The sequence below is a fragment of the Oryx dammah genome, unplaced genomic scaffold (assembly GCF_014754425.2).
Source record: "Oryx dammah isolate SB20612 unplaced genomic scaffold, SCBI_Odam_1.1 HiC_scaffold_20, whole genome shotgun sequence".
Lineage (NCBI taxonomy): Eukaryota > Metazoa > Chordata > Mammalia > Artiodactyla > Bovidae > Oryx > Oryx dammah.
Window position 1 is genome coordinate 29,101,911 of NW_024070204.1, and position 288,358 is coordinate 29,390,268.

General features: G+C 39.7%; 1 protein-coding gene and 1 non-coding gene across 2 annotated transcripts; both read left to right on the top strand.

Annotated features, from left to right (window-relative positions):
- The first annotated feature begins 60,656 nt into the window (after positions 1–60,656).
- Positions 60,657–214,965, top strand: CDH6 (cadherin 6). The gene is made up of 12 exons (XM_040262273.1): positions 60,657–60,823; positions 147,969–148,325; positions 180,529–180,823; positions 184,262–184,381; positions 187,314–187,481; positions 190,722–190,909; positions 193,067–193,320; positions 198,222–198,358; positions 201,682–201,803; positions 202,854–202,971; positions 203,103–203,354; positions 208,960–214,965. The coding sequence occupies exons 2-12, from the start codon at positions 148,098–148,100 to the stop codon at positions 209,448–209,450; spliced, it is 2,373 nt and encodes a 790-aa protein (XP_040118207.1). The 5' UTR covers positions 60,657–60,823; positions 147,969–148,097; the 3' UTR covers positions 209,451–214,965.
- Positions 214,966–219,809: 4,844 nt separating this feature from the next.
- LOC120879715 lies at positions 219,810–220,023 on the top strand. Its single transcript, XR_005724861.1, has one exon. It is a non-coding gene; the product is annotated as a small nucleolar RNA U3 (small nucleolar RNA).
- Positions 220,024–288,358: the final 68,335 nt, after the last annotated feature.

A 288,358-nucleotide genomic window follows, 5' to 3' on the forward strand; every position in this document is an offset into this window, starting at 1 on the left:
GCCTGGAGAATCCCATGGACAGAAAAGTCTGCCGGGCTACGGTCCATGGGGTGACAAAGAGTCAGACGTGACTGAAGCAACTTAGTCCACATACACACAAGCAGCGTATCTACTCTGTTTTCATGGTTTCGGAGATCAACCCTATTGTCTGCTACTCCTGCTGCTGCTGCTGCTGCTAAGTCACTTCAGTCGTGTCCGACTCTGTGCGACCCCATAGACGGCAGCCCACCAGGCTCCCTCGTCCCTGGGATTCTCCAGGCAAGAACACTGGAGTGGGTTGCCATTTCCTTCTCCAATGCAGGAAAGTGAAAAGTGAAAGTGAAGTCGCTCAGTCGTGTCCAACTCTTAGTGAGCCCATGGACTGCAGCCCACCAGGCTCCTCCGTCCAAGGCGTTTTCCAGGCAAGAGTACTGGAGTGGGGTGCCACTGCCTTCTCCAGTCTGCTACTCCTAGCAAGCACAAAATCTTTCAATGGAAAAGGAGAGTTGTCTCTTACTGTGTGTTTTTTGTGAGCAGGAAAATCTCTCCCAGAAGCCTTGCAGCTCACTCCCCTCCCTCCATATATCATTAGCTACAGTGGGCCACATGCCCATCACTAAACCTTTCCCTGGGAAACTGACTGATGTAGATGGTTATGAATTAGCACTAGTCCAGGGCCTCCTCTCTGAGCACATGGCCACATCAGTTCAGTTCAGTTCAGTTGCTCAGTCGTGTCCGACTCTTTGCGACCCCATGAATCGCAGGACACCAGGCCTCCCTGTCCATCACCAACTCCAGGAGTTCACCCAGACTCATGTCCATCGAGTTAGTGACGCCATCCAGCCATCTCATCCTCTGGCATCCCCTTCTCCTCCTGCCCCCAATCCCTCCCAGCATCAGAGTCTTTTCCAATGAGTCAACTCTTTGCATGAGGTGGCCAAAGTACTGGAGTTTCAGCTTCAGCATCATTCCTTCCAAAGAAATCCCAGGGCTGATCTCCTTCAGAATGGACTGGTTGGATCTCTTTGCAGTCCAAGGGACTCTCAAGAGTCTTCTCCAACACCACAGTTCAAAAGCATCAATTCTTCGGCGCTCAGCCTTCTTCACAGTCCAACTCTCATATCCATATATGACCACAGGAAAAACCATAGCCTTGACTAGATGGACCTTAGTCGGCAAAGTAATATCTCTGCTTTTGAATATGCTATCTAGGTTGATCATAACTTTTCTTCCAAGGAGTAAGCATCCTTTAATTTCATGGCGGCAATCACCATCTGCAGTGATTTTGGAGCCCCCAAAAATAAAGTCTGACACTGTTTCCACTGTTTCCCCATCTATTTCCCATGAAGTGATGGGACCAGATGCCATGATCTTCGTCTTCTGAATGTTGAGCTTTAGGCCAACTTTTTCACTCTCTTCTTTCTCTTTCATCAAGAGGCTTTTTAGCTCCTCTTCACTTTCTGCCATAAGGGTGGTGTCATCTGCATATCTGAGGTTATTGATATTTCTCCTGGCAATCTTGATTCCAACTTGTGTTTCTTCCAGTCCAGCATTTCTCATGATGTACTCTGCATATAAGTTAAATAAGCAGGGTGACAATATACAGCCTTGACGAGAGGAGACAGTAAACAACTCATTCAAAATCAGAAATTGGCCAAAAAGGCATAAGGTGAACATGGAGAGTAGGAAATCAAGAGTATCTGCTATAAACTTATTCCTTTCCATGCACAGGTGATCCTATTATTCACAGAGTCCTTATTTGCAAATTTTACTACCCATCAAAATTTATTTGTAACCCCAAGAGCAATATTCACAGGACTTTTGTAGTCACTCACAGGCATGTGTGGAGCAACGAAAATTCTAAGTCACCAGACATGAGCCCATTCCCAACTAAGGTCAAAGAAGGTGACACTCTGCCTTATTTCAGCTCTCATAGTATAAGCTAGTGTTCCTTTATCTGTCTATTTAGTGCTTTTTTTTTTTAATTTGTGCCCTTTGTTGGCCATTTCATACTATTTTAAATGACCCCCAAGAAAAGAAGTGAAATGCTGTCTAGTGTTTAGTGCAAGAAGGGTGTGATATGCCTTATAGAGAAAACATGTGTATTAGATAACCTTCATTTAGGCATGAAGAATAGTGTCATTAGGGGCTTCCCAGGTGGTGCTAGTGGTAAAGAATCCACCTGCCAAGGCAGGAGACATAAGACATGCAAATTCAATCCCTGGGTCAGGAAGATCTCCTGGAGAAGGGCATGGCAATCCATTCCAGTATTCTTCGCTGGAGAATCCAATGGACAGAGGAGCCTGGCAGGCTACAGCTGCACAGTCGGACACAACTGAAGTGACTTAGCATGCATGCATGCACAATGTCTTTAGCCATAAGTTCAATGTAAATGAATAAATAACATATTAAGTAAGATGTCTTTCAACAGAAACACACATAAAACAGTTATATACAGATCTGTTAATGAAAATACTGTGACCAGAGGCTCACAGGAACCTCACCTTGCAATGCCCCCAGTATCCACTAATTTAATGTGCACAGGAAATTTACAGAACATAACTACCACAAATAATGAGAACTGGCTATATTTTAAAAACTTAGATGTAACTAGGTTATACCACCGTAAGTAGAAGGCTAGCCTCAAATCCAAATTTTATCGGGATTGTTAACAAAATTTGGACTTTATCCTGAGAGTAACGAAAGACACTGAAAGGCTGTAAGTAGGGAGAAATCTGAATGGACCTGCACTTCTGGAACATCATTATAGAGAAGGAAGACTGCATTCAGGGAGACCAGGTAAGAAGCTATTGCAGTAATCCAGGCAAGAAGTTATGATGGAGGCATGAGAGAGGAGGAAGAGGCCATGGCCTAGAATATAAATTTTCTCTTAATCCCCCTCACTTATTTCTCTCCTCCACTGACCTCTGATGTCTTCTGAGACCACAAAAAACAGAACACCCAATGAAATAAAGATTGGTCTCCAAAAGAGGATGTGAGAGGAGTTTGAGAGGGAAAAGCATGCAGAACAGAGATAAGAAGAAGAAGAATCAATGTCAAAATATTGCTGGGTACCAGCTAAGTTTGGCTCCATTTCAGATTCTCATCTAAAAATCTTAGTAAGAACCTAGTTCACAGCCTCTATTAATATTAGAGCATTAAATTTTAATAAGTAGAAAATGGAATGCATAAAGTTTTCTCAGTTGCATCCAATTGGGAGTTGACCAGTCATTTGTGATTTTACACATCTCTTGGTTGAAACAGAGTTACAAATACCTGACGGAACACTGGGATACATCATGCAAATGTGTGACTCTCCCTGGAGGACTTTCTGTCCCCAAAGTAATGACTGAATTACAATTGAGTTATAAATATGATAGTCCCATCTGTGATCAACATTAAAAATTTTCCTGATGTAGATTTTAAAGTAAATATATCCCAAATCCCCCAAAGCCTATAGGACTGTTACAGAACTGAGAAGTTAAGTAAAATAAGAATTATGATTTTTAATTTTCACTATCATGTCACATTTCAGTTGTAACATTTTGGAATTCAAAGTCTTGTCAAGTCTCCATGGAATTATCTGAAAGAAGCAGAAAGAAAGAAGAGAAAGAGAAATGTTCATAGTAGAGGATGGTGAACTTTGGAGCATATTAAATCCTTTTCTCTATCCAGTATCAGTGTCCAGAATATTGTATTGCCTAGTTCTTTTGACATGTGAACAATCTTAAATTACTTCATGGTTAAGAATATTGTAATATATTGTGCTACCATATCCAAGTCATTAATGCTAAAATATAGCCACAGGCAAACCTTTGCTTGCTGTGCACTTGAACCATGTGCCTGATATATTACAGAAATATATATACTTGGATAACTCACTGTACTATAATCCTTTAAAGTAAACTAACAAACTGTCCTTTGAAACTCTTAGCCTTTTAGCAGGCTCATTAAAACTTTTTAGATAATACTATCAGTTAGAAGGATTATCAATGAAATTAGAATGAAGGGAATCATTTAGATTATTTTCCAAGTACTGAATTAGTAAGCATGTATTCAAACTGATTCCTACTTCTGTTGATACTTTGTACACAGTTTGTGCTGAGTGTCCCACAACTAGAATATGGTATTTTTCATATTATATTTATCAAGGTAAATGCTAGTTGCTGTAAAAGATGAGCCCCAGCTTAACACAAAAGAAGTTTACTTTTCACAGCAGAATCAACCAAGGTGTTGTAGGACGGGCAGCCTCCCACATGATCAATCAGGACCCATTCTTCTTCTATCATCCTTAGGTTTAGGAAGTCCTCTTTATTCAGCTGATAGATTGTGAAAGAGCCCAAGCTCACCTGTTTCTTCATCACACTGGTCTGGAAGTCACTTCTCTTTATATTCCATCAGTGAGAACTAGTCATGTAGCCCTGTCTACAAAGGGGAAAGACACTGAGAGATGCAGTCTCTGGCTGGGCAGCCACTGCCCAGCATTATCTCTACAGTGGGTGAGGCCCATAGGCTGTTCACCTGGGTTTCTCTGCCACACAGAAGTGTACAGTACAATAATCTGACTGACATAGATCATTCAATGATTACCACAATGAATTTAATGAATGAAGATCAATCATCTCATGTATTAAACAGTTATAAAATTAAATAGAAAATATATGTTTCCTTGCGATGAGGAGAACTCTTAGAATTCACTCTCTTAAAAACTTTCACATATAACACACAGCAGTGTTAATTCTATTTATCACATTGTACACTACACGTCTAGGACTTTTTTACCTTTTAACTGGAAGTTTGTACCTGTCAACTACCTTCATCCGATTCCCTCTCACCCCACCTCCACCTTTGGAAACCACAAATCTGACTTTTTTTTCCCCATGAGTGACTTTGTTTTTGAAGCATAATTGGCGGACAATACTATGTTAGTTTCTGGTACACAACATTTTGTTGTTCAATCTCTCAGTCGTGTCAAACTCTTTGCAACCCCATAGACTGTAGCATGCCAGGCTTCCCTGTCCTTCAGCATCTCCAGGAGCTTGCTCAAACTGATGTCCGTTGAGTCCGTGATGCCATCCAACCATCTCATTCTCTGTCTTCCCTTTCTCCTCCTGGCTTCAGTGTTTCCCAGCATCAGGGTCTTTTCTAATGAGTCAAAGTACTGGAGTCAAAGTATGGGAGCTTCAGCTTCAGCATCAGTCCTTCCAATGAATATTCAGGACTGATTTCCTTTAGGATTGACTGGTTTGATCTCCTTGCAGTCCAAGGGACTCTCAAGAGTCTTCTCTAACACCACAGTTCAAAAGCATCACAGTGATTTAATATTTCTATATATTTCAAAATGATCACCATGATAAATCTAGTTACCATCTGTCACCATTCAAAGATATTACAGAATCATTTTCTATATTTCCCAAACTGTACATTTCATACTTGTGACTTACTTATTTTATAACTGAATATTAGTATCTTTTAATCTCCCTCACCTATTTCTCTCCTCCCCTGACCTTTTTCCCTTCAAGCAACCACCTGTTTTTTCCATGTATCTATGACTCTGTTTAGTTCTGCTTGATCATTTGTTTTGCTTTTTAGATTCCACATATGAGTAAAATCATAAAGTATCTGTCTTTCTATGTCTTACCTATTTCACTTAACATAAAACCCTCCAGGTCCATCCATGTTGCCACAAATTGCAAGATTTTATTCTTTTTAACGAGTAATGTTCCATTGTATGTGTGTATACACATACACACACACACACGTACACACATATAAACATACTTATCCATTCATCTATTTGATGGACACACTTAGGGTACATCTTTATCTTGGCTAATGCAAATAATGCTGCAGTGAACAGAAAGGTGCAAATATCTTTTCTAATCAGTGATTTTTGGTTCCTTTAAATATCCATGAGTAGAACTGTGGGGTCATACAGTAGTTCTATTTTTAATTTCTGAGTAATCCCTATACTGTTTTCCATAGTGGCTGCCCCAGTTTACCTTCCTGCCAATACTACACACAGGTTTCTTCTCAACATCCTGGCCAACACTTCCTGTTTGTTATCATTTTGATAATATACATTCTGATAGGTGTAAGGTGATATTTCATTGTGGTTTTAATGTGCATTTCCCTGATGATTAGTAATGTTGAGCATCTTTTCATGTGTCTGTTGGCTATCTGTAATGTCATCTTTTAAAAAATGACTAATCAAGTCCTTGGCCTAATATCTCCCACTTTCATAAAAATATAGAAAGAAATTTTAGGTACTTCTAAAAGGGTTTTTAATCCAGCAGGTCTCAGCATCTTGTAGTCTAAGGTCCACTAGGATAATGATCTTATTTACTTACATTATTTTCAGATCTTACCAAATGTCTAACCAAGATTCATACTGATATAGCCTGGCTCCACAGATCAAAACACCATCATTTGCTCTGAATATGAAATTAAGAAATTGTGGGATCTAAATCTTACTTTTTTCTTCACTACTAAAGAAATTACTCAGGAGTCAAGGAAAATAAGTATTTACAATGTGATAAACAGGGAAGTAAATAGGAGAAGAGCTGTATGAACTATAAATATAAAAGTTACCTTGAAATGGTCAAAAGCTATTTTAAGTAAATTTAAAAAGGATCCCATTTAAGATGAGGGAGGAAACTCATAGAGCCATAGGACAAAGGAAATAACATGCCTTTGGGTTCAAAAGAAATTATGCTGAACTTTACCATTAGGATCAGAAGAGAAGAAATAATGTAAAAATACTGATAACCAAACTGCCATGCTTGCTAAAGTTCTTGCTCCCAAAGGTCAATTATTTTAAAAGTACAGTAACAATGCAGCGAAGTAAGGGGACGGTTTTTTATGACTACTTTTTAATAGACAGTTGGTAGAGCAATGCCAAAGAATGTTCAAACTACCACACACTTGTACTCATTTCATATGCTAGAAAGATTATGCTCAAAATCCTTCAAACTAGGCTTCAACAGTATATGAACCAAGAACTTCGGAATGCTGAGAACTTCCAGATGTACAAGCTGGATTTAGAAAAGACAGAGGAACCAGAGATCAAATTACCAACATCTGTTGGATCATAGAAAAAGCTAGAGAATTCCAGAAAAACATCTACTGTTTTATTGGCTACACCAAAGCCTTTGACTGTGTGGATAATAAACTGTGGAAAATTCTTCAAGAGATGGGAATACCAGACCACCTGACCTGCCTATTGATAAATCTGTATACAGGTCAAGAAGCAACAGTTAGAACTGGACATGCAACAGCTGACTGGTTCCAAATTGGAAAAGGTGTACAAGGCTGCATATTGTCACCCTGCTTATTTAACTTATATGCAGAGTACCTCATGCAAAATGCTGGGCTGGATGAAGCACAAGCTGGAATCAAGATTGCCAGGAGAAATATCAATAACCTCAGATATGCAGATGACACCACTCTTATGACAGAAAGCAACGGAGAATTTAAAAATCTCTTGATGAAGGTGAAAGAGGAGAGTGACAAAACTCAGCATCCAAAAAACTAAGATCATGGCATACAGTCCCATTACTTCAGAGCACATAGATGGGGAAACAATGGAAAGAGTGACAAACTTTATTTTCTTGGGTTCCAAATCAATGTATATGGTGATTGAATCCATGAAATTAAAAGATGCTTGTCCCTTAGAAGAAAAGCAATCACAAATCTAGACAGCATATTAAAAAGCAGAAACATTACTTTGCCTACAAAGGTATGTATAGTCAAAGTTACGGCTTTTCAAGTAGTCATGTATGGATGTGAGAGTTGGACTATAAAAAAAGGCTGAGTAGCGAAGAATTGATGCCTTCAAACTGTGGTGCTGGAGAAGACTCTTGAGATTCTCTTGGACTGCAAGGAGATCAAACTAGTCAATCCTAAAGGAAATCAACTCTGAATATTCATTGGAAGGACTGATGCTGAAGCTGAAGTTCCCAAACTTTGGCCACCTGATGCAAACAGTGGACTCACTGCAAAAGACCCTGATGCTGGAAACATTGAAAGCAGGAGGAGAAGGAGACGATAGAGGATGAGATGGACATGAGTTTGAGCACACTCCAGGAGACGGTGAAGGACAGGGTAGTCTGGTGTGCTACAGTGCATGGACACGAGTAGGACATGACTGAGCAACTGAACAAGAAGAACAAGATGACATCGGGTAAGGATTTGCAGCAAGTCTAAACAGAGTCATGGACAGACAACAAAGTGTAAAAACAAAGCATTTTTCATGCTAGCATGGAGGCTTATTTACAGTTCAAGTAGAACTCCAATTTACCAGAAAAAAGGGGGTCCACCTAAAAATATAACTTTGCCACCTTCACAAGGTTCTAAAATTATTTTAAGCTTTAATTAGAAAATCTAGAGAAAGAAGTTTCTACAGAATAATGGAATTCTGCTCTGTTCAATGGGGCCACCCTATAAGCCTCATATATTTCTCAGCTAGTGTACAACAAGGATGAAATAGAATACTTTCAGGTTAAAAATGGTACTTAGTGGATGTAAAGATAACCTTTTTTTAACAGCATAGTTTGGCATGCATTTATTTTTAATTTAAAACAAGTTAAAATTAATTTTGTCTTAAAAGTTTCATGCCATTTTTTGGGATGATTGGAGCTACCCTGGAGGGTAATGAAACTGGAGTTGGGAATCAGTTTTAGTCTTTAGAGAGAAAGAAACAATTTTCATAATTTCAAAATCATTTCATTAATGGGTATATATGGTCTGAATTTTCAAATCTAGGGAGCTGACCATATGCTCCCTCTCCTTTGAAAAAAATAGTGGCAAACTGCCACCATTTGACATTGAAAGAACTGGAAACGTATAGTAACAAGAAATTAAAACTATGAATATGAGTTCATTATGCATATTTCTTAATATAAATGTGTCATCTCTGTGGTAATTCCAAAGCCTTTTCCCCCTAAAGTTACAGAGTAATGTAGCCTATCTTGGAGTAACCAACAGGTCAAGCAGAAGCTGAGTGCAATCAAGACAGAAAAACTAGAAAAATACAATATATTGCAAAATAGGCACTATAATCTACTGGAAAGAGTTGCTCCACAATATATGAGCACTACCTGTGATTTTTATTGTGTGAATTGTTAATAAGACATCAGGTTCCAGTGGCAGCAATATTCACTAGGGACTAGACTCACTTCCTAGGTTCAAATGAACAGCACAGTCTTACAGATTTCTAGAGAAAGATATATAACCTTGTCAAAAACACAGCATATTGTGTTTAAATCATGTATTAAAATAAATCCAGAAGTCACAGTAAAAAAAAAAAATACCTGTAATCATGCAAAGAAAAACACATATAATTTGTGCACTAAAAAAAACACACATTGTTTTCCAAAACAACAACAACAAAAAATATGTTCTCTAGTTAACATTTTTTGTATTAAGCCATTTTAAAAGTATTCTTACATAGAATTCATGGCATTCAAAGTAACTTTCACACCTGATCTAAAAAATCTCCCTTGGTGTTCAGGAAGGTAAAATTATATTCTTTTTACTCTTTTATAAAGAAGGAGCCAGTGAGCAGAGAGATTATGTGGGTTATCCAAAGTCACAAGGCAAAAAAGTGGCAGACCCAGGAATCAAACCTCTAATGACCAGTGCTGTCACAGAAAGGGTCTGTCAAGCAGACAAGTGGTCTAATGCACACTTTCACCTTCCAACATGTCTTAAACATGCTTGGCGAGGGCAAACAGAGCTCTAACTCATTCTTATAGTTGCAAGGTAATAAGCCTAAAATGAATTAAAAGGCATATCATGCCATGGCCTTGGGAAAAAACATCCTCTCTCATTGCCATTACAGAGAGAGACGAAATCATATCAAAGTAAGCTAGACAGTTAAAAGGGAATAGGAAATAAAAAGGAAGTGGCCAAGCGGTGCTGGTGGCAGCTGTCTGAAAGGGAACATCGGCAGGATCAAATAACAGAACTTTCTTAGTTGATTCTTAAAAGCACAAACTAAAAAAAAAAAAAAAGCAGCATATACACACCGTTATGCTGAATCTAAATACACATACACACACAGAGAATTTAGTTTTAGAAGGTATAATGGCGAGCCTCTCACAGGCAGGCCAGATTAAGCACCAAAACCAAATGTCTTTGAAGTCAGCGTAGATAGTCACTTACATGGCCTAGTTCGAGATGAGTTGAAAGCTCAAATCTCTTCATGCCTGGTATGGGGCCTGAAATCCCGTCCAGAAAAGCCATTTCTGAGGATTCAGGCTTAAATGCAAACATGTGACAAAGGAGGGATAATTCTAATCTAGAGTTACCCAGTAATACAATAGTTTAAGGGAATATCTGGGAAAGAATCAGGCATTATAAAGAACACAGAAGGGAAAAAGGTGAGGAAGACTTCAAAGGAATTTACTGTGCCTAGAAAGGGTGAGCCTTGCCACTGGGAAGCTCGGGAAATTGCTTTGTCAATTTATGAAGCCTGGAGAGCAACCTACTAGGTGGTATAATAATGAATTTTTATGATCTCAAAAGGTTCCAAAGCAGCATATTAAGTAGTTTGTCTAACCATATGCAGTTGGTTACCTGTCTAAAATCTTCCAGAGGTTTTACTCCCCTTCACCCTTCCCCTCCACCCCCTTGACAAAACCATTACACATCTAGAGCCTGCCTACCTGTCAGACTTCATCTCCTACCTTTCTCCTCTGCACAATACCCCTCCCCTACATACATAAGAAAAGTGAAAGTGTTAAGTCACTCAGTCATGTCCAACTCTTTACAACCCATGGACTGCAGCATGCCAGGCTCCTGTCCATGGGATTCTCCAGGCTACACAATGGCTATCCACTCCAGTATTCTGAATACTGGAGTAGAAAGCCATTCCCTTCTCCAGGGGATCTACCCAACCCAGGGATCGAACCCAGGTTTCTTGCACTGCAGGCAGAACTTTTAGTGTCTGAGACATCACTTTGCTTACAAAGCAATATAGTCAAAACCATAGTTTTTCCAGTAGTCATGCACAGATGTGAGAGTTGGACCACAAAGAAGGCTGAGCACCAAAGAACTGATGCTTTCAAACAGTGCTGGAGAAGACTCTTGAGAGTCCCTTGGAATGCAAGGAGTCAATCCTAAAGGAAATCAACCCTGACTATTCATTGGAAGGACTGACACTGAAGCTGAAGCTCAAGCTCCAATACTTTGGCCACATAATTCAAAGTGCCAACTAACTGGAAAGGACCCTGATGCTGGGAAAGATTGAGGGCAGAAGGAGATGAGAAAGGATGAGATGGTTGGATGGCATCACCGACTCAATGGACATGAGTTTGAGCAAACTCCAGGAGATAGTGAAGGACAGGGAAGCCAGGCGTGCTGCAGTCCATGAGGTCATAAAGCATTGGACACGACTTAGCAACTGAACAACAACACATACATATACGCCATATTCCAGCTGCACTAAATTTTATGAAAATAACATATTTTCTTATCTCTAGAATCTTTCATGCACAGTTCCTTCTGTATGGAATTGATGTGCAAAAAACTCGCATTTGGCAACTCATACTGATTGTTAGAGACTCAACTCGGAGCATTCCTCCTGGAAGCCTCACCCAGGCTAGATAACATGACCCTTTTATATGTTCCAAGTACACCATATACATACAGATCCCAGTTAGAACTTTATTACACAAAATACTTCAGAAAAGTGAACAAAAACAATTACAGAACAGATACACTCTAATCACTATACAAACTAACTTACATAGCTAAAAACACACAAAAAGAACCCAAAATGTGTTTCAAAAAAAGCAATACAGCATCCCATAATTCAGAAAATCAAAGTAAAAGAGTTCAGTGTTAAAAGCAGAATCAAATCACTTGCAAGGATCTGCATACAAGTTCCTTCTTTTGTTCTTAGTATATTCCCAGAACTCACAATAGCCCCAGGGACAATAGAAAGAAAAATGCAACATGAAACTTAAACTTTGAAAAACATAAGGTTTTGTGCACCTATTGTGCAAAATTTTTCTTCCCTAGAATAGCATATTTAGCCCACTAGTTCCTCAAATTGATGCTTTTGAACTGTGGTGTTGGAGAAGACTCTTGAGAGTCCCTTGGACTGCAAGGAGATCCAACCAGTCCATCCTAAAGGAGATCAGTCCTGGGTGTTCATTGTAAGGACTGATGTTGAAGCTGAAACTCCAATACTATGGCCACCTGATGCGAAGAGCTGACTCATTGGAAAAGACCCTGATGCTGGGAAAGATTGAGGGCAGGAGGAGAAGGGGACGACAGAAGATGAGATGGTTGGATGGCATCACCGACTCGATAGACATGGGTTTGGGTGAACTCTGGGAGTTGGTGATGGACAGGGAGGCCTGGCGAGCTGCGCTTCATGGGGTCGCAAAGAGTCAGACACAACTGAGCAACTGAACTGAACTGAACTGAGTTCCTCAAAAAAAAAGAAGGCGATTATTGTGACCTTTAAATGAAAGTACCAGCCTGAAGCTGGACCTCTAACTTGAAAATAAATACACCAATAGAGTCAAGAACAAATAGTAACTCACATTAAAAATAATTAGCTAGAACAGCTGCGTTATCAAAATGAACCTTTCTTCAGGAATGAATCTGACAAAATGTAAAACATTGTAAATTGCTTAATTATACTTTTGGTTCTCTAAATAGTTGTGTATTCTTTTACTTCAACTTATTATTCTTCATGATGGTAGTCTGTTCTTTTCTATACTTTGTAGAATACCCTGTGTACCTAGGAAAAGGCTGTTACTTGGAAATTAGTGATTAATGATCACTCATTCATTATAACTGATTCTGATTATACAGAATGACACAGAGAAGAAAAGTACAATGACCTGATTTTTATTTCTGACTCTAAATTTGACCATGCACAGTCATTTGATTTAACTAGAATTCTAGTTAACCTATTTCTGAGGTATAGAAAGGATAGATGAATTGCAAACAACAACTGAAATAAAAGTATATCAGGTAAAAGTGTAAGAAGACTCATTATTACTGATGGTTGCCACATTTGAAATATACATGTCTATGAGGGGGGACTCTTTTTAGAAGTATCAATATACTCTTCTATAAAATAAAATATTTCCTCTTGACTGGTAGTAAATGGCACTGCCAATATACATGAGAAGCAAAAGTTCCCAAAACTTTGTTATGAAGGATGAAGAGATTTAGCTACTGGATGACCTCCACTCACTAGAAACTCTGAATATCTCTGCTTTTCAAGTAGTTTTCTATATCTAGAGACACCATCCAAGTTGGAATTAATAGCCTGAACTTAGGCATGATTTAATCAAAATGTCCTTGGTGCCTAGTCCAGCATTTCAATTTAAGAATTGAAATCCAGTTTCTGCATTTTAAAAAATCAAATCTATTCTCTACAGAATATTTTTACAAAACATCTTGGCACCTGCAATGTTGAAAATAGATCCAGTCCTATTTAAGAGAAAGTAACAGCAAATAGGGGATTTGTACAATGGCAATAAAATTCAGTTAAGTGTGGGTGTGCCAGGTTTTAGTCTAGAGACAGAGGTTTTTATAGCACATTATAAACTCCTGAAACGGGAGGTTATTAGAGGACCAGTTCCCTAACTATGTGGTTCTAGCAGGCTCTGCTCTGTTGCACTCTTTATTCTCCTGCTGGGAGCTCTGTCTTCTGAGGTGCAGAGCACATCCATCAGCCTTTTTCAGCTGTTAAGGTACTTCGTTTATTCTAGTGTTCCCTTCATCCTATTCCCCTGCCTCGGTCCCCATGGACCTCAGAGATCTACAGTTCTCTTTGGCCTCTTAACAGGCATAATGGATCACCAGCTGAACCATCATCACACAGCCCTTCTTGCAGGAAATTATTCCTCTCCTGCTTCAAATGTTCCTTCCTTTCACTTGGTGAATCCCTTTGCTGCTGTTCTTGCTGTGTAGCTGCCTATATGCAAAGACATAAAACTTGGTCAAAAGTGCTTACTTTCCTTTTTGAAGTTCTCTCAAGTATTAAAGGTCCTTCCATCTTTGCCAACAGAAAAAGTGTGTATATATATATATATATATATATATATATATATAATGTAAAAATACTTGCTCAAGAAAAGTGCTAATATCATTCCATCTCTATTATTTTGCCCCTAACAGATTATTATTCAACTATTTGAAAATTTAGCTCTATTGTCTTAGTATTAGAGCCCTCTCATGTTGAAAAGCACTTCCCTAAATACAATGTTCTGTTTTAGTAAACAAGAAAGCTACTAAATTTTATGAACAATTAGAGAAAATAAAAGGTAGCAAAATTCACAAAAAAAGAGGTAATCTCAAAACCCTTGAGATTGTTCATCATCTTTCTATTCTAATGTTTATTTCTGCCCCACACTATTTTTATTAATGAACAATGTGCTATATGGACTAATACCTCCTGGAAAATCATCAGAACAACTGACTCTTGAACAATCTGGGGTTTAAGGGGGCTGACTCTGTTTGCAATAAAAAAATCCATGCATGGTCTTCTCTATCCCCAGTTCCTCCATATCTGCTGTCCAGTATTCGTGGATTCAACCAACAGTGCAGCATGTGGTACTGTAGAATTTACTACAGAAAGGAAACGTTAGTATAAAAGAACCCTTGTAGTTCAAATCTGTGTTTTCAATGGTCAACGGCATGTGCTAGTGGAAACACCACTAGGTTGCTGGCTAGAAGACATGAACTCCAGTTTCAGTGCTTAGTCACCCAGTCATGTCCAACTCTTTGGGACCCCATGAACAGCAGCCCACCAGGCTCCTCTGTTCATGGGATTCTCCAGGCAAGAATACTGGAGTGGGTTGCCATTTCCTTCTCCGCCAGTCTCAGATCTATGCTGATTAATCAGTTGGCTTTGTGTAAGTCACTTAAATTCTTGGGGCCTCAGTTTCCTCATCTATATTAACAGCAAGTTAGAGTAGATCACTTGGATTCTTTTGAAGTCTAGTGCTCTAGCCGGAAATTTAGACTAGCTTCTCCTTTTTTCATTGTTCAACTCATCCATTCTTTGGGCTTCCCAGGTGGTTCAGTTCAGTTCAGTCGCTCAGTCATGTCCAACTCTTTGCAACCCCATGAACCACAGCACACTAGGCCTCCCTGTCCATCGCCAACTCCCGGAGTCCACCCAAACCCAAGTCCATTAAGTCGGTGATGCCATCCAACCATCTCATCCTCTGTTGTCCCCTTCTCCTGCCCTCAATCTTTCCCAGCATTAGGGTGGTAAAGACCCCACCTGCCAATGCAGGAGATGTAAGAAGCACATTTGATCCCTATGTCAGGAAGATCTCCTGGAGAAGGAAATGGAAACTCACTCACTTTATTACCCTCTTTCACACACACACAATTATATTAGAAAAATCATGTACATGAAATAGTCCTTACATGTTGTTTACAGATAAATTTGTATCTTTTACTTTATTTTTCAAAATAGAAATTGTTTTTTTATTATACTTATCAATGTTTATAATAAGATAGCTAGAAAATGTAGAAATGGATAAAGGAAAAATAAAAGTGGGCATCACTGGTAGCAGTGTGGTGATGAGTCTGTCTGCTAGTGCAGGAGACACAGGTTTGAGCCCTGGTCTGGGAGGATCCCACATGCCACAGAGCAACTGAGCCCATGCACCACGACTACTGAGCCTATGCTATGAAGCCCGCACACCTAGAGCTTATGCTCCACAACAAAAGTCACAACAATGAGAAGCCCATGCTCTGCAACTAGAGAGTAGTCCCTACTTGCCACAATTAGAGAAACCTGTACAGTAAGGAAGACCCAGCATAGCCAAAAATAAACTTAAAATAATTTTTAAAAAAGAAAACTAAAGGTCATTCAAGATGCTACTGGTCAGATAAAATCACCATGTACACTTTAGAGCATAATCTTCCCAATTTTTTCTAAATGCAATTTTTTTCTTACAAATATTAGATGTTATTCATATTATTTTATACCTGATTATTCAACTAAATATATAAATATTATATTGAACTAAATATGAATATTCATAGTATTCTATACCCTGATTTTTCAATTAAAAATATATCACAGATCTCTTTTGATATCAATAGATAGATAGATATCTCCCTTCTCATGGATAAGTAGCATTCCACTTTATAAATGTACATGAAACATTTAACATCCCCAGTTTATGAATATCTAGTATTTTCCTATTTTTTTCTATCGAAAGTAATACTGCAATCTTCATCCCTGTGTGAGGTATGTGTTTGTTGAACTATTTTATGATGAAAAATTGCTGGAAGTGGAATTTTTTAGTCAAAGCGCATTTTAAAGAATTTTGGTATACAATGCCAAATAACTCTCCAGAAAAATTAATCCAATTTGGAACCCAACCAGAATGGTATAAAGTAAATTCCCACACACATACATAGACATACACCCTGGATTACCTTGGACTTTGTTAATTGCTTTAATTTCTGCTAATTTTGTTGTAATGTGAATTCATTTGCAATCCTTTCATATGCTAGTAAGCCATTTTCATGTCTTCTGTAAATTTTTTCTTTACATACTAAAAATATTAGCCTTTTTATTTCTTGTATTTTGTGAGTATTTTTCAAGATAACTATTTGTCTATATCATTATAGCTGTGGAGACATTTTTAGGTACTCAATTTTGCAATAGTTCTATCTGCCTGGATTTGGAGCCCTACTTAGATATGTTTCACATAGATCAAGATTATAAAAATAGTCACCTCTATTTACTTTTATTCTTTTCCATTTTTTCATATTAAAACAGTTAATACCATTGGAATTCAATTAGTGTGAATATAATTTTTTAAATCAAACAGTCAGTAGATTTTCCCAACAAATTTATCATCTATCTTTTCTTCCATTGTATTAAAATTCCACTATTACCACAAACTGAAGTAATACGCTTGTTTGGATCTATTTCTGGAGCTACTAGTGTATTGTGTTAGTCTGTGCAGCCCTATATCTACACCACACTCTCAACTAATGCTATTAATTTTCCAAGCTTCTTTTAGCGTCTCTAAACCTCAGATCTTCATCTGCAAGATGGAGCTAATAAAACCTATGTGTGGTAGGCATCTGACATGCTCTTTGGCCATCCATCACTAGAAAACTGTCCCTAAACTTAGAAAACTCCTCACCTAAAAATTTTGTGAGAGGCACTGCCATTCTATAGACAACTAATAACACCAAAGAGTCACTCTTCCACCGTCTTCTGAAGCAAAGCTCAGTCAAGAGCCGATTCTACCGGTGGCAGGCACACAACTCAGTTTTGAATCAGTAGCTGAAACAAGGAAAAGGGTCCATGAGAAGAATCTCTGGCTGTGAAGGCAGTGTCCACACTTGCTGGAGTAGCAGCAGCAGTAGTGTCTATGTTATAAACCCAGGGTAAGGAGCAGTGATATCCTCCTTGTAGCGCGTCTTCCAGGTATCCCAGGGATTCCAGAAGGCTCTCAATATCCTTTCCTGCTTAAGCCAAGTAAAGTTGGTTTCTCTAGTTTGCAACTGAAAATCCTACCATATACACCCTGGCTGTTTGAGCAATGAAATGAGAAAAGGCCTGCATTCTCATTTCAGCATTTTCTCTTTCTTTTTGATTCCCCTTTCTACATGCTGATCTGTCCACCAAAAAGGCAACTGAAAATGAACTGCATCAATGAGCTTCCTTCTCTTCTGGTTTCCAGTTGAGTTCAGCCAATACAAAGCCCCAGCACGAGGTGTGATGGAGAAAGAAGAGTTGGGTGAAAGTATTCACACATTCCCTTAGTTTTTTCTCTAAAAGCTTACTGTTCACTAACTGTTTCCGTCTATTGAGCTGGAACTCCTGACAGTCAGTCCTCTGATTTCTATTTTCCCCACAGATCTGAGAGTCATGAAAGTATTCTATTTCTACTCCTACTATCCCTGAGGTAACATAATTCCTTACAGCTTTTCTATATAATATCCACATATTTTTTAATTGTCCTATTATTAATTCTTTTCCAAATTTTCAGTTTTAGTATACTTTCTGCTTCTTTCTTAGGTCCTAATATATAAGCAAAAGCTTCTACTACAGCGACTGGATTATAAGAGAGTTCAGGAAATTTTCCATGAGTGAAAATACTGTTTTCCTTTTTTCTTATTCCATTAGTGTGATAATGCAAGGGAAGCAAGAAGGAAATTAAGAGTTTTATAAAGGTCTGCAGCCCTCTGGTGTTTTCAAACAAAGATTAGTGGAGTCTTCTGCCTCCTAAGACTGAGTAGAAAATCTAGAAGCATGAGCCTCAAGTAGAAATTTGCCCAGCTCATCATCCTCAGTAGACATTCAACCAAAATTCTCAAACTTTGGCTCATGCCCATTTAGATCCACCAAAGGCGTCAGAGTATATATGCTTACATACAAATACTACCATTGCCTTCACCCACAGCCACCCTCAAATTTAACAGGTATCTATTCTACCTCTAAGAACTTCCCTTTCCCCCATTTTACTCACTGATGTCAGGTCTGGTTTTGAATGGATCATAATACTGTATCAAACTGTGTGGAAAATTCTTCAAACTCTTTAGAGCAGCAAAAACATCCCTTCAACTATTCTTTCCATGTCCATATAATAAATGATAGTAGATACTACTTAACTGTCTAGTTTTTGTATCAATATATAAGTGTGAAGTGCAATTAGCCATTGAAATAAAATTGGTAATGAATACTAATTACTTCATTCTATGAATACTGGGGTAATGTATTCCAGGACTTTCCTCATTACTTTGAGAAATTGAGAGGTGGCTATATAGCGATCTACAGAAATTCTGAAAACTACTTAAAGCGTGAGTTCTGTATAATTGGATATGTTCTGCACCCCTTGCATATAAGTTTCCTTGATGCAGAGCCCTGAATGCATAAAGAAAGGAGAATGTAGAGGGAAGAGCAGCTTCAATCTGCTTTGCTGTCATATGGATCTTTCGAGTTCTGAATTCTTTTGGCAGCTCTAATATAACAAGAGCTTTTCCTTCAGTGACTTTAAAATCCCCATTTGGAATGCTTTTTCTCACATATTTATGTGAACATTGCCAATGGCTACTTTTCTTAAAATTAATTCTCACCCTAGATAATGATTTACAGAAGTTTACTGAAGTGCTAATAGTCAATACTAGGAACTATAAAATAGATATCTTTGCCATAGAAGAAAAGTGCTTTAATGTACTCATAAGTTCAAAAATCAACAGTTTCTGAAATAAATATTGAAAAATGTCACTCCTTATAATTTATTATATTTTATGTTATTATCAATAATTCCTATCATCACAACAAAAGCAAAATGAAATCACATTATAAGGACAGAAAATTTTTTATGTAAAGAGGATGCTGATTGTTGGGAATACAGAAAAAACAGAAAAGTTGTTTTTCTATCAGGCCTACACCTGAAGTAAAACTAGATTCTGTTTTCAGCTTTGCAACTGACACTATAAAAAGTCACTTAACTTCTCTTGATTTCTTCATCTGCAAATCAGTAAGTCAGCCTAAATTATCTCAAGGACTCCTCCCTACACCAATTTTTTGGTGATTTCCCATAAATATCCCATAAATTTCACCAATGGGAAATCAAACTACATCAAATCTAACCCTTCCCATTCTTTAGCACTAGGAATTTCTTTTACAACTCCCTTTACTTGAAGAATTACTTTAACTTTTTAAGATAATAAATAACACTTTAAATTGAAAGTCTTAGATATAAATCACAGTTGGCATCAGGTAATGCGAGTTTTGCTTTTGTGCCAAGAGTATCTGTGGTAGCAGAAGCAGAGGATACTTCTTAATAGGTAGCAGCTTCCTGGTGATGTGCAGTCCCCAGCAGGGATAGTCTGGACAAATCACATTCTAATCAGAAGATGTGAAACTGGAGGTTCTGCCATTTCTCTCTAGTACTGCAAAGTCCATGCAAATCCTCACAGAAGGGCTGAGGCAGGAGGCATGTGCCCTGACCAGAGTCCCACCTCCCTTTATTTAAGTCTGGAATGCCCCAGGCTATAGATGAGAAACTGTGGAGAACATAACGTGTACCCCATTTGCAATCCGAGACACCAGCACAGCTCACTACTTGCTCAGGTCTTCAGGATCATCAGACAATGAATAACGATATGGAGCCATATTCTGTCCTATTCTAGTCCATTTATTTCTGATGAGCTCAGGAGCAAGTGGACTGAATACATGAAGGTCAGCCAGCACTGTGGCATGGTGAGAGGGATGAGGGAGTTGAACTTCAGCTCCCAACACTAGTTAATGGAAATAACAGAATCAGACAAAACTGGTAACCGTTTGCAAGGAGTGACCTCACTACAAACTAATACATAAATATGTTTCCATTTCTTTCATTTTCAACTACTACTATTGACAAATACTGTGAATGAATCTGCTGTTTTTATAATCTAAAATAACCATTAATTTCTGTCCTCTCTCTCCCTCTCTCCTTTTTTCTCTCTCTCCCCCTTTCTTCCTCCCTCCTTCTTTTTCTTTTCTCTCCCTAAAAACAGAAAACCACACTGGCAGGAACAGCAGTGGAAAGGCAAGGAAAATCTACTCCAGAATAAATTGGTTGTGCTGAAACATTTGTAATTAAGCATGATAACCAATTACAGAAATACCTGGGGTAGTTTCAGTGATTCTCTCTCCCATATCAGAGGTCTCCTAATCAATTTGAAATAACCAGACGCTCCTATAGAAAATAAGCAAGATCACAGCGCTTGCTAATGAGTCTCAAAAATGGATTTCACTGCATGAAAATGTTCATTGTCAGGAGAGAGACTGTTTTCAGAATCTCGCGGGTCATTTGCATTTGCATTTGATTGGAGAAAAGTCCTTTGTTCTTTTCTCCTTCCTCACATCCTTTAAAACACTATCAACTTTTTTCTAGTGATTTAATATTTTTGTATCACTATGTTGTACCAAGCCCTAAAAATACACCAAAATAAATCCTTTTGTGCTGAAGTAGCTAGTACCCACTTCAATTATTGCTTAATTTCACTGTTTTGAATGAGTTTTCTTGAATTTAAATTTGCAGATGTATGACACTGAGGGAAATTGTTTGACATGAGTTGCAATCATGAACTCTGAAAGAGACACAAAGCCACACGGTGTATCATGTACAGCAGTGTTTCAGCAGATCTCAACTATAGTGGGAAAGCATTTTGAAGGTCACAGTACATCACAAGTCCGATGAGTATCTGCCTTTTCACAGAAAAGAAACAGGGGCAGAAAAGGCAGATACCTGAAGAGGAGACAACATGATACTTCTGATTTCTTAAAAGCATCCTTACCTAAGACATCTGCAGCTTTGCACTGGTCATCACATGTGACCCATTCATTAACTTCTTAGTAAGTTTATGGTATAAATTTGCTTCCCCAGAACATATTATAAGGCGTTCAGTGTGTCTTTTTCTCTCTCCTTTCTCTTCTGTCCTATCCTATTCTATCATACACTGCACGCTCTCTGTTTCCTCACTTCTTTCTTTCCTCTTAGCTATTCTAGCTCTCTGAGTATTTGCAAAGCCTGCAGGACAGAACATACTCTATCCTCTCACATCTCACTCAGGACCACAAGAAGCAGAAGATATGCGCTCCCACACGTGCACAGCTTGGTCATTTCACAGTGCTCCTAACCATGCTGTTTCCATGTCACCTCTTAAGAGAAAAAATTCCCACACTCATGAATAAATATTCTACTCAGAGACACACACATGTGTTTGCCAGATAGTTTGTCCTCCAAATTTTTTAATTCTAGAATACAAGAAATCTTTATCCCAACTAGTATCACAACTCTTGCTTATCTTCTTTAACTTGACAAAATAATTACATTTTTCCAGATTAGCTAGAAAACCACTCTTCAGACTCAATACCAAACAAAAAGAAAAAGATTTAAGACCCTTTGACATTCTCTAACACATTTCAGTTTGTATCGCCCTGAAAATAAAGAATCCAGAAGTGCACACAAGACTTTGGATGGGGTCTGACCATTGCCAGTGTGGCAACCTTCACCTCCATCCTTCTTTTCTCCAAATAATTCTATGACTCCATTGGCTTGTATGACTCCTGATCACTGATGACCCTTTCTAAGAATCTTCTACATGCAGATGCTCAACAGGTATAGGTTTGTTGTTGCTGTTGGAGATAAAAAGCTTTTACTTTTAACTCCATTAAAGCTGACTCACTGGAAAAGACCCTGATGCTAGGAAAGATTGAGGGCATGAGGAGAAGGGGGCAACAGAAGATGTGATGGTTGGATGGCATCACTGACTCAATGGACATGAATCTGAGCAAACTCTGGAGACAGTGAAGGCCAGGGAAGCCTGGCATGCTTCAGTCCATGGAGCCCCAAAAAGTTGTACACAACCTAGCAACTGAACAACAAATTTCATCCTGTTGTAAGAAGCCTGTCAAAATATTTTCAGATTTTGATTCTGTCATCTAGTATATTTGCTATCCATCTCAGCCTTGAGTTGTTTACAAATCTGATAAGCATAAATTTTATGTATTCACAGATAGCACTGACATATAAATTTAATAAGATATGGCTAAAAACAGAGCTCAGCAGCCCAGTATGAGAACCCGCTTCAGGGTGACATCCCCTAGTTAATCAGCAGTCACTGAGTAACTCTGTAATTGTTGTTCAGTCACTCAGTCATGTCAAACTCTTTGTGCCCAATGGACTGCAGCACACCAGGCTTCCCTGTCCACCATCCCAAAATTTTCTCAAACTCACGTCCATTGAGTTGATGATGCCATCCAACTATCTCATAACTCTGTAATAGAGAACAATCTGACTCCAAATTACCTTTGTTTCTTTTATTTTTAACCTCTGAGCTTTGTTGCCCGTGCTTAGTCATGCTGGCTCTGCGCTTTTTGAAAAAGAATATTGTCTATAGCCTGAAAGATGCAGGATAGCCTATTCTCAGGGCTCTGACTTTAAAGAGTCCATTCATACAGAAATAAAATGTTGCAGAACAGAGAATAACATGTTTTGTTGGAGGTTTCTAGGAACATGATGACCTGACCCATATAGATAGCTGCAAGAACAAAGGATTCCAGCACCAAGAAGTTTGCAACAACCAACCTTGCCCTTTCCTCATCATGCATTTCAAAGTGCTTTACTGAAACCCTTCCAGAGTTTGGGGTTTGGGGGCATGAGCTACCCATCTCTTTGCATGGCCCTGCAATAAAATTTTCTCTGCTCCAAACTCCACGGTTTTGGTTTGTTTGGCCTCACTGTGTGTTGGGCACACAAACTTGCATTTGGGAACAACTCTGCAAAGCGCCATCTAGGTACTAAAAGGGACACAAAGTGGTCCAGTTTACTCTTTCTAATGAAGAAGTTGTCAAGGATTTGAGCAGATGTAACAAGAGAAGCATTTGTGAAAGACAAGCCTGAATAAGGTTTAAGGTGCACATTAAAACCTGAAGAACCAGAAGTAGTAACTTACAATGCTATTATAATATTTTCAAAGAAAGACTATACTACAATTTTTATTTAAGAAGAGAAATTATTATTCATGAATGAGATAATTATATCAATTTATCTTCCTTATTCCTAATAAAATTAAGTAATTCTACTAAGTTTTCAGATGAGATTATGCATGATAGCCTATTCTCAGCAAAGAGATATTACTTTGCTGACAAAGGTCCACTAGTCAAAGTTATGGTTTTTCCAGTAGTTATGTATGGATGTGAGTTGGACTATAAAGAAGGCTGACCACCAAAATACTGAGGCTTTTGAACTGTAGTGGTGGAGAAGACTCTTGAGAGTCCCTTGGACTGCAAGGAGATCAAACCAGTCAATCCTAAAGGAAATCAGTCCCGAATATTCATGGAAAGGACTGATGCTGAAGCTGAAGCTCTAATACTTTGGCGACCTGATGCAAAAAACAGACTCATTGGATAAGACCCTGATGCTGGGAAAGATTGAAGGCAGGAGGAGAAGGAGACGACAGAGGATGAGATGGTTGGATGGCATCACCGACTCAATAGACATGGGTTTGGGTAGACTCCGGCAGTTGGTGATGGACAGGGAGGCCTGGTGTGCTGCGGTTCATGGGGTCTCAAAGAGTTGGACATGACTGAACGACTGAACTGAACTGAGTCAGGGAATATCCCTCTAGGGAAAAAATAAATAACATTGATATTCTATTGAATCAGACACTAGAAGGATAAAATTTTGCTTAATGAATTATGATTTCACAGGTGGGATTTTGTAATTCAATAGATCTATAACATCTATAGTGTTGCCTCAAATTCCAGATAGTAAAAAACTCAAGCAGACATACTAATCAAATTTTTCCCTTGTTAAATGTAATGATTTCTTGTCCCTAAAGTTGACCAATGCTTCCTAAAAACTTCAATGAAAAGACAAAATCAATTTTATGCTCACAACAAATTAAAATTGTGAATTACTAAAATTCTTAAGAGGAATTAAAGATAAAAATGATAAATGTTTGGCTAAAAATAGAAACCAAAATGGAAATGAATGAGTATTCCCCTTCCTGTGTTAAGTGTCTCTCTTGGAATCTCCTCTTTTTAACGCCTTGCCCTAGGCTAATTTGTCTGGAGCAAAGTTCACTTAGAATATGCACAAAAGAACACGGAGTGTCATCACCAAGCAGGAAGCTTCTGAATACATTCACTATGTCCATAAAATCAAAGGCTCTGGAATGTCTGTCCAAGCAAGTTGTAGCTTTCCCTTCCTGGGGAATACATTCAGAAGAAATGAGGGAAAAAAAAAAAAAAAACAAGGGAAGGTGAGATTTCTAGGCCAGCAGGAAAGCTTTAACTCAGACTTGAAAGCTAGCAAGTAAAGCATGCCATTGAGTCACAAAGGATTCAGACAAGCTTGTTATTACCAAAGTCACTCAGACTATTCACTGCTTATTCCCAGCAACTTCTCTCTTCTCATGTTGCTTTTATAAAACTGGTTGACTTAATTTCTCTAAATACTAAGCACATCAGCACTTAAACCAGAGTAACAGAGTCCTTTTCTGTTGCCCAAACTCACCACAAGATATTTAAACAAAGACAAAAGAAATATGTTTAAAAAAACATTTTTTAATTATTTGAATCTTTTTTCTTTAGTTTCATGAAGTTGTCATTCATCTCAGGCAGGCACTTTGAAATTTAGTCTGATGTTTTTCACTTTAATGGACTAATTTGATAAGCATCATTAAGGCCAAAAAATTAATATAATCCAATCAAATAATTCTATAGATAGCTATTAAATATCAAAACATTGCTAAATAGCTTAATGCAATGGGGGAAAACCAGAAGAATCATATATTAATCTCCTAGACTTTATTGAATTTTTCCTGAAATGATACACTATTAAAGAATTTTTAAAGAAGTATGTAATATTTATCCCCAAATCTTTTGTTTCTTCTGAATATAATGAATAATTATTTTCTTTTAATGAGATTCTGTGTTTTTATTTACACAATTCATAGTTAATTTGAATACTATTATCCTAGTCCATCTTTCACAAATGAGTTAAGAAACATTATTTAAAGAGCCTTCTATCGTACTAAGTACCTTCCTGGGCTCTAGGATTAGAAATACAAAGGCAAAGGTTAAAATTTTTGTCTTAAAGAAATTATGTTTTCCAGGGAAAACAGATATAGAGAGAGATAGCAACTATTCAATATGGCTTATGAACAATATAAGTAATATTGAAATAATACAAAATAAGGTATAATTACCCAGATAATGATCGCAACAAAGGTATAGTGGCACTTTTATAGACTTTATTTTGAAAATTCAGAATACAGCCTTGACCATGGCTGGTCATGATGCATCAGCCCTAAGAGTTCTTGTGGTTAAGTCACTCAGTCATGTCCGACTACTTTCACCCCTATGGACTGCAACATGCCAGGCTTCCCTGTCCTTCACTACCTCCCAGAGACTCCCCAAATTTATGTCCCTTGAGTTGGCTAAGCCATCCAAGCTTCACATCCTCTGTCATCCACTTCTCCTCCTGCCTCAGTCTTTCCCAGTATCAGAGTCTTTTCTAGTGAGTGAGCTCTTCACATCAGGTAGCCAAAGTATTGGAGCTTCACACCAGTACTTAAAATGAATCCCCAAGAAAAAGAAATGCAAAAAGGCAAAATGGTTGTCTGACGAGGCCTTACAAATACCTGAGAAAAGAAGAGAGGCAAAAGGCAAAGGAGAGAAGGAAATCTATGCACATCTAAATGCAGAGTTCTAAAGAATAGCAAGGAGACATAAGAAAGCCTTTCTCAGTGATCAATGCAAAGAAAAAGAGGAAAACAATAGAATGGAAAGACTAGAGATCTCTTCAAGAAAATTAGAGATACCAAGGGAACACTTCATGGAAAGATGGGCACAATAAAGAACAGAAATGGTACAGACCTAACAGAATCAGAAGATATTAAGAAAAGGTGGCAAGAATACACAGACGAACTATACAAAAAAGATCTTCATGACCCAGATAACCACAATGGTGTGATCACCCACCTAGAGCCAGACATCCTAGAACGTGAAGTCAAGTGGGCCTTAGGAAGCATCACTACAAACAAAGCTAGTGGAGGTGATGGAATTCCAGCTGAGCTATTTCAAATTCTAAAAGATGATGCTGTGAAAGTGCTGTACTTAACATGCCAGCAAATTTGGAAAACTCAGCAGTGGCCCACAGGACTAGAAAAGGTCAATTTTCATTCCAATCCCAAAGAAAGGCAATGCCAGAGAATGTTCAAACTACCATACAATTGCACTCATCTCACATGCTAGCAAAGTAATGCTCAAAATTCTCCAAGCCAGGCTTCAGCAGTATGTGAACCATGAACTTCCAGATGGTCAAGCTGGATTTAGACAAGGCAGAGGAACCAGAGATCAAATTGCCAGCATCCACTGGATCATCAAAAAGGCAAGAGAGCTCCAGAAAAAAACATTTACTTCTGCTTTATTGACTACGTCAAAGCCGTTGACTGTGTGGATCAAACAAACTATGAAAAATTCTTAAAGAGATGGGAATACCAGTCCACCTTACCTGCCTTCTGAGAAATCTGTATGCAGGTCAAGAAGCAACAGTTAGAGCTGTACATGGAACAAGAAACTGGTTCCAAATTGGGAAAGGAGTATATCAAGGCTATATATTGTCACCCTGCTTATTTAACTTATATGTAGAGCACATCATGTGAAATGCCAGGCTGGATGAAGCACAAGCCAGAATCAAGATTGACGGGAGAAATATCAGTAAACTCAGATATGCAGATGACACCATCCTTATGGCAGAAAGCAAAGAAGAACTAAAGAGCCTCTTGATGAAAGTGAAAGAGGAGAGTGAAAAAGTTGATTTAAAATTCAACAGTTAGAAAACTAAGATCATGGCATCCAGTTCCATCACTTCATGGCAAATAGATGGAGAAACAATGGGAAAAGTGACAGACTTAATTTGGGGGGCTCCAAAATCACTGTCCATCACCAACTCACGAAGCTTGCTTAAACTCATGTCCATTGTGTCAGTGATGCCATCCAACCATCTCATCCTCTGTCATCCCCTTTAATTTCCCTGAAATTAAAAGATGCTTGCTCTTTGGAAGAAAACCTATGACCAACCTAGATAGCATATTAAAAAGCAGAGACATTATTTTGCCAACAAAGGTCCATCCAGTCAAGGCTATGGTATTTCCAGTGGTCATGTATGGATGTGAGAGTTGGACTATAAAGAAACCTGAGTGCCGAAGAACTGATGCTTTTGAACTGTGGTGTTGGAGAAGACTCTTGAGAGTCCCTTGGACTGCAAGGAGATCCAACCAGTCCATCCTAAAGGAAATCGATCCTGAGTGTTCATTGGAAGGACTGATGTTGAAGCTGAAACTCCAATACTTTGGCCACCTGGTGTGAATAACTGACCCACTGGAAAAGACCCTGATGCTGGGAAAGATTTAAGGCAGGAGGAGAAGGGGATGACAGAGGATGAGATGGTTGGATGGCATCACTGACACAATGGACATGAGTTTAAGCAAGCTTCGTGAGTTGGTGATGGACAGGGAAGGCTGACATGCTGTAGTCCAGGGGTTTGCAAAGAGTTGGACATGACTGAGTGACTGAACTGAACTGAACGGACTTGCCATGAAGTGAGGGGATAACATGTCATGATCTGAGGTTTTTGAATGCTGAGTTTTAAGCCAGATTTTCACTCTCCTCTTCATCCTTCATCAAGAGGCTCTTTAGTTCCTCTTCTGTTTTTGCCATTACGGTGGTATCCTCTGCATATCTGAGGTTGTTGATAATTCTCCCAGCAATATTGATCCAGTCTGTGAGTCATCCAGCCCAGCATTTCACATGATGTACTCAGCACAGAAGTTAAAGAAGCAGGGTGACCATATACAGCCTTGATGTACTCCTTTCTCAATTTTGAACCAGTCCATTGTTCCAAGTCTGTCTCCTGGCCAGAGAGCTGAGGCGCACCTGAATGAACTACAGGCCTGTGATAGTGTCACTGATCGCTTATGTCAAATACAAATTATCTAACTGGATGGCTCCCATCATGGGAATAACTGCCCAAGGGTCCATATAAATAACAAATCAGTTATTTAGGGAGCATCCCTGAGTAACCAAGGCCCTTCTCATTTTGAAAAGATCTTCACAGTCATCTTGATTATATAATCCACAGGTGGTGTTCTCCTAATCCAGTCCCTCGAAAGAAAAGTGTCATTTCCACTTTTTTGACCCTCCTAAGTGACATATTCATTACAGAGAACAAGTTGACAATGCCTCCAATGTGGTCATCTGGTTGGCCACTAAGTCTTAGGGGTACCAGATCAGTATTTCCTCTTTGTCTATGCCACTAACCAGGTGGCATTTTCCTAGGGAAAGGAGGAGGGGAAAACATCAGGAGATATTAACAGGTATTTTACATGAGAGTTTCAGGCTCTGGGGTCATTCTGCTGTTTCTGACAGAGTTTTTAGTAGGGAGAACAGGGAGCAAATTATAGTGAGAATTATGTAGTAGGGGATGGAAGGCCCTTCCAGTCAACCAAATTTAAGGTGCTTACAACAGTTTTGGAGAACTGAACTGTGGCACCTCCTTTCTTGAGGAAGTTTTCAGGTATGAAGCTCCTCTTTCCTCTGAACTTGCGGGGTATAAGATGTTCCCTCCCTAGATGTCTGGGTTGTCCTGTCTCTACTGCCACAAAGTTGTAATGTCTTCTTAAAGTAACTTGACCTTTTTCTCCATCATCCTTACTCTCAGATCTTTCATCCAGAAATGTGAAGTGTAAAGAGAGATAGAATATCATTATAAAACTTACAGAGGCCCCAAATGTCCAACCTTGGCCCACTAAGCCATTGTAGAGGTACTCATGGGGGTTATTATCATTATGTTCTAAAGTCATTAGACCACTGTGCTCATTATGCTGTGATCTAACACCATGTCAGTCTCACATAAGAATCTAGGCTGCTGAAGCAGAATCTCATTAGAATCTTCTGGCATTCCTTCTGGTTGGGCTGCCACCCAGAGAGCATATGAACCAAACTGGCTTGGAATTACTCTCAAGGGAAAGAAGAGGTGGCCAAAATATACAGATGAACTGTACAAAAAAGATCTTAATGACCTGGATAACCATGATGATGTCATCAATAACCTAGAGCCAGATATCCTGGAGTGTGAAATCAAGTGGGCCATAGGAAATAGCACTACAATTAAAGTTAGTGGAGGTGACAGAATTCCAGCTGAGCTATTTTTAATACACATGACAGATTTTCCCAAGAAAGACATCTTCCTGGTGAGGCCAAGGCAGAGTCCATGCAATACTAATTCATCCTGCTGTATCTTGATTAATGCTTTGGGCCAAATGGAAAGTCAATATAGACATATAAGGAGAAAACCACTTGGGTTTCTAAACCACATCCTGATGGTTATAGGATATGTTCACCTGGAGTAGCTTTAGTCTTATCAACTGACAGTTTTTATTTCAAACTAATTTTGAAGAATAATTTTTAATAAATAGATTTTATTTTTAGAGCAGTAAAAAGTTCAGTTCAGTTGCTCAGTCATGTCCGACTCTTTGTGACCCCATAGACTGCAGTACACCAAACTTTCCTATCCATCATGAACAGGGAGCTTACTCAAACTCATGTTCATTGAGTCAGCGATGCCATCCAACCATCTCATCCTCTGTTGTCCCCTTCTTCTCCCACCTTCAATTTTTCCCAGCATCAGAGTCTTTTCCAATAGGTCAGCTTTTCGCATCAGATAGCCAAAGTATTGGCACTTTAGCTTCAGCATCAGTCCTTCCAATAAATATTCAAGACTAATTTCCTTTAGGATGGACTGGTTGGATCTCCTTGCAGTCCAACGAACTCTCAAGAGTCTTCTCCAACACCACAGTTCTAAAGCATCAATTCTTCGGCACTCAGCTTTGTTTACACTCCAACGCTCACATCTATATATGACTACTGGAAAAACCATAGCTCTGACTAGATGAACTTTGTTGGCAAGGTAACATCTCTGCTTTTTAATATACTGTCTAGATTGGTCACATCTTTCCTTCCGCGGACCAAGCGTCTTTTAATTTCAGGGCTACACTCACCATCTGCGGTGATATTGGACCCCAAACAAATAAAGTCTGTCACTGTTTCCATTGTTTCTCCATCTATTTTCCATGAAGTGATGGGACCAGATGCCATGAGCTTAGTTTTCTGAATGTTGAGTTTAAGCCAACTTTTTCACTCTCCTCTTTCATTTTCATCAAGAGGCTCTTTAGTTCTTCTTCACTTTATTCCATAAGGGTAGTGTCATCTGTATATCTGAGGTTATTGATATTTCTCCTGGCAATCTTGATTCCAGCTGCTGCTTCATCCAGTCCAGCATTTTTCATGATGTACTCTGCATATAAGTTAAATAAGCAGGGTGACAATATATAGCCTTGATATACTCCTCTCCCTATTTGGAACCAGTCTGCTGCTCCATGTCCAGTTCTAACTGTTGCTTCTTGACCTGCACACAGGTTTCTCAGGAGACAGGTAAGGTAGTGCAGTATTCCCATCTCTTTAAGTATTTTCCACAGTTTGTTGTGATCCACAGTCAAAGGATTTAGCAGTCAATGAAGCAGAAGTGGTCTGGAACTCTTATTTTTTCTATGATCCATTGGATATTGGCAATTTGGTCTCTGGTTCCTCTGCCTTTTCTAAATGCAGAGTGTACATCTCAAAGTTCTCAGATCAGGTACTGTTAAAGCTTTGCTTGAAGGATTTTGAGCATTATCTTGCTAGCATGTGAAATGAGTACAACTGTGCAGCAGTTTGAACATTCTTTGGCATTGCCTTTCTTGGGGACTGGAATAAAAACTGACTTTTTCCACTGCTGAGTTTTCCAAATTTGCAGGCATATTGAGTGCAGCATTTTCACAGCATCATCTTTTAGGATTTGAAATAGCTCAGCTGGATTTCCATCATCTCCACTAGCTTTGTTCATAATGATGCCTCCTAAGGCCCACTTTACCTTGCATTCCAGGATGTCTGGCTCTAGGAGAGTGATCACACCATTGTGATTATATAGGTCAAAGAAGATATTTTTTGTATAGTTCTGTGTATTCTTGCCACCTTTTCTTAATATCTTCTGCTTCTGTTAGGTCCATACCATTTCTCTTCTTTATTGTGACCATCTTTGCATGAAACGTTCCCTCGGTATCTCTAATTTTCTTGAAGAGATCTCTAGTCTTTCCATTCTATTGCTTTCCTCTATTTCTTTGCAGTGATCACTGAGAAAGGCTTTCTTATGTTTCCTTGATATTCTTTGGAACTCTGCATTCAGATGGGTATATCTTTCCTTCTCTCCTTTGCCTTTCACTTCTATTCTTTTCTCCGGTATTTGTAAGGCCTCGTCAGACAACCATTTTGCCTTTCTGCATTTCTTTTTCTTAGTGATGGTCTTGATCACTGCCTCCTGTACAATATCACAAATCTCCATCCACAGTTCTTCAGGCACTCTGTCTATCAGATCTAGTCCCTTAAATCTATTTTCCAGTTCCACTGTATAATCATAAGGGATTTGATTTAGGTCATACCTGAATGGTCTAGTGGTTTTCCCTACTTTCTTCAATTTAAGTCTGAATTTGGCAATAAGGAGTTCATGATCTGAGCCACAGTCAGCTCCTGGTCTTGTTTTTGCTGACTCTATAGACCTTCTCCATCTTTGGCTGCAAAGAATATAATCAATCTGATTTCTGTTTTGACCATCTGGCGATGTCCATGTGGAGAGTATTCTTTTGTGTTGTTGGAAGAGGGTATTTGCTATACAGTGTGTTCTCTTGGCAAAACTCTATGAGCCTTTGCCCTGCTTCATTCTTTACTACAAGGCCAAACTTGCCTGTTACTCCAGGTGTTTCTTGACTTCCTACTTTTGCATTCCAGTCCCCTATAATGAAAAGGATCTCTTTTGGGGGTGTTAGTTCTAAAAGGTCTTGTAGGCCTTCATAGAACCATTCAACTTCAACTTCTTCAGTGTTACTGGTTGGGGCATAGACTTGGATTACTGTGATATTGAATGGTTTGCCTTGGAAACAGAGATCATTCTGTCATTTTTGAGATTGCATCCAAGTACTGCATTTCAGACTCTTTTGTTAACTATGATAGCTACTCCATTTCTTCTAAGGGATTCCTGCCCGCAGTAGTACATGTAATGATCATCTGAGTTAAATTCACCCATTCCAGTCCATTTTAGTTCGCTGATTCCTAAAATGCCAATGTTTACTCTTGCCATCTCCTGTTTGACCACTTCCAATTTGCCTTGATTCATGGACCTAACATTCCAGGTTTCTGTGCAATATTGCTGTTTACACCATCAGACTTTACTTCCATCACCAGTCACATCCACAACTGGGAGTTGTTTGTGCTTTGGCTCCATCTCTTCATTCTTCCTGGAGTTAATTCTCCACTGATCTCCAGTAGCATAGTGGGCACCTACTGACCTGGGGAGTTCATCTTTCAGTGTCCTATCTTTTTGCCTTTTCATACTGTTCATGGGATTTTCAAGGCAAGAATACTGAAGTGGTTTGCCATTCCCTTCTCCAGTATTAGGTTTATAGAAAAACTAGAGAAGAACAAAGTTCCCATATATCTACTCCTCCACCAACTCCCCTCTACATACACAGTTTCCCTTATTATCAACATCTTGCATTACTGTGGTACATTTGTTACTTCCATGAACCTACATTGACTTGTCATCATCACCCAAAGTCCCCATTTACATTAGGGATCACTCTGTGTGTGGTACATTCTATGGGTTTTCCCAAATACATCATGTCACACATCCACCATTAACAGTAACATACAGAATAGTTTTACTGCCCTAAAAAATCTCCTCTTCTCCACCTATTCATTCCTCTCTCTAACTTACCTCCATCCCTGTCCCAATTCCTGGAAACCACTGATCTTTTTCTGTCTCCATAGCTGTGCCTCTCTTGGAATGTCAAATAGTTGGAACCATATAGTGTGTAGCCTTTTCACACTGGCTTTTTTTCACTTAGCAACATGCACTTAAGTTTCCTCTGTGTCTTTTCATGACTTGATAGTCATTACTTTTTATCATTGAATAGTATTTCATTACATGGATGTACCATAATTTGTTTACCCACTCACCTATTGAGGAACATCTTGGCTGCTTACAAGTATTAGCTATTATGAATAAAACTTCACAGCAGAGAATTTTAAAATAATCTATCTCTACCTCTTCCTTTCTAAGGATCCTAATTTTCTAGAAAAGCCAACCTACTGCAAAACTCTATGAAACTGTACTTTTGCTCTTATATTTTAAGCCACAGTAAGGGAAAAATAGAAACATTTAACGGTGACCTTACTTTCATAGAATACAAAATTTTATTTTAATTTTGAACTGATACTGACAAACTTGAGTGTCTTGAACCCAACTATTTCTAACTGAATTTTATTAAATTGCCTAAGCAATTTCTATTTCCTTTCTTCTCAGAAAATTTATAATGATGTTCCATAAACTGGAAAAAGAAATCTGTCTCACATGCCCATTGGCTCACATGTCATATATGCATTTGCAATGCTTCTGCTTGCAGAAGAGAAGTATTTTTCTCTAAAATTCTACCTATGTGTAAAAAATTAATATGTTTGAATTCCCACACTCAAATTGCCACTCTTCCACAAATTAATTACATTAATGTCTAAGACTGGAATTCAAGCTAACAAGTCTACATAATTAGATTTTCATTTATAACCTATTGACAGCTTCAACTCTGTTTGTTCAAGGAAGTTCAACCTAAGGCCTCATTATCCATTATTGATAGCTGTCAATAAGATAACATTATTTTATCTTGTAAGTCTTCCATTGATTTTCTTTAACCCCATTTAAACTCCACTGAAAATACAAGTTCTGAATTAAACTGACAGATCACTTCCTGCCCAATAAACATGCAAACCAGACAAGGGAAGCCTAATTCCTGAGCATGCACCAGAATGTGGATGGTGTGTGCCTTTGCTCTCTAACCTCACCAGGTACACAGCAGCTTCTTTCTTCATGACTACATTCCTCCTCTGAACATCTGAGCCATTTAAGTTTACTTAGCGCTGTGCAAACCCCTGTAAGCAGGCATAGGGCTTCCCTCTGCATTAGTGCCTGTTACCCTCAGTCCCTTAATAATGAATGATTTAGCTACTCCTTCATTTGTCACTAGGCCACTCTGCAAGTCATCCCCCTAGCCTGGATCTAACTGCTTCCACAAACTTTATTACATCCTATTGTATTTCATTTAAAATGATGTCTGCATCATTCCACTATTAAACCACATATGAATTATTTTATCTCAAGTCCACTCAATGGTATCACTCTAATGTTATTCCAACAATTTTGTACCCTCCCCATGACCCCCATCTTGGTTTCTAGCCAAAACACTGTCCTACTTCCAAAGCTGACATCAAAGACCTTTCTGCCTAGAATCTGAATTACCACTACTACATCTCATGACCTTACTCTCAAAGTGCTTTTAAAATGGCTAAATTTTACTCCCATGCATAAAATTTGTATACAAATATCCACTTATGGGTAAATGTCTTTTAAAATCTTAGTCTTTACTTTTGTTAGGTTTACTTTATTTTTGTTAGGTTTTTATGTCTGCTTTTGTCTTCTCTTTTTTTAGAGGAAAGAACAAGAGTATTACTGATGTGAGGGTCATTTTTCCTTGCAACTTTTCCTTGAGCAATAGGTTAGCTCTTTCAAGGCCTGTCCTGCACCAGGTGGGAACTACTCTTCATCATTCTCCACCCCTTTCAGGTATTAAGAGGTAACAGACTGCAGACTAAAGGGGAGGAGGATACATGTGTTATTTTACTTTGTGAAAGTCAAGAGGTGCTAAAGAATTAAGATATTAAAGAATCTTGAAAAACAGATTGGCAAATCAAAAACAGCACCTCAGGGAAACTGATTTCCATAATTCTTTCTCTCTAGGTTTTATTACCAACTTCAGTTCAGTTCAGTTCAGTTCAGTTCAGTTGCTCAGTCATGTCTGACTCTTTGCAACCCCATGAATCGCAGCACGCCAGGCCTCCCAGTCCATCACCAACTCCCGGAGTTCACTTAGACTCACGTCCATCGAGTCAGTGATGCCATCCAGCCACCTCATTCTCTGTCGTCCCCTTCTCCTCCTGCCCCCACTTAGTACTGGGCAAATGTCGTAATGACCAATCACTGGTTGCTTAAAGATTTTATTTATGATTTTACTATACTAAAGCAAAAGTGTTTCTTAGAAAAAAAATGACAACAAAAAAGTTGTGATATAAACGAAGAAAATTTCATATACAAACTGGCAATAAAGTATCTCCCATGTGGGAGATATCACCTTGACATAAATTAGGAACCTGTTTATGGTTAAAAAAAAAGATTACATTTAAATATAAAAATATAAATGTCTAGTTTGATGTAAACTGCATAAAAGCAAAGAACAAACCTGTTCCAAAAGCCAGTAAGTGATACAAAGGACAGAAAAAGGAATATGAATGAGAAAGAAAAGTGATTTTAAAAAGCAATTTGCTACTTTAAAAACTGATTCCTTACTGTAAGAAATCAGATGACACATTTCCATGCTGTGAGAAAGGAGAACAAGTTTTGCATTTTAGTAATTGAAAATTCTGCCATACTTCTTCGAAGAGGCCACAGATTCTCTCCTTGATTCAAACACTAATGTGACAACAGAATTACTAAAACAATTCATAGAAGAAAATGGAGAAAAAAATAAAAGAAAAAGAAATGATGCCCCCATTTTAAAAATCTTTATAAATAATTAAAACATGAATTTAAAAGCCAAATATTTTAAAAATAATTTTTCCAATTGACAATCACTTCACAAAGTTGATACTTAGTGAGAGTTATTTTATGGAAGGCATTATACATTAGCAAAGAAAGGAACCAAAGACAAATAACTTTGAAATTAAGCATCAGTGACAGGAAGTCAAACATTCTTCTAATAGAAGTTGAAAGGTCACTTTGCTTTTACTTATATCTGAGTATGGGGCACTCCTCAAAATCATGTTGGTACTCTGTACACTCACAACAGCCTCCTTAGCCAGGTATGAACTGCTCCTTTGGTGAGCAGGCAAATGATCATTCCTGCTCTGGTCTTACTGGAGAAATGAGGGTTGCCAACGGCACACATTATACATGGCCATGCAGGCACAAACCTATCTTACTGAAAAACCCAAAATTTCAAGTTCAGACAATGACCTAGGTTCCCATCCTCTTAAAGTCATTCAAGGAAGAAAAAGAGTCCCACCTTGACTTCTCCACCTCCCTCATCCTTTCAATGACTTTAAACCTTTAGCTACCTTCAACAACTGGGGACACATAACTCTCAATATTTTCCTAAGATTATACAAAAACAAACAAATGCACACATGTGCACACACACAGACTCTTAAAGAATTATCATGTTACACACTTTTTCACTCAACAACACAAACATTTTTTCACATTAGCAGATATAATTCGATCCAATTCTTTTTAATGTTTATATAGAATCAATCCACTGTAAAGACTTGATATACTTATTGTACTGTTTTCTTATTAATGAACATTCATGATTGTGATGGACAAAATTATATGCTTTTGAACCCACAGCTATAGGTGAGATTCCTCAGAATACGTCTAAGTTATAGGAAATGTGCATTTGAATTTTTAATAGCTATTACCAAACTGATCTCCAAAATTTTTACAAATTCCTTTTAACACAGTAATGTATGAAAAGATCATTTTCATACCACAGCATAGCCCCATTCAGCACAACACACATTTCCAATCTTCTTTACATTTTCCAAATTTCTAACAGCCAAAAAGGGTACTTTCAGTTTTCATTCCTAAAGGAATTATTAGTATTTAAATTAAACAACTTTATATATTTATTGGTCTTTTCCAGCTTTTCATCTCTAAATTACCTGCTCATATGTTTTGTCCACTTTACAGTTAAGTGGTTAATATTTTTCCTAGCTATATTAGAAAAACTTTTTACATACTAGGAATATTTATTACACTTGATAGTACACATATTTTCACATTAGCTGTTTGTATTTTAACTTCAGATTTCCTGTTACTTACAGAATTTAGAATTCTAACATACTCAATCTGCCCATGTGTTCTCTTTATGGATTCTGGTTTTCAAATCTTAAGAATGTCACCCCAAACTCATAAACACTTTCTTAAAACAATTTTAAATTTTTATATTTAGCTCAGTAGTTTATCTTGTGTGTATGGTGTGAAGGGGAATCCAATTCTGTGTTTGGCATTTGAATATTCAATCATCCAAACACCTTACAGATTTGAAACACCACGCTAAACAAATACTAAGTTCCTACATTTGGGAATGTGTATATGTGGCCACAGTCCAGTTGAATTCTATTAATCTGATTGTCTAACTTCCAATCTCATCTTCATTATAGTAACTCTTTGTCTCCTTCAATACTATTGTGTGTATCATCATTATTAATTCTCTCAGAATTCTTCTCTATGGACTTTATCAACTTTTTAGATGCCACCTGGGACTGAATTACATTTTTATGTTCACTTAGCAAAGATTTACATCTTTAATTCTTCCCAGCCAGGGAAAATTCTTCCAGACTTCATTTTATATAGGACAAAAATGGTAAAAACTATTCTAATGAGTCCTGAAGGACAAACATTGATGTGAGAACATTTTAAGTCAACTACCTAACACAGTAGGATACAACTATACAGAAACTATGAAGTTAATTCCATGAATCTTTCAAAGTCTAGACTTCATTCTAAATGAACAGAAACATCTGTCATTTTAAAGACTATTTTTCTTTTGTAACACTGTTTTTGCTTTTGTCCCCCTAAGCGTAAAGATGTGTAACCAAATTTGGTATGTATAAAGATTTTGTCACAGAGATAATCAAGAGAACTGAAGACATGTCATTTAAGGGAAGTTCAGTTTAACTCGGGTTGGAACAATGAATGGTTTCCTCCTCTCTGCCTGGCCAATGGGATGACAAGGTGCGGTGAGCTTGGTAAATGAGTGATGGTGTGAAAAGACAGAGCATTTTGTCACCCTTTTCCTTATGACCTCTTTAGCCCTGTTTCTGAAACCATCAACCAGGGAGACAATTAGTACTGGTTACATTCTAGTCTTGTGAAATGGACAGCTATTCACTAGAAAAGAGACCAATTCATTTCATCCAGGTCACTGAGCAATCACTGGATCATAAACGCTTTTAGTCACTGCCAAAGTGAACTACGTCTGAACCACCAGACCCAGTTGTGTGGATCCATCTATCATTGCCATGCCAACCGGTCACCCATACAGACACTGCATTAAATGCAATGGCCTCATAGATGATTTATAAGTTCTCCTTTAAATACAAGTCTGTGTCTTAGGTATGGAAAAAGTCACACAGAAGGGATCCAAAGATATTTATTTCTGTTGCTTTCACATTCTAATCTATTTTATTGACTGTATCATTATTTAATGTATGAAGTTAAAATTTCAAATCACAGATAATCATTACTTTTCTCTTCGTTCTCAGTTTCTCCTAGACCTTACACTGTTTACTTCATGTAAATGGGACATAGCAAAAAAAAAAGTATTCAGAGTTAAAAACCTTACCATGGCTGTCTTACAAAAGACAGAAGGCTCCAAGTTACAAAAGCATTTATAACTGGACTTTATTCTCTTCTTCCGACCTAGACAAAAGTTGAGTTAATTGTTCATCCACAGTGGACAGTAAAAGATGACTGTATGAAATAATAGAAGCCTTGAAGAATCTCAAAAATTGTATGGCACTGGAAGAATATGTATTTTAGATATTGGCTGTGCTTCTAAATAAGATAAGCGGTCTGATTGGAATAAATTTTCTGAACCATTCCTGAGGAATATCTACCAGGGTTTCATCTTTCTGGGCATTGAGTTTTACTGCCAACCAACACAAACAAAGATAAACCATTCTTCTAGGTAAAAGAAAAGAACAAAACCTTTTGAGTTTTAGGTTTGGTTTTCTTGGTAGTTAGATTTAACCTTTAATCTTGAATAAAGAGCAAGTTCATAAGTACAGAGGACATAGTTGCCATCTATCTTCTTCAGTACGTCTTTAAATTATTTATACTTTTAAACTGAATTAATTTTATTTGTTGGTGAAATTAAAATAGACTACTCCGTTTAGTGTAAGTTCCAGCTTAAATCATAAGTAGTAGTTTTCTTGTATCCCCAGTAGATGTTATAATAGAAATGGCCAAAGCACCTGTGTGTCAGCTTCACTGTACCATCCAAAGCATCCAGGTGGATACACTGAGAGAACTAGAACTAGTCAAGTCCATGATGCAAACAGAAGTGACCCTCAACCTCCACCAGCCAGGAGCACTCTGATGAAATTCAATGTGCAGTCAGACTTTAGCACCAGAAACTTCCAGGGAGTTGATGGCATTTTCTCCATTACGGTCATAATTCTATAATAAATCACCCATTTAAAAATGTAGAACCATGTTTATTATTTCCTTAGTTCAAATCAAAGGAGCCCTCTGAGATGACTGATAAGATGCAGTTAATGATGAAAGTGAAACAGGAGAGTAAAAAAGTTGGCTTAAAGCTCAACATTCAGAAAACTAAGATCATGGCATCTGATCCCATCACTTCATGGCAAATAGATGGGGAAACAGTGGAAACAGTGGCTGACCTTATTTGAGGGGGCTCCAAAAATCACTGCAGATGGTGATTAGTGCCATGAAATTAAAACGCTTACTCCATGGAAGGAAAGTTATGACCAACTTAGGTGAAGGTGAAGTTGCTCAGTCGTGTCCAACTCTTTGTGACCCCATGGACTGTAGCCTACCAGGCTCCTCCGTCCATGGGATTCTCCAGGCAAGAATACTGGAGTGAGCTGCCATTTCCTTCTCCATGACCAACTTAGACAGCATATTAAAAAGCAGAAACATTACTTTGTCAACAAAGGTCCATCTAGTGAAGGCTACGGTTTTTTCAGTAGTCATGTATGGATATGAGAGTTGGACTATAAACAAAGCTGAGCACTGAAGAATTGATGCTTTTGAACTGTGGTGTTGGAGAAGACTCCTCTTGAGAGTCCCTTGGACTACAAGGAGATCCAACCAGTCCATCCTAAAGGAGATGAATCCTGGGTGTTCATTGGAAGGACTAATGTTGAAGCTGAAACTCCAATACTTTAGCTACCTGATGCGAAGAGCTGACTCATTGAAAAATAGCCTGATGCTGGGAAAGACTGAAGGCAGGAGGAGAAGGGGACGACAGAGGATGAGATGGTTAGATGGCATCACGGACTCAATGGACATGAGTTTGGGTAAACTCCAGGAGTTTTTGATGGACAGGGAGGCCTAGTGTGTTGCAGTTCATGGGGTCGCAAAGAGTTGGACACGACTGAGCGACTGAACTGAACTGAACTGAATCTTTCAGGAGAAAAAAAAATAATCTCTTAGTGACATGAAAACCCAAATTTGAGAAATTGTGACAAGCCAACTCAGCTGTGCTGTATTTTTATAAAATTAAGTTGAAAGAAACATATAAAAGTTATTTTCTGCAAGAAGAATATGTTTAGAGATTCTACAAATAAATAATACCATGTACAAACCTGAGGTCTACAAGGTTCTAAAATACGGTTCTATGTTGCTATCACAAAAGGAGTGAGCAGGTTAACTGAAAGAAAGCTTTTGGTTGCATATTAGAAGCACATTACATGGGAGCATGAAAAATAGTCTTTAGTAACCATTGCTCAGTACAAGAAACAGCATCTACTGAAACCAGCACAGAATTTATACTATAAATAAACAAGCCTCAAATACAAAGCTATGAAAATAGGAAAATAATTTTGCCTGCTTATTGGGAAATACATTCAGAACATTTATTGTTTTTAGCCCTGCTCCACAGAATATATTACTCATGCTCGTGTTCCTGTCCCAGCAGAGAGAGATGATCCTCTACCTAGTGCTTTACATTTTTGTTTCCATCTTCCATAACATAAGAATAAATGCATAAAATGGAAATTAACTTGAATATTGCTACATGATGGAAAAGAATGATTTAGAACTGCATGGGAGAAGAACAAAAAAATGTATTAAAAAGTTGCATTAACTTTCATTGATCACTCCTTATGCCCTAGACACTGTAATAGACACCCTACATAGATACCCTCAACTTAAATTTTCAAAAACAGTTTAAAAAATTAACAACTAAATCAAGGTGATGAAATAGTGCTTAAGCATGAATTTTGGGTACAAAACAGTATGTAAGTGCAGCGCAAATCACAAAAGTACAAAAAACAAAGTCTTTTCTTTTTTCAAACAAGAATAAACTAGGGAATGATTGATTTACAATGTTTATTAGGAACCCATAGTGCTGCAAAGAGAGCCAAAGCATCTAACCCTTAGATGCTGTGTTACTACATGGTGAATTAAGAAAAGTAAGAAAGGAAGGACTGTGCTATGAGAACACATGAAGAATAGACCAAGGGACACTTTTTATAAACTATAATGGCAATGACTACCAGAAGCTTAGTGTCAAGAGCACACTAATGTTTTTTAACTAGATCAGTCATTCTTTGAAAGCAAGGATCATGCAGTCTAAGTCTCATACTCTTAACACAGTCATCAGCTCAGTTCAGTTCAGTCGCTCAGTTGTGTCCAACTCTTTGTGACCCCATAGACTGCAGCACGCCAGGCCTCCTTGTCCATCACTAACTCCCAGAGTCTACCCAAACTCATGTCCATTGAGTTGGTGATGCCATCCAACCATCTCATCCTCTGTCGTCCCCTTCTCCTGCCTTCAATATTTCCCAGCATCAGGCTATTTTCAGATCTTTGCATCAGGTAGCCAAAGTATTGGAGTTTCAGCTTCAACATCAGTCCTTCCAATGAACACTCAGGACTGATATCCTTTAGGATAGACAGGTTGGATCTCCTTGTAGTCCAAGGGACTCTCAAGAGTCTTCTCCAACATCACAGTTCAAAAGCATCAATTCTTCAGTGCTCAGCCTTGTTTATTGTCCAACTCTCACATCCATACATGACTACTGGAAAAACCATAGCCTTGACTAGACGGACTTCTATTGGCAAAGTAATGTTTCTGCTTTTTAATATGCTGTCTAAGTTGGTCATAACTTTTCTTCCAAGGAGTAAGCATCTTTTAATTTCATGACTACGGTCATCATCTGAAGCCTTGCCTAACTCATGAAACTATGAGCCATGCCATGTAGGGCCACCCAAGACAGACGGGTCATGGTGGAGAGGTCTGACAGAATGTGGTCCACTGGAGAAGGGAATGGCAAACCACTTCAGTATTCTTGCCTTGAGAACCCCATGAACAGTATGAAAAGACAAAAAGATGGGACACTGAAAGAGGAACTTCCCAGGTCAGTAGGTGCCCAACATGCTACTGGAGATCAGTGGAAAAATAACTCCAGAAAGAATGAAGAGACGGAACCAAAGCAAAAACAACACCCAGTTGTGGATGTGACTGGTGATGGAAGTAAAGTCCAATAGTGTGAAGAGCAATACTGCATATGAACCTGGAATGTTGGGTCCATGAATCAAGGCAAATTGGAAGTGGTCAAACAGGAGATGGCAAGAGTGAATGTCAACATTTTAGGAATCAGTGAACTAAAATGGACTCAAATGGGTGAATTTAACTCAGATGACCATTATATCTACTACTGTGGGCAAGAATCCCTTAGAAGAAATAATGAAATAGCTATCATAGTCAACAAAAGAGTCCAAAATGCAGTACTTTGAGGCAATCTCAAAAACAAGAATGATCTCTGTTCGTTTCCAAGGCAAACCATTCAATATCACAGTAATCCAAGTCTATGCTCCAACCAGTAATGCTGAAGAAGCTGAAGTTGAACAGTTCTATGAAGACCTACAGGACCTTTTAAAACTAATGCACCCAAAAAATGTCCTTTTCATTATAGGGAACTGGAATGCAAAAGTAGGAAGTCAAGAAACACCTGGAGTAACAGGCAAATTTGGCCTTGGAGTACAGAATGAAGCAGGGCAAAGGCTAATAGAGTTTTACCAAGAGAATGTACTGATCATAGCAAATACCCTCCTCCAACAATACAAGAGAAGACTCTACACATGGACATCACCAGATGGTCAATACAGAAATCAGATTGATTATATTCTTTGCAGCCAAAGATGAAGAAGGTCTATAGTCAGTAAAAACAAGACTGGGAGCTGACTGTGGCTCAGATCATGAATTCAAAATTTATTGCCAAATTCAGACTTAAATTGGAGAAAGTAGGGAAAACCACTAGACCATTCAGATATGACCTAAATCAAATCCCTTACAATTATACAGTGGAACTGGGAAATAGATTTAAGGGACTAGATCTGATAGACAGAGTGCCTGATGAACTATGGATGGAGGTTCATGACATTTACAGGAGACAGGGATCAATACCATCCCCAAGAAAAAGAAGTGCAAAAAAGCAAAATGGTTCTCTGAGGAGACCTTACAAATAGCTGTGAAAAGAAGAGAAGTGAAAAACAAAGGAGAAAAGGAAAGATATACCCATTTGAATGCAGATTTCCAAAGAATAACACAGTCATAGATACACTCAATAAAGGCCAGTGATTATTGAGCAGTAATATCAGAAACTAGGAGACTCTGGATAATCAAGGCTCAAGATGTTTTACATTGAAGAAGATAACCAAACAGAATTTTTAGACACTCCAGTTATAGAACATGATTTATCCTTGACTATAAAGTGGTAATACACTCTTCCCGGTGCTAAATACCATCTCTACGGACACAGTTACAGTGTGGCTAAGAGAATAAGGAGAGGTGGGGTACATTCTTTTTTTCCAGCACTTGTCACCAAAGGGAGATCACTGTTTTAGGGCTAACTGGTAATCCCCAAAGGATGCCTGGACTTTAGGTAATAATTGTCCCATTTTGTTTGGTAATCACCCAACACTTCTGTCTTCTTTGGCCCAGAAAGGAATTGTGACTTCAAGCTAGTCAGCTGAGAATCCACACTGTGCTGCAGAGAAATAACACTGGTGTTAAACAGCTCTGTTGATGTCGGTCCTGTTAGCAAAGTCCTTCCTGGCTCAGCAAAGTTTGGTTACACTATACACTGCTGTAGGAAGAGGATCATGCCCAAAACCAACAGCCTGGGTGTTTTCATTGAACTCACATTTACTGAGTTCTCATACATTCCTGCAACTTTTGTAACCTCTGTACACAGTTTGATTCATACAATTCTCACATGAGCCCTACTAGATGGATACTACAGAATCCATCTCCAGTTTAAGATGAAGAATTGAAAGAGAGAAACATGGAGAAATTTGCTAAAGTCACACAGCTATTAGATAGATGATGGAACCTAAGGGATCCAGGGTCCTATATCGTATTAGTCTTCAGAGCTCCTGGCCACCATGTCACTTTTGCTGAGGTTAGCTAGAATTCCAGCTGACCCACTGTCCTCTTCATGTCTGCCTCACAGTACTGGGGATCCTAAGGGCTACATTCCTTTACTCCACGGTCGTATCACAAGTTCTTCCTTTTCACTTCCCCCTGTGTGTCACGTCCTCCCTGCACTTTTCAAACTCCCCCTAGCTATTTGCATGAAGGCCTAGGCAAGAAAAAATTATGAATAAGGAAGATATTGGACAGATGCCAAAACACAGAAGATTTGGCTTGATTAGATAAGCACAGTACTCAGAAATTTCTTAACTGCCATATCCCAACATACCCTAAGAGCCAAAAAGATTACTAATATTACATTAAGAGAGTGAAAATAAAGTAAGGATTTTGAACACCAGAAACACCCTAAAAGCAACTCTATGTGACTGCTGAGAGACATGTTGTTCTTATTTATAAGGATATGTCCCCGATATAGAATATTGCCCCCAAAAGTCACTTTGAAAAATTCTGAAACTGTTTTCTAGACCCATTCACAAAGAGTGTAAAATATTTACTGTCCACTGCAGTCAGTGTTAATGACTACCAAAGGATAATAAATTCATTCTAATAACCTCCCTAGCTAGCAATGTACGATGGACTGCCAGGGGAGGAACAGTACTCAGGCCAGATGCAGAAGGCTGATAGTCTGGGAATATTAACATTTCTCTAGACATAATCTGAGGACTTCACTTTTCCCCCTCCAGTTCCTCGCCGGATACACTACTGGATATAAACTCAGCATTGTTTATTTCAATGTTTCTTATCCAAAATTGTTCATCTTTTCCTAGTTATTACAATTCCACAGTGAATATAGGTGGTTCTATAAAACATAAAGGCAGTAGGAGGAGAAGGTTGAAGTTGCTATAGGGTTTGATGTCATTTCTTTACTAGGCTGGAAACTAGACTTATGACCATCAAGTTTACTTTTATTATTTCATTTGTAAGGAAATAAGAGATTGTAAGAGGAGTTATCTGTGAATGATCAGATAAAATAGGTTTAAAATAGGCTCTGTATTTTTTCTTCTGTTTCACTCACAGTTACTTATAATGATCATGGAAATATTTAATGTCAAAGTCAGAACACTTTTGATAGTAAAATAAGGTAGTAAATAGAGTAAAATATCAATAATTAAACCAATACAACAGGCACACACTGGAGCTATCCCAGGCAAGCTAGGATGGATGGCAACCCTGAAACTAAGCAATCCTCCCACAAACTGCTTTTCAGCTTGGAACTGACATTGGTAGAGCTCACCACTGTTGCTCTCCCCAAACAAGGTGGGCTACTTGGCCAATAGTCCGCTGTATTTCCACATTTGCTACAGTCACAGCTTCTCTTCCCACTTCTGCAGTCTCCATCTCTTCTCTCCTGTTACTAATAACCAGAAGTATGGTTGCCCATATAGGCATGCACTCACTGGAATTGCATACATTTTTATTTTCCTTACTTACACATATCATTGCCAATCATCTTTGAGTTCTCCTTACATATAACTAAATGGCATTTAATTGCAAAGTTTATTTTGCAATTGTAGCACCATTTACTCAGAAAGCTTGTCATAGAGTCAAAAAGAGTGACCAATCAATTTATCAGCTACGGCCAGCACCGTGGATGGAATTTTCCAGTGCATCAAACTTAGAAGATTCTTATTCCCTGGGATGGTGAAAATGAAACTTGAGTAACTGTTTTATAGAAATGAAATAAGCTGTTTGCTTTCCAAATCTTTTCCTCAATATCCAGAGTATGGAGATAGTTTGAGCTTCAGAAATGAGTAAGTGCTTATCCTACATAAAATTCTCACACTATCTAATAATGTAATACCCATAGATTACCAGACTTCAGTTTATGACCCATAGGCACTTTAACAGGAGGTCTGTGAAAATGTAGTGCCTTCAAGGCTCAAAGGAATGAATCCCCAAGTGAATAATTACAGATATTTGATCCACGCCAGTATTTCTTGAATCATTACTACACAGGCAGGGACAGAGTGTTTGTTTGACATGACCCAACTCAAATGGAAAGAGACCTAATGAACTGCATCATTGGGAATCCACTATTCACATAAATGAATTTTCTAAATTACTTATGCACACCTATTCATTTGCCAAACTGGACTCGCTCATTGGCATCTTAAATCATTACTAGCTTTCTAAGGGAAGGGGACTAACTTCTTGAACTACAGAGTCATCTCTGTGAAGATTCATCACAGTATTTCTGTTGCAATATCTTTAATGTCTGCTTTGTTGTAGTGGATGTTGTTCTCTCCAATCAAGGTCAGTTGTCATTTCCACTGTCATTAAACTTCCATCTAATCATGTCACCTCCTGTCCTTCTAAAAATTTATTGCTGCAAAACTGCTAAGTGGGCAAAAACTAGATGTCAAATATAATTAAGGATAGTTTGTTAAGAAACCGTCACTTGGATACTAAGTAAGCCTTATCTTTTCTTGTTTTGGATTTGGGACTAAACTGCCAAGAGTTTAAAACAGACCTTCTACATAGAATATGACTGTCTTCCCTTACTGTCTTCCTTCCAAACCTTTCCATAAAAAGATGTGATTTTCTTCACCTCTTATTCAGTAGCCATTGCTTATCATTCATGATTTCATGTTCTCTCAGATCCAAAAAGCAGTTCATTCTTTTCCCTTCCTTTTTTATATTGTTTTAAAGACTTCACAAAAATAAAGTCAAAAACACCAAGCAGGTAAAAAACCATGTTTAAACATCTCAGTCTATTTAAAAAAAAAAAAAGAAAAAGAAACTGCACACAGTGAATTGTGTTTGCCTATGCTGGGCTTCAAGATGGTTTGAGAGGCGAACAGGAAGCATGCATACCACTGACAAGTGCTCCATCTCACTCTGGTGTTCCAAATTTTAAAATTCTTGTGCTTGAGGCAAAGTCATGCTAAATCCCCTAATGTCCTAATATTAGGCATTCCTGAGTTACTTTTGTTAGTAAGTTATCTGGAAAATAGCATTGTGGAAGATCCAGAACACTAATCAAAATAAAATAATGATTGATACCCTGTGGCTGAATTACACAGATCACAGGACCACCATTCCATCATATGAACTTAACTGTCACCATCATCTCTCCCAATACATTCAAACCAGAATGTCATCAGCAAAACAAAGCCGAGTGCAGAAGTAATTACCTGACTAATTCAAACAGAAATAAATTTCTTTTGTTTCAACTATGTTATTGGGGGAATCCAGGCAGAAGTGTCTCTGCTACCTGGATTATCTAAGCAATTACCTCAAACCTCCACTTCATTCCGAATCCTGTCAAAGAACATCCACTCTTCAAATTTATAAACAATGGTATCTCTAAGCAAATTACAGAGGTAACATTTAAATCCAGCTGTCGATCCCTCCAAGGTAAAATTCAGAGCATTTTATTCTACAGCTAGCTATGCAGAGAAAGGAAATGGCTGAGAGAAATGCTAAAATCCCAAGCACAAATTTGCTATAGAATTAATATCACAATTTGTCACTGATAATGAAAGCATATAAAACAGGTCCTGACAGCATGTTATTTCTGTTGCAGATCATTCTTTATAAAATCCAAACGAGGTTTTCCTTTGCAACTGTGAAATGATTTTTTCCCTAAATGTACAAAGCAAAATAATATTAATATTGTGGTGAGTAGCCATCTGCTTCATGAGAATTCTGTGCAATCATTCGTCTAAACTGATGGCATCATGGCAAGCTGCCATGTCCCAAGAGGCCAGCCTCTAAAACCCATCAACATCTCTGCATTAGTCTCAACTCTGAGAGGGTGAACCACAAACCAGGAAATCTGTGCTATGGGAAGATTCAGATCACTAAGCTCCGTTTAGATCTTGAACCCCCAAATATCGTCCCACCCCAGTCTATATGCAGAAGCATGCATCCGAAGGGCAATCCAATGGAGCCCCTAGGCAGCAAGGAATAAACATGAGGCATCTGGGTCGAATGCCAGGTCCAGCAGAGCAACTAACAACCTGTGTTTCACTCAACAGCCGTGGTTTTCACTACAAAGTCAGGGAAGGATCAAGCTGTGAGGAGTTCAGCTTATCACAAAATCTCACTGAAGTCACCGTAACTTTTCAGTAAAACGCTGCAGAGGCAGCAACATGCAGAGGGATTCAAAGGAGGTGCGAACTAAGTAATATTTTTCACACGGTTTCCACCATAAAAACTTGCACCAGAAAAATCTGAATTTAAATGTTTCATCCGATAAGCTATGTACTCTCTTGCCATTTTTAATAGCCTGTTCTAATGATTTTCATTTAGAGATGCAAAAGGATGCTGTATTTTTAATGTTTAATCAATCTTCAAGAACTCTGTATGTTTATAATCATGGGCCATATGAATGCTAGCTGAATAAGATATGTGTCCCAAAATGATTTAGTAAGACACACCATAAGTGCTTTTCTCTGGTATCATAATCACATAATCATTTTCTTTTTGGATAGCCTAGATGCTCCAAGCAGAGGGTGCAAAAGGGAGGAAGAGGTAATATGAAATGAAGGAGTCGAACTAGAATGTTAAATGCTGTGTTGTGATACTTATGCAGATGATTCAAGTTCCCCATATGTATTGCTTCATTTTATGGGAAGATCCTTCATGGCAAATAGATAGGGACAGAATCGAAACAGTGACAGACTTTATTTTCTTGGGCTCCAAAATCATTGCAGAAGGTGACTTCAGCCATGAAATTAAAAGACGCTTGCTTCTTGGAAGAAAAGCTATGACCAACCCAGATAGCATATTAAAAAGCAGAGACATTACTTTGCCAACAAAGGTCCATCTAGTCAAAGCTATGGTTTTTCCAGTAGTCATGTATGGATGTGAGAGTTGGACTATAAAGAAAGCTGAGCCCCAATGAACTGATGCTTTTGAACTGTGGTGTTGGAGAAGACTCTTGAGAGTCCCTTGGCCTGCAAGGAGATCAAACCAGTCAATCCTAGAGGAAATCAGTCCTGAATATTCATGGAAAGGACTGGATGCTGAAGCTCCAATACTTTGGCCACCTGATGCAAAGAACTGACTCATTGGAAAAGACCCTGATGCTGGGGAAGATTGAAGGCAGGAGAAGGGGACGACAGAGGCTGAGATGGTTGGATGGCATCACCAACTCAATGGACATGAGTTTGAGCAAGCTCTGGGAGTTGGTGATGGACAGGGAGGCCTGGCATGCTGCAGTCCCTGGGGTCAGACACGACTGAGTGACTGAAATGAACTGAACCTTAGTGCAGGAGCAGAAAAGTGACATATGACGGAGTTGAGGTCCAACTACACATGTGCATGAAACAAGTCACATTTCATAACTCTACTGGTTTTCAGTGCAAAAATGTTGTTTCAAGTAAGTTTTGATAAAATCTTAAATGAAGGCTTGCATACATTTGCAAATAAATGCACAGACAAAAGTAACAAATGACACGACTGTCTTTTAAGCACACAAATGTAATTTGTATGCACTTATTCAAAACTCTCATAGACGAATCATGAGAGATGAAAAATGCCAACATGGAAAAGAGAACACAAGGGCATATAGCATTGTATTATTTCTTGGTCTAATTTTATGTGTATCATCACTTATTTAAAATGAAACCCTCTGAGGAAGGATCATCAATTTAATCTTGAACTGCTGTATAATCTTATAAGACATGCCCCCTCTTCCCCCTCTTCTAGCAGCATCTCCAAGAGGCTGAGTGGACTAAGGATAGGCAGGCTTTGTGTTTCCTTCTCCTTCCACTTCAGACAAGCATCATATTCAAATGAACAAAATGTGAAATGAATCTTTAAAAATAAAGGACTGAGCTGTGAGGGATCAGGCAGAAGGCAGGAAGATTCCACCAGCCAGTGCTGGGGGCAATGGGAACATTAGGAGACAAACTGGGTATTACCATATCAGTAGACAATGCCTGCATTCCAACTCCTGTGATTCACTGCTGAGAGCTGCTCACTTCAGGACACTGGCTCTAATATGTCTTTATGATAGGATGACTCTGCCTTATGCTTCACCAAGAAAATGACCATGTTTTGCAAAATAAGAAGACCAGCAGAAACCTTACCCTCCTCTTCATAGCATATACTTATTCGCAACCGCAAAAAGCCAGTCTTCCTGCCTCACCAGCTGCAACTTGGGGCACATTTAAACGTGTCACAACTATTTCAAACAAATATGAACCTCATTAGTATATTCAGTTCAAGTCATACTCAAGATTTGGGTTCAGATCTGTTTGCTTGCTGTGTTACTTAGAATAAGTTATTTAATCTCTCTAGGTTTCTGTTCCCTATCTGTAAAATGAGGTGAATAGTGACCTTAGAAGGCTGTCATGAAGAATCAAAAAAGGCAACCTGTAAAGTACTGGCACCTAACAGGTTTGTGATAAATGGAGTGATTACTGATGTTCAAAAATGTGAAATTTCAAGTTTTCTGAGAAATTTAGGGTCTTGTCTTTGAGTTAGAGACAACCAGACTATCTGCACAAGCTTTTTAAAATCAAAAGCTCAGAAAGTAGACAATTTCATCCCATCCCCAGATTCTGGTTCTAACAGTTGAAGATAAAATACTCTATTTTTTGTCTAAAATACTCATTTCTAAATGTGTTCTGTCAAACTGTGGAGTCCTGCTCAGGACACTGAACCTTTCCGAGTCTTCTTGCCCTGCCTGGAAACACAAAGGCTAATTATCCTCACCCTCTACTGAAGAGAACTGTAGTAAACACACAAAGCAGAAATGAACGTGAAGCATTTTATAATCCTGAAGAGCAATATAGCACAGGCTGTTACCAGCATAGCCGTGGATGAATATCTGCTATTCCAATGTTTGAGTGCCTGTGTCCAAAGCTCCACTCTGCTACAGGACAGCAGCGTGGCAGCCACAGTAGTGAAGCTCTCTAAACCATCATTTACTCATGAGCCTGATAAAGTAACTGCTTCACAGAGTCCTTGAGAGAATCAAAAGAATATGAACAAAAGCTCTTAACACATAGTCTGGCATATAATAAGTGTTCAATAAATCTTAACTACTAAAATTGCTTTTAAAGGTTATTATGTATTCATGGACCTTTTTCAGTTACAAAGCATTTAGTTCCCTTTCAATTTTGCAATTAGAAATTTCTTATTTTGTTGCTTTAGTGTCTGAAAATATTAACTAATTATTACCAACTTTGATACCCACTAAAAAGTTTCAAAATATCCTTTAAATGTCTTTATCTACATTCTTAAAATATTGTGGCTTGTGACACTTTTCAAAAAGGCTCATATCCATGATTCTTAATGAGCTTAGTGAAATCTCCCTCGTGGTAATGTTCATGGAGATATGTGATTATACTTATAAAGATTTTAGTGGTCACAGAAATAGTAATAATCGTTTTCCTCAATTCTCAAGTATTACAAAGAAGTACTAGTTCATATCACACTTTAATACCAATTAATAAAAAGGACTTTTAAAATATTTAGTGTCTCGTTAAGAAAAACTAGCTTTCCGTGTGGTTGTTCTTCAAGACTATTACTCCAAATTAGTGATGAGAAGCCGTGCCTTTGTCCGCCTAGCGGCCACACAAGAGAATAGCAACATGTAAAGAAACGTCTTTGAGAACAATGACGGAAGTAAAAACCATTTCAACACTTTCAATTTATAGATAAACCAAGGCCAAGAGACAAGAGATTGATCAAGACTACAAAATTTTTCAGTAAACTACCTACATGTGAAAATATTTTGTGATATTTTGAGTATTGTGATGTCTGGAAAACTAATCTCCAAAATGGACTTAACTAAGGTTCTTTTAAAATTCTTCTTATCAATTGACACCCAAAAGCTTTTTTCCAGTTTTCTTTTTCCTTCGAAGAGAGATAATAAGTAAAGTTTCCCAGGGGCAAAGAGAGGACCTCAGCTGTGACGAGAATTCTGCCTGTGTCCTCTATGAAGGATTCCTTTTTGAGGAATAAAGACTGCCCCCTGAGGGTTCAGAAGTGCACAAAGATAGCTCTCCTCAAAAAAAAAAAAAAAAACAGTAAAAGTCAATGCATCTTTACAGATGGCCAAGGACCCACAATGAATAAAAAACAAAGGTCAGGACATAAGTTAAAAACTGATTTTTCTCAACTTTGGGGTACCTCTAGGTAGAAGTACGCATAGGTTAAGTACATAGAAAGCAAAGAATAAAACAGAATTTTCTTGATTTAAGAGGTAAATTACTTCATCAGTTTATTGATAAGCTTTCTGCTGGCCCTAAAATTTAACAAAAGCACTTAAGGTTTTGTTTGAACATAAATGCAGTAGAGAGCTGAAACCATTACTCAGATATCTTAAGGCAAGTAATAAAAGAGACTGTAATGGAACAACCAAAGCATGTTTATTTTAAAATCAGAAATTTCATACCATGGCAGGTTTTGATTTTCACATCACTGCATATAGATTCCGCAGTAAACTCTCTGAATCTGTAAGTCCCTATCTAGCAATTAAGAGAATAGAACTCACTTCAAAGTGTGTGTTTCAACCTCAGCCTTGACTAATACTAACTGTGTGACTTTGAACAAATTATTTTACCTCCCATTCTTCAGCTTCCCCGCCTGTGAACAAGAATGATAATAATATCTAGCATGAGCCATCTAAGGGACTATATGTGATAACATCCCTAAGGAACAAGTAAATGGCATACCATATACATGCAGTAAGTGTTAGCTATTGCTCTTATCAAAATATTGTATGTACCCATTTTCTATACTGCAAGCCTGAAGAAATAAGGATAGTAAATGAAAGTAGTTTCATATTGGAGTATAGCAGATAAACAATGTTGTGTTAGTCTCAGGCGTACAAAATCAGAGGCATGGATAGACCAGTCTTGGTCTCAAATGAGATATGTGACTTTGGACAAAGAACTTAACCTGTATTATCTTTGTTTTCTCATCTAAAAATTAAGAGTCTCAAAATTCAAGAATCTCAAGTTTGATAAAGATGTTAAAGATCATTCAATCCCCAAATTGATGAGCTCATTTATAACGTGTTGGTCCAGTCTGGGAATGAATGCCTTCATGAATGGGACCCGTTGCTATGCTGAAGCTATAGCTGAAGCTATACCTTTCATCTTGAACAGAACTAAGAGTTTGAAAATTCTTCCATATGTTGAGCTGAAATCTACCATCTGCATGTCATCAAAGATCAAAGATGCCAATGGTAGTAAGTCGCACAATTATTTTATGTCATTAAGAAAGAAGAGACATTGCCAATTACACCATGACACAATCCTTTCTCATCATGTCAATTGTGAGAGGCATTATAATTTCAGAGATATTAAAATGGGAAAATATGGGTTTTTTAGAATTAACAAAATGCAGTAACTTCTAGGGATTTCTCCAGTTGATACTACCTGAGGCTTCCATCACATTAAAACCCATTCTAATTTTCTTTCATATGACAGTTCATCAAGTATTTGAAAGTGTGACACATGGCCAATTTGAACATTTTCTTTTCCAGTCTTATAACCGTTAGTTCACAAACATGATCTTAAGTCTATGAATCATCTAAAGGTTCTGTCTACCGAATCAATTCTAGTCCATCTAGATTTCTACATATTGACATGTAAGCACCAAGCATTTTTTTTCAAGCACCAGAAGCTAAAATGATGATCAAAAGAAATGCTCTATCTTCAGTAATTCATTGGATATACAGTCTAGCAGATGAACAAGAATATGTAAACAAGAGCTCTAGCTAAAGTACTATAGTTATTTTACAAAGTACAGTGAAAACACAGGAGGGGGAAAAACGAAAAAGGCATTTAAGTGTGATACCTGAAGAAGAGAAGATTCTAGGTGAGGTCTGATCTATTCTAAAGATAACACTTAAACCTACACAAAGGATAATCTTTGTGTAATTGTTTTTGTTTGGCTTCTTTTGACAAAACTTGTGAAATTTTAACATTCTCTCTCTCTATATATATATGTATATATAGTCCCCCAATATTTTTGAACACGCATTATTATATTATCTTCCCCACTCCAGTCAGTCAGTTCAGTTGCTCAGTTGTGTCCGACTCTTTGCGAGCCCATGAATCAGCATGCCAGGCCTCCCTGTCCGTCACCAACTCCAGGAGTTCACTCAAACTCATGTCCATGGAGTCAGTGATGCCATCCAGCCATCTCATCCTCTGGTGTCCCCTTCTCCTCCTGCCCCCAATCCCTACCAGAATCAGGGTCTTTTCAAATGAGTCAATCTTCACATGAGGTGGCCAAAGTATTGGAGTTTCAGCTTCAACATCAGTCCTTCCAATGAACACCCACAACTGATCTCCTTTAGGATGGACTGGTTGGATCTCCTTGCAGTCCAAGGGACTCTCAAGAGTCTTCTCCAACACCACAGTTCAAAAGCATCAATTCTTCAGTATTCAGCTTTCCTTGTAGTCCAACTCTCACATCCATATATGACTACTGGAAAAACCATAGCTTTGACTAGATAGACCTTAGTTGGCAAAGTAATGTCTCTGCTTTTGAATATGCTATCTAGGTTGGTAGTAACTTTCCTTCCAAGGAGTACACGTCTTTTAATTTCATGGCTGCAGTCAACATATGCAGTGATTTTGGAGCCCAAAAAAATAAAGTCTGACACTGTTTCTACTGTTTCCCCATCTATTTCCCAGGAAGTGATGGGACCAGAGGCCATGAGCTTTGTTTTCTGAATGTTGAGCTTTAAGCCAACTTTTTCACTCTCCTCTTTCACTTTCGTCAAGAGGCTTTTTAGTTCCTCTTCACTTTCTGCCATAAGGGTGGTGTCATCTGCATATCTGAGGTTATTGATATTTCTCCCGGCAATCTTGATTCCAGCTGTGTTTCTTCCAGCCCAGTGTTTCTCATGATGTACTCTGCATATAAGTTAAATAAGCACGGTGACAATATACAGCCTTGATGTACTCCTTTTCCTGTTTGGAACCAGGCTGTTGTTCCATGTCCAGTTTTAACTGTTGCTTTCTGACCTGCATACAGATTTCTCAAGAAACAGGTCAGGTGGTCTGGTATTCCCATCTCTTTTAGAATCTTCCACAGTTTATTGTGATCCACACCAGCCTGCCATTATTCCCACCAAGTGCTTCTATAATTGGGGGAGGGATTAGTAAGAGAAAAGAATTTTTCCCTCTGGATATAAGTGTAGGGCTTTCCAGATGGTGCTAGTAGTAAAGAACCCGCTTGCAAATGCAGGAGACATAAGAGAAGTGGGTTTGATCCCAGGGTCAGGAAGATCTGGAGGAAGTCATGGCAACCCACTCCAGTATTCTCACCTGGAGAATCCCATCAGACAGAGGAGCCTGGCGGACTATAGTCCATAACATCATAAAGAGTTGCACACAACTAAAGTACCTTGGCACGCGTGTGCACACTGGATGCAAGTGTAGGATTTTCTGTTTATTCTGGTCTACACTAGTTATTTAAGAGAATACGCTGACACTGTGCATATCCTCCTACTAGGTTGTTCCTTCTAGACCAGGACATGCTCCTTCACTGACATAGTACAGTCTACCAAACTTGAGTTGTAGGTATTTCATCAGACAAATTTAGATTCTACTGCTACACAGTGAATAAAATATAAAATAATTCATCAAATTTGAAGTCCATTCTACCAACCTGGAAATGCCCTGAGTATTCAAATGTCCAGTGTAGGTCAATAACATTTTGCTGCCATGCATTTATTTAATTTGGAAATCTCCTGGCTATTGCAATCTACCTATAGTAATGAGTCAAATGATCAAGAGGGAAATGTCTTAATGCACCCTGGGATCCAACCCATTTTAAACACAGGATTGGAAACTCTCCCAGAATAAGAAAACCTGGATAAGCACATGAAGTTTGTGTGAATTTATTTTAGCTTGTATTGAGATGTCTATGGCTCTCACAAAAGAGGAATTCCATCGAGGTTTCCTGTCTCCTTTGTTTCAGTTCAGTAATACCCAGAGTAGTTAAAACTTTTTCCCCCCTTAAACACTGATGTATGTATGCATGCATGGGTGTATACGCATGTGAGCGCACACAGGGCAAAGATAGGAAACAGCCCTTATTCCTCACTGAAAACTGTTCACTTGTGCACACCATGATAACTAAGTAATAAACACTGTAACATGTAGACTTTTTTCTGGTCGACATTGTAGATTTTTTCTGGTAACCACACATTTGAGGCAAACTTTAGAGGGAAGATTTGGATGAAGCAAAACTACCCATGCCCAGATTCTTAATTAGGCACATGGTTTTAAAAGTGAACTTTTTTCTCCTAATCAAGAATAACTGTTGATGATCACGAAAATGTTTTTATCAGGTAATCATTGCATACAGATGCACATTACTGAAAAGAAAGTCAGAAAACATGTAATTATTTATTTATATGCATCCCCACTATAAGGATAATATCACTTCTTAATCATCTGAAGAGAGATTTAGTGGAAGTTGAAAAATCCCTCATCAAAATTAATATCCCTAATAATAGTCTATGAAGGAGTTATTTTTAAAAAATTGAAACTTTGCAAGCTGTAAAAGGAGAGAAGTACAAGTTATTTTGACTGAAGCATATAAAATAATGAAGTAGTCTAAAAATTAATGAGATACTTCAGCTGCACCAAATTACTAAACAAAACAAGAGAATGTGTGGAATGGGATACTTTGGGGAATGTATTCCCAGTTCACGAGAGCATTCCCTTGCTGCTGCCCTCCATTTGGGTCCTGGGGGTAAAAGAATCTGCCTGCAGATACAGAAGACTTAACAGCTGTGGGTTCGATCCCTGGGTTGGGAAGACCTCCTGGAGAAGGAAATGGCAACCCACTCCAGTATTCTTGCCTGGGAAACCCCATGGATGGAGAAGTCTGGCAGACTATAGTCCATGAGACCACAAAGAACTGGACACGACTGAATGACTGAGCACGCAACACACGAAAGGGCTCTGTGTGGGTCACCCTGCTACCTCCCTCTGCCCCAGCCCCAGCCCGTGCAAACTAGTCCCGGAACACTTGACCAATCAGAACTGCTTTCCAATAGTCCAGGAACACATGACCAATCAGAACTGCTTTCCAATAGTCCGGGAACACTTGACCAATCAGAACTGCTTTCCAATAGAACACTTGACCAATCAGAACTGCTTTCCAAGAAATTGGAAATGAAGCAGAAAGAGAAACATTCTTTCCAACAGGTAAGCTCTGCTACAGTGGTACTGCCCTGAAGTTCTGACTAAATAACAGAGAAGGCCAGTGTGAAGGCAGACAAAACAGAAGCCTAAGTACAGTGAGGACAGGAAAACAGCACTCAGCTGAGTACTGGTGGCTTCTCAGTACCTGTTTCCAAGTCTTTCCAGAAGCCCTGCAGAATTTCCACTCTTGAGTTTCAAAAGAAGACTCTACATGTTGATAGCAAAGACCCTCTTATCTGTTTAACTCTAATTAGCTTCTGTTACTTGCCAACATGTTTTGGTGTGCCAGAGAATGAACTAGAAATAGTACTAATATGACACTGGATAATTGTATAACCTCTCAGTTTTTTTATCTCTGAAATGAAAATGAAACAATTCTGGATATTTACATACCGGATAATCATTTGACCTTAATAACTCTCATTTTTTTATCTCCGAAATGAGAATGAAATAATTATGGATATTTAATTGAAAACAATAATTGTAGTAAATAACACTAGAAATCCTCAAATATCACACAAAAATCTTTTTTAGTATTAAAAGTGCTGTCCTTTATGTAATGTTGCCATGTGAACTATCCCAAAGTAAATTGATTGCTTATCCATTCCTAATAACAAGTAGTTGCTTTAGTCATCTTTGACGTGTAGTTTAGTGGGGTTAGAAGAGTAGCATATTTCAAACAATTAAAGATTTCCTTTGTGAGACATAAACTTGTTCAACAGGGAGAACATTAACTTCACTATTATCCCATTTTTACCATAAAAATCAGTTATTCTGCACATCTTTCTGCAAAAGGCAATCTTAAAATATGGTTTATTTTTAATGGTATATATATATATATATATACACACACACATATATATGTATGTACACACACACACACATATAGCCACAGTTTTACCAGTAATATTTCTGACTCTTCTGCTTTCCAGTTTTCATTGTCTTGGACATGTTATTTAACCCATGCTATGCCATCATCAATCTGCTTCCTTTGTCCTAATGGGGAAAAAATCAGACCACTTGTTGAAAAAAGAATTCAATAAAATGATCTGTGAAAGTACTCTGTAAGTAATAAAGGACTGTAAAAACATAAGGAGCTAGTATTTCCAATTAAATGTATAGAATTCATAATCTGAGGAATGGAAGCAGCTTTCTTCTCGCCCACCCCTTCTCTACAAGATTCTGAATAGCTGCATGAAGAGAAAATGTTCAGCCTCCTTTTTGTTAAGTTGGTGGCAATTCTCCATTAAAGGAAGATCTTTTCAAGAAAGAAATTCAAAGTCTTTCCATCTTCCATGTGTGGAACATCTGTGCTAAAACCATTCCATGCACACTTCTTTGAAGCACTGACTGCCTAGAGGAAATACTTTGATTTTGGCTTTATTTAAATGCCTGAACTTCTATTGGAGAAACAAAAGATTTTCTAGTAAGAGCTCAGTTGGGAAGGAGACCAACCTCCAACCAGTTTAACCACTCAGAGGCCAGAGTAGCCTGGATCTTTTTAGCACACCATGCTGTGGAAATCTCCCCGCAACTTAAAGCATACACAAACAGATGGTTTGGGATGCTACTGACCCCGGGTGCGATCACTGTGGTAATTAGATTTAATTTTCCTAATCCAACACTGCCTGGCTCCATTATGTCTATATCTTTTATGTAGAAAACCATTACTCTCACTTAATAATACTTCAACATGCTTAAGATTTTGCAGCTTAGTTCTCTAATATTAGAAATTACTTTTTGATTACTATAAGGATAGCTATGCAAACTGCTATGTGTACATAAGAGTTCAATTTGGAGGTTACCCTACTTCAGGAACTTTCATGAAAGATCACAAATGGGAGGCAGACCTGAATATCATTACACACTCTCCTGCAAGTCTTTTGTGTCCTTGTATTAACTCATTTAGAAAGACGGAATCAGCCATAAGTCAGTGGTAAGCCTGAAGGGTTTGGGTTCGACAGTTTCTGCAAGCCCAAGGAAGCATAGCTTCATTTTACAACATCTTGGGGTTACTCACTCCAAAAGAGTGACAGAGATCATAGGACTATGTGAAAACCTGTCTTCCCAGAAGAAAAGGAAAGACGTGTCTGAATCTATGTCTGCTTGTGTCTGGAGAACGCCTGTTTATGTTGTGAAGAAAAGCCGCCAGTACTGTTATCTCAGGAGACTGGGTTTGTTTTATGTGCGTGCATGTTATGCGTGCTATAACACGAAGCTGGCCAACTGATAGCGCAACGAGGTACCATGTCCCTGGGAATTGTAATTGCTTGGTCGGTAAAAAAAAAAAAAAAAATCCAACCGTTACAGATGATCGCACAAGGTGCATTTTGATAGTATAAAGGAGGGAACAGACGAAGTCACGCAAGTTCTGAATATGTCTTAACCCCCCAACAAAATAAGAAAGGAAGAGAAAGGAAAGCCTGAAGCGGAGGGAGTGTTACAGGGAGCGAATTGCTCAGGACTTCAAACACAGGGAGTCATTCTGTCAAGGGGAGGGGGCGGGCGGGGGCAGGCACTGGGCCTCTCTAACAAAGTCCTCCTCTCTTTGCTCCCTCCCACTTCATTCACTTGCAAATCAGTGTGTGCCCACAAGAGCCAGCTCTCCCGAGCCCGTAACCTTCCCATCCCGAGCTGCAGTTTCAGCCGCGGCAGCGAGAACGGCTGAGCCGGCAACCGCGGCGGCGGCGGCCGAGGCAGGAGCAGCCTGGGCGGGTCGCAGGGTCTCCCTGGGAGCAGGAAGGCGAGCAGAGGTGGGTTCGGTCTCAGTTGGCGATGGTGCATGCCTTTTCTTGTTTTAATTCTGTAGCGCTGATGGAAGCCAATCAGAGAGAGCGAGCCCTCCTCGCCCGGTGGGTGCCGCACGCTGGAGTTGGGAGGGATGTTCAGCCTGCGAGCCCGGGTCGGGGCGGGCGCGCGGGTCCGGCTGCGCGGGCAGCGCTGCTGCCGCTGCCCAGAACGGGCGCCGGTTCCCGGGGAGCTTCGGCGCCGCTCCTCCGCCTTCTGGTAAGACCGCGGAGGGGCTTGGTGGGGGCATATGTGACGGGGCCGCCGGGAAGAACCCGCTGCCTTTCTCTCCGCCGGCAGAGGCTGCCAAGGGATCTCCGGCATTTGCAAAGTTGGCTGGTCAATTACCAAGGGCGCTGGTGCGTGCAGGACCCGTGGAGCGGTTTGGGGCTTGATTTATTTCCACCTGCTCACATCACAGGGTCTCTGCAGGGACTGCTTTGGCCGGGTTACATTTCTTGGTTTGGGAGCCAAAGCAGAAAATTGGGTAGCTTGAAAACTCCTGAATGCTCCCAATAAGGAAAAGTTAGGCTAAAGAGATGATTTGTCTCAGAGAAGAAGCTTATTTTAAAAAAAAAACTGTTAGCTTGCACGCCGGGGGCAACGCCTGCCGGCTCACATAGGGCAGAAATGCTTAGGTTGCAAGGAAAGTCCAACACTGGACTCCGAAAATGGAGCACACTGTCCAGGGAAAAGTCATGTGGAAGACGGAGCTCGCTTGTGCTCTTCCAAGGCTGGCCAGGCACAAATCTGGGGGAAAACGCCTCCCCCGGACCGGTTGGAGAGCAAACCAAGTGCGCTTGGTTTTCCGGTGTCCGATGCAGGAAAAGTGACGCCCCCGGTGCGATATTCCGGAATTTAGTAACAGGGAATCTTGCTATGTTGTGTATTGCAGAGCTGGGATTACTTCTGTAGTTATTCTTATGCCAAGAGTTATCGGAGATCTCGGAGATGGGAGATGCTGGAGAGGTCAGCGTGGTGCTGAAGTGTTGTCACTGCTGCAATAAAATCCATATTTTATGGGGAGCTATATGCAGGTCCTTGTTAGTGCAAGGGGCTGTTCACCTGAGTTAACTACAGAGAACATCCAAGTACCAAGAAGTTTAATCATCTGGAATAGCCATACATTTCTCTCCTCTCTCTCGTGTTTTGTTTTGTTTTTTTTTTTTGTAAAGACATTTTAATTATGATATTCACACTGTGGAAGTGTATCACCCCATATCTCGGCCAATTTTCATTTTCACTTACTGAAGCACATAATGTAGGAAAGAAGAGAATTTTTCCTGCAAAAAAAACAAAAAATGTTGCTGCTGGAGTGGGTGATGTGTACATGTCCGGCTGCTCTGGAGGGGCACACATGCAAAATATGGGTTCTCTGAGTGGTTATAATCCAGGGGGTGCAAAATCCTCCATGTATGGGAAAAGGAACACAGGGATATACCTTGTTAATGCACAACTCTTCTAAGAATGAAGAACAAATCAGCTTATACAGATGGTGAGCAGGGATTACTTATTTCTTTTCTTTTCTTGCTGATGCCTGTACCTGAAAAGGAAAAGCTTTAGTATTCTACCTTAGGAGAAAAAAAAATCTCTTCCAGTTTGGCTTCAGCATCACCCTTTGTGTTTCAGTACTTGCATAGCTTTGTGCTGGCTATTTTTTTAGAGCCAGAAAACAAGTTGTGTGAAGAAAGAGGATATGATCAAGCAGATGTCTTCATTATGTCATAGGAGGAGGGCAAAGTTTATGCCAGAGGCCAGATTTTCAATGCAGAGCTCAGAAACTTAAAAGAAATCCAACAATTTACTGGAAAATGCAATCACGCAGGATTGTATCTTGCCCGTTTTGCTCTTTGGTGTGTTCTAATTAAAAAGGTATTGGGGAGAAATAAAAGGCAGATCTTTTTCTACCTGTTTTGATGGTTCATGGCATACTCCAGAAGCAGAGGAAGTAACCAATTTTTTCAGAAAAACATGAGAAGCAGCAGTATATCTCTAAAGGAAAACAGCAATGGTTTAGTTCTGTACTTGTCTGGAATTATCTTTTGCTACCTTTGTAAGTGACAGACTGGTATCTCTGCAGGGACTTTTAGTCCCTTTACTATCTGGCTTTTACATCAATTTTTTGCAATTACATTTCTTAATGCTAACTCTGCAAAGATAATACATAGAAACACAATCACTTTCTACTAAGTTGCCTACTATCAGAAAATGTGTATATTACCTCCTCCACCCACCACTTCCATCAGCTTTGCAAGTAAAAACTTACTGAGGCAGTCTTCATTTTAAAGCAGAAATCTCTCTTGAAAATATTGTTCTGAGATACTTGACAACAGCTAATATCAATAGAAAGCATAACTGTAGCTCCAGGACATCAAATGATACTTCCTTTTTCCAAATGTATCAATAACTTGGAACAACAGGTTCTGAATATCTAACCAGAGCTAATTGAGTGAGTGTACCACATAAGGATAAAAAAAAAAGAGAGATAAATATGACAAATAATCTGAATGAAACCATGTTTCTCCCTAGGGAAGTAAAATGTGCAGTCCCCCCTTCTGGCCCTTACTCGCTTTGCAACCCGGAATGCCAGCTGAGTGAGGCTGAATCCTTTGAACTATGGAAACTTTTTTTAGTTGGAAAGGACCTCTAGTGGGTCATGCCATGCACTTCCCCTGCAGTTCAGCTGCATCATGGATTTTGTTATCTAAGATGATAAGCATATAACAGCTTTCCCTTCACAGACAAGACCGTATTCCCCAACTCCTTTCATGACATTTATTCCAGGTCAAAACCATTACTGTCATTTGTGTAGTTCCTCTAATTTCAGGAACCCAAGAGTATTTGTACAGTTTCGGGATATCTAGACTTTTGATAAATTCTCTATGATTCCAAATGAAAGCAATGGCCAATTAATAAAGAATTCACCACTACTAATATAAAATTTTCCTTATTTCTCATCTTGCCAAGATTGTATTTCCTTCACTCAAATTTACCCAATAGTAATAATGGCATTATAGTTAGGACTCAAAAAATTCCACATGAAGAAGCCCTACCCCAGGGGTTCAAGCAAATATATGAAGCAATTGAAAAAAGTAGAAAAAATGAGGCAGAAAAAAATTTACCTTTCAGAGATCCATGAACATTGACAAGTTATACTGAACTAGAGGTTTCTAATTTAAAGAAGCCCCCATTCAAATAAGCATGTACTAAAAGTCCAAAAGATGTTTAGATGCATATCACTCTTATTCTCTCTCTCTCTCTCTCTCTCTTTGATGTATCACAACATATTTTAGGTAACCTAGTCCTTAAAAAAAAACTCTGCCTGGAACTTACATAGTAAGATAAGTTCTATAGGGGTGAATCAGCCTCTTCTGCTGACGGTCTGCAGGTTTCAACTTTCCATTTAAAAATCTGTTCTTAAGTTTGAAATGTGTTCCAAATGAGATAACATCCAGCAGAAGCCAGTTGCTTCTGCTGCTAGCTTAGTCACAGCAGCCCATTCTTTGGGGTCGATCAGAATTAGGGTCTCGCTTATAAAAATAACAAGCAGTGACTCAGTCTGAATTGCATTTTTTAATAGTGTTTCATCCTAGCTAGTGTCTACTGAGCTTACCTTATTTGCTTCACAAAAAGGTGAAAATGTAGATAATCAAACCTTCTCTGGTTTAAATTTTTTTCTGAATAATGATTCTAAATACAAAGACTCAAGAACATCATGTTAATAGGGGAAATTGCTGAAAGAAGAAAATCAAAAATCACACACACAGAGCACCCAGTTGTGACAGTGTTCCAATGATATTAGAAAAGAAATAAAGAAATGTACAGATTGGGTTGATTTTTTTTCTTTGTTCCTTTTTTTTTCCTTTCATTTTTTCTCTCCATTAGGATTTTTGTTTTACTTTGAACACAAATGAAGAGTTTAAGGCACTTTCCTAGATCTAAACAATATTTTTGTTTTGAATTTTCCTCTTATGAAGATTAAACTGGCCTACATTTTTAAAGTTCCTATTCCTAAGAAACGCTCACTTTTTCAAAGTAATCAGATGAGAAAATTCAGGTTTTCTCTAATTAAGGTTTACAGCCGAAAGTGTACAGTCTAAGTAACCCCATCACTCACAAGTAGGGAGATAAGGCAAGAAAAGTATACATAACCCTTGAAAAAGGTGGTACACCTTGATTTACTACATACAGATGTAAATGGAGTAAGGTTCTTTTAAGCCAAAGTGATTGGGTCAGAGGGGTCAAGATACAGCCAGTATTCTAGCTGGTCAAGACTGAACTATCCAGGAAATTTTTAACTCTTCCAACAATGAAAACTAACTGAGGAATGAATGCTGTGAGCACAGATGCATAAATGCAGACTGGACACATATGCAGAAGGTTCTGTGTCCCCCATCCCCACAGATTATTAGAGATTATTTTACCTTGTTTCATCTATTTAATATCATTACACTAACACTGATGGGTGCTCATTTCCTCTATAAATCAGATCACCTTGGCTGAGATTTATAAGAGGAAAAGTTTCATTAAAGCCAGAATGTTACTGTTAAATTTGATGTGCAGTATAAATGGGCAGCATGGATCCAAAGCTTTTCCCACCATATTTAGTGCCATCTTGTGAAAGAGAACAACTTAGGAAAAAGTTGAAGAATACAAAGCTAGCCAACACAGGGTATAATTTATCTTCATATTTCATCACTTGAAAGAGCATTGTGTTTTTTCTCTTTCTGTAATTCCCTTATTTGGTAGATCTGCCCAAAAGATGTTCAGGAGACCTAATAAGTTATAGGAATAGAAAACAGCAAGAAAAAATTAAGTTGAGGTGATGTCCCAAGTGACTACAAAGAAAAGAAATGGGAGGTGAATTTTTACGTAAGAGGAAAATGTAAGAATAGAAATAGAATTAAAGTCACCATTTTTATACAGAGTGCACTTTCCACTTTATAAATACTGCTATTATTAGGTATAACTTTATAAACATGATTACATTATTAACATGTTTATAATCACTATGTTTCTCTAACATGGAATGTAAATTTGAAAGTTATCCTTTAAAAAAATCACCATCTAAAGGAAATGATTCTGCATGGATCATAAAATAAGCAGAGTACATTTTTAAAAAGTGGTCTGAAATTGCAGCAGAATCAAATGAAGGTTTTCTTAATGCTTTGAAGAATACTTACTCTTTTCTATTATCTTTATTATTCTTCAAAGTAAATAGATATACTATGTGTCCTTCTGACAACCTAAAGTATACAAAAGTGATAAAGACCTAATATAAGTCATTCATTTGGATTCTATATGTGGTATCCTCTTTATTTAGCCCCTTTTTGGTTTGAATTTCTAGGAAATTTCTGTTTGAGCCAAGCGTTTAATGAATGTGCTGTTAACAAACACTTGTGGTATCTTAGAAGTAAAAGTGTGACTCTCTGAGAAATACAGAGCAGCAGAGGGCATGGGAATGATTTGATTATTTTGACCAGAGCAATGCAGGTTTTCAGGCTGAGGAAAATGTCTGTAGCTTATTCATTTCTTAAAAGCCACTTGAAAGTATGCATTCGGGTTTATAGTTGTAGTAAAAAGAATTGTGTGGGGCATTTTTCTGAGCATAATAATGATACTTCTTATAAGAGAATAAATTGTCTTCTCTTATGTTTTGAGAGAGCCTTAAGTTGGAGGAGGTATTTCAGGAAGGTAGCTAAAAATAACAGCTATTTATTTCAATGATGGGAGGCATCACAACCTCACGGCACCCCAAGGGCCTCAGTCCTTTCTTAGTGCACTGACAAACTCACTACATGCATAGCTTTGGGGACTGTAGGTAAAACTGAATAAGATTGTGTTCATTTCCTTCCTTATTTGATGACTAAAAATTATTTCCTTTCTTATTTGATGGTAAAAATAATTTTCTTCTTTTATGACCACAGTTTTGTTATTTCATTCCCATCATAGTTCAGTATTTGTTCTGAATGATTTCTTTACCAAGTAAAATTTTATAAGAAAAGGGGTAGAGGGTAGGGGTGGAGGAAAGCAGGAAGGAGAAAGGAAGAAAGACATCCTCTTAACAATACAGTAATATTATAAATGGTTGATGGTGATAAGCCATTTCCATTAAACTCTTTCTATTACCACCATTCAAAAAGTCAGGTAGTTAACCCAGCCTTTATTGACAGTTTGACAATAAAGTCAAACTTTATTGACTTTGCAAAGGAGTTTAGACATTACTTTACCCAATGCCAAGGGCTTCACTGGTAAAGAGTCTACCTGCAATGCTGAAGAGCCAGGTTAAATCCCTGGGTTGGGAAGATCCCCTGGAGAAGGAAGTGGCAACCCACTTCAGTATTGTCCGGAGAATCCCATGGACAGAGGAGCCTGGTGGGCTACAGTCCATGGGGTCACAAAGAGTCGGACAGGAGTGAGTGACTAAAACCCAATGCCAGTCGTTTACATTTGAGATCCCTGATGACCAGAGAGATGAAGTGACTTGTCCATGGATCAACTGAATTCATTTTGTTCATTGTTTCTATCTATCTCTTCTGTAACCTGAGCTCTAGTTGTGGAATAGTGTAACTTTTTATCATCTCCACTCAATTCTGCCATTAAAAATTAAAAGAGAAATTTAAATCTATAATATCATTATTTATAAATATGCTATAAAGGAGCAGGCATGGAAACTTATGGAGAAAATAAGGATTTATAACTCTTTAGGAATTTTATGTGTTTGTATACTTTTGTAAAGCTCCTATTGCAAAGAAGAATTAAAATTTTCCTTCAAAATTTTGACAATTACTTGGGAGACTGATAAAATGTAGGTTTTTATTTTATTTTTAATGAGTTGATGGTACTCTTGAGTATCAGTAATTTGGCAGGTTAACCAGTCATGTATGCATCGTTGCAAAAAAAAAAAAAAACGTTTACTGGTCAGTGATCAGATATGAAACATGATGACAACCTATTTATTGTGTTTTTTATAACTTTCCATTTACTCAATTTAAGGACTGAGACGGTGACCTTCCCACTTCTTTGGAGTTAAATGTCAATTTTTGCATGAAAGTGTAAGGATAAATTATGTTGTTTTCTCCCCTGACAAAATTAAAATCTGCAAGCAACCCAATGTCAACCCTCCCCTATTTAAAAAAATAACTGTTAATGTTCCATGAAATCCAAAAGTCCAAGGACCACTGGGTTAGATAATGAATAACATAATATTGAAAAATGACTGACTTAGTTTTCTTCCTTGTTTGGATGAATAGAAAGCAAAGGGGAATTACTTTTGGAATGGTAAGCCAAATAGACAGCCCAAAAGATAAAAGTCATTCTATCAAAAGGTATTTTTGGATCCCTTATTTAAACTTCATAGAGATTAATAATAACATTTGGAATAACAATACAATCTTTGACTATATTAATAGGTCCTCCAAAATTGTACTTTGCCAAGGTCATGGCCAAAATGTGTCATTGGCAATGAATTCGCCTATTTGATTACATGGTGGATTATTCAGTAGAAAATAAGAAGTTTTAAATTTATATCTAGTTTTTCTAAAAACCCATCCAGCTCAATTTAACCATACCCATTATTAAAGGGGTATTTTTTTTCCTAAAGATAAACTTTATATAACTGTGGATAAACACAAATTTCCTAAGGTGTTGATTGATTTGTAGTTTAAGGTATGCATTGTTAGGTCAAAAAGCAGTTGCTTTCTACATTTCAGTCATGAAAATGAACTTATCACATTTTTAACTACAAAGCTTACACCTCCTTTGCAGGATTAAAAAAAGGGGAATTTTATTAATCAACTATCGTCCATTTTATAAAATGTTTGGAACTGCTCGATTTCACACTCAACTAAAATATTTTAAGCTCTTCTTAGCAACAGGTTGTGATTTAACACTGATAAAAACTGTGTGGTTGGACTGAGTAATCATGATGAAAAATGATAAAATTCACCAAGATTGGTATAGTACTGCTGATCCTAATTTGTATCAAGTAGAGCTACTCTATCTCCCAGTAACTATTTGCTAGTTAATTACTTATATAAAAGTATGTAGTTGAGATTTTGTCAGTGTTTCATAAAGAAATAAATTATGTGAGGGAGGCTTTGTGATAAATATCAGTGCTACCGTTTTACTCTCTTTCTGACTCATATCCCTTTTTATTAAGAAAAAGATGTTTGGGGCAGATCATTATTAAGACAACAGAATGAAGGGGTCACTTACTGGTTAGTGTCATCAAGAGGAGGTGGTTCCAAACCTCTAGATCCAGCTCTGCAATAATTTTTGAATTCAAGGAAAGTATATTTACCTGCAGGTAAAGTGCCTTTGATATAAGTGCAGGCATACCAAATACAGGTCTCATATTTTAAAACTTTGTCTCATGATACTTCCCTTCTTCAGTATGCTTTTTATTCTCAGATGCCAGATTCCAAGATATCTTTACAAATAGCACCATGGTTTTATTTTTCAACTTCCCCCCACCTTGAGTTTAAATGTGTGTTTATTTTGTATTCTAAAAGGACAATGAAATTAAGTTTAAGAGATGACCTTAAGTTTAAGAGATGACCCAACAGAAGGAAGGACACTACTAGATGTCGAGTGATCATGTGAAATGACTTTCTCACCAACTAGAATGCTAAATAGGACAGTTACTTTATTTAAAATATGAAGCTGAAAGCTACAAAAGAGTAAAATGCTCCCAAGTGATTTAGTTTAGTCTGATGTAATGAAAGATTTTTATACAGCAGACAGAGCAGGGAGAAATTGTTGAAACCTATGCTGGGTTAACTGTGCACCAAAGAACAAGAAGTTTGCTTCGCACTGGGATATTCTGAACTTTAATAGAACATATGTTTGCTTCCCAATTTCTCATTACATTAAAATATATTTTTAAATGGCTTATTTTTTTTCTCCATATGAAAATCACAGCTGTTTAGAAAAACCAATCACAAAAACAAGAGCCAAACCTGCCCTGATTTGTAATTAAGAAATAGGCAATGATATCCATGATGTTATCAAGAAGGACTTTAAAGCAAGTAAAATTTGGGCTGCATTTTAAACTCAGTAATCCAAAGAAGTAGCTACAAGGCTCCAACTGCTCAGGAGATACTGCACTTGTCAAATACTTTCCAATTTAGTTTTCACCTGATTGACAAGTTCTCCTAAAAACAGTGCCAAGACTTTGGAAATTTTCTTGAGTCCCTGCACAGAGAAAGCCCACATGATACAAATACAAGATGCCTTGTGGAATGAACAAATACAGGCTGGGGAGAAAGGAGAAAATGGTTTTAAAATGTCACTTCTTTCATCTCAAGATCACAGTTTTAAGATGAAGGCATCACTAGCAAATGTAAGCATGTAGTGAAGGCTCAATAAATGCTTACTGTGAAATTCTTCTCATACAAACTGCAAAAGATTCTCTTAAATAAATACTTCTCCAATTTATTTCCTTTTCAAGTTTATTCACACCAATGAAAAAATTCAAGTTTTCTGTCCCATGCTATGGTGTTTAATAATTTTGACTCCGTTAAAAGAAGCCAATTTCAAAGGAAACCCTATCAATGGTGTCCTCAGAGCTAGAGAAACTAAGCATGTAAACAGAGTTGCCCAGCTTTCAAAATTGGCCACCAGACCTCTTCTTCCTCCAGGCAGATTTTTATTAAACTTGGTATTAAACAATGTTGCCTGGAGCCTGATTAACAATTTATGCCTTCCTAAGCAGATTAAGAGAAGTCTGTCATTTTGATTTTTTAATTCCTGTGTTTGGAAACAGGATGCACCTCTGAGTTTACACTTTCAATTTATGTATTTTATTTTCAGAATTCAAACTTAAAACATTGTTCTTTTCTGAATTTTTTTTCTTTTACAGTTTTAATATTCATGTGTGTTACTATATATTTTCTATCCTAATAAAGCAATTGCTTTTTTGCCAAGTGATTTTTTTTCTCTCATTCAATCAATCCTAAATGTTCTTTTAAAAAATATCTTAAAGATATTTTGAATCTGTTACTTTCAAGAACACAAGAAGATTATGGGAAGTGAGTAGGATAATAATAAAAGCTAACACTTAGACAGCACTTACAATATTTCAGGCACTATTCTAAATGGTTACATGAATTTAATGTTCACAACAATGTTCTGAAGAAAACACTATTAATCTTCCAATTTTACAGACAAAACTGGGAGATAGAGCAGTTAAGCAACTTGCCCAAGGTCACACAGCTAGTATATGTCAGAGCTAAGATTAAATCCTGGCAGTCTTGATAGCCCATACTCTTAAATATTAAATTTTTGTGCCTTTTGTGCTTAATATGTATGTACATATACCCAAACAGATGGTAGATAGATGAATAAATTCAAATGTTTGTATCTCAAATTCAAAAATAATGTCAAAATTGTAAGGATATTTATACATGCATTTATATATATGCAATATATGTAACATATACATATTTCTCAGGAATCAAAAAATATAATTTTAAAGAAAATGAGAAACATCTTTCCCTTTCAAGTCTTGGTGAATTTATCAGTATATTCCCACAACAAGTTAGATCAATTAATTATAGCCCAAAGCAGCAGATATCAGCCTCACAAAAGCCGTTTAGCTTTAGGCCTAGCTTTTCACTTTAATTTAAGTCAGTCTTACAATCACTTACTGTTGGTCCCAAGGGAAGCCTGGCAAGTTTCTGGAAGGTTTAGACTCATCAGTCATTAATTTATTCATTTTATAATATTTACTGAGACCCTCCTGTGCCTAATGCTGGAGAGATACTGGGATGATAAGACAACATACATAAGCACTTTGGGGGAAACAGATTCTTTCTTTATATTTTATACAAAATAAATCCAATAAGAATTAAAGAGTAAGAGTATAAAACAAAACTGTAACTTTACTGTAATTAGATAAATATATATTTATAATCTTGGGGTACCAATTGACTTCCTAAGCATGAAGCCAGAACTTGAAAACACAGTGAAGGAAGTCAGCAAAGTGAAGTAATGCATGCTTTAGTAATAACAGGCCAATAGTGCCAGCTTTGTATAAAAATGAATAGGACATTCACAGTTCTTTTTATTCATATTCTCCCCATACTTAGATCTTACATGAACATGGAAATTAGTCTTTCATTTCAGGTTACATTATGATCGATTTATAGGGTCTCTATTCATTTTCAGATTTGGTATTTGACCTCCTGTCCCAGCTGAGAAAGGACCAACACATCCCTCTTCATTGCCAAAGGCTTATTACAGTTTTATTTTTAATAGTATGCCTCAAAGTACTTTAGACGTCCCAGGTGGTGCTAGTGGTAAAGAACCTCCCTGCCAATGCAGGAGACCTAAGAGATGTGGGTCCAATCCCTGGATCGGGAAGATCCCCTGGAGGAGGGCATGGCAACCCACTCTAGTATTCTTGCTGGGAGAATCCCATGAACAGAGGAGCCAGGTGGGTTACCGTCCATAGGGTCACACAGAGTCAGACATGACTGAAGCAATGTAGCATGCTGTACATGGAATATTTTCATGTTGTTTCTTTCACTGATCCCTACAATTCCCCTGGTGAGTTTATGGGACAACATTAAGTAGAAATACTTTTCATGAAGAAATCACAAGAAATTAAGATTTAAGTGATGGAGGCTCAGTTTAATTCAATAACTGTTTAACCAACACTTAGGTGCAAAGCATTGTGTTGGTGCCATGGATAATACCATGGCATCCAGTTGGTTACAATATGCATTAAATACAGGCCTACCTCAGATATTGTAGGTTTGGTTCCAGACCACTGCAATAAAGCAAACCACATGAATTTTATGGTTTACTAGTGCACATAAAATATATACTGCATTAAGTGTGTAACAGTATTATGTCTTTAAAAATGTACAAATCTTGCCTGGAAAATCCCATGGATGGAGGAGCCTGGTAGGCTGCAGTCCATGGGGTCACTGAGAGTTGGACACGACTCAGTGACTTCCCTTTCACTTTTCACTTTCATGCATTGGAGAAGGAAATGGCAACCCACTCCAGTGTTCTTGCCTGGAGAATCCCAGAGATGGGGGAGCCTGGTGGGCTGCCGTCTTTGGGGTCGCACAGAGTCAGACACGACTGAAGCGACTTAGCAGCAGCAGCAGCAGCAGTGCACGTAAAATATATACTGCATTAAGTGTGTAACAGTATTATGTCTTTAAAAATGCACAAATCTTAATTTAAAAATACTTTATTGCTAAAAAACACAAACCATCACCCAAACCTTCAACAAGTTGTAATCTTTTTGCTGGCAAAGGGTTTGAAATATTGCAAGAATTACCAAAATGTGACAAAGAGACACAGAGTGAGCAAATGATGTTGGAAAAATAGCACTAATAGACCTGCCCAATGCACGGTTACCACAAACCTTTAATTTGTCAGAAAAATACAGGGAGGTTTACCTATATTAAATATGACTGTTAGAAACTGCCATTTTAGAAACGTATTCAATGAATAGATAGATATTCTGTCAGAATTGAGCCTTTCAGTCATGAAACAGACTAAGGTCTACCATTATTAAATCTAGACTTTAATGTATTGACATCCAAGCTCAGTACTGATATTAATATTCAGCTCAAGTACACCAGAACAGCTGTCCAAGTTGCTTACCTCCAGTGTCCCCACTCATCTTCACTGGCCAAATCTCACTGGATATTCAGGGAAATGGTCAAGAATCTTTTTGTCCAGCAAACTCTCCCTGACTTCCACTCACCTGTCCCACCGTCAGCTTAAGATTTTTCACTGCATGATCCTATAATAGCTTCTACTTAGCCTCTAAGTAAACCCGTTGTTTCAAACATCTCTACAAGACAGTCCAGGTCTTAACCTATCACACTGTAAGCCTCTAGAGAACAAGGCCTCTGGGTGTTAAACTTACATCTCTAACCAAGGCCTAGTACTATTTTTGACAAACAGCAAGAACACCTTAGATGTTTGTTGAAAGAAATTGACAGTATTCATTATAAAATTGGACTACACTTATATACTTTTATATTATTCATGTTGGTTAGTTTGTTTCTTGTAATCCGATTTCCTCTGAACATAGTGTAAGAATACACTTAAGAAAAAGAAAGGTCAGCTCCAGCCTTCTAGACAGCCCAGACAAAAGGAGTATACCCAACAGAAGGTGCTGTTCCCAGGACAACCTTGGTGTCTTCAGCCAAATGTCTGACATAGGGTTCAGTACAGTTCAGTTCAGTCGCTCAGTCATGTCCGACTCTTTGTGAACCCATGAATCGCAGCACACCAGGCCTCCCTGTTCATCACCATCTCCCGGAGTTCACTCAGACTCACATCCATCGAGTCCGTGATGCCATCCAGCCATCTCATCCTTGGTCGTCCCCTGCTCTTCCTGCCCCCAATCCCTCCCAGCATCAGGTCTTTTCCAATGAGTCAACTCTTCACATGAGGTGGCCAAAGTACTGGAGTTTCAGCTTCAGCATCAGTCCTTCCACAGAAATCCCAGGGCTGATCTCCTTCAGAATGGGACTGGTTGGATCTCCTTGTAGTCCAAGGGACTCTCAAGAGTCTTCTCCAACACCACAGTTCAAAAGCATCATTTCTTCGGCACTCAGCCTTCTTCACAGTCCAACTCTCACATCCATACATGACCACAGGAAAAACCATAGCCTTGACTAGATGGACCTTAGTCAGCAAAGTAATGTCTCTGCTTTTGACTATGCTATCTAGGTTGGTCATAACTTTTCTTCCAAGGAGTAAGCGTCTTTTAATTTCATGGCTGCAGTCACCATCTGCAGTGATTTTGGAGCCCAAAAAAATAAAGTCTGACACTGTTTCTATTGTTTCCCCATCTATTTCCCATGGAGTGATGGGACCAGATGCCATGATCTTTGTTTTCTGAATGTTGAGCTTTAAACCAGCTTTTTCACTCTCCTCTTTCACTTTCATCAAGAGGCTTTTTAGCTCCTCTTCACTTTCTGCCATAAAAGTGGTGTCATCTGCAAAAATGAGGTTATTGATATTTCTCCCGGCAATCTTGATTTCAGCTTGTGTTTCTTCCAGTCCAGCATTTCTCATGATGTACTCTGCATAGAAGTTAAATAAGCAGGGTGACAATATACAGCCTTGACGTACTCCTTTTCCTATTTGGAACCAGTCTGTTGTTCCATGTCCAGTTCTAACTGTTGCTTTCTGACCTGCATACAGATTTCTCAAGAGGCAGATCAGGTGGTCTGGTATTCCCATCTCTTTCAGAATTTTCCACAGTTTACTGTGACGCACACAGTCAAAGGCTTTGGCATAGTCAATAAAGCAGAAATAGATGTTTTTCTGGAACTCTCTTGCTTTTTCCATGATCCAGCGGATGTTGCCAATTTGATCTCTGGTTCCTCTGCCTTTTCTAAAACCAGCTTGAACATCAGGGAGTTCACGGTCCACGTATTGCTGAAGCCTGGCTTGCAGAATTTTGAGCATTACTTTCCTAGCATGTGAGATGAGTGCAATTGTGCGGTAGTTTGAGCATTCTTTTGCATTGCCTTTCTTTGGAATTGGAATGAAAACTGACCTTTTCCAGTCCTGTGGCCACTGCTGAGTTTTCCAAATTTGCTGGCATATTGAGTGCAGCACTTTGACAGCATCATCTTTCAGGATTTGAAATAGCTCAACTGGAATTCCATCACCTCCACTAGCTTTGTTTGTAGTGATGCTTTCTAAGGCCCACTTGACTTCACATTCCAGGATGTCTGGCTCTAGATGACTGATCACATCATCATGATTATCTGGGTCGTGAAGATCTTTTTTGTACAGTTCTTCTGTGTATTCTTGCCACCTTTTCTTAATTATCTTCTGCTTCTGTTAGGTCTATACCATTTCTGTCCTTTATCGAGCCCATCTTTGCATGAAATGTTCCCTTGGTATCTCTAATTTTCTTGAAGAGATCTCTAGTCTTTCCCATTCTGTTGTTTTCCTCTATTTCTTTGCATTGATTGCTGGAGAGGCTTTCTTATCTCTTCTTGCTATTCTTTGGAACTCTGCATTCAGATGCTTATATCTTTCCTTTTCTCCTTTGCTTTTCGCCTCTCTTCTTTCCACAGCTATTTGTAAGACCTCCCCAGACAGCCATTTTGCCTTTTTGCATTTCTTTTCCATGGGGATGGTCTTGATCCCTGTCTCCTGTACAATGTCACAAACCTCATTCCATAGTTCATCAGGCACTCTATCTATCAGATCTAGGCCCTTAAATCTATTTCTCACTTCCACTGTATAATCATAAGGGATTTGATTTAGGTCATACCTGAATGGTCTAGCAGTTTTCCCTACTTTCTTCAATTTGAGTCTGAATTTGGCAATAAGGAGCTCATGATCTGAGCCACAGTCAGCTCCTGGTCTTGTTTTTGTTGACTGTACACAGTTTCTCCATCCTTGGCTGCAAAGAATATAATCAATCTGATTTTGGAGTTGACCCTCTGGTGATGTCCATGTGTACAGTCTTCTCTTGTGTTGCTGGAAGAGGGTGTTTGCTATGACCAGTGCATTTTCTTGGCAAAACTCTATTAGTCTTTGCCCTGCTTCATTCCACATTCCAAGGCCAAATTTGCCTGTTACTCCAGTTGTTTCTTGACTTCCTACTTTTGCATTCCAGTCCCCTATAAACAAAAGGACATCTTTTTTGGGTGTTAGTTCTAAAAGGTCTTGTAGGTCTTCATAAAACCGTTCAACTTCAGCTTCTTCAGCGTTACTGGCTGGGGCATAGACTTGGATAACTGTGATACTGAATGGTTTGCATTGCAGACGAACAGAGATCTTTCTGTCGTTTGTGAGATGCATCCAAGTACTGCATTTTGTACTCTTTTGTTGACCATGATAGCTACTCCATTTCTTCTGAGGGATTCATGCCCACATTAGTAGATATAATGGTCATCTGAGTTAAATTCACCCATTCCAGTCCATTTTAGTTTGCTGATTCCTAGAATGTCGACGTTCACCCTTGCCATCTCTTGTTTGACCACTTCCAATTTGCCTTGATTCATGGACCTGACATTCCAGGTTCCTATGCAATATTGCTCTTTACAGCATCGGATCTTGCCTCTATCACCAGTCACATTCACAACTGGGTATTGTTTTTGCTTTGGCTCCATCCCTTCATTCTTTCTGGAGTTATTTCTCCACTGATCTCTAGTAGCATATTGGGCACCTAATGACCTGGGGAGTTCCTCTTTTGGTATCCTATCATTTACCTTTTCATACTGTTCATGGGATTCTCAAGGCAGGAATACTGAAGTGGCTTGCCATTCCCTTCTCCAGTGGACCACATTCTGTCAGACCTCTCCACCATGACCTGCCCATCCTGGGTTGCCCCACAGGCATGGCTTGGTTTCATTGAGTTAGACAAGGCTGTGGTCCTAGTGTGATTAGATTGACTAGTTTTCTCTGAGTATGATTTCAGTGTGTCTGCCCTCTGATGCCCTTTGCAACACCTACCATGTTACTTGGGTTTCTCTTACCTTGGGCGTGGGGTATCTCTTCACGGCTGCTCCAGCAAAGCACAGCCGCTGCTCCTTACCTTGGACGGGGGGTATCTCCTTACCGCCACTGTTCCTGACCTTCAGCGTGGGATAGCTCCTCTAGGGCCTCCTGCGCCTGCGCAGCCACAGCTCCTCGGGTTGCTCCTCCCGGCCGCCGGCCCTGGTTACAGACCATATAACTGATGGCTCTTCCAATACAATACTTGAATTTTTTATTGGGGATGTTTTCTTATCTAAAAGTTGCAATTTCTTCAGGCACTCTCACCAAGGTGTAGAATTGTTTAGAGGTTTTATTAATGTGTTCAGGTTAAAAATTACAGCTGCATAAATGTTTTCTCTTTGGAATAGACTAGCATGATAAACCTTGGTTATCTTTTGGTTTATTATCCACCCATAGTAGTACATCAAATGGAATCTACAAAACAATCTTATATACATGTTTTATGAGCAAAATCATTTTCCCCTAAATTCCTACCCTGGACATGTTTCTTGAGGTTCTACAGAAGTCTAATACCACAGTCTACATACCTTATTATAACCTTGAACACAACTACACAAAATAGATTGAATTAAATTCAACTGATTAGGTAATCCTGTTTCATTCCTTAAGTGGCAGTCAATACGTGAAATGGGACCTTCATGAATATTATTTGGCAATGAAATGTGCAGTTCAGCCCAGCTCTCTCTGAGCATGCCAAATATTTTGTAAGGTTTGAGATGAAGAGTGAGAGAGGTTTGGATGATGTTCTTTATACTTCCTCCATTTAATGTGATATTCATCAGCTTGAACTCAAAAGTACATGGAGAATTTTAAAGTTACTAATCAATAGAAGTTAGTTTGTTTTACCTAAGTGGATTTCCTAGAATAGAATAAGTACCATGGTACATTCTGGAAAGTTTGTCTCCTATCTCACCACTATGGGAAATTGTAACTTTCAAGGGAAAAGAATAGAACTATGGGTTCAGAAAAGTTAGGAAAGTGATTCCCATTCCTCTGGTTAACACTTCCTTTGGTTAACTAACACTTTCAATCAGTAACATCTCACGTTAACACAAGTAATCTAAACTCTGTAGAGGCAGCCTCTTCCATACTTCACATCCCAACTTGAGAATAATAAGTAGAGAATTAAAGGATTTTCAGGAGTGATTAAGCTATTGGGGGTAGAGAAGAAGCCAATAAGAAAGCCTATTAACAGTGGAAAGGAGATCAGAAAAGTAAGCTATAGTAATTCATGTTCAGCATCCTAAAGATCTGATTACTTCTTACTCTTTATTACCAAGTATTTTCAGCTTATGTAATAGGATGCTTTGGGCTATGAGTGAGAAAAAAAGTCCTATTTCAAACTGGAAAGAAATAAATAAAATTATATTTTATAAAAGAGACATTCCACAGAAATGCAGGTTCCAAGTGATCCATAGATGAGTAGCAGCATGATCACACACTCTGGATCTTTCTGTTTATCCTTCCTGTCATCTTTAGCATCAGCTGCATTCAATGATCGGAGAAGGCAATGGCACCCTACTCCAGTACTCTTGCCTGGAAAATCCCACGGATGGAGGAGCCTGGAAGGCTGCAGTCCATGGGATTGCTGAGGGTCGGACACAACTGAGTGACTTCACTTTCACTTTTCACTTTCATGCATTGGAGAAGGAAATGGCAACCCACTCCAGTGTTCTTGCCTGGAGAATCCCAGGGACGGGAGAGCCTGGTGGGCTGCCGTCTGTGGGGTCGCACAGAGTCGGACACAACTGAAGTGACTTAGCAGCAGCAGCAGCATTCAATGATTCCCCTCAAACTTTAAGATGATTGCCAGTGGCTACTGGAGCTACATCCTTCCTTATTCTTGTCTAGCAAAAGAGAGAGAAAAACCTCTCTCACTATCAAGAATTAAGCGTAGTGTCCTTCAGTCAGGCTGAGCCAGTACAGGACATATGACCACTTAGTCTATTATTAACTGCTAGGAAATTCCATGTGCTAATTGGCTTTTTAGACTAAAGATCTATTCTTGGGATTAGCTTCTCTTGATTTTAATTCCATGCCTGGGGTCAGAGGGAGGAAATATATCTGGACAAAACTGGGATTCTATCAGGAAGAAAGAAGTTGGGAAATGAACATTAGCTAGTTAACAAACCCTGTCTACTACAATTTAGCCTGAGAATCAGTATTACTCTAAGTAAAAAATCTTAAGTGTTAAGTGGGTAAAGGATTCAATGGAATTCAGTTTCATAAACCATAGCTTTACAGGTAATAGATAATAAGACCAAAACCCACGTGTTCCATCAAGTGAGGGTTATCAGCAAAGCAGCAATTAGAGTGATACTAAACCATTTTAATGACCTCTGTTCCTATCTTTTATTTTACTCTGTGCATGAAGTGGGTTTTGGTGTACTTGTTTTGGGAATATACTGACTAGAAATACATCACTGTCCAAAAAGAAAACATTTTTTTTTTTCATCTAGGGAGTTGAGGCTTAACTAGCTGGAAGGGAAGTATAATTTCATTTTGTTCTCATAGTCTCATTTAGAAAATAACCTTAAGAGATTCAAAGGACATCAAGCCATGTGAGCACTCTCCTTGCTCTCTAGGGGCTTGGCCTGGGCTTTAACTTTTCTAGCTTTTTCTGAAGTGTTTTCTTAAGCAACATTTTTGCCTTTAGCACTGTCCTAACCACTGGAGCTTTAAGAAATCTTAAAAAGTGTTGTTTAAAAATAGCCTCACAAAACAATTTTCTTTTCTCTGCCTTGCTAAAAATATCCCAAATCTTTAAGAATTTTTTTTCTCTTAGGTTTCATTTGAAAGGCAACTAAGCTGAAATGCAGATGTTTATCTAAATCCAAGTCAAAACGGTTTGAGAAATAATTGCAAAATATAAAATGAAAACTCAACAGAGTGCTGCCTCTGCTATCAGGCTAATTTTAGGCAAAAGTGAGGTTCTAAGGTTGCTTTTTTAAACAAATGCATTTATGTGGATGTGATGTATGCCACACAACAGGATGTTCCTGAAATATCCTGTAATAAAATCTAAAGTCTAAATCTTACAATTTTTTCCCTGTCTTGTGTTCCCTTAGAACTGACTTTGCCACCGTGTGAGTTCACTGACCTCTGCAAATCTTTAACTATGACAAAAATGTCTTTTTTTGCCAAGGAAGTTAGGGGTAAAATTAAGGAGCCATGACCATAAAAAGTTTTGAATTTAATTAGGAGTTGAGTTATGTATGAAGTTTTGAGAAAAGGGGGCACTGAGCTCTTAAACTGTCCTAGTTTGTGTGACAAAGGGAGTCCCAGGTTGACTGTGTAGGTACAAATACTTTCCAGTTGGGCAGATGACCTTTTGGATGTTTCTCTTGGTGCATTTTTTTTCCTATAAATGAGGATAATGGTAATTTCAACTTCAGAAAGGTGTTTGAGGAGTAACTAAGATAAGCATGTAGGAAGCACTCCCAAAATGTTGCTGTCCTCATTGTTATCAAGAAGTCTTCCAGGTATTCAATCCATTTGAGGGTCTTGGTTATTTTTAACACGCTGCAAGGTGTTTTTTTGTTTTTTTTTTTTTTAATTTCACTAACTGGAATGATGCACAGCATTTTTTATGTCACCAATGTAATGTGCCACGGGGCGGGGGAGGGCGGCTGGGGCAACATGCCCATATTCTACTCACTGAAACGTGTTATGGCTGACACAGTGAATGTGCCAAACGTGGCTTAAATTCAGAATTTCCTCAAAGCCTCTTCAGCACCGTTCCCAGAAAATCTGCAACCCGAGATGGGTTCCTCATTTGGGCTTGCAAAGGTGTGAACTAACTGCAGCCAAAACGAAGTAAAAATGGTAGATACAAATTCCCTTATAGCACACTGTTGTCCTGAGGATCTTATTCTAATCTGACGGCCAGCTGCCCGCGTCCATGTGGTAATGAGGGGGCTGGGGGGGAACAGGAGACCACAACCACGGCCTCTGAAACACCTGGCGCTGGCAAGAGACGGCACACATGGACATGTACACACACGCACGTGTACACACACACCAGCTCCACCACCAAAAACACCGAAGACAAAGCGGGAAATGCGGTTTGGTTCAAGATGGAGACGTCAGAGGGTCACGTCCTCAATTCCTCCCATGAACACAGGGAACCCACCACTACACATGGAACTAACTACTTCCTCTGAAAACACCTAAAACCTGGCTGAGCAGCTCCCGCCAGAGAAAGCCCACAGCTCAGCAGGTAGGACAGAGGGGACACCATCCCCCCCCCAAACCAAGCCCCCCGCCAGTCAGGAGGGAACTCAAAACCGGAGGTTCTCCCTGGGGAGCGAAGGGTTTGAACCCCACTCTCACACCGGCATCTGAGAGCCCTCAAAAGGTCTTTAAAAACTAACCGAGCTCCTGCCCACCAGACCCACAGGGCTGAAGGGTCAGAGAAACAGCCCTCACGGGGCTCCCAGCGGCAGCACTCACCTGTCGCAGGCAGGGCGCAGGCGTCAATGTCAATGAGCCGCGGGCCTCCGCTGTGGGAGTCCTCACTTGCTTGATGTGCTGCTTAGCTTCGGCCTGAGGGGGAGGCATCTGACTTGACACACTGGGGACTCCGCAGAGGGAGGCTGGCAGGCGCCACCACGGAGCCGTCTCTGCCCTGCCCCCGCCCTGGCGCCATCTTCCCTCCCTCTTCCCGCCTTTGCACCTTCCCCTCTCCGCTGGCCCCGCCCCCTCTGCATTCACACGTGAGATTGGTGCCCCGCGCTGTAGCCCAGGGAGATAGTTCTTGACAGGCTACCACCACGGGCACTGGGTGGACATTGCAAGGAGACACCCCGCCCTGCTCAACCCCTTCTTAAGAAAGAGGCCGGTTTGCTTGGCTTGGAACTTGGGCTGAGGGGCAGATGTCAGATTTGGCCAAGAACTAGGGGCCCAAAGCCCTGCTCTCACGGGACAAAGGCCAATGCATGCCATCATCTTTGCATTTGACCTCTGCCTTTTTACAACTGGCAGTGTCTCCCATACAGGGGTTTATACCCTCCTCTGGAGCCCAGATGTCCAACCCACAGAACACTTCTGGATCTCCTGTAGGACAGCCGGGGCTTATGCTTGTAGTCCCATAGGGCTGCATCTGTGTGTATGAGCCTTTTTTATATAAAGTATACTCTTACGTTTATAAATATAATTATATAACTATAAAATTTGCAGCATGTGCTGCTTTGTGTCATAATAATAGTAAGGTCTATTCAGAATAAAATTAGTATTACTTAGAGACTTATAGGAAAAATGTTATTTCAAATTCCAGTTCATATACATAACTTTTGCGAAGTACATGTGATCAATATAAGACATTCAAGCATAAAAAATTACTTTCAGATTAAAATATGTGGGGGAAGTTGAATGGAATTGAGTTCCTGACAAAGGACTGGTATAAAATTTCTGGCTGTTAAGATGATCTCGTTCATGTATTTTTAGATGAGGTATTGTGGCTGTTGAACTGCTACTGTATTAGAATTCTATTAGAAAAAATTTAGAGTGATTTGATAGTTTGTTTTAGTGTTAATATTTACAGTTGGCCAGAAGTTACATTATTTTCAATAACTCAAACTTACAGTAAAATATTTATTTAAACTTTTTACTTAATATTGGGGTATAGCCAGTGAACAATGTTGTGATAGCTTCAGGTGAACAGTGAAGGGATTCAGCCATACTTCTGCATGTATCTGTTCTCCCCACTAACTCCCTCCCATCCAGGCTGCCACATAACATTAAGCAGAGTTTCCTGTCTTATACAGTAGGACTTTATTGGTTATCCATTTTAAATATAGCAGTGTGGGGTACTTTTAACCACTAACAATGAGCAGAATTTTTTTAGTATCATTTTGATTAACGTGCAGGCAAAAATTTTGAGGTGCCCTACCGTAGGGTGTGGAAGACTAATGTGTACATATTCCACTCATACTGTAGAACTTTAACTAACATGTTATGCTCTGAGGCTCCGGTTCATCCCTAAATTCCTCAGTTAGGGCACTTTTGCAGCTGGCATTAGATTTCCGAGAAATCTAGTCCAGGTAGCTCTGTACCAAGCCCAGGTTGTTTTCACTGCACAGTCATTCCCCTAATGTGAATGAAGAAAATGTCAGATTGGCAGGACCCTGTCCATCTGGGAAACTGCCCAGGTTTCCAGTTTCAGTGTCTCCTGAAAACAATATATTCATCAAAACTAAAACACACAGACCCAGCTGAGTCTAATTCTCTTATTTCTCTAACTCTATAATATGGTTTTGGGCTTTCTCGGGTGGCACTAGTGGTAAAGAATTTGCTTGCCAATGCAGGAGACGCAAAAGAGGCCAGTTCCATCCTGGGTCAGGAAGATCCTCTGGAGAAGGGCATGGCAACCCACGCCAGTATTCTTGCCTGATTCCCACAGACAGAGGAGCCTGGTGGGCCACAGTCCACACGGTTGCAAAGAGTCAGACACTACTGAAGCACCTTAGGTCACCCGCACACATAATATGGTTTTACTAATGATACACTCAATTGACCAGACCACCTGACCTCCCTCTTGAGAAATCTGTATGCAGGTCAGAAAGCAACAGTTAAAACTGGACATGGAACAACAGACTGGTTCCAAACAGGGAAAGGAGTACTTCAAGGCTGTATATTGTCACCCTGCTTGTTTAACTTATATGCAGAATACATCATGAGAAACACTGGGCTGTATGAAGCACAAGTTGGAATCAAAATTTCTGGGACAAATATCAATAACCTCAGATATGCAGATGACACCACCCTTATGGCAGAAAGAGAAGAAGAACTAAAGAGCCTCTTGATGAAAGTGAAAGAGGAGAGTGGAAAAGTTGGCTTAAATTCAACATTCAGAAAACTAAGATCATGGCCTCTGGTCCCATCACTTCATGGCAAATAGACGGGGAAACAATGGAGAAAGTGACAGACTTCATTTTTTTGAGCTCCAAAATCACTGCAGATGGTGACTGCAGCCATGAAATTAAAAGACACTTACTCCTTGGAAGAAAAGTTATGACCAACCTAGACACCATATTAAAAAGCAGAGACATTACTTTGCCAACAAAGGTCTATTTAGTCAAAGCTATAGTTTTTCCAGTAGACATATATGGATGTGAGAGTTGAGCTATAAAGAAAGCTGAATACTGAAGAATTGATGCTTTTGAACTGTGGTGTTGGAGAAGACTCTTCAGAGTCCCTTGGACCGCAAAGAGATCCAACCAGTCTATCCTAAAAGAAATCAGTCTTGAATATTCATTGGAAGGACTGATGCTGAAGCTGAAACTCCAATACTTTGGTCACCTGATGTGAAGAACTGACTCATTGGAAAAGACCCTGATGCTGGGAAAAATTGAAGGCTGGAGAAGAAGGGGATGGCAGAGGATGAGATGGTTGGATGGCATCACTAACTCAATGACACAAGTTTGAGTAAACTCCAGGAGTTGTGATGGACAGGGAGGCTTGGTATGCTAAAGTCCATGGTGTCGCAAAGAGTCAGACACGATGGAGCGACTGAACTGAACTGAACTGAACTGAAGCATAATAGTTATGCTAGTATTCAAACTATTAATGTAGATTTAAGTGGGTTTACATTTTTCCTAAAAACAATGAGTGGCTTCATGTGGTATATTAGTATTTGGGGACTACATCTAATCCCACTCATACACCATTTCAGATCTCCTACTTCCCCTGTCTCTCATTCCAGCCACTGCCATGACAACCAGTTTCTACACATATTCTGACCCACTTTTTGCAAGTGCACACCTTGCTTTCTGCCCTGGGGCTTCTCTGTTGGCACCACAAACTGAGACACTAAAGGAATCTGTTCCATGCTAAACCCTATTCAATCTAGAAGTGCAGGTGATTTGTTCCAGGAGTTGCATCTTTGACAAATCCAGGATTGGAGCCTATGGCTAAGTGTTCCTCCCTTCCTTCCCCAGGAGAGAAGATCCTGAGATGCATTTCATAGGGTTTCTAGGATGATCTCATGAACTGGTGGCCAACTTGATAATGCTTTCTGGTAATTAATCCTCATTCTTTCTCTCCTTGCTGCCCCCAAACTCTGCACTCAGGAAAAACACTCCCCCTCCAAAATATTTGCATATAAAGCACAGGTGAAATGAGTTACAATTCTAAAAATCAAGGCTACCAGCTTGTTTTTCTGGCTCAACTATGTGCCCCCCAAACACCTCCTTTTGCCATTCCCATCTTCTGTTTTGCTGATAGTCATCATTCATTCATACATTCTCATTTTCTACAAGGATTGATGGCTTGCCTACTATATGCTAATGACAGCGATACAATGATGAACATAACTCTTGTTTCCTTCACTGAGGAGTTTGTCTCCAGATTCTCAAAAAAGACTGGTAGGGGACTCTGAACACATTTTTTTGAAGTCTGAAAGCACAGGAAAAAGCTGTTTCACTGGCTGGATAATGGATGATGAGAAAGAATATTAGAACTCAAACAATGAAAGCAAAGAAAGAAGGCTACAATATACCCACTGGAAAGTGTCTCAAGCAATAGAGTGTCAGACATTCAGAGGTAAAGCAGTGTATAGTTAACTGCAGGGATGAAAGGTCTAAATGAAAACTACATCTCCAGACCACACAGAGAAGTAGATGTTGGTGTCTCCATCCTGTGTGGAGCTCAACCGGAAAACAGAGGTGTTGCTTAGCTGCGGGGTGAAGGGCCTCAGAGAGTGGGTGGTGGGTATTGGAAAACAGCAAACTATTAAGTGGTAGAAGCCCAGCTTGAGCAGTAAACTGCTGCTTAAACAGGTTTATGCGAAATGTGATTGTATGTCTTTTTAACAGCCTCTAAAAGTCTTTTTTTAAAGCCTTTTCGGAAGTAGTTTCCTCTTTTCCTGTTGTACTGTCAGTTGGCAGATGCCTCTGGGAAAGGGGGCTCTGCATTCTAAAAGGCTCTTAAATAATGTTGGTTAAAAATTACTTTAAAAGCTATCTGCCAGATAGCACCTTGCCCTCTTCCTCTCACCCTCCCCAGTGACTTTCTCTTTCCTGAACCCTATCTGATTTGCCAATTACCTTCTTCAGAAACCTCTCTCGTTCTCTTGACACCTGTGCTGACAGAACATCCCGTCCTGGCAGGCAGCTGCCAATTCTCATTGGAAAATGATTGCTAAACATTTCAGCGCAAGAAGAGATCCCCCCTCTGCTCATTGGCACCATAGAAACCACCATTATTCCTCATCCTTATGAATCCCAGCCCTTTTGCTTGTAACTCTCTACCTCTGTGGTCTTCCTGGGTTCTGCAACAGCCGTGACAAGGGGAGGGCCCATCTTCAAAAGACAGTGGCTTACCAGAGGATGCTTTGAGAGCCAGAAAGGTGCAGAGAAGGAAGCTGTACCTTTCCAAAAAATCACAACAATAACTGGACACCACAGCAGGCTGGGAAAAAGCCCAATACACTGGGCTATGCTGGTGATTTCAAAAACAGATCTTAGGGCCTGCCAAACAACTAAGCCACTTTTGATTTTAACATTTTTCCAGAATTAAATCTTGCAGGCTATTTTCATACATCTTAAGGGGAATAAAATATCATCCATATATATATATATATATATATATATATTTTAAGCATTAATTAAGTTTAGCTCTGACACCCAAGAGTGGTGGTCCCTGACCTGAGCCCTGACCTCCAAGAAGGGATTCTGGATGAGGTTAATGGTTGTTGCACAATCAGATTGGTGTCACATATTGAATATAGGTCAAAGGATGACTGCTCCTTGCAAAAAAAAAAAAAAACAAAAGTAACCTTTCTAAGACACCATTTCATATTAGCATAGGACCATATGCTCAGGATCAGAAAGAAATTGTGTTGTATCTAAAAGAAATCACTTTGGGAGAAAATCACATTTGGAGCTAAGGCGTTTGGCAATGGAACTGCATTTCTGTAAGCCTTTATTTACTGATTGCAGATAAATCCTGACCTGAAATTAATGAAAACTGTGAGCGTGTCCTAGTAAAGTTTGGGATGAACTGACAACTTCAAATGATTTTATACTATGACTTTCCTCTTTCTACTTTCAAAATATCTGGCATCATAAAGTTTGAAGCTTTGATGTAAAAAGCCTTACAGTTCATATTAGCTCATTCATGAAATCCAGAAAGGGATCAAGTCACACATATGATTGATTAGATTTCATTGTTTTTTTATCTAGTTGAAGTGAAGTGAAGTCACTCAGTCGTGTCTGACTCTTTGCGACCCCGTGGACTGTACCTCTCCAGGCTCCTCCGTCCATGGGATTCTCCAGGCAAGAATACTGGAGTGGGGTTGCCATTTATCTAGTTGTGACAATTGAAATTAAAATCCTGCTGCTGAGGAGACATTTTACCCAATATTGGATAGATTGGCAAAAATGAAAGCGATAAACTCCTTTCTACTGTATATCTCAAATATTCTTTAGAATAATGTCTGTTGTCAACTTTAATGTATTTTAATTATAATTACAAGAAAAATCCTTTGTTAAGCACACCAATCAACTAGTTAGTGATGGTTTACATGATACTTTAGTTTTTACTGAAAATATTTAATGAATTTTTAAATCCTTTAAATAAAATATCACATAGAATTAGGTATTACATTTACTGAGCTATTAAACTGCTGTGGGTATGAATATTATTCAACCCATTCTTCAATATCGTTCTTACACTGGCTCCCTGTAATAATTTAAAACCTTTTAATTTTATTAGTAAAAACATGCCATTAAGAATGCAGTGATTTGTATTGGTGATTTTCTTTCTGGCTTACTTCACTCTGTATAATCGGCTCCAGTTTCATCTACCTCATTAGAACTGATTCAAATGTATTCTTTTTAATGGCTGAGTAATACTCCATTGTGTATATGTACCACAGCTTTCTTGTCCATTCATCTGCTGATGGACATCTAGGTTGCTTCCATGTCCTGGCTATTATAAACAGTGCTGTGATGAACATTGGGGTACACGTGTCTCTTTCAATTCTGGCTTCCTCGGTGTGTATGCCCAGCAGTGCGATTGCTGGGTCATAAGGCAGTTCTATTTCCAGTTTTTTAAGGAATCTCCACACTGTTCTCCATAGTGCCTATACTAGTTTGCATTCCTACAGTATATTAACACATATATATGGAATTTAGAAAAATGGTAATGATAATCCTGTATGTGAGATAGCAAAAGAGACACAGATGAATAGAACAGTCTTTTGAACTCTGTAGGAGAGGGAGAGGGTGGGATGATTTGGGAGAATGGCATTGAACCATGTATAATATCATATAAGAAACAAATCGCCAGTCTAGGTTCGATGCAAGATACCGGATGCTTGGGGCTGGTACACTGGGATGACCCAGAGGGATAGTATGGGGAGGGAGGTGGGAGGGAGGTTCAGGATTGGAAACACGTGTACACCCGTGGTGGATTCATGTTGATGTATGGCAAAACCAATACAGTATTGTAAAGCAAAATAAAGTAAAATTAAACAAAAAAAAAAGAATGCAGTGAAAGTGATAGGTTTGGAGGAACCATCAATATTCAGGTGATAGAAAATGTAAAACCAAATAGCTTGGGGCCAATTCAGTTCCTCCATGTAAAATAATTCTGGTTAGAGCAAATCAATGTTTTGAAGATGTAGCCTAATCAAATATAACTCTAATAAAGTTAGGTAAATTGAGAGTTCCACATATGGTATGCAGAAAACTCATTACTCATTACAAAACAAGGATTTTAATGTCTCCAGGTCTAAACAAAAGAGCCCTGCCGCAAATAAGCAGATTCGGGGAGTGATTAAGGTTAGGAGTCAATTTTATGTGGGTTCTTGCTATCCATGTGACCTTGTGTAAATCGTTCAATCACTATCCTTTTCCCTCAGTGCCCTACTTCTTTAAATTATTGTGAGGATTAAATGAGATGTATTATAAGGTGGTCACACAGTTCTTGGCTCACAATAGGTACTAAATAAGCCTTGGTCATTTTGATTCGTAGTGTTATTATATGATAGTGATGATGATGGTCAGTCACTTCAGTCATGTCCGACTCTTTGAGACCCCGTGGACTGTAGCCTGCCAGGCTCTTCTGTCGGGGATTCTCCAGGCAGGACTACTGGAGTGGTTTGCCATGCCCTCCTCCCAGGGGATCTTCCCCACCCAGGGATTGAACTCACGTCTCCTGCATCTCCTGCTTTGCAGGCAGGTGCTTTACCACTGTGGAGAAGGAAATGGCCCCCCACTCCAGTACTCTTGGTGGAAAATCCCATGGACGGAGGAGCCTGGTAGGCTGCAGTCCATGGGGTTGCTAAGAGTCGGACACAACTGAGAGACTTCACTTTCACTTTTCACTTTCATGCATTAGAGAAGGAAATGGCAACCCACTCCAGTGTTCTTGCCTGGAGAATCCCAGGGACGGGAGAGCCTGGTGGGCTGCCGGCTATGGGGTCGCACAGAGTCGGACACGACTGAAGCGACTTGGCAGCAGCAGGAGCAGCTTTACCACTGAGCCACCAGGGAAGCCCAATGATGATGATATTTGATTATCATTCTATGCAAGTAAAAGCATGATTCCTAAATCCTCCCAGTCACACACACACACACACACATATACACACACAGAGAGAAACCAGCCAGTTCTTTTCGTAAAAATCAAATCATTACATTTGACAAAGAAACTCCACATGGGAACCAGGAGACAAATGACCTAAAACCTGTTTTTCCTGACAATGAGTATACTGTAAAACACAGTTACTATTGTAAAGTGAGGGGTAGGCTTTTTGATTTCTTCAAAATCTTTGCCCTCCTGCACCAGAAGTATAAAAAGATTCTACATGTTTGCAAATTCTACCAGATAGCCTACCATATTATTTAAATAATTCATTTATGGAAAATTTCAATATATTTTTAAAACTTATCGCTGACATTTTTCTGAAAACTTAAGGTTTAAAAATAAAAGAAATGAGGCAATTCCTGGGTTAAAGAAGTTTATTTGCCATCGAATGTTTATTTTGTTGATTCAGTTGCACAAAACCATTACAGTAAATCTCTTGGGAAAAAAAATATGTTGTTGCTTTTAATGCAGTAGTCAGCAGTCTAAGGCTCTCGGGCCAAATCCAGCCACAGCCTGTTTTCATATGACCTGCAAGCTAAGAATAATTTTCATGTTTTTAAATGGTTAAAAAAAATCAAAATAATATTTTGTAATAATTATATAAAATTCAAGTTTCAGTGCCCCTAAAATAAAATTTTATTGCAACAAATCATTAGCATATTATCTATGGCAGCTTTCACACTACAATAACAAGTTGAGTAGCTGCAGCAGAGACTGTGTGCAGCTTACAAAGCCTAAAATCTTTACTATCTGACTCCCTAGAGAAAAAGTCTACCAATTTCTGCTCTAATATAGCAAACCCTGCTACCAAAAAAAAAAAATTTTTTGTATAAGCATCCTCCAACTTAGGAACAGGTTCTATACAAACAATTCATTTGGAAGTCAGTTGTCCATGAGAACCAAACGATAAATGAGTTTGGTACCAAGCTAGCCCACAAATGCTGATTAGCTTATAATTATTTTAACTGTAGTACTAGCAGCCTGAGTTATGAAGTTTAGAAATAGGTGGCCATAAGCCAGCACGATCCCCTGAAGAAGGAAATGCAACCCTTCCAGTATTCTTGCCTGGGAAATTCCATGGACAGCAGGAGTCTGGTGGGTTAGAGTCCATGGGGTAGCAAAAGAGTCTGAAACAACTTAGCCACTAAACAACGAAGTTGCAAGAAAGAGGAGGAAAAAATGTCCATATGGAAAATAGATGGGGAAACAGTAGAAAGTGTCAGACTTTATTTTGGGGGGCTCCAAAATCACTGCAGATGGTGACTGCAGCCATGAAATTAAAAGACACTCCTTGGAAGAAAAGTTACGACCAATCTAGACAGTATATTCTAAAGCAGAGACATTACTTTGCTGACTAAGGTCCATCTAGTCAAGGCTATGGTTTTTCCTGTGGTCATGTATGGTTGTGAAAGTTGGACTGTGAAGAAGGCTGAGCGCTGAAGAATTGATGCTTTTGAACTGTGGTGTTGGAGAAGACTCTTGAGAGTCCCTTGGACTGCAAGGAGATCCAACCAGTCCATTCTGAAGGAGATCAACCCTGAGATTTCTTTGAAGGGAATGATGCTAAAGCTGAAACTCCAGTACTTTGGCCACCTCATGTGAAGAGTTGACTCATTGGAAAAGACTCTGATGCTGGGAGGGATTGGGGGCAGGAGAAGAAGGGAACGACCGAGGATGAGATGGCTGGATGGCATCACGAACTTGATGGATGTGAGTCTGAGTGAACTCCGGGAGATGGTGATGGACAGGGAGGCCTGGCGTGCTGTGATTCATGGGGTCGCAAAGAGTCGGACACAACTGAGCGACTGAACTGAACCTTTTCCTGATTGCAAGGCCATAGCTGGATACACATAGTTCTTTCCGGGTACTGTCATGTTCTTTGAGCAGAAGGACTTTATATTACATATTTTTATATTCCTCATGGTACTTAAGCGAGGACATTTATAAGTGCACAATATATACTTGTTAAATGAAATGGTATCCGTTTATTTCAATGTTATGTGTGCTGAGTAGTCAATATGGCCTCAATTTCCCCTACTTCTCTGTCTCTTACTAATAGTCATAATTTTCATAAATTTGGATCCTTATGAAAAAAAATTAGTCATTCTGATTTTAAAACCTAGACCAACTTCTGAACGTTTTCCAGTGCAAAACCACATATAATGAGAAATACATTTTACAGCCCAACCAAATGCACATATTCACATATACTTATAACCCAAAAGTTTCATCAAAAAAGAGAACTTTTTGAAATGTAAAACTGTCTTTTCTATTATATTCTGTTCATTTAATTATTTTTCAATTCTCATCAAAATTACTAAATTGGTTTCATGAACAACTAGTGGGGTCACAATCCACAGTTTGAAATGCTGGGTCTGTGGTATTAAGGATAAATTTCTGAATACTCACAAATGAATTGAGTTCTTTCAGGACCATCAATTGAGCACCTTAATAAGGGCCTGGTCCAGACACCATAGGGCTTCCTATGTCTGGACACTATAGGTAGCTCGGGAAACAACCTACCTTGCCAATGCACGAGACATGGATTCGACCTCTGGGTGGGGAAGATCCACTGGAAAATAAAATGGCAGCCCACTCCAGTGTTCTTGCCTGGGAAATCCCATGGACAGAGGAGCCTGACAGGCTGAAGTCTGTAGGATTGCAAAGAGTCAGACGTGACTTAGCAACTGAGCACACACACACCAAACACCCTGCCAGACACAGAGATCTGATCAATACGTCACTCCCCCTCACCTGAAGGACTGGATGTCTAGGTGGGAAGGGTACCAGAGTAAAAGATACGGAGGCTGTACATCACTCAACTCAGCCGGAGGTATACACAGGTTATAGTATCAAGTTCCCAGCAGCAATTAAAGAATTCCCAGTCCAAGGCAGAGCTTTGCCTCTATTAAGTTAATATTTTAATTAACTTTGGGTTTAGGACATGGCTTCCTGTTCTGCTATTTAGATAGAGCTAATTATTCCCCCAAAATTTAAACCAGTTTTTGAGAGTAGAAAAACTTTAAGATATATTTAACTTCAATACAGATACAAATTGAGCGTAAGTACAGATAATACTGGAATTAGGCATTTAGAAGTTTTTTTGCTTAAGTGGAGAGTCATTTGTATTTTCCATTGTCATTAAAGTTTTTAAGTTCATTTTTATAACCAAATTGCTAAATAATGTTGTTATTATAATACATTTGAAATTGCAGAGCATTTATAATTGTAGAAATACTAACTTGAAATATACTTGCAATATCTTTTTGAGACCATTACTATTTTAAACTTAATTATAATATATTATCCAATGATGCAATTTTATAAGCAGGAAAATTCACAGAAACAAAAAAAGTACACAATACCCAATTGTTGTATTTAAAATTATAGCTAAAAGAAAACTGTACCTGAAAGAGGTTTATCTCACATGCCTTAAAGATTTATAGTTAATTAAAGTAAAACATGGGTTGGTAATTTCAAATGTACTGCAATTTCATCCATTTAACAAAGAACCTATTTCACTGGTATAAATTACAGATATGAGAAAACACAGGGTATTTCGCATTTTAAAGATTTTATACCCACTCTGATTCATTTTGAGGGATAATTCCAAAATATGTGGCTCCCACTCTTTCCTATCTTTGTGGGCTCCTTAGAGTTCGCCCCACACTCAGTCCATCAGCGTCCAGTCACATCTGCTTCCCAGATGTGCTCAGAATCCTCTTCCTCTCCTCTCTTTCCACCTGCAGAACCTAAGTCCGAACCATCATGTCCTTTTGCCTAAACTATCAGAGAAGCCACGAAACTTGTCTCCCTAATTTCTTTCTCCAGCTCCTGTGAAATCCAGGCTTTACACACAGAAAGAGTCACCTGTAAAATATAACCCAGAACCTGTGACTTGCACTGCTTTGAAAGCTTCAGTGCATCCCACTGCACTTTGCTGCCCTCATTGTCTACCACCCCATTCCTTGTACACTGTGTTTCAGGCACATTTAACTTCTTTTTCTCTCCCAATTGTGATACTCAATTTTAGGTATCAACTTGGCTGGGCTACCATGCCCAGATAGTCAAACATTACTCTAGATGTTTCTGTGAAGGTGATTTTTTTGGATGAGACTAACTTTTAAGTTGGTGGATGTTGAATAAAGCTGATTACTCATTGTAAAGTGGGTGGGCCTCATCCAAGCAGTTGAAGGTCTTAAGAGAACAAAGATTGACCCCCTAGCCAAAAGGAATTTTGCCAACACACAGCCTTTGGACTGGAATGGCAGTATTTCCCTGAGTCTCCTAGCCTACTCCATGAGATTTTAGATTCACCAAATCTTCACAACTGCATAAACCAATTCCTTGAAAGAAATCCAGATGGATAGGTAGGCACATATCCTGCTAGATCTGTTCCTTTGAGAAGCCTGACTCATCTACCAAACATACCAAGCCTTTTCTCACTGTAACATCAATACCTAAGCACTGAAACACCTTTGCTCTTAGTGTTCTCCGTCTCTGAAACTACCTCCCCAGGCTCACCATATAACTGCTTCCTTTATAGTGTTCATGTTTTACCTTGGAGTAGCTTACCCAGATACTCCATCATATCATCTCATTTCATTTCCTTCATGGAAATTCTCATGTTAAAATGACCTTTATTCATTTGTTTGCTTATATTTTCTTTTTTTTACTTGTTTTATATACTTTTAATATTGGTTGATGTTTTAAGAATGATTATGTGTCCTGAAATTAGGTTAATTTCCCTGTATACTTAAATTGTGGTGTTTCTGATGTATGTGGTATACATCAACAAAGTGTTTTTTTTTTCTTTTTCTAACTTTTTATTTTATATTAGAGTATAGTTGATTAGTTGAGGCTTCCCTGGTGGCTCAGAAGGTAAAGAATCTGCCTGCAATGAAAGATTCCTGGATTTGACCCCTGGGTGGGGAAGATCCCATGGAGAAAGGAATGGCTTCCCTAGTATTCTTGCCTGGAGAATTCCATGGACAGAGGAGTCTGGAGAGCTATAGTCCATGGGGTTGCAAAGAATCAGACACAACTGAGCAACAAACCCTTTCACTTACATAGTTGATTACCAATATTGTATTAGTTTCAGGTGTGCAACAAAGAGATTCAGTTATATAGATACATGTATCTATTCTTTTTCAAGTTCTTTCCCCCTTTAGATTATATTTTGTTTCTCTCTGACTGATTCTGTGAGGGAAGATGCCTATCTTGTTCCCTGTTAAGTCTCCAGCATTAAAACAATGCCTGGGAAATAGTAAGCATTCAATAAGTATTTATTGAGTAAATGAATGAACAAATTAATAAAGAAAACATTTTTGTTAAAGTTCAAATTACTTCCTAAACACTCTGTCCAGCCTCAGAATCTGTTTAGCCCAGGAGGTCATACTCCACCTAGAATTCATATAATGATATAGTGCTGTGCTGTGCTTAGTCACTCAGCCATGTCTGACCCTTTGTGACCCCATGGACTTTAGCCCACCAGGCTCCTCTGTCCTTGGAGATTCTCCAGGCAAGAACACTGGGGTGGGTTGCCATGCCCTCTTCCAGGGGATCTTCCCAACCCAGGTATTGAACCCGGGCCTCCCACATTCCAGGCAGATTCTTTACAGACTGAGCCACTGGGGAGCCCAAGAATACGGGAGTGGGTAGCCTATCCCTCTCCTGGGGATTTTTCCCATCAAGGAATCGAACCTGGGTCTCCTTCATTGCAGGCAGATTCTTTACCAGCTGAGCTACCAGGGAAGCAATGCCTGGGAAATAGTAAGCATTCAGTAAGTATTTATTGAGTAAATGAATAAACAAATTAATAAAGAAAACATTTTTGTTAAAGTTCAAATTACTTCCTAAGCACTCTCTGTCAAGCCTCAGAATCTGTTTAGCCCAGGAGGTCATTCTCCACCCAGAATCCATATAAAGAAATAATGAAATAGAAAGCTGGCTAAATATCTCATGAAAAAGTAGCAGCTCCCCTGTTAGTTTCCACACATAATTGTGGTACTTAAGCCTTAAATAGGAAACCTCAGACATATGCTAAAATTGCCCTAGATCTATCTTTCTTTTTTTCATAGTGGAGTCTAATAAATCTAATTAAATCAGAGTGAGACCATTATTATTCCTTTGTAAACTTCCATGATTAAAAGGAGTTCTTTATATTTCCTATGACAAATCATTCCTATTGGAGAACACCAGAGGGACTTGTCAGGGTGTAGACCTAGTATCAAAGGTTCTACATACTGACTAGTTTCTTTTTTCTTTTTTGAATTAATGAGACAATATTGTCCATATTGCCAGACTTAAAGTCAGTGCTGATTTTTTTAACATGAAAACTCAGAAAGTAGGGCCACCTCCAACAGATATGGCAAATCCACTTTAAATTGTTCCAGATATTTTAACTTCATAAATACCTTCCAGCACAGTCTTTGGATCTCACCCTATCGCGAAGACTTAATGTAGTTAATTAACATGAGGATGACCAAGTTCCCTATTCATTTATTTGCTCATCTGTTCATTCATTTTATTGTTAAGCATTGCTAAGCACCATGTACTGAACTGGAAAGTATATATCAGTGAATAAAAGAGAGTCCCTGTCCTTGACAACTTTACAAAATAGAGGAAGCAAAAAGGGGTAAAACAAATACATAATTCAATATATAGATATGTTATTTAAAACCTATAATATGTGCTATGAAGAAAATAGGCCCAGGTAAAAGGACAGAGAATAACTGAGGGGCATACACTCTGATAGTGAAGTCATGAAAGGCCTCTGGAAGTAGTGATGCTTTATTCCCTAACCTGAAGGATGAAAAGAAGGAAGCCCAGAGAGAATAGTGTGGGGAGATGGAGATCAATGAGGGTACCAGGAAGAAGGTAATCTGAAGATCTGAAGGGAGTACTCTGCCTGATCAAGTTTAAGAACTGAAGGGATCTTTTTCCGGGAAACATCATCCTTAAAATCATCTTGATTTTTTCTCTTTCTTTGCGTTAGCCTCAGGCTAAGATATGCCTCCTAGCCTGAATTCTCACCCTATCCTGGGCAGGCAGTGTGCAGGGGGGAAACATTTAAATGGAAACCATGTAGTTTGTCATGCAAATTGAATCTCTTGAACAGAATTCGATTTAATAGATGTCCTGGTTGATCATTATGCAAGCACAGCCTGGCTGCACTTTGACGAAGTCCTTTGTCAACTTCAGCGACTCTGTCCCCAGTCACTCCCTCCTCCCTAGACAAGCTCTTTAGCTCACAGCCGGAACTCTTTAGAAAGGAAACACTTCTGACTGGATGAACTGAAGCAACAGTTTTTTCCTTACATACCTATAGCGTTGATTATGTAAGCCAAAGTCAGAAACCTACTGTTGGTCTTGCACTCAGCCTGCATACATGTAAGTCATGTGAAATCAACTTTAATTCCGATGCGGGAAGGGTGACCCCCTCCAGGGCCCAAGTGGGCTCTTGTCTAGCACTCAGAAATGAATTGTCCAAGGAGACACACGTACTGACAAGGCAAGAGACTTTATCGGGAAGGGGCCCCCATGGGGAGAGCAGGGGGCTACAGGAACACAGGAGAACTGCTCCGTCTCATAGCTCGAAGTTTTGGGTTTTATGGCGAGGGGGTTAGTTTCCGGTTTTTACTGGCCAGTCACTTGACTTGGGGTCCTTCCTGGTGACACTCACATTACTCAGCCAAGATGCATTCCAGTGAGGATTCTAGAAGGTTAGTAGGACATGTGGACTGGCATCTCCTCTTTCCTTGTGACTTTTCCCGAATCCTTCCGGTTGGTGATAGCATGTTAGTTATCAGTTCCTTAACAGGACCTCCTGTTATAACTTATGCAAGTGGTTACTATAGTGCCTAACCAGGGTGGCAAGTTCCCCTAACAATTCTATTCTGAAAAAAATGAACCCAAAACATCTCCAAGGCATAGAATCTGGGAATTAAGTGGAAACGGTCCTCTAGATTTTTAGAAAAATTTAGCTCATTGATGAAGACTTTACCATCTTGAATTATTATTGACTTGCAATAGACACACTTGAGAGAAGACGATTGTCAAAGACTGATTACCTGTGAAAGGAACTGGAAGGAATCAGAAAGCTTGAGTGAGTCATGATAGGATTTGATGACTATGTGCCATCTTGCACTTTGTTTTATTCCTCATTTGTTCATCTATAAAATAGAATAAATTCCATTTCTCTGATGAAAACCTTGAGTTAACAGATTCAGGAATGTTAATCACCTAATCATTGTGAATGTTTGTTGTTTGATATATTGGAAGAGAGTTATTAAGGAAAGACAGCTTGATGTAGTAGGGAACACTTGCATTATAGAGATTTATAAAACTAACCGTTAAGCTTCCAACTTGGCCAGTACTAGTTATGAGTCTTTGAGACAGGTGGCTCCTCAAGTTCTTTAAACTTCAGTTTGTTCATCTATAAAAATAGAGATCACAACTGCTAGATTTTTGTGTGAATTATATGTGAAACCATATGCAAAACCATCAAGGATGCTTTCTCTCAGATAGTAAACTTTCAGTATATGTAATTGCCTTTCTTTTACCTATTAGCATTTTCAAAAAAAAACTAAGAGTTCTTGGGTTGGCCAAAAAGTTTGTTCAGGTTTTTCCATAACACTTATGGAAAAACCCAAATGAGGACTTTCTAGTCAACCCATACCTTTTCCTGTTGTATTTTTAAGAATAGAAAAGTCTTTCCAGACCAGATTTTTTATAAAACTCCTTACAAGAGAAATAAGTCTTAAAATGACCCAAGTAACTTTTTTGGATAGGAATATTCACTACTTCTAAGGATGTTTTAATGTTTGAACTATATAGCTTTTGATATATACAGCGACCAGACTCTGACATCAAGCGAACTTTTTTTAAAACCAATTTTTCCTTACTCTAAGACTGTAATCCTACAATCTTGTAAAAGTGATCCATATATTAATAGATATAAAACAGCCCTGCACATAAATCAGAGAGAACAATTAGATATGTCCCTTATTTTTTCCATTGTTATTCATGTCAAACTTGATGCATTCTTACTTTGCCTGGGATAATGCTATGGAAAGTTTTTTAATTAAAAAAATTGCAGAAGAGTACATTAAATTGGGCTTAACATGAAAGTGTTTTCTTTTGATGACTCAGATAATAGTATAGTAAGAATCACCTCCTGGGTGCCAAGTTCAATGCTAAGGCTTTAGTACACTTTATCTCACTTAATCTTTTCAATATTTATAAGATATAAATATATAAATATTTAGATTCATTATACAATTACATAAAATTGAGATACAAAGAAGTTAAGAAACTTAAGATAGGGCAATTAATTGATGATGGTTTTATAACCAAAATCAGAATAATTCCACATAGCCTCTATTCATTAACTGTACCTAGCAAAAATTAAAATAAGCCAATCTAATATAAATTTTAGGTCATTTTTTGTTTTTATCACTTTGTGCATTATCCTGATTAATGCTATTATCATTAGATATTTGAGAGACTATATTCTCTTGTAAAATCCTGATTTTTTGAGATGATGAAGTCCTTTGTCCTTCTGCAGCACTTTCCACTCTCTTTCTTTCTCCCTCTCTCTCTCTCTGTCTCTCTTTCTCACATGTGCGCACACACACACACACATACACACACACAAGCTTTCTTTCTGTAGTCCATTCACTCCCTTAACCTATACAGTACGTTCAGCACCTGAAAAAATATCCCTCCCATTTTCTTTCCCAGTTGACTTTCTGCAAGCTCAATGAGACCATCTTTATCTTTTGAGTAGTAGAGGTTTGTTTAGAAGCCCTTTTGAAAATGAACCAGATTTTAAGAACATAGTTTCATAGTAGGAGATAAAAATGACTCTTAAAGCTTTCTTGATGTATTTTCATCTCCTTTTCTTTAACTGCTTTGCTCACATGAAGCTGGCTTAGTATTTATTTCTCCTTGAAGAATTTGTTGTCACAAAAATTAATTACTTTGCTGCTAATAAAATTAGGATTTGGGAAAAACGGAAGCTTTGTAACATTATCCCTCCTTTTGGGAAACATACTTGTGCTCTCTAATGTGGAACTTAGGAGTTCTATAAATCCAGTACTTTGTTTAAATAGTTTAATGAGATTCTTATTTTATTCTTTTTTGTAATTATTTGTAGAATGTGCAGCTCTCAGTGATTTAATTCTTAAAAAACTAATTAGTGTGCTATGGAATGATTTGTCTTTCGTTAATTTCCATTAACATTACATTTTGGTTTTGGTGGTGTATGTTGCATTGGGTTCCCTGTGGGCATCTCTGGATGAAATGCGTATTTAACTGTGTCCAATATAATGATTACTAATGAATGAATGAGTCCAAAGTAAAAAATAGTGGATGTTTTGATGAGCGTTTCATTTAGAAGGCTGAAGTTTGAAATTCTATAAAGTTAAAATGTATTTTCTCAAATAATTCTTTTTTAAAGCTATACTCAGCTATTGAGAAACACTGCAGTGCTGCAGAGAAAGATCTATCAACAATGATGGTAATGATGGCAGTGGCAGGAGTGGTGATAAATAATAATGAAAGAACAATTACCAATATTTACTAAGTGCTTCAGTGGACCCAACATCTTGACATTATCTCATTTAATCCTCACAATGAACTGTTATTATCCCCATTTCATAAGTGAGAGAACTTGAACTTTGAGAAGTAAATAAATTATCTAAAGTCACATAGAGGGCTAGAGGTAGAGTGAAATTCCAAGGTTCCAGAGACACTTTTCACTTTCATGCATTGGAGAAGGAAATGGCAACCCACTCCAGTGTTCTTGCCTGGAGAATCCCAGGGACGGTGGAGCCTGATGGGCTGCCGTCTATGGGGCTGCACAGAGTCGGACACGACTGAAGTGACTTAGCAGTAGAGACAAGCTTTTAACTATTCTACTAGCATTTTTAGTCTTTATAAATATAGCAAGTAATGTCACAATGTTTATATTTTAGTCTACTTCTCTATGGGCTTCCTAGTGGGCTCAGTGACAAAGAATCCGCCTGCCAATCAATGAAGGAGACTCAGGTTCCATCCCTTGGTCGGAAGATCCTCTGGAATAGGAAGTGGCAACTCGCCCCAGTATTCTTGCCTGTGAAATTCCATGGGCAAAAGGAGCCTAGCGGTGTACAGTCCATGGGGTTGCAAAGAGTGGGACACATACTAGTTCTTCGTATTGTTTAGCTCATCATTTTAAGGCAGTGGTTCTCAGCCTGCAGTGATCCTTGCCCTGGGGAACATTTGGTGATGTCTGAAAGCATTTTTAGCTGTCACAACTGTGATGCGAGTGTTACCGGCATCTAGTTGGGGAGAAGCCAGGAATGCTGCTAAACATCCTACAGTTCACTGAACAGCCCCCACAACAGAGATTATCTGGCCCAAACTCAATAGTGCTGAGGCTGTGAAACCCTGTTTTAAGGAGCTGTCTGTCCAGTGATTGGTTTTCTGGTAATCATGTCCTTATATGGCTTGATTTCTGTTCTAACTGCTCTATCTTGATGCATAAATGACTCTGAGCCTTGTGTTTATAGGAGAGACTGCATAAAACAAATGCAAGGGGCTTACATCATCCCTTAGGTTTGCAGAGGGTATAATGATATATCCTTTGGGCTTGATGATATTGTTACTGCTATAGACACAACACAAGAGCCCACTCTAGACATCACTATGCCAACTATGTTACATATTCCAAAGATGCTCACAGTGATAATGCTTAGTAGGCATGATTTTCTCCATATTGTGCATAAGACTCTGAAGAATACAGAGATTAAATAGCTTTCCTAAAGTTGCTGCTGCTGCTAAGTTGCATCAGTCGTGTCCTATTCTGTGCGACCCCATAGATGGCAGCCCACCAGGCTCCACCGTCCCTGGGATTCTCCAGGCAAGAGCACTGGAGTGGGTTGCCATTTCCTTCTCCAATGTATGAAAGTGAAAAGTGAAAGTGAAGTCGCTCAGTCGTGTCCAACTCTTCGCGACCCCATGGACTGCAGCCTACCAGGCTCCTCCATCCATGGGATTTTCCAGGCAAGAGTACTGGAGTGGGGTGCCATTGCCTTCTCCATTCCTAAAGTTGAGAAGCTCACAAGTAGATGGACCAACATTCACATCCCAGATACAGGCTCTGTTCACCTTACCCCAGATATAATTAATTAGAGCAATTCGCAGTCCTGGGTTCTGCTCTCATTTTTCATTTAACTAAAGTAGGGTTATTCCTCAAAGTCTAACACTTTTTAGCTTAGATATAATTGAATAGCTCCTTGCATATTAGAGTTTGATAAGAAATATTCTCATTTCACAGAAAAATACACTCTAGTATCTCATAAACAGGTTATGAAAATAGATTATTTCTTAAGGATCAGATATGAGAACCATCTCTTCCTGTGAGAGGTTCCCTTCTTAAAGAAAGAAAATGAAGCACGGAGACATTGTGTGGCCTGACTGTGTTCACACAGCAAGTTGCAGGATGGGGCGGAGGGCCGGTGGTCTGTGACAGTGGGCCAGTTCTCTTACTTAGACTCCCTTTTGCTTCTGCCCACAGAGCAGCCACCTTTTCGACCCGCTTCTCCCTTCAGGGAGCTGATGGTACGAAAGCTGTAAGTTCATTCCCCCTGCCGAACTGGTGGAATGCTTTTACAAACTAGGGTTACAAACTCATTATCCTCATTATTTTCAAAAATTGTTTAGGACCACAAACATGTTGTGGAAAATTAGTCCTTTGAAGAAGAAAGATGAGAGTGGTAAAATCTCACGATTCTCATTATTATGCAGTCAAATCACTCTGTAAAACTAATTAAGGATTTTGCAGTATTTTATGCTCCTCGGAATCAAACATGATGAAACAGGATCTCATGACTTTCATAAGAAAATGATGAGTCTGTTCATAATCTCGAAACCTGAAAACTATTCCTCCCTGGAAATTTGCCCCTTCTTGTAGTTCAATATGTTAGGTTATGCTTCCTTTAAGCAGGGCTCATCAACCATCAAAGGTCATGCTCTCTTAACCGAGGTCATGTGCTAAGTCAGAAGAGTGCAGGTTTCATCTTACCCTTTCCCACTTCATCCCTTTCTTAAACTAAATTGGGTAAGAGATAAGGAAAGTACAATATGAAGGGAGGCACCCTCTATCCATCGGATCATGTTTTCCCATGCCTCCTCTATGCGCTGCACTACTCCGCGGTGAATGGGCTAGTTAATCTATTGGAGTTTGGGATGAAAAGTTTGAACCTAAATTAATTGGTTTTGTCACATATACTTTCCATTTTTTTTTGGTTGCTCAATCCCATGTATATTTGGAGATTACAAGCTCTGGAATTTGGGAAGGCCACTGTTCCTTATGTTCTGGAACAGAAACATTTTCTGATGTTCCTAGAATTCTAAAGTACAGACCTCCTCCCCTCCCTCACAGTGTATCAGAGGTGATATGCTAATCCCTTCACCTCCTTCTAAGCATCACAGGCCTAGGCTTCCTCCAGAATTTACACCTCAATGGCCTCCAACCCCAGTAATAAATATCTCTCTTAAAAAACAAGTGTAAATCCCATCCTAGCCACAATATGTGGTTGTGCTTCTCAGACACTCCCTGCCTATCAACACTCCCTGCCTACCCAGCTTCCAAGATCCATCCACCTCCTCTACCTGAACCAACTATATCTCGACAAGCAAAGCTTGAGAGCCCTGGAAATGGCAGGTATCCTGTATCAGTTGCCTATTGCTGCTATTACAAATTATAACAACTCAGTGGCTTAACACAACACAAATTTATTTTCTTATAGTTTCATAGATCAAAAGTCACACTGGCCTAAAATTTTCAGTAGGGCGTGTTCCCTTTGGAGACTCTAGGGAGGCTCCGTTTCTTTGCCTTTTTCAACTTGCAGATGTCACCAGCATGGCATTAGCTCATGGCCCCATCCTCTGTCTTCAAACCCAGCAGTGTAGCATCTTCAGACCTCTTTCTCTCTGACTTGTGCCCTATAATCACATCTCTTTTTTTAATTCTCCTGCCTCCCTCTTATAATCCCCTATAATTACACTGGACTGGATAATCCAGGCTAATCTGCCTATCTCAAGATTTTTAACTTAATCACATATGCAGAGTGCCTTAAGGGAACATATTCCCTGGTTCTGGGGATTGGAACATGGGCATATTTAGGGGCCCAGTATTCTGCTAACCACAAATCTCTGCAGGACTTGAGAGTTGAATCAGCTGAAGAAGGAAACTGTATTCACCTTGATTCCAAAATTGGAGAAATGGAAAAAAGTGTGATTCCATACCTAGATTCCTACCCCAACTTTACCAATAAGAATATGATCTTAGACATATCGCTGAACCTCTCCACGAGTGTTTCCTCACCTGAAACGTGGAGAAAATCAAACTTCATATAGAGCATAAAAATGCAAAAGTAACAAGCATTAAAACAGACCGTTAGTAGGTATTTGATTAAAGTTAATTCTTTTCCCATTCTAATGTTTAGTCCAAGCTCCTGTAATGCTGAATACAGTTGTATGGCATTTGCAAAGTGACTGACTGTCGTAACCATGTTATATTTCTTAATCTACTTTGCCATCCAATTGCCAAATTTTGAGTCTAAAGAAGAAGGTTAAGGAACTTAGTGATAATGAACGAAGGGACAGAACAAAGACTGCAAACAAAATGTTTTGACTCCAACTCCTGTGTTTTTTTATTCTATATTACAAACCTCTTGTTTTCCACTTCTGGTCACCATACTGATTAGATATTAAATGTTTGGCCAAAATAGATTGGTATATAGGAGATGAGGCATATTGCCCATCATCTTTGTGAAGTTTGCAGAAAAGCAAAACAGATGAAGAACTGTGGGATCAGGAAAATATTTTCTCTCGGAGCTGTTAGGCATTTGAAACAAGTTGTTAAGGCAGCTTGGCTCTTATGAGCCAAGCTTACTGTATGGCTGGTGCCAATTTGAAAGCTTTTATAGGTCTCTGGTTCCCCTGATATTATTGGCTAAACCAATAAATATGGTTAATTTTTGTGTAAAAAGAATTGTAACTCTGAAAATACTTGTGAGAACTAAAGAAATTCCAGAGTTCCACCTTAGGGTTTCTTAGTGAAAGTATTAACTATGAGAAAGAGAAATCTAATTGCCTACAATCATAGTAACTAAATAAAAATTTCCCAGTTCTTAATATTACACAACATAAAAAGACATTTCTATTTATTTCTGTTGTTGTTGTTCCTAGTTGGGATTATTAAGGTGCGATGTAATTATGGTCTGATGCTTATCTTTGGTGACGTCAGGTGCTTTGCTCTCCAGTCTCCTGGCTGGTGATTAACAGCCCCTAAACGTGATCCTGGTATGACAGTTAGGATTGAGTAGTGTCATCTGTTCCATAATTAAATCTGTCTTCCATATCCTTTGAACACCATATTGGAGTTTAATTGGCTGATGCTATCTCTGCTGCTACTGTGGCTTGTCTCCACAGCAGAGTCAAGATAACAATGATCCCACGCATTGCAGAATATCCCAGTTGGAGAGAATTCACTTTCTCTTTTGCATGGACAGCCCTAAAGTCCCAATTTAGAAGCAGTACTTAAGAAGCATAGGGCCTGTGTATTCCCCCAAGTACTCACGCAGAGTAATATTCAGGGTCTACCATGGCAAATGAAAAGCTTAACTCAATATGCACATGAAGAAAGCCCTCTGAGTCCAGTTGATAACTTCTCCTAAAAGACACAGAGAATCACTGAGGGATGATGGATGCTGTGTTAACACTCTGTGCACAGGCCTGTCTATGTAGCCATCACAGACAGAGACAATCTCCAAAAAGCCTGGCTTATTTCCACTTTCTAGAGAAACAGCCTCTCTGATTATATATTAAACTGCTTATGTTCAGTTCAGTTCAGTTCATTTGCTCAGTCATGTCCGACTCTTTGCAAAGCCATGAACTGTAGCACACCAGGCCTCCCTGTCCATCACCAACTCCCAGAGTTTGCTCAAACTCATGTCCATTGAGTTGGTGATGCCATCCAACCATCTTGTCCTCTGTCGTTCCCTTCTCCTCCTGCCCTCAATCTTTCCCAGCATCAGGGTCTTTTCCAATGAGTCAGCTCTTCGCATCAGGTGGCCAAAGTATTGGAGTTTCAGCTTCAACACCAGTCCTTCCAATGAACACCCAGGATTGATCTCCTTTAGGATGGACTGGTTGGATCTCCTTGCAGTCCATGGGACTCTCAAGAGTCTTCTCCAACACCACAGTTCAAAAGCATCAATTCTTCAGTGCTCAGCTTTCTTTATAGTCCAATTCTCACATCCATATATGACCACCATAGCCTTGACTAGATAGACCTTTGTTGACAAAGTGATGTCTCTGCTTTTTAATATGCTGTCTAGGTCAGTCATAACTTTCCTTCCAAGGAGTAAGTGTTTTAATTTCATGGCTGCAATCACCATTTGCAGTGATTTTTAAGCACCCTTAAAATATGCTTCCAATTTATTTTTTAAGAGAAAATACAGATGCATTAGGCTTCTTCAACAGGCATATCATCTTGTTTAGCATTTAAGAAAGTAACAGAAGGTATTTCAGACCATGAGGTGATGTACTAATGAAAAATGAAAGAAGAAACTTTCTGCCAAAAGAAAAAGAAACAAATGCTGCATGAAAAATAGAAATGACCAAAACAAAACAAAAATGATTTTAAAAACCACCTGCGGGATAATCCTGATTCTGTTCTCAAGTAGCACAATAAATCCATTCAATTTCATCAAAATCAAGATAAGGCTTAAGGGAAATTTGAGATGCATACAATAGTAGCTTAGCAATAATGTCTACGACCCAAGTAAAAATATTGTATGTTGAATATTGTATAAAGAAACAATGGTAGGAGATTTCATGAAGTGTGAATGAAAAGATTGACATGAATCTTTGTGCAAAACCCTTAAAGCTGGGTTAAAACAAACTCTTTAAAATTTAAGATCTAAGTATATAAAAAATATGCTGGAAACCTTATGTGCTCTTTTTAATTTACTTTTAATCATATGATTATATTTTAATTATGGTTTTCTTTTGTTGGAATCATATTCTAATGCAATATTTTCCTATTCTGGGCTGCAAATGTATTGCCTGATTTTCATATTTAGATGACTCAGCCAATAGTGATTTATAGGCTCTTCAAACTCTTTTCAACAGTTCACTCATGATGCAGTAAGAATTAAAATATGTGTATAAAATTGATATCTTAAGCAAATCATTGTGTCTCTACGTAGTGGTTTAGACATAAGAAGAGTGGCCTGGAGCCCCTAGGATTTGGCACTTGTTTTTGATATCCTTAATGGATGGCTGTTCTCTGAGCCAGAAGTCCCATGAATCATACTTAGTGAACATATGAAGTGATCCCAGTTCACTTGGGATGCTGCATTTGTACTTCCTTTGTAGCTGAACCACTAACAGAGAGAGACAGAGAGGCTTTATCACGTCCAGTTTTAAAACTCTACCCTAAGAGGAAAGATACTCATTTAGGAAGAAATGATAGTAAGCCTATCATAATTATATTCATTTTTAAATCACCCTGATTTGTTTCTCTTGTTCTGTGGAGATTCTTTTGTATCTTTCATTCTTGACCCTTATGTCAAATGACTTTTTCACACTTCAGGACATTCCCATTTAGCTCCTGCTTCTGGTCTCACACTACTTTGTATCCAACTCTTTAATTAGAAATGGTTAATTTGACTTCTTGTCTTAAGGCAAGGAAAAAATGAGTCTTAAACAGTATTAAGCCCCCATAAATATTTCACTTTATGATAATTCCTGTGCTTCCAGCTGAGCTGTTTGAAGTTCTCCAAAAAGTGTTTCTTTTCCCCTCAATTAAATACATAACTGGAAAACAGTAAAATAATTATCAGTTTTACTACCCAATACTTTTCTTTTCCAGACTTTAACTCTGGACCTTTAAATTTTTCCTTCTACAAAGTATGAAACCCAAGCCCAGTGTTGTGGCACCCAGTCCCAGGGTTGACAAGGCTTAGAAGACCAGGGTTTTGGAGAAATCTTGGAGCTCCCTCAAGTGGACACATGGTTAATACACCCTTTACCCCTAGAAAACATTTCTGGCTGCACCTTCTCTCCAGGCAGGCTATAGTCCATGGGGTCGCAAATAGTCAGACACAACTGAGGAACCAGCACTTTCACTAACACTCTCTCCAGGACAGAACCATTTAATCTTCCCGATGAGAAGCAGAAGGATCATCTTTAAGCTTGAAATATTCCCAAAATAAATGAGAGTTCAAATTGGTTTTCCAAGTAAATGAATATGAGTAGCCAGTGAAAAAATATTGTCAAGCTTTTTGATTATTGGTTTTGCTTATGGCACTGTAAATTGAAATTTAAAATTATAACATATTCTAATCACTTGGATAAAATGCTACTTGTTAAGAAAATTATAAAAATAACAGTTGCATAACACTTAGACTTTTTGCTACATATACTATATGCCAGCCACTGTTCTAAGATATATATATATATATATATATATGTGCACACATATATACAAATTCATTTAATCCTCATACCATCCTTGCAAAGTAGGTTCTGTACTAATTCCCATTGAACAGATGAAGAAACTGAGGCATGCAGAGCTTAAATAACCTTTCAAAAGTCAGAGCTGGTACATGAGTCAGTATTCATACTAAGTTCCAATCCAAACTCCACTATGCCATGGTTTTAACATGCAGTGTGAATACACACATACATTCACATGTATACACTATATACACATATATGCATATGCATTTATACATCCATACATATATACACATACAAACACATGTGCACAGATATACACATGCAAACACAGAGATACACACATACGTGGAGAGAGTGTATAAGGAGCATATTTTATACCAAAAAAATAATCTTTTAAAGTATAAAAGCTATGAGGAGAGAAATATGTTATAAACATTTTTTTATTTTATTTATTTATTTATTTTACTTTACAATACTGTATTGGTTTTACCATACATTGACATGAATCCACCACAGGTGTACATGAGTTCCCAACCCTGAACCCCCCTCCCACCACCCTCCTCATATCATCTCTCTGGGTCAGTTACCAAACTTTGCTTATTCAATTTCTTTATTATCACTTAATGTAACTAATATCAGTCTCCTGTCCTCTCACCTCCTACTTCAGTTACTTTTGCCTTGCTCTATTAAGACCTTTGAAAATTTGCTTCCTCGATGGCCACAGCACTTGCTATTACCTTTGCTAGAAATTTCAGCATTTCTTCCCATGACTGGCTCTTCGTGGTTCCAGTTTCTTCACAGAGAAGTCTTCCTTGACCTCATAAAATAGATGCCTCTCATTCCATGACTCAGTATCCCTTTACACTGTCCATTTGTCTACATAGTCCTCATCAGTGATCCAAAAATATATTACTTATCTATCCATTCACAGTCCATCTACTCCACCAGAATGCAAGCTCCAGGCAGCAGGACTTTATGTCTGGGACGTAAAGTAAAAGTAATTTCTTCTGAAAGTAATTTTCAATGAATGACTGAATTATTAATTTCCATTCTGATGGCTTTTAAGTGAATGGAACTATATTATGATAATATCTCAAAATTTCTCTTTTCATAATGTTATTGTTCTGTTTATAGTGTATCTTAATATTTGATATAATATCATATTTTAAGATCTGTAAATTTATAAACCTCCAGCCTAATAACAATTGTATTTAAGGGTATATTTTTATTCTTTATTAATATGTTACGCTTGTCCTAGTTGTAACAAAATCTTACAATGCATTAGGTTTTTAAAAATGTACAAAGATTATGCTAAAATAATACCAGAAAAGAAAATAGGTAAATTTGTACATTTATATACACAGAGATAAAACTTTTTAAAAAGCTTCCTGTATTTTTAATGGATTATGTTGTGACTTCAGAGTCTTGTCACATATATTGAGTGTGTATATGTGTGATAATTAAGTCATATCTTTAAATTTAGCTAAATTATCTCAGATTGAGAATGGGAAAGTATCCATAGAGTAATGACACCAAAGGCAACTTGTCGTTGTTGTTGTTTTTCAGTCCATTAGTCATGTCCGACTCTTTGCCACCCCATGGTTTACAGCACGCCAGGCTCCTGGGCCTCCACTGTCTCCCAAAGTTGACTCAAATTCCTCTCCATTAACTCAATGATGCTATGTAACCAACTCATCCTCTGCCACCCGCTTCTTCTTTTGCCTTCAGTGTTTCCCAGCATCAGGGTCTTTTCCAGTGAATCAGCTCTTCACATCAGGTGCCCAAAGTATTGGAACTTCAATTTTAGTATCAGTCATTCCAATGAATATTCACGGTTGATTTCTTTTCACTGACAGCTAAGATGCTATTTTCCTAATATCTGCCATTCAGAATACAATACAGCTAGAAGAGAAAGAAGGTAGAAGGGGAAATAATATCTCCAGTCTACTACTGTGTTCCTTGTTTCATTTATTCTGTGACACCCTCCCCTGCCCTTGTCCATGTATTTCTTTATAGTTTATAAAAGTATCTTATTTTCTAAGCCCAGACCTTTTTACTTAGGCTTCTAATATTATAATGATGATCAACCCAAATTATATATACATTACTGCTGCTGCTGCTGCTGCTGCTGCTAAGTCACTTCAGTCGTGTCCGACTCTGTGCAACCCCATAGACGGCAGCCAACCAGGCTCCACCATCCCTGGGATTCTCCAGGCAAGAACACTGGTGTGGGTTTAACCCAAATTACATTTGTAAACAAGTCTATATGTATATATGTGTGTGTGCATATATATACATACATGCACACAAATATACATACGTGTATATAGATTTGTACATGTATATGAAGAGTGAAAGTAAAAGTTGCTCAGTTGTGTCCAACTCTTTGCAGCTCCACACACTATAGCTCACCAGGCTCCTCTGTCCATGGAATTCTCCAGGCAAGAATACTGGAGTGGGTTGCTGTTCCCTTCTCCAAGGGATCTTCCCAACCCAGGGATCAAACTCGGATCTTGCAATGCAGGCAGATTATTTATCATCTGAGTCATTATATATACTCTTTATGTAATTTATAACTATACATACAGTTACATATGCTCCTTGTGGTTTTGCAGCTACATAAAAATCATCTTGTTCTAAGTCAGCCGAAGCATCCTGTACCCAAGCACTCTATTATCCACAGGTGTGCAACACCAAGGGCCATTCTCAGTATCACTGGGGGATGAGGGGACTTGCCACACTGAAGTCAATGACCTATTGATTGATTGCTTGCTCGCTTCCATAGGTTTAGACTTTGAAATACTTGAGGGAGCCACTAAGTATCAGAAGCCAGTTGAGGAGATCAGAGTGGAAGAAAATGTTCCAACCACCTAGTCAGTCCAAAAGATTGCTCCTTGTTAATCTCTTTCGTAAGATTTAAAGATGTATTTTATAATACTCTATTCCCTCATATTTTTTTTAACTGTGTATGCCATTGTTTCAAGCCCAAAGTTAGAAAATTCCCACTTTTTCAATCAAAGCAATATATCAGAGCCAACAACAACAACAAAAGGAGAATTCTGTGATTTGAGTGGCTCCTCTATGCACATTTATTCATAAGGAAATATTGTCCTGTGATTTCATTTTGAAGTCGACAGTTTTATTGCTATCTCCAGTTCTGGTACATTTAGAGTTTTCCTCTTATCTGATTTCTATGTTTCTCCCTTACTCTTCTGTCTCCAGTTTGCAGTAATGACAGTGAAAACTAACAACTCATACAATTTCTCTGTGAGCAGCTACTGGACTAAGTGGGGGAAAGTAAAAAATTTTATGCCTGATTGATTGCATAAACCCTTCATTTCAGAGAAACAAGCCTTAAGTGAGTAATTTATTTATAGCAATGAAAACCAAATAGATAATGTCTTGTATTCAAGGAGCAAATGAAAGGCAATCTCATTTCCAAACATTTTCTTTTTTAACCCCAAATTAAGGGCCAAGAACTGAATATACTGTAACACATGTAAGAAACTATATTTCAATCACATTTTAGGCTTTTAACTAAGTAAATTATGCATTTTCAGTTTATTATAAAATACTTGTTTTACTGTTTTTGTTATTCTTTGATCAGGAAAAAGAAACTGTGGACATTGGGAACTTTGTATTACTTTGTGCCTCTTGTTTACTAATAGAATTGATATTTGCACTGCTTCTTGTTTTCAATTGCTAAAAATGTATTCTTTTTGACATTTATGTTTTGAACTATGGAAAACATTTTTCAGCTGTTTTAATAAGAAGCAGATATCTAAAAATATGTAACAGTTTATTATGAAGTATAAATTTTAGTAATAGTTTAAGTATAAATAGCAATTTTATACTTTGACAAACCATTTTTCTTTTCTATACTCAACTGGCTAAATGTAAGTAATTTTCTTTAATCACAGGAAAATTAGTGGGAAAATTTGAAGACATCACTAAATAATGATAGCACTCATACCAATTATCCTCATTGTACTTTATAGTTTACTAATAACCACCTCAATCAAGGTGTCTTTTGTGGAAACAAATCACTCAACTTTATTTCGGTTATAGTTTGTAATGACCCACTGAAGTATAATATACTCCCCTAATTAAGAAGTGATGTGAACACAATCTGAATGAAGGTGACAGGAAGCATGGGGGGAAGAGGCAAATTTCTATCTGATCTACTTGGTTACCAGGGATACACAATTCTTCTCCAGCTTGGCCACATGATAACTCTGACAGGGTTCGTGGCCACATGGTATGCCCCACCACAAACCATTAAATCCCCTCCAGCTTCTCTGGCTAGCTTTGCTGCATTTACTGAAACACTTTGGCAAATAAAGCAGAAGGTTCTTTTGGAAGGGATTCCCTTCCCCCTTCCCCTCCCCCCCAGTCTCCTAGTGCCATGTTGTCCTCTGTCTGAACTTGAGTGTACTAGCTGTGAACCTGTTTTGATCAGCAGAACTCGAAAATCTGGCCCCTCATGCTGGGATTTCATATCAATATTTTTGCCCAACATCTGAATGGAGAGGAGGATCCCAATGCAGCCTTCTTTCCCCTAGCTGTGTCTCATCACAGTTAGTGCCTTATTCAATGTGATTTCTGATGCTTGGGGAGTACTGTGGAATCATGCTGATAAGATAGTAAAGAGCAAAATTTATCTCATTTTGCAAAGAAATCCACATAGATTTGTATATTTAAGACTACATTGCCACTTAGCCATCTTATATTTTTAAACATGCAGAAAAATAGCTGTTTGGCAAGATAGTACGTTTAAGAATGAATGAACCTAGTTTGTTTATTTAAAGCTTGCCTGTTCCAGAGCAGATTTTAGGCAGCTGAACAAGGTGGGTAAGCAGAGGAATATGTTTAATAAATGGTTAGCAATCACAGACCGTCATTTGGAAAAGAATAAGTCAGACTTGGGATTTAGGGTCTGTGTTATCATAAGACAAAGAAAACTAGCCCTTTGTAGGCATCTAAGGATGTTATATGACCTGAGCAAATCTGTGCCTCAGAAGGATAGAGGTGTCAGCAGATGGTGATACCCACATGATCTCCACACTTGATCAGCATCCCAGAATATATAGCATACACTACAGGCAATGCTGTCCACTAGCTGTTCATTTATTGCCCCCAAAAGATCATACTTTACACTGTTCACCTCAAGGTCAAGGGCAGGCTGGAGGCAAAGAGATTCCAGTCTCTTTTTTATGTACAGATGTTTATTCCTCCCAAATAGTAATAAATTAAGCCTCTCTCCATATTTAATCTCCAACCCTGAACTCAGCATTTTTGATAGGTTAGCCCCCGGTCAACCTTACCCATATAATTAAAAATTGACTTTTTCATTCCTGAGACAGAGGTAAAAGAATGGATTTGACCTTTTTTTTCCCCGCTATTTCTTTGGGTGTGAAATATGTTTCAGGCCCGCAATTCTTCTCTTCCACACAGTGTTCTTCCTCTCACATTTTCTCTGGGAAACAAAGCAGGAGGAGCAGCAAGGTTAAATGCTTTTAAGTCACAAGATACTGAATCCATTTCTAACCTTGTATTGCTCACCATGCAAATGTGAGCAGCTGATGCAACTTCTTGGAAACCCACATATCAGTTTCCTCATCAGTCAATGGAGATAATAACGTCTGCCCCACAGGATTGTTGCAAGAGTTAAAATTCCATAAACATTCCTTTCTTTCTGACTCTTCCCTTCAGTGAAAACTTAAAACCAATGTATACACTGAAATTAGGACCACCTAAATCTTTACTCAAATATTCCTGTATTTGATTTTTTTTTTAATAAGAGATTTTTTTTTTAATGGAGGCAGGATTGATTCCATTGTTCATCATTGGAGATGTTTTAAATTATCCAAAACTTAACATTTTTGAGAAGGAAATGGCAACCCACTCCAGTATTCTTGCCTGGAGAATGCGATGGACAGAGGAGCCTGGTGGGCTGCTTTCCATGGGGTTGCACAGAGTTGGACATGACTAAAGCACCTTAGCATCCATGCATGCATTGGAGAAGGAAATGGCAACCCACTCCATTATTCTTGCCTGGAGAATCCCAGGGATGGGGGAGCCTGGTGGGCTGCCGTCTATGGACACAACTGAAATGACTTAGCAGCAGCAGCAGCAAACTTAACATTTAAGGACTTCTCAGTCTAGGATATAGCTGTCAGATAGTGACCACTGACTTTATGGTAGTTAGGTTCTATTGTACATTTTAAATATTGTAAAAGACAATCATATAGGAAAATTATATTTCTACTGTAGAAATATCTCAGGCTGAGAACAGAAAGGCACCATTGCCAAGCACTTCAAAGAAAGAAAGACCATGCATAGAAATGGCCTTCACTCCCTCTCTATCCCCACACCCTCCCACCCCAAAGCTATTCTAATTTACTCCAACCCCAAACCAATCTCTCTTGGTTCACTTGTCCTCTTGAAAGCAGAAAGGAAAAAAAAAGAAAGTAGATAGGAAGAAGTTCTTGATTCTTCCTCTCTTTCCCTTTTGTTTTCACTGTTGCTGGAAAAACAATTACTGTAATCCTGGCAATAAGTAAGAAAGTGTGAAAGAATCACATGTCTTAAAGAGAAGGAAAACCCTAAGTTTGAAGTGTTAATAGACAGGAAAGATTCAAATCTAAATGTGCCAAAGTCTTCTGAAGGGACACTTGAAGGTTTCCATCACCTTATATTTCTCCTTTGGTCAGACATCCCTGGTGGCTCAGATGGTAACTAACCTGCCTGCCCTGCAGGAGACCCAAGTTTGATCCCTGGGTTAAGAAGATCCTTGGATTTATGTCAGAGAGTGTTTTGCCTATGTTCTCCTCTAGGAGTTTTATAGTTTCTGGTCTTACATTTAGATCTTTAATCCATTTTGAGTTTATTTTTGTGTATGGTGTTAGAAAGTGTTTTAGTTTCATTCTTTTACAAGTGGTTGATGAGTTTTCCCAGCACCACTTCTTAAACAGATTGTCTTTAATCCATTGTATATTCTTGCCTTCTTTGTCAAAGATAAGGCGCCCATAGGTGCATGGATTTATCTCTGGGCTTTCTATTTTGTTCCATTGATCTATATTTCTGTCTTTGTGCCAGTACCATACTGTCTTGATGACTGTGGCTTTGTAGTAGAGCCTGAAGTCAGGCAGTTGATTGATTCCTCCAGTTCCATTCTTCTTTCTCAAGATTGCTTTGGCTATTCGGGGTTTTTTTATTTCCACACAAATCTTGAAATTATTTGCTCTAGTTCTGTGAAAAATACCGCTGGTAGCTTGATAGGGATTGCATTGAATCTATAGATTGCTTTGGGTAGTATATTCATTTTCACTGTATTGATTCTTCTGATCCATGAACATGGTATATTTCTCCATCTATTAGTGTCCTCTTTGATTTCTTTCATTAGTGTTTTATAGTTTTCTATATATAGGTCTTTAGTTTCTTTAAGTAGATATATTCCTAAGTATTTTATTCTTTTCGTTGCAATGGTGAATGGAACTGTTTCCTTAATTTGTCTTTCTATTTTCTCATTATTAGTGTATAGGAATGCAAGGGATTTCTGTGTGTTGATTTTTATATCCTGCAACTTTACTATATTCATTGATTAGCTCTAGTAATTTTCTGGTGGAGTCTTTAGGGTTTTCTATAAAACTCCTAGAGGAGAACATAGGCAAAACACTCTCCGACATAAATCACAGCAGGATCCTCTATGACCCACCTCCCAGAATATTGGAAATAAAAGCAAAAATAAACAAATGGGATGTAATTAAACTTAAAAGCTTCTGCACAACAAAGGAAATTCTAAGCAAGGTGAAAAGACAGCCTTCAGAATGGGAGAAAATAATAGCAAATGAAGCAACTGACAAACAACTAATCTCAAAAATATACAAGCAAATCCTGCAGCTCAATTCCAGAAAAAATTAATGACCCAATCAAGAAATGGGCCAAAGAACTAAATAGATATTTCTCCAAAGAAGACATACAGATAGCTAACAAACACATGAAGAGATGCTCAACATCACTCGTTATCAGAGAAATGCAAATCAAAACCACAATGAGGTACCATTTCACACCAGTCAGAATGGCTGCAATCCAAAAGTCAAAAGCAATAAATGCTAAAGAGGGTGTGGAGAAAAGGGAACCCTCTCACACTGTTGATGGGAATGCAAACTAGTACAGCCACTATGAAGAACAGTGTGGAGATTCCTTAAAAAACTGGAAATAGAACTGCCTTATGACCCAGCAATTCCACTGCTGGGCATACACACTGAGGAAACCAGAACTGAAAGAGACACATGTACCCCAGTGTTCATTGCAGCACTGTTTATAATAGCCAGGACATGGAAGCAACCTAGATGTCCATCAGCAGATGAATGGATAAGAAAGCTGTGGTACATATACACAATGGAGTATTACTCAGCCATTAAAAAGAATACATTTGAAGCAGTTCTAATGAGGTGGATGAAACTAGAGCCTATTATACAGAGTGAAGTAAGCCAAAAAGAAAAACACCAATACAGTATACTAACGCATATATATGGAGTTTAGAAAGATGGTAATGATAACCCTGTATGTGAGACAGCAAAAGAGACACAGATGTATAAAACAGTCTTTCGGACGCTGTAGGAGAGGGAAAGCGTGGGATGATTTGGGAGAATGGCATTGAAACATGTATAATATCATATATGAAACAAATGGCCAGTTCAGGTTCGATCCATGATACTGGATGCTCGGGGCTGGTACACTGGGACGACCCAGAGGGATGGTACAGGGAGGGAGGAGGGAGGGGGGTTCAGGATGGGGAACACGTGTATCCCTTTAGCAGGTTTATGTTGATGTATGGCAAAACCAATACAATATTGTAAAGTAATTAACCTCCAATTAAAATAAATAAATTTATATTTAAAAAAAAAAAGAAGATCCTTGGAGAAAGGAATGGTAACCTACTCTGGTGTTCTTGCCTGGAGACTGCCATGGACAGAGGAGCCTGGTGAGCTACACAGTCCATGAGGTTGCAAAGAGTTGAGCACAACTGAGCAACTAACACTGAGCAGAATAAACTCAAGTATGAATAATTGGAACAAACAATCAAGGAGATTTATTCTTTTATTTTGTTTAATTAACATTATTTCAATAGTATTTTATTCTATTTTCTTTGCTTATATATAATATTTAAGCTTTAAAGGAAAATAAACCATTATATTGTTTTGATGTCAGGAAAACGGACAGAGAAGCAACATAAAAATTTAGAACAGAGCCTTCTTAAAAGGTTGAAGCTACTTACATTGATTAATCTTCCTATGGGGATAAAATAGAATTCAGTGTTGATATCTAAAGTGTTCATTAACATGACAGAATCCATTAGAACAGTAGTGCTGTCCACTAGAAATATAAAAAGAGCCAAACATGTAATTTTAGATTTTCTAATAGCTATATGTAAAAAGTAAAGAGAAACAAAATTAATTTTAACAATACATTTTATGTAACCTAATATCCAAAATGATCTAGATGGGTGGGGTAGGTGTGGGGTGGGAGGGAAATTCCTAGAGGGAGGGGAGGTACGTATACATGTAGTTGATTCACTTCATTGTACAACAGAAGCTAAGACAATATTGTAAAGCAATTATATTTCAATTAAAAAATAAAGATAGGGATTTTTAAAAGAGACACACCTAAAAAAAAAGTATTGTTGCTGTTGTTCAGTCACTAAGTCACGTCTGACTCTTTGCGACCCCTTGGGCTGCAGCATACTAGGCTCCCCTTCCTTCACTGTCCCCCAGAGTTTGCACAGATTCATGTCCATCGACTCTGTGATACTATATAAACACTCTCTGCCACACCCTTCTCCTTTTGCCTTCGATTGTTCCCCGCATCAGGATTTTTTCCAATGAGTCAGCTCTTTGCATCAGGTGGCCAAAGTATTGGAGCTTCACCTTCAGCGTAAGTCCTTCCAGTGAATATTCAGGGGTGATTTCCTTTAGGATTAACTGGTTTGATCTCCTTGCTGTCCAAGGGACCCTCAAGAGATTTCTCCAGCACCAGTGTGAAAGCATCAATTCTTCAGTGCTCAGCCTTGTTTATGGTCCAACTCTCACATCAGTACATAACTACTGAAAAAAATCGTAACTTTGAATATATGCACCTTCGTTGGCAAAATGATGTCTCTGCTTTTTAATATGCTGTCTAGGTTTGTCATAGCTTTCCTTCCAAAGAGCAAGCATCTTTTAATTTCATGGCTGCAGTCATCGTCCTCAGTAATTTGGGAGCCCAAGAAAATAAAATCTGTCACTGCTTCCATTTTTTCCCTTTTTATTTGCCATAAATTGATGGACCCAGAAGCCATGATCTTCGTTTTTTGAATGTTGAGTTTTAAGCCAGCTTTTTCACCCTCCTCTTTCACTCTCATCAAGAAGCTCTTTAATTCCTCTTCACTTTCTGCCATTAGATGGTTTCATCTGCATATGTGAAGCTGTTGATATTTCTCCCAGAAATCTTAATTCTATCTTATGCTTCATTCAGTCTGGCATTTCATGTAATGTACCCTGCATATAAGTTAAACAAGCAAGGTGACTATACACAGCCTTGACGTACTCCTTTCCCAATTTGGAACCAGTCCAGCTCTAAATGTTGCTTCTTGATGCATATACAAGTTTCTCAGGAGACAAGTAAGGTGGTCTGGTATTCCCATCTCTTTAAGAATTTTCCACAGTTTGTTGTGATCCACACAGGCAGAGGCTTTAGCATAGTTGATGAAGCAGAAGTTTTTCTGGCATTCCCTTGCTTTCTCTATGATCCAGTGAATGTTAGCAGTTTAATCTCTGGTTCCTCTGCCTTTTCTACACCCAGCTTGTACATATGGAATTTCTCAGTTCACACACTGCTGAATGATTTTAAGCATAACGTTACTAGCATGTGAAATGAGTGTAATTGTATGGTAGTTTGAACATTCTTTGGCATTGCCCTTCTTTGGGATTGGAATGAAAGCTAACCTTTTCCAGTCCTGTGGCCATTGCTGAGTTTTCCAATTTTGCTGACATGTTGAGTGCAGCACTTTGACAGCATCATCTTTTAGGATTTGAAATAGCTCAGCTGGAACATATTATTTTTAACAAGAAATCAATATATTAAAATTGATGATAATATATTTTACTCTTTTTTTTTTTTTTGGAACCAAGTTTTCAAAAGCTTTACCGAAATTTCAATTCAGACTAGCAACATCTCAAATGCTGAGTAGACACAGAGAGCTGGTGGCTCATTATTGGATAGCACAACTCTAGAAATATTTGTCTCTTCTCTATGCTATATTAACTTTTTCCTAATTTTGTACTTAATCATATTTTAGGATATTTAGCAGTTAAATGTTAATCTGAATTTGGAGTCATACGTTTATTTCCCTATATACATTTAAGGGAAAGAATACATGCTTAAGTAGCCAAACATCCAAGCACAAATTTGGCTGATGACTAAAAGAACAATGATGATTCATTCATCCTTTATAACGGGTATGATATTGCCAGTTAAGTCATCTATTTCAGTGTATCATGGATGTGTGGTTCTAGAAATCATAACTATTCCCCTGCAGGGCATCCCAATGACAGATACATATTGAAATCTACTAAATGTGGAAATTTAGGAAAAATAACAGTATGAGAATCAGAGAATTTTACAGCTTCAGAGGTCCCTAGAGGATATCATCTCCAGCCCTTTCATTTTACAGTTCAAGAAACTGAGGCCTAAAAGAAGTAGAGAAACTTGCCAATGGCCACAGAACTTATTAGAAACACAGAGGAAACAGAAACTTAGTTTTCTGCCTCCAAGTTCAGACTTTTTTATTTGATGAGTAATGAGAATTGATTTACTTATTGCTCACATTCTTTAGCTGATTACCAAATCCATCTTTCTAATCCATACTGTTTCAGTGGGAGATTATTTCTCAATTTATGTTATGAATTTAAAAAAATAAAATTTAGCCCATTAAAAATCATTGACATAAAGATGTGAAATGGTAAAAAGGAGAATTCCTGGAAGTACATGGAAACAAACATTTATAAATGAACGGTTAATAAACCCAACTTTAGAAACAAGGTGAACTTAGAGTCTGCCTTGATTAGAACCAAAATGTGTGACTTGCAAGGACTGCTTCTCTTATCCACCTGGGCAGTTTAAAGGTGATGCATGTGATGAAACGTGAAAAATCTGACAAGGTGAAAGCATAGTATTCATTTTAAAACTCACTTGCATGACAATTATATATTAGAAAGGTCCCAGAGGAATTCATTGCTCTCTGGTGTTGGGATGAAATATGCATTTGTGTTTCACTGGCCTCCACTTCATCAAGGAATAGTCTTCCCTCTCTCTAGTCCAGGGGAAAAAAGCACTTAATGTTAACACAGACAATTCTTCAAATGATCTTTAGATAAATGAATAGGATTTCACTGTTTCTCTTTTCATTCACATCCATTCATTACTTATGAAATTTTCTGCACAAGGGGAAATGAATTGAACCAGCAGGACTCAAAGTATGGGCTGATGAACACTCAGTCCTCAAAGACAATCTGGGGGAAAAGAGGGTCCATGCACTCAAGAGTCTGTGAAATTCTGTTCTCTGTGTCTCTATCATGAGCTCCACCACACACATTAGCATGATAAAGGCTGTGAGATCTTCTGTGGTAAAGAAAAAGCTTGTCCCCTTTGTTTATCCAAATTTACCCATGTTATTTGATTGAAGAGTTTTTTCTCCTCTTTAGCATCTGTAAATATCCCATTGAACTACATTCCTGTGGAACACACTTTAGGAAATGCTGATTTTGTGCATTTTTTTCTTCAATTTGTGGGAAAGAAGTAGAAGCAACCACAGTGTGCCAGACCAGATACACTGGTTCACAGAGGGCAGTGAGGGAATATTTCCACTACCATCAACACCAAAGGTTGACCATCACTTAGAGACAAAGCGTTGTGGGACACTTAGCCAGATTACTTAGGTCATTCTTGAAGAAGAAAATATGATGCTGAATAAATGATTTCATCACCTTATATCTCAACAGCAGCAGCTCTGTTGAGAACTCCATCCTCTCTTACAAAAATCTCCATCTTCTCAGACAGCCCACCAAGTGCCAAGAAGAAATACAGCAATTTTTATTAATATGAGTTGGTTTCTCCCACAATTAGAAAGCATAGTGGTAGGATTCCTTCAGACTATTCTCCATGTTCATCTGGCAACACAGTGAAGAGTAGAGAGTGTGTGATTATAGTGCAACTTAGTCTAAGTTGTGTTTAACAGAGTCTCCTTTTTCTTCTATTGCCACACTCTTTCATGCTCTTTCCAATTCTCCCTTCCCCTTCTATTTATCCTGGGCAAATTCCATACCTTTCTGGTTGCTTTGTTATTTTTATAGTCCACTCTGCATGCGTGTTTGCTAAGTCATTTCAGTCGTGTCTGACTCTTAGCAACCCTATGAACCCACAGCCCACCAGGCTCCTCTGTCCATGGAATTCTTCAGGAAGAATACTGGAATGGGTTGCCATGACCACCTCCAGGGGCTCTTCCCAACCCAGGGATTGATCCCATGTCTCTTACATCTATCTGCATTGACAGATGGGTTCTCTACAACTAGCTCCACCTAGGAAGCCCATAGTCCACTCTCCTGCTGCTGCTGCTAAGTTTTTGTGTCCAACTCTGTGCGACCCCATAGACAGCAGCCTACCAGGCTCTCCCATCCCTGGGATTCTCAAGGCAAGAATACTGGAGTGGGTTGCCATTTCCTTCTCCAATGCATGAAAGTGAAGAGTGAAAGTGAAATCACTCAGTTGTGTCTGACTCTTAGCGATCCCACTCTAGTCCTGTCCAATTGGAAGTTCCAGTGTCAGATCTGAGCTAAACCTGTATCACTTCCTCGACCTCAGTCAGCCTGCAGCTCCATAAACTCCTTTGGAGACAAGTTGTTTGCCTCCAGCTCCTTCCCACCAACCTTTTAGTCATTGATACTCACCACAGGGTGCAGATAAGAGAAAGATGGACAAAGCAAGTGTCTCTTGCCTTAGTGGTCATGGTGTCCCTTGAACATCAACATTGTATGGCAGGCACTCAAAATAAAGTTCTCATGTATGAACCAAAGATGAGTTTTTCTGACATCCAGCAAGGGTCCCTCAAGTGCTCAATTTCCTAAGGTGAGAGATCCACTTCAGCCCACAACCTCTTCCAGCATTTGTGCTTGGATCTCCTTGTGGTCTCTTGCTGTTTGGTTCCCCTCATCCAGAAAGCCTCCCTCTTGGATAGAATACAGACATAAAGGCCCATGGGCAGGCTCTCTTCTGAAGTATGCCATTGACTCAAGGGAAAATTAAGCTTTTAAGCGGCTTGTAAGTAGTTTGGTCGGAGAAGGCAATGGCACCCACTCCAGTACTCTTGCCTGGGAAAATCCATGGACAGAGGAGGCTGGTGGGCTGCAGTCCATGGGGTCGCTAAGAGTCTGACACAACTGAGCAACTTCACTTTCACTTTTATCTTTCATGCACTGGAGAAGAAAATGGCAACCCACTCCAGTATTCTTGCCTGGAGAATCCCAGGGATGGCGGAGCCTGGTGGGCTGCCGTCTATGGGGTCACACAGAGTCGGACACGACTGAAGCGACTTAGCAGTAGTAGTAAGTAGTTTGGTACTGCCAGTTGCTATAAGAGATGAACTTGGAATTTTCAGCGGTCTAATCCAGGAGATGTTTATTCCTCTTTCAATAAAACCCAAAGAGGTTGTCTCCAGTCTGATGATGGTGACCTTCTGATACACTAGCTCCTTCTATCCTATATGCTAGGCCTGCAAGTAGCATATAATGTTTCCCTCACAGTCTATTGGCAGACCACAGTGTCATGCTCACATCTAGCTGCAAAGTAGGCCAGGAATTATAGTTGATCCATGTGCCAACAAGGAAAAGGGAAATGTGTTTTGGTGACTATATCTCAGTCTGCCATAGAATTGTTCCACTCTTGCCTTAACTTTTACCACCTTATATGGCAGTACTAGGTATCATTCAACAGGGTCCCCGGACTCCTCTTAACTCCTATTATAAAGCACCATCCTTATTTCCCCCTTGATAAACAGGATGAATCCTAAAAGTGACTTTTTTTCCCTGTTGGCCCAATGGTACAGAGAGCTCAGTAACCAGGTGGCAGTCTCAACATTCAATTGTTATGTCCCCTAGTGGAGGTAGTTTTCCTTTGCATCATGAGATCTTTAAACCAAGAAAGCCCAAATCCATGGGATTGAGAAATAAAATACTTACAAGTAAAATTTAGATGTACTACTGAGAGCTGCCATTCTACCCTGGGAATTCTGTGTATGGAGAAACTGTACCATATGTTATTCACTAGATCAGAGCATCATATGGGATAGTAACCTAGTCTCAGAATGTTATCTTCCAACTGTTGCTGTAACTGAGTTTTCAAAAGGCCAATCCACTGTTCTTTAAGGCCAGATCCTTCAGGATAATAAGGTACATGGTAAAACAAAAAAATCAGAGAATCCCATGGGCATTCACCCACTGTAGTGCTTTTATTTTTTGGAAAAGTTTCTTGTTCAGAGTTGGGTGGCTTGTTGTGACAGTGAATATGGCAATGTAAGTCGGTGGAAGGTAGTAGTGACAGAATCATGGGATTTAAGGATAGCAAATCTATATCAAGAGTAAGTGTCTTCCAGGAGCGAAGGGATCTGATAGAACTGATCTGCAACAAGCTGCTGCCTGGTCCTCCCAAAAGAATACAAAGAATTTCTTTGGCTTTTGTAGACAATCTATACCATAGTTGAACATGATGCTCCAATTCTCTGCTTAGGCTGTAAGGCTTTGAAGAAGTTCCAGGCAAGTAAAGTCCCCCTAATCCTAATCAGCTGGCAGGACAATTCAATTTTACCACTCCCACTGAAAAAATAACCATAGTGTGTGTTCCCACTGGGGCCATTGAGAGGTGGGCTTGACCAAAAATCCGTTTTCCCCTTGACTTCCAATATCTCCCATTGTGGTGTCTGAACCCAGGATTATCCTCAGCTCAGAGCCACCGTCTGTGTGCTCACTCCAACTCAGTTACCAAGTTTGTAGTAGGAACTTTATTTCCACATGAGCTCCCTGATTCCTGAAATGTGAGCCTTGTAATAGAAACAGTTAATGAAGACTCTTCTAACAAAGTAAACCAAAAGCAATACCATACCAGTAGTTTCAGAGGTAGGCCACCATCAAAACTGTAAAGAATGTGCAGTTTCTCTTTCCTTGTACATAATAACTCTGGTAAATGGCTCCAAGTCCCTTGGGAAAGGTTGGGGTCTCTAAAGGGTCTGCTGTCAAAGATTCCATACCTTCTCTTCATTCACATTCCTACTAGGTCTAGGAATTGCCTCAAGTCTTAGAATTTGGTTAGTGTCTTGATCTTTTTATGGGGTGACTCTGCTTGCCAAATCTGAAGACTTTCAGATCTACAGATCAAAGAAAAGTTTAGTAGACTATTTCAGTACTAATCCATTAGCCACCATCAAAGACAGTCATTAGTGATCATCCATTAGCCACACCAAAGATTTCTTCAGATCATCCCTCTTTGATGACCATTGTAGCTGAACTATATCTTCTAACATAGTGCCCATCTTTCCTCGTAAGGTCTCATGGTGAGCATTGCCTCTGCCATGCTGGCAACCTGTAGTCATTATAGCAACTAAGGAGCCTATTTCAATGGTAACATCACCATATTCATCACCAGCTGGCAGAAAACAACTCTTCGGCACTTTGCAAGGCTGCTGGTATATTTTCTCAGTATATTAATGAAAGGAGTGTTCTCTGGATGCACTTGGAGGTACCCAAAATACTATCTAGTTAAGGTGGATGGTCAGTAACAAAAGATAAGTCCACTTTAACTTCCTATCTCCCTCAACCTTTGGATTCCTTCTACTATATTATACCAGTGAATCTCTGGCCTCTCAGCTTCATTCAACATGGGCCACTGCTGAGGCAAGTTTTGAGTTGAGCAACCAAGTAAACAAAACCAAAAGTATCTGATAAATACACACATGTTCAATCCCTACCTGGTATAACACCCTTAAAATCCATTTGAACACATATTCCTTAGAATCATGCAGTGTTTTTCATGTCAGAGCCTTTCTTCTGCTGGATCTGATTTTGTAATTGGCCCTGGGGTCTGCCGGGGCCTGCTGCTGGATACAAGTGTAGAGGAAGTGAAGGAGTTAGTAATTGGAGGACATGAGTAGAATTGGCATCACCCTGCAAGGTAACTGTCCTAATTTGGGGTTACTAGGCCCTCTTCAGTTCAGTTCAGTTCAGTCGCTCAGTCGTGTCTGACTCTTTGTGACCCCATGAACTGCAGCACGCCAGGCCTCCCTGTCCATCACCAACTCCTGGATCTACCCAAACTCATGTTCATTGAGTCGGTGATGCCATCCAACCATCTCACCCCTCTGTTGTCCCCTTCTCCTGCCCTCAATCTTTCCCAGCATCAGGGTCTTTTCAAATGAGTCAGCTCTTCGCATCAGGTGGCCAAAGTATTGGAGTTTCAGCTTCAACATCAGTCCTTCCAATGAACACTCAGGACTGATCTCCTTTAGGATGTACTGATTGGATCTCCTTGCAGTCCAAAGGACTCTCAAGTGTCTTCTCCAACACCATAGTTCAACGGCTTCAATTCTTCAGCACTCAGATTTCTTTATAGTCCAACTCTCACATCCATACATGACTACTGGAAAAACCATAGCCTTGACTAGACGGACCTTTGTTGGCAAAGTAATGTATCAGCTGTTTAATATGCAAGACCATATCAGTCTCAACAGACAGAAAAGGAGCTGCTGCTTTCAACCAGAAAGGCACAGGGAGCAATTGAGGTTTGGGAATATTTAGGTCATCTGAATCTTCTGCATCCCAGAAGGCTTTAGTGAAAATAGCTCTTTCAGTTTCTACTTGAAGCCCTCTCCTCCCTAAGACTCAGACCTGAGTCCCTAAAGGGACATATCCAAATGGCAGCATCATACTGTGCTCAGAATTGTCCTTCCCCTGTGATGGCTCAGGCTTCATTACAGGTTGAAGCTTGTCTGCTTGACACTCTCCTCCCTGAAGATGATTTCTCTCCTGGGAGGCATCGTGGTGTATCATGTTCACAGATTCTGGGCAGGCTGACCCCAAGGGTCTGCCAGGCACATCGAGACCCACTGGAATCCCAGAGTAGACGCAGCTCATGCCCAAACCTGGAACCTAGCTTTAAAGCAACAGAGTATCTTATCCCCTCTCTGGTCAACATACTCAATGGCATGACATGAAAATGTGCAAAGAAAATGTTTGCTTCAGATTTTACTTACAAGGTTGGCACTTTTAAAGGAAGATTTCATGATGTTAATTTGATAGAGTTTTAAAGTTTGCTTCTTTTTATGATGGTTTCAGACTGATTTTGTGCAGACTTGTTTTTATAGTCAAATCAAACTCTAAGTGCTGGATTACCTGCCAGAAAGTTAAAATGCATTTCAGTGACTTAACTTTGGCACCATGTTCAAATTTATTTTCAATTTTAGTTACCATGAGCGTTTGCTTATTCTTCCCAAGTGAATTAAACCAGATTTGTGTCAAACAAGGATGGAGACTCTTCTTAACACTGTTCAAACTGAGTTACTAAAATAATATGGGCAACAAGGCTGTGGATTCAACTCCTGTCATATGCAAAATTTGTAAATGGCATGAAGGACAACCTCACCAGATGGAGAAGATGAAAGGGGATCAGAGTGAGAATCTTGAGATGAGATTACTGAAGGGCTCTGTCAGCGCCCAGTCCGCACTCTCTTTTTTAAGAAGGGCTGCTACCTTCCAATCCTAAAGCTCATCAAGGGAGATGTCAGTATTAAGGGAGACGTCAGTGGGGTCACCTGAACACCTGAGAGATGTTTTTCCCAGCAATTGGGAGACACAGAGGGGAACTAGTTCTGACTCACACTGGAGGAAGGGAAAACAGACTGTGAACTGGGGTGTGAGAGAGGGGCTGACTCACTAGGCAGTGGAGCCAGGGGCAGTCTGCCTCACTGGGATGGGCTGGAGTTTGTCACGACATGGATGTGTGAGTGTTTCCTGAGAATGCAAGTGGCCCAAATGGGAAAGAACTAGAAGGTGATATCTTGGGCTCTGTCCAGTTGGGAGGCCTGGAGGAGCACGGTGACTTCAGCAGAGAGTCTGGTGAAAGTGTCCAGGTAGGTTTCTTCTTAGGCCATCTTGAATAGAATCACATATGCTCGGAGGTAGGGAATTGTAGAAGAGGGGCCCAGATAGGAAAGATGTGAGGCGTCCATCAAAGTGCCACAAGAGGGGAATGTTCATTTTAATCATATAACTGTGCTCAGTTGCCTTAGTCATGTCCACCTGTTTGTGACCCCATGGACTGTAGCCACCAGGCTTCTCTGTCCATGGGATTCTCCAGGCAAGAATCCTGGAGTGGTTTGCCTGCCCTCCTCCAGGGGTTCTTCCTGACCCAGGCTCGAACCTGCATCTCCTGCACTTCAGGCTGATTCTTTAGTGCTGAGCCACCAGGGAAGCCCTAATCATATAATCATTTCTGAGCCATCCAGAAATGTCAGCTTGCACAATTTGGCGCAAAAAGTAAAAAGAACTGTCCCACTACCTGTCCCTCCCTCCCTACTAACAACTTCAGTGTTGACAGGGAGCAAAACCTGAGGGTAATAAACTGAGGCCTAGGGCTGAGAGAGAGGGAGCAAAAGAGCCATGTCCCTTTCTAGCAGGAAGCAAACCTGAGCTGAAGAGAGAAGACTCACGCTGAGTTTCATTTGGCCATTACCTGTGTATGACACAGTCTAATCACCAGATTGACACAATAGTCCATCTACAAAGGAAGAAAGGTGCCACATGTCATAGGCCCCAGGAACAAGTAAGTATTACTTACTCTGAATGAACTGTAAACAAACAGCGGGAGATAAATGCACATTTTTGCCTTCATTCTTCCTCTCTTCCTCCCTCTCTCCCATCTACATTATTGGCCTTTATCCAGGATGAAATGGTACCAAGTACCATCCTACTCCTGTAATGTTCTCCACCTGTGTGTCCCAGCTCATGGGTTAGAGGGCTGTTTGTGACCAGGGGATATAATGAGGTTTTACTTTTAGGTTGAATAGTTATTTAACTTAATCGGAGTAACAGAACTTTGAGGACAGACAGAAAACAATGCTTTTATTATTTATACCATGCTTTATTTATTTAGCAATGATTTACTATCTCGTGGACTTTTACTCACAAGAAATGTTATTGCGCCTAAGAACCCAATTGTCTGTATAGCAAGTCACGCAAAACATGCTTTTTCATCTTCTTTCTCACTTAATCTGAGAACTTACCTACAAGTTTCCCATGATTCATAGAATGAGATTTAACCTCTACTGAGCACACGCCACTGGAGTAGGAAATGGAAACCAATTCCAGTATTCTTGCCTGAAAAATTCCATGGACAGAGGACCCTGGCAGGCTACAGTCCATGGGGTCACAGAAGTTGGACACGACTGAGCAGCTGAGCACACACGCACATGTGCATGCCATAATTTCTAGAGCAGCCATCAAAAGTCTTTCTTAGTGTTTTCTTGGTGGACTCCAAAATAGGGACAGGTGAGGAGGAACCTAGAATGGCATATGTTCTACCATTTATTATCTTTCTTCACTGCTGCTACTGCTAAGTCACTTCAGTCGTGTCTGACTCTGTGTGACACCATAGATGGCAGCCCACCAGGCTCCCCCATCCCTGGGGTTCTCCAGGCAAGAACACTGGAGTGGGTTGCCATTTCCTTCTCCAATGCGTGAAAGTGAAAAGTGAAAGGGAAGTCACTCAGTCGTGTCTGACTCTTCTCGAGCCCATGGACTGCAGCCTACCAGGCTCCTCTGTCCTTGGGATTTTCCAGGCAAGAGTACTGGAGTGGGGTGCCATCACCTTCACTAAGGGATAGAAATTTATCTTCAACATCGTCTTCCTCCACCCCAGTTGCACCCCATTTCTTAGGCCAATAAGCTAAAAAATTAAATTAAAATGGTGAGAATGATCCATACAAGAGAACCTATGTCTCATTTTGGAATAAGAGGGCTGGTCAGAGAGAGGGAGGCCCCCAAGCCCCACCACCTGTACAGAGGCACTAGAAAGCAGAGTTTAGGGAAGTCTAAGTTTCCTGGTCTTTCTCCAATGCGGCCCAGACTGGCCATCCTTATTCCCAGCGTGGTGCCAGAGGTCAGGTGATGCCACAGAATGAAGCTAATGCCAGAGCATCAGATGTGCAAGAAGATTTAAGGAGCAAAAATGATTTGGCTAATAAAACAATTTACATCTGTTACTCAGTAAAACACAAAGTATACATATGTATTTAAGATAAAACTGAAGATTTCAATAAATTTCACACTTTGGGTCCTGCCTTTAGACCTCTCAGAGATCCTTACGCACGAAATCTCTGCAGCAAAGACAGAAGGTTGACTAGCTACTATTTCTGAAAAGCCATTATGACAAAGAAAAACACCTCAAAGTCATCAATGCATCAAACCTTCACTCCCAAAATGACCTAATAATAACTACCATGTATCTGCTCCTTCTGCACACCCCGTCTGTCAATCTCCATGTTAATAACCTGGGACCTGAACATAATCATCCCCAGTTTAAGGTGAAAAGGCTAAAACTTTAAAAGGTTATGTAACATGGCCAAAGTTACACAAGTAAATAAAATTTTCACCCTATAATCTGACTGACCCTGAAGTCCATTCTGTTTGCCAGAATGTTCCAGCTACTTCTGTCTGGTGGCATACTGTTTTTCTATCCTCCTGCTGACTGGAGAGGATTAAAGTGAAAGTTGCTCAGTTGTGTCCGACTCTTTGCAACCCCATGGACTGTAACCTGCCAGGCTCCTCTTTCCATGGAATTCTCCAGGCCAGAATACTGAAATGGGTAGCTGTTCCCTTCTCCAGGGGATTTTCCCAACCCAGGGATCAAACCCAGGTCTCCTGCATTGCAGGCAGAGTTTTTACCATCTGAGCCACCAGGGAAGCCCAAGAATACTGGAGTGAGTAGCCTATTCCTTCTCCAGAGGATCTTCCTGACCCAAAACTCAAACCAGCATTGCAGGCGGATTCTTTACCAGCTGAGCTATCAGGGAGAGGATTGCCTTGGACAAAAAAACAGAACAGCAAAGATGCTGTGACAGGTGGCTTGATGTCTCACAGGGCAATTGCAGTAACAATTTCTCATCAAACAGATATAAGTGCCAAAGTCATTTCTCTTTAGTTATGAACAGCAAGAAATGTCGTGCAGACAGCAATCTGTTGAGCTCTGAAAAGTAGTGTTGCACTCAGTTTTTTTTTTAACTTTTCATGAAAACAAATATTTTTCAGTTGTTGGGAGTATTTCAAGACATGGAAAATATCAAAGCACTTATCTCATGGAATTTATGACCAAAGTTGCATGATGACTTCTATATTGTTCTTAGGAGCTTTTCAGATTTATAGTGTGGTTTACTCTAATTGCATGAGCTGAATTAAGGATCCTGTAAAACTGACCTGCAGCCTAAACAGATATAATCAGTAAAAGATCTGTGAGGTTATTCACTAAAATCTTATTCTAGAGATTTTCCCATACGGTTCAGTGTAGTTTAGTGTTTTAAAAGCTAAAAGTGTATCATATATAAACAAAAATGCCGAGCCAACATTAGGAAATTGTTTTAAAGGTTTTTATTAAATATGTATGCTATATATTTCTTCTTTTAAGCAATTACACTATTCACTCTGGCCTGGGAGGCTTTCTTCCTAATGATATTAAACAAGAAAAAGATTCATTGGCATGAATATGATATTTAACTGTTAAAATTAAAAGCAGACCTCAAAGCAGTTTTTCAAAGAGAGAAGTTGAAATAACTTTTCTGTGAACTAAAGCTGGTAATGAGTTGGGGGAAAAAAATACCTCTCTGTCCTTTCTCCACTCATTTCCATCTACTCTGAGCCAAGGTATTCCCTGCTAATCATACATATTTTATTTCCATCCAACTTGCTAGGCACCTTAATTTTAAAAGGAATCCCATAGCAAAGTACTTACTCAACATGATGAAAGTTCCCTTGCTTGTGCGATTTCTGTTTCATGACAGCCCTCCCTTTCTATATTTCTTTTCATCTCTTCACTTTAAGGACTTGTTTTAGACTATAATTATTCTTGAGACTCTGGGTTAACACAGCCATTAAATCTTGTATAGGTGGATGATAAATTGGGAAGCTAACAAGTTGTACTGATCTTTTTCTCAGAATTCTTCTTGTTTGAGCTCAACCACCATAAAGCAACATAAAGAAATATCTACATTTCAGAAAGCAAAATGTACACACACACACACATACACAAAATTTTACTGCCATAAAATCTAGATATTTTGAAAGACAGATAGTATCTTGAAAATGATTCATTTCTATAAGCCTCTTAGCAAGTGATTTGGGGAAAACGTCTAAAAAAAGGTATGTCATGGTTTATAAATTTTACATTTGGTAACTTTAGCCATCTTAAAGGATCTTAGTCTTACCTCTCCATCTCTCCAATGGGAAATCACTGAATGTGTGTTCCTTTAAAATAGAGCTGACATGGAATGCAAAGGTGTTTTTTTTTTTTTCTATAAATACAAATCCAGATGCAGGCATGAAATTAAAAGATGTTTTCTCCTTGGAAGAAAAGCTATGATCAACCTAGTCAGCATATTAAAAAGCAGAGACATTACTTGGCCGACAAAGGTCCGTCTAGTCAAAGCTATGGTTTTTCCAGTAGTCATGTATGGATGTGAGAGTTGGACTATAAAGAAAGCTGAGTACTAAAGAATAGATGCCTTTGAACTGTGGTGTTGGAGAAGACTCTTGAGAGTCTCTTGGACTGCAAAGAGATCCAACCAGTCCATCCTAAAGGAGATCAATCCTGAATATTCATTGGAAGGACTGATGCTGAAGCTGAAACTCCAATACTTTAGTCACTTGATGCGAAGAACTGACTCACTAGAAAAGACCCTGATGCTGGGAAAGATTGAAGGTGGGAGGAGAAGGGGCTGACAGAGGATGAAATGGCTGGATGGCATCACTGACTCAATAGACATGAGTTTGAGTAAATTACAGGAGTTGGTGATGAACAGGGAAGCCTGGCGTGCTGCGGTCCATGGGGTCACAAAGAGTCGGACACAACTGAGTGACTGAACTGAACAAATCCCAAAGTGAAAATAATCTTATTTTCATTTTCAAAAATGACACTTCAGAATTTTATCAAAAGTTCCAGAGCAAGCAAAATAAAAATTGTACCCAAAACCCTCTTTTCCCATATAGTTGAAGTGGTTATTTATAGCTATTTCAGCCCATATCTATCAAAAAAAAAAATTCTGGAACAAAAATCTGTATTTGGAGCCTCTAATGCTGATCCTTTGCATCTTAGTTAATGTCTATGACCTGGAGCACCAAATATTGCACTTCTGGCATTATTTGTAATTGGCTGAGATTCAATTAATTGAAATTTTTTGCTGTTGCTGGAGAAAATGTGAAATGGAGTATTTATAACCATGGGTACCTGATTTTTATTTACAGTCATCTGAAAGAAATTCCACATCAGTGACAGAGCTGCAGCATCTTCTAAAGTTCAGGATGTCATAAACACTTGACTCTCAGATGCTTTTAAGACATTTCGAAAAGCATATGTATGATATGTACTTTTTTCCTTCATATGGAGAAAAATGCTCATTTTACAAAACTTTTTACTGTGTTGCGGGGGAAAAATAAAGTTACATTAAAGTCCACTAATCAATTGCTAATTAAATAACAATTCCTGACGCTCCAAGTGGAACTATAGCAGAGTTGGACAGTATTTTATAGTACTAAATTATATTTTGACTTAGTTTTACTATCCAAGGAAACTCATTTCATAATTGGTAGGTGTGTAAATGTGCTGGCACTTCAGGTTCTTTATTTTATTAGGAAAAGTATATTGAGAAATTGTATTTCCCCTGCCAACTGAAATTATAGAGCAAGTCAGCATACTTAAGCACCAAACATGTCTTTTTCTAGGTATAAAGAAAAATAATATGTGGGGAAAAAAAGGGTTTGGTTTTGTTTTTTAAGTAGGCTGCATTTTATGATATTTTGACTTCATGTTTTTTATTAATAGTAAGTGGCCCAAAGACTATTTACTATGTAAATAGTACATAGTTTTATGTACTATTGTTGCACTGCATAAGATCAGCTCTTGGTAAGCGATAGTCTCAAAAGCAATATTGGCTGCTATTTATTGCCTGCTTACTTGGCAATGTGGTAAGTGTTTTACATACTGTATCATATTCAATTTTCATAACAAATCAGTGAGGCTTAACTCAAATGTCTGAACTGGCTTGGCCTAACCCATCAGTGGAATTTCTTTCTTCATTTTTTTTTTTGTTAAATATTTGTTCTGAGCAAGTTTTTATTTTTTTAATTTTTAATTGCTTTACAATGTTGTATTGGTTTCTGCCATACAGACTTGCTCAAGCTGTGGCTTCTTAGATATTTTGAGAAATTTGATGATCAGCTTCAGCAATACAGGAACAAACTATAACAGGACTGATGCAAGACATGCTGATTAAGAGAATAACATCCTTAGTAGTGGCAGTTGCATTAATGGAATATGTGCATTTTCCTTCTCCATAAGATTTCAAAATTATTTTGGATATTTTTTCTTCCCATTTTTCATAAAGCTACTGAGATAACAGGGCATATCCCAGAAAGATTGATTTCATCTTGTTTTTCTTATAGATTATCAGCTGTTTTTCAACATCTATTTTACATACAAGCAGTATGGCTTACATTAATAGATGAGGAAAACATTTTGAATTTTGGATTTTGGATTTTGAAAAGATAAAGCTGAAAAGTTGGTGGCATGTTAAAATTAGAACTACAAACTCAGTATCATCAAAATTTTTCTTTTTCTACATATTATGCTCTTTACATTAAAGAGTATTTTTCTGTAGCTTTAAATAAATAAAAAGCATATTACTGACCTATTGAAAAATTACCAGGTGAACATTCTAATTTTCTACCTTGGAATAACTAATAGATGAAAGAAATTGAAAAGTGCTTGATTTGATGACTGCAGAACATCAAGTAACAATGCACAATTATTTTGAACAACAACTTCCACTGAGAATTAGCTTTCCACTGGCCTTCACTGTGTTCCGGTGCCCCATTGTTTGTAATTACACATGTACACTGTGATAGTGCAGTTGTTAAATTGGAAATTGAACTTCTTTGACAACTGCAGTGAAACTTGACAAAAGATGAATGTGATTTTTTTTTTCCTGTTTCCCTTCTTCTTTCACTTATTTAAACATGTATTAATTAACTTGTTCTGGCAAGTGTTTAGTAAACATTGAGCAAGGGCATTTCTTTAGTGGTATAATTAAAATTCCCTTTTAAAATGTTTTGCATGAAATTTTATGCACAATTTGACTCGGGTAAACAGAGGTTCTAATTAAAGTTTTTAAATGGAGGCAATCAAAATTGAAAAAACATCCAGCAACCCATTCAAGCACATTGCCTTCCTGTCTAGTTCAAGTCACATTTGATGGTCAGTTAACATTAGCCTGAATCAGTTAAGATGTCCCCAATGTTACAGGCCCTTTTCTACTTAGTTAGTCTCAGGGAATAAACCTTTAAATGTTGCAGTACCTCTTGAAGTTGTTATACAATATTTATTCAATTAAATTTCTTCAGAGTTTTTATACCAGGATATAAATTTCTTCAGAGTTTTTATACCAGGATATTATGAGAAGGATCTAATTTAGGTTATGGATCCTCTGCAAATAAAGTGTTGCATGAAACACGCTGAATGAATGAAGCTATCCAAATAGCAAGTGGGGCTTCAATTATTTTTTCCCATTACAACTTGCTGTAAAAGGTTACACCTCCATAAATAGTGCTGTTCTTTGGGGTGAGAATAGCCAGTGTAGCTTTTCAGTGTTAACAGGTATATTTACAAAGCATCGTCACTTTTTGCCATATTTCTCTATGTGTGTAGGGGGAACAGGGATGGTGGGAAAGGTAAAGAGAGATGGAAAGGAATTCATTTTTCTTGTAATGCATTGATTGACCTGAAGTGAGAGATATTTTAAGGGAAGTTTTAAACTCCTAGTCTTTAAATTATTCATACTTTTTTTCCCCTTTTCGTGATGCTGTAAACAACTCCAAAAAAGGAAAGCTTTAAGTACAAGAATTGTTGTTAATTGATAAGCAATGTACCAGCTCTCAGGATCACTGGTGTCTCTAATGATCTTTTTTTAATTCATGGGGATTAAAACAGATTCTGCCTGATCACTTCCTCCAGACCTCTGGGTTTTGAACCTGAGCCAGCCAGAGCTGAAAGCAGAAAGTGATTCCCTCTGGCTTCGAACTGTAGATTTGGAGCCTGCTGTCAGTGGGTAGCAGCCACTTCTGCTTTTGTAAAAGAAAAGCAAAATATGATGTAACCCCGACTCTAGTAGGGAGTCTGCCTAGTGCTGGGTTTCCTTAACAAGCCCACTAGACTTTCAAACTAATCTACCTTTCCAACTGGCTTCATTTTTTACTAATAAAGGTGATATTTTGGTGTCTATCCAACACTGCTTTATTATGGTTGTTGTTTTCTTAATATCTTTGAAATTTGCAAGAGAAAGAGAAGAGCTATCTATCAGGTGCCTCCTTGCATGCATGCTAAGTGGCTTCAGTCGTGTCCGACTGTGCGGCCCTAGGACTGTAGCCCACCAGGCTCCTCTGTCCGTGGGATTCTCCAGCCAAGAATACAGGAATGCATTGCCATTCCCTTCTCCAGGGGATCTTCTCCACCCAGGGATCGAACCCACGTCTCTTACATCTCCTGCATTGGCGGGTAGGTTCTTTACCATTGGTGCCACCTGGGGAGGGCCTCCACTGAAATCCTAAAACTGTACCATTCTCAAGTTGAAAATCAGGAAATTGAAGCACAGACTATCAAGCCACTTGCTCACTTCTCAGGACTAATAAGTACTGATGCTGGGATACATGTGGGTAAACTGGCTCAGAGTGTGCTTCTAACCACAGTGATCTTTTATCACTGGGTATCAGCTCACCAGCCTTAATTTTACACATAAGAAACAAAAGCTCAGAGTGGGGAAGAGCTTGCCTGAGATAAATAACACAGGGAGTAAGAGAAAGACAGTGAGGCCTAACACCCAGTGTTTCCAAATACCACTGTTGGAATTCCCTCATGGACATGACTGAAGCTACTTAGCATGCATGCATGTACTGGAGAAGGAAATGGCACCCCACTCCAGTGTTCTTGCCTGGAGAATCCCAGGGACAGGGGAGCCTGGTGGGCTGCCGTCTATGTGGTCGCATAGAGTCAGACACGACTGAAGCGGCCTAGCAGCAGCAGCAGCACAGTCCAGAGGTTAGGACTCTGCACTCTCACTGCCAAGGGCCCGGGTTCAGTCCCTGGTCAGAGGACTAAGACCCTACATGCCATGCAGTATGGACAAATGAATATCATTGTTGTAACTTTGGACAATCATATTGCCTGTGTTCATTCTACATATCCATGACTTCTCAAGCCAAAAGTTCAAGAAAACTAGGAACTCTTCTTAATGATTCAAGGTCATCATCGTGACTATTCATATGCTGGATTTCGCTCAAGTGCTGTGAGGTATGTCCATCCTTACAGTCATTAGTCATATAGTCAAGTCATGGTTTAGTCATCCTTATATTCAGCCGCTCATGCGTTCATCCATACATCCACTTTATTTTACAGGTGTACACCTGGGGTGTGTTCAGACATTGTCCTCAGCATAGGAATACAGAGTGTCGCCTGACTGCCAGGGCCGGCCCCTGACTCCGTCCATTTTCTCTTTAGTTTTCTGCCTGCCTTTTGAAGCCTTTCTCTGCCTTTCTCCTACTAATGGGACTTCAGTTTCCAGTACTCATTACACAGTCTCTTTAATTTGCTGGGGATTTAGAAACCTGATGATAAATTTGTTCAAATCTTGTCTGAAATGAGAGTAAATAAAAGCTAGATGCTGTTTCCCTGAGCAAAATACAAATGAGATAGTGAATGTTATGGCTAAGAAGGAGCCTCCAGATGAGCTGGGTTTGATCTACCAGCTACTAGCTACACCCCCTTGGGCAAAGCATCCGGTCCCTCCAAGTCTGTCTCTCTTATCTCTAGAGTGAAGGATAAGAGTGACGGTCTCCATTTCAAAGAATTGTTGTTTAAGACTACATGTTTCAAAAGCATTTATCTCATGGCATGGGACAAAGCAAACATTGTTTGCCATCCTTATTTGCTTAGACATTTGTGACAACTATTTTTACCTCTCAGAGACCTATATTGTTGTTATATTTTTAGGGGAGTTGTGAAGATTCTGCTGTAAGGTCACAGCTATACTGAGTGCTTCTCCTGGGCAGCAGCCTGGCGGCCTGTAACTTGTCAGAGTGAATTCAGAAAAGGACTCCAGAGTCATATGCCAGGGCTAGAGTCTGGCTTCATCACATCCCCATTACATGACCCTGGACAAGTCACTCAGCTTCTCTAAACTTCAGTTTCTCATCTGCAGAAGTTATAAGCGTATTCTCTATGCCACAGATTCTCATGAGAATTAAATGAAGACATAATATTGTGATGTGCTAAGCACAGTGCCCAGCACATAGTTCAGGGACAGAACACAGCAAATTTATTACTATGTGCTAGACTCCATATAAGAAAGGCTTAGACATTATATCAGCAAGAATAAGCACAACATCTCCACTCTTCACAGCACTTTTCATGAGTAGGAGCCTTTAAAAATCATTTGTGATGTGCCAGGTTTCACAGTGACTTTATGGTAAAACCAACCAGGTGACTCCTTTTGTAGTTTAATAAAGTTAAATTTGTTTTGAACTCCTCACCCCACCAAGGTAGGCTTGTAGCTCCCAGCCGGTACCCTCTGGCTGCCCTTTCATTGAGTTATTGAAAGAAGACCAAACTCACTGAAATCATTCACAAGAATGTGCACGTGGTTTTTGACATCTTGCAGTCTTGTTCAAGCTCATTGTCTTAAATGGCCACGTGTCCAAAAGAATTAACAAAGCTGCAGAAGAGCCTCATGTACAAGCAGGGAGTGACAGGAAAGCAAGTCTTTCATACAGTTCTGCAACCTGAACATATACTTTGCTACAGAAATGTTCAAAATTCATGCCATGAATAGCTAGTTACAAGCATAAAATGCTTTCTCCTCTCCTTTGTTCATACAAGTAAATCTTTTGGGAAAAGACAGCATGCACAAGGAGCCAGGCAATACACATAAAGGACTGAAGCAAGCAGGTTTGAGGAAACTGCAGAGAACATGAGATGGCAAAAGGCAATTGAACGACAGTTGAACACACATTATGCAGGCATCCATAAGGGTTGTAAGCAAGTGCCAACATGATTCAGGAGGCAGCTCCCTCCATTCCAGAAATGAACATGTCATTAGAGCTTCTGTGGCTCCAAATTAATCCAGAAATAGACATGTGCTGATCTTTAAAGATGAGCCACTGGCCACAGTTCCTCAATTGTAAAAGGTAAAACAAGAGATGTGCAAGAGGCAAAGTCTGTCCTCTGCTAAGATACCGTTTAGGTATTTGTGAGCATCTTAATAGCTAAGACCTCATGGGGACTCATTCATTTTATTCTCACAGCCATCGTACAAGGTAGATACTATTAATATTATTGTGTTTTATATATTTTTAAAAAATGTAGACACACATCCATCCTCTACTTGCCCAGCAGTGTTGGGTGAGGCTGAGCTAACAGAGACATGGCCTGCTAGAATCTGTTCTTAACTGTACTCTGATACTTCCCCTCATGATAAAATAGTTTGGATCACCCCAACCCCCATGGAAAAAGAATTCTGTCTTTTTGATTCAAGTTTTGGGGGTTTCTGGTCCCAACTGAGTATTTCAACTCAACAAATACTCCTTAAGCCTCAACTACATATAAAACACCATTTTCTGTGCTGTAACACATTTGATTTTATCTTCATTAATGCAATGTCTAGAATATGATTTTAGAACAAGGGTAATACTGTTGAAATAGCTTCATCTGGAAACACATCAGTTTGCAAACAGATTGGCATATTATCCACAAATATAAACATTTACAAAAAATTCAGGCAGCATTAGATGACTGTTGCCATAATGATTCATTGGCAGAAGAGGAATCCTATGTGATGGAAGATGCCTAGGCTGTTTGACACATTTCAGTGGAGTTCATTACACACACGAAACGGAACCAATTTTACTCAACAGTGACTTTGACATTTACAGAAAAATGAAATGGAGGTTTAGAAATGAAGACTTCATGTAAAATCTCTACCAAAAATTTTAAATTGGTTCTATCCTTATGTCACCACTTCTAGAAGATGAGCCATGTACTAAAGACTTATTTTTATTCACAGCAGGTGGCAACCTATTCAAAACAAAGTTCCTTGGGTTATCAGAAAATTGTGAACCAACTTAATTGGCTGTAAAACTCCTCTCAGAATAAAGAACGTGTATATATATTTTTAAAGATTTACCTGTAGGAAGATGTGCCCCTTTGGCTTCACTCTGCTTAATTCATCCTGATAGCACAGTCCTGTTTCTTTGATTTGCTAGGTTTTAATGGAGTAAAGACCATCCTTGTCCTCAGTGCACTCAAAGATGGTGTGGGAATGGAGAGATTTCAGGCTGTTAGAACATAATAGAGTCAAAAGAAATGCTAAATAGTTGTAAATAACCAGCTGTTTCCTACTTTATATGGGCTTCGCTGGTGACGCAGCAGGTGAAGAATCCACCTGCAATGCGGGAGACCTGGGTTCAATCCCTGGGTTGGGAAGATCCCCTGGAAAAGGGAACATCTACCCACTCCAGTATTATGGCCTGGAGAATTTGATGGACTGTATAGTCCATGAGATCACAAAGAGTCGGACACAACTGAGAAACTTTCACTTTCACTTTCTACTTCATGAACAGTAGAATGTGAGATGTACCAAAAATTCAGTAGGAATTTATGCTGCTGCTGGTGGTTTAGTCGCTAAGTTGTGCTACAATTTCAACCCCATGGACTGCAGCCCTCAGGGCTCCTCCGTCCATGGGATTTTCAGGCAAGAAAACTGGAGTAGGTTCCCATTTCCTTCTCCAGGAGATCTTCCTGACTGAGGGATCGAAGCCACGGACCCACATCTCCTGCATTGCAGGCAGCTTCTTTATCACTAAGCCACCAGGGAAGCCTCAGGGATTCATGGTACATATGTTAAAAGCATTACTAATGGGTTATGCCAATGCGTTAGGATGATTTATGGGTAGATAATATTTTCAGAAATATTTTCTGTGAGCAGAATCATGCAAAGTGCTATGCTACAGTATTTCTGTGCAACACCATTTATTTGAAAAAATCATTTCATAACAAATTTTAAAAAACATTCTCTTGCTAGGGTAAATGGTTCAAGTATATTAATAATTTTGCTTTATTGAATGCTGACTGGGCTTTCAGTGCCAAAGTTAAGCCTCTGCATACCAAAAAAAAAATTAATGTACTTGGTTTAATTTGTAAGCCTAGATGGCATTATAGTAATATTGCACTGATTAGAATTAATCAGGAACACCAGAATAAATGTACGCTAAGTCTGAATTCTAAAAACTTCAAAGTAATTATATTGCCCTTAAATCTGTCTAGTATTTACTTATTTGTTTGTCTGTAAATAGTATAATAAAATCAATATCTCAAAACCAGATAGTTCAAACTGTTATCAAACATGAGTCGCTGGAGAAGCAATTCAATCAATAGAGATGTTTTCTAATTAGCATATTATTTGCAAATAAAAGGTGATTCCAAAGTATTCCAGGGAACTTGAAGACATTGTAGTTTGTCTTCCCATTCTGTATATCCTATGAAACATTTTACATTATTAGTTTGCAATAATCTAGGGGGAAAGATTTTGCTAATCAAAGGAAAACTTCAACCAAGCTTCTGCATTAATTATCACATATTCTAAATTGGTAGAACCTGAATTAATGAGGCTCAGGCTTCTTCTAACTGGCATGCATTAAATAAAAGCTGGACTTGACTATATGCTCTTGTGAAGGCTGAAGTATACATCCATACTGGCTGCCAGGCAAATAAAATTTCAAAATATGCAATTATGAATGCTATGTAGACTTTGCCCTACCATCCATAAACATCTTAATTACCTTCTACACATCACTAAAAAAAAGGCTTCTGCAAAGATTCAAACTATTTTTCTAGAATAACCCCTTTTGCACATCATATTTCAGAGCAAACAATTGCCTATAAGAAATAGAAATCTCCCCCTCCTAAAAAACAGATTTCAGCAAAAATGAAAATAAAAAGTAGAGACATGATCTATTAAGAAATCTTTTAAGTTCATTGCTAAACTCTCATTGGGCTATAATTAGGAAGTTCAAGGTTCATTTTTACAGAGTTTTTTTATATTTCTACCTAGTTTGCTCTTGATGCCATGAGGAGATGAGAGCAAAATGGTACAATATCCATTTTGCTTTATATACTTTCCTGCCCTACTGTCTAATTTTTGTGTGCATGCTAAGTCGCTACAGTCGTGTCCCACTCTTCGTGACCCTATGGACTGTAGCCCGCCAGGCTCCTCTGTCCATGGGATTCTCCAGGCAAGAATACTGAAGTAGGTTACCATGCCCTCTTCCAAGGAATTTTCCCAACCCAAGGATCCAGCCCAAGTTTCTTATGTCTCCCACACTGGCAGGCGAGTTCTTCACCTCTAGTCAGTTCAGTTCAGTTCAGTCGCTCAGTCGTGTCCGACTCTCTGCGACCCCATGAATCGCGGCACGCCGGGCCTCCCTGTCCATCACCATCTCCCGGAGTTCACTCAGACTCACGTCCATCGAGTCCGTGATGCCATCCAGCCATCTCATCCTCTGTCGTCCCCTTCTCCTCCCACCCCCAGTCCCTCCCAGCATCAGAGTTTTTTCCAATGAGTCAACTCTTCTCATGAGGTGGGCAAAGCACTGGAGTTTCAGCTTTAGCATCATTCCTTCCACAGAAATCCCAGGGCTGATCTCCTTCAGAATGGACTGGTTGGATCTCCTTGCAGTCCAAGGGACTCTCAAGAGTCTTCTCCAACACCACAGTTCAAAAGCATCAATTCTTCGGCACTCAGCCTTCTTCACAGTCCAACTCTCACATCCATACGTGACCACAGGAAAAACCATAGCCTTGACTAGACAGACCTTAGTCGGCAAAGTAATGTCTCTGCTTTTGAATATGCTATCTAGGTTGATCATAACTTTTCTTCCAAGGAGTAAGCATCTTTTAATTTCATGGCTGCAGTCACCATCTGCAGTGATTCTGGAGCCCAAAAAAACAAAGTCTGACACTGTTTCCACTGTTTCCCCATCTATTTCCCATGGAGTGATGGGACTGGATGCCATGATCTTTGTTTTCTGAATGTTGAGCTTTAGGCCAACTTTTTCGCTCTCCTCTTTCACTTTCATCAAGAGGCTTTTTAGCTCCTCTTCACTTTCTGCCATAAGGGTGGTGTCATCTGCAAAAATGAGGTTATTGATATTTCTCCCGGCAATCTTGATTCCAGCTTGTGTTTCTTCCAGTCCAGTGTTTCTCATGATGTACTCTGCATAGAAGTTAAATAAGCAGGGTGACAAAATACAGCCTTGACGTACTCCTTTTCCTATTTGGAACCAGTCTGTTGTTCCATGTCCAGTTCTAACTGTTGCTTCCTGACCTGCATACAGATTTCTCAAGAGGCAGGTTAGGTGTCTGGTATTCCCATCTCTTTCAGAATTTTCCACAGTTTATTGTGATCCACACAGTCAAAAGCTTTGGCATAGTCAATAAAGCAGAAATAGTTGTTTTTCTGGAACTCTCTTGCTTTTTCCATAATCCAGCAGATGTTGGCAATTTTATCTCTGGTTCCTCTGCCTTTTCTAAAACCAGCTTGAACATCAGGGAGTTCACGGTCCACGTATTGCTGAAGCCTGGCTTGCAGAATTTTGAGCATTACTTTCCTAGCATGTGAGATGAGTGCAATTGTGCGGTAGTTTGAGCATTCTTTGGTATTGCTTTTCTTTGGAATTGGAATGAAAACTGACGTTTTCCAGTGCTCTGGCCACTGCTGAGTTTTCCAAATTTGCTGGCATATTGAGTGCAGCACTTTCACAGCATCATCTTTCAGGATTTGAAACAGCTCATTTGGAATTCCATCACCTCCACTAGCTTTGTTCGTAGTGATGCTTTCTAAGGCCCACTTGACTTCACATTCCAAGATGTCTGGCTCTAGATTAGTGATCACATCATCATGACTATCTAGGTCATGAAGATGTTTTTTGCACAGTTCTTCCATGTATTCTTGCCACCTCTTCTTAATATCTTCTGCTTCTGTTAGTGCCACCCATCTAATCTTTGGTTCTTTCCTAATTGAATAACCATCCTTACTATTTTAAAATTTGGTGTCTATGTATGCTCTTACTTTTTGTCATTTTACTTTACTGCCTGACACCTACAGAATGAACGAGCACATCTGATTACTACTTGCCATGTGGTTTTCCTATATTTTAACTGTTCAGAAGTCAGCGGCTTTTTCATCTAAGGTCATGTTTGGGCTTCCCAGGTGGTAAAGGACCCACCTGCCAATGCAGGAGACTTAAGAAACACGGGTTTGATCCCTGGGTAGGGAAGATCACCTGGAGAAGGGCATGGCAACCCACTCCAGTATTATTGCCTGGAGAATCGCATGAACATAGGAGCTGGTGGGCTATGGTCCATAGGGTCACAAAGAATCAGACACAACGAAAGCGACTTAGCACAAAGTCATGTTTGGAATATGGGGTTTTTTTCATTTCATATTTTTAGATTAAAATCTAAAATAGGTATCTCATTCATTTTGACTATACCAAATTTTCATCTGATATAATATCATCAGCATGTTAAATCATAAAAGAATGTGTATCCAGTACCATTTTTGCAAGGTAAAATTACAACATTGAAGTTAGTTCTGATTGTTTCCGCTTGAATAAAGTAAAGATGATTTTCAGAACATTAACAAAATGGAAAGGGGGAAAAGACACATAGAATCTATGAATGAGTCTGTCCTCTGGTGAACTTTCGTTTTTGCCCATATTCTTCTGGAGGCAGGCTGTAGGCATAAAGCGTCTGTCTTCTCTGTTTCTACACTGTTACTGTGAAACACTGAATTGAAGTCTTCACAAAGGAAAATAATTAACAAATGGACTAATTCTGATTTTTAAATGCTTCTTTCTTTAATTTTAAGAGAATTTGACTTGCTTGGAAATGCTTCTTGAAAAATAAAAAGTATTTAAGCCTAAAAGGGAACTATACTATTTTGGGGACACTTTTGCAGGCTACTGTAGATGGATTCTAAACTTGCAATGCAAATAGTAACAATAACAATAGTGGTAGAAATAATGATAACAATGGCTAATACGTATTAATACCTTACTAACTGCAAGTCACTGTTTTAAGTGCATGTAATGACATTTAATCCTCATAACGCCCTCTGAGATAGTTACCATAATAACTCCCATTTTATAGAACAAGAAACTAAGGTGCAGTGAGATTAAGCATTTTCACAAATTCATAGCAATTTAAACCCAGGCAGTCTGGCTCCAACACTGATAATCTTGACAACCATGCAATCCTGACTTAAGAAGTATTAAGTAGTATTACATAAGTAATATTATTACATGAGGATCGCTAAGTTATATATTCAACAGGGTAGAGTTTGTTGGCATTTTTTTAACTATAGAATTTCGTAGAGAAAGCTATCCCTCTAAACACCAAATATGAGTGGATCATAGTAATTTGAGTAACTTTGCATACTGAGTTTTAACAAGGACACACCCTTTCTTCTATCCTCTCCTTCTCACCTTTGGATGTGCTGAACCCAGGAGCCATGACATGTGTCTTGCGGCAAGACATTCACGCTTGTCTGGTCCCATTTCTGTGGCTGGAGTGCAGTGAGGGCAGTGAGCATGGTGGAAGTTGGTTATGGCGGGCAGTGGCCAAAGCACTGGATTAGGCCCCAGTTCTCTGCTCCTGCTATAATCCCTTTTGCTAGAGTAGAATCTCTTCCAGGGGGAATTCAGGGAATTCTTTCTTCATGAATGAACGGTATGTCCCTCAGGGTTACTGTCCCTGAGGGGGCTCACAGACAAGCTGTCCGCAATTATCTTTTGCTTCCCCACGTTGATACAAAAAGAGCTGGCTGATAACTAAACTGATGTTCTACCATACTTGGAGACAGTGCTTAAATTTGTACCACTTTAAAAGCTTGTTACCAGCTAAGCAGAAAAAAAAAGTAAAATACTTGACATTTTGGTATCTGTGATATTAAAAAGAACTAATATTTAATATTCAAGTGGCAACAGCTTGTAGAGTTTGCACACAACATCCATAGGGATCGATTTTTCTTTAAAATGGCCTTTAGGAGTTTTTAAACAGCTGACACCTCCATTCTCTGCATCCCTCTTCCCTGCCAGTACCGTGGGGCACACACTGAGTGCAGCCGAAGACGTGTAACTCTTCACTGCAGGATGTGTCTATGCAAATAACAGAGAATGTGGGAAATGAAGAAAAATGCAATTTCCACTGAATCAACCTCAGTGCCATCTCGAGTACTAGAAATGCATAGATGTCTTTAGAGGGCTTTTCTCCATATGGTCGCTCAGTCCCTTTATATCCTATCCATGAGAAGAGAGAACTGTCATTACCTAATTGGTCATCAGTCATCCCACACCTGTACCAAGGCCACATAATGACAAATATACTGGTACCTGGCATTCTTCCAGCATGACTAATTGTCACAGTACTAACTCACTCACCTGTGGAATTTTCAACTTCCCCAGCCTGCTGTCAAGAAGATGCAGAATAATTGAATAAAGGTTTAAAAATGCTGAGCACTATGAAATATTTCACTTATATTCCACCAGAAAACTTCCACTTAAACATGTGTTGGGTGGCTATAATTATTCATTGCTGAGGTTAAAAAAAAAAAAAAACTGGTCATATATACATTTACCTGGCAGAAAATTAGGAGACAAAGGGACAAATCTTTCAGACATAGAGGGAAAAAGAAATACTGATCAGATTGCCTAAAACCTGTTCCTTTATCTGCATTTATTTACCTGTATTTACCTATTTAACTGTACCATATAGTCTACCTTACAAAGCTCTTCATTTTTGTGTTAGTATTATTTAAAAACACATTTTTTCTATTCAAATAGTAAGATAAAGGAGTAATTTATTGGTTTTTTTTTTCCCCAAGAAATGTGGGAAATTTTAGGAGGGAGATATAGACATGCGTTAGTTTAATTAGGTAAAATGGTAAACCAAATTGTGATATCTTTGCATCTTTGCCAAGCATTCTGGCATGAGGAATTTTTTTTAATGCTAGACTGTGTTTGTAAAAATTAATTAATTTTAATCAATTTATATTAATTAATATTAAAAATTAATATTTGTCATGGAAAATTATTACCCGCAATTATAATAGCTGACTTTTCTGAAGATCTTGTCATCTATTGCCCTCACTGTGGTATTGAAGTACATTTGATGTACCTGTGAGTATTACAAAAAAACTGTTGGACCAATTTTAATATACATACTTAGTTGCCTATGATACAAGTAAAATTTAGAGATAAAAGCCAACCAGGATTTCCTAAAGAAAATTGAAGAGAATTGTTCATTTTATTCTCTATACTATTAAACACAAATTCTATAGCTTGTTCATTAACCCATCCTGTAGTGTTAATTGGGTCATATGAGGAAAAAACTTTCCCTGTCAAGTTTGGAAAATACTGGATTAAATACAAGCTTATCATCATTGCTACAGAATTTCACTTCAGAAAAGTCAATACCCTAATGAGCACTCTGCAGAGAAGACATAAGGTCTTTTCCAACCTTGTTTGACCCGGCTGTTCCATCACAACACATCTCAGGAGCCAAGAGTCTGCAGAACAGGTTTCTGCCTTCCTATCACAGGTGCTCAATACACTTTAGCGAAATTTCAACATTATCCACTTTCAATTGAATCAAAATTGTCTGTGATATTCTTTCGTGAGGATAAATATGCAAATAGAATCAGAAACACAAACTCATTTCTTCTAACCAGATCTCAGCCCACATACTCAGAGGTAAAAGAGTAGTGAAATAATCTACTCTGGCATGTTGACCTACAGCAAGCTATTACTTAAAATAGGATTTTTAAGTGATAGAAAAGGAAAGAGGGAAACAGTAGCTTCATACTCAGCACCCGCCTTCCGTTTAGCATATCTGAAAGACCGTTTTCCTCATTTCAAAATTGATAGCCAACTTATTTTTTTGTTGTTTTGCTATTCAAATTTCTGTCCTCTTTTTTTTTCTCCAGAGCTATTTGCTCTAACACTGAATTTTAAGCATCTCTAAAAATGCTTGATATGTTATTATTCTTTCCAGATATTCTCTGACAGCCAAGCCAAGAACATTAAGGAAGAAAGGAGGAATGAGGCTGGATACAGTGCAGTGAGAAAAGACATTTCAAGGAGAGGGGTACCTGCAACTCCGAGACTGGACTGTGGCATCAGAATGAGAACTTACCGATACTTCTTGCTTCTCTTTTGGGTTGGCCAGCCCTACCCAACTTTCTCAACTCCATTATCTAAGAGGACTAGTGGTTTCCCGGCAAAGAAAAGGACCCTGGAGCTCTCTGGAAACAGCAAAAATGAGCTGAGCCGTTCGAAAAGGAGCTGGATGTGGAATCAGTTCTTTCTCCTGGAGGAATATACGGGATCCGATTATCAGTATGTGGGCAAGGTAGGATTCCATTAGGCTCTTTGACATTCTGGTTTTAAAAGCCTGAAGAAGTTACTTTTCATAAATAGAACAGGGAGGATGTGAACTCTTCCCCCAATACAGTAAGAATTGTTGCTTATCTGGTAAGACTTTTTTTTTTTTCACTTGAGTAGTTTCAGAAAGAAGACTGTAGCAAGAAGCTGAGAAATGTTAGCACTGCAACAAAGAAAGAGAAATGCTTCAGTTGAAAATGAAACACCCACAACCATCCGCATAGGATTATCATAAATCCTTTAATTTTTACTTTAGCTTGAAAAATGTGGTCCAGCTATTCTATAAAGTAGGATGTATTAAAAATAGGAATAGAGAGATTAAGCTGTAAGGAAAGGAAGCTTCCTTTTTTCTCATTCTGAGGAGAAAAAAAAAAAAAACATTCTGAGCCTTTGTCCTTTGGCCAGGTTCAAATTAACTATTTCTTAACTCTGCTACCTACAGAGCCGACTATGCTCTGACCAAACGGAGATCTTTATCCTCAAAACCCACCATTGCCTTAGATTTAGTTGCGTTGCTGCTGCTTTTTTGTCTTGTCTCCAATAATTGCTAATAACCAGGCATTTCAAAACCTGATGATTTAATTGTGGCAGAGTTCACAAAAGAGGGAAATGGTTATGTAAAGGTGCCATTTCCAAATATCATCTGACCATTTTATTGACTCCAGAAAGTTAAATGAGGAGGCATGGCTTATTATAGCCCTTACAGACTACTGGAGCTGAGTCAGGGATACAGCTTGCTTATACTGTCATCATGAATTTCACTGAAATTTTATCATCAGTCACATTTCCACTGCATACGATCTGCATCCTGCTAAGAAGTGAGAAAGACAGGGATACAGGTATGCACTCTGCAGATTCTCTGTTTCAGAACATGGTACTGATCAGGAAAATAATTGTCACACATCCTTTCCATAAACAATCTAGGGACAAACATAATAGAGACGATAAGAAGTCTTCATTTATGAGTACAACTACAATTTTAGAACATATATATTTGGATATCACACAAATAGCATAAATTTTACAGATTCCAAGGGCTGCATGTTCACACTTCAATCTATTATCAAATATCCCTGAATAACCGGATGCAAATATTCTTTTTAAGTATCTACCAAAATAAATGAAGGAAAACCATCTATGGTAACCAGGCATTTTTCCAATGAAGTGAATTATTAATGTGGCATAACATAAGAGAGGAAGTATTCAGTGAAGGGGTGAACATCAACATGGATCCTTGAGAGACTAGCCTTGTATCTGCTATGAAATTCACACGCTGTGTGACTGCTGAAGAAAGACAGTCCACTTACTCATACTTCACTCCATTTCCTTTGTGAAATTTGAATAGCACTACATTAATAGGGCAATTATTGTAAAAAAAAATCTTATAATCTTAAAAGCACTTTCTACAATACAAATAACATTATTGTTATCCAAGATTAAGTTTTTAAAAGTGCTTTATTTAAATAATTGAGTCCCCTTTTTCTTTTCTTTTTCTTCTCAAATTGTGATGCCATTTTACATTAAACAATAACATGTATTTTTAAATACAGATATTTCAAAACACTAGAAGCAGCAATGGGTAAAACCTCAGAAGAATCAGCTTTATGATTATAATTGTGAGAGGTAATATTGCCGTGGAGAAGAGGTGTGAGCTGTAGACTCAGGCAGATCTGAGGCCGTTTCACTGTGCTGACAGGTGCCAGTTGTGTGGCCCACAAAGGTTGTTAACCTTTTCAGGCTTTGGTTTCTTCATCTAGAAAATGCAGAAGCAAAGCCTATCTACCTCAGAGAGTTGCAGTGTAAAGTGAGACAAGAACTAGTAGCTGGCACATAGTAGGTGCAGAAAGAAGTTAGTGTTCTCGATGAAAACTCCATTGAATATACTCTATTAAATCTTTAATGCATGGAAGCTGATTATTTTTATATCATTGCAAAAGTAAAATGATGTAATTAACAGATCTCTCAATGGGTGGTAAATGTCGAGGCTTGTGGGAAAATCCCTTCACAATCACAGCTTCAGTTTGATTCATTGGACTTGTATACTTTATTGGCAGCAAGAAACATTGCCCTTCTTCCTCCCCTCATCTGCCCCTCCCCCATCTCCTTGATGTTCTAATCCATAAAGAAGAAATATACCCTGGGGAAAAAGTCAAGCGCAATAACTAAAGTTATCGTAGATGCCAGCATTGCTCTATCAAATGTATGTAAGAGGTGTTCTTGAACTATTGATAAGGCATTTTTGTGAATCTGTCTTTATATTTTATCAACAAAGAGATAAGACTACAATTTTTTTGTACCACAATTAAAAGCGAGCAGAAAATAAATATTTTAAAAAGGAAAAACAGATTTGCTTCTCATAAGGCAACAGGTTGGTCCACTTTTTTGCACTGCACAACTCTTCCACATTGATTTCTGCACCATACTTGCTTTTTAACATGGGCTTCCCCAGTGGCTCAGCAGTAGAAGAATCCACCTGCAATGCAAAAGACACAGGTTCAATCCCTGGATGGGAATGATCCCCTGGAGGAAGACATGGCAACCCACTCCAGTGTTCTTGCCTGGAGAATCCCATGGACAGAGAAGCCTGGCAGGCTACAGTCCATAGAGTCACAAAGAGCTGGACACGACTGAAGCAACTGAGCACATGCACGTGCATTGTGGGAAACTCAGCTTCACAAATAGTAATATATGACATCATCAAAAGGAAGGTAGCACCACCTACTGTTGAAACTGTGAACTACTCTGAGTTAGTAATTCACAAGATGTCTGAAACCTCAAGGTTTGCTGCTGCTGCTGCTAAGTCGCTTCAGTCGTGTGCGACCCCATAGACGGCAGCCCGCCAGGCTCCCCTGTCCCTGAGATTCTCCAGGCAAGAACACTGGAGTGGGTTGCCATTTCCTTCTCCAATGCATGAAAGTGAAAAGTGAAAGTGAAGTCGCTCAGTCGTGTCCGACTCTGTGCGACCCCATGGACTGCAGCCCACCAGGCTCCTCCGTCCATGGGATTTTCCAGGCAAGAGTGCTGGAGTGGGTTGCCATTGCTCTGTGTTTCCCTCAATTTTTAAAAATATTTCCCGGTGCTGCAGTGAGTTCCCTGCTGCACAACAGGGTGCCTTGGTGCAAACTCTGAGAACCAAAAGACTGTGGTTAGATTGACATATAAAGATGTACAAAAGCTAATAGAACCTTAAACTGTGCTATTGTGCTAAGTCATTTTAGTCCTGTCGGACTCTTTGCAACCCCATGGACTGTAGCCTGCCAGGCTCCTCTGTTCATGGGATTCTCCAGGCAAGAATACAGGAGCAGGTTGCATTTCCTCCTCCAGGGTATCTTCTTGACCTGGGGATTGAACCCACGTCTCCTGCATCTCTGCACTGCAGGTGGATTCATTACCACTGTGCCACCTGGGAAGCCCATAAATAATAGCTACGCAAAGCCTAAGGCCTAAAACTGAAAAGATTCATCTTTTCATGCAACAGATAGAGGCATTAACTGAGGAAAAGTAAGGCCATTGAACAAATGCACTTCAGTAGAAGAAAGACGTTTTTACATTGTAAGTAATGTAATATGTATATGTGTGCTCTGTTTACATTTATATATGCATTCCTTGGTTCCAGTTATTTGGGTGCTAGTCGATAGGGATGACAGTAACAGTGGAGGAAAATGAGAGAATGGGTGTGGGAGCAAGAGGCTACCAGGTGTAGAAGGAGAAAAAAGAAAGCCACATAAGAGTCCAAGAAACAGCAGGAAATGTATCTGGAGGCCAGAGTGATAGCCACTGGGAATTTGCTATATGGCTCAGGAAACTCAAACAGAGGCTCTCTATCAATCTAGAGGGGTGGGACGGGGCAGGAGATGGATATATGTATACCTATACATATATAGGAAAGGGATATATGTATACCTATGGCTGATTCATGTCAAGGTTTGACAGAAAACAACAAAATTCTGTAAAGCAATCATCCTTCAATAAATAAACAAATAAAACCATGAAGTGAATACAAGATGAGCTTTAAAACTGAAGCACAAGCAAAGGTAGCAAGACCTTCCTTCTCATGCTGTCTTAATGCGTGCATGTGTGTGTTTGTGTGTGTGTGTGTGTGTGTGTGTGTGTGTGTGTGTGTGTGTGCAGTTGCTTTAGTCATGTCCAACCCTTTGCGACGCCATGGACTGTAGCCCACCAGGCTTCTCTGTCCATGGGGATTCTCCAGGCAGGAATACTGGAGTGGGTTGCCATGCCCTGCTCCAGGGGATCTTCCTGATCCAGGGATCGAACCCGAGTCTCTTACGTCTCCTGCACTGGCAGGTGTGTTCTTTACCACTAGCACCACCTGGGAAGCCCTGTTGTCTTAATTAATGCCCCTCAGCATTTCTCTGTGCACAGAAAGATTTACACAGGAACACGTAGATGGCACAGCTAGCGAGGGATGCATTTATTGTGTATAGAAGTGAGGAAGGCCAGTTACAGCTGAAAGAGTGACAGCCCAAACTCTGATTTATGAGACCATTCTCAACACTTCTACTCACCTGAAAAGGTAGTGGCAGGTAGGGGTAGAAAGAAGTGGGCCTATTTGGGTAAAAGTTTGTGAGCTTAAGATATAGGTATCGATACAGATAAGGAGCATATTGTTTTCCAAAATACATAACCATTTGGGGGAACTTTTAGCTGATTTAGCATAAGCAGCCTCTGTGTCACCTGGGAGCTTGTCAGAAATGTAAATTCTTAGGCCCTCACCTGAGATCTATTGAATCAGAACCTGCTTTTCAACAAAAGCAGAATTTTAGGTGAATTTTATGCATATTAAGGGGCTTCCCTGGTGGATATGCGGTAAGAAATCCGTCTGCAGCACAGGAAACAAGGGCCTGTGGGTTCAATCTGTGGTTTGGGAAGATGTCCTGGAGAAGGAAATGACTACCCACTCCAGTATGCTTTCCTGGGGAATCCCATGGACTGAGGAGCCTGGCAGGTTACAGTCCATGGGGTCACAAGAATCAGACCCGACTTAAAGCCTAAACTACCACCACCACCATACCCGTTAAAATTTGAGACGTGCTGCTTTTAAAAATATGTATGTTGGCCTGAGTCTCACTTCCCCAGAGATTCCAATTTACTTGCTTTTTAATTAAGTATTTGTGATTCCAATATGTGGTGAAATTTGAGAACCACTGCCCTAGGAGAATATTATTGGCAATAATTATAGCCAGATGTGGCAAGCTCAGTGATAAAATGGGCATCCCCAAAGGATAGTGGAAATACAAAAGACAGGGGCCAACTGGGCTTAGGGGTTCAGCAGAGCTTCCTAGAGGAGGTGATGGGATTGGGATCATGTCTTAAAGGAAGAGCATGCTTTAGCCCATGCAGTAGAAGGAGAGTTACCCAGACTTCCCAATTAACTGAATGCGAAGCCGAGAGAGAGAAAGCAGGAGGTTCCAAAAGTCAGAGATTTCAAGATAGAACTATCAGGATTGTGAAAATGTCAGTGATGCCAGCACGGCAAATGGAAAGAGGTGCATATTTTCTTGTCAATTGTTAAAGGAAAGAGTATTGGATTTTATCCAAAATCTCTTAGATTATCTTTCACTTCAGTTCAGTTGCTCAATCGTGTCCGACTCTTTGCGACCCCCATGGACTGTAGCATGGCAGGCTTCCCTGTGCATCACCAATTCCCAGAGCCTATTCAGAGTCATGTCCATTGAGTTGGTGATGCCACCCAACCATCTCATCCTCTGTTGTCCCCTTCTCCTCCTACCTTCAATCTTTCCCAGCATCAGGGTCTTTTCCAATGAGTCGGTTCTTTGCATCAGGTGGCCAAAGTATTGGAGTTTCAGCTTCAGCATCGGTCCTTCCAATGAACATTCAGGACTGATTTCCTTTAGGATGGACTGATTGGATCTCCTTGCAGTCCAAGGGACTCTAAAGAGTCTTCTCCAACACCATAGTTCAAAAGTATCAGTTCATCGGTGCTCAGCTTTATTTTTAGTTCAACTCTCACATCCATACATGACTACTGGAAAAACCATAGCTTTGAATATATGGACCTTTGTTGGCAAAGTAATGTCTCTGCTTTTTAATATGCTGTCTGGTTGGTCATAGCTTTGCTTCCCAGGAGCAAGCATCTATTAATTTCATGGCTACAATCACCATCAGCAGTGATTTTGGAGCCCCAAAACCTGTCACTGTTTCCACTGTTTCCCCATCTGTTTGCCATGAAGTGATCTTTGGCTATATGTAAACTGAATAGAAAAATCAGAGAGAAGCATTGTCATTTTCCATTTTCAGAAAATTCCATGTCTTTCGTTTCAGCTTTACATAATATAGCAATTCCTTGATAAGTGGTATATGGTCTAAAATTAAATTCAGTAAGAACATAGGTAGATATAGATTAGACTTTGAAGACGTTGTTCATTAACACAAAGATGAATATATTTAAAATCTCAGAACTATCCACATTTATAGGCAAAAAATTCACATATTATCATTAACACATAGCAATGATTAACTCCCTTGTCTCCTCCATTTTATCCTTCACAATGTTCTTAATCCTCTCCTTCCACACAATGTATTGGTAAAACTAGTTTCCATTAAAAGCTCTCAGGTGCTTCTATTTTTAGTAGCATATCAGATGCATTTCTGTGGAATTTGATAAACTGTATATTTCATTGATATTTTCTGATGTTAGCTTTTTGGAAGTTGGTATTGGTTTCCTTTGGGGGAGTTTATCCAAAAATTGATATGCTGTGCTTTTTTAAATACTATGAAAATGTGAGTTCTCTTTGAGGCTCTGATGTACAGGTCCTCCTAATATGCCTTTCTCTTGAGTCTTTAAAGTTAATGTCTACCCAAGTCAACAGAGCCACTAGTCTTAAGATAATTAGACAGTAATGTTTTAACAGCCCATACAAATAAAAGCTGTCAGACATATACACCTTTACAATTAGGAATGAAGCATCATTTGTTCCTATAATTACATGGTCCAAATTTAATAAACATGAAGCAATATTTTATTCATTCAGAAAGACTATTTAAAAGATGCCATTGTTAAGAGATTGCTTTCTTATATTATATATTTTTTAAAGATCATAAGCTTAGGAGTAGAGACCTCCTGGTACTAATTTGATGGATAGTTGAATTGATGCTTTTGAACTGTGGTATTGGAGAAGACTCTTGAGAGTCCCTTGGACAGCAAGGAGATCCAACCAGTCCCTTCTAAAGGAGATCAGCCCTGGATGTTCATTGGAAGGAATGATGCTAAAGCTGAAACTCCAATACTTTGGCTACCTCATGCGAAGAGTTGACTCATTGAAAAAGACTCTGATGCTGGGAGGGATTGGGGGCAGGAGGAGAAGGGGACGACAGAGGATGAGATGGCTGGATGGCATCACCGACTCGATGGACGTGAGTTTGAGTGAACTCCAGGAGTTGGTGATGGACAGGGAGGCCTGGCGTGCAGTTCATGGGGTCGCAAAGAGTCGGACACAACTGAGCAACTGAACTGAACTGAACTGAACTTGGAGACTCATTTAACCACTGTTGCTTGAAATCAGCATAAGATTAAATCATCATCATAGCTAACAATTACTGAGTTTTGCTTCGTCTCAGACACACTGCTAATGTCTCAAGTATACTCCTCACCAATGAGGTTCAACCTAATACCTAGATAATATTTATATCTCTGTTTTACCGAGGAGTAAACTAAGGCTCAGATAGGTCCACTGCTTGAGCCCGAGGTCTCCTACTGCTAGAACTTGGCGGTTGGCCTCTGTCTGACCTCACAGTTTCTGTTTTATATCCCCTACCTTGTACATCCACTACATCAGAGAGCCGTTTTGAGGCTCAAATGAAGAAACAGTCCTAGAACATGCTAGAACATGCTTTAGCATTCAATGATTGCTTTCAATTCAATACCACAAATACATACTGAGGACCTGAGGGGTGAAACCCAAGGGTAGAAAGGAAAGGGAAAAAAAATTAAAGACTACTTTTGAAGAGTTACACAGATGTGTTTGCATTATTATTACTTACATTTTTAAAATTTTTCTTGATTTTAATTTCCAGAACATATCAGTGTTATTCAAAATAGTTATATGTGAGCATTTTAAAATTAGATATGCTATTAGCAGTGTTTCTAGTCATCATGATGAAAAAGTGACTTTTCTTTTTATTTCCCTTGATAACCTTCTCTAAACTTCTGTTCTGGTTCAGTCACCTGCAATAATCTTTTCTCCCCATGTCAGAAGAAGTGCCTTGGGCACATCTTTATTCTTCATCATTTAAATTTAATGCTCAGAAATTTTAATGTTTTCATATTTCAACTGGTTAGTGTGTTTCAGAAAACTTGCCTTCACTTGCTCCTTGGACATACTTTTAAAAAATATTTCAAAAAGTAACTACCCAACTGCCCATAACTGGCAGTAATCCTCATTTTGTTTCCACTCTCATTGAGCTGATTTCACTTTCTTTATGACAAAAGCCTTAATTTCTTATTTTATACTTAAGAAAATGTCCTGAGTAATAGCAATTCACTGAGTCCTGACCTTCCCTGTCTGCAGTCACTCACATGGAGAACAGAACAGTTAGAATGTCTGACCTTGGTCATAAAGCCAAAGGCAGTGTTTGGCTGCCTGGGTCACACCAGCAGAGGGAAGTATGGAAAGCCAAACAAGGGCCCAATCCCTAATCCTGCAACTTCATGCTATTATGCCTGTGGAATCCTATATCCTTCTGCTTATAATTCAATTTGTTGAAGAAAATGGAGGGATCAAGCTGAATAAAAGAGAGTTAAAGGTTCAAATCCTTTTTGTTCCCACTGAGCTATTTTCCCCTCTATGCTTTACAAACCAAATAGAACTAGAGGTTGTCAGAAGGTTACAAAGATTCTGCATGCTCATTATAACAAATCCCCCTGAATCTAGCCTATAGACATTGTTAAGTATTTCTTTATGCATCACCTTAACTTGTTTGTACTATTATGGAACCATGTAAATATTTGATTTGCACCAGAGTTCTTCATTTTTTTGTCATGTTATGGGTCCACCCCAGACACATAGCAGAATGGTAACATAAATATAGAGAATGTCAACATCTCAGTTTACATGTCTTTTAGAGTCAGAATTGCTAATTATCATTTTGATTGACTCATTCAAAAATCAGATAAAAATCCCTGACATACTGGTAGTCAACAGTCAACGGATTCTTAAACCACTGATTTTTTTCATTTTCATTGGCTTCCCTGGGTAGCTCAGCTGATAAAGAATCTGCCTGCGACGCAGGAGACCCTGGCTCAATTCCTGGGTTGGGAAGATCTGCTGGAGAAGGGAACAGCTACCCACTCCAGCTACCAACTCTGGCTTGGGGAATTCCATGGTCTGTATAGTCCATGGGGTTGCAAAGAGCTGGACACGACTGAGCAACTTTCACTAGTTCACTTCTCTCACATTGATATGAATGACAGGTATGGTGCATTATTTTAAATATGAAAAACTGAATATATTGTAACCAGAAAAAAATTATGTATAGTTTCTTCCAGTTTTCTAGTCATAGAAAGTACATGTACACAAGAAAAAGGAGACATTTTAAAAGATTAAAATGTATACATGTGTGAAATATATGGATAAATACTTTAGGTGGATTGATGTGCTTCAGAAGACTTGAGGACCGTAATGAAAGCATAACAAAAAGCCTGAAATATGAGTCTGGATGTGGGATTTAATGCTGACTAGAGGGAACGGAGATTGGAGTTAAGAAGACTGTTGAAGCTATCTCAGTTATGGCATTTTCAGATAGATTTGGAGAGAAAATGCTTTTCATTCATTCAACAATTATTCACCAGAGACTCTGAAGTTAATAGCATGAGCAGCGTGCCTATGTTTGATCCTGAGCTACACTGCGACTACTTGGGTAATATTGGGCAAGTTATTTAACCTCTCTCTGCCCTCCATTTCTTCAGCTGTTAAATGAGGAGAGTGATAAAGTTGTTGAGGTGAGGATTAATTAAGGTAATATACAGAAAGAGCTTAGAATGCGACCAGCATATCATCACTAGCAAAGAACTAAGGGAACCAGAGTAAGGAGGAAACATCCTCTCAGTACTATCAAGTGCATCTTCAGAGAACAGCAAAGGTGAAGAGAAGCATGGACCCGAGGTGCCCAGGTGAAGGTGTCACTATTGCTCAGTGTCCTTCTCTGAAGTCAAGTATTATAGGCCAGAAGATGGGGCCAGAGCAGCTAAGGCAGCTGCAAACACAACTCATCAACAGCGAATGAGAGTTCTCTTTGTCATCTCAAATAAACTAAAGATAAAGTGAGCACTACACTTTATATAATTTGATGATCCTGGTGACTCTTGTAGATCTTCCTATTAAGGCTATTCCTCATTTCATTTTAAAAATCGTTATTTAACACCACTGCTGCTGCTAAGTCACGTCAGTCGTGTCCAACTCTGTGTGACCCCATAGATGGCAGCCTACCAAGCTCCTCCATCCATGGGATTTCCCAGGCAAGAGTACTGGAGTGGGTTGCCATTGCCTTCTCCATTTAACACGACAGCTTGGAGTTTATATTATTTAAACTACTGTGAAATGTTATAAAACTTCAATGCATCTAACAATCAAAACTGACTATTGCACTTAAGATATAATAATGTTTTAAAATGGAATTATAGTAGCTAAGTTGTTAAGTTGGATTTAATAACATGAGATCCTTATATTATTGAACCAAAGTTTATTATTGTGGGAAAATTACTTTTGATTTAATTATTTAATTACCCTTTTTAAGAACAACAAAACTTTTTACACTTTGACCTTTAGTATATTGAATACTGATTTATATTGGGTTCTAGGTCTGGTCTTTCAGTTAGTACTTTAGATATTGTATTTAAATCTTTGAATATCTATATCTTTATAAAGTCTGCAAGGCCCTAGACTACACATATCACCCATCTTTATATCCTTAAAGATGCCTACCACAGATTTTGCACATTGGAAACAAATATTACTTCAATTAAGCAGCAATGACCACAAAAGATAAAAACTTGCCATATTTTCTAAAAACTACCTACCAACTTATTGCTGTGGATGATTTGATATGGATATCATTGATAGTGTTTTGTGTTGTTGACAACTGAAAATCTAGTCTTTAAAGTTCAAGTTCAGTTCAGTTCAGTTCAGTCACTCAGTCGTGTCCAACTCTTTGCAACCCCATGAATCGCAGCACGCCAGGCCTCCCTGTCCATCACCATCTCCCGGAGTTCACTCAGACTCACGTCCATCGAGTCTGTGATGCCATCCAGCCATCTCATCCTCGGTCGGCCCCTTCTCCTCCTGCCCCCAATCCCTCCCAGCATCAGAGTCTTTTCCAATGAGTCAACTCTTCGCATGAGGTGGCCAAAGCACTGGAGCTTCAGCTTTAGCATCGTTCCTTCCAAAGAAATCCCAGGGTCGATCTCCTTCAGAATGGACTGGTTGGATCTCCTTGCAGTCCAAGGGACTCTCAAGAGTCTTCTCCAACACCACAATTCAAAAGCATCAATTCTTCGGTGCTCAGCCTTCTTCACAGTCCAACTCTCACATCCATACATGACCACAGGAAAAACCATAGCCTTGACTAGATGGACCTTAGTCGGCAAAGTAATGTCTCTGCTTTTGAATATACTATCTAGGTTGGTCATAACTTTTCTTCCAAGGAGTAAGTGTCTTTTAATTTCATGGCTGCAGTCACCATCTGCAGTGATTTTGGAGCCCCAAAAAATAAAGTCTGACACTGTTTCTACTGTTTCCCCATCTATTTCCCATGAAGTGATGGGACCAGATGCCATGATCTTAGTTTTCTGAATGTTGAGCTTTAAGCCAACTTTTTCACTCTCCTCTTTCACTTTCATCAAGAGGCTTTTGAGTTCCTCTTCACTTTCTGCCATAAGGGTGGTGTCATCTGCAAAAATGAGGTTATTGATATTTCTCCTAGCAATCTTGATTCCGGCTTGTGTTTCTTCCAGTCCAGCATTTCTCATGATGTACTGTGCATATAAGTTAAATAAGCAGGGTGACAATATACAACCTTGACGTACTCCTTTTCCTATTTGGAACCAGTCTGTTGTTCCATGTCCAGTTCTAACTGTTGCTTCCTGACCTGCATGCAGATTTCTCAAGAGGCAGGTTAGGTGGTCTGGTATGCCCATCTCTTGAAGAATTTTCCACAGTTTCTTGTGATCCACACAGTCAAAGGCTTTAGCATAGTCAATAAAGCAGAAATAGATGTTTTTTTGGAACTCTCATGCTTTTTCCATGATCCAGCAGATGTTGGCAATTTGATCTCTGGTTCTCTGCCTTTTCTAAAACCAGCTTGAACATCAGGGACTTCGTGGTTCACGTATTGCTGAAGCCTGGCTTGGAGAATTTGGAGCATTACTTTACTAGCATGTGAGATGAGTGCAATTGTGCAGTAGTTTGAGCATTCTTTGGCATTGCTTTTCTTTGGAATTGGAATGAAAACTGACCTTTTCCAGTGCTGTGGCCACTGCTGAGTTTTCCAAATTTGCTGGCATATTGAGTGCAGCACTTTCACAGCATCATCTTTCAGGATTTGAAACAGCTCAATTGGAATTCCATCACCTCCACTAGCTTTGCTCGTAGTGATGCTTTCTAAGGCCCACTTGACTTCACATTCCAGGATGTCTGGCTCTAGATGAGTGATCACACCATCGTGATTATCTGGGTCATGAAGATCTTTTTTGTACAGTTCTTCCGTGTATTCTTGCCACCTCTTCTTAATATCTTCTGCTTCTGTTAGGTCCTTACCATTTCTGTCCTTTATCGAGCCCATCTTTGCGTGAAATGTTCCCTTGGTATCTCTAATTTTCTTGAAGAGATCTCTAGTCTTTCCCATTCTGTTGTTTTCCTGTATTTCTTTGCATTCATCACTGAAGAAGGCATTCTTATCTCTTCTTGCTATTCTTTGGAACTCTGCATTCAGATGCTTATATCTTTCCTTTTCTCCTTTGCTTTTCACCTCTCTTCTTTTCACAGCTATTTGTATGGCCTCCCCAGACAGCCATATTGCTTTTTTGCATTTCTTTTCCATGGGGATGGTCTTGATCCCTGTCTCCTGTACAATGTCACGAACCTCATTCCATAGTTCATCTGGCACTCTATCTATCAGATCTAGACCCTTAAATCTATTTCTCATTTCCACTGTATAATCATAAGAGATTTGATTTAGGTCATACCTGAATGGTCTAGCAGTTTTCCCTACTTTCTTCAATTTAAGTCTGAATTTGGCAATAAGGAGTTCATGATCTGAGCCACAGTCAGCTCCTGGTCTTGTTTTTGTTGACTGTATACAGTTTCTCCATCTTTGGCTGCAAAGAATATAATCAATCTGATTTCAGTGTTGACCATCTGGATATGTTAGGAGGATATGTTAGGTAGTAAATATTTAATGGACCAACCAGTCCATTCTGAAGGAGATCAGCCCTGGGATTTCTTTGGAAGGAATGATGCTAAAGCTGAAACTCCAGTACTTTGGCCACCTCATGCGAAGAGCTGACTCATTGGAAAAGACTCTGATGCTGGGAGGGATTGGGGGCAGGAGGAAAAAGGGACGACAGAGGATGAGATGGCTGGATGGCGTCACTGACTTGATGGATGTGAGTCTGAGTGAACTCCAAGAGTTGGTGATGGACAGGGAGGCCTGGCGTGCTGCGATTCATGGGGTTGCAAATAGCTGGACACAACTGAGTGACTGAACTGAACTGAATTGAAATATTTAAACTAAATTTATTATTAAAGTCTTTCCATAGAAACTATTTCTAAAAATTTCACATCAAAATGACACAGGTATTTATAGGAGGAGAAAACTCGAGCTTCCTTAGTAGAAACCAGAAACATTAAAGATAACACAGTGTATGTACATCTAAAAAGAAAGATAGAAATGAAAATACATATCAAATAATACTGTATCATAAAAGTTGGTTCCTTTAAGACTTTTACAAGTGAAAAGTCAGACATTATTTAGGATCTCACAGAAGAAAGTTTGGAACAAGTTGAGAAAAAGCTGGAGTTCACCAATAGAAAACGAATTTTTTCCTGAAACTCCTAAGAAGCTACACTGTACAGACGACTCAAGTGCTCAGTGAAAGAAAAATCATTTAAGACCTAAGAATGTTGATTACAGTGATTCACAAAAAATCAGCTATAGAGAAAAATGGAATAACAGAGGGAGAGAAAAATTCTGTATAATCACTAATTCTTTTTTTTTTTTGCCAACTATATATTCTTCTAATCAACATATTTTGAGTTCTCACAGGAAAAATAATCATTTCTGGAACATAATCTCATCTTAACTCTTTCTACTATTTATGAGTACAATTCAGAAGCAAAACATGAAAGAGAAGATGCCAAGAAAGTTCTGCTTTAAAACAGTTATATAAAACTTTAGCATGCTTTATTGTTTTCTTTTCATAAGTTGTGAAGCTTAAGAATCTGGCTCATTTACTTAATCTACATCCTAGCATTGTTTCTTTTCTGTGTTCCCAGTGAAGATAAATACCTCCGGGAAGCAAACTTTCCCTTCAGAAATCAAATTAAGCCATTTTTTATACCAGCATATTCTCTAAGTTTGAGATTACTGCCAAATAAAAGTGTTTTTAATTTTTTTTAAGAAATCAATAAAGTAGAGTAGATTATAAGAAGTTACTTTATCATCCATTTGTATCTTGAGTGTTCTATCTACTCTCCCAACTCTATATATTCCGTAAAAAGAAGAAAAGAGAGGAACTGTTTACCTTGTACAAAAGCTATGATGATTACCAATCTACCTGCCTCTTAGGAGGAAATAAGATTTCAAAATCGAATCAAGAAAATTAGATGACTTGTGCAGACTTGAGTGGCAGTACTTTAATTTTATCTCCTTTTCAACAGACTGGACATCATGTTACTTAAGTTTTAAAGAGATAATGAGGTAGGCACAATCTTTACCACAATTCAAACCATCAAGTAACTGCAAAAAAGGCAGGGAGGGTGCTGGATAGGGAGGGACATAACAGAAAATGAAACAGAAGGTCATCCCCTGGCAGGTGAAGAGGCATCTTAGATGGTTTTTCAGCAGACTTTTATTGCAGGAAATTTGTAATGAGACAAGAGCAATGATAATACTTTTCCACATTTTATCAAGCACTACTGTTTACAAACTGCTCTCATATGTACAGCATTCCTCGTGATCTGAGCACTGTTCCAGTTGAGCATGATTTAATCCTTTTGGGTGTGAGGACACAAAGTCCCAGAGCGATTAAGAGACCAACACAGCCCACTGCCAGCAGAGTGCTAAAGGTGGGGATGGAGTTCAGATCTTTGATGTGATTTAGTCTAATACTCTTCCCTTAAAAGATATTATTACCTTGTTAAAGTAGTAAAGGGTATTTCAGGCATGGTGGGCAAATAGAACAGTAGTATAAGGGCTTAGGAGTTAGAGCACTGCGTTTTGTTATTCTGTTACTAAGTCATGTCCAACTCTTTGGGACCCCATGGACTGCAGCACATCAGGCTCCCCTGTCTTTCACTATCTCCCAGAGTTTGCTCAAATTCATGCTCATTGAGTCAGTGATGCTATCCAACCATCTCATTCTCTGTCGCCTCCTTCTCCTCCTGCCCTCAATCCTTCCCAGGATTGTGGTCTTTTGCAATAAGTCAGCTCTTCACATCAGGTGGCCAAAGTATTGGAGCTTCGGCTTCAGCATCAGTCCTTCCAGTGAGTATTCAGGATTGATTTCCTTTAGGATTGACTGGTTTGATCTCCTTGCAGTCCAAGGAACTTAAAGAGTCTTCTCCAGGACCACAGTTCAAAAGCATCAATCCTTTGGCCTTCAGCCTTCTTTATGATCTAACTCTCATATCCCTACTTGACTGCTGGAAAACCCATAGCTTTGACTATACAGACCTTTGTCGGCAAAGTCATGTCACTATACTGAGTTTAGGGCACAAACATCACTGTGAGAACACTGTTTCTAGAAAAGGACAACACAGTTCCTATGATAGTTTCCCTTGTTAGATTGTGGGAATTATCTTTCTGAACTGACTGGCCTAGTTTTATGCATCTGTTTGTGAGTTATACCAGTACAGAATTTCTGTTCAGTATATCATAACTTAATCTCCAAATTCAGTAAACGCACACTGGGTTCATGCAAAGCTATTAAGGAAAGGAGTGAAATTGGAACCCACTTTAGAATTTAGGTCTTAAGGAAGCAGTTGGAGGTCTCTGTCTATTTCCCCTGCAAATGATCCTCGGCCTCTAGCCCTCCTTACTTCTGGATGATCCTGATATGACCATCCAGATTGGACACATTTCTTTTTCACTGATTGTTTCCCAGTTATTCCCTTAAAGCAAAAAACAGAAACAGAAAACAAAGCTATTCAAATTATTTAAGAATTTATAAGCTGTTCCCCTGCAAGAAAAACCAAAGCTAATAAATGAACTCATAATTTTTTCTCCTAGAATTGCTCACTATTATTTCTTGACTGTATGAGTGGGTTACAGAATTCAATTTAATCATCATTTATTGGACATGTACAGGATGCTTAGGAGTTATGAATTTGAATGAGAAATAATCTCTCCCTAAAGCAAACTACTTGTTTTATAAAGAGATGGCTTTAACTTTTTAGATCCTAGGTAAGAGTCAACATAACTATATTATATCCAATATGTTTTTTACCTTATAGGAAAAACACATTTAGGGGAAAATCCATTAGTGAGGAATATAACTTTTTTTTAATTTCTGCTGCTTGAATCATCATGTCTCAAATGTCTACATTTATCTATTAATATTTTCTTCCAAAGTCTATTTGTCAGAGAGAGAAGGTGAGAGGGGGCAAGTGGAGTGTGTGTGTATGTGTGTCCTTAGATCTGACAATTAATGAAGAGAATACACTGAAAGGCAAAAAGTTGGATTGTAACTAGTGAGTTACAATGCCTTACTAAATCAATTTTCGACTGGGTATCTGGCTCCCAGCTTGATTTACCACCGGCTTTTTGAAAATGAAAATGTTAGACTAAACAGGAGCTGAGACTAATGTCTCAGTCTGACAAAGACCTTGGACGTCCAGAGCCAAGCAAAAGGCAGTAAACAACCGCCTTTTTGGGAAAATAACGGCATGCGATGAAGAAACCAACTGCACTTGTTTAATTGATAAATCCTAAATGAACAACAACATCTATCACAGTTTATATCATTTGTGCCAATAGAATTTACAAATAACTTAGCCTGGGATCTCTTATAGTAAATATAATGAATCCAATAGTGTTTATAATTATGGTAGGGAGTGCTGACTGGTAGTATGCTCCATCACCAACTCCTGGAGTGCACCCAAACCCATGTCCATTGAGTCACTGATGCCACCCAACCATCTCATCCTCTGTTGTCCCCTTCTCCTCCTGCCCTCAATCTTTCCCAGCATCAGGGTCTTTTCCAATGAGTCACCTCTTCGTATCAGGTGGTCAAAGTATTGGAGTTTCAGCTTCAACATCACTCCTTCCAATGAACACCCAGGACTGATTTCCTTTAGGATGGACTGGTTGTATCTCCTTGCATCCAAGGGACTCTCAAGAGTCTTCTCCAACACCACAGTTCAAAAGCATCAATTTTCCTGCAGTACCTAAGACATAGTAAGTGTTCACCAAGGGTTAGTTTTCTTCCTTCTTTACTAAAATTCTTGAAGGACCACCTGCAGTTCCAGCTCACCTCGAATTTCAAAGATAAAGAACTACCTTAGTTTGCTATCACCACTGTAATGAATGATCACAAACTTAATAGCTTAAAACAGTACAAGTTTACTATCTTATAGCTTTGGAGGTCAAAAGTCTGAAACAGGTTTCACAATCAAGATGCCTGCAAGATGTCTTTCTGGAGGCTGTAGGGGAGGATCTGTTATCTCCTTGCCTTTTTGAGCTTCTAGACGCTGTCTGGCCTACTTGGTTCATGGAGACCTCCTTTCCTCCATCTTCAAAGACAGCAGCATAACATCTTCATCTCTCTCTCTCTCTCTCTCTCCTCTCCTCCTCTCCATCATCACAGTTCCTTCTCTGATCCCAACTCTCCCCTGCTTCTTACCCTTATAAGGGCCCTGGTAATAACATTGAGCTTACCTGGATAATCCAGCCTAATCTTCCTACTTGAAAACCATCTTAATCACCCCTGTAAAATATTTTTTGCCATGTAAGGTGACATGACAGTCACTGGGAATTGGGACATGAACATCTTTGGGGGAGCCATTATTCTGCTTACCCCAACTATTATAGCACTAAAGTTTTGTTCATTTAATAGTTACTCTGGTACTTTTGACATTAAATTCAAGATATTGAGTGTAAAAGACAAATGTCAAGGGAGTTAATACATTTCTCCTGAGTTTAGATTTAAAATTCTTTTGCTTTTAGCACTTTTGTCAAAAATTCTCCTTCACATAACACAAGGTCTGTTTCCGTGGTTATTAAATCTTACAAAAGATAAAAGATTGAATTGAATGGGGTCATATGGAAACTCTGCAAATGCAGAACACTTTGTGGTATTATATGAACATATTTTTAAAGTTACAGCATACAAAATGAGAACAAATATGGAAAGATAGATAGATAGATAGATACATAGATACATAGATACATAGATACATAAATACATAGATAGATACAGATTCAATCAGTGGTTCTCAAAGGAAGCAATTTTGTCCCCTAGGGGACATTTGGCAATGTCTGAAGACATTTTTGATGGTCACAACTTGAAAGGTGCCACAGGTATCCAATGGGGAGGGGCCAAGGATGCTGCTACAATCTTATAATGCCCAGAATGGAGTTACCCAGCCCCAAATGTGAACAGTACAGAGGTCAGAAATCCTGAATTGGATAGATCTTTGTAACTCAGCACTTAAAATATTGTTTGGTACAGAATAAATCTTTAATGTCATAGTTCAGTTCAGTTGCTCAGTCATGTCCGACTCTTTGAGACCCTAAGGACTGCAGCATGCCAGGCCACCCTGTCCATCACCAACTCCTGGAGTTTACCCAAACTCATGTCCATTGAGTTGGTGATGCCATCCAACCATCTCATCCTCTGTTGTCCCCTCCTCCTCCTGCCTTCAATCTTTCCCATCATCAGGGTCTTTTCCAGTGAGTCAGTTCTTTGCATCAGGTGGCCAAAGTATTGGAGTTTCAGCTTCAGCATCAGTCCTTTCAATGAATATTCAGGACTGATTTCCTTTAGGATTGACTGGTTGGATCTCCTTGCAGTCCAAGGGACTCTCAAAAGTCTTCTGCATCAATTCTTCAGCGTTCAGCTTTCTGTATAGTCCAACTCTCACATCCATACATGACTACTGGAAAAACCATAGCTTTGACTAGACAGACCTTTGTTAGCAAAGTAATATCTCTGCATTTTAATATGCTGTCTAGGTTGGTCATAACTTTTCTTCCAAGGACCAAGCGTCTTTTAATTTCATGGCTGCAGTCACCATCTGCAGTGATTTTGGAGCCCAAAAAAGTAAAGTCTGTCACTGTTTCCATTGTTTCCCCATCTATTCGCCATGAAGTGCTGGGACCAGATGCCATGATCTTAGTTTTCTAAATGTTGAGCTTTAAGCCAACTTTTTCACTCTCCTCTTTCACTTTCATCAAGAGGCTCTTTAGTTCTTCTTCATTTTCTGCCATAAGGGTGGTGTCATCTGCACATCTGAGGTTATTGATATTTCTCCCGGCAATCTTGATTCCAGCTTGTGTTTCATCCAGCCCAGCATTTCTCATGATGTACTCTGCATGTAAGTTAAATAAGCAGAGTGACAATATACAGCCTTGACATACTCCTTTCCTGATTTGGAACCAGTCTGTTGTTCCATGTCCAGTTCTAACTGTTGCTTCCTGACCTGCATATAGGTTTCTCAAGAGGCAGGTCAGGTGGTCTGATATGCCCATCTCTTTCAGAATTTTCCACAGTTTGTTGTGATCCACACAGTCAAAGGCTTTGGCAGAGTCAATAAAGCAGAAATAGATATTTTTCTGGAACTCTCTTGCTTTTTTGATAATCCAATGGATGTTGGAAATTTCATCTCTGGTTCCTCTGCCTTGTCTAAATCCAGCTTGAACATCTGAAAGTTCATGGTTCATGTACTGTTGAAGCTTGGTTTGGAGATTTTTGAGCATTAGTTTACTAGCGTGTGAGATGAGTGCAATTGTGCGGTAGTTTGAGCATTCTTTGGCATTGCCTTTCTTTGAGATTGGAATGAAAAGTGACCTTTTCCAGTCCTGTGGCCACTGCTGAGTTCTCCAAATTTGCTGGCATATTGAGTTCAGCACTTCCACAGCATCATCTTTTAGGATTTTAAATAGCTCAACTGGAATTCCATTCATAGAATTGAATGCAAATATCCAGAGAAAATATATATGTTGTAGTTAACAGACTAGACTATGGTATCAGACTTCCTGGACTCAAATCCTTCTCCTGTTGGTTGTATGATGCTGAAGAGTCACTGAACTCTTACCTTACTTCAGTTTCCTCATCAGTTGAAGTGATAGGAAGATGGTCATAATGAGTAATAAATTATGTAATCTATGTAACGAGTTACAGCACATTACTTGGCCCATAGTATGGGCTTCATAAATGTTTGCTATTATTATTTTCCCAAATCCTAGATAGACCCTTGCCAAATGATTAATCAGATAAGAGAAAACTTAAAGATGAAATATTTTCCACTGTTATAAAAGTCAATCAAATTACTTATATAGAAGAATAAAATTTTTTCTGGTCATGATAAGAGGCAACATGGTATAATAGAAAAAGAATATGGGCCATGGAAGCAACCTGATCCTAGGTTTTGTCAGAGGAAGAGAGATTTTCTAGATTCTTTTAGAACCCACTTAACAGATCAAGAGATAAGCCTGGGGACTTCCTTGGTGGTCCAGTGGTTAAGAATCTGCCTTGCAATGCAGGGGACATGGGTTCAACCCCTGGTTGGAGAACTAAGACCCCACATGCCTCCAAGCAACTAAGCCCATAGAGGGTCCCTGCACTGCAAAGAAAGATCCCATGTGATACAACTAAGACCTGATACAGCCAAATAAATAAATATTTTTTGAAAAAGTGAGAGTAGCCAGGCCAATTTAATAGAACTTGTGAATCCCATTAATAAATGTAATTACCAAAAATTGTCAGTGCCAGGCTCTGAGCTACAGGCCATTTGTCATTCTTCCTCCTCGGTTATCATCTCAGTTTTTATTGTGGAAATTGACACTTCCTCCCACCAAAACTTAAGTTGTGGGGTATTCTTGAAATCCAACTAGTCAATCCTAAAGGATCTCAATCCTGAATATTCATTGAAAGGACTGATGCTGAAGTTGAAGCTTCAATACTTTGACCACCTGATATGAAGAGCTGACTCATTGGAAAAGACCCTGAATATGGGAAAGATTGAGGGCAGGAGAAGAGGGTGACAGAGGATGAGATGGTTGGATAGCATAACCCACTTATTGAACAATAGTTTGAGCAAACTCCAGGAGATAGTGAAGGACAGGGAAGGCTGGTGTGCTGCAGTCCATGGGGTCACAAAGAGTTGGACAAAACTTAGCAACTGAACAATAAATTCTTGAAACTGAGGGAGAGATTTTACATTCCTGGCTAGTAAACACATGAAAACTCACCCCTGTGCATATCAAAGGTCATTTCTACTTCCCTGAGACAGTGTATCTCAAGTCCAGAAAAGGAGGCAGTGGGAAGGAGTGGCAAGTTTGTGGGGAGAGGTGAAAACAGAGCAAGTTTTTGCCTTTTTCCCTTTGAGGCAATCATGGTGGGGGAGAAGCTCCTTTTAGCTCCTGGGCTTCTCCAGGGCAGGAAAAGGGTAGATGATCTCACTGATGGTACCTACTGGGGACAAAGCAATCCTATACCTAAGGTCACATTTGCCAAAGGCAATGGAGAAGTGACAGTCAGACATTAGGGGGTATGTGAGGCCAACGAGGCAGGCAGGGTGGGTATAATCACCTCAGACCCTCGAGAGCAGATCTGTGATTTCACTGGGGAGAACCATAGATGCCCCTGAGGAAAAGGATGGATGAGAGCTATTGTCTAGAAACCAATGGATCAGAGGCAGTACAGGACTGCCCTTGGCTCCAAAAGCCCCAGATTTCCCACTGATTTGGGCCATGTGGGTCTCTCCCCTTCATACGCTCAGACATCATCTTGAACTGAATCAGGAGCAAAGGGAGAAAGCAGAAGCTGGAAAGACTAGGATTTATTTAAAAGAGTTATCTAAAGAAACTGTATTATTGAATCAGGAGACTTTATTGGATTTCACTAAATTATTGACTGAATATTCAATCCAATATCGAGTTTCTAGTACTCAATGGGATTAGAGCTCGAGGGATAAGCTATTTAAAAAAAGAAAGAATAAGAAAGTTGCATCTTCCATGCACATCTGAGAGCCCTGTGAGAAAATATGTGACCCTGCACCTCAAGGCAAGGGCACTTCTATTTCAGTTGACTTTACTGTTTTTATTACTCCAGGCACATACTCAAGGTCTCCTCTGATTTTCTCCTGCACAGAGGCTTGAAACCATGCCACGTGCTCACGCTGGTTGCCAAGTCATTTTTCTCCCCTCGGTGATTCAGCCTTCTCCAAGAAGTCTTCCTAAACCATCAAAGAGTTAACATATGCCCTGACATCACCCTGTTCAACTCACAAGTTCCCTCTGTGTTGCTTTGTATGTTTCCCTTACCTTGTAGTTGTTGTTCAGTTGCTAAGTCATGTTCGACTCTTTGCCACTGCATAGACTGCAGCATGCCAGGCTTCTCTATCCTTCACTATGTCCTGGAGTTTGCTCAAACTCATATCCACTGAGGCGGTGATTATTTCTAACTAATAATTATTAACAGTACTAAAGTGTCTAATTTCTGCTTTTATTCCCTTTCTTTTATATATAGCAGTCAGTATTTCCAAGCCTAATTTGAAAATGTATATATCAAAGGTAGATAATAGATATTTTTTTATCCATTGCCTTATATAGCTCTTCAGGCCAGTGTTTTAAAATGGTCGTGGTTGACAGTTAAATTATATTTTAGTAGAACAGTGTTTCTGTGAAATGGAGCGTTTTCCATTCATTTTCCATCAGCTTCAGCAACAGGATGATACTCGAAATATGGCTGCATAAAATCTTGAAGCTTCTTCACCCTTAACAGATGACTTCTGTCTCAGCCCTTAAAATGTTTGAGGTACTCAAGGGACTACCTTTTCAACAAATCCAGTACAGGTTTGTTTTATTATTGAGGTTTAATTGGTTATTACATAAAGTATTTTATATCTAAGGTGATATAAACAAATCTGCTCTTTTCAACAAATTCAGTACAGGTTGGTTTTATTATTGAAGTTTAATTGGTTATTAAATAAAATATTTTATATCTAAGATGGTAACTTGAATCCTCTCTCGGATTGCTCAGATTAGATAATGTGCTTACTGTTTGGTTGTTGTTGTTGTTTATCACTAATTATGTCCAACTCTTCTTGTGACCCCCTGGACTGTAGCCCACCAGGCTCCTCTGTCCATGGGATTCTCCAGGCAAGAATCCTACAGTAGCTTGCCATTTCCTTCTCCAAGGGATCGTCCTGACCCAGGGATCTCCTGCATTGGCGGGCAGATTCTTTACCATTGAGCCATCTGGGAAACCCTAGTTGCTAATTTATCTGGCAACTTCAGGAACATATATTCTTGATACATAGAATTATCCTAAAATCAAGTGAGAAAGCAGGTGGAAGACACTAAGATTTATTGATTATCTTTCATGTTTCAGAAACTGTCATTGATTATTGATATTTTATCCAATTTTATCTTTATAAATTTCATTCTTTCTTTCTCTGTAATCATTCATTGTTGAAGATCTATAATGTGCCAATATGTCAAGTGCTGAGAATACAGAAATGAACCAGACAGGTTTGGTGTCTTTTTTCATGAAATTTGCAATCTAGTTGTTTGCTAACTGAAACATGAAAATAGCTGTGAAATTCTCAAAAAAAAAAAAAAAAAAGAAATCAAGAATGTGTTGACGGCTAACTAGGGAAGAAATTGGGAGACTCTAGCAGGAGAATATAACTTAGACTAGCCACTTAGGGGAGACTTCTCTGTGGAGACCAAGATTACAAAGACCTGATGTATGAATTGTTTAAGTTCATCTAATTGCAGAAAGGAAAACAGATGGAAAGGAAGCAAGACAAGCTGTGTGGGACAGCCTCATTGCAATAGACCAAGGAGCAGTGGTGGTGACTTGGACCAGGGTAGCCCAAGTAGGAATGGAGACAAAGTAGGTGGTGAGTGCCCCGGAGGAGGAAATGGCTCCCACTCCAGTATTCCTGCCTGGGAAATCCCATGGACAGAGGAGCCTGGCGAGTTATGGTCCATGCTGCTGCTGCTGCTGCTAAGTCACTTCAGTCCTGTCCAACTCCGTGCGACCCCATAGACGGCAGCCCACCAGCCTCCCCTGTCCCTGGGATTTTCCAGGCAAGAACACTGGAGTGGGTTGCCATTTCCTTCTCCAAGGCATGAAAGTGAAAAGTGAAAGTGAAGTCACTCAGTCGTATCCGACTCTTATCGACCCCATGGACTGCAGCCTACCAGGCTCCTCTGTCCATGGGATTTTCCAGGCAAGAGTACTGGAGTGGGGTGCCATTGCCTTCTCCGATGGGTCACAAAAGTCAGAACTTAGTGACTAAACCACCACCACCACAAGGTGGTGAGTCAAGATATAGGAAAGAGGTAGCATTGGCAGGAGTTAGCGGTCTAATGAATGTGGAGACAGAGACAGAAGGGGGATTTAGGAGGACTCTCTGGTGGTCCTTATGATTTTGATGTAAACGTGAAGTATTCAACAAGTGCATTTTGAAGGTGAAGAGGCTTGTGTCTGAATTCTGACTTCCCTACTGATCAACTAAATTAATTAGATTATTGTAGTAGTCATGCTGTTCATCTTTAAGACAAAACTCAAAATAATTAACTTTGCCAGGTAGTCCTCCTCTCCTTGTCCGTTAAATGTGGATATTCCTTAGGTCCTTGTCTTCCCTCATTTCACATGAAGTGAAGTGAAGTCACTCAGTCATGTCCAACTCTTTGCGACCCCATGGACTGCAGCCCTACCAGGCTCCATCCACCGTCCATGGGACTTTCCAGGCAAGAATACTGGAGTGGCTTGCCATTTCTTTCTCCAGGGGATCTTCCCAACCCAGGGATCAAACCTGGGTCTCCTGCATTGCAGACAGACGCTTTACCATCTGAGCTACCAGGGATGCCTTCTAAGTGAGATTATCCATCTATTTTCATAAATTGAACTATTATCTATGTCTTTAATGTCCAAATCTCTATATAACCCCAGAGCAGACATTTTCTTGAGATCCAGAGTTATGGATACAGCTAATTCCCAGGCAAGTATCTTGGACAGCTTACACTCAGTACTTCCCAACTGACTTAATCACCTCTCCAAACCATTCTTCTTTCTTTATTTAGTTTTGAGTTTTGTCTTAAAGATGAACAGCATGACTACTACAGTAATCTAATTAATTTAGTTCATCAGTAGGAAAGTCAGAATTCAGACACAAGCCTTTTCACCTTCAAAATCCACCTGTTGAATACTTCATATTTATGATGTAAGAGGACAGGAGGAAAAGGGGACAACAGAGGATAAAATGGTTGAATAGCATCAGTGACTCAATGGACATGAATCTGAGCAAACTCTGGGAAATAGTGAAGGACAGGGAAACCTGGCATGCTGCAGTTCATGGGGTCACAAAAGAGTTGGACACAACTTAGCAACTGAACAACTAAATGATGTAAGAATAATTTATTGAAGCATATCTCTGAGCTAGGCCTTCTGATAAACATTTTACATATATTGTTTTATTAATTTTCAGAGCAATCTACCTGTAAACTAAGTATCAGTATTATTCTTATGTAGATGAGAAAAACACCTGGAGAAATTAACTAAGTTCCCCAAAGTTATACAACTACCACATAGCATGGCTTATACCTATTGCTTTCCTTTGCCCAAGATCATGCGTGCTTTTAACATTAGTACTAGTGCTCAAACTTGAGCACTCATCAGAATTACTGGAGGGCTTCTTGAAACACAGACTGCTGAACGACACCCTTTGAGTTTCTGATTCTGGTGGCAGATGAGGTCTGAGATTTTGCATGGCTAACTAGTTCCAACAGCCCACCACAATAATATTGGGCGGCCAAAAAGTTCATTCTTAACATCTTCCCTGGTGGCTCAGATGGTAAAGCATCTGTCTACAACGCGGGAGACCTGGGTTCGACCCCTGGGTTGGGAGGATCCCCTGGAGAAGGAAATGGCAATCCACTCCAGGACTATTGCCTGGAAAATCCTATGGACAGAGGAGCCTGGTAGGCTAGAGTCCATGGGGTCGCAAAGGGTTGGACACAACTGAGCGACTTCATTTTACTTCAAAAAGTTCATTCTTAACATCTTATAGAAAAACACAAATGAAATTTTGTCCACCCAATATTCTGCCATCAGCATTTTAACTTGTAAAAATAAAATATCAGATATAAATTAGTTAACTCATACTAACCACTAACATCCAAATACAGCATTATTAAAATATGTTGATAATATTAAAAGATTTTTTACCTATCTAATCCTATGATCTCTAAAACAGAATCCACTCCTAATCCCTGTCATGGACTTTGAGAAATTACTTCCAGATGTAAACTCTAACAAGCTCTTCACAATTTTTACAACATTAAGTGTATTTATTAGCATTATGTATATGTGCCTTATGTCAAGATATGTATGTGTATACATATACATATTGAATTCAGTTAAGCTTCAATTTGTCCTAACTTGATTTGTAAATTTATTTTCCCAATTTAAAATATTATTCAGTCTGTTTAGCACAAAGGAGGTCTCTCCGCTGCAAACCCAGTTTCTACACTTCAATCCCAATCAGACATCTTTTAACCATGGCTGTTCTCTGATTCTTGTACATCTCACTTAGCACTCATTCCATCTCTTAAAGGGCTGCATTACTTTCTATGAGCATATTAGTCATAACCCAATTTTTTATTTTAGAAAAAAAAAATCACATAATTCCTTCCCCTGTTAAGGTACTTTCAGATGTGTCATGTAGGTATGCTTCTGTTTAAACTCTGCTTTCTTGTCTCAATGATGCTTAGAAAATTCAGTTTAGTTACTGACTTAGACAAGTGACTCAGAGACACATAGGTAATGGGGGGAAGGGAGCAGCATTAACTAGCTCCATAAGCCACTAAAAATCTGTACAATTAGTGTCACACCTTTGAATTGGAGTCAAAATCAAGTTGGGAGGTGGTGCATATAACAGGTAAAAAGATACTGGCACTGCTTTGGTGATGCCTGTCATGGGGTCATATCTGTAACACCAAATTCCTGCATTTACTTGTTAAGGTACTACACTTAAAAAAATAATGACAGAGCTTCCCTGGTGGTCTGGTGGTTAAGAATCCACCTGCCAATGCAGGGGACACCAGTTCGATCCCTGATCCAGGAAGATTCCTCATGCTGAGAGACAATGAAGCCCTCTTGCCACAACTACTGAAGTCTGAAGGCCAAGGGCCCGCGCTCCACAAGAGAAGCCTCTGCAATGAGAAGCCTGCGCACCGCAACTCGAAGGTAGCCCCCACTCACTGCAACTAGAAAACTAGCAGTGAAGACCCAGGGCAAACAGAAAGTTAAATAAATAAACAAAATTTTTTAAACTTTATTATTTTAAAAATAATGATGATGATAAGTCAACAGAAAAACAAGCAAAGACCAAGAGCTCCTCCTGAAACAAAATCCTCCAGGTTCAGTAGTAAAAATTCCAGAGAGCCCCAGATGAATTGTGACTTTCTGAGGAAAGTGGATAATTTTTACTTGATGGTGAATCGTTAAAAGTGAACCAGATGATTAAACTTAATGGAACAGCCACATTAAGCTGAAATTAGTAAAAAAAAAAAAAACATGCCTCAGGCAGCCTTCAACCTTTTATTTGTTGTTGTTTAACTTCTGCCTTTTACAGTGGCCATGATGAATGACATCACAAAAGAAAAAAATTCAATTAAATTCTAAGAGCTCAATAAACCCCTAATGTCTGCTTGTCACCACCACTTTCACTTGCACTGATGTCTTATGTTTCCTCTTCTCCCCAAGAAGAGAAAAAAAGAACTGACCCCAGGGGATGTTCAGCAGAGGGGGAGCTGAGTAGAGAAAGAGCACACTAAGGCTTCTGGAAGTTTCTATTCTGTGCATTTCATCAGATGCAGACACTGTGCTGGAAGGGGGGTGAGGTTAAATTGTTTTATTATCATACAATGCCTTTGTGAAGAGATACATTTTCCCACTAGTTTTCAAATATTGATAAATCAGAAGTGGAATCTGCCAAGCAATCCCTGTTCACACTCTTAGTTGGCATCTCCACTGCCCTTTTATATTGTCCGGTGTTTGTTCTATAAGTCATCAACATGGTGTCTCCTGACAGCTCAAAATAAGTTTCTGATTACTTTTGCCTGAATAAATCTTGTGACCAGATATGGTATTCACCTACTAAGTGTGCAGCGATTACATATTGAAAGTGATGAAAGAACCAGTCGAGGGGAGTCTAAAATCTAGCGGAATGCAGAATATAATAAATCACATGGAAAGATAACAGTTGCCACCTGGTAGAAGAATACTGGCTTTTGATAACAGATTTTACCTCAGCGATACCGTGTGTTTGTTAAATGGGGTTTTCAAAGTCCTCAGAAAAAGTTCTCAAAGTCAAAATAAAAGCAAAAACCTGTTTATTATGAACTAAGAGCTAATCATAATAACAGTGTTTTAAATTTGGAAGACACTTTATAAAACACATGCTTTTATCCCATGTTTATGTAGGAATACACATAGTCTTTGTATATAGTCTCTAAAGAGTGCTTCCTGACAGCCTTCTCCTGTAGCTCCATTATCTTCATTTTCTGGTAAGGATCCTGGTGCTGGGAGGTAAACTGACTCTCGTATGATCTCACACTTGGTGAGTGAGAGGTTGAGCAAGAGCCACACGTGGTTCTCCTGCTGTGCTCCCTGCACTGTGCCCGGCTGCTGACCATGGCTGCCCCGGAGCCAGATCCAACGGGCAGTGACATTGCTTTCGTTACTCGTGAGTTAATGAAATAGCTTTTTAAGAGCTCTCTTCAGTCATTAGAATTTGACAATGGAGAGTTAAAACTTTCCCCAGTGGCTCTTTCTGTGTAATCAGGGTTTCAACATTTTCTTAGCCTATCACATTACTCAAATCATGGTATGCACTTGTTTTACATTTCTTATTGCGTTTGTCTCACTTCTAAGCAATTTCCTCCCCGTCCGCATTTATCTTGCATTATTTCTGTCAAATTGCTTTCAAGACTACTAATTGCATGAATAATATTCTCTTCCTCAAATTCTGCTGTTAACTAGCAGTAGCTGTGTGGTGTTGGGCACAGTTTATCTCTCAAAATGAAGTGGTTGCACAGAATAATCTATAAGTCTCTTCTTGCACTCAAAGTCTAATCTGACTCTCACACGATCTGTGTGATTTGGGAAACTCTATGTACTCTAGATGGAGAAGGCAATGGCACCCCACTCCAGTACTCTTGCCTGGAAAATCCCATGCATGGAGGAGCCTGGTGGGCTGCAGTCCATGGGGTCGCTAAGAGTCGGACACGACTGAGCGACTTCACTTTCACTTTTCACTTTTATACATTGGAGAAGGAAATGGCAACCCACTCCAGTGTTCTTGCCTGGAGAATCCCAGGGACGGGGGAGCCTGGGGGGCTGCCATCTATGGGGTCGCACGGAGTCGGACATGACTGAAGCGACTTAGCAGCAGCAGCAGCATGTACTCTAGAGCCTCAGTTTCTTGATTCTGCAATGATGCATTCAGTCAGCTCATGTTTCCCAAAATGAGTTTCTTGGAAAACTGTTTTGGGGAACATCAGTATGGATCACACCCAAAAAGGATTCATAAGCAAAGAAAGTTCAGGAAAACCAGTTCAAAAACTGTAGGTACTCATAGCCTTTCTTAAGTTAATGGGCAGTGGGAGACTCCAAGAAAGAGGCAGAATATGAAGTATTTCCCAAAATTATTGGGCCATGGAACATTTTTTTCTCAGCATTTTGTATAAATTATATTCCATAGGACATAGTTATATAAAGTCTGGATTACATGTTTTTAAGTCCCCCTTTTGCCCTAAGATTCTGTTTTCAAATATGTTTGTAGAAGTTACTCTGAATATTCCATGCAGTGTTAATCAAGAGAACACAGAGTTGGTTTGCCTGTTGCTGGTGTTGCCATTACTATTGTAACATAGCTGATGCTCCACTTACACAGAGTTGAAATAAGGTAGAGATTGTTACCAAACAGAATTTGGGTCTGCTCAACTGCTAAACAGCAAAGCCAATCTACTGACTCCAGGTTGTAACAGAGGAAAATACAGCATATATTGTAGGCACCAAGCAAGGAGAATGGGCAGCTCATGCTCAAAAGACCCAGATTCCCTGATAGCTTTCAGGAAAGGGTTTTTAAAGGCAATATTTGGCATGAGAATTGCTGCTTACAGACCTTCTTCTGACTGGTTGATGGTAAGATAACAGGGTAATGTTTCAGGAATCATAATTATCAACCTTTTGGTTTCAAACAGTCTGGGGTCTACATGCTTGTGGTAGCATGTAAATCACCATCCTCCACCTTGTGTAGAGGTCTTAGTTTCTGCACAACTCAAAATATTTGTCAGATTGTTATGTATATCTCTTAGGACTGTGTATAACTAGGACTCTGTCTTATCACTGAATGATTTGCTTTTCCTTTTTTTGTGCATTCCCTCACTTCCCTAATTAGTAACTGCTTGAGTCTGCTCTTTGGAACTCAGGCAAGGCCCAGGAGACTAAAGCCTTTTTCTACAAACAACAAAGAAGAAACACAGAAGGGCTTTTATACCCAAGAGGACCTCACAGTGTCCTCACAGGTTTCAAGATTAGCAGCCTTCCTATGAACGCTAACCCTTCTGTATGTACACTTACACCTGAAGTCTGAAAAAAGTTCTTGATAAAAAGCACTTTTCGAAAAAATTTGTGAAGAGCCTTGGATTATCAGAAGACCTGTGAGACAGTGCCCAAAGTCTTGCTGAGGTGGGAAAAAGGGAATTAAAGAAACAGCAGGGAAGGCAACACAGTGGAAATGAAATTCAGAATAAGTAACATGGGCTACATTTTCAAGTTAAGATCATCCTCTTCACTTCAGTTGTGTCTTTATGTTCATTAGCTCAACCCTTTACCCAGACCCATTTCACTGGCTGTTTATCTTATCAGAGCCTCTGCTTGATTGCCTTCAGGGGCAGAGAACCAACTACTTCATAAGGCAGATTATTCAATTTTAGGCTGACTAAGTTTTAGAAGGTCCTTTCCCATATTAAACTAAAATATGTGTTAAATATTATTATTCCAAGTGACCGTATAAACTACCTAGCTGGTGGGGATTCAAGGCATTGTCCCTGGCAACACTTAAGATTTTTTTTTTTTTTCAAACACTCTGAGTTGAATATCATAAATAAATAAATTTCACACTTCTAGAAATTGACTATAATCTCCATCACATTAAAATTTAAAAAAAACAAATGACTAGCTTCCTTAAATTCATCAAGATAGCAAAGTGTAGATGCAGAATGTACTCTCTGATTAAAAAATCCAAAATCTTTTTCTTAACAGTGTATTGCTTCTATAGTGAGTATGTGTACATAAAAGTGAGGGGGTGGCTGTATTAATAGAATCTGAAAGCTGTAGTGAAAATAGAGAAATAGTGAAAATTGTTCTGTTCCAGCCAGGCTACAATGTGTCCTTGGGCATTTTTCTATTGTTCTGGCCTGTAGTTTTTGATTCTTCAAAATGAACATTACTAAATTTTACACAAGTTCCAGTTCTGGAAATTTCTGTGATTATAAGGAAACATGCTCATTAACAAATGGCATTTACTATTGAGGATTTCAGTAAACAGTAAAAGAAAAAAAATATGCAACCCTTAGAAAGACTTGAATGAAAATTAACAGCATTGCATCATAAAGACGAACGGTTTAGGATCACATGCTTGACTTTTACTTTCTTTAATTTTTTTTTTCTACACTAGTTACATTCAGACCAAGATAGAGGAGATGGATCACTTAAATATATCCTTTCAGGAGATGGAGCAGGAGATCTCTTCATTATCAATGAAAACACAGGGGACATACAGGCCACAAAGAGGCTGGACAGGGAAGAAAAACCTGTTTACATACTTCGAGCTCAGGCTATAAACAGAAAAACAGGGAGACCCGTGGAGCCCGAGTCTGAATTCATCATCAAGATCCATGACATCAATGACAATGAACCAATATTCACCAAGGAGGTTTACACGGCCACTGTTCCCGAAATGTCTGATGTCGGTAAGTGAGATGTGATTCAATTGTTTCCTCTAGTACATCAACTGAATCAGGAATCCTATGAGTGAAATTTGCTGAACTGAATGAACTTGGATGCTACATTCTAGATGCACTGTGTTTCAAAGAATCCATTTAGGTCCTTTTTATAAGTGGACTAGTGTCTCCTAAGATTAGTCTTATTATTTTTAAGAGAACATTTCCTTTAATGATTAGGGAATGAAAAGTGGCAGAGTGAGAAGGGCAGGGAGAAGGAGAGATCATTTCCTCTGTTTACTCTCCCACCCTAAATGCACACTTTATTGCTTGATATCCTCTCTATTTCTCTTAGCCCATAGTAGAATTGGGCATTAGGTAAGGATCTCCCCAGTGGAAAACCAAAGTCCTGAGTTTACAGTTCAGACTGAAGAGTAATTATATTTGAGAAAGAGACTCAAAGAAAACTTTTTTTAAAAATCCATCAATAATACACAGATGATGTCTATGGGATATATTCTTTATTAAGTGGTGAAAATTGAGACTTTCATGACATTAATATGGTAAGTTAATACTCTGTGCAAAATTCTACTACCAATTTTAATGTGTGCATTTAGTTTGCTTAGATTGGGAAAATGTGAATTTTTCTTAAATTAAGAAAAAAATCCTGCTGACATCACTGTTAACCACATTAAAACACTTCAGGAGAGACAGTGACAAATTTTCAACTACTTGTGTAAAGGGTTATTTTAAGTTTCACTCAGTGTCAAGTTCAAAAGGGCTAGATTACATAATAAAAACATTTCCATCATTCTGAGTCAGATATCAAGGATATTTCAGTTCACAGTTCCAAGACTTGAACAATAGCTAATCTACAGAAATGATTATAAAACATCCAAATGTTTCTCATGAAGAAGTGGCTCATCTCATTACTTGAAGTCACTTTGTTTTGTTAGAAAAATCACAAATCATCACCAAAGTGGAGGATTAGAATTCTTTTAAACAGAAGATTTGTTAGGAAAAAAATATTTTTCCTCTGGGTGGTAAAAGGCAAAAAGAAGTAATGAAAGACTGTCTGGTCATCAGCACCATGCAGAGCAGCTATAGCCAGATGTGAAAAATGTGGCTGTACAATATAAGGGGCACCATTTGCTTCTGAAGCCATTATAGAGTTAAATTTGTTTTATAAATATTTGGGTGGTAGCTGGCAATAATAGGTCTTGAGGAAAACAAGGCTTTTTCCAATTTGCACACAGGCACAGTTATGTTGATATTCATCATTATCATAAATTAACATGGCATTATTGTGATAATAAAGGCATCCTAAAGGAATCACACAAAGGTAGTGGGACAGCAACAAGGTGGTATAAATGGACTTTGGTATCAAATGGACCGGAGTTTGAAACTTACATAAGCAACTGTGTAGCCTTAGGTAAATAAATGACTTGATGTCTCTGACCCTCCAGTTTCATATTTATAAAAAAGAAATAATAAACATCAACTCCTAAATCCTTACCATAAGAATGAAAGGGAAAAACAAGTGCACAGCCCCAAGTACCACATCAACAACTAATAGGCAGTCAAAATATCCACATAATCATATTCTAAAAGCAATCAAATTGTGCATTGATGTCAAGTAAGAACATAGGTGTTTGTTGACTTATACTGTTAATTCTCACTCTAAAATCTTATGCTTTCATTCTCCCCTCATTCCTTGCTAAATTACAAGGATGGATGCTCTATCTCATGCATCAACATCCAAGAGTATGCCACCCTAAGACAGTATAGTGTATTAGTTCAATAAATAGAATTGGTTAGATATTATAAAAGTAGGGTGAAACTTCCAGTATTCCCTAACTGTGACTTCCCTACCCTGTTCATGGACAGGAGAATTCTATCAGTATGTTTACTCTGTCTAATATGAATACCAAAAGTCATCCACAAAATGATGTCACTCAGAGGGTCTTACCTTTTTAGGAAGTCACAGACCCCTTTCAGAATCAGATAAAATCTATGGCATTTCTCCACTGTGTCCTATCCATTTAGGCATACACATAAAAATTTGCATGGAATTTCATGGGGATTAGGGCTGCTGTCTATGGGGTCTCACAGAGTCGGACACGACTGAAGCGACTTAGCAGCAGCAGCAGGGGTACTTTGAAGGCTGGTCTCCAAAATAAGAATGCCAATCTGAAACAACATAGCTTTCTTTATACATTTAATTATAATCATCTTTGGGGATTATAAATTCCAGATGTGTATTCTCCACTATTCCAATTAATTCTTTACTTAATCCAAAAATACTTCTCTTAACGTTCAAGAGAAGGTCTTTCAACCTCTTAGATTCTATCAGATAGATTTATCACCTAGGATGCTTTTATTTATAAGTAACAGAAAACTTAGTTCAAATTACTTTAAACAATGAAAGTGTTTATTGGTCACATTAAGTCTAAAAGCAAAGTGGACTTTGAACATAGTTTGATTTGGATTCTAGCTATTTCTCTGTAATTTTGTCCTATTCAGCTTTGTCCTCGGACTGGCATTGCCAAGATCACAAAATAGCTGCTGCATTTTCAGGCTCCACATCAGCACGTTACATTCAGGGAGCAAAAGCACCTATGACGCAACAAATTTTCAGCAAAATCACAAATGGCCCTCCAACTGAACAATACCTAAACTAATCCTTGTAGAAAAAGTAGTACAAGACACCGATAGATTTAGGCCTAGACAACTTGAAAGAATCACTGTAGCAAAAACCCAATCAAATCTCACCCTTGGAGATGGATTGGAATCAGTTCCACCCAAAGTCATGATCATTCCCATGCTCCCCTTTAATTTAATTCTCGTTGTTTTTAGTCACTAATTGGGAAATGAATGTCGCTCAGTCATGTCTGACTCTTTGCGACCTCATGGACTGTAGCCCACCAGGCTCTTCTGTTCATGGGAATTCTCCAGGCAAGAATACAGCAGATGGGTAGCGATTCCCTTCTCCAGGGGATCGTCTCAACCCAGGGATCAAACCCAGGTCTCCTGCATTGCAAGCAGATTCTTTACCAGCTGAGTGACCATATCCAATTCTTTCACAGCCCCATGAACTGTAGCCTGCCAGTCTTCTCTGTCCATGGGATTTCCTGGGCAAGAATACTAGAGTGGGTTGCTATTTCCTTCTCTGAGGAATGATCCCAACCCAGATATCGAACCTATGTCTCCTGAATTGCAGGCGGATTCTTTACCACTGAGTCACCTGGGAAGCCCAATTTAATCCTTTCAATATTTATGAATGTTGCTCACATTCCTTCAGAATAAGAAATCCAAGGTTTTTTAGCCTAGCATCCTACCGTGGTTCTCCACTCCCTTACCATGATGGTTTTGTATAGACGTATGATTGTGCTTTTTCCTAATGTGTGGGTATCGAGGATCCATAATGAACCCTTAATTTATTTTCAATTCATGTTTCTTTCATTACAGGCACATTTGTTGTCCAAGTCACTGCAACTGATGCTGATGATCCAACCTACGGGAACAGTGCTAAAGTTGTCTATAGCATCCTACAGGGGCAGCCCTATTTTTCAGTTGAATCAGAAACAGGTTAGAATTCCTCTTACATCTTCTTTTTAATATATGTAATTTTAATTGACATGCTCAGCTGAGCTAGCAATTTTTAATAAAAACAATCAGTGTGATTGAATTTTCTTAGATTCATCTCCAAGCACCAGTGACATATTTGTAAACATGACATCCAGATCATTTTAATCAAGAAATCTGACAATGGATCTTTCATATACTGTGTTTATACAAGGGAGATTTGGAAAAATTACACATTACCTTATTATTTCCTCTAGTTTGAGATAAAACTAAAAGGCCAACCCCTTTTGATAGCCAAGATGGTTGTTTGCACATATTCTGGATTCTTCTTTTTCTAGTTACTTAGTAGGATTGCATCTCTCTACCTTACTGGAAAGCTAGATGTAGCCATGTGATTTATTTGGGGCAATAAAATGTGGTAGTCATGAGTCATTTCCAAGCAAAACTTTTAGACCTGGTGCATAATCCACCATTTTTCCTCCCACTTGCCACAGTGATCATGGATGGAAACCAGTATCAAGTGAGTCTTCAGCCTGAATGTCTAAAGGTTATCATGAGCAGATTTTCTTTCTGGCCTACCCAGAGCACTTTAGTTTTGTTAAGCCACTGAGATTTTACTTTGTTGGTTGTCACATTGTCTAGCTTATCTTAACTGATACTACCCTTTAAAAAAAAAGGATTGCCTTAACTCTTTTTTCCACATCTCAGTTTTCTGCACTTTCTCCACAAAGTAGCATACTATCTATGATGAATTGTGTTTCAATATATACCACTTGTACTGTATGGTAACATTGGCTTAAAACTCAACATTCAGAAAGCTAAGATCATGGCATCCAGTCCTGTCACTTCATGGCAAATAGATGGGAAAATAATAGAAACAGTGACAGACTTTATATTCTTGGGCTCCAAAATCACTGCAGATGGTGACTGCAGCCATGAAATTAAAAGATGCTTGCTCCTTGGAAGAAAAGCTATGACCAACTTAGACAGCATATTAAAAAGCAGAGACATTACTTTACCAAGAAAGGTCCATCTAGTCAAAGCTATGGTTTTTCCAGTAGTCATGTATGGATGTGAGAGTTGGACTATAACAAAAGCTGAGTGCCAAAGAATTGATGCTTTTGAACTGTGGTATTGGAGAAGACTGTTAAGAGTCTCTTGGTCTGCAAGGAGATCCAACCAGTCAATCCTAAGGGAAATCAGCCCTGAATATTCATTGGAAGGACTGATGCTGAAGCTGAAACTCCAATACTTTGGCCACTTGATGTGAAGAACTGACTCATTGGAAAAGACCTTGATGCTGGGAAAGATTGAAGGTGGGAGGAAAAGGGGATGACAGAGGATGAGATGGTTGGATGGCATCACTGACTCAATGGACATGAGTTTGAGTAAGCTCCCGGAGTTGGTGATGGACACAGGTGGCCTGGCGTGCTGCAGTCCGTGGGGTCACAAAGAGTCGGTCACGACCAAGCAACTGAACTGAACTGAACTTGTACTGTATAGTAAATTCCACAAGTATTTTTGCTATCATGTTGAGTCAAGTTCCTTTTACACAATTTTCAAGCTTCCATTATTGTTTGGATGTCAAAACCTTTCTAAGTTACTATATCTAGTTTGAAATCAATGTAAGAGGTACAATGAACTTGGAAAGAATCCCAAGGAGAAAGAAAATGTTGAGTTTAGAGACAATGAGGATGACGAATTAGAATTATTCAACTTAAAGGACAAAAGGCTAAGGTGATCTCCTGTATTTAAATAGAGAAGTACTATTATTTGGAGAATAGAAAGCAGTTTCACTTTTACTGGAGCCAGCACTATAGGAATAAAATTGACCTGTTGTCTGAGGTATTCTGTTAAAAATAAAGAAAGATAGTTTCAGTTTTATTAGTCATTAAGCACTGGAATGTGCCACCAGAGGTTATAAAGACTTCACCAGTGATTTTTGAAAGAATGTGGTTAATTTAAACCTAAGCCTTACACAGAAAGTAGACGAAATTTTAGAAGTTCTTTAAACTAATTATTTTATAACTACCTAACAATAGAGACAATTTTTATCTAGCTGAAGAGTGTTGGTCACTGCTAGGACCTGTTGAACTAAAGCTTACCTCAGCTTTAGGGAAAAGATTCTCTAGGATCATACAAGATGATTATTATGAGAGAACCAATACTGTTTTCACAAGACTATAGTTCTGTGGTTTAGAAGATCCTCAGAACACTCATTATGGTGGGTATATTTGATGAGGAATCAGTCAGTTCAGTAAAGTGAAACTCAAGAGTCAGTGCAAGTATACGCACATACATATACATGCTCAGTCATGTCCAGCTCTCTTGACCCCTTGGACTGCAGCCCGTCAGACTCCCCATCCTTGGAATTTCCCAGGCAAGAATACTAGAGTGAGTTGCTGCTTCCTCCTCCAGTGGGTCTACCCATCCAGGGAATGAACCCACATCTTATGCATCAGCAGGCAGATTCTTTACCCCCCTAGCCATTAGGGAAGTCTTTTCAAGTATACATGAATAACAATTTCCTCATAATACACCTAATTGTCTTTTATTCTGCTGTGGCATAGTAGTATACCACTGTGCCACATGCCAAGTTACATTTTGCTGTGTCATCTTATCACACTTAACAGTTATATGGCTTACAGTCTGCATTACTGAAGGATATAATTTACACTCATTTTCATTCTTCTTGCATTATAGGTGAATGAGTGTGTGTGTGTGCGTATGTTTTAATGTATCTACCTCCCCTATGTGGTTTTAATTTCCTTCAGTACAAAGGTCATCTATAATCAATCATCTTTATGGTCACCCATGACATCTGCACTGTGTTAGGCACATTGTGGGTGACAATCTATGTTTGTTTGCATAAATGAATAATTTTGGAAAGTATTTTTACTACATCCTTTTCCATTTCTGAATTTCATACCCACAGGTATCATCAAGACAGCCTTGCTCAACATGGATCGAGAAAACAGGGAGCAGTACCAAGTGGTGATTCAAGCCAAGGATATGGGCGGCCAGATGGGAGGATTATCTGGGACTACCACGGTGAACATCACGCTGACTGACGTCAATGACAACCCTCCTCGGTTTCCCCAGAGTAGGAACATTTGATTGAATGACTTTCTTCAGGGAACTTTTGTAAAACTGTAACTTTAAGAATGATATTTATTTTTCTTATTGTTATTAATTGCCAAAGATAGTGAACTTAGTAAGAACTGGCACATTTATTAAAAATGCGCTGACAGTACTGATGCTCAGTAGATGTAAACGTTTATCAGTAATTAGCTGAGGAGTTGTCTGATATGTCTGCTATTATAAAAGCAATATCATTGTTTTATTTTTCTTTATTAATAAGACTACCACAGGCATAAATATGCTTGTGCAGAACATATGTTTACAAGCATGCTGCTATTTGTTAGGAAAAAATCAACTGTATATTTTGTGAATTTAATCAGGCATATAATCTCCTTTAAGTCTTTGCAAGGGGAGGATTTATCATTTTACTGTTTCTAAAAATAAAACTGTAGAAATAACTATGTACTTAAACCATTTGTACTCATAAATAGTTTTCCACATTATGGTTAACTGAGATACCAAAAGTCATCTCTAAAATCTTTAACAATCATGATTAGATAAGAAGGAAGATGAAGGAAGATAAGTGCCCACTCTTAAAGCAATCACTTGACCTTTTCACTTATAGACCTCAGTAGGTACTGGTTTTCATGTCATTTTTCTTCCAACATCAAAATTCCTTTCTGACCATAAATGAAAGTCACTCAGTCATGTCCAACTCTTTGCAACCCCGTGAACTACACAGTCCATGGAATTCTCCAGGCCAGAATACTAGAGTGGGTACTTTCCCTTTCTCCAGGGGATCTTCCAAACCCAGGGATCGAATCCAGGTCTCCTGCATTGCAGGCAGATTCTTTACTGTCTGAGCCACTGGAGAAAACTATTTAATACCTAAATCCCTTCTTCTAGGAGAAAATAATTGCCCATCATTAAGTACAAAACCCACTTACTCAAATGTGGCCGTTTTTTTAAAGCCAGTCAACTGATTAAGAGCTTCTTTTATAATGGTGATACACACGGATCAACAAGAAATACTTGTATTTTCTTTACTTTTTAAAAAAAAATTAATTTATTTTTTATTGAAGGATAATTGCTTTACAGAATTTTGTTTTCTATCAAACCTCAACATGAACCAGTCATAGATATACATATATTCCCTCCCTTTTGAACCTCCCTCCCATCTTCCTCACCATCCCAGCCTTCTAGGTTGATACAGAGTCCCTGTTTGAGTTTCCTGAGTCATACAGCAAATTCCCATTGGCTATCTATTTTACATATGGTTATGTAAGTTTCCATGTTACTCTTTCCATACATCTCACCCTCTCCTCCCTTCTCCCCATGTCCATTAGTCTATTTTCTATGTCTGTTTCTCCATTGCTGCCCTGTAAATAAATTCTTCAGTACCATTTTTCCAGATTCCATATATATGTGTTAGAATATGATATTTATCTCTCTCTTTCTGACTTACTTCACTCTGTATAACAGGTTCTAGGTTGATCCACCTCATTAGAACTGACTCAAATGTGTTCCTTTTTATGGCTGAGTAATATTCCATTATGTTATGTATCACAGCTTGTTTATCCATTCAGCTGTGGATGGACATCTAGGTTGCTTCCATGTTCTAGCTATTGTAAATAGTGCTGCAATGAACAATGGGATACACGTGTCTTTTTCAATTTTGGTTTCCCCAGGGTATATGCCTACAAATGGGATTGCTGGGTCATATGGTGGTTTTATTCCTAGTTTTTTAAGGAATCTCCATACCATCTACTTTTTTCAAGTATTTAATCATAGTTACTAAATGTAAAAACAGAATAGCTAACTGATTTCTGATTTAATGGGCAGAAGAAAGTTTTTATGAACCCTAAAACATCCATGCAGGAGCCTGACATGAAAAAATCAGGATCACCAACACTTTCTCCCAAAACCTCTTTTCTATGTGGGGATGGCTTGCGGAAGGCTAGCAGGAGGATCTACCCATACCTTGTTACCAGGGGACTTGCCCCCTCTCCACTCTCTCTGAGAATAAACTGTGCTCATTTCTGCATAACATCCCAAGACGAGGGATAGGAGAATACAGGAAGGGATTGGAGGCACCCAAGTATACTTCCACTTCCCTCATGGTAAAACTGGCCTCTTTTATCATCTTATCAAGAATGAGCTCAATACTTAGTGAATTAAATATTATTAAAATATTATACTTTCATGGGCTTCCCTGATAGCTCAGTTGGTAAAGAATTTGCTTGCAATGTGGGAGACCTGGGTTTGATCCCTGGGTTGGGAAGATCCTCTGGAGAAGGGAAAGGCTACCCACTCCAGTATTCTGGCCTGGAGAATGCCATGGACTATATAGACCAAGGGGTCACAGAGAGTCGAAACGACTGAGCGACTTTCACACTTTAGTAGTGTCAGAGTGTAAATTTTCTTTCCAAGGCAATTTGTGTAAATGGTGGGTAAAATGTAATGTGTGAGTGTAAAATAACTTTTGTTTTTGCTATTGTGGGGCAGAGGGGTGGTGCTAAGGACAGGCTAGCCTGGCATACCTAAATTGAAATTCACAAGTAGTCTTCTTTGACTAATTTTCCAACGTGAAGACGTAAGAAAAATGTATGTCTATATAACAGAGTTTTTAATCAGTAGTATAAATACAAGAATGGGAGAGATCCATGTATAAAAAAGACACTAATATTTAAAGGAAAAAAAATCAGTCAAACCTAGAAAAATTTCAGAGCTTTATTCCTCAATGTATTTATTTATATCCTAACTGCAACTAAACCAGCTCCACATATGAGTGAAGGAATCTCATCTCTATTTGGATACATTCTCTGAAGTGCTGTAATTTGTTTTCACCTTCAGTTACTATTAGCAATGACAGAAAGAACTCTTAAAGAATTCCTAGTAACTGGCTTAAAGTCACAGCTCAGGTTAAATTCTTTTCTATTCTTTCTGCTAGATTACTGCACCCTCCTCTAACAGTTCAGGCTTTCTCACAATCACATGTAAACTTGGAAGCCTACTCACAGGACAAGAAAAGTGTTTTCCCTTTGCCAAGAGACAAGTCATGAAATAGAAGAAATATTCTTAACAACCATGAAAGTAGAAACATTAAAGAGACAAGGGCACCATTAATTATTTTAAGGAAAGCCCAAATCTGCCTGCATCCATGGTACTATCTGAACAAACTGCTAGAAAATGGGTTTTGTTTTTATTATGATGGGGTGTAAATTAGTCTGTGTTTGACTTATATCTGTCTGATAATTAATAGGTACATATCAGTTTAAAACCCCTGAATCTTCTCCACCGGGCACACCAATTGGCAGGATCAAAGCCAGCGATGCCGACGTGGGAGAAAATGCTGAAATCGAGTACAGCATTACAGAGGGAGAGGGGCTGGACATGTTTGATGTCATCACCGATCAGGAAACTCAGGAAGGGATTATAACTGTCAAAAAGGTAAAGCATTTTGTAAAAATACTATGCAAATGAAAGCATTTATTTTTCTCTGGTCGCCAAGTAACTGGGGGCAATTACCTCTCACATGAACATTTCTCTCAAGTCTTGTCTATTAATTTTTTCAAGAGTAAGAGTGCTGCAGGCATTGCACACATGCTAAGATGCTTCAGTCGTGTCCTACTCTGTGACCCCATGGACTGCAGCCCACCAGGCTCCTCTGTCCATGGGATTTTCCAGCAAGAATATTGGAGTGGGTTGCCATTCCCATCTCCAGGGGATCTTCCCAACCCAGTGACTGAACCCGTGTCTCTTACATCACCTGCGTTGACTGACGGGTTCTTTACCACTAGCATGACTGGGCTGCCCAAATTTTTTAAAGACCTTCTCTAATTACACTGAGAGTTCTTTGGTTGGCTTTCAGGGGTTCTCAATAATCTTATGCATTCAGTAATTCTATACTTTTTAATAAATTTGTATTTAAAAGTTCCTAAGTAAATAGCATAAACAAATGAAACACATAAAAATACATGAATAAATAGTATAACTGAAGAATAAATTTTAAAATTGTGCCAGACACCGTTTGAATGTTGGAGATGCAATAGTACATTCAACAAGATGGTCTCTGCTCTCATGGAACCACTCTTATGGACAAGAAAGCAAATGAACAAAGAAACATATATAACTACAAATTCCACTACATGCTTTGAAGGAAAGGAGTAATACAAGCAGTGACAAAAATGATTTGAATTAAAGAGAGAAGATATATAAAGACCACAAAAATAAAGTAACAAAATTTCCTGCAAGCTCTTTAGCTACTTTTTGAAATGCAATAATTAAGATTTTATATTCTGAATTCCTATTTTTCTCCTATGTAATCACTACTTTGGAACATGCACACAGAAACTTTATGTTCTGAATTCTTATTTGTCCCCTATGTACTTATTTACCCCCAAAACTGTCATGGAGCAGAATACGAAAATGTGGCAAAAATTAAAAATCAATAAACTGTGTGCTTCAAAGCTACAAATAGTATTAATTTTGGTTACTGTGTTTAATGAGTTCATGTTTGTCCGGTATTGTGTCATATTTTCTCTCTCCTTTGGTGTAATGTTTTATTTGCTGGTAAATATAAGCACAGGTGGATGTAAACAAGAAGAAAAATTTTCCTCTTAAGCTTTGGATTGTATGTCTTAATATCTGGAAACACAATAAAACATGTTTCAGTGACATTCAGATCAATGTTTTAAGCTATAATATAATTAGGAAGCCCATTAGTGTGCATTAACCTTTTTAATTTTCTTGGTGCCTTATCAGATTCATGCTGAAATTTTGCCTAGCCGACTAAATCACATTCACTAACATCTTGATTAATTGTGTTTCTAGTGAGCCTTGTCATATTATCATCTAAAACTAAAAGTCAGCAATAAGCATTTGGGTTCACTCTGTCTCCAGAAGCAGAGATACTTCTCCTACAGACCTCTGACAACAATGATCATTGCTTTCTTTGGCAAGTAATTAGCCAGATGCCCTTATCTGGATATCACTTGGAATATTTTAACACCTCATGCATGCCAAAAACAAAAAAACAAAAAACAAATTTTAATCTATTTTATCTGAACAAAGACTAGAAAATCAGGCTGCAAACCAGCAGCTCTCCATCCTAGCTACGATCTTAGTTCCTCCACCAGGGATCGAACACATGCCCCCTACACTAGAAGCACAGTCTTAACCACTGGACCACCAGGGAAGTTCTTTGACAACTTTTAAACACTCAGTGACTGTTCAATTAAAGCCAAATGTGACAACATCTGACGCAGAATGCTCCTCTACATATTTGCCAACCTGCCCCTGGTGTGGCTCCTGATAGTCAGATAGAAGGACTTTTATAAAAGGAGCCTCTTTGGGTTCTCTCTGCTTCTAGGTGCCCTCTCCTGCCCATCATAAACTTTCATTCCTGGTGAGTGATTTCTGCCCACAATTTCATCAGGATTGGTGGCATCTGAACTCCCATGTCCTTTCCCAACATTATGCTATGTAGTAATATCTCAAAGCAATATGATTTATCAATGGTTTGCATTAAAAATGGCTCGTGTCTTGACTTTCTGTGTCTTGACTGCTTTAAATATGTCATTTCTTCCTCCCCTCACTTCCCACAAGCTCTTGGACTTTGAAAAGAAGAAAGTGTACACCCTCAAAGTGGAAGCCTCCAATCCTCATGTTGAACCCCGCTTTCTCTACCTGGGTCCATTCAAAGATTCAGCCACGGTGAGAATTTTGGTGGAAGATGTAGATGAGCCCCCTGTCTTCAGCAAACTGGCCTACATCCTGCAAATAAGAGAAGACGCTCAGATAAATACGACAATAGGCTCGGTCACAGCCCAAGACCCAGATGCTGCCAGGAACCCTGTCAAGTAAGCACATTTCTGTGACATGTCTCTTCCATAAGTTTGTTGATTTAAATTCAAATATTCACTTGCAAATTGGAAAAGATGAATCCTTTTTTCCAATTAGCTGTATCTTCCTTTAAAAAATGCTTTAAAGTACTTTTACTACTTTCACACTTCTTGCATAATATAAAATATTATTTTAGCAACTAAATAAACCTTAAAAACTCAACATTTGGGGATTGCCCTGGTGGTCCAGTGGCTAAGATTCTGCCCTCCCACTGCAGAGGGAATGGGTTTGATCTCTGATTGGGGAACTAAGATCCCATATGCCTTCAGTCAGCCCCCAAAATTATATTTTTAATTTGGGAGGAAGGCATAAAATGAGCTATAAGGAGTTTATTGCTTATATGGCAGTGGTACAAGGTAATGCAGTTGAATGGGCTGGGATTTCTTCTCAGGTCTTAGATTTGTCAAAGTTGTTGGAGGAAGCACTTTTAACAAAAAAGGCACTGGGCTTGAAAGTCTGTTTTTCAAGTATGGAAGAACCTACCATATAACACTTACAGGCAGAATTATGCTCCATTTGGATGCATAATTTTTTTTCTTTTGCAGACATGGATAAAAACTAGCACAGTTTCATGATATATGTCTGGGAAATCATGGGGAAATTAATAGAGTTGAGTCCAAATATATACCAAGTAAGCAAGCTCTATTTTCCCTGTACACCTTCACTGTAAATTACATTGTAAGAAAGCCTCATGGCTCTTTGAGACCATCATTGCTTAAGTATGCTAGAATCTTATCAGGAAAGCACTGGAGTCCACAGCTTCAAGCCTTTACCCATAGCTTAGCTGACTCGCTGAGAAAAGAGCTAAACCAGAATATTATTGTGTCAATTATTCCCTGTGAAGAAAGTAAGCAGACTGAGAAGTTGTGCCAGTGAGTCCAGAACTTTCTGCTCAGGGCACTTGCCATGTGCCAGGCCTGTTCCAGGCACTAGGGATATGAGCGAGAATAGTGCCCAATCCTGATTGCAGGGAGCTTGCATTCTAACTGGGGATGACAGAAACAAGCAAACAATAAATACGTGAGAGTGTTAGTTGCCCGTCAGGCTCCTCTGTCTATGGAATTCTCCAGGCAAGAATATTGGAGTGGGTTGCCATCCCCTTCTCCGGGTATGTTCCCAACCCAGGGACTGAACCTGGGTCTCCTGAATTGCAGGCAAATTTTTTACTGTTTGAGCCACCAGGGAAGCCCTGTGATATATCAGGTGACACTAAAGTGTAAGCAGCAAAATAAGACAGAAAACAAAGGGTGGGACTTCCCTGGAGGTCCATTGGTTAAGACTCCACGCTTCCAGTGCAGTGGGCTTGGGTTCAATCCTTGCTCAGGGAACTAAGATCCCCCATGCTGTGTGAAATGGCCAAAAGAAAGAAAGAACACAAAGGGGTATCTGGATACTATCTTAGATAGTGTAGTCAGGCCTGGCCTTGTTGGAAATCATTTGAGTAAAGCTTTGAATGAAATGAAGGGATGAGCCACACTAATATCTGGAGGAAGAAGGTGCCAAAGAGGGAAAAACAAGGAGAGGATCTGATATCAGAGTTTGCCTGGCATATGGGAGGAGAGGCCGGCCAAGCTGAGAGCAGTCGCAGATGAAGAGAAATTACGGTATCAGGTATCAGGCAACAGAGGTTCAGTAGGTGGTGAGCGAGGCAGGTCCTACTGGGATTTGTGGGCCCTAGTAACCACTGTATTTTATTCTGATTGAGGTAAGAAGCCACTGGCAAGCTTTGAGTTGAGTCCAAATATATACCAAGTAAGCAAGCTTTATTTTCCCTGTACACCTTCACTGTAAATTACATTGTAAGAAAGCCTCATGGCTCTTTGAGACCATCATTGCTTAAGTATGCTAGAATCTTATCACGAGAGCACTGGAGTCCACAGCTTCAAGCCTTTACCCATAGCTTAGTTGACTCACTGAGAAAAGAGGTAAACCAGAATATTATTGTGTCAATTATTCCCTGTGAAGAAAGTTAGACTTAACTAATCCAAAACTACTCTCTAAAAGGATCACATTGGTTGTTGCATGAAGAATTTTTTTTTTTTTTCAGATGAAAGACTTTGAGATTCTAAGACACTTGTTTCCTAACTTTTCAGCCACTGAGCCCTTTGTTCAAATGAAATATCATGGCAAGTCCCACAACTAAAACACAGAAATGCCTGGCTTATTTTCAGAGAATAATTTTAAATCTTTGGGAAAAGAGACTTTGTTGTTTTATCATCCTACTGGAATATCTCCTTGAATTGCATGATGGGCAACCCAGAATAGCCACATGAGAGCTCCATGGGTCAAGGGCTCTTCCATATACATTTAAAATTATTAATAAGGAAAATGGGCTTCTTGGGGGGTGCTAGTGGTAAAGAACCCACCTGCCAATGCAGAAGACATACCACCCATGGGTTCAATTGCTGGGTCCAGAAGATCTCCTGGAGGAGGGCATGGCAATCCACTCCAGTATTCTTGCCTTGAGAATCCCATGAACAGAGGAGCCTGGAGGGCTACAGTCCATGGATCCTCAAAGAGTGGGACACAAGTGAAGCAGCCTAGTACGCAGCATGTAGCACATACGCCACAAGGAATTTAAACGATGGCCTTTGCTTATACAACATGAATAACCTTAAGTACTTTCACAATGTGCTTTTACTCAAAGTTTGTATACTGCATAAGAAAACAATCTTAGCAAGTCAATATCAAGGCCGATTTAAATGTGCTAATGCTGGAAGTTTATAAATACGAACTTTGATTACCTCTTTGATCAGTCAAAATATTTTTAATGAAAGAGATAATGTCTTCTGGGAATTTAGGCTGCATTTTTATATCTGTTTTACTTTTATACCACATACCACTTTTACCCATTGTATTTATTTTGTTTCACTATAGGAAGTTGTTAGCTTGTCAGAAGCTAGGTTGGCTGTCAACTAATTTTAAAATTTTTTCCACCAGTCTTTCTTTGGTACATATGGATTTCATGTATGGACATAGATTTAAAGATAAAAATATATATAGATACATTGGTACATAGATGTATGTTCCAGTGGTTTCTTTTATAGGAGAATTATAACTGATTCTTATATTCAGAAAGTACAACCATATATAGTTTTTGGTTATTCAAGACATAACTATGGAACAATTAAGTGTTAGATTCCATCTTAAGTGTATGATTAATACTAGAGAATTCATCCCCAAATGTTAATTTATCATTATTTTAGCACAAATCTTTACTTCTTTAGTCACATAAGATAATTTTTTTTCAAAAAAATTTTATATCACATTTACTTAAAATATATTTCTACTGAGTTAACATCTTAAAATCTCCTATCATGATGTACATTTTGAGAATGCAGCTGAAATGGGCAACCTTTTCATTCCTAATAGCCTTCACATATCAACTTTCTTGTGAATTTTCTCTTTAGGAATCCTCTATAAAACAGGGTGTATTACATATTTTCCTCTTACTTATGGCTATTCCAGAAACTAGAGATACACTTATAAAGAAGATAGCATTTCTCAAAGTCTACTCATCTTCCATGAATTTCAGTGTTGAAGACTTTGTCCTTTTTTTGTTTCTAAAACACCTCTTGGTTTTCCTTGAATTCTCCAAACCCTCCTTTTTAAATATGTATCAAATTCTTACTCTGCTCTAGGCTCTGTTCTAGTCCCTGTGGGTCTCTGTTCCTGTTTGTCCTTTAAGCATCTCAGTTCCTCACATTTTTCCTTCTTCTCTTCTTAGACAATTGACTAGAAAATCCAGATTGTCAGTCCAAATGTTCATCTTGAGCTTCCTGAACTTTCCTAAGGCACCTCAGTCTCAACATATCAAAACTGATCTTCCCCAAATCCTGTTCTTCACACCTATCATTTGTAATATCACCATCCAACCATTCTCCTAATTCAGCCAGTGATCTTTAGTAAACATGAGTTGGACAGTGACACTCCTCTGCATAAAATCAATTGGAAGATCTACATCAAGTTCAAATAAACTCCAACTCCTCCCCATGGCCAGCCCATCCCTCTACAGTCCCAACTGTGAATCTCTTTCCAAGCCTATCTCCTAAATCCCTCTCCAGCCTCACTAACCTCAGCCACATTTGCCATCTTTTGCTTTTTCAACAAAATGATTTTTAAAACAAAAATGAGTAATAGAAAAATAGCCAATAATCCTACTTATGCACACACACATGTTAAAGTTCTAAAGATCTAAAAAATCAAAACATAACAATTAGTATATAAACTTGATCCAAATTACATTTTTAAAAAATTTGGTGATGACACTCAAAAATCATACAACTTGTCTAGTGGGTTCTATTAATACCTCAACTGTAAAGCAATAATTTCTCAGAATATCTTCTTTAATGTTCAGTTCAGTTCAGTCACTCAGTTGTGTCCGACTCCTTGCAATCCCATGGACTGCAGCACCCCAGGCTTCCCTGTCCATCACCAACTCCCAGAGCTTGCTTAAATTCATGTCCAGTGAGTTGGTGATACCATCCAAACATCTCATCCTCTGTCATCCCCTTCTCCTACCTTCACTCTTTCCCAGCATCAGGGTCTTTTCCAATGAGTCAGTTCTTCGCATCAGGTGGCTAAAGTATTGGAGTTTCAGCTTCAGCATCAGTCCTTCCAGTGAATAGTCAGGATTGATTTCCTTTAGAATGGACTGGTTTGATCTCCTTGCATTCCAAGGGACTCTTCAAGAGCCTTCTCCAACACCATAGTTCAAGCATCAGTGTTAAGTTACAGATTTTCAAATATGCGCTAAAGGTAGAAAAAATTTCATGTAACCGATATTCTGGAATCGTTTTAGGATGTAAAAATAACAAATACAAAGAAAACCTTCCTAAATTCTACTCTGCATTTTCAGGTATTCTGTCGATCGACACACAGATATGGACAGAATATTCAACATCGATTCTGGAAATGGTTCAATCTTTACATCGAAACTTCTTGACCGAGAAACACTGCTGTGGCACAACATAACAGTGATAGCAACAGAGATCAGTAAGTCCACCCTTTTCCCAATACCATCCCCAGTTGGCAGAGAGCATCTCAGCAAGGGCTAGTGAAGCATGGCTGAAACTCGTCACTGTGTATTGATGATCCTGCTCAATACATATTGAAGGAGAGAGCTCTGTAATGATTTGTACTAAATGTTTCCTCTAAACACGTGTTGGTTCGATCATAAATGCAGAAGCAACTGTGGAAGTTCTGTAGTTTGGGAACAATAAAATGGGAATGCATCTCTCAGTCTAGGTACATGTTGGATTTGATCCCAAAATGCTTGTAAATCAGAGTGTCACACAAGCTGCTGAAAGAAATGGGCTCCCAGTTAGACACTGTATGTGTGTGTCAGTAGTGGGGGAGTGGGGATCAAGTATAACCTAAAATGTAGGCATTGCTTAGAAATAGTTCTTTTAATTTCAGCAACATAACCAGTATTGTTTTAGCAACATAATTATATGAGAAGAAAGAAACTGATGAATTTAGACAACAAATATTTGTCAACCTTCTGTCAGTTAGCTCTCACTATGTGCATTTTTAAAAAGAATTGGTATATATAAGCTTTCATTGCACTTTATCAATTAATATATATCCAACACAATATATATTTATTAATATTTGTTTATCAAGGAGGATTTACTGTAGAAATCTTTTGGCTATTCACCTTTTAGCTTTCTGTAGAATGTCTGTTTCAAAATTGTTACAGAATTTTTTTTTTTTGAGTCACTCAGTCGTGTCTGACTCTTTGTGACCCCATGGACTATATACTCCATGGAATTCTCCAGGCCAGGATACTGGAGTGGGTAACCTTTCCCTTCTCCAGGGGATCTTCCCAACCCAGGAATCGAACCGGGATCTCCTGAATAGCAGGCGGATTCTTTACCAGCTGAGCTATCAGGGAAGCCCTGTTACAGAATTAAAAGATATAAATTTTGACTTTTCCATGGAACACCAAAGTGAGCAATACTAACCACCAAGTAATCCATAGAGTATTTAAAATGAATTTTATCACAGTCTCCATTAAATGTAAGGCAAAGAAAAACACTGCCAAAGGGATACTTCAAATAATTATACACAGTGAAACCTGTGTAATATATACACAATGTGTAGACTTAAGTAAATGAAAGAAAGAGGATTTTTAAAATAGCATTTAAATGTTTAAAAATAGACATCTAAGTTATAGCTCATTTTTTAGCTTTTGTTTTTAGAACTTCAAATTATTTTAGCTCAGGTATCTAGTGTAAAATGGTCCATATCAAATGGTTTAATACAGTAATATTCTTTGTCAGTATAACTCATGAGATTTGAAGTGGCTGAAAGATATTGAGTAGAATAATAAGTAACCAATGTGGACAAAATGAAACACTGCTTTTGTGTAGGGTAAGAATTGTTCATTATACATTTGTTAGGTGAGAATTTGATCTTCAGAATGTATGTGCAGGGACTACTGTGCATACCAATGACAGAGCATACTTAGAGCGTTAAAATTACAAAACTATTTCCCACCTGAAAAGGATCATTTTTATAATATCATGAAATTTTATTTTTTACTGAAGTAGTCATCTTAAGTGTGTTTTAAGCTTTGCACCTAAAAATTTGCTTTTAATGTTTACTGTTTCTATGATATATTTGAAAATACTAGTGATAAAGACCTTTTAAAACTCGCTTTTGAAGCTCTGACTTTGGAAGAATAATGTGAGCAATATTTTAGATGCAAAGGAACCTAAGAATCTTATTGTCCAAACTTTTTCAGTACCTTTTATGCCAAGAGCCAAGAGCTTGTATTAAACCAGCTCTCTCTCACTCCAGGCCACTGTACTTGCCATTTCCTTGACCTCGAGAGCCAGAAACACTCACATGGCTTAATCCATCTCTTCATTCATGTCTCTATGCAAATGGCATCTCATCAGAGAAGCCAGTCCTCGTCATCCCACACAAAGCTGCATCTCCGTCTATCTCCAGTCCCTTTTACCTGTTTAATTTCTCTATAGCATTTGCCATCTGGCACATTATATATTTATGTGTTTACAGTTTGCCTTCCTCCTTTAGAACAAAGCTCCAGGAAGCAGGGTCTTTGTTATAGTCCCAATGTGTCCCAGCACCCCAAATAGTGGCTGGCACAAGTTAGTACAAGATGCTCACTAAATATTTATGATGAGAACAAACAAATAGACGTATGAGTGAATGAATGGAAAGACCTGAGGTGAGAGACTCCAGCCCCTGATTCTTAGAACAGGAATCTATCTTCCATACTTCCCAGGATATTATCAGAGATGACAGCAAAAACACTCCATTTACTGCAGGTCTGCAAACACTGATTGGGCTCTTTCATTATATGAGATGAACAGCCTCAGTTTTATGGTCAGACAGACCCAAGTTTGAATCTAGGATCCACTCTTTATTATTAATTTTTCTGTGAATGTGGACAAATTACCTAACTCCTCCATGCCTCATCTATAATATAATGAGTTTCCTCATCTATAATATGGGAGCAATAATTATATCTATCTCAGAAGTTTATAAGGATTAAATAAAATAATATAACAAAGTGCTTGACACAATATCTAGCTCTCAAACTGAAAAACTAAGACCATTCACAATCATTATTGTCCCAGTCTTTTTTCCTTCTGTCCACAGAAAAGCCTACTTCCCTGGCTTCCTTTAAACTCTGCCTCTAAAATTCCTTTTCTGGATAACTCTTCTTTATTTTGTGTTAATCTGGGATTTATTATGTGGTTGCACTGTATGGGCTTCCCTGGTAGCCCAACTGATAAAGAATCTGCCTGCAATGGAGGAGAATCCGGTTCGATTCCTGGGTCAGGAAGATCCTCTGAAGAAGGGATAGGCTACCCACTCCAGTATTTTGGGGCTTCCCTGAGGGCTCAGATGGTAAAGAATCCCCCTGCAATGTGGGAGATCTGGGTTCAATCCCTGGCTTGGGAAGATGCCCTCGAGGAAGGCATGGTAACCTGCTCCAATACTCTTGCCTGGAGAATCCCCATGGACAGAGAAGCCTGGTGGGCTCCAGTCCATGGGGTCACAGAGAGTGATATACAACTAAGTGACTAAGCACAGCACAGCACTGACTGTACATAAAGGTAGCTTTGTCCCCTATATATTTCCTTCAGGTGTGTCCTCATCCAGAAGTACCAAAGAATAGAATTCTACTTTTTTGTGACTATGCTGATATATAATGCCCTGTGGTACTCACAGGAGCCTTGGCGAAACTATGTCTGAATGAGAAAGGAGTGAGTAACCATCACCTAAATGGGATCACCCATCCACGTATAAATGCCTGTTCCTTTCTTTTGGGCATTTTGCAGATAATCCAAAGCAGAGCAGCCGAGTACCTCTATATATTAAAGTCCTAGATGTCAATGACAACCCCCCGGAATTTGCTGAATTCTATGAAACCTTTGTCTGTGAAAAAGCAAAAGCAGATCAGGTGAGTTTCATAAGAAAGCAAATTAATTAACTCAGACAAACTTAGATCTTCTAATAATTCAGATGATACACAGAGCTGAGGGCAAGTCTTAAATTACCTATGAAATAAATGCCAACAAAATTAATACTATAAATAAGAACCATGATGAATGTTTAACTTGCATAAGAGAACAAACAGTTTTTAAAAATAGAAAGTTCGTTAGTCTCACTGATGCTGATCCCAAATTAGTCTTAAGTTTTCAAGAAAATGTATCAGTCACTGCTTTATTGGAAAAATCTTTATTGGTGAGCAGATACTTTTAATTGCCATATATACTGAAAAGTACTAGCTAGAACATATTTTATAATTGCCTATAATTCATAGTTTCATTTATTTACATTGCCCATCTGTACAAGTAATACAAATTCATGAATGTTTTACTGTTTTACACATTTGTCCCCACCTGAAATCAGTCTTTTCTGCCAGTGATATAAAAATTATGTTAGTTTGTCAAAATAGAAGTGCACTGTTAAAATACATGTTAAAATGGGACTCTGAAGTTGTGGGTTTTATATTCAAACTAGCTCTTTAGCAAGTCAGTTGCTGATGTATATGCCAAGCTTGCATTTCTAAGCAAGCTGTCCAAAGAGTGCCTCCCTTTACTTAAGCTGCAATGTTGTCATATCGCTGGGATATTTTAAGCTTGTTATCACTCTAGGACTATGTTTCTCAACCCAGGTGATTTTGCCCCGCACCACCCCCTCCCACCACCTCCACCAGGGACATTTGGTAATATCTGGAGACAATTCTGGTTATCACAAAGAAGAGGGTACTACCGGTTTCAACAGATGAATTTAGATTTGCTGCAATAAATACTGTTGCAGGGCTGTCCCTTGCTCTATTTCCAGCCAATCAGTTCTCTGCCTAGGGTGGATTCATTGTAAGTTTTCTAGAGGCCATCATTGTAAAATTAAAATTAGATATCATTGAGTTAAGCAATTTACTGCAAAGCTGTAAGAAACTCTTCTAAGTTAGTAAAACTTGATGACAGCTTTATGGTTTTGATTTTAGTTGATTCAGACCCTACGCGCCATTGACAAGGATGACCCTTACAGCGGGCACCAATTCTCGTTCTCTTTGGCCCCCGAAGCAGCCAGTGGCTCAAACTTTACCATTCAAGACAACAAAGGTAAATGAGCCCCAGCTGCCTGTCTGTCTATATATGTATGTCTGTATCTATATCCATCTAGTCTCATCAGAACTGATCCCATATAGAACATGATTTCCACTTCCATTCACCACTTTGCTTTCCGGTTCCAGACAACACAGCGGGAATCTTTACTCGGAAAAATGGCTATAACAGACACGAGATGAGCACCTATCTCCTGCCTGTGGTCATATCAGACAACGACTACCCAGTCCAAAGCAGCACTGGGACAGTGACTGTCCGGGTCTGTGCATGTGACCACCAAGGGAACATGCAGTCCTGCCATGCGGAGGCCCTCGTCCACCCCACGGGACTGAGCACGGGGGCTCTGATTGCCATCCTTCTGTGCATCGTGACCCTACTAGGTAAACTGCTTCTCCCTGCATCCTATCTCCCCATGCTGAGGGGCACACACTGTTACTGTGGCTCTCTAGATTTATCCGCCTCCCCCATTAAGGCATACAGCCTGATCTAGGTGAGTAATGTGCTGGGAATCTTATGTGTGTTCACCCATGAACTAGTTTTTGCTTGAAAAATGGCTTTGGAGAATGAACAGTTGTGAAACTTGCCCATGTCTTTCCCCACTGAGGGAGTCATTCCGCCAAAAGAATCTCTTGTCTATCAGGCTGGGAATGAGTTGCAGGGGGATTTGAGGGCAATATAAATACACCCTTTCTATTTCATTGGTTGTTTAATATTTAACCTGGCAAACATTCAGTTTTCAAAGAACAAAAGTTGTTGGGTGTAGAGTATATATGATGAAGGCCATTTCCATCAAGGTAAAGTTTAAAGATCAGTAAGAAACTGGAAAGAGAAATGCAATGACTTTTTTTCTCTCATACAGGAAAATAAATAGTGGTGAATTTTCTTGAACTCAGCAAACTTGCTTGGATCCACCCACTTGAATAACTACCTTCTTAGCACTGGTCTCTGATTACCACATATACAATGTCTGTTATTTCTCAGACTCTCAATAAATAACTTCTGTGACTAAGGAAATAAATCTGGGATCTAAAAGAAATGAATCTAATCAAACGTCTAACAGTGATTTGAAGGAAAAATTTTTATCCCCAACCAACTAATTAAGCACACAAGTTGAGCTCGGAATGCTCAAAAGTCTGTTGATTGTTATGAAATAAGAGATCAAATATTAGCTAATGCACCCCTTCAAAAAATAAAAGTTAAAATTTGTAAAACTTGCCTACACCATGGAGGGGAAAGTAAGTCAGAGTTAACCTGGAGTTCTCAGAGGCAGACCAGGGAAGCATTTTTTTTTTTAATGGCAATGTAGTAACTTTGAGAAGAGGGAAGGAAGACTTCCATTTCTCCAAGAAGAGAAAGCCTAGGGATCCCTGCTCAAGAGTTTCATATCCCAGGTTGACTCCACTAAGTATCACAGAGCCTTGAAACCTGGCTACAGAACTGTGATTCTCTTTGTCAACTAAGAGTTGGAGGAAGTATTTTAAGATATGAGGATAAATAAAAACTGACAGTTTGCAAAGACAAAACAGTGTTCTAATGGTGTGAGTCTGTAAATGTTGTTTTCCGTGAGAAAGATACGAATATTCTTTTTTGGCTTTAAAAAAAAGAGGTTTTTAAAATTTATTTTTACTTTTTATTTTGTATTGGGGTATAACTGATTAACAATGTTGTGACAGTTTCAGGGGAACAGCAAAGGGACTCAGCTATACACATACCCATTCTCCCTCAAAATCCCCTCCCATTCAGGCTGCCGCATAACATTGAGCACAGTTCCCTGTGTTATACAGGTCCTTGCTGGTTATCCATTTTAAATGTACCAGTGTGTACATGTCGATCTCAAACTCCCTAACTATCCCTTCCCCCCACCATCCCCCCTGGTAAAAGAGGGCATTTTTAGAAGGGCTAAGTCTGGAGGCTGCATCAAATAGAATTCCATGGATCCCTGGTCTATGGAGAAAGAGCTGGTCTTCATCTCATAGAGGTCATACTTCCCTTCTCTCATCATCTACCCACTTTCTCCACCCTCTTATTTTCCTTCTAACCAGCTCCCTATGACCTCTTTTTTCATCTCTTTCCTCCTATGAATTTGCCGTCTCCTCATTACTCCTAATTTGCCTCCGTGTTTCCCACATCTTGTCTAGTCTCTTTGTAACTCTGTACCTAATTAAAAAGGAGAAAATGGGATCTAACCTTTATTAGACTCACATCATGGGCTAGACACTGGACAAGAGGCTTTACAAATGTTTTTCTCACTTAATCCTCAGAACCATCTGGTCTATATTTATCTGCATCTTACATATGAAAGCCGAGGTTCCAGGATGTGAAGCTAAGTCACACAGCTAACAGGTGATAGAACCAAGTTCCAAACCCAGGTTTTTGCCCCCCAGGCCCTGGTGCTTCCACATTGTACCCTACTTTCTTTACAAGCTTATAGAATGCAGTGCAACTTCCACACTGAAAGAGAGCTTGAACTAAAAATGAGACGATTGAACAAATCTGGGCGCCTGTAAGAGGAAGAAAGCGGCGTTGACATAGGAGGAAATCTGCTGTCAAGAAAGTGGATCATGTGGCATCTGTTGTTTTTGTCAATAAAGCAACAGTAAAAACAACCACATCTTGTGCCTCTTTGGTGCTTTTGAGTTGGCATAACTTTCGCGTTGGGCACCATGATATTGCCTCTCTTTTACAGAGAAGGAACCTGACTTAGAAAGGTCAGATTGTTTAATTGAATCTAAATCTGCTCATCGCAGATACCTTGCTCCCTTCTAGTTTTATGACGGGATTTGAACACAAATTGGTCCAAGCCCCAAAATTTCACTGTGGTCCTCTGGCCTCAAGGGGGTAGAGAAAAGGAAAGGGTCAGTTACTGGGAAGACAGCATATTACTTCCTCAGAGTGTTTTTATTCCAAGTGCTTAGAAGTCATACCTTCAGTTTATAAAAGTTAGCTCTGAAAAAAAGACCTTCCTTTTAGATGATTATGCTCTCAAGAATTTCTGTTAGATGTGCATTGGGCCAGTAAGAAAAGACAAGCAATTGTAGCAGTAGGAGAATTAGGCAGTGCACAAATGCCTTTGAATTACTGAACATGCCCTCTGTCTTCTAGACAACTGCACTTTCAGGTGTGCATAGGACTAAAAGACAAGATACAGGCAACTTAAGCTAGGGAAGAATTAGGAAGTGATAAATGCCTGCTATCTTGCCTTAAATGATGGAATGAACCTCTGTCTGTCAGAATGTCTTTCTCTGAGAGACAGTTAGCTTGATTCTATTCTCTATTCTAAAGACTGGCCTTACTTACAGCCCTCTGTTTTGCAAATCTGTGTCACACTGGAAACTAGCGTAAAAGGTAGATTAAGGGACTTCCCTTTAGCTCAGTTGGTAAAGAATCCACCTGCAATGCAGGACATCCCGATTCAATTCCTGCGTTGGGAAGATCGCTGGAGAAGGGATAGGCTACCCACTCCAGTATTCTTGGGCTTCCCTTGTAGCTCAGCTGGTAAAGAATCCACCTGCAATGCAGGAGACCTGGGTTCAGTCCCTGGGTTGGGAAGATCCCCTGGAGAAGGAAAAGGCTACCCACTCCAGTATTCTGGCCTGGAAGAATTCCATGGACTGTATGGTCCATGGGGTCGCAAAGAGTTGGACACGACTGAGTGACTTTTACAGATCTCCTTTGACACGAGGGACTTCTTTGGTGGTCCAGTAGCTAAGACTCCATGCTCCCAATACAGGGGACCCAGGTTCAATCCCTGGTCAGGGAACTAGACCCCCACATGCCACAACTAAGAGTTTGCAAGCCACAAGTAAACATACCGCAACTAAAGACACCACAAGCCACAGTGAAGACTGAAGATCCCGCGTGCTGCAACTAAGGCCTGGCACAACCAAATAAACATTTTTACAAAAAGGTAGATTAAGAGCATCTTTCCACCCAAAACCCTGCAATTTTCCAACCACTTGGACCCCCAGGGCAAAGCAAAGGCATATGGAGCATCCACAGCCCCACTTGACATGGCCCTTCCTACTCCTTTCTCCCCACCGACCCCACACCTCACACACTCCAAACACACCCCACTCCATGGCCTTGCTCCTAGCTCTGTCCTCTCCTCCAGATAGCGCCCTGGATAACTCCTCATCTATCTGTTCAAATGTTAGTTCCTTAATGATGCACTCAACCCCCATACACACACAAAAATATATGCAGCCCCTCAAACATATACAGAAGTCCTTCCCATCCTCCTTACTCTGCCTTACTTTTTCTTATTTATATTGCACTTATCATCTTCTAATAATTTCCTTATTTATTATATACATTGTTTTTTTCTCTTTCCATCCATCCATCCACCACCACCACCACCACCTCTGCCTACTTTATTCAGACAAGACTCTTGATCAATTTTTTTCATTAATACTGCCTAGAACTCTACCTGGCACAGAGTTGGCAATAAATAAATACTTGTTGAATAAACAAAAAATATGAAAGGGATACATGAGGCACCAGGATACTCTCCGGCAGCCAAAGAGAATGTTTATATTTATACAACCACATGCTTGAAAACAGCAGAACTGCATATCCCTGTGAAATAGGCTATAATCCAAACATGCTTCAAAGCATGGTAATTAAGTGTACAAGCTTTTTAGTCTGCCTGACCTGGATTTCAATTATCTGCACACATCACATCTCTTAACCACAATTTCCTTATGTAAAATGGAGTTATAATGATGGTACCTACTTTGTCAAGCCTATTATGATAATTCAACTAGATTCCACATGTAAAGCACTTAGCACAGTGCTTGGCACATAGAACCATCTCAACAGGTAACCAATTATTAATACCATTAACATCTGAAATGTTAAATATATAGATACCTGGGTGTGCATATATCCATTATTAATAGGTAGATATGCCCCTCTACCAAAGCCCATTATTCTATAATTGTTATTGTGATAATTCAATTTTCATGGCTCATAAAAACTGGACCATGTTATGGATGAAAGAGTAAAGAGGTATTACTGGTACTAATCTCCCCTGGACAAACCCAGGTTAACAATGCATTTTCTGCCCCAGATGACTGTTTTCTCTCTAAGCTGTCACTATGTTTTCACTTTCTCATCCATATGCTCATTCGTAGATGTGTCTCTTTACAGGTAGCCAGCTGTGAAGAAACATCAGGAGCTATTTAAATACAGTTCTTTCTTTGCCTCTAATTTGAATTAGGAAAAATCAAAAGAACAAACATTCCGGTCAACAAACTTACAGAATATGAAACTCTGAAAGATTCTCTGTTTTAAGTTCCCACAGAAATATGTTTGTTTTGTTTAGCCTAAGCACAAGTAATCTGGCATGCGTACTATTACCTGTTCCCTTCAAACTGGCTGATCTTGAAGTCCAAAATGGCTTTCTGAATTGTATCTGGGTCTCTCCAGGTGTTATCTGTACTTATATGTAAGAAAGGTATGCAAACATTCACATCTCTACTTTGGGCTTTAAGCTAACTTTACACTTTTCTCGGGGGGGAAAAAAAAAGAAGGCATCAGTGCAAAAGTTATTTTAGAAGAGTTATGCAAACCTTCAACACATCCCTGAAGGTGCCAGCCTTGTGCTTATAAGTAGTTTCAGAGCATTTCAGGTGTTCAGCATAATTTTCACTCTTTTTGCAGTAATCTCACTGTGGTTGAGCTTATTATTTTTTCCCCCTTATCTTGAAACTAGTCTGCCATTTCAAAGCAAAAAGGAACTACTGACAAAACATGAAGGTGTTTTATCCTCTAGTTAAATTCTTAAAAACTTTCTTTCAAATATATAGTTACTCCATTGCGGGGATGGGGGAGAGCCCTGATTTGATCAGGTGCTGAGGCAAGTACAACCTTAAACAAGAGTAGTTTCGTGGAGAACTTTGAAAACTTCACTTTGTATTTCTTCCTGATGTTAATTGGGCGGCAAATTAACTTTCCCTTCCCTTGCTGTTTTGTTTCTGCTTCCAGTGACAGTGGTGTTGTTCGCAGCTCTCAGGCGGCAGCGGAAAAAAGAACCTTTGATCATTTCCAAAGAGGACATCAGAGACAACATTGTCAGTTACAACGACGAAGGAGGCGGAGAGGAGGACACCCAGGCCTTTGATATTGGCACCCTGAGAAATCCCGAAGCCATAGAGGACAGCAAATTGCGCAGGGACATTGTTCCCGAAGCCCTTTTCCTACCCCGACGGACTCCAGCAGCCCGTGATAACACCGACGTCCGAGATTTCATTAACCAAAGGTTAAAGGAGAATGACACGGACCCCACCGCCCCGCCCTACGACTCCCTGGCCACCTACGCCTACGAGGGCGCCGGCTCGGTGGCCGATTCGCTCAGCTCGCTCGAGTCGGTGACCACGGATGGAGACCAAGATTACGACTACCTTAGTGACTGGGGGCCTCGGTTCAAAAAGCTCGCGGATATGTATGGAGGGGTGGACAGTGACAAGGACTCCTAATATGATATGTTGCCTTTTTTTTTTCATTTTTCAATACGACACTGAAAGATGTGAAGTGGCTATTTCTATTTATCCACTGCTTCGTGAAGGGTCCTCTGTTCTATCCGTTCCAAAAGTAAATGGCTGCAGTCCGTGTGGATCCAACGTTAGAGACTTTTTTCTAGTACACTTTTATGAGCTTCTGAGAGGCAAATGTTTATTTTTTAGTGCATCCTGTTAACCATGTCTGCCCAACAGGCGCTGGGCTGCAGGAGAGGATGGGTCATCATCTTTTCCCCTGTACTCTTAGGGCAAGTCTGAAACACAGCTCAATTTCACTGGCCTGGTCTCTTACTACATTGCATTGACTCAAGGTCAGCTGACTGCTCTGTACATTTCACTCGCTAATGGGATGAGGGATTGTGCTTTAATGATAAAAATACAGTTTTAGTAGAAGAAATGAGGGAGGAACCACTGTTCCTGGTGTATCAGCTCACAAAGAGATGATGAACTATATATGGGTGTGTATTTCTGTCACAAAGAATTTAAAATGATATTGCCCATCCTGTTTGTCCTTCGTGATCTTTTTCCAGCACCAATGACTATTCAAAACTTCAAATCCACCAGTGTTTTGAGGTTCTCCTTCCTCTTTAGGAAATGATGCCAATTAAATGGTAATGTTCAAAAAGAACAACCAAAAAAGAAAAAATCTTAATACGACCTCATTTCCTTGCCACTGGTTCATAAGACATGCAAAAGTTTGCTGTCACATCATATAAAGGGAAAGGAAAAATAGCTAATAGATGTTAACAAAGGAAATATTTAGCATATTTTAAAGTTTGGTTTACCAAATGTATCATGGATCACTTGGAATTATTTCAGCCATCAGTAGGCTAATTACAAATAAGTCTAATCATTTAAAAAGTTCTTGAAGGAACTTTTCTGAGACAAAGTTTAACTCCTTGTCTGTAGTTGTCAGTATTATTCTAATATACTTGAAAGTAGCAGTGTGAAGTACAATAACTCATATGCTTCAGATACTTCTTACACAATTAAGTTGCATTAGTAAAATTAGATTAAATGAAACTCAGATCCCTCTCTCAGAGTTAAATGGGGAGGTAAGAGCCAGTCACACTTGAACTTGACACCCTGTCCTTCACAGTCGAGAATATCCATATATTTATATAATGTGATATAGATGAATACTGAAATCATGGTGAAAACCTACATATTATATGTTTGGAAGACGCTATCAAAGGGAAAACTTGGATTCCCTACAACAAGGGTGTTTAAGATTGTAATTAAAATGATAGTTGACTTTCAAAAGCATTAAAATTTTTTCATTGTTTTTAGCTTTGTTTCCATGGCAACACTGCCATCCTTGTCTTTGAACTAATGATAAAGTAATGGTCTCAAACTACAAACAGAAAAGTAATGTACAATCCATCGAATCCATTATTTCTCTAATTATGCAATTAGCGTCATAGTTATTATCCAGAGGACCCAACTGAACTGAACTAATCCTTTTGGCAGGTTCAAATCATTTATTTCATATGCTGTTCTAATGATTTTTGTCATTAGAATCTTACATTGTGCAGTCATCAGAAATTTCCAAAGTACTGTAATGAAAACATCATTTTGAAAACTTAAAAAAAAAAACAAAAACAGGTTCTGTATGTATATAATATGTACTTAAGAATATGCTGACTTCAATTCGTAGTCTTAGGGATTTATTTTCAATTAATGTTAATTTTCTGCAGATAATCTTAGTGTCATTTCCATTTGGGGATAATGTCATATCAACACATATTTTCTGTTTGGAAACACACTGTTGTTTTGTTAAGTATTAAATAGATGTATTACCCAGGAAGTAAAGACAGCATCTTTAAAATAAGAGAAATATAGTATTTGGGGCTACCCAATTAGAATGAAAAATTGTTACAACCATATTATTCCTTGTGTTTCCTGAATGGATGGACTTCCCTGTATACTAACAAGTATTTTATGCTTGGACCATTTCTTGCTTACAAGTTTCTCTTTCCTAGTTCTTCATACACACACAGACACACACACACACAGATGGATGCAAATAAAGGACTACAGGAGGGCTTCACTGTAAAGAATCAGTATATATCATAGTCACAGGTAAGTGTTGAAAAAAGATAGCTTAGTAAAGTTAATTAATAAAAACCAGTTACTTATAGCAATAGAACAGCACCTTAATCACACAACTTACTGTAAAAAGAGCTCTCTATCCTCATGTTTCATGTTATGTAATAAATTATATCAAGAGAGATAGTCCTGTAAAAAGAAAAATATCATCAGAAGTCTTCCTTTTGAACTTTTGGCATTAATTGGAATGTCTGCGGGTTGATGCCAGCAACTTCAAAGTTTAGGGGTAAAATTTACATTCTCCTCATATAAGTGAAAGTAAGAAGTTCTGTAGTGGGATTTCTGAGGTGTGATTGGAAGGTATCTTATACAGTTATACCAAGAACGGGTTAATATGACTAACTATTTAAATAACTAGTAAATCTCTTACCACAAAACCTGATGATGAGGTGAACCTCTAAGAAAGAGAGTGAATTGAGACTGAAGCTGAATATTTTGCATTAGGGTCCTATAAATGTCAAGGTTGAATGATATTTTCCTAAAATGAATGCTGTCTGACATCATGGAAACAATAAGAACCATAGTCTCATCATTCTGTGCTGGTTGCACTTCCTTCCACTAAGCTATCAGGTCGAGGACCCAGGTCAGACATGAATGATTACTGGAGAAAGCATTAGTTTTCAGTTCAATTTTTACATTGTCTCTGTCCTAGTATTAGCTGTTTGCCATGAGAAAGAGGGAAGGAGATTGGAGAGAGGTAAAGTTTTAATATTTGCTTTAATCACAAAGAACCTAAAGTTCATTAACTATAGGGAGATTACTTTTGTGGGTTGTTTCAAGGACTTTGAGGCCCTTCTCACATTATTTTTCACCCTCTGATTCAAAAGGGAAAGTTTCTTCAAATCACTGAGATATTCCCTAGAATAAGCTGAAATTTTAAAAACATTAATCTATTGTGCATAAATTTAAAGCCCCTCCACTTCATGGCATGTTCTGAAAGACCTGGAAAATATTCATTCCCAAATAAAAAACTAAATTGAAAAATGAGAAGGAGAATTGAAAATGGTTCCGCAGAGCCTTGAGAAAGGGGATTCGGACCCAGAAAATGTATGTTTTTGTAAGAACTTTCTTAGGTTTACAGTCTAGATGCATAAAGGTTTGGATACAAATTTGGATACAAATTGACTCCTCAGATGGAATAAAATCTGCTGATTCAATTCTCAATATAAAAATTTTGGTTTGATATTCATTTTCAGCTCCCAAAAAGTTGTACAAGAGCTCTTATAAATTGAATCTCTCCCTTAGAAGGAGCCAAATTTTACAGATCCATATTAACTTAGAATGCTTTCATTACTTTCATTTGAGGTAATTTTTAAATTTAGATATTTAAGTAATACATAGATTTGAGATGTTTGATTTGCTGAGCAATACCTTATATCAAATGCTTTGCCTTGAAATGATTATTTCATTGGCGATAATCACATATAAACTACGAATTGGGCATTCCTCAATTTTATACACTTGAGGACCATTTTTTTAAAAGTATGCAGTTGAAAGGAAAGAGAAAGCTAATTCCTGAGCCCAAACTAAATATTTAAAGCAGGTACAACTAAACTCAATTTTCCTCAGGAACTGAACTAACCAACAAATTATTTTGTCATAGTCACTAGTGTTGAAGCAGTGTAATTACTTTGGAAAAACACTAGAAAGTCATGATCTCCACTATTTTGAAAGGTATCCTCTGAAAAGAATCATTTTAGTGTAATTTTATGCTTTTTTTGTTTTTATATAGATGAAATGCTTTTTAATTATGACAGGAGATTAAAACTCTAAGCTGTCTACTATGTTTACGTTAACACTACAACCAAGACTCCTTTATAAGATTATAAGAGTGGAAAGATTAAGAGTTAGTGTGTGGGTCTTCCAGAAAATAAACTATTTCCTAAGGTCTGACAAGTAGCTTTCTTTTGTAGAGGATACAAAATTACAGTATGGTCTCCCTAAAAGTTCAATGATTCTTACGGTTGCAGAATTTTTAATATCCCTTTGGCATCTTTATGGAACAATTTTCTAAAGGGATAATTCTCTACTAAAAAATATTAGACCCTGACCATATTTAACACAGAGAGAAATGCCTTGGACTCACACACTTGTTAAAAGTTAATAAAGAAATAGTTCATTTTTAAAGCCAGGAGTTTATGGTCTCTGCATCGTCAATTTAATTTAAGCATTGCTGAGACAATCTTTAATCTCCTCCCCATTTGGTAATACCTTATTTATGATGCATTTTCAGTTTTTAATTTGGGGGAAACATTTGCCCAACAGAGCCAGCAGATGAAAGTGCCGAAAGGAGGTCAAATGGAAACAAAGCCTATTACCCACTGTATTTCAGACAGGACCAGGCACTTAGCCGAAGAGCCACTGGGTTATTAGATTAATTTCGAAAGAGCTTTTACAAGTTGCTTAATTCCATTTTTTTAAAAACCCATGGACCACAAACTCAAATTTCTCCTCAAATGGGGTTAATTTGACAAATGAGGCATGGACCCAGCGTTGTGGAAAAAGCATTCCACTATAATGAGATCTTGGTCTTTCTTGCAAGACTACACTATTTATGTAAATATGTCTAGAGGCACCTACTATAAGCTTTTAGTTTTCTATGATCTATTAGTTTAGTGTTTATTAAGGAATCATATGTATAGAATTACTAGGCATTCAGGAGAAATGCTGTGTAGCAAATGTAAAAATGATCTGTTCGGGAGAAACATAGGAGCGCTTTCAAACCACTGTACTATTTTGTGATTATTTTCCTTGCTTTGAAAGTAAACTGCGTAAGAATAGGATTTATAATAAATGCTATGGGCGTCTTCAGTAGTACCAAGCTAAGGCAATTTGGCAGTCTCCTACTGTGATGTGTGATTTAAAATCCCCCAAATAAAAGCTTTTTGGTATTGATTGTTTTTAATTAAAAATACTCCCAAATATAAATTGAAGCTGATGCCACCCTCGAAGATTTACCGCCTGGAGTCCTCAGTTCATATGGTTTTTCTCGGTGTCGTTCATGTCTCTGGCAATGAGAACACCTGGTGGAAACAATCATTGCTCAGCTTTCATCCACATTTCCAGCTTGGGAGATTTTTCATAACTTCACAGATTACATGAGAAACTTTTCTGTATTAGAAGAATGGGGTTGAGACAATTACCTTTTTAGCTCAGTGTGGCGGGACCATTCGTTGTAGTCAAATGGCAAATACACGCTCCTTGAAATAGCTTCTTTTATTTTCCTTTGTTTTCTTGGAAGTATAAATTTAAAAAGAATGCAATTTAAAAAGTGATTTCTCACAAAGAGTAAATATGCCTTTTGCAAATCAATTTTTGTAACAAGTTATTTATATGATATTACTTAATAAACTGGTTTTTTTTTTCTAACTTGTTTTTTTTTCAATTCTCTCAAACTATTGTTTGTAATCAGAGATCTTTTAAATGTACATCCTGATACACACTTTATCCTTCCAAATCTGCTGTTTTAACCTCTGAGAGCTAACTAAAGCCAACTTACTCTATGATAATTAGCTTGTAAACAATAGTTTCTCCCAACCAGCAACCTGTATCATTGGCACAGTCCTGCAGACTTCTTACTGCTGGGACATCAAGAATTCTACTATTACTTATAAAATTACTGTATTACAAAGAAACTCGTTCATCTTCATGGAAATTGCTTTAGATAAAAAAGACAGTTCTATATTTTTGCCCATCCCATATCTCCATCCTTTATTTCACTCACATAAAAACAATTGCCTACAGGTTTCTGATTTAAAAAGAAACAGTAAGAGTCACACCAGAGGGGACTAAGAATAAAATCCTTCCAGCATTCTGATACCATGAGTAAATAAAATGTTTTTAGCATATTCAGATGTATAATATTTTATATGCTTGTTCTTTTTTAAGCCGCCTCCTATTTCTACAGAGGCAGTTTTGTAATTTTTTAATGGGGAGAATTGAATCCATAGCTTTGCAAAGGAAACTTCCATGTATTCATTCATTTGCTCAATATTCAGTAGGCATGCCACTGTGTGCTATGGAATATTCAACAATAAGTCAAATATATTTTTCCCGTCTCTCCAGAAGCTCATGGTCTAGGAGGAAGGGCTGATAAATTCATCATTAGGGTACCTATGAGAAGATGACATGAAGACATCTTCAGAGAGGTATATATGAAAATCTTCATAGGATGGAGAAACTCTTTCTGCCCAAGTGGAGAAGTCAGGGGGAGGTTTAGGAGTTAGTGGGATTGAATCACGGGAGACAAGAAATCAGAAAAAATAGCAGGAAAAAGAGAGAAAAAAGAGGGACGTTTAAGCAATGCCATTGATCTCAGTTGAGGTTTCCTGAAAGAAACTGCTGCTGCTGCTGCTAAGTCACTTCAGTCGTGTCTGACTCTGTGTGACCCCATAGATGGCAGCCCACCAGGCTCCCCCATCCCTGGGATTCTCCAGGCAAGAACACTGGAGTGGGTTGCCATTTCCTTCTCCAATGCATGCATGCATGCTAAGTTGCTGCAGTCGTGTCTGACTCTGTGTAACCCTGTGGACAGCAGCCCACCAGGCTCCTCCATCCTGGAGTGGGCTGCCATTTCCTTCTCCACCTGAAGGAAACTAGGTTTGGAAGATTCACATGTCACCAGAACACAGAGGATCACAAGTGTCACGGCAGCTGGCTTTTGTTTCTTTATGCTTTTGTTTATTGACATTTGACTTAAAGCTGACTTGGTGGGAAACAGAAAACCATGGAAAGGAATGATGCTATCAGAAATATACTTGTTGAAGAATATGCATGTTGTACAGTAGTATGCATGGTAGAATAAAGCCAAGCCACTCCCACCCCGCCCCAGCTCTGGGCCAGCCGAAGGCAAGCATAGTCTGCAGTATCTAGGAGAATCTCCTGACCTAACAGTAACATAGGCAGGAAGGGCAATGTGCTTTCTCAAGGAACCAGCTGAGGAAGCAGATTGCTACAAACATTCAGTGGGACTAAGCCATAACCCATCATCTTAGCAAACTACTTCCCATAATGATATTTATAGTAATTTATCCTAGCTGCCACAATAGACAAACTCCAGCACCTCTAGAAAATGTTTGCCTCACTCTTGTAGCTACACCGTCTGGACCATGCTGCCTCCAAGGTTTAATGTGGTGGGGAAGAGAGCAAGCTAGATGATCATATGAGCTGTTCCTTAGGGCGGGGTGTACTGTCTTAGACTACTTCTGCTCACATCTCAATCATATAGCCCCTGACTCACTGGACAGAGGCTGGGAGATGTACAAAGATGAGCACATGTGAATCTAGTCAGCACATTTACATGTATCTGCCACATTTAAAGTCAGTCTCTGTCAAGCTTGCAGTATCTTTCCCAATCTCTGCCCCAGTTATGTTGTTCAGTTCAGTTCAGTTCAGTCGCTCAGTCATGTCCGACTCTTTGCAACCCCATGAATCACAGCACACCAGGCCTCCCTGTCCAAAACCATCTCCCAGAGTTCACTCAGACTCACATCCATCCAGTCAGTGATGCCATCCAGCCATCTCATCCTCTGTCGTCCCCTTCTCCTCCTGCCCCCAATCCCTCCCAGCATCAGAGTCTTTCCCAATGAGTCAACTCTTCTCATGAGGTGGCCAAAGTACTGGAGTTTCAGCTTTAGCATCATTCCTTCCAAAGAAATCCCAGGGTTGATCTCCTTCAGAATGGACTGGTTGGATCTCCTTGCAGTCCAAGGGACTCTCAAGAGTCTTCTCCAACACCACAGTTCAAAAGCATCAATTCTTCGGCCCTCAGCTTTCTTCACAGTCCAACTCTCACATCCATACGTGACCACTGGAAAAACCATAGCCTTGACTAGATGGACCTTTGCTGCAAAGTAATGTTGTTATTCAGTTGCAAAGTCATGTCCAGCTCTTCCAGACCCCATGGACTGCAGCACACCAGGCTTCCTTGTCCCTCAGCATCTCCTGGAGTTTGCCCAAGTTCATATCCATCGCATCAGTGATGCCATCCAACCGTTTCATCCTCAGTCATATCCATAATAATCTTGAGTGTGTTATCAGAAGAGCAGGTAGGAAGTCATTTACAGGGAATTATTTGGCAGTCCAGTGGTTAGGACTCAATGCTTTCATTGTCATGTTTCAATCCCTAGTCAGAGAACTAAATCATTTTTAAATTCAACCTTCAAGTTGAAAAACCTTGTAGGAGGTGCTCGTCTGCCATCCTTGAGTCTAATGCCCATGGTAGGCATTGCTAATGAATTGACTCGGATTTCTAGCCTTATGCATCTCTAACAGAAATGCCCCAGCAGCTATCAACAATAGAACAACGTTGACTATTTGTTATCACAAACCTTAGAAATTAAGCTCTCTAGTAAAAGACTTGCTTTTGTTATAGTTTTAAGTTTTGTTGACTACTCACCACTGACATTTAAGAAGAGCTTTCTGGTCTTGAAGTTGTAAAAAATTCAGAAGAATTAAGGAAGCCAAAAGGGCTCAGCTTGTCATTATAATTAGCTCACATCTTTATTTCATAAATCTGAACAAACAAGCATGTATCTTTTTCAACAATTTAGATATTAATTTCAGCTTTGTTGATGCTTCTCCCTATAGTGATACTGTGTGTGCATGCTCAGTCATGTCCAACTCTTTTGCAACCCCATGGACTGTACCCTGCCAGGCTCCTCTGTCCATGGGATTTTCCAGGCAAGAATACTGGAGTGAGTAGCCATTTCCTTCTCCAGGGGATCTTCCTGACCCAGCAATCAAACCCACGTCTCCTGCATTGGCAGGTGGATTCTTTACCAACTGCACTACCTGGGAAGCCTATATAGTGATACTCATGAGCCTTTACATTCATTCTGCAAAAATTATTTGAGACTCTATAATGGGCCAGGCAGGCTTCTCTGGTGGGTTGGATGGTAAAGAATCTGCCTGCAATGCAGGAGACCTGGGTTTGATCCATGGGTTGGGGAGTTCCCCTGGAGAAGGAAGTGGCTACTCACTTCAGTATTCTTGTCTGGAGAATCCCAGGGACAGGGGGAGTCTGCAGGACTACAGCCCATGGGGTCACCAAGAGTAAGACACAACTGAGCAACTAAGACACAAACACTCACACACAGTGGGCTAGGCATTGATCAAGGTGATAGGAATACAGGAATAAAAAAAGACACACACCCTGCTCTGTGTACACCCTTCCCACAAGGACTGCCATGATTTAACCTCCCATTATTAATCTTGGTTTGCTTGACTAAACATTTCGTATGGAATGACACCCTGATTCTTTAGATCACTTTTCTGGGTCTAATATTCCTGAATTCAATACTTTTCTAAATATGCTATGAATAGATATGGTTCTTTAAAAGAAGTAGATTGTCTCCTACTTCTGTCTATAAAATACTTATTTCTTTTTCAAAATGACTCCCTTGACATATTAGATCATCTTTATTGCTTCCTGAACCATTTAGTCTCAAAAACTTAACTTTTAACGGTGAATGTCTTGTTTGCACATTGGTAAGAAAATGTCTTCTTATAGTCAGTAAAGGATAGGTTTTATTAAAGCTTTTAGGTTTGCCTAGCTGCCTGATAATACTGCCTTACTTTTATGTAGCACTTTAGAAATAACTACTATATATATGACTTAATATAATTCTCACAAAAGCCCTGTACACTAGGCTGTATCATCCCCATTTCACAACAAAGTGGGGCTATTTGTCCTTAGGTCGCATCACAGGATTAGAATTAAACTTAATTCTTTAAACTCAGGCTCTGCAATCACACCACTGAATCACCCATTTCCTCCTTTTTATGGATAGTCCAATCCCATCCATTTGAGAATAAATACTTATTGGCAGAAATGAAAAGGTTTCCTTTTTCCTTTATATAAATTCAGATGAGGTTGGAATCCACTGATGGCTTCAAACTTAGAAACATTCCTCTCTATAACATCAACCCAAATGCTTCATGAAGGAAAAAAGAACTTGAAAAGCAAAATCTGCCTGCTGGCCCAATTACTCGAGTGATTCCTACCATAAAACACCACTGGGTCAGTGTTTCCAAAGAACAATTGTCCCAACAAATATAAATTCCTCCCAAGGCCGCCAAAACTCTAGTTTTTTTTATAATAATCATCTTTACAGTAGTGATAATTCATACAATAAAATTGTGGTTACCTTCTGTAGGGTAGCCCTGTGCTTCAAGAGGTGGGAGAGAAGGAAAAGAATTAGGATTCCAAAGACTATACTTTCAGGGATCATTTCTATAGTTTGTTACTAGAGAAGTTTCTCTGATCGTGTAGAGCACCCGAAACCACGAGGAGGAGGTGCAGTGTTCTCTCCTGAGCGGGAAGCCGGTCCTTGGTGCTGCTTCTGCAGCTGCCATTGGCCATTGATGATCGTTCTTCTCTTCTTTTGGGAGAGTAAGAGGGAGAGGACACCATCTGAGTGGGAAAAAAAAAAAGAATTAGGATTCCCTGTTGCAATTTAGATTTAATGAGTTTAGAGGGACAAAGGAGACTTGCTGTATCCAGTTCAGTTCAGTTCAGTCGCTCAGTCGTATCCAACTCTTTGCGACCCCATGAATCGCAGCACGCCAGGCCTCCCTGTCCATCACCAACCCCAGAGTTCACTCAGACTCACGTCCATTGAGTCCATGATCCCATCCAGCCATCTCATCCTCTGTTGTCCCCTGCTCTTCCTGCCCCCAATCCCTCCCGGCATCAGAGTCTTTTCCAATGAGTCAACTTTTCGCATCAGGTGGCCCAAGTACTGGAGTTTCAGCTTTAGCATCAGTCCTTCCAAAGAAATCCCAGGGCTGATCTCCTTCAGAATGGACTGGGTGGATCTCCTTGCAGTTCAAGGGACTTTCAAGAGTCTTCTCCAACACCACAGTTCAAAAGCATCAATTCTTTGGCACTCAGCCTTCTTCACAGTCCAAATCTCACATCCATACATGACCACTGGAAAAACCATAGCCCTGACTAGACGGACCTTAGTCAGCAAAGTAAAGTCTCTGCTTTTGAATATGCTATCTAGGTTGGTCATAACTTTTCTTCCAAGGAGTAAGTGTCTTTTAATTTCATGGCTGCAGTCACCATCTGCAGTGATTTTGGAGCCCAAAAAAATAAAGTCTGACACTGTTTCTACTGTTTCCCCATCTATTTCCCATGAAGTGATGGGACCAGATGCCATGATCTTAGTTTGCTGAATGTTGAGCTTTAAGCCAACTTTTTCACTCTCCTCTTTCACTTTCACCAAGAGGCTTTTTAGCTCCTCTTCACTTTCTGCCAAAAGGGTGGTGTCATCTGCATATCTGAGGTTATTGATATTTCTCCTGGAAATCTTGATTCCAGCTGTTGCTTCTTCCAGCCCAGCGTTTCTCATGATGTACTCTGCATATAAGTTAAACAAGCAGGGTGACAAAATACAGCCTTGACGTACTCCTTTTCCTATTTGGAACCAGTCTGTTGTTCCATGTCCAGTTCTAACTGTTGCTTCCTGACCTGCCTATAGGTTTCTCAAGAGGCAGATCAGGTGGTCTGGTATTCCCATCTCTTTCAGAATTTTCCACAGTTTATTGTGATCCATGCAGTCAAAGACATTGGCATAGTCAATAAAGCAGAAATAGATGTTTTTCTGGAACTCTCTTGCTTTTTCCATGATCCAGCAGATGTTGGCAATTTGATCCCTGGTTCCTCTGCCTTTTCTAAAACCAGCTTGAACATCTGGAAGTTCACAGTTCACGTATTGCTGAAGCCTGGCTTGGAGAATTTTGAGCATTACTTTACTAGCATGTGAGATGAGTGCAGTTGTGCAGTATTTGTTTGGAGCATTCTTTGGCATTGCCTTTCTTTGGGATTGGAATGAAAACTGACCTTTTCCAGTCCTGTGGCCACTGCTGAGTTTTCCAAATTTGCTGGCATATTGAGTGCAGCACTTTCACAGCATCATCTTTCAGGCTTTGAAATAGCTCAATTGGAATTCCATCACCTCCACTAGCTTTGCTCGTAGTGATGCTTTCTAAGGCCCACTTGACTTCACATTCCAGGATGTCGGGCTCTAGATGAGTGATCACACCATCATGATTATCTGGGTCGTGAAGATCTTTTTTGTACAGTTCTTCTGTGTATTCTTGCCACCTCTTCTTAATATCTTCTGCTTCTGTTAGGTCCATACCATTTCTGTCCTTTACCAAGCCCATCTTTACATAAAATGTTCCCTTGGTATCTCTAATTTTCTTGAAGAGATCTCTAGTCTTTCCCATTCTGTTGTTTTCCTCTATTTCTTTGCATTGATTGCTGAAGAAGACTTTCTTATCTCTTCTTGCTATTCTTTGGAACTCTGCATTCAGATGCTTATATCTTTCCTTTTCTCCTTTGCTTTTCACCTCTCTTCTTTTCACAGCTATTTGTATGGCCTCCCTAGGCAGCCATTTTGCTTTTTTGCATCTTTTCCATGGGGATGGTCTTGATCCCTGTCTCCTGTACAATGTCACGAACCTCATTCCATAGTTCATCAGGCACTCTATCTATCAGATTTAGGCCCTTAAATCTATTTCTCACTTCCACTGTATAATCATAAGGGATTTGATTTAGGCCATACCTGAATGGTCTAGCCGTTTTCCCTACTTTCTTCAATTTAAGTCTGAATTTGGTAACAAGGAGTTCATGATCTGAGCCACAGTCAGCTCCTGGTCTTGTTTTTGTTGACTGTATACAGCTTCTCCATCTTTGACTGCAAAGAATATAATCAATCTGATTTCAGTGTTGACCATCTGGTGATATCCATGTGCAGAGTCTTCTCTTGTGTTGTTGGAAGAGGGTGTTTGCTATGACCAGTGCATTTTCTTGGCAAAACTCCATTAGTCTTTGCCCTGCTTCATTCCGCATTCCAAGGCCAAATTTGCCTGTTACTCCAGGAGTTTCTTGACTTTCTACTTTTGCATTCCAGTCCCCTATAATGAAAAGGACATCTTTTGGGGGTGTTAGTTCTAAAAGGTCTTGTAGGTCTTCATAGAACCGTTCAACTTCAGCTTCTTCAGCGTTACTGGTTGGGGCATAGACTTGGATAACTGTGATATTGAATGGTTTGCCTTGGAAATGAACAGAGATCATCTAGGAGCATCCATTAAATCCAAGTACGCACCCCAGTGGGCTCCCCAGAAGGTGCTAGTGGTAAAGAACCTGCCTGCCAATACAGGAGACATGAGACATGGGTTCGACCCTGGGTTAGGAAGATCTCTTGAAGGAGGGCATGACAAGGGAAGATCTCTTGAAGGAGGGCATGACAACCCACTCCAGTATTCTTGCCTGAAGAATCTCATGGACAGAGGAGCCTGATAGACTACAGCCCATTGGGTCCCAAAGAGTCGGACATTACTGAAGTGATTTAGCACACATATACACCCACCCCAGTAGCCTGGTGTTTGCTTTATCTCTGGAAAATCCACCTACTTAGTTAGGTGGTATCCATGTACCAGAGTAGTAGCTACAAATCTTTGTTTACAAACTAAAAGTAAAGTACTTTTCATACTTTTCTGTAACTGAACAAGCTTCAGACATGACTTAGAGACTAAACAATAACTGAACTTCATCTCTGTTATGAACCTTGATTCTTGTGAGCAACAGAAGCTCAACTTTTAGTCATTTAGGTTTCTTTCCATACTGTAATACTGATACTGCAATAACAGTAATTTTCCATACTGTAATACCGCAGCCAAGTTCTAAGGGGTCAAGGTAACCTTCAAGAGTGGGGGTCAGGAGAAAGATGAGGCATAGTCAAAGCTTAAAGCTCATCTTCTAAGGGAGTTAGGGGGAGTAGATGGATTCCAGAAAAAATATGATAATTCTCTTAACCCTCCCTGTCTGTTCGCCTACCTATCACAAAATGGGGAAGCTGAAGTTTATTGATCAGAACTGTTTTTTATGTTATTGTCATTTCTTATCCTCAGAAGGTCAGGATCAAAAGCTTAAGAAAGATACCTGATTCTTTCCTGACTTATGGCTTTGGCCAAGGTTCAGAAAGCACTGAAAGTTACCTCTGAATGTCACTGTGTCAAACTGAATGCTAATTTATAACAGTGTTTTTCCTATGCTTTACTATCACAAGCATTATAAAAAGTATTCATGATAGTGTTAAAATATAATAGTATATTAAAATTGAGCCAGTCTTCAATGATTTCTGAACATCTCTTATGTGATGAGAACTTTACTACCTGCTTTATTTATAAAATATATTTTTCCTTTATCATAAATCAAGATCATGACTCAGTATTTTCTGATTTGTGAAAACATTATACAAAAAAATCTTGCAAAGTTACAAAAAATCAGATCACAATCAAATATATATTTAACAAATAACTTGTACTGAATAAACAATAACATATGATTCAGACTGGTTTCCTTTGGATCCAAAGATCTGTATCTACCTTAAAAGAATTTGGCCAAATGACACCAAGATTCAAATGATATCTCAAGTGAGAAAAGGTTGAGGGGCAGATTGATTTGGGCATTAAGACCTGAGCTGGGCCCCAGTAGGAATGCTAGAATCACTGGAATTCAGTTGCTCTAAAGTGCAAGTTCACTGGTCCACTCCAGGAATAACCAGAGCTGTTTTATGTACTCCATAGGCTGTAGGCTTTCCAAAGTTTGCATTATATTAAACATTAAATTATACCCACACTAAAAAATTATATTGAGGTATAGTTGATTTACAATGTTATATTAGTTTCAGGTGGGTAGTGAAGTAAATCACTTAAATGAATTTGAATACTTATATCCACTGGGCTTCCCAGATGGCCCAGTGGTAAAGATTCTGCCTGCCAATGCAGGAGACTCTAGAGATGTAGGTTTGGTCCCTGGGTTGGGAAGATCACCTGGAGTAAAAATGGCAACTGCCAGGCTCCACTGTCCAAGGGGTTCTCCAGGCAAGAATACTGGAGTGGACTGCTGTGCCCTCCTCCAGGGGATCTTCTCAACCCAGGGATTGAACCCATGTCTCACGTCTCCTGTATTTCCAGTATTCTTGCCTGGAAAATTCCATGGACAGAGGAGCCTGGTGGGCTACAGTCCATGTGGTTGCAGAGTCAGACACAACTTAGTGCCCATGCGTGTGCACACACACACAATATTCTATTGTATATATTTACCACATCTTCTTTAGCCATTCCTCCTTTGATGGACATATAACTTCATCCCATGCCCTGGGTTTCTCTCATGCCCTAGATATTGCAAATAGACCTGCAATTCAATTCCCCTCCTGGGCTTATACCCAGAGAAAAACATGGTCCTAAAGGATACATGTACCCCAATGTTTGTTGCAGCTCTGTTTACAGTAGCAAAGACATGTAGTTTTGATTTTAATTTCTCTAATAATTAGTAATGTTGAGCATCTTTTCAGGTGTTTCTTGGCCATCTGTATATCTTTGTTGGAGAAATGTCTATTTAGGTTCCTTGCCCATTTTTTTTGATTGATTCATTTGTTTTTAAATTATACCCACACTTAACGTTGAAGATGTGACCACCAGGGAAGCCCTTGAAGATGTGAGTCAAGTTACAATTCACTAGTTTACATGACATTGTTATATATCAGACTTACATTGATTCCATTTTTCCAAATTCCTTCTCTATTTTAAAGCCCTTTTTAACAAAAATTTAGGCTTTTGGGGGCCGCAGCTCATCTGAGAGGATGAATAGGCACTGTGTGTACTATGGGTAATGTATTAAAAGATGTCATAGGGAAACTAAAGACAGGACTAGGAATCTGCATTTATAGCAAATTACCCGGTGATTTTTATGCACAGCAGAGTTTGAGACACAGCAACACTGTTGAAAGGCAAGGCATGCTCAAGGAACTTTGGGTAAATCTCTTTGACTAGCAAAGCAGGTTCTAAAAAGAGTGAGGAAGGATGGAAGTTGTAATAGTTTTGCACGTGCCTTCCAACTTTCCTTTGCTTATTGACTGCAATGAATGCACTTGTCCAACAAATGATAAAAGGATTAAAACAGGTGTCCTCCCTAGAAAAGTTTGCAAGTTTCCAATTAAAATACCAGAAGTCACTCATACACATTCATTTAAAACCTCAGGTGTAGCTCTTCACTCTTCCATTATTTTTTTTTTTTCAGAACTTTTCTGGCTACTTTCCCTGCATGTGTCAGTCAATAAGTAAATAATTGAAATCCCTATAGAGTCAGTTCTCCGGTCTTCCTAAGCATTAGCTTGTATTTCTCTTTTTAAAGTCAGCTGTTATTCTGTGAGCCTCAGCTGGGGAACTCCTCCTCTCCCAGGGCCCAATCCAAGTTCCACTTCAATTAGCTTAATTGGAAGAAGACACAACCAAATTTCCAATTAAAGTTCTAAATGAGCTATTAGAACAGACTATTTTTGTCTTTTCAGAGAAAGCTCTCCTAATAGTCATTTTTTAAAAGGTAGAAATCCTTAACAGAGAAAAGGTGAGCACAGTCAGATCAATTAATGCTGTTAATCATTCTTCCTTGTAAAATGGGATCTTTTCACTTAGAAAATTAGGAAGTAAGCCACTTATTCATCCCTTATTAATTTTAATTTTTATTAAGTTAATGTATGTATGTAATCTAGAATGCCTAATATTGATAGTTCTATAAACTTATGGCAAAAACTCCCTACTCAACCCTCACTCACTCACCCAGAGGTAACAGCCTTCAACTCTTTCAGATAGCTGTATTTACTTCCATATTTCTTTGTTGTTGTTCAGTCTCTCAGTTGAGTCTGACTCTTTGTGACCCCATGGACTGCAGCATGCCAGGCTTCCCTGTCCTTCACTATCTCCCAGAGTCTGCTAAAACTCATGTCCATTGAGTTGGTGATGCCATCCAACCATCTCATCCTCTGTCACCCTCTTCTCCTCCTGCTCTCAATCTTACCCAGCATCAGGGTACTTTCCAATGAGTCAGCTTTTGGCATCAGGTGGCCAAAGTATTGGAGCTTCACCTTCAGCATCAGTCCTTCCAATGAATATTCAGAGCTGACTTCCCTTAGGATGGACTGGTTTGATCTCATTGCTGTCCAAGGGACTCTCAAGAGTCTTCTCCAGCACCACAGTTTGAAAACATCAATTCTTGGGCACTTAGTCTTCTGTATGGTCCAACCCTCACATCCATACATGACTACTGGAAAAATCATAGCTTTGATTATACAGACCTTTGTTGGCAAAGTGATGTCTCTGCTTTTTAATATGCTGCTAGGTTTGTCATAGCCTTCTTCCAAGGAGCATTTTCTAAACAATGCTTACATTAGGTTGAATCATAACAACTTGCTATTTTTTAAGGTGAAAAGTGGTTAACATCATCAATTTCAGATAGTTCAACTTCATACTGCTATTTCTTGGGTTTAAGCTTCTGAACATTGTCAATTGGCTTCCCATTATGGAGAGAAAGGATTAGATTTACTACAACACCCTCACATGCACACACATGCAAACACACACACACACACGCTCACTTCTCTCACAACTTTCCCATATAGTTATAGCACTAGTGATGAAGAGTTTACCGTATTCCTCTATATAAATATTACTCACAGCTGAGCCTTACACTGTACTGTGATTTCACTTCCTTTCTTACTCAACTTTGTTTTTCCCTGAAGTTAGTAATTGCCTCTTTTCAAAATTTGCTTAGCTCTCTATATACCTGTCATAATTCAGTCACAATCTTCCTGATGTGAATTTTAAATTCCTCTCAATCCTGTAAAGTAATCTGTCAATTCTCTTTTGCTTAGAGTATCTGTCTAGAAACTGTCCATCTCTCTGATGTGATGAATGGATTTTTTTAAACGTTTTATTCTATTCCTGATTGTTTATCTCTATTTTTTTTTTATTTCTTTTCTGCTTGCTTTAGTCTTTGTCTTCCACATTAGACGTCTTCCTCAAATGTCTATCAATCCTTAGCCATCTGTTCCTAGTTAATAGCGAGGTGCTGAAAAGCTAGTTCAGTGGTAAAGTAGCTGCCTGCCAATGGACGAGATGTGGGTTTGATCCCTGGGTCAGGAAGATCCCCTGGAGAAGGAAATGGTGACCTACTCCAGTATTCTTGCCTGCGAAATCCCAGGGACAGAGGAGCCTGGTGGGCTACAGTCCATAGCCTTGCAAGAGTCGGACACATCTTAGTGACTAAACAACAACTTAAAAGCTGATTAGAAGGTCTAAGTGTCAATTGGTGGTCTTCCCTATTTCGTGCTTGAAGGAAACTAATGATTTCACTGGTACACTCAAACGACAGCATTCATGAATGTTTGGTCTTGAGTCTGTCAGTTTCCTTTGAGAAGTATCCTCCAGTTTCTTCCCTGGAAGTCCAGTGCTGGCTGTCAGTATTCAGAAACCTTTATACAAGGAAGGATCTGGAGGAATTTCAGTGTTGAGAATAGAGACTTTCATGTAATTTACCTCTAAGCTACAGCTCTTACCCCTGCCCTCAACTGTACCTCTTGTTCCTGAGCATAGGATCTCTCTGATTCAGCACTTCTAGAGAGTAAACCTCTTACCTTCTGCTGGGATTGAGAAAGAATAGTGAAAAAAAAAAAAAAAAAACAAACAGCTGGATGTGCAGAGTAGGAAAGATCTGGAGACTAACTGTTCCTGATGCAGATTTACAGTCAATCTTCTTCCAGCCACCCCCCACCCCTTGTAATCAAGTACCTGGCAGCTCCATGCCTTGACCTTGCCTGAGTGTTGTATTATGAATCAGCTTGCTTCTTATTGCATTCCCATCCCACGCTAGAAATTAGGCTTCAGTCTCTCCATTCTGCTAAGTAAGTTGCTACTCATTTATCCTCCTTTCACCTTCTAAATTCATCCATCAGTGAATATGAAAAAATATTTACAGTGATAGATGTTTGAGATTACAACTTCAAACATGACAGACACTTGGGGTTTATAGTCTAGCAGAAAAAAACACCAAATAATTAAATAAGCCCTTATAATAAAGTGCTATGATAAAAGTATGGAGGGAGGAGGAATGCAGATACAAATCATGTCTTCTGAGAGGAATAAATGGTTATGTTAAACAGTAAAAAATTGTCAGGCATGAGATGAGAGAAAGAACACCCAAACAAAATGAAGAGTCAATGAGAAAACTTAAAAGTGGCAGAGACCATCGTCCATTTAGAGAACACTAAAAGTCTGGTGTGATTGAAGCATAGTAAAGTGGGGTGGACAGGGGATATGTGTTATTTGTGTTCAGTTGCTAAGTCCTTTGAAACGTCATGGATGGCAGCATGCCACACTTCCCTGTCCTTCACTATCTCCCAGAGTTTGCTCAAACTCATGTCCATAGAGTCAGTAATACCGTCCAGCTATTTCATCCTCTGTCACCCCTTTCTCCTCCTGCCCTCTATCTTTCCCAGCATCAGGGTCTTTTTCAGTGAGTGGCTCTTGGCATCAAGTGGCCAAAGTATTGGAGCTTCAGCTTCAGCATCAGTCCTTCCAATGAATATTCAAGATTGATTTCCTTAGGATTGACTGGTTTGATCTCCTTGCAGTCCAAGGGACTCTCAAGAATCTTCTTCAGGACCACAATTCGAAATGATATGGTGAGATATAAAAGAGGAGAGGGTGGACAAGGCGGTGACAAGTTATGTAAGACATTTTAAAGGGTTGGGACTTTATTCTAAAATGGAAGCCAGGGACTTCCCTGGTGGTCCAGTGATTGAGTCTGCCTGCCAATGCAACATTCATGGTTCCATCTCTGGTCCAGGAAGATTCCACATGCCGAGGGGCAACTGAGCCCACAAGCCATAATGACTGAAGCCCATGCACCTAGAGCCCATTCTCTGCAGCAAGAGAAGCCGCTGCAATGAAGAACCTGTGCACTGCAACTAGAGAGTAGCCCCTGCTAACCCCAACTATAGAAACCCAAGAAGCAACAAAAACCCAGCACAGTCAAAAATAAATAAAATAAAATGGAAGCCACTGTAAGATTTAAAGATGGGGAATGACATGACAAGATTTTCTTTTGAAAGATAACTCTGACTCTAACATGGAAAAAGGCTTGGAACAAGATGGAATTACAAGCAAAGGAATACAACAGGAGGCTAATTTGGTTAATCAGGAGGGAAAAAAAAAGGTGAAAATAGCCAATACTATCGCAGTCTGAGCATTGATTTTATTTTTATGGCCACAGATTCATGAGAGATTTAGAACGATTTTCCCCCTTGACTGGGCTGTGGACCATTCCTACATGTTTCTGGACTGAAGCATTTATGTAGGTTGATGTGCTATCATAGACAGGGGACAGGAAAAGGAAAGGATTTGAAAGAAAGATAATCTGTTCAGTTTGAGCTTGCTAAATGGGAGGCATTTGTGTGTCACTGAAGAGAAGTCAGGCAGCAGTTGAAATATATGGGTCTGAAGGTGAAAAATTTGGCATGTAGATGTAGCTTTGAGAACCAGCAACATATAGATAGCAATTTCAGGTATAGGAATGGATGAGATTGTACAGCAAGAGTCTGTAGAGTGTGAAGAGGTCAAGACACAACCTACCTGAACACCAGTATTTAAGGAATAAACAAAAATAAAAGCATCTGTGAAGCAGACTGAGAAAGATTTTTCTCAAGAACTAGGAGAAAAGCAGAGGAGTTGTTTCCAATTTAGGGCAAGAGATATAATAAGAATGGAAGGGTTAACAGTACCAAACATTCCCCAGGGGTCAACTGAGGTAAGGATTGGAAAGTTTCCAGTGGACATAGAGAAGAGGAAGTAGTGGACCACCTCAACGATAGCAATTTCAGTAGAGATGGGACATCAGCCAAGGTGTAATGGGTAAGAAGGTGAAGTTAGTGAACTTTGCCAACTTTCTGTGGAAGCTAGGAAGTGGTGAGAGAGTATGATGACAAGGATGTGAGGCACTGATAAGATAATAGATTCGGGGTCAGGAGGTTTTGTAGTTTCTGTAGAGAAGCAGGCATAGCTACTTGTGTGAAGAGTAGGAGAGAGATGACTGAAAAGAGAAGGCTTTCCAGGTATTATAGCACAAAGCTCCAAGTTAATGCTCAGGACCATGAATTTATAGTAGCTCTAGTCTCTAGCTTGATGTGATTAAAGTTTGAATCATCTCCTTTTCCCCCAAAGCCAGAAAGATGTAATGTGATATAAAGTCACTCACCTTTCCGTCAAACTTTGTAAGATGTGTAGAAAACTTAGGGAAATCATTGTAGTGCATTTTATGGAACAGTTCAATGACATATTCAGCAATGTTAAAATTTCAGTCTTTTGACGATCTAGTTCATAGTTTGGAAGATCATGTTTCTTCGTAGAAAAAGCCTTTAAACGATCCTCTTAAACAACTTATTTGATTATTCTTCCTCCGTTAGTTTCAAAGGCTGTTCATCAGATCCTTAGAGAATGAGCAACTTCCTATTCATGCCAAAAAAATCCTTCTAATCATGGGATCCTAATGTTGCATCCCATTGACGCTTTTTGTTTTAAACTGTATGATTATCTCAGAAACGAGATGACCTCTATAATCAGGTCAGATTCATCTCACTTCACTTGAAATATGTTTTAAGCCTTGTGCTCTTATTATCTATTCTTAATCAAATTTTATTTAGGTCTACTTCCTCCATAGAAAAGTCATTTTAAATTCTTCTTGATTATTGATGAGTAATATATAATGGATCTTTGGAGAGACAAGGTTGTTAAAGGTATGCCTGGTCATGTTACTACTGGACATAAAGAAAACCTTTCAACACCATTTACAGTAATCAGTCCTCCTCATTTCTGCTTTGTCGGCAAAGCCCTCTAGGAAATGATATACACATGGTCAATATGGTGTTATACATCCTGGCTATCCATCAGTGTATCTGCCACTTATGTATACAGTAGGCTCCCAGTGAATATTTATTGACTACCTGAATAAGTGACTTTTTATATCACTGAAAAGGAGTTACTCTTTAACATCTATTCTTCAAGAATGTCAAGCTGTGTCTAAAAGCAGTCATGTGACAATTGTAATATTTTCCTAAGCTTCTACACCTTAATTTACATGCTTTCACATTCGCTTTCAGATGGCAAGTGCATAAAGCATTTTTTTCATATTTGCAATGATCCCACACAGTCAAGATTCTCAGTGGCGCTATGACACGTTGACCTTGAAATCCACGTGTTACAACACTGGATGGTGGCTCAGGAAAACACATCTGTGTGTGTGTGTGTGTGTGTTGTGTTGTGTTGTGTTGTTTTAGTGTTGAATATTGTAGCTGGGCTTCTTAATAAGGAGACAAGAGGTTGAATACCTGGGGGACAAATGTTATACATGCACTGAAAGGCTGTGCTCATCTCTTCTGAATACTTAATAATGGAGAGGAGACTGGTGCTGAGCAAGCAGGATATTCAGGATATTAGTGTGGATCATGGAAAACTGCTGCACAGTCAAAACTGATGGAAAAAGTCTCATCGAGCAGCTTTGAAAATATATTTTTTATTTCAAAAACTAGGTAATTTTTCTAAAGATTTGGGATTAAGATTACTTTCTGAGTTTTTGGCTCCCAGGTGGCTCAGTGGTAAAGAATCTGCCTACCATTGCAGGAGGCTCAGGATTTGATCCCTGGGTCAGGAAGATCCCCTGGAGTAGAAAGTGGCAGCCCACTCCAGTATTCTTGCAGGGAAATCCCATAGACAGAGGAGCCTGGCAGGCTACATGCCATGGGTTCACAAGGAATCGACAGGACTTAACAAAAAAACAACAACGAGAGAGGAAGCATTGTTTTCTAAATTTGGCTGCTTATGTCTATTGGTCTATTATTGGGGTGAAATGTGACAAAAAGTGATCACTGAAGGACAGCACCAGAAAGTTTGAGCCAGGGGAAAAAATTTTAATCACTGCTTTAATATAAAAATGATCATTTTCATGAAATGGATAACCGTTTACATGTAAAAACTATTTTGTTCTGTTTACTCTCAGTATCCCAAACATTGAAGACATTTAATATGGGTTTTGCTTTAAGCATACTCTTGTACTAGCTTCTTTTTGTTTCAGCATTCCATTTTTCCAATTGTTTCTGAAAGCATTTGTCATGCACCTAGTTCCATGCAAAGTTCTTTGCAAAGTCATTCCAGAGAGAAAAAGAGAGCAGGATTCTTGTTTATCCTGGAAAAGTTGTTAAATATTTTCATGCTGGGCATGGTTCAGCACTGTTCATTAAAAATGTTTGTATATACCTTCAGCAGTTAGAAGAAAACGTTACTTGATTCCTCTAGCTATTTTACCCATAATGGATGCTCCTCTAACTAGTCTGTTATATGGTTTGAGTTGATAAACTCCCAAGGAGAAATTAATAGGCTACCTTTCCATTTGCAGAACTGGATACATTAAATAATGATTCTAAGTATTTCAAACTCTTTTACTTTGCACTATCTTGCAAAGAGTGAGAAAAGAAAAGAAAGGATTACAATAAGCATTTTTCTATTTGTAGTAAAATTTAAAATAGTACAAATTCTGAATGTCCTTCATATAAATTAATTTCTTTCATGAAATTAGAGGGATAATTATTTTAAAATTAAGTATGTAAGCATTTTTATTGATGTAAAATAGTATTTGAGGTAGCTAAATGCTTCCCTCATAGCTCTGTCGGTAAAGAATCCATGCAATGCAGGAGACCCTGGTTCAATTTCTGGGTCAGGAAGATACACTGAGGAAGGGATAGGCTACCCACTACAGTATTCTTGGGCTTCCCTTGTGGCTCAGCTGGTAAAGAATCTGCCTGCAATGCTGGAGATCTGGGTTCAGCCCTGGATTGGGAAGATTCCCTGGAGAAGGCAAAGACTACCCACTCCAGTATTCTGGCCTGGAGAATTCCATGGACTGTATAGAGTTGGACACAACTGAGTGACTTTCACTTTCACTTCAAATGTGTATAATAATTTGATATGTATTTTTTATTATTTTCTTGTCTCTGTATTTTCCATGGAGGAAAGATTTGTATTTCTTTTGGATAATTTTCAAATTTGGAGGAAAAGAGTATACCTTATGTGTGTTGATAGACCAGTGCTTTTATTACAACTTTCACAGTATTCCATTTGATTAGGCAAAATTATGTTACGAATGAATCTGCATCAAATATTTTCCCAAGTACCAAAATAACCTGTAATTAAGGACCATACTTAATTATCAGAGTTCATCATTCTTTGAGAATTCATGTTATATCTACAAAAACCAAGTATGATAATAATTCATATGAACAAAAATACAGGATATAAAACCCTGCATTTAATAATAATGCTAAACCAATATTAGAATTGGTTTAACATCATTTAATTGCCTATTGGAAGTGAGATACCAGAAATAGACAAAAGATGAAGGACTTTCAAATGTTTATGAGCTGGTTGAGAAACAAATGGGTAAACCAATGAATACTTCAACCGACACCCGTAGAGGCCTGTGACCAGCCTTGAACATCTGAGGATGATAATCCCACCCCAGCGTGATTGGGTCTCCTGGCCACAGAAGATTAGCCAAATTCTTTAGGGCTCCCTGATAGCTCAGTTGGTAAAGAATCTGCCTGCAATGCAGGAGATGTGAGTTCAGTCCCTGCGTTGGGAATATCCCCTGGAGAAGGGAACAGCTACCCACTCCAGTATTCTGGCCTGGAGAATTCCAAACAGTCAGACAGGACTGAGCAACTTTCACTTCACTTTAGGTAGCTCAAGTTTTGTTTCTATTGCTTATAGACTTACTTAAATAGTTTGCTTGCATTATTTTGCAGAGAGCAATGAAAGAAATAATGTTACTTTTGCTTCTGTTAGTCACTCAAACAAAATGTTACTTAGAAAATGATGAAAGTGGTAGTTTGGGGTACAAACAATAGGCAGTGGTCAAACCCCAGAAGTCTCTGCTCAAACACCAAGATGCTGGTAGCCCAAGGAAGTCCATTCTTTCATCCCAGCTCCAACACGGAGGAGAAGCTCTGACTTCTGACGTGGAGCGGAAGCTGGCTGTGGCTGAGCATCTAAAGCACCGTTAAGTGCAACAAAGACTCTGTGCTGCTGCCGCCACAGCAAGAGTAGCTCCATGAGGTTGTTCAGTTCAGTCCAGTTCAGTTGCTCAGCCGTGTCTGACTCTGCGACCCCATGAATCGCAGCATGCCAGGCTTACCTCAGTACAAAGGAAACCAGCCAAGGCCTTTGCGCCAAATCTCTTTCCATTCTCTCCATCAGACACTCAGGGGCAGGTGGGAGAAATTCTGGTGTCTGTCACTTCACAGCCCATTGCTGTTGTTCAGTCACCTAGTCGTGTCCAACTCTTTGTGACCCCATGGAATGCAGCACGCCAGGCCTCCCCATCCTTCACCATCTCCCGGAGCTTGCCCAAGTTCTTGTTTCTTGCATCAGTGATGCCATCCAGCCATCTCATCCTCTGACGCTCTTCTCCTTCTGTCCTCAATCTTTCCCAGCATCATGGACTTTTTCAATGAGTCGTCGGTTCACATCAGATGACCAAAATACTGGAGCTTCAGCTTCAGGTTCAGCTTCAGCATCAGCATCAGTCCTTCCAGTGAATATTCAGGATTGATCTCTCTTAAGATTGACTGTTTTGCTCTCCTTGCTGTCCAAGGGACTTTCAGGAGTCTTCTTCAGCACCACAGACCAAAGGCATCAATTCTTTGGTGTTCTGCATTCTTTATGGTCCAACTCTCACAACCATACATGACCACTGGGAAGACCACAGCCTTGACTATATGGACTTCTGTTGGCAGAGTAATGTCTCTGCTTTTCAACACACTGTCTAGGTTTGTCATCACTTTCCTGCCAAGAAGCAATCATCTTCTGATTTCATGGCTGCAGTCACTGTCCACAGTGATTCTGGAGCCCATGAAGAGGAAATCTGTCACTACTTTCACCTTTTCCCCCTTCTATTTGCCATGCAATATGGGGCTGGATGCCATGTTCTTAGTTTTTTTTAATATTTAATCTTAAGCCAGCTCTTTCACTCTCCTCCTTCACCCTCATCAAGAGGCTCTTTAGTTCCTCTTCGCTTTCTGCCATTAGAGTGGTATCACAGTGTGCAGATGGCAGATATTTCAGCAGCTGCTGCTGCTGCTAAGTCGCTTCAGTCGTGTCCGACTCTGTGCGACCCCATAGATGGCAGCCCACCAGGCTCCCCCGTCCCTGGGATTCTCCAGTCAAGAACACTGGAGTGGGTTGCCATTTCCTTCTCCAATGCATGAAAGTGAAAAGTGAAAGTGAAGTCGCCTAGTCGTATCCAACTCTTAGTGACCCCATGGACTGCAGCCCACCAGGCTCCTCTGTCCATGGGATTTTCCAGGCAAGAGGACTGGAGTGGGGGGCCATTGCCCTCTCTGATTTCAGCAGCAGTGTCAAATAATTGCTTCAGGAAGAAGAACCACTGCTGAAGTGAAAATGCAAGGAATGGCTGTAGTAGCTGACTGTTTCGCCCCATGCTGAGTGCCAGGCTCCATGGTGCTTGTGAGGATGTCCTTCAAGGGAAGTTGGTCCATTCTATTCCACGAAGGTGGGCCATGCCTGGCTAAACTTGAGTTACCAACCCTTTCCATTCTCATGGAACCACTTCTCAGGGCAAAAGCAGGCCCCACGTGAACCTGTTCAAGGCCATTTCAGCAGCACCCAAAGTCCAGCCGGTCACAGCTCTCTCAGGACTCAAACTAACACTATGGGGAAAGTCTTGCTGTCCTCCCCTGTCATAGGACATTCATCAGGTCAAGACTGTAAACCCCAAGGTCTCTGCAAACTCAAATTTCAGTAAAAAGAGATAGAAGAGTGATTAGACAATCTCTCCCAGACAACTCTGAGTTGCCTACGCAGAATGCCTCATTCACTGCTCCTAAGCTAGCCATACCCTAGCTTAAAGATCAAATTACACCTCTGGACTTAAACCAGACCTTGTGTAATGCATACATATCTGCTTGAGCCTGGTCTAAATCCAGAGTCTCGTTACATATTGGGAGAGTGGTAGTCAGAATCTGTCAGTATGAAGGAAAGAAAGCCCCTATTAAGGTACCCCATTATCTAATGAACAGAAACCCACAAGAGAGGTGTCTATATCTAACTCACAAAACACCTCCTGGAAAGGGATGAGGAGTTTTAAGGATGAACAACAATTTTCCAGACAGAATTGGCAGTTGTCTTCAAGCACAAAGTAGTGCAAATATATGCTTCCCTGTAGCAAAGGCAAGCAATTTAGTATGACTAATGCTAATGTGGGAGAAATTTGAGCTGGAAATACTATGCTAGGGAGCCTGGATTTTTCTCCTGAAGGCTATAAGATGTCCTCAAAGGAGTTGAAGTAGAAGAGTGACATAATCAAATTAGGGATTCAGAAACCTCAAAGCAAGAGCAATGCAGATAATTGAGTAAAGCCCTAAATTAGGAGGTTGTTGTACTTATCATCAATAGGTAATGAAGGCTAAAAGAGTAGATCTTAAAAGTTCTCATTACATACATACACAAAAACCGATGTGTGAGAATGTGTGATGATGGATGTTAGCTAGACTTATTGTGATGGTCATTTTGCAAAATACATAAATATCAAATCACTATGTTGTACACTATATATAATGTTATATAGTTTATGCATCTATGTAACATTATATAGATATATCTCAATAAATAAATTGAGATGGGGAGGCATAGGTAAAAGAGTTAAGACTATATTTTGGTTTAGCCTCTCTTTGCAAAAGCATTGCAATATTGCTTCACTTCTTCCCATTCAGAATTTATCATCCGACTTTTCTCCAGAACATATGAAGTTAGTGATGATGTTAATATATTAGTTTTCCATTGTTGTGGAAAAATCATTACAGACTTAGTGACTTTAAACACCCAATTATTAACCAGAGTTCTATAGTTCAGAAATCTGGCATGGCACACCTACCTTCTCTGCTCAGGGTCTCATAAGGCTGTAATCAGGTGTCAGCTGGGCTGGACTTATATGGAAGCTCTGGGGAAGAACCCACTTCCAAGTTCACTTAGGTTATTGGCAGAATCTAGTTCCTTGTAGCCATAGGACTAAAGTCCCCAGTTACTTGCTAGCTGTCAGCCAGGGGCTACTGTCAGCTTCTTGAGAGAGACCACCTGCATTCCTTGCCATATGGCCCCTTCCAACTTCAAAGCTAGCAATGGTATGTTGTTCTTTGCTTAAGGCTTTTTTTTTTTTTCTTTTTTGGCCATGAGGCACGTATGATCTTAGTTCCCTGACCATGGATCCAACTCTTGCTTCCTACAGTGGAAGCAAGGCATCTAACCACTAGACCACCAGAGAGTTCCTGAGTCCTCATTCTTTGAATCTCTGTGACTTTCTCTCCTGCCACTAGCCAGAGAAAACTCATTTTTAGAGGGTTCATGTAATTAGATTAGGCACACTTAGATCCTCTCCCTTTTGCCATATAACATAATATCGTGGAAGTGATACAAGAGGACAGTGATCATGGGTACCATCTTAAAATCCTGCTTACAACATCTGAGGATGGAGCTAAAAGAAGTGATTCTCCTCCAAAACCAGGGTAGTATGAAGAGGGATATTAAGATCAGAGTAGAGAGTTGACTATTTGGGAACAGGCTAGGGTGGAATGATATGAAATAATAGCATTGAAACATGTATATTACCATATGTATAGTAGTTGTCCAGTGAAAGTTCGATGCATGAAGCAGGGCACTCAAAGCCAGTGCTCTGGGACAACCCAGAGGAATGAGATGGGGAAGGAGGTGGGAAGGGGGATTCAGGGTGGGGGGACAGATGTGCACCCATGGCTGATTCATGTGGATGTATGGCAAAAACCACCGCAATATTGTAAAGTAATTATCTTCCAATTAAAATAAATTAATTTTTTTAAAAAAGAGAGAGTTGAATAAAAAGCCAGGCTTAGCGAGCCAAAAGGAGAAGTCCATAGGTCTCTAAAGAGAATGTCCAAAAGCAGAAACTGAAACAATGATATGGACCCAGAGGAATAACAGCCAGGAATACAAGAGTCTTATGAGTCAAGACAAAATGGAAAAAAGAAACTTTATGTAAAATGGTGACTTGAGCAAAAGTATCTAACCTTCTTCCCAGGCCCTTGTTATAGTGACACAATGATTTTCAAAAGAGCAAACAAGCTGTCTCAACATTTGAACTAGGAAAAAATTTCCTCCACATGCCATGGCTTCAAAGAGAAAAGCTACAGATGGAACCAGATGAAAATAATTAGAGGAGGTCTTGGGAAATCCAGTGACATCGTTTGAGTTTGAAGACAGAAGAAAAGAACCAATCCTGGGGCAAGCAGGAAGTGTGTCACAAGAGAACCACAATCATTTAGAAGCAGGGTGAGATGACTTGGGAGAATGGTATTGAAACATGTATAATATCATGTAAGAATCGAATTGCCAGTCTATGTCCGATGCAGGATATGGCATGCTTGGGGCTGGTACGCGGGGATGACCCAGAGAGATGTTGTGGGGACGGGGGGGTGGGAGGGGGGTTCAGGTTTGGGAATGCATGTACACCCGTGGTGGATTCATGTCAATGTATGGCAAAACCAATACAGAATTGTAAAGTAAAATAAAAAATAAATAAATTTTAAAAAAAAAGAAGCAACTGTGCTGTGAGCCCATGAGTGTGCGCCAACCTACCTAGCAGAGAGTTGGATGGTGGTTGGGCTGCATGACAAGATGGGTAGTAAAAACTGGACAAGCACAACTCCATGGCTTGTGCCTGGAGTAAAGGTTGAACCACACAAAAACCAAAACACAGATATTTGGTGCCTGGAAGACAATTAGCAGAGATTCAACATATAGATAAGTGGAATTTCTGAAAAAAAAAAAAAACAGAATAAATGGGATAGAAGCAGGGCCCAAGTGGTAGCTAGCTTTTGTTGAGAACTTATGATCGTCTGTGTGCTGTGCTAGCAAAGAACACACATTGCCTCTGGTGGTACTCCTTCGGTTGTTCTTGGGAACAACCACAACCTTGTCGATAACTCATCCAACACTCTGCCTTCACAGTTCTTAACTAGTTCACGTCCCTGAGTTGTCATTACAACTTACCTTGGATGATACCAACTCGGCAACCCCTGCTTCCTTTTTGCTCGCATTGGCCTTGATTAGTTGTGTGGTGTTTGGGGCCAGGAAGGGAGAACAGGGGGGTTTGCCTCACACCTTTAATTTTCAAATGTACTGCGTTACTTTGTTGAGATGTGTCTCTTTTAGACTTCCTCTTGTGGAATTACACTTTTTAAGCAATGTGAGATACGAGGAGTTCTTTTTGTCTTTCTCTCAACAAATTGTTTACCTCATTTACACTTAATCTGATGCTATCTTTTGTCTTCTTTATTTTATGTATTAAATATTTCCATTGTTTTCTCTATTTTCCTTTGTGATCTGGGTTTCTCTTTTTTGTGTGTGTTTTGTATTTATAATGAATTTTTAGTTTTTAATTTTTGAATAATTTTGTATTTTTGAATAACATATCCAAATAACTTTAAAACTTATTCATCCACCTTAAACAGTATCTGCCAACTTCCCCTAAGGAAGATGAGGAAATTATCATACATACCTCTCCTCCCAAATTTACACACCCTCTGCATACATAACTTGGTTATATTGCCATTTTAATTTATTCTGGTGTTATCTTTATGCATTAAAATAACACACTTAAACCTTCATAATTTAAATTACCAGCATTTGTTAGAATTTCTTATGCTCCATAAGGAAATAAGCGGAAACAAACACTTCCTCCTATCTCTATTTTCTTCTGATCCCCTGATTATTGTACTGAGATCATTATTTCTATGTTGTTGCAATTTATAACCTTTGCATTCTCTTCTAATACCATAATTTCCAGGTGTTTAGTCCTGGTGCTATATCTAAATAGCATCAGTATTCTCATTTTTCTATAATTGAGCCCTTTATTTTTAACTCTTATCTTGATTGGCTGGACATCTTAATCAAATAGATTTTTTTCTCCCCCCGAAAAAACTAATGAGTACCATGTTGCCTGAGTTCTTCAGTGTGTCAAAATAACCTGTTTGTGTTCTATATATTTGAATGACATTCAACTAAGTAAGAAAACATCTTAGAATACACTTTCATTCCCTGAATACTTTATAATAATTGCCACTACAGTTTCTAGCATTTTTCCTAGGAAGCTTAATGTTGACTTGATTTTCCCTTGGTATAGGGAATTTCTTCATTTTCTGGCTCAGTTTTACTCATTAATTCTATGAGTATCAGTTGAGTGTCTATTATAATAGATACTTTTCTAAATGCCAGGTCCACATCAGGTTCTTTATCCTTGATGTCCAGCAACTTTACCACTATCAGTTGTCCTACTGCAGTGACTCTTTTCCTTTTACCCTTAAATTATTATGGGCTTCCCATGAATTCAATTCTCTTTTTGTTGAAAAGTGTTTGAAATCTTATTCACTTCATAATTTAATTCATTTTCTGGTGTGTTTTATCCATTTACCATTTTAAATGTTTTTTTTCTCCTTCTGGTCACTCTACTGGCTATTTTTTGTTTGTTTGTTTTTCTTGCTTTTTATATCTTTCAAATATCTATACATTAGTCTATGCTAGTTTCTTTCTAACTATGATGCATAATTAAATGAGGGCAGTTCTATCTTGGTCAACTCTATGCACGGAGTCTTATCGGCAAGGAATGGGGCAGAAGGAAGGAGAGCCAAAATCACAGAGCCTCGCAGAAGCAGTGTCTTCTCAGAAGACTTTCTCATCAGCTCTGCTGTGCCTTTGCTACAAGCACACATCTCCTCCCCATCACCTGCATTCCTTCTGGAAGGGAACAGAAAGCCTCGAGGCTTACGGGGAAACCCCACGAGGCTCAGGTTCTCTTGTGGCGACTTGGCATTTATTTTCATTCTCCTTTAGCTGCGCTTGAGCCACCGATCAAAGCTGATTCCATGCACACCATAAAATTCAGGGGTGTGGAGGTTAAGAGGACAGGCTCTCTAACTGACCACTAAAACCAGGATCGTGATCGTACCCTTAGCATAAGGTTACTGTGAGGATAACCCAACTTGGTGGATATAAACCATTTAAAGCAGTGTCTAGAACATTTCCTGTGTGCATGCTAAGTCACTTCACTCATGTCTGACTCTTTGTGACTTTATGTACCAAAGCCCGCCAGGCTCCTCTGTCCATGGGATTCTCCAGGCAAGAATACTGGAGTGGACTGCTATGCCCTCCTCCAAGGGATCTTCCCAACCCAGAGATCCAACTCCCATCTCTTCTGTCCCCTGCACTGGCAGGCAGGTTCTTTACCACTAGTACAACCTGGGAAGCCCATCTAGGACACAGTAAGTACTTGGTAACAGTCGGCCATTGCTATTACTGATATGGCTGCTAGTGGTATTGCTGTTTCCATTGTATGCCTCCAGGATGTTTCCTGCAAAGTTAATGGGTTTTTCTCTTTCAAGTCCCACAGGGTCTGCAGGTCCTCAGTGTAGGATGTGGAATGAATGTTTTCTAGTAAGGGGTAACTGGTGAAGTGGTTCCGAGCTTTGCCAAGTCGATTGGAAAACTGCAGTGTGCACGTAGAGTATCAAGTGTGAACCTACTTTTGGCATCCTTCTGGAAATGAGGCCAAATGTTCCTATATTTAGAAGCAATTATTCATAGTTTGGGGTTGTATCTGTCTCCTGGTTTCATTAAAGATGGACTCTTTTTAGAATTTGTGTTGCTTTCAGTTGATATTAGAGAGTAGAGCTTAGCACAATTATCTTTATGCTCCCATCTTCAAGCAGAAGCTCTTAATGTTTTTAAATCCAGGAATATTTTTAAATAAGTGACAGAATGGTTAGCTCCTCTTTTTCTCCACTGAAGCTTAAATATGAAGACATTATAAGAAGGATTTAAGAGTTAATGCAGTTTAAAAGGACAATTTAAACCTTAAAATCAGTTCCTAAGGGAGATTATTAAATCTTATTCCAATTTTATACTTGTGACTAAATATTTTTTATTTAGAAAATGGCTTTGCATTCCAAATGGAAGTATAGTTATAAAATCTTGGTAAATACATTTCAAGTCTTTATTTAAAGCTTCTGTGAAATTTCATCTGTGTATAAATAGATTTATTTTTACATTTCTGTATAAATATTAATATCTATGTATGTGTCTGTGCATATATATGTATGTGTGAATACAGATATTCAAAAGATACGTTTCAAATTACATCAATCCAGTTTCAATCCATTTTACCCAAGACAGAATTTGGATTTTATGGACTTTACTTTCCTGTGTCTTACTTCATATATTAAGGAAAATAAAATAAAGCAGTTGATGGTTCTTCATTATTTTCATGATGGGGATGATGATAATCTCACACTACATTTGTAAATTATCTCATTTCTTTTTCAAACAACCACACGAGAAAAAGTAATCCTTATGTCTACTTCACAGATGAGGAAAATTAGGCCTAGTAGACAAGTCACATGCTCCGAATCATGCAACCATCAAGTTGCAAGTTTATCAAGCCAAGCTGGCTCAAAACCTATACTCCTTAATAAATAATGTGCTAGACTACCTCCCTTCTTTCTCCAGTCCTACCTACTTATGTCACAATACTTACTTTACAAGGGAAAAAGGTAAATTTCAATTCAATAATCGTCCAAGGTCACCCAATGCAAAAGAGAAAGAGATAAGATGCTCCTTTCACTACAGCTCTCAAAAATTAGAAAATTGAGGCTATGTGTCTCAGAACAAAGAGCAAGTGAGAAGCTTTCAATCAATATTTTAGACCTTATTTATAACATTTTTAAGACCTATTTTCCTTTACTAAGGCAGGGCAGGGGGGAAATGCTCTCAAGAATGTTCTTTTCCATCTATGGCCAAATCTTAGAAAAGTATGAATGCATCTCCAAAACAAAGGACCACTAGGCTATTAGACACAGGGGAAAAGAAATTGCTCTGAACAGCGGTGCATATAAACTGAATTTTTGAGGTATAATAAATATGATTCTCCTTGAAGGTGATTTTTTAAAAATTCAGGTTGGTGAAGTAAGTCAAAAGAGACAAATACAGCTCTGCACTTCTATATGCCGAGGTTAATCATAAAATGCATCTTTGCTTTAAAATCCCATGAATGTCACAATAGGAAACCATCCAGAGTCACTTCATAAATGGACCATTCTGTTTGAAACTTTGACAAATGACTCCCTGGCTTTGCTTCTCTTTGCTGAGGAAGGAAGCAGTGGCCTTCCGGGGCAGCTCCTTAAAGATATTTCTATGAGATTTATGTGGCAAAAAGCACTCTCAAAGGCAAATCGATATATCCAGGTTGAGCATTCTGATATAATCACACTGATCAAGAAAAGTGTTTCATCGCCACAGATCTGTCATTTCTTCCCCTCATTGTGTGGAGAGGCCTAAAGATCGCATGTCCCTGAAACAAAGCTCTGAATGACCGTCCTCAGTCATGTAGGATATTAACAGAATTCCATAAAATCAGCCATCACTCTGGCTGCAGAATTTATTTCTCTTGGGAAAACCATTCAAACTCAAACATGATGGGAGAAGCACATATCAGAGAGCAGAACTAATGGGGAAAGATAGGCCCACGTTATGGCTGTGGACCTAAATATACACAAAACCGGTAACCTCGGATATTTTGCACGTGTCACTTCAGTCACTTCCGACTCTTTGCAACCCGTGGACTGTAGCCCACCAGGCTCCTCTCCATGGGATTCTCCAGGCACAAATACTGCAGTGGGTTGCCATGGCCTCCTCTCCAGGGGATTTTCCCCACCCAGAGATCAAACCCATGTCTCTTGCATCCCAAGCATTCACAGGCAGGTTCTTTACCACTAGCGTTACCTGTAAATTCCATAGGGTTGTGAAAATGCTGGTCTCATTGCTCCCATTCCTCCCCAGGGAAGAGGAAAGACCTCCTGGTGAATGAAAGAAATGGACCAGTATGTCCCTCTTCTCTCTGAGGGGAAGAAGTACAGTCGTCTTGATTACCAGGTGGTCAGGTTCTCACTAGGCTCTGTCTTAAACTCTCTCCAGTTCCCAGAGCTGCACAGTCCAGCAACCCTCCTAATGGGATCCAGTCTCTGAGTGTCACTGACCTACTTTTTCTTTAATGAAACTCAACAGTGCCCTGATTAAAATTTTCCTAGTTCTTGGCATCGAAACAAAAAGAGTGAAGGAGGAGAAAATTTGGTCTCAAAATTGTGTGTAAGAATGACTTTGGGACTTCCATGGCAGTCCAGTGATGAAGAATCCACCTGCCGATGGAGGGGTCAGGGGTTGATCCCTGGTTGGAGACAATTCCACATGCTGCAGGGCTACTGACTCTGTGTACAACTACTGAAGCTGGGGTCCTGGAGCCTGTGCTCCACAATGAGAGAGGCCAGTGTGATGAGAAACCCAAGCAGGGCAACTAGAGAAAGCCCTAGTGTAGCAACTAAGACCCAGAGCAGCCAAAAACAAATAAATAAATATAATTTAAAAAAAAAAAAGATGGAGAGTGAATTTAAGAAAAGAAACAAAAAAGGGAGAGAGAGAGAAGGAACAGGATAGGGTCTATGGATGAAGTTTTAGAGGATGAATAAACACCCTGTTCTTTCCCTGTTCTGGGCTGAATAGTGATACCTCTTCCTATTCATATGTTGAAGCCTTAACCCCAGGACTGAAGAATGTGACTGTATGTGGAGAGAGGGCCTTTAATGAGGGGATTAAGCAAAAACTGGGTCCTTGGAGAGGGCCCTAATCTATTATAACTGGGGTCCTCATAGGAAGGAAACTTGGACACAGGCAGCTCTAGAAGGACAATCATGTGAGGACATGGGAAAACAGCCATCTACAAGCCAAGGAGAGAAGCAGAAGAAATTAACCCTGCTGACAACCTGATCTTGGATTATTAGCCTCGAGAACTGTAAGAAAATAAAATTTTATTGGGCAAGCCACTTGATCGTTGATACTTTGTTATAGCAGCACTGCTGCTGCTGCTAGGTCACTTCAGTCGTGCCCAACTCTGTGCAACCCCATAGATGGCAGCCCACCAGGCTCCCCTGTCCCTGGGATTCTCCAGGCAAGAACACTGGAGTGGATTGCCAGTTCCTTTTCCAATTCATGAAAGTGGAAAGTGAAAATGAAGTCACTCAGTCGTGTCTGACCCTCAGCGACCCCATGGACTGCAGCCTTCCAGGCTCTTCCATCCATGGCATTTTCCAGGCAAGAATACTGGAGTGGGATGCCATTGCTAGCAAGCTCAAACACTCTCCTCTGGAGCTCTGAACCAACTGATAAATAAGAGATGAGAGACAGAGAGATGGAAGCAAAGGGTCAGTCATATTTTTGATTTGGAAAAGTGACTTTGCATCAGCAGTTAATATAAGATGTGCATTAAAGTCAAAACAGCAGGCCTGGGACTTCCCTGGCTATCCAGTGGTTAAGACTTCCCCTTCCAGTGAGAGAGAGAGGTATGCAAGTTCGATCTCTGGGCAGGGAGCTAAGACTCCACATGCCTCAATGCCAAAACAAACAAACAAAAAACATAAAACAGAAGAAATATTGTAATAAATTCAATAAAGGCTTTAAAAATGGTCCACATCAGAAAAAAAAAAAAACAGCAGGCCTTCTCTGGAAACTGTATATTGGAACCTAGGAGGCACTCTGAGTAGGAGGATAGATCTGAAAGAAAGAGGACCAGAGCCAGTCTGGAAGAAAGAGAATGTGAAGGAGTGAGTGAAGGGCAGAGAGAGGTTGGGAGTGTTCTTCCCTGACCTTTCTTCTCTGGGTGCATGCTCAGTCATGTCCCACTCTTTGTGACCCTACAGACTGTAGCCTCCAGGCTCCTCTGTCCATGGATTCTCCAGGCAAGAATACTGGAGTGGGTTGCCATGTCCTCCTACAGGGGATCTTCCCAAACCAGGGATTGAACCTGCATCTCTTGCATCTCCTGCATTGGCAGGTGGATTCTTTACCAGCTTGAGCCACCAGAGAAGCCCTGTTCTCTGGGTGAGGTCATGCAATTCCCTCCCTCAGTGGAAATGTGAGGAGTGAGAAATGAGCGTCTCCAAAACCTGACCCCAAGATGATCTCATGCTTTATTTTGCCCTGTGCTTCACAAAGCTCAGGGGATCTCTGCTCATCTTCACCTGGAAATGCCACACGCAACTGAAATGCCCCAAATGAAATCTCACTTCGCACCCTTCGACAATGCTCATCTTCCTATAATTCTTCCCTTAAGGAATGACTTCAATGCCTAACCAAGGGCCAGAGCCAGTCTCTGGGAATTATCCAGTTTTCTCTTCTGTCCACTTGCAGCCTCATGGATTCTTCCTCTTGGTGGTTCACAGACCTGTCTGTCCTGTTCCAGCCCATTGCCTATCTATGTGCCATTCTGCACACTGTCATCAGAGTGAATCTTCTAAAACTCCATCTAACCAGAGCACATAAATTCAAATCTTTCAAACTCCTTATGTAAGTGCTAGGAAATGTATCTGATCAGACTACCTCTAGTTTTCTGTCTAAAAGAGCCAGGGGAGCCAGAGTTCAGAGGCCACCAGGAGTCAGGGACCTTGAGCATTGACAAAGAAGAAAGGGAAGACAGTTCTGCAGGAACTCATGGGGAGCCCCAACTGTCAGTGAGGGACCAGACCCCAGGACTGTCCCCTGTGCCCCTCTCACCCATTCCTCCCCAGGGAAGAGGAAAGACCTACTGGTGAGTGAAAGAAACGGACCAGTATGTCCCTCTTCTCTCCGGGACCAGCCTGCCCACAGAGATTGTGCCATTCTCTTAGGACACAGTGTAGGTTTTCATTCAGAGTCTCCATCCCTGCAGGAGCAATCCTGCCTCCCCCAAACGGATACTAAACCAGTGAGTCTAAATTCTTACTTGCAGGCTATCTAAGGAAGTCAGTCTGAACCTCGCATTAAGTCACTTTCTCCAACAGCTTTTTCAGCACTAAAGATACTATTTTGTTTGCCATCCATGTGACTCTAGAGTTTCAATGCTGAAGCAGCTTCCATTCAGTTCAGTGCTCAGTCGTGTCTGACTCTTTGCAACCCCATGAATCGCAGCACGCCAGGTCTCCCTGTCCATCGCCAACTCCTGGAGTTCACTCAGACTCACGTCCATCGAGTCTATGATGCCATCCAACCATCTCATCCTCTCTCGTCCCCTTCTCCTCCTGCCCCCAATCCCTCCCAGCATCAGAGTCTTTTCCAATGAGTCAACTCTTCTCATGAGGTGGCCAAAGTACTGGAGTTTCAGCTTTGGCATCATTCCTTCCAAAGAAATCCCAGGGCTGATCTCCTTCAGAATGGATTGGTTGGATCTCTTTGCAGTTCAAGGGACTCTCAAGAGTCTTCTCCAACACCACAATTCAAAAGCATCAATTCTTCGGTGCTCAGCCTTCTTCACAGTCCAACTCTCACATCCATACATGACCACAGGAAAAACCATAGCCTAGACTAGACGGACCTTAGTCAGCAAAGTAATGTCTCTGCTTTTGAATATGCTATCTAGGTTGGTCATATCTTTTCTTCCAAGGAGTAAGCGTCTTTTAATTTCATGGAAGCAGCTTAGGGACCCCTATTGTTTGCTCTTTATCCTGCCCCTGGGTAATGGCTCTGCGATGTTAAGAGCCACTGAAATGACACAGTAAAAAAAAAAAAAAAAAAAAAGTCACAGTTTTAGCTCACAAAAGAGGTGAATAATAGCACAGGGGACCCTTTGCTTCTCAAGCACTTGAGGATCTGTTGCCACGGGGGCAGGCAGTCGTTACTGCCCCCTTGTGGAGCTTGCTGCTTTGCAGTACGCCTGAGCCTTCGAGGGCTCATCTTCATGAATGATAGTTCCCACTTTCTTGCTCATCGCAGTGACATCAGAGCTTCCAACATTATTGCTCCGTGTTTAACTCTTTACAATGAATTTATTAGTTAAGATTCTGGACTTCCCAGGTGGCTCAGTGGTAAATAATTTGCCTGTCAATGTAGGGGATAAAGGAGACTAAAATCCAATCCCTGGGTTGGGAAGATCCCCTGGAGGAGGACATGGCAACCCACTCCAGTATTCTTACCTGGAGAAACCCATGGACAGAGGAGTCTGGAGGGCTACAGTCCATAGGGTCACAAAGAGTCAGACATGACTGAGCAACTGAGCACGCACACACACAGCACACAAGCATGAAGATTCCACCATCTGACGTCTCTCGTGCCCATCGTCTCCTTCTACCTCTTAGCTACTAGCTGGCTTCGTGGCTTTTCTTCTGAACATGACAATAGCCTCCTTACCCATCTCCCTTAGTTGTGTCTGCTGCAATTCATCCAATTCATTGCTGACAGATTCATATTTCCAGCAGGCATATTTAGTTACATCTTTCCCCTATTCAAAACCTTTCAATGGCTCCCCACTGGTTTCTAAATTAAATAAGACTCCTCCTGCTGGAATTCAAGGAAAGCCCTTCACAATAAGGCTCCAGTTTTCCTTTTCAGCTCTGTCTCCCAGCATTTTGTGCTGGAGTCGTGCTCCATTCATTAGTGTCCCCATAATACAACTCACCAGTTTTCTGCTTCCTTGTTTTTACTGCCACGTTCCTACTTCCAAGGATGTCTTTTTGCCCCTCCGAGATCAGCCTTTAAGGATAATTAGAAATCAGTACAAATCTATTCAATGAAATCCTTTCCTATCTCACCAACTTTGACAAAAGGTTGACCCTTTCTCTTTTTGACACCACAGCATAAGTACTTTGTGCTTTTCTTACCGCATTTATTGTATTTTACTATTGTATTGACTCACCTCTTTCCTCCAACAGGGCTTCCCCAGCGGTGGCTCAGATGTAAAGAGTCTGCCTACAATGCGAGAGACCCAGGTTCCATCCCTGGGTCAGGAAGATCCCTTGGAGAAGGGAATGGGTTACCCACTTTAGTATTATTGCCTGGAGAATTCCATGGACAGAGAAGCCTGGTGAGCTACAGTCCATGGGGTCGCAAAGAGTTGGACACAACCGAGTGACTAACATTTTCACTTTTTCCTCCAACAGGACACAAATCTTTCTTTGGACGGATGCTCCTTTCCTATTTTCAGCCATGTGATTTGGGTGGAATTTACTCCTCCTTTGTTTTCATAGGAAGAACCTAATCCAATCCACTCACTCCATCTCTTCCCCTCCCCCATCCCTGAGTCCTGATATTTTGTTTAGGAATAAAGATATGATTCAATTAAGACCATGAGGGATAAGAGATACTTACTGGAGCTTTTACAATAGAAGCTTCCCTTGTCTTCCAAAGACAGTACATTCAAGAAGACATTCTCTCTCAGATGGCGGTTGATGATATGAGGTCTAGAATTACCAAAGCCTTTTTACTAACATGAGGGGAGCCAGCCTGAAGATAATTCTGGCACAAAGAGAGAGGGGACAACTAAAACAATCATGAAGGAAATGTGATATTTTAAACTTCTGTGTGAGACAGTACTTGGAACCAGGCCTAGTTTTAGACTTTTCAGTTTAAAAAGCCCTTTAGGTAATAATACCATAGTGCATATTTGGATTGAGTAGGTCTTAAAAGTTTTCATCACAAGAAAAAAAAATGTTCAATGGATGTTAACTAAACTTACTGTGGTGATCATTTTGCAGTATGTATACATATATCAAATCATTTTATTTAAAACTAATACAATGTTACATGTCAGTTATATCTCAGTTAAAAATAAAATAAAACATTCATTGAATCACAAAAAAATGATGACTGCTGATGTCAGCCATTAAGAAAATGTATATAAACATAAAAATATTAATCTTGACATGCTATTATGTGTCTATACCACATATATGAGAATTTTAAAATTCATAAATTTGTTTAAGCCAATCTAAGTTTGGTATTCTGACTCCAGCAACAACTTTTTCTTCTTCATACTAGACATATGGTATCTTCTTTAAAGTTTAAAGTTACTGGAGAGCTCGTAGTAACTTACATTGCAGGCTTATAATAGACGTCTTTTAACAAGATTGATTTTTGCAGTGGGGAAAAAAAACGTTCCCATGAATTCACTGAGACAAATTTTTTAAAAGAAAATAAAATAAATATTCATTAAATGCTTGCTGAATTGAACGGAATACACTGATACTGACTAAAGGCACATTTTACAAGCAGATTGATTATGGAAAATAGCTTTCAAAACCATTTTTTAAATGTCTGGTTGTTTAGGCAACTAATCAACAGTCTCTTTCTGTTATACCTAGTTTTCGCAAAACCCCAGTATATTAACAACAAAATTATAAGGACTCTGAGGACATATGCTTAACTTCAGAAAAGCCAGTCTTTCATAAAGTTCAAAGTCCCCAAGGGTAATTCCTAAGAGTTCCAAGATTTGTCTTATTCATAGCTCATCTCAGAGCCATGGGCATGGGCAGAGCTCTCATGCATATGTGGCTCCAAGTAAGAGTTTCACTGTTCAACTGAGTCTCATTCATAAAAGCTGGAGTTCCTGTGCCCAAAGTTGGCAAAACTGCAACAGCAGCTCAGGCTGCTGTATCAGTTACTGATTGCTGTGTAACGAATTACCATAAATGTGGTATCTTAAAGCAACAGCACTTTATTAGCCCATAGCTCTGTAGTGAGAGGTCTGGCATGGCATGTTTGTGTTCTGTGCTCAGGTTACCAAAGGCTGACAGCAAAGTGCTGTCTAGGTTCAGTTCTTATCTGGAAACTCTAAGGAAAAATGTGCTCCTAAATCAGGCATATTGTTGGCAGAATTCTGTTCCTTGTGGTTATACATCTTAGGTCCCTGTTTTCTGGTTGGCTGGGACCACTCTCAGCAGCTCAGGGCCACCCATATTCCTTGGCATGTGGTCTTCTCCACCCTCCAGCCAACGTTTGTGCTTCGAATCCCTCTTGTGCTTTGAATCACTGGCTTCCTCTGTCTCTGACCTCTAGACCCAGATTTGAAGGGCTCAGGTGATTAGATCAGGTCCACCCAGGTCACCCTATCTAGTGCCAACTGATTTGAGACCTTACTTACCTCTGCAAAAATCCCTCCCTAGCAGCATCTAGATGACTGTTTGACTGAATAACTTGAAGAAGGTGTGTGTGCACCAGGAACCAAGAATCTTGGGGTCGCCTTGAACTCTGCTTGCCACACCAGTAGAGATGACCAAATGCCAGCCCCTCTTACCAGGATCCATCAGGATCTCTTGGGCAGTAACAACTCCTGTGAACCTCGGGTGTTTCTGCTCATTCTTGACTGGCTTGATCTCTTACTGCCCTTAAACCAGGTTGATATGAAAAATCGAGCTTTACATTCCTTCTCTTTATTTCCTTTCAGTATCTTAGTCTGCTCAAGATGCCATAACAAAACACTGTTAAGTGGGTGGCTTGAACAACAGAAATTAATTTTCTCATAGTTCTTGAGACTGTCCAAGATCAGGGCGCCAGCATGGGGAGATTCTGCTGAAAGTCTCTTCTTGGCTCTCAGATAGCCACTTCTTGCTGTTTTCTCACATAGTTGAGAGGAAGAGAGAGAGGAAACTTGCTGGAGTGTCTTATAAAGGACAACAATCACATCATGGGGCTCCACCATCATGACCTCATCAAAACCTAATTAGCCATCCAGAAACCTCATCTCCAAATGCCACTGCATTGGGGGTTGAGGCTTCAACATGTGAATCTGGGGGCACAACAGTTCAGTTCACAGCAGTATCCAAAAAAAATGTCGGCAAAAATTCCACCCATCACTCAAGGATGATCAGCACTTTAGACACAATGCCATTCCGACTCATAGAGAGTAAAAACAGAAGTATCTTCCCACCACTACCTCTACACCATTCCACCACTTCGCACTGTTGCCTAGAAACACATTTCCATCTAGGCTGAAAGCAGGAAGGTCAGCTTCCCTGGTGGCTCAGTGGTTAAGAATCCACCTGCCAAGCAGGAGACCCAGGTTCAATCCCTGGGTCAGGAAGACCCCCTGGAGAAGGAAATGGCAACCCACTCCAGTATTCTTGCCTGGAGAAGTCCATGGACAGAAGAACCTGGTGGGCTGCAGCTCATGGGGTCACAAAAGAGTCGGGCATGACTGAGTGAGTGTGTGTGTATGTTAGTCACTCAGTTGTGTTCAACTCTACGTGATCTCATGGACTTTCCTGGTGTCTCAGAGGGTGAAGAATCTGCCTGCAATGCAGATTTGGGTTCAATCCTTGGGTTGGGAAGATCCCCTAGAAAAGGGCATGGCAGTGCACTCCAGCATTCTTGCTTGGAGAGTCCCCATGGACAGAGGAGCTTGGCTGGCTAAATCCATGAGATCACAAAGAGTCAGACATGACTGAGCAACTAAGCACTGTGCTCATTCTAGAGGCTCTAGGGGAGAATCCATTTCCCCATTCTCCAACCTTTTCCAGCTTCTAGAGGCCATCTGTGTGATGCTGGTCTAGTGGTCCTTTCCTTGAATCACTTTGACCTCTGCTTCCATCATCACATGGCTTCTTTGACCTCCTGGCTCCCTCTAAAGACCCTTGCCATTACCTTGGGCCTACCCAGATAATCCAGAATAATCTTCCCATCTCAAGATCCAATCACATCACATCTTCAAAGTCTCTTGTGTCATGTAAGGTAACATAGTCACACATTTGGAGGTATAGGACATGGACATCTTTGTGGGGACCATTGTTCTGCCAACCACACTCCAACCACACTCCATTTCCATTATACAAAAGTATGATGACTTTTGTATCACAAAGCAGACTAAATAAATGTGCTGTAAGGAGTGATATTCTGAAATTATCCTTTCAGGCAAAGACACATCAATTATCAGGCCAACAGTTTCTAGTTAGAGAATGTCATCTGGAACCAATTTGAATTATGTGCCTGTTTGGATGTTTTGCTTTGTGGACCTATACTGAGCAAGAGAAATGAAGAGGTGGTATCATCTACTAACCTTCAGTCTGTTGTACCTATACTATTTCTATGTTTTTGGAAGCTGTCTCACTTAGCCTTTATTTTTCCCTAAAGAATTTTATCTGTGCTTAAATTTATTTTTAAATACAGTCTGAGTGCCAGATCACCATGAGCCCTAAAATAGTTAAAAATTGGTGAAGAAAATAGTGCAGAGAGTGTAAATGTGTAATAAGCTTCCATTACATTTCATTTGCAAATTCTATTTATGTATTTTCTAATTGTTGTTTATTAAATGATTGTTTTCATTATCCAGTTGATACATTGCTCTCTCTGAGAACACTGAGAACCTTGACTGAGAACAGAATCCCTCACAACTAATGGAAATATTTTTCATGTGGCAGCTTTTCACTTAATGGCATGAATTTCAGGAAAGAATTCACAGTGATAGCAGAGGGTTAGGTGTATTTCTGTGTAGTTGACGAAACAGCCTAGGGTTGAATTTCAACAAAGGCACCCTCTTGTAGGTATAAAATATGTGTATGGAGTCTGATTTTTTTTTTTATTAAACCTCTTTCCATATTGTCAGCTGTGAATAAGGCCTCCCCTAGGTGGCCAGACCAGTAGCCAGAAAGCCATGGCCAGTTTTTAGGTATTGCATTCTAGGGAAAGCAATCTACCCCCAGTGCTTCCAGAATGCTGTTATTGAGAAAGCAAAATTGCACTGTTAGAGGTCAGAAGCTTCCATTTACCTCTCTGTGGCCACACAAATAGAAATGTTCTTTGATGGATCCATAATATAGTTGTGGAATAGCATGATTATAGCCTTGGTGTCGTGGGTCAAAATCAATTTTTTAAAATAAATCTAGTTCATGCTCTGATTTTCAAGAGTTGCTTCAAATAATTTGAGAAATTTTTTCAGGCAGAAAAGCTTGACTAATTTTACTAATTGCTGTTACCAATCAATAAACCAACTTGAATTGATTTGGAATCTAGAACATAGACTTGCCTTGAGAGTGAAGTTGGTAGCATGTTGAAAATGCTACTTGGCATGCACTGCCTAAAGAATGCTTGCACTATTTTTATGTCTTTCAAGGTGCTCTCATGGTTAGCCTCTATTTTTCTCTAAAGACATCTATCTGTACTTGCATTTATTTCTAAATGATCTCTGAGTACAAGATAACCATGAGTCCTAAAACAGTTGAAAAATGGTGAAGAACACAATGTAGGCAGATATTCCTTGGTGGTCCAGTGATTAGAACTCCACATTCTCACTGCAGGGGGCACAGGTTCCATCTCTGGTCAGGGAACTAAGATCCTTCATGCCATGTGGCCAAAAAAGGAACAGTGCAGAGGGAAAGTGTGATTAGCCTCCATTACATTACATTTTATTTGCAAATTCTGTGTTCTACAACTGTTGATTTGTTGTTCAGTTGCTCACTCATGTCCAATTCTTTGCAAGCCCGTGGACACCAGGCTTCCCTGTCCTTCAGTATCTCCCAGAGTCTGCTCAAACTCATGTCCATGGAGTCAGTGATGATATCCAACCATCTCATCCTCTGTCGTCCCCTTCTCCTCCTGCCCTCAATCCTTCCCAGCATCAGAGTCTTTTCCAGTGAGTCGGTTCTTTGTATCTGATGGCCAAAATATTGGAGCTTCAGCTTCAGTTATCAGTCCTTCTAATGAATATTCAGGATTGATTTCCTTTAGGATTGACTGGTTTCAAGCAATTGCTGTTTGTTAACTATTTAACTTTGTTTCCATTATCCAATTGGAATATTTCTCTCTCTGAGAAAATTGTTTGCGAATGTATTTCTACTCCAGGGTTTCATCAGCCCAAGAGATAATGAAGGTTGTTGGTCAGAGTTATTGATACAGAAATCATTCAGACTTAAAAACAAAAAGTGGTCTTAATGTTATTACACAGGGATGATGTGCTAGACAATACTACAAGGATTTGCAGGCTGTTTCCTAGATCCCTGTCAAGTCATAGCCTTTTGCTCCAGGGACCTTATGTTCTGGCATGGGTCAAATGACCACTGATTTCAGGCATAACCCCCTGTCAGCCCTCTGCCTCTAAGAGGACAAGGGCAAGGTTGGGGGATCAGAGTGTCACAGATTTGCTTGCTTCTGGGGGCTTTAATTGAGCTCTCAAGACCCAAGGGCTATGTGAGAAGAAGACAATGATTAGTGGGCAAGAGCACAAGCTAAACCCACTGTGTGTGTGTGTGTGTAAGCCTTAAAAGTCATGCCAGTGCATTTCACAAAAAACAATCCAACTGCTACATTCCAACGTTCCACAGCTCCAACTGCTTTGACACGATGTGATCTGTCTCCAAATCACTGTTCGTACTTCTCTTACTCTTTTGCCTCTTAACAGCCATCCTTTTGGTCTGGTGGTTGCTGTATTTGCCCATCATGCTTGCATGCTTAGTCATTCAGTCATGTCCAACTCTTTACAACCCCATGCACTATAGTCCACCAGACTCTTCTGTCCATGGGATTCTCCAGGCAAGAACACTAGAGTGGGTTACCATTTCTTCCTCCAGGAGATCTTCCCAACCAGGCATAGAACTTTTGTCTCCTTTGTCTCTTGCGTTGGCAGGATTATTTACCACTGAACCACTTGGGAAGCCCTGTATTTGTCTATTGTTTTTGTTTAGCACTAAGTTGTGGTCGATTCCTTTGAAACTCCATTGACTGTAGCCTGCAAAGCTCACCTGTCCGTGGGATTTCCCAGGCGAGAATATTGGAGTGAGTTGCCATTCACCCATAGAGTCTAGGAATTCCTCCAGAATTCTGGCAAAGCCACTTTGCAATGTATGGTAGTCCATATTCTCAGAACACTTGGTTATACTTTCATCTTTACTGTGAGTATTCTGTCAGCCTAACATATACTGTGAGTATCATAAAACACAAATGCACTCAGGCTCATAAATAATTCTTCTCTAGTTTATATCACAGTAACACAAGTATGTTGTAAGAAAAAAATCAAATAGCAAAGAACAATTTATGATGGAAAGAAAACAGTCTCCTACCTCCCCCTAGTCCCTTTCCCAAGAAAAACCTCTTAACTATTTTTTAATTCTTATATTTGTTACTTTCAAAATACTAAATAACCTGAATATGAGATTTGTGGATGTATCAAATTTATATTTAGCCTATTGTCTTCCAGGAATGAAAGATGAGGATTAATTAACTTTTATAATTATGCTCTTTCTTTTTATACTATGTGATATATTATCATCTTTATTTCTTTGCTTGTTTATCTTTAATTACCTTAAATAATATACTTATGCCTCAACTTCTTATGTAACAGGTTCAATTTTCTAAAGCCATGTTCTTGGTCGTAAAAAGGATTAACTTTATTTTCTCTAACTGAAAGACCCTATTGTGCTAGCTGGCAGAAACTTCAATCATTATTAACTCCATGCAAACTCAGTTATTTTACATTTAAACTCTGTAAGTTCAGATTTAATTCCTCCCTTCCCACTCACGCTTCCTGCGAGAGTAGGTCACTTCCAGAGGGTTGGTGTGGTGCTAAAACTCTGACAGTAGGTCAGTAGGTCGGCTTCCATTGGTGATTATAACCTCTGACCTCTTTGGAGAGTCTTTATCTTTGGTCACTGACATCTGTGCTGGCATCCACTGTACTGATCAAGGCACCACCATGATCTCTGGTTACTAGTCCACACGGTTTGTTTCACCCAAGTTCTGATAAAAGTTCCCATCAGATCTACTCACCATCTTTAAAATATATATATATATATATATATATATATATATATGTATTTTCCACTTTCTGCTTTAAGGAGAAAGAGGTGGCAGAGGATGAGATGGTTAGATAGCACCATTGACTCAGTGGATGTGAATCTGAGCAAACTCCAGGAAACAGTGAAGGACTGGGGAGCCTGGCTTGCTGCAGTCCATGGGGTCGCAAAGAATTGGACAAGACTCGGTGACTAAAGAACAACAATATATTTTTTCAGACATAATTTCTTTCTTTTTAAAAAATTATCTTTGGCTGCTCTGGGTCTTCATTGCTGTGTGCCAGCTTTCTCGGGTTGTGGCACACGGGCTTCTCTTGTTGTGGAGCACAGGCTCTAGAACGCATGAGCTCAGCAGTTGTGGTCCATAGGCTTAGTTGTCCCTCAATTGTGGGATCTTAGTTCCCTGACCAGGGATTGAACCCATGTCCCCTGCATTGGAAGGTGAATTCTTAACCACTGGACCACCAGGGAAATCTCTCCACTAGCAATCCTAACCCTGCTGTGGTCCCTTCTCACTCTTGAACAGTTTTCTGGTTCTCCTCTATTACTGTGGGTAAAAAGGAAACTCAGCAGTGCTGTCTCAGGCCCCCTCAGCCTTGACCAGCCACACTGTAACTCCCAATTTATGGCTAAGGGACCATTCTCCTGAGCATTGAGAGAACTTCTGTAAGGGTAGCTTGCTGCCTCCCAGGAATTGAATGCAGACAAGCATGCACTGCTCCCCTCCACTCTTACTTCCTCTTACTCAAACCTGTCTCCTCTCACGCAGGACTGGTGTGGAGGGTGGTGGGCAGAGTACAAGCAACTTCCCAAGTACTTGCTTACTCTCTAAATCTCTAGTCTCCTTCCTCACTTCAGGCAGACCCACTTTTAGTCCCTGATACCTTCAGAGATTTTTCCCTTTGTATATGCAAAGGCAATCTTTTAGAAGAATTCAATACTTAATCTTTCTCAAAAATCCTGGCTCTTGCAAGCTGGGTGAATTCTTCGGCTTTCTAGACAATGAATTTCAAATACGTACTCAGAATCTCAAAAGCCAATAATTTGATTTGTGCATGTGGCCATGTCAGCCATCCTCTGCTAATAAGTCCAGAATGTCTCAGCCTAATATATGATATTTAATACAGAGAAGAGCTTGGGATTAAAAGCAGAAAATAGTGAGGGTAGGCAGGTAATTACTGAATAGTACCATAGACTAGAGTTCCAAAGACAGCATCAGTCAATTTCACTGCAACTAAGGTGAGTCTCGGAGAAGACAATGGCACCCCACTCCCATACTCTTGCCTGGAAAATCCCATGGATGGAGGAGCCTTGTAGGCTGCAGTCCATGGGGTCGCTAAGAGTCGGCACAACTGAGCAGCTTCACTTTCACTTTTCACTTTTATGCATTGGAGAAGGAAATGGCAACCCACTCCAGTGTTCTTGCCTGGAGAATCCCAGGGACAGGGGAGCCTGGTGGGCTGCTGTCTATGAGGTCACACAGAGTTGGACACGACTGAAGCGACTTAGCAGCAGCAGCAGCAGCAGCAAGGTGAGACTATCTGCATCCCTGTCTTTCATTTCTGTCTTCCTCTTTCACTCTATTAATCCTTTGCTATTCAGTTTCAAGTGATAAAATACCTGACTTATAATGACTCAAATATACTTGACATAATAAGTTACTCGAGTACTGATAATCTAAGAGATAGCCAATTCAGAAGTGATAAAATTGGCTAATAGTGGTATAGAAGACCTAGACTCTGTTCACCCACTGTACCATCCTTAGCATTTTGGCTTGTTGTTTCAAGCCTTCAAGATAACTGGTTTCAGGAATCACCTTCATGAACCAGGAGGGAAGAAGTGGAGACAGGAAGAAAGGACTGAGACCAGTTGCATCTGTTTCCTTAATCCATAAAGCAAATGTTTCCCTAGAGTTGTTCTCTCCCTGAACTTCTGTTTATGTCTTATTGGTCAGAGCTGTGTCCTGTGGCTCCGACAAGCTATGTGGGTGACTGGGTAAGTGCGTACACTTACAGCCTCTACGGAAAGACAGAGGAGTGCAGGAGGTGGGAAATAGAAGTTGTGTAACCCAATTTGTAATGTCTGCCAAAGTCTTCCCTTTGGCTCCTCAATATCCACATACACTAGAGAACACACTCACTGTATCACCAAGGGAAACACCCACAGAATCTCATTCCACTGCTGCACAACCTTGAAGTTCAGAATTTCTGAGTGCTGGCTTATCCTCTGCCCAGTGTAGATGATTCCCCTTGAAGTCAGGTGGTCTATGCTAAGAAACAATGGAGAAGAAATAGAATAACTGAAAAACAAAAAACAAAGCCAGCAAGCTAAAAAAATAACACAGAACAAATACCCACCCATTTGGGAAATGGTAGACTAGGAAGTGTAGAGATGTTACTGTTCTACTACTTACATCAGACCCCACTATAGCAAGGTCAACCTTGGCTCTGCTTTCTATGTGAAGCTCTTGTGAGCTCTTCTGCCCTTGGTTTTGATCTCTATAAGACTTGCTGCTGACCATTATCTTCAACGGCCTGCTAGCGACTGGTCAAGAAGATGCCCCTCCAGAATGGTTTATGACTTTGCAAGGATGATGCTAAACAGTTTACAATACACAGAACAACTCCTCACAACAAAAACTTATCTGGTCCAAAATGTCAATAGTGTGAAAGGTGAGAAACCCTGGCCTTGGCCATTCACAATAGTCTCATTCCCACTTCTAATGATTTTATAGGCATAGGCATGAGACCCAATTCCTGAGATCCAATGTGACTGTAAGGAATAGCTCCTGGGACATTTATGGGAATGATATTCTCACTAATTATAGTGGCACATGATTAAAAAAAATTTTTTAAGCAATCTCCTTCATGTAATACCTACTGCCATCTGTAATCATGAGGAAAGAAATTACTAACATACTAAGGATAGTGGACCAGAGAGATGAAAATCCCAAGTCCTTGATGGCAGTGCTGAGCTACTCCATTTAGGAATGCTCCATCTCCAACCTTTTCTTTAGATGAGAAAATATATGTCCTCCTTGTTCAAGTCCATTTTAGCTGGACTTTCTGTTACTTGCAGCTGAATGCATCTCAGCTAATACAGACTATCTCTTGGTCCTTCTTTTCTGTATGGTTGGGTTTTGTCCTATGACTGATGAAGTTTATTCATATTCAAGGGCAGAAACCAGAAAAGCTGGTGTGACCTTCCTCCACTGTTGTGTGTGTGTGTGTGTGTGTCTACTTAGTTGCTCAGTATTGTCATTGTCATTGCTTTGCAACCCTATAGACTGTAGCCAACAAGACTCTTCTGTCCATGGAATTTTCCAGGCAAGAATACTGGAGTGGTTGCCATTTCCTACTCCAGTGGATCTTCCCGATTGACCCAGGGATTGAACCTGAATCTTCTGTGTCTCCAGTATTAGCAGGCAGATTCTTTCCCACTGAGTCACCTGGGAAGCCCCTACTGTTGCGTATGTAGATCTGTATCCCAAAGGCCCTCTCCTGTTTGGAGGGAACTCTGAATGGCAAACTTGCTGACATGGATGATGCATGCCCGCTGACTGTTTTAATCTGGAATCAGTGAAGGGCAATCTGTGTTAGGCTGCAGGTCTATGACAAGTAGAATAAAGAATGGCCTGCTTTAGGCACCAACGCAGAGCTGGGACCGTGACTTTTTCTCAAAGTTCATATTTGCTTTAGAAAGCATCCTTCTGTTTTTTTTGATTGGTTGATGATTGGTTGGTGGGTTGGTGGACTGGATGATTGGTTGGTTGGTTGATTGGTGGATTGGTTTGGCTTACAGATAAGTCCTAGGCCTCTTGCTGTTCTGCATACAGAGTCGGGAGACCCTGCTGTGCAGTTCTTCCATCAGCTTATCTTTTAGTGCCTTCATGCCTGTTTTATCCCACTGTTTGATGTAGAAAGTGTGAGTCAGTCATTTACAGCGCTTTGTGACCCCATGGACGGTAGCCCGCCAAGATCCTCTGTCCATGGAATTCTCTAGGCAAGAATACTGGAATGGATCCCTTCTCCACCCAGAGATCGAATCCAGGTCTCCCACACTGCAGGCAGATTCTCAGCTTCCCTGGTGGCTCAGATGGTAAAGAATCTGCCTGCAATGCAGGAGATCAGGGTGCAATCCCTGGGTCAAGAAGATCCCCTGGAGAAGGGAATGGCTACCCATTCCAGTGTTCTTGCCTGGAGAATTTCATGAACAGAGGAACCTGGTGGACTACAGTCCCTGGGATCACAAAGAGTCAGACACAACTGAGCAACTAACACTTTCACTTCATATAGAATCTAGAGTCTCTTCAAGGTTGTTGCCTCCCACTGGCACCTCTGCTTTCCACAGCATGTTGTAGCCTTTATTCCCTCGACACACTTTCATTCTTTTTCTGTCTCCCAGAAATTCATTGAACTTTCTTATCCATTGGTGACACACCTTTCCTTGCCCTTATCTTGGTCTTCTCACTATGGGTTAACTACTTCTATATATATTTTTCCACAATGGTTTTGGAGAAATGTCAAAAGGCAGATGTGTGCTCAATCTGCCTTCTTAAAACTGAAGCACATACGTGACAATATATCCTGATGCACCCTGCATTGTCTATGTCCAATAATGACAATGATCTTTTAATTTGTTTGAAGTAGTCAGCCTATCAATCCTAGTATTTTATTAATTTTTAATCCAGCTACATAGTTTGATGCCTGCCTGTGAAATAATATATGGATCTGCAGAGGAGGAATAGAGTTGAAGGAGTCTATGGAGCTTATAAATCCAGCCCTTATGACTGGAACAGAATTTGACAAATGGGTCTCATGGAAACTTTCTCTTTCATTAGCAATGTTACTACGGCAACATGAACATTGGGTCTGATCTTAGGAGAAGCTAATCTCTAAATTTGAATTCCCATGACACTCAGATGATACAGGAGATGTAAGAAATTTTCTGACTAATTATTTTTAAAGTCTCTAGAACTATAATCTTGTTCCAACTTCCAACCTCCATTTCACAAACTTACCTAAGAGTCTGAAGGTTGGACACTGACCATGGACCAGAGAGGTCAGAGAATGCCAGAGATAGTGTGGCAAAGCTCCATGAGAGATCTGAGCAGAGTAACAGAGGGGTGGGATCCGGAATCATGGTGAATTGTTTTATTTCCTGCTCTACTGAAGTACTCGGAGAAGGCAATGACACCCCACTCCAGTACTCTTGCCTGGAAAATCCCATGGACGCAGGAGCCTGGTAGGCTGCAGTCCATGGGGTCGCTAAGAGTTGGACATGACTGAGTGACTTCACTTTCACTCCTCACTTTCATGCATTGAAGAAGGAAATGGCAACCCACTCCAGTGTTCTTGCCTTGAGAATCCCAGGGATGGGGGAGCCTGGTGGGCTGCTGTCTATGGGTCGCACAGACAGACATGACTGAAGCTACTTAGCAGCAACTTAGCAGCAGCAGTGAAGTACTAGTTTGTGCTTCTTCCAGCCCAGCGTTTCTCATGATGTACTCTGCATAGAAGTTAAATAAGCAGGGTGACAATATACAGCCTTGACGGACTCCTTTTCCTATTTGGAACTAGTCTGTTGTTCCATGTCCAGTTCTAACTGTTGCTTCCTGACCTGCATATAAGTTTCTCAAGAGGCAGGTCGGGAGGTCTGGTATGCCCATCTCTTTCAGAATTTTCCACAGTTTATTGTGATCCATGCAGTCAAAGACATTGGCATAGTCAATAAAGCAGAAATAGATGTTTTTCTGGAACTCTCTTGCTTTTTCCATGATCCAACGGATGTTGGCAATTTGATCTCTGGTTCCTCTGCCTTTTCTAAAACCAGCTTGAACATCTGGAAGTTCACGGTTCACGTATTGCTGAAGCCTGGCTTGGAGAATTTGGAGCATTACTTTACTAGCGTATGAGATGAGTGCAATTGTGCAGTAGTTTGAGCATTCTTTGGCATTGCCTTTCTTTGGGATTGGAATGAAAACTGACTTTTTCCAGTCCCGTGGCCACTGCTGAGTTTTCCAAATTTGCTGGCATACTGAGTGCAGCACTTTCACAGCATCATCTTTCGGGATTTGAAAGAGCTCAACTTGAATTCCATCACCTCCACTAGCTTTGTTTGTAGTGATGCTTTCTAAGGCCCACTTGACTTCACATTCCAGGATGTCTGGCTCTAGGTGAGTGATTGCACCATCGTGATTATCTGGATCGTGAAGATCTTTTTTGTATAGTTCTTCTGTGTATTTTTGCCACCTCTTCTTAATATCTTCTGCTTCTGTTAGGTCTATATCATTTCTGTCTTTTATCAAGCCCATCTTTGCATGAATTTTTCCCTTGGTATCTCTAATTTTCTTGAAGAGATGTCTAGTCTTTCCCATTCTATTGTTTTCCTCTATTTCTTTGCATTGATCGATGAGGAAGGCTTTCTTATCTCTCCTTGCTATTCTTTGGAACTCTGCATGAGAAACGCTGGCTGGAGGAAGCACAAGCTGGAATCAGATTGCCAGGAGAAATATCAATAACCTCACATATGCAGATGACACTACCCTTATGGCAGAAGGTGAAGAGGAACTAAAAAGCCTCTTAATGAAAGTAAAAGAGGAGAGTGAAAAAGTTGGCTTAAAGCTCAACATTCAGAAAACGAAGATCATGGCATCTGGTCCCATCACTTCATGGGAAATAGATGGGGAAACAGTGGAAACAGTGTCAGACTTTATTTTGGGGGGCTCCAAAATCACTGCAGATGGTGACTGCAGCCCTGAAATTAAAAGACGCTTACTCCTTGGAAGGAAAGTTATGACCAACCTAGACAGCATATCGAAAAGCAGAGACATTACTTTGCCAACAAAGGTCCGTCTAGTCAAGGCTATGGTTTTTCCAGTGGTCATGTATGGATGTGAGAGTTGGACTGTGAAGAAAGCTGAGGGCCAAAGAATTGATGCTTTTGAACTGTGGTGTTGGAGAAGACTCTTGAGAGTCCCTTGGACTGCAAGGAGATCCAACCAGTCCATCCTAAGGGATATCAGTCCTGGGTGTTCATTGGAAGGACTGATGCTAAAGCTGAAACTCCAATACTTTGGCCACCTGATGCAAAGAGCTGACTGGTTCAAAAAGACCCTGATGCTGGGAAAGATTGAGGGCAGGAGGAGAAGGGGACAACAGAGGATGGGTGGTTGGATGTCATCACCGACTCGATGGACATGACTTTGGGTAAACTCCGGGAGTTGGTGATGGACAGGGAGGCCTGGTGTGCTGCGATTCATGAGGTTGCAGAGTCGGATATGACTGAGCAACTGAACTGAACTTAGTGAAGTACCAAGCAGCAACATGGGACGTGGACTGCCCAACCGGCAACCTGCCTTTTTGCTCACACTAAACACTGCTCAATGAGCCGCAGATTCATTCCTCCTACCCTAAGGCACAAGGACCCCAGTGGGCACTTGAGTTTTTTCTTCCTGCAATGAAAGCCCAGGAAGTGACCGTTGCCCCTGGTGACAGCAGCAGGCAGCTGTCCGTCATAGCACCTGTGCCTTTAACTACTGTTTCCCCAAAGCTCTGAGCTGAGCTGCTGGCCTCCCCACAGAAATCTAGCATTTATAGTCACTTTGTGCTTCATGTAGTCACTTTAGGGCTTCCCTCGTAGCTCAGTCGGTAAAGAATCTGCCTGCAGTGCAGGAGACCCGGGTCAATCCCTGGGTCAGGAAGATCCCCTGGAGAAGAAAATGGCAACACACTCCAGTATCCTTACCTGAAAAATCTCATGGACAGAGGAGCCTGGTAGGCTGCAATCCATGGGGTTGCAAAGAGTCAGGCATGATTGAGTGACTAACACTTGTGCTTCATATTCTGCATGAAATATGCACAATGGGAAAACCATTTCATGTTCACCTTCTAACTTCTATAAACACCCACATGTATTCATGGTAAGAAGAGTTTTAATAAAACTCCTATGAGAACTGTATAGATGCAAGACTAAGTGAAGATCTTTTTAAAAAATATTTCCAGTGTGGACATATTTTAAAGCTCTCCCAGGGGAGAAAGCAACTACTTATTTACAATGTTGTGCTGGGCACTTATTCCCCTATAGTCACTGGATGGCTCCTATTATCTCATTACTCTTTAATGGATAATAAGGCATATTTAGAAGAGAAGAGACCACATAGGAGGGAATTCTGCATGAGACTGTCACAGGGCAACCTAGGTGGAAAATAACAGACTATTAGTGAAATGCCAAACTGGAAAACAAGTACCTGAACACAACATCTGCAAGGTAACAAAGATAGAGAACAACACTGAACTGTTTAAGCTCTAATCAATCTAAAAAGAATGCCAAAAATAGCTAAAACAAGGCTGGGGACCTGTTAGAGTTTAAAAAGTGTTTGCTTTCAGTTAGTTGGAATATTTTCCACTAAGGCTTAAAATTCTTTTTTTTACCCCCACATTCTCACTCTAAAGCTGTTTTTACAATAATCACTAATTATTCTTTCCTTCTTATATAAATATCAGGTGTCGCTTAGTCTCTTAGTTGTGTCCAACTCTTGGCAACCCCAAGGACTGTAGCCCACCAGGCTCCTCTATCCATGGGGATTCTCCAGGCAAGTATACTGCTGTACATTGCCATTTCCTTCTCCAGGGGATCTTCTGACCCAGGGATTGAACCTGCATCTCCAGCATTGGGAGACGGATTCTTTACCACTGAGCCACCAGGGAAGCCCTCAAGCTCTCAGGCACGCTTAGTTACTTAGTCATGTCCAGCGCTTTGTGACCCCATGAACTGTAGCCCACTAGGCTCCTCTGTCCACAGGGATTCTCCAGGCAAGTATACTGGAGTGGGTTGCCAGTCCCTTTTCCAGAGGATCTTCCCAACACAGGGATCGAACCCAGGTCTGCCACACTGCAGGCAGATTCTTTACCAGCTGAGCTACTAGGGAATGTACAGCACTATAATTTGACATCTGTATGCACTACAAAGTAATCACCACCACAAGTCTAGTTGCCATCCATCACAATGCAGTTGACTCACTTCACAGTGTCAGACTTTATTTTTTGGGCTCCAAAATCACTGCAGATGGTGATTGCAGCCATAAAATTAAAAGACGCTTACTCCTTGGAAGAAAAGTATGACCAACCTAGATAGCATATTGAAAAGCAGAGACATTACTTTGCCAACAAAGGTCCGTCTAGTCAGGGCTATGGTTTTTCCAGTGGTCATACATGGATGTGAGAGTTGTACTGTGAAGAAAGCTGAGCGCCAAAGAATTGATTCTTTTCAACTGTGGTGTTGGAGAAGACTCTTGAGAGTCCCTTGGACTGCAAGGAGATCCAACCAGTCCATTCTAAAGGAGATCACTCCTGGGATTTCTTTGGAAGGAATGATGCTCAAGCTGAAACTCCAGTACTTTGGCCACCTCATGCGAAGAGTTGGCTCATTGGAAAAGACTCTGATGCTAGGAGGGATTGGGGGCAGGAGGAGAAGGGGATGACAGAGGATGAGATGGTTGGATGGCATCACGGACTCGATGGACATGAGTTTGAGTGAACTTTGGGAGTTGGTGATGGACAGGGAGGCCTGGCAGGCTGCAATTCATGGGATCACAGAGAGTCAGACATGACTGAATGACTGAACTAAACTGAACCTACTTTATTCACCTCCCAAGTACCTTCCTTTCTGGTAACAGGTAATCTCTATATCTACAAGTTTGGCTTTTGCTGCTGTTATTGTTTGTTTTGTTTTTAAATTCCACACAGAAATGAAATCAGGTGGCACCTGTCTTTCTCCATCTGACATTTCAATTAGCATAATACAGTTAAGGTCCATCCATGCTGTTGCAAATGGCAGGATGTAATTCTTTTTTATGGCTGAGTAGTATTTCATTATGTATATACACCACATATTCTTTATCCAGTCATCCATTGATGGACACTTAGGTTATTTCCATATCTTGGCTATTATAAAGAATGCAACAATGAACATAGGGATGCATGTATCTTTTGAAATCATTGTTTTCCTGGTCTTCAGATATAGTTCCAGAAGTGGAATTGCTGGATCACATGGTAGTTCTATTCTTAATTTTTTGAGGAATATTCATACTCTTTTCCATAGTAGCTACACCAATTTACATTCCCACCAACAGTGTACAAGTGTTCCCTTTTCTCCACACCCTCTCCAACATTTGTTATTTCTTGTCTTTTCTACAATAACCATTCTAACATGTGTGAGGTGATGTGGTTTGATTTGCACTGTGGTTTTGATTTGCATTCCCTAATAATTAGTGATTTGAGCATCTTTTCCTGTGCTTGTTGACCATCTGTATGTCTTCTCTGGAAAAATGTCTACTCAGAGACATTTTAAAATTCAAATGCTTAAATTGAATTCAGATTATTTGATTTTGCTTATTGAACCACTAGTATTCTTAAACAAATTGTGCATGTGTGTATGTTCTGCAAAGAAAAAGTTTGCTGTAGTTCATGGCCCGCTTGCGCATGACCAGGACGGCAACAGCACATTCTTGGAAGGTATCTGCTACCTGTGGCATCAGTTGCTTTTCACACCCATGATTCAAACTGTTCAGTCAGCTAAAATGGATAACAAGTGACCTGGTCTAAATTACAGGAATTTGCAGGACAAGCTCCAGAAAGCACTCAGCCAAATGTCTGTGCAGTTCTATGAGACAACCCACAATTTCTTCTGGTAACGATCCAGAGGCCCCCTTGACAAGGAGCAATTCTGATTCAGGGCCTCTTTAAGCCCATCTTGAAGTAAACAGCATTCCTTGAGCAGTGAGTCCCTTCCGGAGCTGAGGAGTGGCTGGGTTTTTAATTTATCTATTGAACTTCAGTCATGATGAGTAATAATCCTATAGGAAATATCTCTTCTTCACAGGAATGTCAATACTTGAAGCAGAGTGAGTGATCTGTGCACTTCCTCACAGGACTCAGGAACACCAGGTTTCAAATGGCCAAAGAAAAATGCCTTTTACCGTTATGATGATATAAGAGAACCCCAAGATTTTGTGCCTGGTTTTTGTGTTTTGTTGTTTTCGTTTCTTCCACACACCAAAATATAGCTCATAAATATGTTCTTGATTTATAAAAGCTGGGAAAATTGAGTGTTCCTTAATCACCTTTCTTCTCCCATAATTGCATTTTTACTTGTGTTGATGCTCACAGGAAAGGGAGGGAGCAATCTGAAGTCCTCTAAACACTTAACATTGTCAGGCCATATTCCAGGCCTTCACATATTTTATCTCACTTAACTCATACACCACCCTAGAAGATATGAGGTCTTATTGCTTCATTTTTGCAAAGAATATGAGATTCAGAGAAGCTATTTAGCTCTCCAAGGTCACAACATCAGTAGGTTTTATATAATCTGTCTGACTTTAAAGACCACACTCTTCCTATGACCTTGTTTCCTTGAACCAGCTCAAAGTATTAACTAAAAATAGTGAAACGGTGATTTTTCTTCTTGACCTACCATAAAGATGAAACCCACATTGGTTGTACTCTTGTAGATTACATTATTATGCTAAGCCGTGACAAAAATCAGAGAAACTCATTGTCTTGTTCTTTTTTTTTTATCATAGGTGCAGCTTGCTTCTTTGTTTTGTAGATTGAATTCAAGATTCATTCTCTGTCTACTTCCAAGATAACCCAAAGTAATTTATAAGCTGAAGCACAATGTAAAATATGACATTTACATCAGAAATAGAACTGAGTTGGTCAAAAGGAGCTAATCCATTCATTCAGTCGTTCAGAAAGTATATATTAACCAGGTACTTTTCTAGAAGTCATCTTACTAGGAGCCTATTATTATAATTAAGTATAGAGTAACGCTCTGTAATAAGGGGGAAAGGGAAGTGTGCTATATTACAAGTCTGCATTTTCTAATATGTTAAAACTATAAATTTCACATTTGAGATAAAATATTCCTAGAACAAAAATCAAATAGATGGGTCATCTGGATCTGTATAGACAGGGCACAAGTAACCTAGTGGAGAAAATCAACACTACCATTTTGCAAAAGACAAGATATGCTGATCAAATGGACAAGTCTTGAATCAATTTTCCATATGCTTACTCTCTACAGGAATTGCAGTCTTAGTCATCAAATAACATGGATCAATACCTGGCTCTGAGGGACTTCCCTGGAGGTTTAGTGGTTAAGAATTTGCCTTTCAGTGCAGGGGACAGGGGTTCAATACCTGATTGGAGAACTGAGTTCCCACTCGTTGCAGGGCAGCTAAGCCCACTTGCCACAACTAGAGAAGACTGTATGCCGCAACTAAGGCCTAAAGCAGCCAAATAATAAATAAATAAATATTTAAAAATAACTGGCACTGAGAAGCATCTCTGAACAATCAGACAATAGTGCAAATTTCCAGTTCTCACACTACACAGGGGAAAATATCCTCATCCTAGAAAACTTGTTTTTCCACAATGAATTCAGTACGAGATGATACTTATCATCTATATATGCTATGGTAAGCTTTCAAAATAAATATGCAATAGGCCTAAAATATTTACCATAACAAGTGTTAGGTATTGTTTAGTTTTTGTGTTGTGAGATTTGGATGACAGCTTCTCAAGATACAGAAAGAGGAAAAGAATGTCTAAGACCTGTCTGAAGGAGCACCATTTGTTTCTTTGTGATTGACCCCGATCCTTTCAGCTTCCTTCCTACCCTCACCCCATACATTTCCTGATTTGAAATTAAGAAAAAATTGAACAGAGTGAAGAGTACTTCATGAAAATGCAGGGAGACTGCAAACACAGAGGTAATACAGTGGTAAGACGAGGTCTCCGCTCTGTGATTCTTTGATTCTTAAAATATTGCCATCTTTCCTGGACCTCTCCCTACTTGCTATTCTGCAAGCCTTTGGCATTTCTGACAACCCCGAGGTTTTTTAGATCCTGTCCTCACTGCTTTTAGGATATAAGTGCTCTGGTTATGATCTTCCCATTTGGATTGCTTCCCACCCTTACCCTCTCTTCTCTCAGCAACATACTGGGTCTGCCATGTCCCACTGCCTCCTCGCAGACAGATGCTTGCCCCTCTGCTCAGCTCAATCTACCTTTTCCTGAGGGAAACTTACTCATGTCTGCTGTTTCCACTGACCCCTCAGTTTCTCCATGAATACTCTCTTCCACAGCGCTGCAGCTTTAACTGTGCCATCTAACTCCCGCTTGCTTGGCAGTTATTTAATGGGTTCTCTCACCAGCACCTCAAACCCAATATGGCAGAATCAAAGCACATTTTCTTACACTCTGTCTCATTCCACACACCGTGTGGTAGGAAAAGGCACCCTCATTCGCCTAGATACACAGAAAATTATTTGCCTGTGTTGGTCAATTCAGTTCAGTTGCTCAGTCGTGTCCGACTCTTAGTGACTCCCTGTCCATCACCAACTCCCAAAATTCATCCAGACCCACGTCCATCGAGTCAGTGATGCCATCCAGCCATCTCATCCTCTGCCGTCCCCTTCTCCTCCTGCCCCCAATCCCTCCCGGCATCAGAGTCTTTTCCAATGAGTCAACTCTTCACATGAGGTGGCCAAAGTACTGGAGTTTCATCTTTAGCTTCATTCCCTCCAAAGAAATCCCAGGAGTGATCTCCTTTAGAATGGACTGGTTGGATCTCCTTGCAGTCCAAGGGACTCTCAAGGGTCTTCTCCAACACCGCAGTTCAAAAGTGTCAATTCTGCAGCACTCAGCTTTCTTCACAGTCCAACTCTCACATCCATGTATGACCACTGGAAAATCCATAGCCCTGACTAGATGGACCTTTGTTGGCAAAGTAATGTCTCTGCTTTTCAATATGCTGTCTAGGTTGGTCATAACTTTTGTTCCAAGCAGTAAGCGTCTTTAATTCCATGGCTGCAGTCACCATCTGCAGTGATTTTGGAACCCAAAAAAATAAAGTCTGACACTGTTTCCACTGTTTCCCCATCTATTTCCCATGAAGTGATGGGACCAGATGCCATGATCTTTGTTTTCTGAATGTTGAGCTTTAAGCCAACTTTTTTCACTCTCTTCTTTCACTTTCATCAAGAGGCTTTTTAGTTCCTCTTCACTTTCTGCCATAAGGGTAGTGTCATCTGCATATCTGAGGTTATTGATATTTCTCCCAGCAATCTTGATTCCAGCTTGTGTTTCTTCCAGTCCAGCATTTCTCATGATGTACTCTGCATAAAAGTTAAATAATCAGGGTGACAATATACAGCCTTGACATACTCCTTTTCCTATTTGGAACCAGTCTGTTGTTCCATGTCCAGTTCTAATTGTTGCTTCCTGACCTGAGGTTTTCTCAAGAGGCAGATCAGGTGGTCTGGTATTCCCATCTCTTGAAGAATTTTCCACAGTTTATTATGATCCACACAGTCAAAGGCTTTGGCATAGTCAATAAAGCAGAAATAGATGTTTTTCTGGAACTCTCTTGCTTTTTCCATGATCCAGCAGATGTTGACAATTTGATCTCTGGTTCCTCTGCCTTTTCTAAAACCAGCCTGAATATCTGGACGTTCATGGTTCACGTATTGTTGAAGTCTGGCTTGGAGAATTTCGAGCATTACTTTACTAGCAATAGTTTCTAGAAAGGTGATGTTTTAACCGCATATTGGTCATGAGCCACTTTGGGCATCCGATAAAGGTCGTGTGCCCCTGTGGTGGTCATGAGACCAGGCCTCTCAGACCTCCAGTTGCAAGGAGCATCATTGACTGGGCACTCTGATTGCTGTGCTTAAAAACATAGCTGCTGCCTCTGCGTCCCAGCTATGCCTCTGACTGGTTGTTCCCAGACAATTACTAAACACAGCAGGAATACTAAGGCACAGTCATTCCTGAGAGACAACCGACTCCTCTGAGTAATTTGGCTGGAAGATTCCTCTACGGCCTCTTTTGAACCTTCCATAGATGGAATAGCATTCTAAAAGGATTCTACCAGAACTTCCTTCCTTCCCTCTCTGAAGGTTTTCCCAGCCTCTCCCAACTCCCTCCCCATTTTCTCCCACAGGAATTTTGCCTAAAAAAATTCTTAAATGTTTAAAAAGATCTTGACATCTGCTTGTTGGGGGATGCAGTCTAAAAGAATCCTCTCCCCAGTTAAATTAACACTTGCATTTCCACAAAATCTGACACACAAATTTGAGATTTGTGCATCCCCTTAGTTCACTCATGGGACTTATAGGAGGAGCCCCTTGGCCACCATGATTGACAAGAGGCATATTAATATATCTTTTTAAAAATATTTATTTATTTATTTATTTATTTTTACTTTACAATACTGTATTGGTTTTGCCATACATCAACATGAATCCACCACAGGTGTCCAAACTTCATTGACCAGAGATGTATCAATACATTGTTAGAGAATGATACAATTGACATTACTGTGTGAAGTTGTTAGAGCTTAAAACTGACAAAGGGTTCATTATACAACTTAGAGTTGTCATTACCATTCACATTTTGTTCCATTAGGCTTTTGTTTCAACCTTCTGTATATTATAAACATAATATTTTCAAAAGTGATACATCACAAGATTTTGAGTGAAGATTTTTTTGGTGAAAATTATGTAGATACTTTCTCTGATTTTCCAAGAGACATATTTACTAATGTCTCAGACGATGATAGTTCTTCAGAATATAGTTCTGATTCAAATGATGTGAATATTAGACCAACAAAAAGACAAAAAAACCTGGGACTTCCCTGGTGGTCCAGTGGTTAGGATGCTGTGCTGTCAATGCAGGGATGCAGGGGACACGGGTTTGATCCCTGGTTGGGGAACTAAGATCCCACAGGCCTTACTGTACAAGGTGTCCAAACATAAATAAATAAATAGACAAAAAACCCGAGTGATTGATTTTAATACAGAGTGAAAATTAACTCGCAGGGCTGGAGAACGCTCTACAAAAGAGTGGATTGGAGACATCTCACAAAAAATTAGAAGACTTTCCAGGTGTGTCAAGCATGTAGGTCTTCCCGGGTGGTGCTAGTGGTAAAGAACCCGCCTGCCGATGCAGGAAACTAGAGACAGGGTTGGATCCCTGGGTCCAGAAGATTCCCCTGGAGAAGGGCACGGCAATCCACTCTAATATTCTTGCCTAGAGAGTCCCATAGAGAGAGGAGCCTGAAGGGCTATGGTCCATAGGGTCGCAAAGACTCAGACACAACTGAAGTGACTTAGCACACCACACAAGTATAACGATAGAATGCAGTAACCCACAAAGTGTTAGTAAAATAGCACAATTAAGTTTTGGCCAGCCAAAATAAAAATCACTGGCCATAGTTGTTAGTTTCTGCAAGAATCCCCCAGTAAATAATGAGTTAAGAACTCTGCTGAGAACCTGCCCTTTTCTTTCACCCCTGCTACCTTCCCTTTACTTCCGACTCATCTTTCACCTGATACATAAGACAGTCTTATAATTTATACCTCTTCTTCCAAATATCTTTTTGAAATTCATTATTCATGATCCTTTAACTTTTTTCTAAAGAGAAAATCTACTTGCATCATTCACCTGTCCATAAACTTCCATTACTTGGAGGATAGCCCATTGATCAAGGTTATGTCTGCTCCACTCAACCTTCCATATTCATCATTTTGCCTCAGGCACAAGGAAGGTTTAGTCATCCCTTACGTGGCTCCCAGATTCTAAAATGGCCTTTCTCTTAGCTTTGCAGGTTAAAAATGATCCTCCACCTTTAAGGACCAGTGTGACTGCCAATTTCCTCCTGAATATCACTTTATACCTCCATCTCAATGCCCATTGTAAGTGGTTTAATGAGGAGCTGCCTTCCCCCCTACAGCGTAGATTCCACACAGACTGCTTATGGATGCTTTCTTCCCCACAGAGCAATGCCTTTCCCATAGCGAGTGGTGAGTATTTGTTGACCTGAACCACACCCAAGTACCTACAGAATAAACTCCATACTTGTCACACGGGCATTTAAGATCTTCCATAATCATGCTCCTTACAGCACTTTCTCCACCATGACAAGGTTGTCCTCAAGAAAACTTATACAAGGATGACTTTTGTGCCAGCAAATTGACCGTCTAGGGTCTGGTAGTCAGCTCTCAGAAACCAAAAGCGTGTCTTTCTCATTAGCCAGAGTCATGATGCAGAAAACCAGAATGCCAGTTTCTTATTTTACAGCAAGAAATTCTTATTATGGAGATTGTGCATGCTTAGTCATTCAGTCATGTCCAGCTCTTTGCGACCCCATGGGCTATAGCCCTCCAGGCACCACTGTCCATGGAATTTTCCAGGCAAGAATACTGAGTGGTTTGCCGTTTCCTACTCCAGGGGATCTTCCTGATGCAGGGATCAAACACACATCTCCTGAGTCACCTGCATTGGTAGGCAGATTCTTTACCACTGCACCACCTGGGAAGACTAGAATACCTAAAATGTCTACAATCAGTAATTACCTCTCTGCAGGCAAATCTAAAACGAATGTTAAGTTACAATCAAAAGACTGATTGGTGAGTCAGAAAGAGAAGAAGAATCAGATTAGTTGAATATTTAATAAGATCATTTGTCCATTTATTTCTTCATCTAATTGAATATCTACTCAAGCCCTTTGATGCTGGCATTTCCCCATACTATATTCTTACCTATGAAGCCAAAAGACTATAAATCATTTGGGTAAAACTCCTTTCTTCTTGACAAGAGTTTTATAGGGATGGCCAAATATCCCTATAAAACTAGGGATTGCTAGGTTTTAAAGACTGACTAACCCTCCTTTTTCTGATGGTTTTCTTTATGTGTGTTAATTTTACATATTGTATCTTGCTGCAGTGTAATCCCCTAGGTCAGTAATACCACTAATATTTAAGGTGATTTGGCATAGCTGAACTCTGGCCCATTTGTATTGACAGCCTTCTCTCCTCTTCCTCTGTGTCCTTGGGAGAGTACATTGCCGTGGCCTCCTTGCTGTCCTTCAGGCATCTTCCACTTGTCCCCTTTACAGAGGGGCCAGCCCTGGCCTTTCTTCCATATTTTTCCTGATAACACAGCTCACTCAACTGAAAGCTGCCTCTTACTACTGCTGACCTGGTACATTCTTCCTATCTGACACACCCATCCCCTGACCTCTTTCTCTCCAAAGCCTGCCCTCTCCTTCAAGATTCAAATCAGATTCCAGTTTTCCCTTGTTCTCCCCTCCAATCTGAACTCTCCCTGATTAGAACTCTCAAACATTCTGGATACCACTTATTGGTCACTTTACCCTATGCTACTTGAGTTTTTACTTAACCTTCTGTTGAAGGAATATGATGCATCATCAACTAAATTGTAAACTCCTTGAAAACAAAAATTTTGCTTATAATGTGACAGTTTAGATAACTATAATGCGTTTACAGAGACAGGGAAGACTTTCCTCAATACCGCTCTCTCCAGGACCTTCTGTCATGATATTGCACCCTTTAGTACTCTCCTCCTTGTCAATTCTCCCCTCTGGCTTTGATGTTCCTCTCACTTACTATGGACCCTTCTGCTATCAGTTCAGTTCAGTTCAGTCACTCAGTCGTGTTGGACTCTTTGTGACCCCATGAATAGCAGCACGCCAGCCTCCCTGTCCATCACCAACTCCCGGAGTTCTCTCAGACTCAAGTCCATCGAGTCAGTGATGCCATCCAGCCATCTCATCCTCTGTTTTCCACTTCTTCTCCTGCCCCCAATCCCTCCCAGCATCAGAGTCTTTTCCAATGAGTCAACTCTTCACATGAGGTGGCCAAAGTACTGGAGTTTCAGCTTTAGCATCATTCCTTCCAAAGAAATCCCAGGGCTGATCCCCTTTAGAATGGACTGGTTGGATCTACTTGCAGTCCAAGGGACTCTCAAATGTGGTGTCTTCTCCAACACCACAGTTCAAAAGCATCAATTCTTTGGTGCTCAGCTTTCTTCACAGTCCAACTCTCACATCCATACATGACCACTGGAAAAACCATAGCCTTGACCAGACAGACCTTTGTTGGCAAAGTAATGTCTCTGCTTTTCAATATGCTGTCTAGGTTGGTCATAACTTTTCTTCCAAGGAGTAAGCGTCTTTTAATTTCATGGCTGCAGTCACCATCTGCAGTGATTTTGGAGCCCCAAAAAATAAAGTCTGACACTCTTTCCCCGTCTATTTCCCATGAAGTGATGGGACCAGATGCCATGATCTTCGTTTTCTGAACGTTGAGCTTTAAGCCAACTTTTTCACTCTCCACTTTCACTTTCTGCTATAGTCCAGGCTTAAACCCTACTGGCTCCATCCTTGCATCCTGTTTCCCATCTCTGCCTTCCTCTCATCCCCTATCCTTTCCTGCTGCCTTGGCAGAGCCTATGGACTTCCCAGCCATCTCTCTCCTTCCTCAAACTAGCTCCAGAGGCGCACCCTGGCCTCCAGACTAGGAACCTTAACTCCAAGCTTCTTATCCTCCATCCCATCTGTGACTCTATTCAAAATAAAACTGCATGTTCTTGCTGAGTGTGCTGCCCTTAGAGCACCTATGCCCCACTCTCCATCCCCAACCCCAGCTGGGGGGTCAGCAGAGGATATGTGGAAGCATAGTGATGATGGCCCCTCCTAAGTAGCAAGTTACTGAGTCATTCAGTCAAAACAAGATGTTCTACCCCATTCTCTTGCATTTGCAGGAAGACTGTGTTGTGTCTCCACACAATCAGCACCTTGGCCAGCACCAAAGGAGTCTGGCTTCACACTGTAGCAGCATGGATTCTTCCCAGGCCAAGGCCATGGGGTTAACACCAAGGATGACCAGGTCAACAGATATGGGCTCTAGGACTGAACAGAGTCATGATGACCACCAGGCACTCTCCACCATGCAAGGAAAAGAAAGGATCTGGGCAGTATTGATTCTCACATGTGTATTCATGGTAGGAGCTGGAGACTGGGCGTGACTAGGTCTGAAAGCCTGCCTCTTCTGCTGACTCTGGCAGCAGCATTCAAGACTGCGTACAAGCAGAGGACAGAGAACTCAAATACGGGAAAGTGGCGGCTCTCTAGGTCCCGTCATAGAAGAAAAGAAACAAAGTGGGAGGTTGTCCACTTCAGCCTTACCCAGGAAGCACTCTCAGCCAAGTCTACTCCCTAAAGAGCTCTACTCTGAGAACCCAGGTGTGGCTGAACCAATAGGACATCAGTAGGAAATGGATTGGGCCAGTCCCTTGGAGTGAAACTGGTATACTTCCTGGTCTTTTCTTCAGTAAAACTGAGACTGAAAAAGTGTAAGACTCTGAGACAACAGCCAGAAAGAGAAATGCCCTTTGGAGGGGTTGTTCTCCCATAGGTGAAGAGCTGCTTTGGCAGCCTCTGTAAATTTCAGCAGGCCAGGTGGGGCCCCTACTGTACTCTTTCATGGTGGTTTACCCTCTACCCTTCCTCCCCACTAGTCAGCTAGATATCCCGACATCCACCAAACATGAGACTCCAGAATGAGGGGAGTTGGCAGGCAATGGGGTCCCCAGTGGTGCCCCTCAGATGCAACACTGATATTCTCCACCACAATGGTATTCATGGTTTTAAAATGGCCTGTTTTTCTATTAAAAAAAAGAAAAGAAAGTATTAACAACTTGCTTGGAGTCACACAGCTAGTAAGAAGCAAAGCCAGGACTTGAACTTGCTTTGTCAGACACATAACCCCTCCACAGAGGTTAACTAAGTAAAGGTCAAAAATATTTTTTCTATTATTTTAAATATAGTTTAACAAAAATCTTTCAGAAATAGAGTGTACATTTCCATAGATTCAAAAATAGAGAAAAGGAAACATTTCTGCTCCCTAGTCACTGAACAAACACAGAGACTGTCATGGTGCGATCCCGATTTAACTCGCACATCTTCAAAAGAATTCCCCTAGGCCTTGCCTATGGGTGAACAAGAGGAGAAGACAGAGGAATCCTACTCAACCTGCACTGCTTTCTTTACATGACTTTGTTCCCCTCTCATTCCCCAAACATATGCAAATGCACATTTCAGGGCTTGTCTCTGTGTACAACTGGTTTCCCCTCCCACCCCACCCCCACCCCCACCCCCCCCACCCCCACCCCCCGCCCAAGTACACCCTCGGGCAGTGGCTCCGTGCTGCCGCTTCTGTGCACAAGTTTCCTTGTGCAGGCTCCTCCTTGCATGAACACACATTTCCAGGAGTGGCATGTGTCTCCGAAGCTTCCAGTCTTGTTGCCTGGTGGTTTCTCCTTGATGGAAACCCTAATGTCGGTGGTTTTTCTCTAAGTCGTGTGTAAAAAAACCACATTGAGCTCCTGTGACCCAGATTTTGTGAGAAGCCAGAGGTTTATTCTCTGTTATGTCCTATGGAAAGCGATTGCTGTCAAATCAATGTTTTTCTTTTTTTTTTTCTTCCATTAGTCTCTTATTTTGGGTCTACTTTTGGTGCAAACCTGCTTTCCTTCATATGGTAAAATTGACTTCCTATCAATAACCTCAGATATACAGATGACACCACCCTTATGGCACAAAGTGAAGAGGAACTAAAAAGCCTCTTGATGAAAGTGAAAGAGGAGAGTGAAAAGGTTGGCTTAAACTCAACACTCAGAAAATGAAGATCATGGCATCTGGTCCCATCACTTCCTGGGAAATGGATGGGGAAACAGTGGAAACAGTGTCAGACTTTATTTTTGGGGGCTCCAAAATCACTGCAGATGGTGACTGCAGCCATGAAATTAAAAGACGCTTACTCCTTCGAAGAAAAGTTATGACCAACCTAGATAGCATATTCAAAAGCAGAGACATTACTTTGCCAACTAAGGTCCGTCTAATCAAGGCTATGGTTTTTCCAGTAGTCATGTATGGATGTGAGAGTTGGACTGTGAAGAAAGCTGAGCACCAAAGAATTGCTTTTGAACTGTGGTGTTGGAGAAGACTCTTGAGAGTCCCTTGGACTGCAAAGAGATCCAACCAGTCCATTCTGAAGGAGATCAGTCCTGGGATTTCTTTGGAAGGAATGATGCTAAAGCTGAAACTCCAGTACTTTGGCCACCTCATGCAAAGAGTTGACTCATTGGAAAAGACTCTGATGCTGGGAGGGATTGGGGGAAGGAGAAGGGGATGACAGAGGATGAGGTGGCTGGATGGCATCACTGACTCGATGGACGTGAGTCTGAGTGAACTCCGGGGGTTGGTGATGGACAGGGAGGCCTGGCGTGCTGCGATTCATGGGTTCGCAAAGAGTTGGACACGACTGAGCGACTGAACTGAATTGAACTGAACTAGAGTGTTATCTGACTGTGAGTTCACCAATATGTTTTATGGTCAATTTTAGCACATTATTTAATGCTCTGGAAGAGCATTGTAGCCAGTTCTTGATTCAGAATTGTTATCATGAATATACAGTATTTGATTCTTCTTTTAAAAATAGGGGTATAGTTGTTTGACAATATTGCATTAGTTTCTGCTGTATGGTGAAGTGAATCAGCTTTATGTATACATCAGTTCAGTTCAGTTCAGTCACTCAGTCATGTCCAGCTCTTTGCAATCCCATGAATCACAGCACACCAGGCCTCCCTGTCCATCACCAACTCCCGGAGTTCACCCAAACTCATGTCCATAGAGTCGGTGATGCCTTCCAGCCATCTCATCCTCTGTCGTCCCCTTCTCCTCCTGACCCCAATCCCTCCCAGCATAAGAGTCTTTTCCAATGAGTCAACTCTTCGCATGAGGTGGCCAAAGTATTGGAGTTTCAGCTTCACCATCAGTTCTTCCAAAGAACACCCAGGACTGATCTCCTTTAGGATGGACTGGTTGGATCTCCTTGCAGTCCAAGGGACTCTCAAGAGTCTTCTCCAACACCACAGTTCAAAAGCATCAATTCTTTGGAGAATTGCCCAGTAGTGGGATTGCTGGGTTGTATGATAGCTTTATTCCTAGCTTTTTAAGAAATCTCCATACAGTTCTCCATATTGACTGTATCAATTTGCATTCCCAGTGTAAGAATGTAACATTCATACAGTGTAAGAGGGTTCCCTTTTCTTCACTCCCTCTCCAGCATTTATTGTTTGTAGACTTTTTGATGATGGCCATTCTGTTGGTCACCTCTTTATTTATTTATTTATTTGGCTGCACCAGGTCTTAATTGCAGCATGTGGGAGCTAGTGCCCTGACCAGGGATTGAACCTGGGCCCCCTGCATTGGGAGTGTGGAGTCTTAACTACTGGACCACTAGGGACGTCCCTGTCTTGGTCACCTTTTAACTCTGTCTTTCTTCCTTGGTCCTGTCTGTGAAAGCTTGTCTTTCCAACCACAGGCAGAGGCCCTGTCCTAAACCCTGCAACACCCACTCTTAAGCACCATGATTAAAGTTGAATAGTCCTCAAAGCCAGGGATTTATGGTCCAAATTCTCCCAAATTACATTCAATAATAAGCAAACCCTTCTGATTCAGAGGACCTCCAGTTAATTAATTACAGGACCCAAATAAAATCATTTTTGGCAGATGTCATCCAAAACCTAATTGATTCTTATCCAATTATCTCATAAAACAGGTATAGATATTTAGAAACTAAAACAAGTACATCTTTCAATTAATGCATCCTGGCAGTTTCATCAGAACACTGCTTTAATCAAAACTATGTTATCTGTGGGCACATTATCCAGGTTTTATACAGTCATTGAGGGGAACTAGTAACAACTGCTTGAACACTTTACAGGCCCCAAACTTCTTTTCATGCTCTACAGTGTAAAATTTTCAGGACTTAATTAATCATTTTCTGAAGTACCAGAAAAGCCCCCAAACTATTTCTGAATGCAATTCTAGTTTTCTGCATCTGGCCTTCATGCAGTGGTAGGATGGCTGTCAATCCAAGTAGAGAGCATATTTTTCCTACTCATATTTCATAAAATAGTATCAAATTTCCACCCATTTTTTTATTTCCAAAGGACCCTACTCCATCCCTGATTGACATATTGCTTGCCTTTAATATAAGACAGTGCCGAAAAATACAATGCCGAACTGTCAACTGTCCAGTTCTTATCAAAACCTCAGGTTGAGATTGTTGGACAGTCATTTGAAATATATGACATGTATATGACCCAACTCCACATAAAGTCTATCCTTTGATCAAAATTGACATCAGAAGGCGCAGAACTGAAACAAGTGGTCTTGGCCTCTGCAGAATTGTCTTTCCTGAGCTGTACTTCAGTCATGCCCTTGAATTTGATCTGGAGACACTAGAGGAAAAGTCTTATAAGACTACATGCCACATGTGCTGTAGGAATATGACTTGAAGACATTTACTCTCAGTCACAGCCCCTTTTATGAACCTACTGTGAAATGCATTTTAGAATCCAAGCTAACATAATCTATAGCCACCCGAGGAGAGATAAACCTTGTTAAAAGCATGAGTGTCCCTTACTCTGGGCTGCAATAATGGGTAGGTTCCTCTAGTCTGGATATCAATATGATGGTGCCTGGAGGAGCCCCTTAACTCAGGACCTTATGGATCTGTTAAAAACTCCAGTGGGAACTATATACTTTATACTTTCTTGTAAACTTGAACCTTGCTTAGTTACAATGACAGGGGTTTCCGGACCATGAGGCTGTGGTATCAGCTCCCAGACCTGAATGAAAGGTTTGGCTGTTTGGGACTTTGAGAATCATTTTGTTTTCCTTCTCTTGCCTTGCTCCATTCCTGCTGGTGAATATGCTCTACCCTGTTCTTGCCCCACCCTCCGCTGAGTTGGAATCTTTTTCTTGTTTCAGAGCATTTTCTGTGACAGTCTGTTGTGCCCTTACTCATGTTTACGTCACAAGAGCCTTTGGCAACTGTGGGCTGACACCTCTGCAAGTGCCCCATGCCAAGTTCATTTCCCAGCCCAAGCAAACTCTCTTCAATACCTCCACGAAATCTGATACAGCTTGGCCAGCATCAAGGCAACGAGAGGGTTTATGTCTGCTTCTATGTCCTTGGAAAGTAATTTTCTGTCGAATTGCACATTGAGCAGAAAGTTAGAGCACCAAGACAATCTCTGTCTGACTCTTCTAAGCAGCAGCTTCCCCAGCTGCTGCAGCTCAGAAAAACACTGAAGAATTTTACTGCTAGCATGGTGGGAGGAACAGGGCTGTGGTACCTTTGGACTTGAATTTGGAGCCTGGCCTTGCCTCCTATTCATAGGAAGTGTGATCCCAGGCAAGCTAGATAATCTCTCTGAGGCAGCTTTATTTACAAATAGTACTTACCTTGGCAAGATTGTATGAAGCATTGCAAACTCTTACTTCTCTTGAAGAAAGGACAGGGGAGAGGGAGGTGGGGAGAGGAGATAGCAAGATAGATCTGTACATATTTTTTTCAATGAGAATGAAAATCTACATCTCCCTTTTTTTTTCCCTTGGACTCTGAGAAAGCTTAAAAGATAAATTGGATATTCAATTTGAACAGTGAAGTAGATAAAATCTTCTGACCTATAATTTCGAATGTTTATTTCTCCTGGATCTTTTTGTTCCTACTTTCACCTATTTCTGGGTCCTCCTTTAAAAATCATATTTATGGTTCATTATTTCATGTGGATTTTTTTATTCGTGTGGGTTTTGAGCTCTGCTTGAGATTTGAAGAATGTCTCAAATCTTTTATGGAACGAGAGATGGGTACACGTAAATATGCATATATTGCTTGTTCAGAGACGCTGTGAACATTTTTGCGACTCTCTGTAATAATACACTGGAGAAAGCCATCTCGCACCCTGTCTTTCTTTCTCTTCCCAGTGACCTTGTGAAATAGATATTATTAACTCCCATTTCTGAGAGGAGCAGCTCGGGCTCCAGGAGTGACTTTCCTCAGATTATTTAACCTCTCCCAAGGGTCAGAATTTCACGGGCAACCCAAGCCTTTTGGACCCCAGCCTAATGCTCTTTCTTTCACCATGAAGCTGCCTCTCCAGAGAATTATTAGCTGTTTCAGATTTACTGTTGGGCTTAATAAATAATACCCATGGCAATAGCCCAGGCTAAGTTCTGGGAGTTTTATATGCACTATCTCACTTAGCGCTTCCCACAGGCCAACTATGTAGCCGCTGTGTTAGCCTCTCTTATAAACCATGAACTACATGAAGGTGGAGGCTTCCCAGGTGGCTCAGTCAATAAAGAATCTGTCTGCAATGCAGCGGAGACAGCCTGCAAAGCAAGAGACCCGGGTTCGATCCCTGGGTCAGAAAGATCCCCTGGCAAAGGAAATGGCAACCCATTCCAGTTGGACGATCCCATGAACAGAGAAGCCTGGTGGTCCACGGTCCATAGGGTCGCAAGTAGTCAGACACAACTTAGCTACTAAACCACCACCACATGAAGGCAGGCTTCCCAAGGTGAAGGTCAGTAAGGGGAGAGCTTGGGATTTGAACCCAGGTTCGTGCAACTTGAGAGTTCTTGCTCTTAACTACTACCCTCCAAGAGCACCAGCTCTGTCACTGAGTGACAGTTCCTGGGAGCCGTGTTCAAAGGACTCTGGGCTTGTGTGATGTCGCTGTGCAGCTGTGATAGAAGCAGACAGCAGCAGCAGGCTGGCCCTGCTCCCCTGACCTCTCCCTGGAAGGAAGCTGGCTCTAGGCAGGCTGCGGATGGCTGGGCCACTAACCCACTGCCGCCCATCAAAGTCCCAGGCCTCTGTGATCTCATTCGGGTCTGTGAGGGCCACTATCACCGCCTTTGAGTCCCAATTCACGCTCTCCTTGAGGGTCAACCTGTGAGCTGTGATTTTCTTAGCATTCTCTTTGCTGCCTGCTCTAAGATCTTCACATATACGATAATAACAAAATACGCATTCCAGGTACTGGCCCTTAGAAGTATCCGGGGACTGTTTTTGGAAGTATAATTATTACCTTGATGTCTCTTCTTTTTATCTTTGGGATTTATTCAGCTTTTGGAGGCTTTTACCTTAAGATATGCTTTTGGGTTACAATAAACAAGGCTAAATATTTCTGGAAATATTCAAAGAGGGAGTTCTTTTTCATCTTTTTAGGTGTACCAATTCTTTTCATGTGAGTAGGATTATTTTATTTTCTCTGTGGGCGGTTGCCCCTCTTGACCAAAGCTCCAGGTTTGCCTTTTTTGCTCTATCCCCAGCTCCTAGCCACACCTGAGGTCCAGCCTCCATCCACCAGTGCATAACTGATTGCAGACAGCTGCACAATTACTTGAAGCCCTGGTTTTGTTTAGGTTCTTTCCAGTCATAAAAGGGTTATAATACCACCCCTTCTACCTCTTGGGGGGGGTGTTAAGAAGATCTAATGAGATATTGTACGTTAAAGTGCTTTGAAAACCATATGCTGCCATAAAAATGTAAGATCACCAGTGTGGTCCCTGGTGCAGACTTCTGATAAAAGGGCACATGCTTAATGGATCGGCCAGCGTTAATTACCAAAGCACTTGGGCCTGCAGCCTAATTATCTGAAAGAAGAGTTGAAAATTCTACAACTCTGTCATTTTGCCTACCTGTTATGAATCGCAGGCATTGATTTGGGAACGGACGCTTTGATGACCAGCATTTTTATCCAGATCATAACAATCAAGTCTGCAGTGAATATGAGAAGAACAGGGTGTTGTGAGTGCTGCTTCCGTTACAGTGACACGTTTCACTCTTCCTGGAATGGGGGTTGGCAAATTACAGCCAATGGGCCAAATGCAGCCCACACCTGTTATTTAGACACCCCACACGCTAAGAATGGCTTTTACCCCTTTAAATAACTGAAAAAAGATCAAAAGAAGAATCATATTTTGTGGCATGTGAAAATTATATGGAATTCAATTTCAGTGTCTATGATGCTTTGACTTTTACCGGTAAAATCTGTGAAAATGTGTTTTCTCTCCCGTTCTATAAATACCTACATAATATTCTCAATTTCGCCTGTCTGCCAGCAAAGTCTCAAATACGTACTATCTGGCCCTTTACACAGAAAGCTTGTTGACCCCTGTCTGGAAGCATTCATTCTGCACTTGAATCCAAGGCATTCAGAGGTTCTCAACAATCTGAGTGCTGCCATGCCACCCAGGGACTTAATTTGCGCAGAGATTCTACGGGAGAGATGTTCTATATACAGAAAAGGCTGAGGCTTGGGCACCGAAAGGGCAGAAGGATCTGTCTGGGCCTCAGCCAGGATGGGAACGACCCAAACAGAAGAGAGATGTATCGACATAAAGCTAACAGTGGAAGGAAGCAGCTCCCCAGTCCCCCTGGTGATGTGATGTGACCCAGATATGATGAGGCCCTGCGTGTGGTCCCAGTTCTCTCCCCACTCGCCTCAACACTGTTTATTCCATTGCCGTCTTCCTTTCATTACTGAGCAATAGGTGTTTTACTAAGGCTCTCTTGGGAGACACGGAAGGAGGGAGTTTGCAAGGCTGAAAGCACAGCACTTAGTGTCCCCTAACAGCCCCTGGGCTTTTCTCCATGCCTCATTCCCAGCCCCCCAGCTGTCTGTTCAGCAGCCCATCGTCCTCTCCCACCACCTGAGTTGCTCCCAGCCCCTGAGAACCTGCAGGCCCCACCAGTCTCTGCCTCTCGCCTTCTCTCTGGGCCTTTGACTCCCACTAGCCACCCCCACTCCCAAGTCTGGGCCAGCCTTGCATCTCCACATTGACCAGTTAACTCTGCCTTGAGGTTTTGCAGCAAGTTCCCTCCTTACTGGGGGAGGAGGCAATAAACAACATATGAGCTTTCCCGACCCACAGAACACTGCGGAGTGCGGCCCTGCCATGAGCGCCTCCGTTGGTCTGGAAGTCTCGGCCAGGGGCGCCATCTTGGCGGATGTCTCACACACGGGAGGGCGGAGACGGGGCTGAGGTCTACGGAACCGGGCCTGCAACAGAGATGGAGATCAAAGCCTGAGGAATATTTTTCCCGCGCCTGCCAACACCCGGTGCGTGGAGCTGAGACCTGGAGAAACTGGAAAGGCCTGCTCAGAAGTGACTGGAACTGTGCCAGGCTGGACAAAAACATCTGGAACCGCCTGTGTTCTGGGGGCTGTCTGCCCACCAATGTCCAGTCACGTCAGGCTTTATTTAGTCGGCAGTTCACAAGCGCTCGGTGCGCTGTGTGATGTTGCAACGTCAATTAAGCTACTTCACATAGCTTAGCTGATGAGGGATGGACCCAGGAGAACCGAAGAAGGGGAGGACAGTGCACAAACCGCCCAAGCTCCACGCAGTTAATGACCTGGGTACATTCACTGAGCAGCCCTTTGATTAAGGAGGGGCGCAGTCCCGGGGGATCTGGGGAGACAGTTGAGCCACCTGTGAAACCAAGGACAGAATGTCGCCGAGGACTTCAGGACAAGTGCCCTTTCCTGGGAATGTGCTGTTGAGAGAAAATGAACGCTTATTTTGCCACCAACTCCTGGAAGCAGAAATGAAGTCTCAGGGAGTAAAATAACCCTGATTAGCATGGCACTACAGAGAAGCCTCCAGGGTCTGATTTCACAGCCCCTCTGGACTCTCTCTTCAGGCAGTTAAGCGCTCACAAGAAAATCCCTTCTCTTTATGTGGCTTCTTCAGCCGCATCATTTTGTGAAACAATTTTTGAAAGACGAAACACAATAAACCCCCACGCTTGTGTTTCTCTTATCTGTGATGCTTCTTGAAATTTTCAACTAATCTTTAATATGCTTAATTTCTGCCCCCCAAACTTCAACCATTAAATTAAAAAAAAAAAAAGGTGGGGGGTGGAAAGCAGACGTCCCTTGTGTTACTCAGCAAGTGTGTGATTTGTAAGATTCTAAAAATCCTTCCAGCCCTGCTTATTTTGACAAAACTACTTAACACTTCAAGCAATGAACTACGGGGCATAAAAGTATAATCTGCAGAGAAAACCTTAATCCTCCATAGTAACCTATTTGAATCTCCTCAAACACATTTCGGTGTGTAGGCCTAGAGAATTAAGTCAATTGTTTGATCTGAGAAGAAAGGCAATTAGGGCACTCTCTTGATCTTTCTGGTTGAATTCTAGTCAGGGGCAGCCACTGTTCTCAACAGCTCCATTTGAGACCCCTATTATTATAATAATAGAGGTGAGCATTAGAATTGCTACATTTAAGGGTCTTGCTGCATTTTCATTATGAGTTGTTTTATCTGAGAGTTTCCAGTGGTGATGGGCTAATATTCAGCATACAAATATTAAGCTGGGCTTTTTGTGTTTTTGTCTTTAAACTTCATTTAAAGCTTTTTCTTTAGTCAGACACATATTTCAGCAGAAATCAAAGAAAACTTTCAGAAGCAGCTATGGGGAGGCAGGACAGATGTGTTCATTCATGGCTGGGTTGTGGACAGAGATCTGATGGGGTCTTCAAGGGGACGTCTCTGGGGCCACTGACAATGCAAGACAGAGATGGAGAAGCTGGTTGGGGTAGTCATGAGGGAAAATGGGAGTTCCACCCTTATTTGCTTACAGCAGTTCCTGAATTTCACACAGGAGCAACAATGTAATTGGAAGTGCCAACTGCAGCTGTGCTTCGATATACAGTTGTGTGTGTGTGTTGGTCACGTCCAATTTTTTCTGACCCCATAGACTCTAGCCCACCAGGCTCTTCTGTCCATGGAATTCTCCAGGCAAGAATACTGGAGCGGGTTGCCATTCCCTTCTCCAGGGTATCTTCCCGAGCCAGGGATAGAACCCAGGTCTCCTGTGTTGCAGACAGATTCTTTACCATCTGAGCCACCAAGGAAACCCTAGATATAGTTATCTGGGACTGAATAAAGATCTTTTGTATTTGTCCATAGCAAGGGAGCTGCTGCTGGAGATGATGGGATCAGGTGACTAAAGCCTGTCCCAAGACACCCATTGGTGGCATCACTGATGACTGAGCCTTTCCTCGGGTTTCTGTGGCTTATCTCATCACCTAGAACAAAGCTTCTGGAGCTATTCTTTGTCCATTTATGTGAACTCCAGGCCTCAGAGAGGTCTGAGAGCAGCAGGTTCAGCAAGATGAAGGAGGTCAAGCTCCCCTGCTTCCTGCCGGATCCCACTGGGCTCAGGCTCTCCTCCTCCAGCTCCGAGCTCCCAGCCAAGTCCAGGACAAGAGGGCCAGAGAGGGTGCAGATGCTGTGCTCTCCAATGGCACGTTCTCTTCACCTCACACTCAGAGTTCCTGCAGGAGGGTGGCTCAGAGGAAGCTGGAGTTCTGCTCTAGGGTAGTTGAGGCTTGTGAAAGCAGGCAAGGAGCAGTCTGGCTATTTTTATTCAGCCCAGTGACAGCA

Excerpts from the sequence above, each read along its gene's own strand:
- CDH6 (XM_040262273.1), top strand. The coding sequence starts at position 148,098 with ATGAGAACTTACCGATACTTCTTGCTTCTCTTTTGGGTTGGCCAGCCC. Across the intron at positions 187,482-190,721 it reads CCCTCCTCGGTTTCCCCAGA|GTACATATCAGTTTAAAACC; the intron begins GTAGGAACATTT and ends GATAATTAATAG. Across the intron at positions 193,321-198,221 it reads GCTGCCAGGAACCCTGTCAA|GTATTCTGTCGATCGACACA; the intron begins GTAAGCACATTT and ends CTGCATTTTCAG.